The 216,777-nt window shown below is 30.5% G+C and overlaps 4 protein-coding genes across 6 annotated transcripts; 2 read left to right on the top strand and 2 right to left on the bottom strand.

Moving 5' to 3' along the window:
* Window positions 1-17,437: 17,437 nt before the first annotated feature.
* Window positions 17,438-146,754, top strand: LOC111690675 (mucin-5AC-like). The gene is made up of 7 exons (XM_023453205.2): window positions 17,438-18,975; window positions 133,477-133,634; window positions 133,966-134,247; window positions 134,339-141,489; window positions 142,032-142,130; window positions 142,191-142,329; window positions 142,439-146,754. The coding sequence occupies exons 1-7, from the start codon at window positions 18,945-18,947 to the stop codon at window positions 145,412-145,414; spliced, it is 10,836 nt and encodes a 3,611-aa protein (XP_023308973.2). The 5' UTR covers window positions 17,438-18,944; the 3' UTR covers window positions 145,415-146,754.
* A 9,732-nt stretch (window positions 146,755-156,486) lies between these two features.
* Window positions 156,487-163,406, bottom strand: LOC111690671 (endoplasmic reticulum mannosyl-oligosaccharide 1,2-alpha-mannosidase). Its single transcript, XM_023453200.2, has 7 exons — window positions 162,956-163,406; window positions 162,577-162,876; window positions 160,748-161,300; window positions 160,532-160,680; window positions 160,270-160,461; window positions 160,021-160,208; window positions 156,487-158,028 (listed from the first exon to the last, which is right to left on the bottom strand). Exons 1-7 carry the CDS (start codon window positions 163,064-163,066, stop codon window positions 157,380-157,382), a joined length of 2,142 nt encoding a protein of 713 aa, XP_023308968.2. The 5' UTR covers window positions 163,067-163,406; the 3' UTR covers window positions 156,487-157,379.
* Window positions 163,407-172,528: 9,122 nt separating this feature from the next.
* Window positions 172,529-176,597, top strand: LOC111690683. Its single transcript, XM_023453216.2, has 3 exons — window positions 172,529-173,079; window positions 175,997-176,142; window positions 176,218-176,597. The coding sequence occupies exons 1-3, from the start codon at window positions 172,803-172,805 to the stop codon at window positions 176,443-176,445; spliced, it is 651 nt and encodes a 216-aa protein (XP_023308984.2). The 5' UTR covers window positions 172,529-172,802; the 3' UTR covers window positions 176,446-176,597.
* Window positions 176,598-176,608: 11 nt separating this feature from the next.
* Window positions 176,609-200,727, bottom strand: LOC111690684. 3 transcript variants are annotated; one of them, XM_046949528.1, is made up of 8 exons: window positions 200,058-200,727; window positions 185,326-185,415; window positions 184,823-185,209; window positions 183,009-183,761; window positions 182,669-182,798; window positions 178,607-178,792; window positions 176,928-177,066; window positions 176,609-176,850 (listed from the first exon to the last, which is right to left on the bottom strand). In XM_046949528.1, exons 3-8 carry the CDS (start codon window positions 185,065-185,067, stop codon window positions 176,720-176,722), a joined length of 1,584 nt encoding a protein of 527 aa, XP_046805484.1. In that variant the 5' UTR covers window positions 185,068-185,209; window positions 185,326-185,415; window positions 200,058-200,727; the 3' UTR covers window positions 176,609-176,719. The 3 variants fall into 3 exon arrangements, with proteins under 3 accessions (XP_046805484.1, XP_046805485.1, XP_046805482.1); XM_046949529.1 differs by having other exon boundaries at window positions 184,823-185,137; XM_046949526.1 differs by having other exon boundaries at window positions 184,823-185,107.
* Between the last annotated feature and the right edge of the window lie 16,050 nt (window positions 200,728-216,777).

The raw sequence follows: 216,777 nt of genomic DNA, 5'->3' as shown, positions 1-216,777 counted from the left end.
ATCAATAAATGGCTTAAATATTTTGGAATTATGGTAATATTCAACATAAAAGTTTCATTACAAAAAATAAAAATTTTATAAAAAGTAAAAATTTTAAAAATATACTCACGGTGTAGGGTATCATATGGTCGGCCATGACCGACTATACTTTCCTACTTGTTTTTTCATTTATTTGTTTAATCTTACTTACAAACTATGAGTATGAATTTTAAATTTTCTTTTCATAAATATGAAACAAAAAACTAATGTTGATTGTGGAAATTTACGTCCCCCTACAATTTAATATAAATGAATTGTTATTGTTTTTTTTTTTTTTTTGCTTTTTGGCTAAAATTAAAAGTTGTAGTTGTGCATTTGAAAAGAGTAGAAATGTGTGTTGGTCAATAACATTTTGTATGCGAATTTGGGTCATTATTGAGTGAGATACAATTTGTAAAGTGAATTTAATGGATAATTTAAAGTGATGAAACATAAAAAATTTACAATATTGAAGCAATTTACAAGCTTGGCAACCGAAACGAATAACGGTAATGTAATTTAAATTAATTTGCTACTCCATTTGGGACCTATAACGTTTTACGGATCATCCTTAAACGGACCGGAATATATTGTATCCTTTCGTGGGTCTTTATTGACTTATTAATTACTATAAACATCATAATTAAGAACATGGGGCTAACCATGTACTCCCATAATTTAAGCAATGGAGTAGTTTTGACATTAGTATGGCGTAATGCATTGAAGAAACACAATGACCTCACTATAACATTACTATGATAAATGAAATGTTTTTCTTCATAAATTGAGATTTGTTTTGGAGCAGTCCTAGTCTTTTGAGGAGTACTCTTTAAACGCGTGAAGTAGTTAAAATTTCAGCTTTTGTGCAAATAGAAGCATGATATCGAAATTGTAATTGGCATAATACCGGTATAGATTCGGTGTTGACACCGTTATGGTGTTGTGCCGGTATGATTCCGTTATAAGGAAAACTGATATTTGAATACCTTTATTTACACCGGTTTCCCAAGTAAGTTACTGTGAGAGTTCCTATTATACATAAAAACCTAAAACCTAAAACCTAACAACCTAAAGAAATACCTCAGTATTAATATTGGTCTTCCTTGTATTTGGGAACGATGTTATGGTTTTATAGATACCGGTATAAGGGAAAACGGTATTTTAATACCAGTATTTATACCGGTTTTCTAAGAACCTAATGAAGTACCTCAGCATTTATACTGAGCTTCCTTGTATTTGGTATCGACGTTGTGGTTCTCTAGATTTGGTCGTAAATCATTTTAAATTTCTTCTAATTCATAGAAACACTCACTAACACAAAGAGACATCAATCATAAGATTATAACATAAAATTATCTCTGTTGAAATAATTTGGATTCCATGGAACTCCATGCTTCATCTAGGACCACCGTTTTCCACTATACAAGTAAGCCAAATAGTTTTAACGAGTATAGTTTTTTTCGGTGGATTCCCAATATGTATATTCCTAAAGTTATCGATAAATACCCATCAATCCAAAATCTATGGTGTTCGGAAGACTGACCTTAAAAACTAAACCAAAAATCCTAAATTAGTACCGCAACGTTACTTCTTTCTATTTAGAAACGATGATGATTATCCAAAAGGGCACTATCTAATACAAAGACAATATTAACCTAAAATTATCGATAGATACCAACTAAACTAAATTTGTTTTCTTATATGCTCATTAATAAATAAGGGTTCTCTCTTCCGATCCTATTCAATTATCTGAGTATAATTGATATTTGCTGGATTTTACTCTAATCTAAATTTCGATTGAATATATAGTTGTTTTTTTTTGTCACTCACTTAACATTTTTATCCTGCCAGGATCACATACTCCATCTGGGGCATGTTACCTTAAGGGAAGACCCTCATCTTGGTGTTATTATAATTCCGGGAAAAATAAGTGCAACTACTACCTCTAGTTTGCAGGTACCTTAAACTGGAAATTATCAAATGTATGCTCGGTGTTTGTTTGGAATGATTTGACATTGAAATTTTGTATTGTCCCGGTTATTGGAAAGGTTCCTTCGGAGTGCATTTGGTGGCAGTGCTTTAAACATAAATTATCGGAAAGAGAATGCTGGTAAACGGACTGATGAACGGTAAAGTCTATAATTCGAGATGACAGATATCCCAAAGAGGATTGACTGTGAGACTAAGCGTAAGAAATGAAATGGTATTAATTGTACATATGCGATACAGGATGGATTTAAGGAACACTTAGGGTGAATGTGTCGGATGATGTTCGACACATAGATGTGTCGAATGCATGAAAAGTGTGCTGAATTGAATGGTTTCCATCCGGAAGTAATGTTTTTGCATCTTGAAAGTTAAGCAATCGGGCAGCAAAAGTCAGAAATTAGATAGTTTAAGTAATTGAGCAGATTGGTTGTACATGGACCGGTAGAAGTATTTACAAAAATTGCCACCGCGGTGTATAAAGCATAAAAGGTAGATGGTGAATCGTCGAATATGCTCACCCTTTGGAAGAAAAAGACCATCAAGGTAGTTTTTCACATAAATCACTAAACAACTAGAGTCTACTATAGATCTTTTCATTACTGTAGTAGACTCTATGCAGAAGGACTCAAAAAGATCATTCGTTCATTATTTGATCAAAGGAGTTGTAACATATACATTTTGTTCTTTGGTTATACAGCCTAAAGTTAAACTTTTGTAACCAACATAGTTTAAACCAACTCCATAAAACTGAGACTTAACTTAAAACAATTTTCACTTATTTATGTCACCTTATCCATTGCGCCAAAGAAAAACTAACAAAATAGTCATAAAACAACAATATCATATCGAAACCCCGAGGTATTTAGTTTATGATGTATTGTCTTCTTCTTCTTCTTTTCACTATTGCCAACAATTTCAGAATGATAAACTTGTAATAAAAATTTGTAAACACTATTTATGGGATTTTAATGTTACAACAAAACTTAGTATTTGAAACTTTATTCTACTTATTGCATTTTTCTTTTTTCTTCACATTTCATGGCTTTTAGTAGCAATTCATGTGACAAACAACTCATGTTCTACAAGCAGACTTGAAAAAGAAAAAGCGATCGACCGACGATGAGGACAACAACGACTTTGATCTTGAGAAAGAGGAAAAAAATAGAAACCAAACAGCCATAACACCATGCAGGCGCATACAAAACAATTTCAAATATCAATAGAATTGTAGTAAAATTGAAATTTTTAACATAAAAATAAAAAAAATTTGTTTTAAAAATATTGTCAGCCACAAAATTGCAGCAGCAGCAGTGGCAACAGCAACATTTATGAATTGACATTTTGCCAAATTTGGTTAAACTTCATAAGTTTTCTTTAACAATTTTATGTTTGTTTTTTTTTCTCATTCACTGAAATCGTTCGTTTTGTATAATGTGACAAAAGCATATTATTATTATTGGCTTTTGAAGCTTAATAAAGGCGGTATTTTTGTTTTTTATGTCTGTCCGACTGTGAGGAAATATCGCTGTATTTTTTTCGCTAATAAAAAAAATTTAAATTATACTTGCGGTTTTTTAAGGTAATAAAATGTTCAAACGAAACATTTCATTTTGTTTATGAGAAACAACAGCGAAAGTCAAACACTTTCTTTAGTAATAACCAAACAGTTTTTGCTAAATTGAATGTTATTGCTATGAAATAAATTCATATAAAAAAATTAAAATTCTTACCACCAGTATGTGTTTTTAATATCCTTATCATTGCCAGCTGCCACATTAAGTTGTGGTAGCAAATATTTAAGTGATTTAATGTTGGTACAAATGGTAATAATGGCATTACTAACAGTTGCCAACTATATACATACCCTTTGTTCTTGCCTACTCCTAAGCTCCCTTGCTCATCTCCCCGCTAAGCTTTTAATGTTCGATAATCTTTTGTACGCATGCGTCACGCATATCATAAATTTAGTGATTGGTGTAACGAACGAATGTACACTATGCTCTGTAAGAATTACATTGTATTCACATTTTTTTTACATTTCTATTTTATTTATACTACACATTTATGATGCTCATAATGATGTTGAAAATGATTTTGTTGCAACATAATGTTGCAACTACTGTGTGGTGTGGTTTTCAACTGCGTTTTTCATTTGCTTTCATTTGCTAAAAATTTTTTATATCTTCTGACACAAAGTAGCAAGAGTTTTATGAGTATCTTAATATTTTGGCGTATATACGCCAAAGTATAATCTGCCAAACTATATAACCAGCAGTAGTTCTTACGAAAGAAACCAGCGAACTTTCAAAGGAATTTTAAGGCACAGTGTTTAGAGAGGACACTAACATAGAAAGAAGAAGAAAATACTTGGAAACCTATGTTTTTAGGTAGCATGAAGATTGAGGCTTTCGTTCCTATAGCCTTTTTAAGTAGATCAAAGAATATTGCGAATATGACGGAGTTATTATTGTTGTAGTATTAGTCCCTAAATCCATTGGGCCAACTGAAGTCATATATTGTGTCTATGCGGACTGCTCAATCCCGATCAGAGTTGTGTCGCAGCAACTCTAACGGTGGTGAGCGACCTTCATTAACAACATTCATGCAGTAACCTGAGACCATTGGGCCAAGTGAAGTAGGGTGTTAAGTTAGGTGGTAAGTTGGGTGGATGTTGAACATACTGCTCAATCCCGATCACAGTTGTGTCGAAGCAAGTCATGTTTTCTGCGGCAGGTTCTTTTCTATTTCTGCTAACGGTGGTGAGCAACCTTCATTAACAACATTCATGCAGTAACCTGAAACCGCGGTATTGATACTGTTTCTATCAATAACGTTCAAAGCTGCATACGAATAACGATTCAAAGGACCATGCACATTTCCCCGTATGCTCTCTCGTATACACAGTAATTCTTCCTGACATGCCTAGGGGGAGCATTCAGCTGTGTGATGTTTAAATTGGGTTGACAACACGGATTTAGGTTTCTTGACTCGGTGGATCTTCGTTACCTCGTGTAGGAGGTGTCCGATATTATTACAGATCATATATTAGCATTTCGATAGCTTTGAATATTTCTACACTGGGAATCACTCAGCGAAATTGACCACACTATAGCAGCCGAATTGATAACTAGCCGTCCAATTGTTAGTTGGAAGATCATTAAATATGCGATCAATGAATTCTCTAAAGCCAATCCACTCTGCTCTCTTATTGTTAATTTTAAGATCGATTCCGATAAACGCTGTTGGAGGGTAGAGAAAATTCATGTTGTCAGCTTATCAAACCAGGTAAGCTATTGTTATATCTGGGGATCTGACGCAATTACCTTTAAAATGTGTAGGCATCATAATTTAGGGGACAGAAGGTGGATTCATCAATTTAGGCTAGTGCTGATGGTGCCCTTTAAAGTCCCCAAGGGCTAGTCACCGACTAGTAGGGACCTAATATCGGAACAACTGTCTGTTGGTGGATTGTCTCTTTTCCTTTACTTCTGTTGCAGATAACGTTGTACGTTACAAATGTGCGGACTGAAAAAACTCTTCAATCTGCATAGTTGTAACGCCTTCAAATCGCAGCGACTACGATTTTGGTTTGGTTGGATAAATCTGCTTATTTCGGGTTAAATATTTTTATCAGCAACGGGTTGTTATCCATCACAGTGTCTGGAATGCAATTAAAAAAATCAGTTTCTGATGTGGATGATGGGTTTCCTGCGGTTGTTGTGATTGCGTTAAGAATGTGAACGGTGTTTTACCATATGATATGATAATGCAATTGAGTTGCGTTTCTATTGTTGAGGGTATTGAGCGACAAAGGTCTACAACTACTCCCGATAATGGTTACAAACAAGCGCTACACCATAATTGGATGGACTAATGTCCGATGTCATCCGGTAGCTAAGTGGTTAGTGTTCTAGTCTGGTAGACCGGAGGTGGTGGGTTCAATTCCCACCTGAAGCACTGGTTAGGGTGCATACTTACATCCTTTTTTTAAACTAACTAATGTCCGCAATACCGGAATGTTGCTCTGTTGTTGAAAATTGTCTAGTTTGCTAGTTGGGTGCTAATGTCTTTTAATATTGGTTTATAGAACTGTCAGGGAATAGTTGACAGAGACATTTCCATCGGATTTAAGTTTGGCCTTAAGGTTGAATAATACACAATCTACAAAGATGTGTCGTAGATTGTTCTACAATACGGAGCGATCAAATAACTAGTTAAGACTTCGTTGACAAACAAAGAATGCTTAACGGAATACCATCAACAGAAATATTCAGATCTAGTGATTACGTGGCTAACCGTTTTATATATTCAAGAAAAGAAATTTAGATTACAGGTGGATATTCAGCTGACCATGGACTCGGGCATTGGCCACTTATGAATACTGACACATTCTTACATATAAATCTCGATTTCGGGATACCAGCCCTTTCTCTGATAAACGCTTATCTACTCATATATATCACGACTAAGAATTCTCTCATAAATGGGGTAACGGAGACATAGAGGAAGGGTTTTCGATGGCTCTTTATTGAGAGATTTTAAATCAGATTATCTTTTAGGCTGCTATCAGGAGCGAGAACTAGATTAGATATCAAGACACACTAGGGCTAAGCTTACCATCAGGATTAGCTATGGTGATCGAGCGAACCAACATGTCAAACTTCAAGCTCTAAATAATAACTGCATGGCGAATAGAGAACGTTTATTGGTTCTTCTTTTCTTTATGCCATTGATCAATTATCTGGGATAACCATGAAGTATATCCTAAATGATTCCCTGCTGAAGATCTTAGAATCGAAAACATAGCTTAGAGTCCCTTTGTCGCCTAGTTTAAAGTCGTACCCATAACATTTGCTTTAATGTTATAATGATATTCTTTTTGATATGTTATACACATATATCAATTGTGTACAACTTTAAATGAACTCAGTCTGTATACATATCCTCTAAGTAGTTTCATTCATAAGTATTTAAATCTGTTTTCCCAGGAAACAGGTTTCAATATCCTTAGGAATTTTAGTATTTTTTTAGAAAAGAACGATTTCATTCTTCATATGGTTAATATTTAGCACTTTCATTTGAACCTTAGAGGTATTATGACAGCAGACAAATCTAAGTCTGTTAGAAGTTACGATCCTCATAAGCATATTGTGGTTGCACAGGGGACAAAACGCCACACAGTGTCGTGGGATCGTCTACGAAGACCTAATCCCATATTCATAAATGCTTAATAAAGTTATTGATGATTTTTGTATGGAAAATGGAAAAATAATCGATTAATATATTTATGAATGTGGGGGCTAGTATATAATAGTACGATGGACACCGATAATGGAAATCAAAATTTTCTAATTAGCGTTAGAAACCACTGTTTCAATATTGACTTTTATGATTGTCATCATTATGTTGTTTTTGTTGCTGTTGCTGCTGTTGATGTTGTTGTTATTTACAATGAATATGATGGTGTTGTTTATATAAGGAACCGCTTTTGAAATCTCTCTTACACTCTCGAGTGGGGTTCTTTCTATTATTTATTTATGCCTTTTTTCCTATCATTTTTTATTATGCCTTGAGTTTTTTTTTTTTTTTTTTTTTTTCATTCAAACATTCCATTTTATTTGAGTTTAATGTTTAAATGCCATTTTATGTCAATATTATTGCAAATAAACATTAGACAAGCAACCAACAGTAAACAACACAAAACACAAGTAGCAGCAATATATATATTTTTTTAATATTTCCCTGTGTAAAGTTTGTTCCTTTTTAAACAAATAAAAATTACAGAAATATTGCATAATCATCATTTTCATAATAGTTGTTGAACAAAAGGTTTTTTTTACAAAACTTTCAACAGCAACCACCAAAAAATACTAAAAATAAGAAGTTGTAGTATGTATCATCATCATATTCATTACCGGTGGGTACTTGTTGCTGTTGCTGCATGTTTCAACAATTGTTTGTTTAGATCTCTGTGTCGGTAAATGAGTTGCAGCATTTGCATCGCTATTATGGTGCAACGCTGGTTGCAGTAGCAAACAGCATTTGTTTATTACTGCTCATATCTTAAAGTATTAATCGCATTGCGTGCCTTTCATAATTCTTTTTATTTATTTATTTGTTTGTTTGATTTTTTTCTCGCATCTTTTATTCTGTAATACAATTTCTTATTATGAGTATGAGTTTCAATTTAGTAATACTTAAGTGGCAGTAATACAATCATAACTACTCCAGGTACTGACATATGGGACAGACAGTCAGAGGCAGATGGAAAGTTGGAAGTTGCATCTTTAAAAATTATAATCGAAATTATACATAATTTAATGTTCTTATTGTGTGGCAAGAAAACAAAAGTTTAAAACAATTGTGGCAGTTGAATGGCATTAAATTTAATTACGGAAGTTACCACCAAACAACAATATTAAATGTTTTAAGCATAGTGAAATTGTTGTTATAATTAAGAATCATAAAAAAATTAATTCGATGCTAATGAATGAAAAAAATAAAAAAGTATTTCGTGCAATAAAGGTCTGGACGAATAGGGGATTTAGATTGTTAATTAGTTGGTTAGTTAGTTAGTTAGTTAGTTAGTTAGTTAGTTAGTTAGTTAGTTAGTTAGTTAGTTAGTTAGTTAGTTAGTTAGTTAGTTAGTTAGTTAGTTAGTTAGTTAGTTAGTTAGTTAGTTAGTTAGTTAGTTAGTTAGTTAGTTAGTTACTTAGTTAGTTAGTTAGTTAGTTAGTAAGTTAGTTTATTAGTTAGTTAGTTAGTTAGTTAGTTAGTTAGTTAGTTAGTTAGTTAGTTAGTTAGTTTGTTAGTTAGTTAGTTAGTTAGTTAGTTAGTTAGTTAGTTAGTTAGTTAGTTAGTTAGTTAGTTAGTTAGTTAGTTAGTTAGTTAGTTAGTTAGTTAGTTAGTTAGTTAGTTAGTTAGTTAGTTAGTTAGTTAGTTTGTTTGTTAGTTAGTTAGTTTGTTAGTTGGTTTTTTAGTTAGTTAGTTAGTTAGTTAGTTAGTTAGTTAGTTAGTTATTTAGTTAGTTAGTTAGATAGTTATTTAGTTAGTTAGTTAGTTTATTAGTTAGTTAGTTAGTTAGTAACTTAGTTAGTTAGTATTCCATAATCTATATACATACAAATGAATGTGTGTTTGTTTGTTCGTATGTTTCAACGTTATAGATTACTAAACGACTGAACCGATTACCTTAAAATTTACACCTTATTCCTTCATGTCTGGAATAGGTAATAGACTACTTATTATTTTAAAGTTTGAAGTGGGCCAGGAGCCACGCCCATTTTAAGAAAATATAAAATCCGTATATTTAAGATAATATAAAAGTTGGAGACCTCAAATTTAATTGGAGCCACTTTGGTATCAATTAGATTATTTAGGATAAAAAGTGGGCGGACTAGCATTAGGGGGCGTGGAACTCCCCCTAAAATTCGCTTATCTTGAAAACTATTAAGTTAGAATCTAAAAATTTTGCACGAATAACTTTAACATCCATGTAAACATTTTTAAGTAATAAATGGCCGGACTACCCATGAGGTGAGCAACACTTGTGCCAAACTTTATATGGATATCTTAATTTAGTTATGAGTTATATGCGTTTTATGTGGATATCTTAATTGAGTAATGAGTTATACGTGTTTAAGTGTTTTTCGGAAGGGGAACTTGTATGGGAGCTATGGCCAATTATGGACCGATTGGAAACAGATTTCGTGGTAATATTTCTTTATGTGAGAACAATGCTTGTAACAAATTTTATATGGATATCTTAATTTACTAATGAATTATGTGCGTTTAAGTGATTTTCGGGAGGGAACCTTGTATGGGAGCTATGACCAATTATGGACCGATCCAAAAAAAACTTTCATTGTAATATTTCTGTATATAAGATCATTACTTGTACCAAATTTTATATCGATATCTTTAGTAATGAGTTATGCGCTTTTAAGTGATTTTCGGGAGGGGACCTTGTATGGGAGCTATGATCAATTATGGACCGATTCAAAGAAACTTTCATGCTTATATTTCTGTATATAAAAGCAACATTTGTACAAAATTTTATATCGACGTATTAATTTAGTAATGAGTTATGCGCGTTTAAACGATTTTCGGTAGGGGACCTTGTATGGGAGCTATGACCAAATATAGACTGATCGAAAAAATCCTTCTTTGTAATATTTCTGTATATAAGAGCAATACTTGTACCAAACTTTATATCGTTATCTTTTTTTAGTAATGAGTAATGCGCGTTTAACTGATTTTCGGGAGGGGACCTTGTATGGGAGCTGTGACCAATTATGGACCGATCCAAAAAATCTTTCATTTTAATATTTCTGTATATAAGGGCAATACTTATACCAAATTTTATATCGATATCTTAATTTAGTAATGATTGATTTTCGGGAGGGGACCTTGTATGGGAGCTATGACCAATTATGGACCGATCCAAAAAACTATATTGTAATATTTCTGTATATAAGAGCAATACTCTTACCAAATTTTATATCGATACCAAATTTTACTAATGAGTTAAGAGCGTTTAACTGATTTTCGGGAGGGGACCTTGTATGGGAGCTGTGACCAATTATGGACCGATCCAAAAAATCTTTCATTTTAATATTTCTGTATATAAGTGCAATACTTATACCAAATTTTATATCGATATCTTAATTTAGTAATGAGTTATGTGCGTTTAAGTGATTTTCGGGAGGGGACATTGTATGGGAGCTATGACCAATTATGGACCGATCCAAAAAACTATATTGTAATATTTCTGTATATAAGAGCAATACTCTCACCAAATTTTATATCGATACCAAATTTTACTAATGAGTTAAGAGCGTTTAAGTGATTTTCGGGAGGGACCTTGTATGGGAGCTATGACCAATTATGGACCGATCCAAAAAAGCTTTCATTGTAATATTTCTGTATATAAGAGCAATACTTGTACCAAATTTTATATCGATATCTTAATTTAGGAATGAGTTATGTGCGTTTAAGCGATTTTCGGGAGGGGACCTTGTATGGGAGCTATGACCAATTATGGACCGATCCAAAAAACTATATTGTGATATTTCTGTATATAAGAGCAATACTCTTACCAAATTTTATATCGATACCAAATTTTACTAATGATTTAAGTGCGTTTAAGTGATTTTCGGGAGGGAGCCTTGTATGGGAGCTATGACCAAATATGGACCGATCGAAAAAATCTTTCACTGTAATATTTCTGTGTAAAAAGGCAATACTTGTACCAAATACCAAACTTTTATGTCGATATCTTAATTTAGTAATGAGTTATGCGGGTTTAACTGATTTTCGGGAGGGAACCTTGTATGGGAGCTATGATCAATTATGGACCGATCCAAAAAAGCTTTCATTGTAATATTTCTGTATATAAGAGCAATATTTGTACCAAATTTTATATCGATATCTTAATTTAGTAATGAGTTATATATACCCTCTATCACCACTGATGGTGGTGGAGGGTATAAAAAATCGTATATCTAAGAAACTATTAGAGCTAGAATCTTCAAATTATAAATGAAGAACCTTTACATTCATATGAACATTACGAGTATAACGAGTGCACTTTTACAAAATACAGTAGTTTTCCGATTTAACGACCATTCAATTCTACGAACATCGCATTTAACGAACAAGCTAATTTTTCCTATTGACTACCTTAAATAACGAACAAAACTTGTTTTTTGTACTCTGTTTAACGAACTAATAAAAATATTATTATTTAAATGAAGATAAAATGATCAAAAATAACAAATAACCTAAGTTGTAGCAGGGGGTGCTTTTATACCCAAAACTGTAACACATTCTGGGTTCTTATTAAATTTTAGTTCGATGTAGCTATGTCCGTCCGTCCTTCAGATAATGACTTTAACGCTCAATACTCGCTAAACAATATGAGTACGCCGAGTACTAACCGATATCTCTAACAAATTTTATGGGAATCGGTCTATAATTGACCTTACCCTACATATCAGGCTCCCTTAAGAAAATTACTTCAACGCTCATTTCTCGCTTAAAAATACGAGTATAGCGATGAACTTCGAGAAATAACTTTAAAGCTCATGACATAATTAAAAATACAGCGATTAAATTCCACACAAATTTGGTTTGAAGGCATATAAGATTCGGAATTCTGTGCTATTTTTTTGTGTTATTTTTATAATAAAAAGAATTAATTTTTATAAAATACATTTAAAAAATATTTTATGTACCTATTTTTAATTATTTTCCTACCAAAAACCCACGTTTTACTTAGTACTGCATATAACGAACTTTTTAATTTTACGAACAGGCCTGACAACATATGGGTTCGTTAAATCGGAAAACTACTGTATTGTTTATTTAGGAAAATAGTAGAACTAAATTCATAAATTTTTGCATAAATTCCTTTAATATTCATCTGAACATTTTGGAGGAAAAGGGCAGAATCTTTAAATTTTAAATGAAGAACCTTTACATTCATGTAAATATTAAGATAATATCGGACACTACATACATTAATTAAATACACAATTTCGCATATCTTGGAAACTGTTAGATTATTCAAAATTTTCATAGAAACTATTGTAGTTAGAGTCTTCAAAATCGTAAAGTAGGTTTTTTTACATTGCTTTTAGGGTTGCAAAGCACACTGGGTAAAGCTAGTAAAACCAGAGTAGGAAGAGCATTCAAATTGATTTCTCTCTCGAGTGATATTAATTCGAGCGAAATAAATTGTTTACTTTCTTGTGAATTTATCTTTTTTCTCGTGACTTTTAAAAATTAATCTCACGAGTGATATTTAAAGAGCGGAAAATAAATTTCTCTCATGAAATGAGTACAAAAGAGTATTTCATGAGTTTTATAATATTGTAAATCATAAGAAAATGAAAATTAACTTTATTATGTGTGAGTGTGTAAGCATACTTGAGCATTTATGTATATGCGTGTAGTTTACAGAATTGTGTTTCCCTGTAGATGTTCGTAAATTTTTAAAATGTGGTAAATTTCCAGAAATTTCATTATGATTTTATGGCGTTTTACGATCTTTGTGCACGTGTGCAAATATAAATATCAATTGTTATTGTAATTGAAGTAAGAAATAGGATATACGATGTGTCAATTAGGTTTTTGTATTAAAAAACATTTGTTGATGCAATTTATTTTGTTTTTTTTTTATAAAAACTTACAGGTCAATAATATTTTGAATTTTTTGGATTTACAGTTATTTAAATTGGGTTTTTTACATTTTTTGAATTTAATTATTTATTTGTTAAAATATTAGTATTTTTTCTAATGTAACATCATAATTGCATGGTCATATATAAAATAAATATGTAATGTAATAAAATATTTTAGAGTATTTGAATAATAATAATATCAATACTTTGACAGCTGTTTAATTATCCCCGTACTAAAACAATTATCCTCTTTTCCATACAAAATTCCTACAATAACCCATTAATATCTTTATTAAATATTTATAAATTAGTGTTTAACCCAAATAAAATGCTTAGAAATATATGCATGTTTTTGTTTTACAAATAAACATTTTTAATTTTTAAAACATTTTTTTGTCGCCATAAAACCTTTTTCTCCGCACAAACATCCATCTTTCACATACATATGTACGTACATACATCCTTCTTAAACCGGTTTTCTTGCACACATTTTCTGTTTTCTTGCACACATTTTCGCAAGTTTTATTCAAATTCTATTCATTTTGATATCTCTTGTGAGAGAAATTAAAAAAAAAAAAACAATATATATATATATATAAATATCGCTCATGAAGTGAGCATAAAAAATTAAGAGTTTAAAAAAATAGATCTCGCGAGATTAAAAATAAATCTCGTGAAACTGAGTTGTAAAACGAAACGAGAGAAATAAATAAAATTGTATTCACGGGTGCAAAAAATTCCTACTCTGAGTAAAACATATAAAAATGTGTTTTTTTAGTATACATTCTGGCAACATTGCTCTCTACGAACAGAAAATACGACAGCAACCGAATAAGAGTGCTGCCAAGTTCTGTGCACTTTTGGTTTATAAACACGATATTTAGTTATTGAAGTTGTAAACCATTCTTTACTTACTATTCGCATTGGATTGTTTAGCATCAGCAAATCTGTTTGTTTTTATATGAAACTGACAACGTACTTTGAGGTGTAGTATCTGAGAAAAAGTCTTCCCCATAAAAAATATATATACGTGTTAGTGTTTGTTATCTAAGCAAAATTTATGGGCTCAGCAATATATGCTGAGTGATGCCTAGATTATTGCGCGTAACTTGTGCAGTGTCACCATATGGGGAGATATGTTTCCAAACTAGAGATTTTATGTTTTGCAATTTTTTTAAATATGGGGATTTAAAATTAAAATGGATGATTTTTTGGGGACTCCCAGTTTAGAATTGGGTTCATGAGGTTAAATTTTTTCTGGCAACACTATGCTATGCCACTCCAATTGTAATTTGTGTGGTTCTTGTCTTTGATGTCATAGCATTTATTACTGCCATGCACCGTTTTATGAAAGACTTAGGGCCACCAAGTGTTGCCAGAAAAATGTAAAATAAATGAAATGAAAAGTCGAATTTTCGACTTTTTTCATTTAAACAAGTCGACTTTTCGACTATAAGTATTTTATAAACTTTTTTCGATTTTTCGACTTTTTTCGACTATTTTTTGATTTTTTCGAGTTTTTCCGACTATTTTACAGTTTTTGACTTTTTTAATATTTTCGACTATTTTTCACTTGTATCTACAATTTTTAAGTTTTCGAATTTTTCCGACTTTATTCGACTATTCGACTTTTTACGACTTCGACTTTTTTCGACTTTTTTCTACTTTACTCGACTTTTCAACTTTTTTCGACTTACCGACTTTTATTAACAAAGTCGACTTTTCGACTTTTTTCACAGACGATAGTCGAGTTATCGACTTTTTTTTGTAACAAAATAGTCGACTTCGACTTTTTGACTTTTTTCGACAAAAAGTCGATTGTTCGATTATTCGAAAGTCGAATTATAGAACCCTATATGTAATCTTAGGCTGGAAGTCCAATAAAATCCTACTTTTTAAATAGAAATGCCCATAGTTTTCCCCAAAAAAACATAATTCTAACAGAAAATAGTTAAATATCATAGAAAATTTGTAAAATATATACATATCTTTTTTAATTGTTCTAAATTACCCATATTTCGTTGGTAAGTGCTTAGTAAGTAAAAACCTTTACAGTATAAATATGTATATGTTTGTATATCTGTGCGCTTAATATATGCAGTTAAAATTTTAAAAATATGCTCTAAAAATAAATGATTAAGCCATGCGCGTCTGTCTGTCTGTGTGTATGTCGAGAGTATTAACGTGAACGCCTGCCTTGACGGCCTTATTTCATCCACTGGGTAGACTTGAGAACGGTGTACTATCGCCCCTTTATTCTTCAATGAAGAACTTAGGTGGCAATTTTTGTACATTAGCTTTGACCGAACAAGGCACAAGTACTTTGCTGAAGTACTCGAGCTAGTTGTATTTGACCCAAGGACGAAGCTTATTGAAAATGGTTAAAATCGGTCCATTATTTCACCTAGCCCCCATAGAACATAATCCCCCAAAAAGGGCTTCTGAGCTCATAATTATGTTAAATATACAGATGTATCTATAAAATGCGGTACAACTAAGTTTCATAGAAGTCTTGGTGACCCTGCCAAATTTGATAGAGATCGGGCCCCATTTGACCCTAGCTCTCACACAAAGTCCCCTTGAATATCCCAAATTAACTTATAAATACAAATATCGCGATGAAATTCAGCACAATAAAATATTATGTAAATATAAATATATTCACAAAATTTTATTGCACTTGGTCCATATTTGCCCCTAGCCTCTTTCAGAAAAATAGTTTTTCATCCATAAATTGCTTAAATGTATCGGGACAAGGGAATATTGAAGATAAATGCTTTATTATGAAAAATAAATTACATATAATACTTATAACTGGTGTAGGGTATCATATGGTCGGCCACGCCCGACTATACTTCCTTACTTGTTTTTTCTACAAAAGGTACTTTTTTAATTTTCTATAATATTTAACTATTAAGTATGTAGACTTTTTAGTACTTTATCGTACTACGTGAAATTAATTTATAGAATCCGTATTAGGCGATAACACATAAAAAAGGACTTTTGTGTACTTTTTCATTCTACAAAAGGTACTTTTTGAAATTTCTATAATATTAAACCTAGACACATGAAATTAATTATGTAGAGCTTGGATTAAGTGGGAACCCATAAAAAGGGGAGTTTTTGGAACTTTTTCGTTCGTCATAAGGTAATTTTTGAAATTTCTATAATATTGAACCTAGAAACATGAAATTAAGTATGTAGTAGTCACAACCCATAAAAGAGGACTTTTTTGGTATCTTACCATTTTGTAATTGGTATATTTTGATTTTTTGTAATAAAATTCGTACTGAATGTTTTTAACACATCATGGTGAAGGTTATATAAGATTTAGCAAAGCCGAATTGATAAATTTCATAGTTTAAAGAACTACTTTAATAGAACTCCTTTATACGTCCCAAAAAAACAAAATTCAAAAGACAAATTTTGACTCATAAATGAAAGACATTTATATTCAAAGCTGGTAAACTATTACTTGAATCGATTTTGTCATATTATTTTTATCAATAATAGTTTTTTAAACGATTGGTGTCATGATATCCAATGTAATCTGTTTTATGAAACTACTGTATTTTTTGCTGTTTAAATTTTACAAGCAAAAATTAAGAAATTTTTAAGAAATTAAAAAAAAAATAATTTTTAAGAAAATAAAAAATAAGATTGAATTAAATAAATAAATAAATAAATAAATAAATAAATAAATAAATAAATAAATAAATCTATCTATCTATCTATCTATCTATCTATCTATCTATCTATCTATCTATCTATCTATCTATCTATCTATCTATCTATCTATCTATCTATCTATCTATCTATCTATCTATCTATCTATCTATCTATCTATCTATCTATCTATCTATCTATCTATCTATCTATCTATCTATCTATCTATCTATCTATCTATCTATCTATCTATCTATCTATCTATCTATCTATCTATCTATCTATCTATCTATCTATCTATCTATCTATCTATCTATCTATCTATCTATCTATCTATCTATCTATCTATCTATCTATCTATCTATCTATCTATCTATCTATCTATCTATCTATCTATCTATCTATCTATCTATCTATCTATCTATCTATCTATCCATCTATCTATCTATCATCTATCAAATTACAAAGAGTGTGGTAACTCTGTTTTAATCCCACCATTTACGCCTAATAAATGCAACACTGTCTGTCAGATGTTACAATTCTACCACTCTACAAGAAAAATTTGTATACACACCACAGACAAAAAGGTGAAGTCTGCCACAAACACACGTTCGAGGTTCCTTTACCAAATTTGCAATAATTACGGGTTTTAACGTAAAATAATTATTAAGATTTTATGAAAAAACTAATCGTCAAAGTAGACTCAGTGAGTGTGATTAGAAGTTTAACTGAAAAAGTTACAATATGAGTAAAAAGCAAACAAAATTGTAGACGTTCCTTGGGATAAAACTTTTTTTTTAACTACAAGCAGACAAAAAAAGTATGTGTGTGTATGATGAAAGAAGATACAAGGAGAAGAATAAATAGATAATAGTGATGAACAACAACTGATTATATGGCATACAAAGCAAATGCTAAGTAAAGTGTTTTAAAGAAAATCAAAGTGACATTTTTATAAAATTGTTTGGAAAACAAAATTTTAATTTATTTACAAATTTTTCTTCGTATATATTTTACTACAATTAAATGCACGTAAAGAGAGAGCAAGAATGATTGTTTTGTGAGTTTTTTAACAATAGCTATCTCTTTCGCCGAAGAGAGAAACATAAGTAAAATGCAAAATTGAAACATTATTGTGAATGATTTGTTGTAGTGCAAATTACACCACCCATCCAATGATTGTGTGTGTTTGTTGTGATTTCTGATCTGACAATTAACTTTGACATTTTCACCACAGTTTTCTTTTAAATGGCTGCGTTGACGGCGGCTTAAAATCTTTACGTGTTAAGAAAAATTATTAAAATTATGGGAAAAAGTAAAAATAAAATTGTAAATAAAGGGAAAATCAACAAATAAACTAGTTTGTTTTCCTGAAAATTAAGTGTAAACAAACAAATTGTTAAATAAGCAATAAATTGTATTAAATGAAAATATTCCAATCATCATCACCATCTTTGTTGTAATATGTATGAAGAAAAATTTCTATTTTTCGTTTTATCTTCGTCTAGTATTTGTGTGTGATTTGGCGAGTGAGTGTGTGCGTATGTGAATTTGATTAAAAATTTAAAAAAAAAAGAAAAAGTGTTGTATCGTATGTGAATGTTGGTTGTTTCACCTCGCCGTGTTTTAATTACCTTAGTGCGTCGACGTCTGATTTTGTTTTTTTCTCCCAACCAACATTCATTTGAATATAAAAAAAAAAACAAAATTTTTGCGGTATACTAAAAAATTTATAACGACAGAAAAGTTGAGAATAAAATTGAAACAACTTTTTTTTAAAACTCAAGAAGTGATAGTTAAGAAGAAAGCTTTTGTAAAAGAAAAATTACTAATTATATAATTAATAATAATTAAGCCAATGTGTGTGCGTGTGAAAGTGTATAATTTGAAACATCCAAATGTGTCAACAAGTTTTTAAACCTTTTCTACTTCCATTTACTGTTTTCAATAACAAGGAGTTAGTTAGAACTCTGGCCAGTAGTTGTGCTTGCCAATCACAACAAAAACAACAATAATAGTTCTGGGATTTACTTTTCATAGATAGTTGCTGCTCCTCCTCACCATAATAACAACAATAAAAAACTGCCAATGAGTCGACGACAGTCATTGGATCGACCAGGTATGTAAAAAACAATTACATTTCATAAATTGCATATTTCTTTTAATAATTTGACCAGGTATTTTTCTTTTGTCATTGAATTTTGTTAATTTTTACCTCCTTTTTTCATTTGCCTTTGCAGTTTATTTTTTACCTTTTTCTACGTGTTTTGTTATTTTGTACTTATTTCACCATTTGCAGCTGCTTTGTTTATTCTTTGTTTTTGTCTCAGTTTCTTTTCTTGTCTGGTGTATTTTGTTGTTTTCCTATTTTGTTTTGCCTTCGGTTGTAACTCACCACTTGTTTTGAGAGAGTAATGTCATGTGTGTTGAATTTGTGGGAAATGTAAACAAATGTTTTATAAACAAGACAAGTTTAATGGAATGTAAATAAAAAAATGTTGAAAATTATTTAAGTAATTTATGAGAAAGTTTGTCACATATTTAATGAATTTTGAAGTCAATTTTTTTTAACATATATTATTAAGAAATTTTAAAAAATTAAAAAAAAAAAAACTAAAAATCAATAGGTACAAAAGATATCTAATATCTATCAAATAGAACTTTATCAACAAACTGATTTCCAACTCTGTGCATTTGTAATCATCTTGAAAAAGATTGTATTCTTTAACAAGTTAAGGTTTTGGAAATAAGGATAAAATAGGCATGAGGTCAGCAACTATTTTATTTTAATTGTAATATCTATACACCAATTATTTTTTTTTACTTGACAATCTCATAACTAGAAAACAAAAATACTATATCTACATAAACAATGACTTATCTTTATGAGTCAATAAATGTTGACAAACTTTTTATCAAAATGCTAATTAGCATTTGTTAAATAAACAATTTACATAGAAGACCATGACCTACAAATGCATATGTTTGTTTATAAAACAAAATTTCGCGCAATTTCAACAAGATTTGAGGACAAATAAAAATTTAATAGTATTTTTCAAATATATATTTTTAAGAAATATAGTGTGTTATTTCTTCTTTAAGTAAAAGTTCTGTTTTATTTCAGTTCTAATTAAGTTCTTGTTCAGTTTTAGTTCAATTTTCTTAAGTTCTAGTTCAGTTCTAGTTCAGTTATAGTTAAGTTCTAGTTCAGCTTAGTTCAGTTCTAGTTCAGTTCCATTTGAGTTCTAGTTCAGTTCTAGTTTAGTTCTAGTTCAGTTCTAGTTCAGTTCTAGCTCAGTTCTAGTTCAGTTCTAGTTCAGATCTAGTTCAGATCTAGTTCAGTTCTAGTTCAGTTCTAGTTCAGTTCTAGTTCAGTTCTAGTTCTAGTTCAGTTCTAGTTCTAGTTCTAGTTCAGTTCTAGTTCTAGTTCTAGTTCAGTTCTGGTTCAGTTCTAGTTCAGTTCTAGTTCAGTTCTAGTTCAGTTCTAGTTCAGTTCTAGTTCAGTTCTAGTTCAGTTCTAGTTCTGTTCTAGTTCAGTTCTAGTTCAGTTCTAATTCAGTTCTAGTTCAGTTTTAGTTCAGTTCTAGGCATTCGAGAACGATCATATAACATTTATGAGCTGTTTGATTAGCTCAAAATTAATATAGATGGTTTAAATAAGAAATGGATCAAATAAAATCATTTTTAAGTGAAAATAAAATGATACATAAAATTATGCCTTTTAGAATCAATATGCAGCAAAAAGATTAGAATAACCGTAAAAATATATGATTAACTTCCTATTATATATATAGAAATTTTTTTATCTATACAATTTGTCCAACCGATATCAATAGATTTAGTAGAAGCTTTAATAGATTATTAAATTCAATTAAAATAATATAAATATTTAAAGTATAAAAAAACAAATAATAGAAAAATATATTTCATCACTCGCATGTCATGTTTTGTGGTCTGTAAAGAAAATAGTAAAAAAATAACGCTGTTGCTGTTGTATTTGTTTTTTGATTTTGTTTTAATATATTTTTTAAAAGTTTTATTTTCGTTGTTGTTGTTTTGGTTTTTAATGTGGAGTGGTGTGTAAAAAAAATAACAAAATACTTTCTCTTTTTTGTTTTTTGCTTAGAGCGGGAATAAAACAAAAACGAAGAATAGAAATTAACAAAAAATTAAAATGTATTGCAAAATGTTGATTTTGATTTTTGTGTTTATAGTTTATGGCGGGTTTTTTTGTTATTTTTCGTTTTAATAAAATTGTCTTTTTTTTTGTTGTTTGCTAATTTATTAAAAATTCCTAATAAACATTAGCAAAGGGAAAAAGTTATACAACTTTGATGGCTGAGTTGGCAGAGTGGTTGTCTGCAGTTTATAGTGGAAAAGTTATTTTGTATTTTAAATAAAAAAACTAGTTGTGTACTATTTTTTTAAATAAACTTTTCTTCGTTGTCTTAGTTTACTATTTCATCATTATTTGATGTAATATTTTTTGTTTAAATTAATTTGTTTCTTTTTATTATTTTCTGAAAAAAAAAAATGTCAACACACAATGGTAAACCATTTTCAACTTTATAGTTTTATTAATTACGCTTAGTAATTAGTAATTTTTATTATTTATTTATTTTTAATTAAATAGTTGCAATTGTCTGTTAGACACGTTGATATTCATATTTTTATTTATATTTTAAAATAATAGCTTAAGGGTTCAATTTATTTTGAAAATTATCAATTTAAAATTAAATATTAATAATGGAGGTAGTACGCATATATATATAAGAGGGTCAATTGTAAATTTATTATAATTTAAAAAGAGGTTGAAGTCTCTTTAATATAAAACTATATTAAAATATTTTTAAGAATTTTTTTGCAAAAAATGAAATCAACTCCAAAAGAAATGGAAATGTTTTAAGAAAAAGGACAAGTCAAGCCTTATCTGACTAAAACTATTAACTATAATCGTATGTATTAATTTACATGACTAGAAGCCCACGTTGGGCATTTATTGCAAATTACCGCATGAAAATATTCAGTTGCATTTGATACAGATTCTCTATAAAAATCGGGACAGATTTGACTAGAATCCTTTTACATCCATTAAAAGGATAACATTACCAGAGAGCCATAGATATGATCATAAGGTAATGACTTCAAACCTTGTCTTGACATTTAAATTCTGGTCTTCACAAATAATTTTTATAACAAATTATCAATTCTTCTACTTTGTTAATAAAGTTTTCTTTATACATACATATTTTAACGATAACATTTAACCTTCTGTTTTTCTTTTGTTGGGGATTTTTTTATAGCTATTTTTATTTCAATTCATATTTTATTTTAAAAAATGCCATTAATATGCATTTAAGTTGTGTTATTGCTTAACTCATTTCACTCTCTCCCCTTTCTAATATTATTCTAATAAAAATTTATATTAGTCATATATTTCTTACAATATACTTAAATTATAAAATAATCTTAGGTCTTTTACAATTACATCATTAATTTTATCAGATTTAATTTGTTTAACAAAAAATCTAAAACTTTCTTTAAAATTTTCGCACATAAACACAATTTTCTTTATTATACCCCCATTCAGCTTTATAAACTAAACTCCTGCCGCTAGACATTTCTTGTTAAATAATAATTAAATTAAAAAATGTTCTTGCAATTTAAAGATTCTCTTTGCTAGAAAACCCCCAAGGAAAACTTGTAAAACTTAAAAGGAATCAAGGTCATCCTTAAGGTTTTTTTCTTCTTTATATTCTTAGCACAGTTTCTTATTCCAATAAAAAATAGACAAATTGGTTTAATTCTTATTTGTCTGCTTTTCTTTTTGCTTTTTTTATTTTTAACTTAAAATATCCCTTTAAAAGTTAAAGTAATGATGATTTTTAAGAATTAAGCTAGGTGAGATTTACATTTTTGTCTAGACGTATTAGAGAACTTGGATGGAATGTCAAAGTAATTTTTGTTTGATATATTTTAATGAAAAAATCAAATTGATACACAAATTGAACAAAAATAACTCTAGAGGGAGTACATGTTGCTAGCATAGCAAACCAAAGGAAATATGGTTCCTATATTTCCGAATTGCCTAATGTTGGTCGTTTCCATTCTATTATAAGCGTTTCGAGCTATAAAATATCTTATAATAGTTAAGCATAATAGAAACCTAACCAGCTTTCCATCACTGGTTAGAACCAACCTCAGGAGAAAATACCCTATTTTTCATCATCTAAGTACCCAACGCAGTGCATTCTTGGAACGTATATGTCGCCCAACAACACCACAAAGATGGCTTCTGTCGATTTGAAAACAACACATGGGGGTCGTAATTAGTTGTTCGAATTCATAGTTCCATATTTAATTAACAGACAAGATCTACTGTGACAAGTTAAGAATGTTTAAGGGTAAACTCCGACATTCTCAACTAAGAAGAGACGTTGCGTATTACAATTCCAAAACGTCTGATCCATCACTTCATTCTTCATTTTAACATCTAAACAGATATAACTCAAATGCAAGTATCCGATGGTACATCTCACTCCAACATATACCCAGTCTTTGCAATATCAGCCAAATTCCAACATTTTATTAATCCACAGCCTTGCCAAGTACGGCTCCTAGAAACTAGGGGGCGGTTATAGAATCTTCAAATCATTCTAAGGAAAGACCTAAATTTGACATCACCAGTTTATAGACTTGGCAGACTAGATGTACTTGTAGCAGCTTTTTATCCCAGAATTGAAATACATCAAGTTGTGGACCATTCATCAAGGAGCAATTGAGTGTTACTAAGTCTTCCTATTATTTTTTTTTTTTTAATTTTACGCCATGAGTTGTCATTTCAATTGATTGCATTAAATCTAGCGTTGCATTGAACTGCATTAGAGCGAATTCAACGATAACTTAATACTTTTTCAGTTAGTACTCGGACACTCTATCAAAAATCTTTTACAACAATGAGGGATGAATTGATACCCTAGAGGAGAAAATATCATAAGACTACGCTAGGTGCGCCCACTAAAATCTAAGGTGTGTCTTCAAAAAGAACTGGAATTAATAAGTCTGCATTTTTAATCTATATTTTGAAAAAGTACTTACAACAAACGCTTACAAGTAATTAGAAAAATAAGTTTTTGTAAATTGTTTAAAAAACGTGTATATAGCTTCACAGGCAAAAGGATTAATGAATTTTATAGTATTTATATAACTCCTTATTAGTAAGATATTATTAGGCTACTTTTTTTGCAATCCAAACAATATGTATATATAGCAGTCATTAAAATGTTTGTTTTTAAGTAACTACAATGTGTCCTCCTGATGGTTAGTGGTTAGTGTTCTTGCCTGGTGCACCGAAGGTGGTGTGTTTGATTTCCATCTGAGACAATGGTTAAGAAGCGCACAACAGGCCCGATAGAGGCCTAGGTGTATTTCTTCAGATTTGATGTATATAGATTCTCCTTTCAAACTAACTAACTAACTAACTAACTTAATAACTTACTAACTAACTAACTATATATCTAACTAACCAACTAACATACTAACTAACCAACTAACTAACCAACTAACTAACTAACTAACTTATTTACTAACTACAATTGAAAATCATTACGTATTTATCTTTATGATGACTTCCAATTGTAACCACTTACCTATTATCATACTCTTTAATGACTACTACACTTTGTTTTGATTACAAAGAAGTACTTAAATAACGTTATATAAATAATGTGTTATATAAATACTACCAAAATCATTAGTCAGCTTTTGCTTGAAGATATAACACCTGTTTTTTCACATGATTTACAATAACTAATTTTTTAAGTAGTTGCCACCAATGAAAGTTTCTTTTACTGTAAATTTATCAAAAAACTTTTAATTTTGTAATAAATATATTTTGTTTTAATTTTAAATATTTTGTTAATAAACTAAAAATGTATGTATATTCAAAAGTTAAGACAAAAAGCGGATGTAATAAAGACAATTACTTCCTTTAGAAATATTACAAAAAACACACAACGTATTATAAGGCCAAAGAAACAAAATCTCTTAATTGCACAAGTTTTGTCTTGGAAAAACCATTAATTACTATTAATGATATTCTTTCAAAAGCAATATTCAAACAGTTTACATTAAAATTATTAGTCATAAGATATAGAGACAATTGTAAATATATAATAGATTTACAAAACAAATATTCATAGAATAAAATGTCAAGCTCTTTTAGTCATTTGTAAGTTTTTAATTAGTTAAAGCCAATAAAATTAAAAAAAAAATATTTCACTGCTACTAATAGCAAGAGCACAAAATAAAATAAACAAAATAAACTGATTTTCATAAAAATTAAAGCCAATAAAATTAAAAAAAATATTTCACTGCTACTAATAGGAAGAGCACAAAATAAAATAAACAAAATAAACTGATTTTCATAAAAATTCTTATCAGTAAAACTTATAAAGAAAAAAAATTTAAAGCAGTATTTGTTTATTTAAAAACTACACTTGTTAGAGTTGCAATTATTGTTATTTCAAGCAATTTATTTTAAATAAATACTAGAGAGAAATAAAATATTGATAATAGATTTTTACACTAATAAAAATGGTTTATTAAAAAATTTATAGAGATATTATTAAAACTAAATGTTGAATCATGCTCATATACAGAATTGGAAAAAACCAGGAATAAAAATATGTATTTGTCGCATTATTGAATAATTTTAAAAATAAATTTTAAATAGTTTTTAAACTTTTACAGCCTTATTCATAACAATTTATCAAAAGTTTATTGAACTAATTTTGTTATTAATAAGATTCCTAATTTTTGAAGAAATCTTTTTCAAATTACCTTTCCAAAAAAGTTTTGTCTAATCCTATAAAAACAAAACTTAACTGTTTTATTCTTTTATAATTTGTATCTTGAAAAGTTTTTATTTTTATTTTTCGTTATTTTAATAAACTGTGAGAGTTGTTATTTTTATAGTTTTTGTATTCGTGCACCCTTAGAAAAATATCTCAAATGTTTACCTTTGCTCTTTAGGTTGGCGTTGTTGTAGGAATTATTTTTGGGGTTTTTTTGTTGTTGATGTTGTCTTTTATATTTGAGGGTTAATCGTCGTTATGCATTTCTCAGTTATTTTTAAGTCGGCAAAAGATATGTATCTATCTTAAAAATAACAACAACCACAACAACAACAACAAACATTTATAATAGAAAGCTGCTGTTTTAAGTTTGAGGTACAGAAAAAGTACAAATATTCTAAAAACGTGCGCCATCTAAAAGACGTGCCATCGTGGTCGTCGTCGTTGTCGTTTTTGTCCTCATCGTGTGGGCTCCATTGAGAGTTATTGTAAACTTTTCTTCTCTCTCCATTGTATTTATTCAAAAAAAAAAACAAAATCTTGTAAAAAACTCTGAGAATCTATAAAAAAGAACAAGAGAATAATGATTATATACTCATATAAAATATACTGCTTCTAACTTCAACTTGTCGTCCTGATTATGCTCATAATAGATGTCATCGTAGTCTTCAATCGTTTATGTTTTTGTTCCGTTTTGTCGTCCTTTTTTTCTTCCAAAAATATCCTACAATCATTATTATCTTGGCTAAAGTGTTTTTGTTTTATAGTTATGTATATAAACATGAACTGTATTAAATTCTTGACATAACGAAGAATGTTTATATTAAAACGCATATGCGTTATAAACATGTATAAGAATATAGGTTGCCAGATTGGAGGTTCTCCATGCTATAGAATGTTCCAGATGTCGATAATGTTTTTTTTTTTTTTTAACAAAAATATTAAAAAGTGAAACTAAGGCTATGTATTCGCGGTTTTTAGATCTATCTATGTCTTGCAATATTGTGAGAAATTATTTTAATGCCAATGTTGTAAGATCTGAATGCGACCTTTATTTCCAACAAATCCACAACAATGAATGCTATTTACGGCAACAGAGTACCTGATTCGATAGCCTTTGGCAAAGTGTGCCTTACCATCTGTCGTAATGACTTCTGTAGCTCTACTCCGCCTAACAGTATTCCACTAACTAAGAGCAGCTTATTACGAGCTGGGTTTACAAAAAAATCGACAACATCTCCAGTTCTGTTCTAGTTCTGTTCTAGTTCTGTTCTAGTTCTGTTCTAGTTCTGTTCTAGTTCTGTTCTAGTTCTGTTCTAGTACTGTTCTAGTTCTGTTCTAGTTCTGTTCTAGTTCTGTTCTAGTTCTGTTCTAGTTCTGTTCTAGTTCTGTTCTAGTTCTGTTCTAGTTCTGTTCTAGTTCTGTTCTAGTTCTGTTCTAGTTCTGTTCTAGTTCTGTTCTAGTTCTGTTCTAGTTCTGTTCTAGTTCTGTTCTAGTTCTGTTCTAGTTCTGTTCTAGTTCTGTTCTAGTTCTGTTCTAGTTCTGTTCTAGTTCTGTTCTAGTTCTGTTCTAGTTCTGTTCTAGTTCTGTTCTAGTTCTGTTCTAGTTCTGTTCTAGTTCTGTTCTAGTTCTGTTCTAGTTCTGTTCTAGTTCTGTTCTAGTTCTGTTCTAGTTCTGTTCTAGTTCTGTTCTAGTTCTGTTCTAGTTCTGTTCTAGTTCTGTTCTAGTTCTGTTCTAGTTCTGTTCTAGTTCTGTTCTAGTTCTGTTCTAGTTCTGTTCTAGTTCTGTTCTAGTTCTGTTCTAGTTCTGTTCTAGTTCTGTTCTAGTTCTGTTCTAGTTCTGTTCTAGTTCTGTTCTAGTTCTGTTCTAGTTTTCGTTCTGTTCTAGTTCTGTTCTAGTTCTGTTCTAGTTCTGTTCTAGTTCTGTTCTAGTTCTGTTCTAGTTCTGTTCTAGTTCTGTTCTAGTTCTGTTCTAGTTCTGTTCTAGTTCTGTTCTAGTTCTGTTCTAGTTCTGTTCTAGTTCTGTTCTAGTTCTGTTCTAGTTCTGTTCTAGCTCTGTTCTAGTTCTGTTCTAGTTCTGTTCTAGTTCTGTTCTAGTTCTGTTCTAGTTCTGTTCTAGTTCTGTTCTAGTTCTGTTCTAGTTCTGTTCTAGTTCTATTCTAGTTCTGTTCTAGTTCTGTTCTAGTTCTGTTCTAGTTCTGTTTTAGTTCTGTTCTAGTTTTGTTCTAGTTCTGTTCTAGTTTTGTTCTAGTTCTGTTCTAGTTCTGTTCTAGTTCTGTTCTAGTTCTGTTCTAGTTCTGTTCTAGTTCTGTTCTAGTTCTGTTCTAATACTGTTCTAGTTCTTTTGTAGTTCTGTTCTAGTTCTGTTCTAGTTGTTTTTTTCTAGTTCTGTTCTAGTTCTGTTCCATTTCTGTTCTAATTAATTACACTTTTAGCGATATAAAAAGTTCTTAAAAAATTTGACTGCTAAACTTAGCGAACTTCCTTATGGTCAATAACAATAACATTTCAAAAAATATCGACAGAAGAAAGACTTTCTATAAAAGTACGACAACAAAAGTAAAATTATATGATATCGCAATAAGCATTTTACTCTATATAACAACTCTATAAATCGACCTCTGGCAACTCTATAAATCTACCTTAATTATTGTTGCTCTTAAAATCATTGCGCCACATTTTATCGTCGTATATGTATATTTTCTATTTTCTTATTATTGCTGTTGTTGTTCCAAAAAATAAACACATTCCACCGCCCATACAAATGTCTCAGGATATTCTTGTTTCTGTTGCTATTGCTATTACTATTATGTATTTCGGTGTCCTATCAGTTTTTTTTTCTACATATTAGATACACACAAAAATTTTATTTGAAATTTTGATAAGAAAAATTATCAAATATTTTATTAAGGCCAAAAATAAAATAAAAAGTCTAAATTAAGGAAAAAATAAAATAGATTTTCTTGTTTTATTACAAGTGAGTTTTACTTTTAGAACAATTTTTCTAAATAGTCTTTTATGCTGAGCAGTCATATTTGCCTAATTTCCGATTAATCTTATAATACTATTCAGTTTCTTCTCCTTTCATTATTATTGTTGTTGTTGTTCTAGGAGTCATTGTTTTTGTTATTTTTTCTAGTATTCCAAGTTGTATGTACTCATTCATTTAATCGATTTGTAGCTCTATTTTTAAGGGTTATTTTTGTTGTTGTTACTCGCTCTATTGTAGATTTTATTTTTATCCTAACTCCTCTTTTTTTTGTTGACTTGTATTTGATTTCAATTTATATTTCCTACAAACCCACCTATAGATGATTTTTATTTCTTCCTTGTATTTTAGACCAGATGCAATTTTTGGTTTTGCAACCAGTTTTTACTTCACATTTAGCTTTGACGTTGTGTTGTTGTTATTATTGCTGTTGTTCGTTTCCTTGGGTTGTATAGTTTCCCTCCTTTTAATGCATAACAAACAATATTTACTCTCAGGAGAGTGTTATTATTTTTTCCCATTTATTTTTTAATTCAACCCTTTTTTATTTATTTTTAATACATACACATGTACTATTTTCTTTGTATTTTTTTATCACTCTCTTTTTTATATATTTTTCATTACATTAATAGTATAAAAAAAAAAATATTTCAAAAATCTGTGCAAATGTTTGTTTTTCTATTCATAGTCGTTGTGTTATTGTTTTATACTCTTTCTTCGTTTGGTTTTGTTTGTTAATTTCATCCTGTAGTAATTAATTTTCGTCTGTTTGATTCTTCAGTGTGTGAGTGTCTTTGATGTGTGTGCTGGGAGTGAGAGAGCAAGTGAATGACATGATGATTTATGGGAAATTTGACAACAAGGCCTGGAAGAAAGGATATAAAAATGTTTTTTTTAAGGTTTTGTTCTGAACTAATTAATGTAATAATATCGATAACAATGTTTCGATTTACAAATATTTCTGTTAGAGCTATTAAAAGTATTAGGACATCGTCTACATAGCAAACAGGTCTAAGTCCTTTTACGTTTAGGGTGCTTAGAAGTCTATTATATGTGGTAACCCATAGTAAAGGTGGCGAAATGCCAAACTGTGAAATACTGTGCCAACTGGGAAATACTTTTTTTCTTATAGTTATATCGTACATCTCGCAGCTTATCCATTTGTTCCCTATCTTGTAGTTGATCCGGTTATTGAGCACTCGGTCAACATAAAACTAGTCTAGGGATTGATAATACTATTAGTGCTCATGATATTAAAAGCGATTTGTATTCTGTTAGTACCTAAAGTTTGCTATCGAAGGATTCACAACTTCGTTTTAAGCAGTTTACACCGATTGCCTCTATTCATAAGCATGCTGTTTGTATTTAAGGTCTTTGTCTCGTATACAGCTTTTAGCCATATCATCGAAAATACATTCTAAGGTTTTAAGACCGATAAGTCCGGTCGATAGGACTTAGGAGTTGCATAGCTAGAATTTCCAGGTTTGGGTATCCAAATTACCTTTGCGTTTTGCCATTAAACTGGGGATATGTCAATTTCAAGCATGCAGAGAATATCTTTGACAGATGAAGGAAAACCTGTTCCGCCTACATATGCAAAAGTGACGTAAAAATGCTATGATTAACCCTTGAACCATGTCAGATGTAATAACTATTTTCGTATTGGCCCCCAATATCGTCTCCTCCACATTGTCTCCTCCACATCCTTCAACCTCCTGCCAGTCTCGCTTATGGATTCTAATTGGACATTAGTTTGGATATGAATTTTTATCTTCGATAAGTCACTTACTTTATAATAGAAAGGACCCCACAACAGGCCCTATAGTGGCTAAAGTGTATTTCTTGTAATCGACATATTATTTAAAAAAACCCAACCAGTTATCGATATCGTATGCATGCTCTTTACAAATACCTCAATGTTATTTTACAATTGGCGATTACAAGATTTTCGTTAGAAATTTGTCTGTTATCGATTATACAGAAGGTTTTCCTATTTCTACAAATAATCTTTCTGTTATCGATAACAAATACATTTGCTTTAGAACATCTTCCTATTATCGATATTAGAAGATATTTCCATTATTATTTCTTTAACTTCAGAATGGTAAAGAGAAAACTAAATACAAGTCAAGAGAAAATTAAAAAAAAACTTGGATATTATCGATATTTATTTATAAATATGTATGCTTATTTTATCTTAAATCATGTTTGTAGGTAGTTTTCTTGTTATCGATAACAACGACACAAGCATTAAAAATCCTTTTTTATTATCGATATTATATTTATTTTATCAACATGCTTATTTTACTTAAAACCATGTTAATATATAGTATTCTTGTTATCGATAATAGATAGTATTTTTGTTATCGATAATAGATAGTATTCTTGTTATCGATAACAGAAATTCTTCGTGTTATCGATTATTACAAATTTATACCGTTAACAGACTATGTTTTTGAGAGAACTTTTTTTCAAAAATGCATATCTGTTATCGATAATAGAAACAAATAAACTTTTTCATACATTTTTGTTATCGATAAAATGGTGATTTTTTATAAAATATCTAGATATCGATGACAGTTTTCAAGTTTTCTTATACTTTTTTTTTTAAATAACATTGTAATTGTATTGATTTTTATTTACAGTTATAAAAAATTTAATTAAATTAATTAACTTTAATTTAAAACTAACAATTCTCTTAATTGTTTAAGTGCATTTATTTATCTTTTTTTTTTAATTTATTAATATTTTATTGCTCTTGAAATAATTTCTAAACTATTAAATTACAATTAAGGTAATTTCCATAACGACTTTAAACAAACAAATATACAACTAAAACGTATGCAAACCACTCATTTAAACAATTCAATTATTGCGGCAGACAACAATAATATGTACTACTACACAGCCTGTTATAGTAAATTTTGAACTTTGCGCAAAAATATTGAAATAAAAAAAACAAACAAAACTAAAACGTAACAGAACCAACCCACAAAAAAATAAAATCGTAAACAAAAAAAATCACAACAAACAGAACTCATGAACACATTGTTGTCTCTCGTATTAATATTTATACAAAAATTTACCATACACACAGATACAAAACACATACTGACATAGGGCAACAATAGCAGCATATGCAAACATACAAATACATTTAGAAAAGTTTTATATGTACTTGCAAAAATAATAATCACACAACTACAATACCAGACGACGAGCCCCCTGTGGTTTATTTTTCATCTTTTTTGTTGTAGTTGTTGATTTTTTGAAAATAAAAATATATACGCAAAAAAAAAAGAAGAATTAAATGACCGGCCTATAGCAATTCCGGCATTACAATCGAATTATAATTAAAAACAAAAACAATATGTATGAACAAATTTTGAAAAAAAAAAAAAAATGTGCAAACTTTTTTTCTGCCGACTTAACAAACCCAGTCAGTCAAGTCACACTTTTTTACTACATGTATGTATCATGTTCGCAAACTCACAAAAAACATTTTTGGGGCAGAGTTGGAAATTTTCATTAACGACAAACACTTAAATGTTACACGATTTTATATTCAAGTAACCCATGAGACTAACAACCATAACATTTCTTTTTGCCAGTCAGCAATTGTTAGGTAATGTTTACAGGACATTTGTATTCAAAATTTTTGTTAAGCTTTTCACTTGAATTCCATTGAAAATGAAAACGAATAAATAAAGTTTTCATTGTCATATCTGTGATATATTGGAAACGAACAGTAGCGATTAAGTTAAAAAGTTGAATTTTTGGGATTCATGATTTTGCTACAAAAATGGATCTTTAAAGTTCACACTAAGCAATTATTTGCCCAAGAATGAAAGAACTGATGTTCAATCGATTTCACTTTAGTTACAACTTCTGCATTAAATGGTGATACAATTTTCTGGCTGATTAGTACTATTCGATACCCAAATTTGGAATAACTTAATCAAGCAGAAATTCTTCCTATATATTATGCTGATAACTGACAACAGCCATTGGGTTAGATGTAGCTTGTATTGCGGTTTTTAGTGTATTTGATGTAAACGATAAAAAGGGTATTCCAAGTCGGAGGACTACAACTAATCAACTATCAAACCTAGTTGTAGTCCGTATGATAGGGCGTAAGATTGTTTGTACAAACAGATTTAAAATATCTCACTGGCAAATATTTCAATTTCGGTGACAACCGATTAAGCAGTGGTCGCACTTACTGTTTCGTCAAAACAAAGATCCAGTTGATACTTTTTGTAACTTTGATCAGCTTGGAAACAAATCGGTTGAAGTGCTAACGAATGTCGAGAAAAGCTCATTTGATTACGCTAAGGGCTAAGCTGGAATGCCCTAATCCATTGGCAGCCTAAAGAATTAGAGCCAATTCAAATCTTCAGGTGCCAACTGTAAATGTATGATAATCGTGCGCATCGAATGACAAGAATGTCTAAATGCCTAACATGAACACCTGCCTTGATGGCCTTTTTCACGGTGGTATTTTTCATCCACTTTCGAAGTAGGTTCATAACCAATAATTGACCCGACAAGTTGACAGCAAGGTCTCAACAAAGACGCGTAGCATGAAACAATATGCAACCTGTGGGGAAGGCTTCTATCAGTTCCATTCTCATATCATAAGGAACGATTTACGGAATGACAAGCTAATAACAAGGGTCAACCTGAAAATTCCCCTACTACTCGAAGAGTAAGAGATATTCAACAGGAACAGCAAACCAGCATAGGTACCTCTGTCACATCACCCAGTGACATCTGTTGAGATGGCAACAGCACCGTAGGGAGAATCCAGATATATATGAAATGAATATATCTCTCCTCCCGAATGTGGGCTTTAACCACAGCCACTACATCTATCCCAAAGGAACCTCAACCAATTGACCATCCAGGACAAGTCCTGCGGGCAACTGACCAACTGTAGTGTCAGCTTATATAATATTTTGTTTATAATATATATAATATTTTGGCAATGGCAATCATTTCAAGGAAAGGTCGAGGATGCATCACTAGCTTATAGACCCTGTATTGGTATTGGGACATTTCAATAACAACAAGATGGAGATAGAAAACTAAACCTGTACCAAAGAAGAGTGTTACTTTGCACATCATAGATCGGTGTATGAATGACAAGATATCGTCACATCCTTACAACTATACTTTACTGAACTAGACTTCTCCAATTCACCAGCAAACCCAAAGGAGCTGGATGTTAACGGCAGCGTTTGGAAATGGACCATGCTGCTGAATCAGATTGAGAAAGTAAAATTGAGATGGAGAAATTTAAAATAAATCGCTAGAATAGGCTATGTGTGTTGACAGAAACATCAAATATTCAGACATTTCCTAGTAATTATCTGTCAGAAAATTATGGACTAAATGTGTACTAAATAAGAATTCAGGTCCATCGCCGCAAAATTGCCGTCAAACTTAGACACACACATAAGACGAGAAATCTTCTCAAATAAGCAAGTGGACACACAGGATTACGAGTACATCTATCAAAAACTGCACGTGCTGAATCAGATGAATGTGAAGCATGTGGGGAGAATCTGACTCTGAAACACTTTGTCAGATCCAAGCTTCATGAAAATGTTATACTGGAAATAACATTCCTGATTAACATTGATTGGAAGATTCTTCGGAATTACGGCCAGAAAACTAAGTTTCTTAACATTAAACAATTTTTTAATTATTACTTTTTTTTTAAAGAAAAAGAGCGCACAACAGTCCCGATAGTGGCCTAGGTGTATTTCTTCTGATTTGATGTATTACACATTCTCCTATCAATCTAACTTAGACACATGTATTCATAAATAATATAAATGAAAACATTATTTTTATTATTATTACATAAATTGAATTCCGAATACTTAAAATCTTTCATTCTATTTTTAAAAATAATATACATACTCTAATACTGTCTGAAGGAGATTCCCTGTTTTGTTGTTGCTTTTTCATATTTTTCTCAACAACCTTTATTATTATTAAATTTTTTACATGTTTTTCTTTTTATTTGTTTGCTAAAAAGATAATATTATAAAATTTTCATAAGGTTATGTTGAAGTTGTTGGCACTCTCCCAGCAGTGTTGCAAGGACACTATATATCCAATTTATCTTCAAAATGTGTTAATAATTGCAAAACGCAGACAATCTAGAAAATCGGTTGCCACTTTAGTGCTTCTAAATAATTCCGCAGAAGTAGTTATTTGATCCACCAGAAGTAATAAGTATTTTGTAAAGTCGTGTTAAAGTCTACAGATGTTTAATTGACTTTCTAACCTAATTGATAAAATTTATAGTTTACTACAACCATTCCGAACTGCTGGGTTTTTATAATTCCTCTTGGTTTTTTTCCTTTATAATATTTGTAACTGATTTACTGTTGGTATGTTTTTTGTATTGCATTTGGAGTGTAGACTATTTAGTATATTATTACCATATTTACCGCCTATGGAGTCAAGTACAATTTACTCTATATTATGTTGAAAGTAAGCAAGTAAAATCTTATTATGCTTGAGTGCAGAGTAAACATATTGTGATTTTTAATTCACTCTATTAAATTTTTCGCAATTTTTACCGTCATATTTTCTGGTATCGTTTTTTATTATCTCTTGTTCTTTGATAAACTTGACATTAAGTTTAACTGAACTTAATTACAGTTTATAATGTACTCTAGATTTTATGCAATTCAATAAGAAAAGGGGAAATTTTTGAAATAAATTAATAATAAGAAAATTACGATTACGAATTAAAACTTAATTAGAATTTAATACGAATTTGATTTCATCGAATTTATATGATAAAGTTCGGTAATTAACTAAAACAAAAATTTCCAAAATCTCTTTTTGCATTGTAACATTTTTTAAAAATATTTCTACCTTTCTATTTTGAATTGCAAATTTTTGATTTTTTTAATATTTATTAAAGATTTTCTTCTAATATGCTTTTGTCTATAAAATACATATAAAATTTATGCCATCTGTTTTTAATTCTCAATTGTTTTTTGTTTTCAATATAAAAAAACAACTGTTCTCACAAGAGCCCCAAAAGAAAAAAAAGGAATAATAAAGAATTGTTTGCATTTTTTTTGTATTTGTTGCATGTATACTTCATTATATATTATGTAGAGATATGTATATTTTGATTGTAAAAAATAGCATGGTGCCAAAATCCTTTAGAATTTTTTACATTTATTCCCAGCAAAAAAGAACTTCCAAAGAAGCGAAAAAGAAATAGAATTTACTCCATGGATGTTCTGAAAAAGACCTGAAGAAGTTATGATTTAAACGCAGGCTTGTCATAAGAGGGATGTCCTTTTTATTTAATTCCAAATTCATTACATCTGAAGTCATTCTCAGGAAGTAATTTGTATTTTTTTTTTTTGAAGCTATTACCAAGTGAGATTGTAGTATTCAAGAATAGAATACTCAATATTAATATACATAAATAAATTACACACATTTATCAATTAACTCCAAAATAAAATTGGTATAATTCCAAAAATTTCAATACAAAAAATAAACATCACTTCAATAAAAGGTAAAAAATCGCTTATACTGCTTTTAAAGGGGTGATAAAAGTTATTCTTTTGGAAGTACTTCGTTTCATTTTTGCTGGGTACATATGTATATATTAGGTTCGTATGTTATAGACAAGATAAGGCCTAAACGAGAGAAACTAAACCGCTGAAATTCTTGGAAAATATGCTTCATTCATAAACACTGTTTGATATTGCAGATGGTCAATAACGGTCCACGTATTCGCATAGCCCCTATAGAATTGGCCCTCTGCTTATAAAAGCTTAAAACATGTATTATTGCAAATGGACAATAACTGTCCTCGTATTCGCATAGCCTCCATACAATTGGTACTCTGCTTAAAAAAGTTTAAAACATTGAAATCTGTTACTGTTTAAGATATATTCTGCTAATTGTGATGAAAGTGATGAGTATGGCGGATGTAGTTGTTCCTAGCCTTCATAAAAATTGCCCATCAGAAATGTCTTTAATGATCATTTATGAAATAAAAAAATACCATCTTATAAATACAATTAAACAGAATTCGATATAAACGTAACAGAAACGTTTTAGAAAATGTTATGAGGATCGGTCCATAATTGACTCTACCTCTCATATAAAGAAAATAAGGTATATTCAAGAACAGAAACAGAACATAAATTTTTCAATCTAATTTCATGAGGATCGGTCTAATGTTTATAATTGTCTTAAAAATCGTGTTTTATATCAACCAATATCTCTCTTTAAAATTTTATAACAAATTATCTACGTTTATAATCTTACTTTACCTTTACGACATATGATTTGATGGTGGATATATAAGATAAAACACCTTGTTAATTTTAGATATATTTTGTAGAGACTCCGGTGGAACAGCCTTTTTAAGAATTTAATGTAGAAATACCTCTTCATCGGTACAAATTAATGTAATGAACACGAAAAAATGTTAAAAACTATATATTTTTTGTTTCAAATTGTCAGCCGTGACCTGACGGTAAGGGCTGGTCGCCAGTATTTTTTGCAAGAAACGCGGCCGCCGATCAAAATCGGTTGCGCGGCCGTCGCCAAACCTTTTGCATCGTCTTCTATCTCTGCACAGGACAGTGTTTTTTCATGTCCTGAGAACAAAAGATTGTTTTAAATTTTAAACGAAAATAGCATAAGTCTTAGTCATAAATATTAAGCAAAGTTAAAAATCAAAATTTGTTTTAGTAACCATTAATAAACTTTTATGAACTAAATACTTTATCAAAGTTTAAACTATCATCCTTATCCACAAACAACATTTTTATTTTATAAAAGGTTTATAAAACAAAATTTTCATACAAAATTTTGTTATACCCTACACCACTATAGTGGGAAGGGTATTAGGCGTTCATGCTGATGTTTGTAACGCATTAAAATACCCACCTTAAAGTATACCGATCTACTCAGAATCATTTTCTGAGTCGATTTAAAGAAGTCCGACCAACCGTATGTCCATGTAAACGTTGCTATCAATGCACAGGTCGCAATTTTCAAGATAATTTGATAAAATTTGGAATACACGTTTGTTTTGACCCAAGGACAAAGTCTATTGAAAATTGTATAATCGGTCCATTATTTCACCTAGCCCCCTTACAACTGAACCCCCCGAAAAGGGCTTTTGAGCTCATAATTATGTAAAATATAAATGTATCTCGATGAAAGTTCGCAAAACTAAGTTTTATACAAGCCTTGATGACCTTGCCAAATTTCGAAATGATCGGACTTCATTTCACCCTAACCTCCATACAAAACCCCCTTCAGAAAGTGACTTGAATATCCAATATCTTGAATATCGGGCCAAGCCCGACTATATTTTCATACTTGTTTGTGATTAAGAGAGTAAGAGCCTTATTCAAAACAATTTAGCACAGGTTTATATGGCAATTTCTCATATAAAATTTGTTCAATATACCTTTGATTAGTTGTTATGAATAAGGCAATATATGTTTAAAAATAAATATTTAATAAATTTTTTAAATAACTACTAAATGTACTTTTGTCGTCAACTTTTGAATTCTGTTGTCAATGACAGCAAAAATAATTGCTTACTTCTAGGAATTATGTAAGATATTCTTTTTCCTTTTGTAATTTGGCAAAATATTTCTAAATAGAAAATGTGTGTATGTATGTAAATTAATTGTTGTGTTTTTCTTTGTCTTTCCAGGTAAAATGTTCATTATAAATTGACATAGAATTCTATATTTAGAAGATAAATTATGTAAGTAAATTAAATATTGTTTAAATCAAAAACTTTAAACGACAATTGCTTGAGGAAAACAATTCCTCTAAAAACATTTTAAACACTTTAAAAAATATATAAATCTAATTATAGTTCACGATCATGAAGTTGAAAACAGTTAATTTTTGAAAAGTGACCCATATTTTAAGCGCTCAAAATAAACAAATAAAAATAAGAATATAAAATTTTTATTACTTTTTATTAAAAGCCGCAATAGCCACCCACACAACGATTTCATTATAAAATGAAAATAACTTAAACATATTTCTACACCTTAACCCATTAACATTGCATGCCAGTGCTAATGTACTTGAATCGTATTATTATTATTATTTTTTTTTTGAGAATTTGTTCTAAATAAACTTGAAACAAAATGCGTGTAATAAAATACACGTTAAACGGAGTGAAACTCATAAAATTAAAACACCCTTGGGAATTTCCCAAAGTCTGAGCTTTACCACCAATAGCACCAAAACAACTGAACGCTGACAGTAACCACCACAACTGTGGAAGTTGGAAAATGAAAAAGAGGTGTTTGTATGAATGAGCTATAAAATTACCTAAATTGTTGCACTAAATATTGTGTGTTTAAAAATTAAATGAAGGAATAAAAACGAATTCCCTAAAATAACAAAAACATGAAACAATTAAAGTGTCTACTCCTTTGCCCCGGTTCAACCGATAAAAAACACTTGCCTTAAAGAGAATGTATGGCAAGGAAACTTAAAACCTTTTGACGTGACAAGTTTTATTAAAATTTTGTGAATCGTAAATATTATAATTTGTGTTTTGTTCATATCAAAAAATTCAAAAACCTGGAAAATGTTTTTTTATGCAGGTTGCATGTTTTGTTGTTTTTTTTTTTTTCAAGAGAAATATTTTTTAATGTTTTTAACAAGCAAAAAAAAATATATGCGTGTTACATAATTTAACAATTAAAAACATTTAAGCCACTATATCAACAAAAACAAAGGCTTTTTTGGAGGATAATGTGCCGGTATTATTATGTTGTTAAATAAAAAACAGAGTCAATTGACGACACAGTGTAAAAATTATTTACTGGGTGTAAAAAGGTGTTAAAAATAATAAAAAAACGTTAATTTAGGGGGATGCCCCAAAAAGTTATCAACTTACTTTGTTTTATTTACTATAGAAATAAGGATCAACATGTTTTCCTTATACATTCGGGAGATCAGTTTAAATGTTTCATAATTCAAGAGATTAATCTCTTGCCGTATTTGATTTAAGCATCCACATCCAAAGGCGATTCTATTATTTCTTATTTCTCTTTTATCGTTAGTCATCGATAACGAAGAGAAAGTATAAAAATACCTCTGAGTCACCATTTTGGAATTGAAAGGTATACTGGTGTGTTTAAAGTCAAATTTTTATCTTTAAAAGTATATAGTTGTAATATGTAATAGTATTGGACATGAAAGTTACGCTTCTAAGGTTTTTTCAATCACAAATTATGCTCTACATTGAGGAGTGATACAAACATCCTTTTGAGTCCAACTTTTAGAATTGGGAGCCTAGATAAATGAAAGATAGAGAGAGAGAGAGAAAGTGAGCACTTTGCAACAATATACTTCTCAGATTATGCTCTATACCAAAAGGTGATGTTACTGTGTTATTCTTCAACTATTTTTTTTCGGAAATACTCCTCTCTAGGAACTAGGAAATAGGTTGTGAGAAGGAGGATAGAGGGAGTAGTGTTTATGAACTTTTGATATAAATCTTCTTATATCGAAAGTGGCAGCGAATATCTCTGCAGAAAGTTTATTCCATATAAGAACAGTGCGGCTGAAGAATGAATTTTCCCTGTAATGTGTTGTGCGGTCCACTGGCCAATCTACCACAAATGTGTGTGTTCTTGAAGAAAGACGTGTGTTACGCAAAAATATACGGGTATCGGGAACAAGTTCCGTAATATCAAAGGAACACATTCCATTGTAGTATCGATGGAACAGTGAAATACACCTGTCCATTTTAGTCCCGTTGTGGAATGTCTAGCAATCTTCAACAACAACAAACTTAAGCATTTCCATCAATGAATCAAGATATCGCCTTTTAACACAAAGGGACGGAGTAAACACCAAAAGATACCCAAAAAAAGAGAACTTTTTCAATGACACTAAGATAATAATACTGTATATCCATTACTTCCCACCGTCTTCCGGGTTTATAAGGTGATGATGATAAAATCTATCCTTGGTCTTCCCTTGGAATGATTTGACTTGGCTTAGAAACTGGGAACCACATAATCTGGTAATCTGGCTAGTAGCTGTGGTTTAAACCCAAATTCGCGGGGAGAGTAAGTGGCGGTTAAAGGACTGATGCATGATAATAGTCAATATTTCGGGATAAGTTCGATGCTGTTGCCGAGAACAACAGATACCCCGCAGTCGTGTGACTGTGGGACTAAGCGTTGGAAATGGGTTGGTGTTAATTGTATATGATAAAGAATGAATGTAGAGGTATGCGGGACTCATCCACCCGTATACCTAAATGAATGTGTCGTATGTTTTTCTCTATGAATGTGTCGAATAAATGAGATGTGTGCTGGGTTGAATGATGATGGATGAAATATATCATATACAAGAGATACCGATTAATTTTCCTTCCTTGTCCAGATGTGTTCAGAGTTTACTCTGTTCATATCAGACTTGCCACAGCGTGTCACTGTGAGTAAGAACGATGTCTACGGCTTATTGATGGATCGTGCTTCGGTCCACCGGTTACGTCTCTAGGTGCTGTTGCCGAATCAACAGAGCCATAGTAGTGTGGTTGTTTTACAACGTGACTACTTTGGCAAGAGATTAGATAGCTCGAGTACTCCAGCAAAGTACTTGCGCATGGTACCGGTCATAGCCAATGTGCAAAAATTGCCACCTGCGTCTTCATTGAAGACAAAGGGGCGATGGTAGACCGTTCTCAAGTCTACCCAGTGGTTGAAAAAGACCACCGTGGGATAAGGCCGTCAAGGTGCTCACTCTTCCTGTACTTCCATAACCATCCAACCTATTCACAGAACTTTATTCTTGAACATTTATAAAAATATTCAACCGATATATTCATAGATATATTTTGGTGGAATGCAGATCCACACATTTCTCACTCATGCATCCTGATCATGTGACATCAACTCATTCCCTAGACCTGTTGTATCTGGTTTAATTGAAAAGTTCGCCGGTATCATATCTCAAAATATTATTTTCACCGAAATTCAACCTCTTAACCAATTACAATCATGGCACTAAACCAGTGCCTGAACTTGGATACACTTTTTTGTATGCTTAGGTTTCTTCTTTCACTTTCCTATAATTATGTTAAAAATTTCTTCATATTTTGATAATTAATTAATCACCCAAAGAAAAAAATCACAAATATTACAAACAATTTAACAAGAATCTCGTTATTAAGACTGTAACTTGACCCACATTCCTTTTGTGTTAAGTCATGTTTCTTCACATTCACAATAACAATAAAAAAATAACAAGAAAATAAAATAAAATTAAAAGAAACTCACAAAAGAAAGTAAATTTTATTGAAATATGCAGCTTCCTTGTCTTATTTAACATTTACTTTTTAAGAGAATTTTTTAGGTACAAAAATTTCACTTTCTATTTTCTGTTATCGGATGCATACAAAAAATAAAATTAAATATTCAGCTTGTTGTAAAGACTTTAATGACCCGGTTACAAATATTCTTTTTGTATATAAAACTGATTAAAACGAAAACCCCCTTTTCTAAATTTGTTACTTCCTCTTTTTTTTGGACTTGAAAACAATTTGAATGGGTTTGTGGGTAGAAGGGTGCATATTACAGGATATTGACCATTTTTGTGTTTTACCAAGACTACCTGCCTTAGTTAGTCTTTTCGACTTCCCATTGTCTAAATACATACTTCTTTTACTGTTAATTTAATTTTCCAACAAACTTTTATACAAATATTTCCGTTTGTGGATACATTTTGTTGTTCCTATTTCAACAAATTTATTTTTGCATATTGAATGTAGTTTGAAATTTTTTGTCTGTGCCAGTTTAAAAGAGGTTACACCAAAAGATGAATGAATGAATCATATTGTTGATTGTAGACTACTACTACTACTACTACTACTACTACTACTGCTACTACTCTCTTGTGAATAACCCTTTTTCTCTACTTGGGTCAGACATACAGAAAAGGGTACAGCACATATTTTATCTGTTGTGCATTTGGGGAGCATCAAGTTAAAGGCAATAAAAAGTTTTTAATAAAATAAAAATTTCTTCTACCCAAAAAAATAAATATAGAGCAGACAAAGTTTGTTTTTAGAAGTAGAAAAAAACACTCAACATAGTAAAACATAAAGATTCAAAACTATTTATAGTTTTATATGCATTTGTTTTCAAATATTTGTTTTGACAAAAAAAAGGACTGCAATTTTTCATATCACTGAGTTTTCGTGTCATTAACCTAGTGACCAGAACACAATTGAAAACATGAAAACTATATAAACTATTCAATTAGTAAAATACCATTACTATTGAAGTACACTGTAAAAAATGTATTAAAAAATTTAAATTCATAATAATAAAAATGCAGGATTAATGTCGATTTTTTGATTAAAGCTGTTTACTAAATTATGTTTCCATCTTTTAAGACCTGATTGATTAATCAATCTAAATTTTGAATTTTTATCTAGTAATTGAAAAAAGTTTGAAATCCACGATTTCTCCTAATTTTAACGTCGAAAACGTGGCGTCATATATATGGGCTTACGTTTTTATGGATCCATTTTTTTGCAGTCTATTATCATGCAATTTTTTACTACATGTATGTTGAATTGTAATATAATGTATCGATATTATGAACATCAATGTGAAATTGACCAATCTATACAGAATTTCAGTAAGTGATTAATAACTCAATTAATCACTTCTCTCTTGCTTTTTTCATTATGTTTTCAACACACAGAAGAACATCCTAAAGAGGTCTAGGAATATAATAAAAAGATAAAATATTTATACCTTTGGTTCGCTTTCAATATAGGTTCATGTTCAATAATAATTATATTACCCTGATAAAAGGCCCCATCTTGGTGTTATTGCAGTCCCCAGGAAAAGGGGTGCTACCAGTACCTCTAGTCTGTCGGTACTATAAACTGGTGATGATCAAATCTATACTCGGCCTTTCCATGCAATGTTCTGACATGGAGACTAACCAGAACACCATATAATCTGGTACAACGGTAACCGGTAGTCTGCAGGGCAGAGTTTCTGACTTTGTCTTGTTCCGGGTATTGGATAGCATCCTTTAGGGTTGCACGTAGTGACTAAGCCAAAATTCGCGAAATTCGGTTGAAAGACTTATGCACGGTAAAATCTATGATCCGGTATAAGTTCAGTGCTATTACTAAAGTCAACAGATACTTCACAAATAAGGACTAAGCGCTGGAAAGCGCATATAAAACTGGATAATGTTGAGGTATACGGATCTTACTCGTTCCTATTCCTAGAGTGAGTTTATCGGATGTTGTTCTTGATGGGCGCGTCGTATGAATGAGAAGTGTGAGGTTTGAATGATTGTGGATGGATCTGATACAAGTGATACCATTATAAAAATTTTCCAACCCTGTACAGTTTTGTAGAGTGAAAACTCTGTTCATAATAACAGTGTCCAGTGGTTATTTGATGGATTCGTTCCACGGTGTTCCGAATACGTCTCTAGGTAATATTTCCGATTGAACGGAGGTCATGCTATCTACGTGATTGTCCAGCGGTTTAATTTTGTGTCTTAAAGGTTATAGCAGGCAAGTATTATTGAAGAAAAACTGAAGTTCTTACTATTTAAGTGAATAATTACTTTTTTTCGACAATAGTTAAAAAATAAATGGTTACAAATGTACATACCAGAGTTTTTCGGATTTAAGCACGGATTTACAGTTGTTTTTACACTACATACCGTCCACATAAGACACATAAATGAGTCTAGAATTAACTTACAAATAATATGTAAGTAGTTCCAAGTACAGCAAACTATTTTCAAACTTTGGTTAAACTAATATTCGACGTAGTAAACGTATACTTATATACGTCTACTTACCCAGCAGAAACTCGGTAGTGGGTTGTACTTCCATAACCCTTTACTTTTCAATGACTATAAACTTGCCGTCTGCATTACTTTGAAGAACTCGAGTAATGACTTTCTTTAAGTCTTAAATAAAAGTTATTTATTTTCGGCTTTGTTATTTTGTTTGCACATTTTATTTAATTGCGTGTTAAGAATAGTGTTTTATAAAAAAGACAACAACATTAACTTTGTATTTGAAAACCCTTATTTGACGCGCAATAAAATAGCTAAGCTATGGTGCCGTGAGAAGAACACTTAACTAACAAAGTGAAGTCCCTGGTTTTTATTCTCACTCACTCGTTTTTATTATTAAAAACAGAAGAACTTACTCAACAACAACTTTGTAAGCAAAATATAATTCTTTAACTCCCTATTTGTAAGCGAGCGTAGAAGTACTTGCCTCCAATGACATCACCGTGTTAAAATAATGAGTTAAAATGCTAAAAAGAAGTAGTGAAAAGAGGTTTTATTAGCATTTTAACTCATTACTATTCAATGTAAGTTTTCCTGGGTAACTAACTTAGTAAGTAATTACATAACTACCTTTTTGCAGGTGAGTGTGGTAAGTACATACCCCATCCTCTTCCTAGAGTGAGTGTATCGGATGTTGTTCTTGATGGGTGCGTCGCATGAATGAGAAGTGTGAGGTTTGAATGATTGTCGATGTATATGATACAAGTGATTAAAAAAATTTTCCAACCATGTACAGTTTCGTAGTACTCGAGTAATGACTTTCTTTAAGTCTTAAATAAAAGTTATTTATTTTCGGCTCATTTTGTTTGCACGTTTTATTTAATTGCACTATTCTTAAGTGTTTTATAAAAAAGAAAACAACATTAACTTTGTATCTGAAAACAATTATTTGACGCGCAATAAAATAGCTAAGCAATGGTGCAGTGAGTAGAACACTTAACTAACAAATCGAAGTCCCTACCTTAGTAACTACTTACCTAACTACCTATTTGCAGGTGAGCGTGGTAAGTACTTACCCCAAATGTCATCCCCGTGTGCATATAATGCATCCAAATTCTATTATATTTCCTTCTCTTATATTTCCAATTAAATATTTACTGGGATTACATACATAAATCATTCATCTTCTACACATCTTAATTACTTTCAGTGTATTTTTTCATTTAAATATTGCGTGCTTTAATAAGAGTATTTTATTAAGGCCAATCAAATCGAGCATGTGCATAAAAATAAAAAAATAAATACTTATAATGTAACCATTAGCATAAAAAGACATGTTAACTAATTATGTAATTACAAGTACTTAATTTCATTTTATAATGTATGAAATACTTGATATGTCTTTAGCATTTTACCTTCGTGATTTAAAGGAAATTGTAGACCTTAATTAACAACCATTTATTATATATTATATGATACACTTTAGCTCTTTAAATCAGCGGTCGACACAAAGAGAGTTAAATGAGTAAATTTAGAAAAAATTATGTTTTTAAAAATTTCAGTTTTTATATCCCACTGGCTATTAATGCAGATCACTGCTTTGAATTAATTTTTTTATTATCCACTTTAAAATTCTGTATCTGTTTTTGTTGTTGTTGTTTGTCACATGATGTGTCACGAGTTGCATTGTAAGTCTTAATCTTAATCCAATTATTTCGTTGAATGGTTCGTTATTATTTTTTCTTCTTTTAAATAAATACAAATATTTTTAATTTAATTTGGATTTTTTGCTTAGTGATGTAAATAATGTGAATAAAATAACATCATTAAGAAAAAAGTTTTCTTAGTTCCATCTTAAAAAAATTTCACATTTATATTTGTAATTTCCTAAAAATTACATCTATTTTATATTTTACAATATAATATGATCTTTAGTTATAGTACCTTAAACAAAGAGCAATATAATTAGTTTAGTTAAACTTAAAAAGAAAATCTCTGCTACTACTCCAAAGATCAGGGATTAGATTAACACCATAACAACTAAAAATCAAAGAAAAACAGGAAAAATGAACAACTAAAACTTTTAGCTAGCGGTCATAAAGCATGTAATCTTTTTTACATTAGTTACACTTAAACATGTTAACCTTACAACAATAATAACAACAAAATAATATTCAGCAACAACAAACACTTCTTATACATCATAATTTCTTTTTTGTAAAGATCTAAAAAAAAACTTTAGCAAAAATTGTAAAATAAAATTAAAATAAATATTTTATAGATTTACCAGCATGTTAGATAATTTTCAAAAACAAATTACACTTTAAGCACGCTTGAATAGTCAGTCAGCAATCTCTACTCTATAAGCAACCAACCAGTTAATAATTTAGTTTAAATCTTGTAAATACAAGTGTTTGTTACTTACAGATACTTTTTAGTACAAACTACAAAAGGATGTTCTTTGTAGTTAGAAAATATAAATAATTTTTGATTATTTTTCAAGCGAAAACAATAAGATGTATTTATGTGTTTTTTTTTTTAAGAAATATAGTTACATAAAATAGTAAGTAAAAATCTAAAGCATATAGAAAAGAATCCCAGCAAAAACTTACATTGAAATGCTTAAATTTACTTACACAATAGCATTTTAAGTCATGATGTCATTGGAGCCAAGTATTTACCACAATTGCTTACAAGTAATTAGAAAAATTATTCAATGTAAGTCGCGTGGGAAAACGTAACTAATGAATAGAAAGTATTTATAAAACACAAAAGAAGACGTTATTGAAGTACTTCTATCTAATCTGAACGATATGTAGTAGACATTGAAAAGTATATTAATAGGTGATGTTTAATAAGTTGTTTTGTTTTTAAAAATAAAAAGTCCCAGCGAGAAAACGAAACAGGGACTTCGATGTGTTAGGCAAATGTTCTACACAGTACATAGACATTTTATTGCGCTTCCAATAATGGTTTTCACATAAAAATATAGTTTTGTTCACTTTTTAAAACACAATTCCTAATTAAATAAAATGAGCAAACAAAATGACAAAGCCTAAAATAATGTACTGCTATTTTAGACTAAAAAAGTCATTATTATACTACTTTTAAGTAATGTATACGGTAAGTTGTAGTCATTGAAATGTAAGTAGTTATTTTAATACATACCATTGCCGAGTTTTGCTGGAATAACTTACAATTTCATTCTATTGATAAAGATGAAAAACATATTGTTTTTCCGAAATTTAATTAAAATATAATTAATTTAACTCTCTATTACTCTTCCCAGAGCAAATTAAGTTAAAAATTGCTCTAGTGAATCCAATGCTCGCAATCGGCGTTTAAAAGCCAATACTGGAATGTTAAATAGCTAAAGAAAATTTTAATGTTCGAATAGTCTAAAAATCCATCTCAATGATCTCACAACTACCAGAACAGGACTTGTGCTATTAGTTGCCGTGAAGTCACAGTAAATACTATTCACCAGCAGCTGAGCAAAAGTATGAGTATGTTCTCCTATATTGCAGTTTTTACCAACTTCCAATCTAACCGGAATAAAGGCACAATTAATTTTTGGAAAAAAGTCCTTAAACATTGCATGTTTATATGTTCTTCAATAACCTATAGAAGTTTCTGATATAATTTCCATTATCTAATTATAATGGGAGATCACGCTTACTACTGTAGGTCCGCCCATTTTGGTCTTAATTAGTTCAATGGATAGTAATTTTACCCAATTCAAGATTCTATTTCTTAAAGTTTTTATACCCTTCACCTTCTTGAGAAGGGTATATATAAGTTTGTCATTCCGTTTGTAATTTCTATAATATAATTTTCCGACCCTATAAAGTATATATATTCTGGATCCTTATAGCCATGTCCGTCTGTCTGTCTGCTGAAATCAGTTTTTGGAGGTCCTCAGATATCGGCGAGATCCGCATCTTCAATAATTCAGTTAGACATGCTTTCGAGAAGATCGCTATTCAAAATCAGCAAAATCGGTCTATAAATAACGGAGATATGAACAAAAATCCGAGACAACCTCTGAAAATTTCATCAAAAAAACCACATTTTTTTCATGCTTTGTTAAAAAAAAGGAACAACAACACTGTGAATTGGATAAAGATGTACATGTGCCTGTGGAGATGTATTTGGTTTTATTCAGCTGTGTATTTTTTTTCTATGTTGTTCTGTTCTCACGAAGGTGAAGGGTATAACAAGAACAAGGAGATAAAGCAGTAATATATTGGTAATACAACTCATATTTGTTTGAGGGTGGTAATACAGTTTGACGGTGGTATTACAGTACTACGGTTAATATTTCTTTCTGCTACAGTTTATATTCGTCTGTGTGTATGTTATGTGTGACATGTGTACAGAGATACAAAATAAATAAAAACTGTTTTTAAAACATGCCTACTTGGTGAAGGGTTTATAAGATTCGGCACAGCCGAATATAGAATTATTACTTGTTTATTTATACAATTTAGTTAAAATTTACAAATTAATGGATTTAAGGATGTTAAGAACCTAAAACCGTACCTTGAAACAACATTTTTTGTTTATATGCCTCAAAAGCTCTGAACAATTCGAACTTTTACAGTTCAAGTTCGAATTGTTCAGAATCTTTCAATTATTTCTCTGAAAAGTTCCGTTTTATGAAGTGGAACAAATCTTGACTAAAAAGAGTTTTTTATTTACGATCGAATACCGAAAAAATTTATGGTGAATTCAAATTTGGGATGATCGTAAGCATCCTCGGGCTTTCCTTGGGATTGAACCATAGAACCAAATAATCTGCTAGCGCGGGAACCTATAGCCCTCAGGGCAGATATTCGAACTTTGTATTGTCTCGATTATTGGAGAGGTCACTTCGAGTTGCACGTGGTGGCTACGGTTTACATCCAAAATAGAGCGAAGAGAATGTTGGATAAAAGACTGATGGACAATTAAGTTTAAGTATGTTGGGGTAAGTTGTGTATTTTTCCTTCCTTCTCCAGGTATGTTCAATATGCTCGGCTTATTTAATTTATTCTAGTTTCGGACTACCTACTACGTCCCCAGGTGCTGTTGTCGATTCAAAAGAGGTCTTCCATCTGTGTGTTTGTAATTAAAAGTAATATTTTTGCATCTCGGAAGTTAAGCAGTAATGGTCAGATATAAAATAAAAAAATCGCCAGAACCATGTACAAAAACTGCCACCGATAATCTCTTTAGTTTAGTGATAGCGCTCTGATATTGAATATTTTTGTTTGTTTCAATTATATAGCTAAGAACAGTTTGTTTTCTCGAAAGCCCTGAAAAGCCCATATTGTCACAATATTAAATACGAATATCAAATAAATCTTTTGTATCCTTTTGCATTGACTTTTTCATATTGATATTTTTTATGAGTGTAATTTAATATGAATATACTTAATTTATATACAATAACGTATTTTATTATTTCTGCCGCAACTAGGGCGATCGATTATTCAATATCTTAAACATATTTTTTTTTCTTGACATATGTTTATACTTAGTACTATTCAATTCATTTCCCAAAACATTAGAGAGTCATAAAATGTCTATAGTCAATGATGACAAAAAAAATAGTAATAAAAAGTTAAATATCAAAACTATTGGCTCCATCTTTCTGACTTTCTGAATACAATTGCAACACTTTGTTAACATTACACAAAATCGGGGGAGTCGGAAGTAGAAATCTGTGTTCTACAATATATTTCTACAGTACTTTTATATAACATTCAAACTATCAATATTAAACCAACATTAAGAAAAACTTCTTTCAAAACTGAACCGATAACCCTAGCAACGATATGAAAATAAAACTCAAAGCTTAAGGGTACAAAGTAATATTAAAATTCATAGAGAAAAGAAGGAATAAATACAAAAACAATACACAGAACCATTGAAACTTTTCTGTTGATGTAGTCAAGGTAAAATACTGCAAAATTGGAATAAAAAAAAGCTCATGAACAAATAAACAAAAACTATTTCAAGTTTAAGCATGAAATCCCAGAACATACAAAAAAAAAAACTACAAACAATTATACTTGTTGTTGTATTAAGGTTAAAGCACGATATTGTAAAACTGAAAAGAAACGACAACATCAACAACAGCAAAAATACAATTTTATATTGTTGTACTTATTTCACATTGCTCTGTTGCTGATTTTGCTGTAGTTGTTTGGGTCATCATTTTAATGTTGTCTGTAAACGTCAGGCAGTCAGTCAGATTGTCAGAGAGGGGAACAACAATTGTTTTAGTACAGTAAAATTTTTACTACTGACTGTTTGGTTGGCAGTAATAGTGGTTGGGTACTGGTACTAGTACTTATGTTGTTAGACTTAACCTGGAATAGAAATTGTAATGACAGTTAATATATGTCTGTTGATTTTGTTGTTGTTGTTGCTGTTTTCATTTCTTCAATGTTTATGCTTATTACACATCCATCATGATTCATGATGTACATATTTACTTATGTACGTAGCTACATGTGAGTTGTTATTTAGTTAGTTAGTTATGAAAAGTTTACGGTACTTTCTTTAATAATTCCAACAAATGATGGTAAAAGCAAACAACCAACCAACCGACCAATATTACTCTTACCAACTCTCAACCAACCAGCCATTAAGACCAAAAAGCAAAACAAATAACTAGACTTCTTTCTTTATTTCTACAATCGTAGTGATTAAAATCTTTTTAGTTGCTAAAGAAGAAAAAAAAGAACTCGTAAAGAAAAAACAAAAACTTAAATTGACATTAAACAACACGTTACCAAGAGAAAAAGTGAGAATTTATTACAAAATTAAGAAATGTACATAAAACATTAAGTTGAAAAATAACTAAAACAGCAAATATATGAAAACAAAATGTAATAAATGTTACAGTAAACGACTGTTTGTGAAAAGTCAAACATTGAAACAATTATTAACTTCAAAATTGTTGTAGCAGTTTAACTGAACACGCAACTTACTGTAAAAAAACAGTGGCGTACTGGAGTTTTTTTTATCACAAAAGTGTTGGCTAGATATCTAGAATAATAATTTTTAATTCTGATTATTCACAGTCTAGCAGATAACAAATTGTAAAAGTAATTGGAGGTTTCAGTTATCCTTTAAGCTCGTAGAGTTTGTGGATCTGAAGTCTGTAGGACTTGGAGCTTCTAAAATCAATCAAAATCCTCGACATGCAATACAATAGCTTTTGATTGTTCTTTGTTAGTTAATTAAATAGTTAGTTAGTTAGTTAGTTAGTTAGGTAGGTAATTAGTTAGTTAGTTAGTTAGTTAGTTAGTTATTTAGTTAGTTTGTTAGTTAGTTAGTTAGTAAGTTAGTTAGTTAGTTAGTTAGTTAGTGGATCTAATGTCTGAAGGATTTAAACCGATTTCGTAAAAACATATGGACCTGAAGTCCTCGACATACAATGCAATAGCTTCTGATTCTTCTTACTTAGTTAGATGGATAGATTAATAGATAGATAGATAGATAGATAGATAGATAGATAGATAGATAGATAGATAGATAGATAGATAGATAGATAGAAAGATAGATAGATAGATAGATAGATAGATAGATAGATAGATAGATCAATATAATTTTTTCTTCAAAAATAGACCATATAATCGTTTATTATCTCGATATAAGTTTTTTCTGCAAAAAATGGACATTATTTAATTAGTTTAGTTTTAAATTTGCTGTAAGAATTTAAAATAGTGGGAACTCCATTCAATTAGGCGGTGGCGCGGCTTGCAAAATATTACCGCAGATTTGAGACATCTGCGCTTGTATCTTTGCTAGATGACTATCGATTAACTTTTAATACCTCATGATCCATGATCCTTAAAACTGGAGGAGTTTATAAATGATAACAGATCAGAGTTAATTTTTTTGTACTACGGCAATCAGTAAGTCCTCAAAAGGTTAAGGTTGTAAATATTTTAATGAAAGGATTACGTTTCATTCTAAACTAGAAGCAGTAAAATCACAATTTAGGAATATATCCTATTTTTAAGATACTTACAGACATAATTCAAAACAAAAAATTTGGTCCTAAAGTCAAATGTTATTGTATTTACATCTCGATTTTGACAAATCAGTTTGAATTCAGTAATTTTTAAAGGCTGTACAATATAAAACTTCGTAAGAAGAACTTATGTTCGAATGTTATAAAAGCAGCGACCAAAAATATTAGGTCTTCATTGAACAATACTTCATACATGACCTCGTCCTATTAAGGTGAAGGATGTGGCAAATATTATGACACTTAACTCCTTTTTCAAATGTTTACTTCCTTTCAACATAAAGTTTTTTAGAATGTTTCATGTTCATAGAAACCACCATTTAATTCTCTCATAATAAATCTCTGCATTTCAGAAAAAAGCAATACATACGTCAGAGTTTGGATAATCAGTCAAGTAGGATGATGACATGTTTACTCTTGTAATAATGTCAAAGTAAATATAGTGCTTAAAGTGATGGATGAAATCGCAATGTCAAATATCTCTGCGTAATCATAATCGTAGGCAAAAAGAAACGATGAAACCAATAAAAACTAAACAAAACTCAAGTCAAGTAAAAAAATCGAGGGAACTACAAACTAAACCTGTTTCTTTTGCAACAAATATTACATTGATGATGATCATGATAATGATTAGTGGTGCAACAATCTCGCATCTATATGCAACAGTGTCGTTATTTTACCACACACACACACATGTGTCATATTTAACAGCTGAGAGAAACTAGACATATTTTGTCTTGAAAGAATCATAACAAATCAAATTCTAACATTTTTAAACATTATTTTCTTTTTTTTCCTTTTTTTTTTGAACTTTACCTGTCCACTTTTTTGTATTTAGCTCTTTATTTTTGTTAAATCTTTTGTAATTGTTGTTCTTTGGTTTCTTTTTATGTTCCTTTTAAAATAGAGGTTCATTGTTCTTTCTATTTTATTTATTTTGGGTTTAATTGTCTTTTGCCTTAGCAGGACAAGCTGTTTCTCACATTTTGTGTTTCGATGAAACAAAAAGAATCGTCGTTGTCATGTTGCAAAGATCATGTATCTGATGTTAATGTTGTTTTCTTGTTTATTTTCTTTGCCTTCTAAGGATACAACGATTAAAAGGATGATGGTGTATTTACCAGAAGAGCAGCTGTTTTTGTTTGTTTTATTATGAACAGATAAACAACAACAATAATTTAAGTTTAAAACAAACAGACGAAGAGATGAAGAGAAAAAAGGAAGTGAATTAATGAACACCTTGTCCTTTAGAATTGCTTATTTTGTTCTTGTTAAAATGATACTCATCTTTTAAAGGATTACATATAAATATTAAGAGTATTGTTTTCATTTGAAACAGTTAAGGGCATAAAATTACTTAGTACCTATATTTTGCTGTGGTGGTGGATTTGATATCTCTGAACTTGAAAAGTTCTTAAGTGGTTGTATCATTTTACATATAGAAAAATGTTTCAAATTTCGATTTTTTTTCAAAACTGTTGGATTTGAAACATTTTCTGTAGTCAGTTACTACGTCATTTGTATAACCGTTAACAATTTTCGAATATTAGCATGTTGATGATTGGAATAATTAAAACTGAAAGTCCAGTAGAATTTTACTCAATTGCCTTAGGTTATTGATTGTTGTACAACATACATGCAAAAGATAAACATATATTTAAACAGATTTTTTATAAGGTTAAACGACCTACAACTACTTAACTTCAGTTTTGTACAAAAATAGTAACTTCAAATGTCAAAGTTTAGTTAATGTTCTCTTAATGTCATTTATAAATAGAAAAGAAATTAAGTTAATTGTATAAACAAAATAAAAAAAGGAAATACTAAAAATAAATTATAATAAATATAATAAACATTACTGCGAGTGTAATCTGAAAAATAGTTTGCGTTGAAGTCCTAACAGGAATTGGAGAGTTTTCCCAAATGGCTACAGGCTACTTTTTAGATCTAGAAATTGGATAATTTGATGTATCGTGTCAACAATTGCAAATCATTTTATCATTTGAGCGTGGCGTTATCTGGAGACGACCTTACTATTTATTAAAATTTTCGTCTTTAAGTTTAAAGTCAAGTGAGGTACATGGCAACTCTGGTCATTTTATATTTATTAGTTCCTAGGTTATGCGGATGTTGTAAAACGATTTTTACAGAATTCTAGTTTTTTTGCAGGTTAATGTTAAACCGGCTCATGATACTGCTTAAAGCCGTGATACACGTTTGTCAGATCTTACAACGTTGTCATTGAAATGTTCAGAAAATGTTTTAACAATCGTCTGAACTTAATTTTTTTCTTTTGCAACCCTATCAGAAAAACCATACTGATAATATTGGAAGACAAAATGTGTAAGTTACAATGTTATTGGACATTTTATGCACATTTTACTGCCAACGTTGTAAGATCTAACAACCGTGTATACATAACATTAGTTTTATTCTCAAATTATGACTTTTGATATCGAAATTTTCCTGAGAATGTTGGTAATATCTTAACGATAAACTATTTTCTTACCGACTCTTGAATTGTTGTAACTGTTGTTAAATGTATTAAGATCAACATTATTTTAACAGGATAATAATAGTACTTTACAGATAAGAGTTAACTTACTGAATCATACTTATTTGAAATTAAATTTTTCCGGAGGATTATGATAACTCCTCAACAATATGGTTTTGAATTGTGTTTTCATATTATTTCTCATCATGATTTGCATTCATACAAGATCACTGATCTGCAATAACATCTATGATCGGAATATCTTCTGAGGATTTTGATAATAATTCAACGATAAGGCTGTACATTGCGTTTTGAAACTCTCTCAAGGTCCTGTGATTTCATATCATTATTGTCCACGGAGATGGTATTTCTCATAACATTGATTGCAATATAATGAATCACGGACGCATTACCGTTATACAAGATCACTAATTTGCAATAACATCTATGATCGGAATATTAATATCACAACGATTTCATGACTCGAACAAACAAATCGACCAAAATGTCTTTGAATGACAACATATCTTTGAATGACTTTCAATTGTAATTACTTACCTAACAACATACTAGATATCGCCTGGATTACATATATATAGTCTAATAAGGTCTTACTAATAATGTATTATATATTAATTCATTAGTCATCTTGCCAGTAATGATATAGAAACTGTATACGTTTACGTTCCAATTACTTTTTATCGTTTAAGGTAAGTAATTGCCTCAAATGACATTACCTTGTTAAAATAAAATAATGATTTAAAATGCTATTGTGTAAGTAAATTTTAGCATTTTAACTCCTTACTTGATAATGAATGTTTTTACTGGGATGTTTATACCCTAAACCACTTTAGTGGGAAGGGTATATTGGGTTTGTGCTGATGTTTGTAACGCTCAATAATATTGGTCCTATACACACCTTAAAGTATACCAATCGGCTCAGAATCATTTTCTGAGTCGATTTAGCTATGTCCGTCCGTCTGTCCGTCCATATAAACCGTGTAATCAAACTACAGGTCGCAATTTTAAAGATAATTCAATGAAATTTGGTATATGATCTTCTATTGTCCTAGGGACGAACCCTATTGAAAATGGTTAAGATCGGGCATCGGTCCATTATTTCACCTAGGCCCCATAGAACTGAACCCAACAAAATAAGTTCATAATTATGTTTAATATACTCGTATATCGACAAAAAGCTGCAAAACCCCTCTAAAAAGCCCCCATCAAAATTTTACTTAAATACCCACAGTTTTATTAAACAGTAAATGGCTTTAGTATACCTGACGCAAAGTACAATTCAATTTAAATGCTTTATTATGAAACTAAATCACATTTTATTCATATAAAGGTGTGAGGTATTATATGGACGGCCTCGCCCGAATTCTTTCTTGTCTTAAATATGTATACGTTGACGCTTAAATTGTGATAGAATTGCAAAGCTACATTGAATCCTATTCACGAATTGCCTAAAAATGCATCGCTTACAGGAAACACCGTTTAAATGATTTCTGTCGAAAGATAAAAAAAGGATTCTCTACCTTTTCTGATACTAAGCGGCCTTTTTTCTGAACAATATGGAATTAAAGATATGCATTAAATCTGAAATAAACGATTTTAGCCATATTCTATATATATATGGTTAAGACATCTATAAAGTTCTTGTTGTAAAAGTTATACTGTTGCTCCAATCACAGAATTGATAATCTTGAGCCGACACAGAAATAAGCTATTTTTTTGCTCCTTAGACAAGCCGTAAACTGTGTTATGTCAAGAAATCCGATATTAATTAATTTTAAACAACTTTTTAGATTAATCTCGTAAACAAATTCATTCACCATACATTTGAACACATGTAAACAACATACATGTCAATAAATTTTTCATACTAATGAGGGAATTACATGTTACTCGATTACAAGCTTAAAATCAGACTGTTTAATTGGAACGAATACGTATGTATGTTGTAAGATATACATATGTATATAAACATTTAGGTGCCATAGTTTACGTGTTTTATTTTTTTGGTGGTTCGAGTAACTATTTCCTCTTTAAAACTGTCATGATTATTTATGTGTTTTACTAAGAGTTTGCGTGTGTATCGGCTTTTATCCTGTTGAAATGTTTTCACTTTTTTTGTCAAATTATTTTGTATTGAAGTTTTGTTTGTTTGTATCATTTGTCATTTATTTCATTATTATTATTTGTTTGGCTAGAGTGTCAGAGTGAGTGACTAAATGAGTGAATAAGTTTGGATGTATGTGAACAGATATTGCAATAAAATTGTAAATAAATAGTAAATGTTTGCCAGGTTGTTTGTTGCTGTTGGTGAGTTGTTGTTATTGCCGTTAAACAGTTTTTGAAATGTTTATTGACACTCATATATATATATATATTGTGGCATTAAGTGTAAAACTATTTTTTCTATACTTCTTTTTTTTTGTAAAAAAATTTATATCCTGACATGATTTATGACACATTGCCCTTGAGTGTAAATACTGGATGTCGTTGTATTTTGTGGCATGTTATGAATGTGTATGTTGTGGCCGGCTTGTTTTTTTGTTATTTTTGAAATCATTTTTTTTTTTTTTTGAAATAGTAATGGAACTATAAACAAATTAGCAAGTAAAATATTTACGTGAGTTTTTAGTGAAATGCAATTTAAATAGATTTTAAACTATAGATAAAATAAACAAATTACTAATGATTTATTTGAAGTATAAACACTTTAAGTTAGATGTGTCATTTTGATAGTGAAATAATTTCACTTTTATAAAATATCTGTTAAATTTTTAAATGTTTTAGTTATCATTTACTTTAATTTTCAATTTTAAAATTTATTTTAATTAATTATTTTTCTTTTCTCTCTTTTTAGGTAATTATTTGTGAAAATGTGATGTATTTTTAAATGTAAGTTTTAAAATTGTGTTAAACGTAGAAGTTGAAAATGTTTGGTAAAGCGCTAATACCAGTACTTCTCGGCACCATTACTAAAGCACAGTTGTTATATCTTACAATGTTGTCAGAAAATATCTAACAAGCGGGAAAACTTGCAACACTTTCAGAAATTGTTGTTCTGACAATATTTCAAAACAAAAAAAATGCAAGTTGACACGATTGTTAGACATTTTCCGAAAATTTTTTCTGCCAACGTAGTAAAATCTGATAAAGACAAACATTTGAAATTTTATCCATTACGTGCGTACAATCAGAATTATGAGAATTATTATAGATTTGGATCTCGAAGTTATCTGTGCTTTTTAGAAAATTGATTTTAACAAACAGACGGATGGACATAGACATAGAAGGGTATATAAGTTTATTACATATTTGGGTGATTTCAAGTCAAGTGACCCAACATTTGATGCCTTCCAATGTTAGTCCATTTGGAAAGGACTAATCTCTGATTTGCAGTTGGGCGGGCAAAATTTGACGTTTTGCAAAACATATTTTTGTATTTTCTTAAATTCATTAAATACTTAAACAATATTTATGAATTTAATCGCATTTTCGGGGAGTTATTATTTTAAAGATTTGATAGTTGCTTCCCTTGCACGACTAATGTCTTAAAATCGGACATTCTCTTCAAAACCTTTACTGGGTTCTTTAATTCTTCTTTTTTACTAAAGTTAGATAACTTTCCAAAAGGTCAAAGTTGTGGATTTAAAATACTTAAGAACCGTTTTTCCTTTGGTACATTAAGCAAGCTGTCAAGTAGGATCGAAAAAACTCCGTTTCGACCGGACCACTCCACTCGTCAGATATAGTATTTATAGTATTAGATCCAGGCTTAGACCCAGATACCTCACTAAGGTTAGATATAAAGTAACTCGAAAGGAAGCGGTTTCTCTCTATTGCCAGAGCAGAGCATTCACAGATGGAAGACCCTATCTTTACAACTGCGACAGTGATCGTTTAAGGGAAGCCAAAGCCGACATACATTTCTGCCTATTTCGCAGTGTCCTGTTAATACTGCTTTTAGCCTCGATACGTCTTGCCTACTTCGGTTTATACGGTGTCTTGTGGATTTCTGTAGACTTCTCTTGATAAAACCTAACAGAGTTGCCTAACAGAGAAGCTTCGTTGGAAATATCAAAGCAAATACCATTCTGACAAGCTTACCTTCCTTTTCATTACCATATTAATCCCTATTAGGACCCAAATAAGGATAACGTCAGACAGGAGGCACAGGCACTGCCTAACTTATAGGAAAGTAGTAGTATAAGAGTTTAGTGATAGACTGCCGCTGGACTATTGACAAAGATTTCTATATTGTCGCGAATATCGGAGTAACGTAGTACCCTACATGTTGAGATAATCGCAATTGTTGGAAAGATTGTGAGATAAATTTACCCTAAGTTCAGAAGACACCAGAACTAATACCGCAGTTCATTTTTGAACCATCTGTAAAGATTTTGGTGGTATATTCGCTCGGCAGTTTACCTCTACACCAAACGCTTCCGGAAGGAACTCTAACTTTGAAAACTCTATCAAAGTCCGTGTGTGGGCAATTTAGTCGGATCGTTGGTCTAATTGGAGGTAATAGGCTTAAAATCTTAGTGGGTCCGTATGTTTTTGATCTCCAACTTCCAGATGAGTTAAGCTTCGCTGATTGGCCATTATATGCGGATCTATAGGATGCGCAATTAGTGTTCATTGCTTCTAGAAGGATTAGTTAGCACATTGTTATCCCTATGCATGCTGATCTCTGAACTGTATAGGTGATCCACAAAAAAAAATCTTTTTAGTTAAAGTCCACCTTATAAGAGTTTCGTATATAATAATAGGACGTAATAAAGCTGTGTACACAGCATTTAACTATGTAAGGACTGACTCGCCATTTCCAAACATCTTACGACAGGTATAGTAGACGACCTTTGCCTCCTTGTATGTATGTGTTTATCTAGCCTAATGTCACAAATAATTGGCTAAAAATCACTATTATATTTATTAATTCCTTTAAACTTCTGTTTCTTGTGGTCAAGCAACATTTCATTTTCTTTAGATCTCATCATTGTTTTTATATAAATTTTTTTATTTAATTTTTAATGGGTTTCAAGTTTCCCCACCACAAAACTATGGTGATGGCAGTTTATTTTTTTTCAAGATTTTTTTTTATATTAATTCCTCTTTCTGCTCAGATTCTTATTTCCATTCAGCATGTCAAGTCCATTTGTTGTTTTTTATTTCCTTTTGTGTGTAAAATTCAAAACAAATTCTCAAGCATTCTTTAGCATTTAGACACGGTATTTTAAGTGAAATTATAAAAGAATATAAAATAAAAAAGTATGTACTTCAAAAAAAAAATGTTCTTCTTGTTCCTCTACTCAGCTGAACTTAATGATTTTATAAGATTTATAATTGTGTTTAATTAAGCTTTAATAATACAGTATCAAAACCGCAATAGCTAAAGTGAATAGGTATAATGTGGAGGTATAAGGTGGTTTTTATTTTCACTAACAATGAACTGAAATTAGTTTTGAAACTTCTTTGCGTATTACCATTAGACCCTGTGTCATTTTTGGAAGGGAGTTTATTTGATTCTCTTTTTCTTTAACATGTTCGTGTCAGTCATTGAACCTTTTTTTTGCTTTATTTCATTCATGTTTTGAAGTTAGATTTTGTGTGTGTTAATTTTGTTATAATTTTATTTTTGTTTCAACTAAAGAATGCGTGTGTAAATTTTAGGTCTATTATTATTTTAAATCTTGTTCATAATTATTTATCAAAGGTTTATTAAACATATTTTGGCTGAAAAAATATGTTATTAACCTGTAATAAATTGTTATGAATGAGGCTTTCAATGTTTGTTTATGTAATTTCTTTGTTTTTGGTTCATTTTATGTTGGAGGTTTTTAAGAACTTGTTTTTTAATTGTTATTTAGTCAGCGGAAAGGGAAATAGTGTAAATTTAACTGTTTGTTTATTTTATTAAAATTTTTGATTCTTGCATGCAAATGTAAACAATGTTTAAAATCTTGAAATTCTTTGAGGCACTGAGAGAGAGAGTGTGTGTATGAGAAAGGAAAAGAAAATATAATTAAAAATCAACTGATGGGATTTTTATGTCTTCTTATTGCTGTAACTTGTCAAATATGGTAAAAGTATTCTTTCAGACTTCAGAACATAATATTTCAAAACCCTGAAATGCTAAGACCAGTTTCGGATTCAGTGCAGCTCATTCCGTTAGAATAGTATTTCTTAATCATTTAAACAGTATAAAGAAGACTTGAACATTATAAGATAATCTGCACGCAGTGAAAAAAAAACATAGTTCGACATGGTTACTATAACTAAACTATGTTCACTGTACCAATAAATTGTTATCAAAAGCATATACCTATTTATACCCTACACCACTATAGTGGGGAGGGTATTATACGTTTGTGCTGATGTTTGTAACATACAAAAATATTGGTCCAATACCCACCTTAAAGTATACCGATCGATTCAGAATCATTTTTTGAGTCGATTAAGACATGTCCGTCCGTCCGTCCGTCTGTCCGGCTGGCTGGCTGACTGTCCATGTAAACCTTGTGCGCAAGGTACAGGCCGCAATTTTCAAGATAATTTGATGAAATTTGGACCAAGCATGTTTTTTGGCACAAGGACGAAGCCTATTGAAAATGGTTGAAATCGGTCCATTATTTCACCTAGCCCCCATACAACCGTACCTCCCGATTTGAACTTTTTATGCTATAATTACGTCAAATATTCTGCTATCTCTCTAAAAATTGGCACAAATAAGTTTTATATAAGTATAAATGATACTGCAGATTTTCGTAAGGATCGGCCTATATTTGACCCTAGCCCCCATACAAACCCCCCTTCAAAAATGACTTAAACGTCTAAAATTGACTTGTAACCATTTGTATCGCAATGAAACTCAACAAAACTAACTGTTATTTAGAAATACATCCTTTTCCCAAATTTACCGAGTTCCGGCCCATATTTGACCTATATAAAGCCTCATTTAGAAATTTTAGCTTTTTATCAATAAATGGCTTAAATATTTTGGAATTATGGTAATATTCAACATAAAAGTTTCTTTACAAAAAATAAAAATTTTATAAAAGTAAAAATTGTAAAAATATACTCATGGTGTAGGGTATCATATGGTCGGCCATGCCCGACTATACTTTCCTACTTGTTTTATTATATTTAAACAATATTGTTGTTGTAATCATTTTAATGTTTATGGCAATTATAAATTTGAGTATGATTCACTTTTATTATGATAAAATATTTTAACTGATTTTTATCATAATATGATATTTTAAAATTGTTACAATAACCATAATATCTTTACAATACAATCATAACTTTAACCATAATATGTTGCTCTTAGAACATGGTTACCACAAACAAGTTTTTTCTCTGCTTGTGGATCGGAGAGAAATAAAGTTCTAGTTACGGGCTAAATAAGTCGAACAAGTAATAAACTAAAGCTGCTTGTTAAGTTAAATGTTTTAAATATTTTGTGCGTATAGCCATAGCTAATACCTGATTAAGTTCTGAAAGTTGCAAATCAATTCGATAAATTACTAAAAATGAAAAAAAATAGGTAAAAATTTTATAAAAATTAACTTGTTTTATGATGATCGATGGAACTATGCGTTTTTCACAATTTTCTCGTCAAGAGGTTATGTTCACGACTAATACTGGATAAAGAAAAACAAACAAAATTCTCCAAAATATTTGTTGTGTTTTTGAGGTTTCTTCCTCAAAGGGAAGAAACCTATAGAAAATTACCAAAATGAACACAATCCGTTTTCAAAAGTGAGCTTACCACGTTTGTTAACATTCAGACAACAGATGCGTATAAAATTTAAATAACACCCAGTAATCATTATGACAACTATCGTTGTAATGTGACAAAGCATTATTGTTATGTCAACAACGGATTGTTATCAATTCGATTACGCTTTGTGTCATTTTGACAATACATCGTTGTGAATGCGACAACGCAAAATTCTGTTGTCACTTTGGTAACACATTATTATTTTTTTGTTTATTTGATAACGTCGTGTATTCTATATATTTTTGTTGTTGGTTTGACAACTATCTGTACATACTTTGACAACGGATGTTATTTTAATATTCTAAACATTTTAATGTCAATTTGGTATCAATCGTGTATAAATTTTAAAACGTCTTTTTCCCCTCTGTGTTTACATTATGCTACTATAAAAAAAATAATCTTAAGTTGTATTTAAAATGACAATTTGGTACCACGAGCAAGCAGAAAAAAACTAATATTTTAGTTACTTCAAACATATCAGTCTTCATGGCAATCCTGCACACGTTGCAGGTCGCAATTTTCAGGATAATTAGAAATTTGCTACATACTATTTTTTGACCTAAAGACTTCGCCTTAAATTTCAAATAAACAAATTATATTAAGACATGTTAATTAAAAATATAAAAACATAATTAATTGCATTTGTCCAAACAAAAATAAAAGATTAAAAAGAAAATCTAAAAAACCCCACACATCGTAGGAAAACATCATTATTTGATGAACAGCTATAAAATGTAGCACACCACCCAAAAGAAAAAAAACTGAAAATCTAAATTAAAATTATCATCTATCTTAAATGAATGAAAATTTTTACGAAAATAGAATTTTTCTATGCACATTGGAAATTTAATTTTTTAAAAATAAAACAAACAACAAAAAAATCCTTAATAAATTATAAACTATAAACGTAAATATATTTGTTTAAATATTAAATTTACGAGTAAAAACGAAAACATTTTTAAACATTGTGAAAAATTAGCATTTCATGCTATAATTTGACATTTTTTTTCAAAATAGCAAAAATTATTTGCAATTTGGCTAAAAGCCAAATAACAAAAAAATATCGTCAGAAGATCAAATGCAAAAAATGGAAAAATAAAAAAGTTTTCCCATATTCTTCAAACTTGGCAGTGGGTTATAATAAATTGAAATTGAAATCATTTCCATCATTTACGTTTTTTTTTTTTTTGTAATTATTGTTATTTATACAATTTAATGTACATAAACTGCTGAATAGGTGAGTTGTTGGTCATCATGATGATTGAGAAATTAATTTAAATAGAATACTAAACATTTTAGATGAAACATTTTGATGAGTTTGTTACTACATTGTTTTATAAATATAAATAAATATTTTTTTATTTCTAAAAATTGTCCTTAATTATGTTGTTAGAATGTTGGCCGATATAGTTATGTAGGTGTAAATGAACCAAGTTTAATTAATAAAACAACAATTTATCGTTGTGGTCATAGATTTGCTTAAAATAATAAACGCTAAACGATTTATAATTTTATTAGCATTTAATATTGCTATTATAGCTGCTCTTTTTTGTTATTTTGACCAACAAATCTCTCTCATGTGGTTTATTATAATAAATTTATTGTTGTTAGATAATTATGGAATTTTTAAAAAGTTCTTTTTGTTATAAATACTGAAAATAAAACATTTAATTTATGTAGAACTAATTTAATTTATGCTGAACTATTACATCTGGAATTTGAGATACTGTGTCCTAAAGTAAAAAAAAAACAATTTTTTTGGCCTTTTTTTGAGACGTTATAAAAAACAGTTGGGAAAATTATTATTTTAACAACCACCATTGTAATTTTGACAACGAATCGTTGTTATTGCAACAACGCATTGCCATCATTTGAATTATGCTTCATATGATTAGGCAATGCATCGTTGTGCTATTTCAACAACGCAATGTTCTGTTCAATAACATAGCGTTGTTATTTTGATAACACATTATTTTGTTTTTTTTTGTTGATTTCATAACGTCGTGTGTTTTTCATACTTTCGTTGTTAATATGACAACCATCCATAAATACATTGACAACGGCTGTTATTCAAAAATTTTAAACAGTTTGGTGTCAATTTGATACCAAGCGTGTATAATTTCAAAACATGTTTTTTCCTCTATAAATGAATTGCTGAAAGTTGAATTATCATCTGTTAAAGTTTGACGGACGGACAGACATTGTTTAATCGAATCAGAAAGTGATTTTCAGTCGATTGAAACATTGTTAGATAGTTATGGATGCAAGTAATTGTAATTGACTCATGAAATAATTAAGCCATTGTTTTTGTCGTTTTTTGTCCTTTTTAACTTGAAAGGAAATTTTTTTAATATTTCTGTAGAATTTGTTTATATTATTTATTTCATTAAAAATATATTGCTTCTTAACTTCATTCCGCCTACAATGTATGCTTAGTTTATTTTCATGCGTTAAATTTTTGTTCTTTATTTTATTTAGCTTTTATGTACATAAATACCAATTTTTTTCTGTTCTAAGGAATACAATTTCATTTAATTAAATATACATAGCAGGATATCAAAAGCTCTTTGAGTTAGCAGACTGATTGTTTCCAATTTACTTTGCATAAATATGTAATAAAACAAACAACTGTTTTATATACATTTACTCTATAAATATTTAATTACGTTTCAATATGTAAATATCCAGGGGATTGCAAAAACTGAAAGCAAATATCAAACATAATTTTCTTAGAAAGCCTACGCAGCTACATAAATACAGGGGAAATATATATAATTCTGACATTTAGGAGTTTATGTAAATTTAAATGTTAAATATCTATATGTAGAATAATTTTGAGAAAAATTTCTGAAAATAAATATGGACCTTTGTGCAAACAGCGAGAAATCAGAGTGATATTTGATTCAAATATTTGATATTCTAAATCATAAATTTTTAATGATAGAGGCAAACAAATATTAATATTTATAATTATACCCTACAACATCATAGTGGGGACGGTATTACGCGTTTGTCCTGATGTTTGTAACACACACCTTAAAGTAAACCAATCGGCTCAGAATCACTTTTTGTGTCTATCTGTCGGTGTCCATGCAAAGCTGGTGTACACGATACATGTCGCAATTTTCAAGATAATTTGGCCATAATCTTCTTTCGACGCTATTGGTAGAAATCGGTTCATTATTTTGACTTGTCCCTAAACAACCGAAACATCCGAATAGGACTTTTGGGATGAAATATATCCAATGTTTTAGTATAGCTATAAATTCGGTAAAAAACTTAGTTTCATATAAGCCCATATAAAGTCCCCTTTTAGAAAATGACCTAAAGGTCAAAGTTCACGTATAAACACAAATAAAACAGTTCTGTCAAAATGTATAGGGATAGCTCTATAAAATTCTTCCCATAAAACCCTTATTTAAAAAATCTCTTGTATAAACAAATTTTTAAAATATTTCGTAATTAAGGTTAAAAACAAATTAAATGTCTTTACCTATATTCAAAAAATAATCCAGAATACTCACCGATGTAGGGTATCACATGATGGGCCATGCCCTACTAATACATCCCAGCAACAGAAATAACTTCCAAAGAAGCGAAAAAAGAAGAACAATTTACTAGATGGAAGTACTGAAAAAGACCTGAAGATGTTATGATTGATGTAGGCTTGTCATAGGAGGTATGTCCTTTTTATTTGATTCCAAATACACTACATCTGAAGTCATTCTCGGAAAGTAATTTGCATGTTCATTGTTTGAAGTTATTAGGATGTGAAATTGTTGTGAAATAAACAAAATAGGAATCTTTTCTCTTCTTTGGAAGTCAATACACATCACTTCCAAAGAAGATAAAAAGATTCACTTTGTGCTATTTTTGAAGTAGTGATAAATGTTATTCTTTTAGAAGTACTTCTTTTTATTTAAGCTGGGATTCTTACATGAAAATTAATAAATTTTCTATTTTCACAAAATAGATTAGAAAGAAATTTAATACTTAATTTCTGCATTATTTCAATTTTAAATTCTATATATAATTGTTAGTTTTATTTAACAAGTGAACATATTGATAAATTTAATATAAAGTATATAAATATAAAAACATTACATTGCAAAAATAATTATAATTAAATACTACAATTAAATAATATTATTTAAACTTATGAATTTCAATATAAATAAAATAAACAAATATTTATATGAATATAAGTCTTTGCTGGAGCAAATTTAATACCTGCAGTTTTCAAATTAACAAACTCTATCAATCCCTCAAAAGTTTAAACATAAAAGACTAGCTACCTTTGTGTTTACTAGTATCCCTTAAAGTATATTAACTTGTTTTCTTTTAAGAAAAATATGCTGACTATCAAAGTTATCAGACAACGGTCTTCTCTTATTTAGTAACCAAGAACTGCTGGGATTTTATCATATATGTATATTATTCTATTGACTTGAACTACACATTTTAATTGATTATGTTAAAATTGTGTTGCATATATTATTATATTTGAGGATTTCAAATAATCCTTTTCAAAATACTCATCATTATTAATAGATGCCAAATATTGAATAATGATATTTTTTTTGTAAAATGAGTATTAATTTCTTCAAAGCAATAATTGAACTCGTTCGTACCTAGACAAAATAATTGAAATATTTATGTTCATATGTATATATTTTTATACGTTTGTTTTTATTTATCATTTATTATTATTTATTATAATTAATGGGTAAATCTGAAAAGTTTATTGAACTGGAAAACGTGTTATATAATGAAACAAACCTATTTACAAATGTTTAAATTATAAAAGCAAATAACACTGCATAAGAAATATTATAGTGGGTCATTTTATATAAATTGAAAAGGGAATTATTTACTCATTCTCTAAAAATTTTATATATTATTTGAAAATAATTTTTTAATGTTTTGCAATTCTTAGTTAGTTAATGTTAATATGTACATAAAGAAATCATGAAATGATTATTAGTACAAGCAGAAATTAATATTTTGTCGCAATAAATGCATATATTCTAACGCTAAAATACCGGTAATGATTTGTACCATATACTTTTCAATAACTACTACTTATCGTCTGCATTACTTTAAAGTACTTTTATAATGACATACATATAATCAGATAAGTAAGTACTTTATTTTTTGTTTTACCATTCAATTTGCACATTATTGAACGCACAATAAAAATGGTAGGACAGCGAACCCACGAACAAGAAGCTAAGGGGGTTACTGTAAATGTCGATTCAAAAGAAAAAATCTTCGAATTTTTTGAAGCTTTCGAAAGCTTTTTTTTTTTTTAATCAAATTACGAAGTAACCCCTAGGTTCGTGTACGATTTTTTGTTTGTTTTTAAAATGAAACAACTTTTCCTTAATTGTACGTACTTATATAAGTAGTGCTTTGTAAGTGAGCATGGTCATTGTTCAGTGTCATCATGAAACATGACAATGCTAAGGAATAATTAGAGAAAAGCCACTTTCTAGCTTCTGAATCCATTACTTTCCAATATAAGTTTTTACTGGGTATCTCTTTCTATGCTCTCAAAAACCGAATTATAAATATGTTAGGTAGCTCCCCAGCAAAAAATCTTCAAATTTTGGCAATGAGTTATCTATATAATGTTGTTATTTAGTACATTACCTGGTAAAGAGAGCTTGTTATCAATAACATTATTTAATTTTTTGAATGGAATTTGTAGCCAATACAGAATCAGTCCAATTTTAAAAAGCAACTATCCAACTTTAGTTTTTCGAATCATAGCTGATATCAGTATTTTTTTTTAACGTACTGAGTAAGCGAAAAGATTAATAAATATAAATAATAGTTGTAGAGCCAGGTTAAAGCCCAGGAAAGTACAAACAAGTTATTTTTTGAACCTCGTCGAACAAAAATAATTAGTTTTCACCCCAAAAGTAAGTACTTCCACATTGCTTCAATATTACTTGCCTGCTTATCGGGTAAGTAAAGTTTGTCCTGGTTCTTTGCCTATCTCTGAGCATCTACAACTAGCTATCTGGATATTTTAACGACTCCTATTGCTGCCCGCTTAATTAGGCTTTTAAATTTTCACCTTGATACTTAAAAAGCTCCGAACCAGATTTTGTATATGGGAATTGTCACGCTCACTATATCTAGATTCATATGTTCTTATTAACGTCAAAGTAGTCCATAGAAAATTTGTCGAAATATTAAAGAACTAGCTATCTAAGCCATTAGGAACAACTTTTTTTACGAACAATAGGTGATTAGTTTTTTTCCCAAATATTTCAAAATTTGACGCACTGTAACACAGAGGGTTTTTAAACGATATTGTTGTACCTACTAACTATACTCTAAGGCTATGAGCGGAATACATCGCACAGTGATACAAATGTTTAATCTAGCCGAAAAAACTTTTTTAAGTCTGCAAAATAGTTTCTGATATAATAACCATTATTTTAATATTATGGAAAACCATGCCCACTACTTTCAGTCTGCCCATTTTAATCGTAAATAGTTCAATGAATTTAAAAATTATATTTCTTTCAGTTTTTCTCTTATAAAAAATTATTCTTTTTTTCTATATGTGGAAAAAGAAAATAAGAAAAATTAAAAAAAGTAATGACACTAGGTTTTTCCAAATACACGAAAGCATTTACTCGATAAGGGTTGCCCCACGCCCACTTTTTCTGGTCCGCCCACTTCTTACAAATATTCAGACAAATTTTATAGTTTTCTTTACAAAATTTGGGAACCCTAACTGTTATAATTTCTCAGATATTAAAATGTTTGCTTTAACATTGTATGGGCGTGTCACTTTCCGCCCATTTTAAATTCCATGGCAAAAAGTGCGATCTAACGCTTTTTGGATATGTAAACACCTATATTACGTAAAAGTTTATTTGTACTTTGCACTACTTTTCTCCGACTACATTTAACATTTTGCACCACAGTGCATTGTTTTCAATTGTTGATCAATAGGCTCCATCATTTTTGGTGGTGTTTATAAAACTAATAATTAATTTTATTTTTATTTGTTTTAAGTTTACTTCTTTTCTCTAAGTGCAATTAAAGAAAGAAATTTGTTAACATAATCTGTATGCTTGCAATTAAATATAAAATATCTAGAATTTCCCATTTAATTTTTTTTTGCATTTCGTTTGTAAAGTATGCACAAAACCAAAAAAATATGTAAAGAAATATATAAAATTTTATTATAAAACATCAAAAAACAAAATAAAAATCATAGGAAATTGAATGCATTTTTTTGTTGCTGTTGCCGTAGTTATGCATGTTAATAAAATATTTTAAATACTCAGCAACAACTACTTTTATCTATAACTGCAGGATTTACATCTAAAGTACAATTGTGGCAAGTAGCAACCACTTGCTATATGGCATGCGGTATGAGCGTGTGTGGCAAGTGCATATGAAAAATCAATATTTGTTTAAAGATAAAAAAATAAACAAAACATGTTTGAGTAAAAGTTAAAATATGAAATTGTAAAATATATATTTCATTTATATTTCATTCTTATTTTATGAAATTCAAGTATTACTTCGAGTCCTAGTGAAGTTTCATCTATTATACTGATATGCAGATACTTCAATATCATTTTTGTTATATATACACACACACTGTAATGAATACCCTAATGTACACATCTACTTTTGAGTAAATACAAACCCATCAAAATTTAGGTGATGGCTTTCTATTGTAATTACTTATCTAATGACATACTTTTTAATGACTTCTACATATAGTCTGGCTTACATTAAAGTATTCTAATAAGGTCTTACTAATAATGTGTTATATAAACATTTTCTAATTCATTAGTCCACTTACCTGTGAAGCTATATATAAGTTTTTTTGCAGATTTTAAGTCATTATTTTAACACAGTAATGTCATTGGAGACAAGTACTTACTCAAACGCTTACAAGTAATTTGAAAAGGTAGATATTGTAAATCGTATGGAAAATCTATACAGCATTTATGTATAGATTTTCCAGTTTCAGTTTTTCTCTTATAAAAAATTATTCTTTTTTTCTATATGTGGAAAAAGAAAATAAGAAAAATTAAAAAAAGTAATGACACTAGGTTTTTCCAAATACACGAAAGCATTTACTCGATAAGGGTTGCCCCACGCCCACTTTTTCTGGTCCGCCCACTTCTTACAAATATTCAGACAAATTTTATAGTTTTCTTTACAAAATTTGGGAACCCTAACTGTTATAATTTCTCAGATATTAAAATGTTTGCTTTAACATTGTATGGGCGTGTCACTTTCCGCCCATTTTAAATTCCATGGCAAAAAGTGCGATCTAACGCTTTTTGGATATGTAAACACCTATATTACGTAAAAGTTTATTTGTACTTTGCACTACTTTTCTCCGACTACATTTAACATTTTGCACCACAGTGCATTGTTTTCAATTGTTGATCAATAGGCTCCATCATTTTTGGTGGTGTTTATAAAACTAATAATTAATTTTATTTTTATTTGTTTTAAGTTTACTTCTTTTCTCTAAGTGCAATTAAAGAAAGAAATTTGTTAACATAATCTGTATGCTTGCAATTAAATATAAAATATCTAGAATTCCCATTTAATTTTTTTTTGCATTTCGTTTGTAAAGTATGCACAAAACCAAAAAAATATGTAAAGAAATATATAAAATATTTATTATAAAACATCAAAAAACAAAATAAAAATCATAGGAAATTGAATGCATTTTTTTGTTGCTGTTGCCGTAGTTATGCATGTTAATAAAATATTTTAAATACTCAGCAACAACTACTTTTATCTATAACTGCAGGATTTACATCTAAAGTACAATTGTGGCAAGTAGCAACCACTTGCTATATGGCATGCGGTATGAGCGTGTGTGGCAAGTGCATATGAAAAATCAATATTTGTTTAAAGATAAAAAAATAAACAAAACATGTTTGAGTAAAAGTTAAAATATGAAATTGTAAAATATATATTTCATTTATATTTCATTCTTATTTTATGAAATTCAAGTATTACTTCGAGTCCTAGTGAAGTTTCATCTATTATACTGATATGCAGATACTTCAATATCATTTTTGTTATATATACACACACACACTGTAATGAATACCCTAATGTACACATCTACTTTTGAGTAAATACAAACCCATCAAAATTTAGGTGATGGCTTTCTATTGTAATTACTTATCTAATGACATACTTTTTAATGACTTCTACATATAGTCTGGCTTACATTAAAGTATTCTAATAAGGTCTTACTAATAATGTGTTATATAAACATTTTCTAATTCATTAGTCCACTTACCTGTGAAGCTATATATAAGTTTTTTTGCAGATTTTAAGTCATTATTTTAACACAGTAATGTCATTGGAGACAAGTACTTACTCAAACGCTTACAAGTAATTTGAAAAGGTAGATATTGTAAATCGTATGGAAAATCTATACAGCATTTATGTATAGATTTTCCATACGATTTACAATAGCTACCTTTTCAAATTACTTGTAAGCGTTTGAGTAAGTACTTGTCTCCAATGACATTACTGTTTTAAAATAATGACTTAAAATCTGCAAAAAAAACTTATATATAGACAGGTTTCTATATAACAGACTATTAAACAGATATTTTTCAATACAATAAACGCTTATATAGCTAATTCCTGAAGAAAAAGTTAAGTAGAGCCGACAATTAAGCTGCCGCCGATATTATCTAAGCCGCCGCCGCCGATCTAAAATGGTTGCGCCGCCGACCATTTGGCATCGGCTTGTATCTCTGCATGCAACTTTTTGCTGGGAATATTAGTATAATTTTAAAAATTTCAGTAATGTAAAAGAATTAATTCATGTTAAAATAAATTTTTTTAAGTTTGAAAAAATTACATCTTAATTTTTGCAGCATTTAAATTTATAAATTAATTATTTTAAAATTCTGTTATTTATTTTATTTATAATTTATAAGTCATGTATCAAGAATTATATATATGCACATATATATTTATATGTATAAATATTTATGTATTTTAAAAGTATATAAATATCTGTATTTTACAAAAATAAAACCTCAAATGGATATTTTGGTTTAATATTTTTTTTGTTTCGCATTTTGCAAAGAAGTTCTTTTAAATTATAAATATATAAAATTTATTTTATTTAATGTCTTTTACTTGTATTTTAAATGCTGTTGTTGTTTTTGTTTATTTTTTTTTTTTTTTAATAAAATTTTTACCAGACACAAGTTGTTTCTTTAGATGTATATGTACTTGCAACAAAAGACTGCTGAAAAATATGCTTGTAAACACAATGACTTGCAAACATTTCAATTATTAACTACTGGTTTTTCATTTCTTTTGTACAAAACATAAATAAATATTTCTTTTTTTTTCATATATATATATTTCTTCTAAATCTTGTCTGCTGTAGATAAGTGATATTATATTGAGTTGTTGCATTAAATTTATGTTCAACACAGCAGGTGAATAAATTGCAATTTAAATATAAAACATAAATTAATTTATATTACAGCAATACATGCAAACATGCACGTCTGTAGTGTATTTCAGTTTGTATTCTTAAATCAGTGGCAATATATATATATTCAGATAGATCTATTAGAGATCTAATATGATTTAGTATTAGGTATTAAATTTCAAGGTGATATCGTGATATCAGACGGGGACTCTATATGGGGGCTAGGGTAAGACCGAAATCGACTAAGAAAGTAATTCTGAACTGATTTGTATACTTTAATGTGATTATAGGCGTTTTTCAATCAATACTCGCTTCAAACGAATCGGCAGAAGTCCAATGTAATCTGGTCTGATTGATTTTAACAGCTCATAGCACAAAATATGCTATGAGCTTTTTTATCAACCAAAATAACAGTAAGCAGTAAATAGCTCTTTCCAGTAAATAGCTTTAGTCATTCACGAGTTAAATAACTGCCGAAGCTTTAAAACGCACAACATTACCGTCAAGTGATTCAGGAAATATATGAAAGAACTACTATATCTCATTGTAGTCACATCTAAAGGGGATCTCAGTTAGTTTGGTCTTGAACTCAGCTGTAACATTTTCCGTTTTGTATTAGGTTGTTACTGCTGACACAGAAGTTGTAAAAAATCACCTAATACATTGGTTTCATCGTCCTCCTCATGACTTTTATATAAAATTTGATTCAAATTTTCGTTCGTTTTTTGCTTTTAAGTTCTATACCGAATTCCGACCAAGAACCACGAAAGGCTCTGAGAATTTAACTTAACAGCTTATTTTCTCTTAGAAAAACTTCATACACGGTTCTTAGATCTTACAATATTGGCAGAAAAAGGTTAACAAACGTGTCAACTTAAAATTTTTGTCTTTCAACATTGTCAAAAAAACTTTTTCTGACAACTGTGTATCACATCCATTAGTAATATCTGTCAGAAGTTTTTTCTTACCGATCTACGTTTTTCTCCAATGGTCGTGATTTTCTTATACTGTGTAATGGCTTTCAAAAAGGAGTGTGATGGTGAACTTTCAGAGATCATGACTTATTATACAATGTAATGGAAACATTACCTTGTCCATCAAACGATATTTTAATTTTGACACAGAAGTTATGAAAAATCAGCCAATACATTGGTTTCATCGTCCTGCACATGACTTTTATATAAAATTTAATTAAATTTTTCCTCGTTTTTTGCTTCTAATTTCTATACCGAATTGGGTCCTGAATTTTTTTGAGCCAAGAAAGGCTCAGAGCATTTAACTTTACAAGCTTCATTTCAGATAGAAGTCTTCGGTGCTCTTAGAATGACTTCATTTGCCTTAAGCTATATATACACAGTTTTTAGATCTTACAATAATGGCAGAAAAAGGTTAACAAACATGTCAACTTACAATTTTTGTCCTGCAACATTGTCAGAAATACTTTTTCTGACAACGTTTCAAATCGAAAATTGTAAGTTCTTATGAATGTTAGACATTTTCTGAACATTTTTCTGCCAACGTTATAAGATATGACAAATGTAATATCTGCCAGAACTTTAGTAATATGTGCCAGAACTTTTTTTTACCGATCTAGGTTTTATTCTCATGCTCAGTGTAATGGCTATCAAAAAAGTGTAACGGCGCACTTTCAGAAATCAAAGTATGTTACGCTAAATCCGAATCCGTCAATAAAATTTGTCCATCACACCTGGGATTTGAAATATCATGTTCTAAAGTTTAAAAAATCGATTTCAAGCAAAACTTCATATTGCACTAGTCTTATATTGCTCTTCTAGTAGGTTAGTGTTCTACTCTAGTAGACCGGAGGTAAAGGGTTTGATTCCAACCTGAGGCACTGGTTAAAAAGCGCACAACAGAACCGATAGAAGTCTAGATGTTATTTTTCGGATTTGATATATCCTCCTTTAATGCTAACTAATTAACTAGTCTTACAATTTTTAGCTACATTTTCTTTAACTTTTAATTAGGATCTTAAATTTATTGCTGGGTTATTAGCATTTACACATTGATTCATCCTTTCATGGTCTTTGCTACTTAAGAAATTATCACATTATGTTAATGTAACTTAAGTGAGGGGCTTGAAGTAGTTTTTTATAAAAGTAATCAATGTGCCTCATAAATGTTATAATATTGTTTGAAATTCACTTACAATTATGAAATTTATACGAATATTCTTCATAAAACTCTTTAAATTCCTTTCTTTTATTTCTCAAAAAATTCTCAAATGTCTGGTTTTATGAATGTTATGACATTGTGGCGGTTTGAGAAGTATGTCTGAATGAAAGTTAATATAATTGTAATTGCTGCAATCAAATGTCTGTTTTTTTCTTTCTCTTTTATATTTTGAATTGAACTTGACATTCCACGTGTAGACAGAATATAATTAATTATGCCATACAATTTAACTGATTTATCTAAAATAACTCTAGGCAGACATTTGCATATAATTTGGGACATGAAAATATTATATTTTTGTAACAGCTATAATATGTTTTGGATATATTTGTCATTTTTTTAATTATAGGGAATTTTCTCTAATACACTCTAAATTTGCTCTAAATCTGTGTCTTTTATGTCTCAAAAATTTTTTACTAAGGATTTTAGAATTACTTGTGACCACTTTGACCTATAAGAACTGAACAAAATCTTATAAATGACTTACAACTGTAACAACTTTACTATTAAAAAACTTTTCAATGACAACTACATATCGATATGATTACATATAAGTAGTCTAGTAAGGTCTTATTAGTAATGTGTTATATAAATACTTCCTAATTAATTGGCCAACTTCTTCGTGAAGATATAGAAGCTATACCTATACGTTTTTTTCGCAGGATAATCTTTTGTAAATTTTAAGACCATTAAGACCATATTGCTCTTGATGTAAGTTTATATTGCTGGGTCACTAGTTTGTTAAAATTTTATCAGTTACTTATCCTCCAGAATGATTCAAAATTGTAAATTCACCAATTACCTAATTAATTCTATATCTGCTAACTTTCTATTTGGGAAATGGGATGGATGACAAGTCGTGTGAACACTTGACAAATGTAATGCTCAAACAAATAATTTCTTATCTGTGTTTTCTTTTGAGTGCCTTTGTTGTTCATTTCCAATTATATATTTATTCCTTTAACGCATTTTAAATAAAACCAAAAATTCTCCTACAAATTTGTCATAGATCACTTGTTTTCAACCATTCCAAAAGTCAACGAACTGTAAAAATATTAGAGGTTGAAAATCCTTGTAAACCTGTGTAGCGTTTTGTTGTTAATGAAAACAATTATGGAAAGAGAACGAAAGACATAGAATTATTGCTGCACAGTCACTTGGCAGTGTTATTTTATGAATATTATAAACCAAATAAATAAACAAACAGACATTTAGAAAGGCAAATAGACAGAAAGAGAGAGACAAGACAGACAGTTAGTCAGTCAGTCAAACAAACAAACAAATGTTCAGTTATGTTATTTGTAAAACGTTTGAAGTTTACGCTTCAAAAATGATGGCAACGATGATGTTGATGATAATGACAACGATACTGTTGACAACATTACCCATAATGTTGTTTTTGTACACAAGTAACCGAGACAACAGCTGGTAAAGGAAGGAAGGATTCCTTACGATATTAGCATCATCATCATCATAGTCACCAAAAAAAAAACAACCTCTTCAATGTTTGTCAATAGAATACAAGAGAACAATGATTATAAAAATAACAACAGTGGCAACAGTAACATCAAGATGCTAGGATGAAATAGGAAGGCGGACAAAGGTTTGGGGGAGGTAAATAAATAAATATAATATGTATTTTTCACGTAAATATTTGTATGTTGAATTATGTAGTATGTGGTGAGACATAAAACACATGTGCAATCCATTTATACATTCATCCGCTTGTTTGTCTGGGAGTCTCTACTGCTCACTCTATCATTCTCTATTAACGTTCCTTCATTCCACCAGTCAGCCTACCACCCCATATCTGTATACATTTTTGTTGCTGTTACCAATAATAACAAACATTATAAACTTGAATTACATTTGGTTTGGCCACAGATACAGAATAACACAAAATGGAAAAAATCGAAAACAGTTGTCAACCTCAAATGTGTGTGTATGTATTAAAATTTTAACTTGTGCGTATGTGTTTGATTACCTTTTTACATGTGTGTGTGTCCGTGTGTGTGCGTGAAAATAATGGAATTTTCATATAAATATTGATTTTTTCCTGTGGACAGTGACTTTTCACCACCGATAAAACTCAAAATATTTTTCAAATAATCATACACTCATTGCAACCCCTGTCTAGAGTCAAACAAACAGGTCACCTGCACAATATAATTGACCAGAGATTATAATGATTTTATTTTGTATGCAGAACTATGTACATATAACTTATGTGGGTAACAATATAGTAACTTAAAAATTATATTTTTTTAGTTCCTTTATTCGTATAATATTTCAATCGTCTTTTACTTTTATTAGATCCATTTTTAAGACTTTTACATACCTTATATCACGAAATTGATTTCTCCTAAGATATCTTTATATATATCTATATATATATATATATATAAAGATATCTTTATATATGTTGTTTTTTATCATGGGCCGAAGTTCTGGAAGTTTTGTGAATTTCCCAAGTGGTATGAGACCAAATCAGTACTGAAATATGAAGATACTCAGCGTTGTTTATAGATAGATGAACCCTCTTATCCGCAATATATAAAATTCTCAGTTTACCGAGGCACATGTCACAAATGAATTGCTTCTTTTGCTACAACTGCAAATGGCTTCGCAATCTCAATTCGATATTCAACTTATTTTGTCTTAACAGTATCAATTAGACTTTTTCCGATCCAAGTTTTCGTTATGCTTATATCTTCCTTAATAGATTTTTAAACAGTGTGTCGATGAACTTTTAGATCTTTTGCAATTTTTTAAGTCCATATTGGATTTGTTGTAGAACGGTGTTGGTATCAACCAATTTTTTCCAGACAAGTACGAAATAAGTCATCTAATAGATTGTCTGCTATTTAATTTCTTTCCAAAGGTTTCGTCGACTTCCGCATACAAATATCAGCTTTAAGGCTTTAAAGAGCTTATATACAGAGGGAAATTCCGGTAGAAAAGTACCGAAAATACTACAATCCGTTGTCAAAGCTAAGTTTACCACGTTAGTTTACATTTTGACAACCACCGTTGTTATTGCAACAACGTATGGTTGTCATCTTGATTTCGACAACGCAATGTTCTTTTTGAAAACATGGCGTTGTCACTTTGATAACACATTATTATTAATTTGTTGATTTGATAATGTTTTTTTCATTATTGTTGACAAATCCGTACTTTGACAACCGATGTTATTTATAAATTTTAAAGACTTTGGTGGCGATTTGCTACCAACTTAGGCCAGATTAGATGGTTGGTTGCCGTAGTAAACTTTCCGCTTGATAGTACTACAATATTTGTCAGATGTGCAGTCCAACAAAGGCTGAATATAACATTATTTCGAAGGAATCTGTTGCTCTTGGCTTGGTCAGTACACTCGTAGAAAAGGTGGAAAGCCATTTATTCCCTTTTCCCTATTCTGACTTGTATGTTTACTTAGCACATAATGTTTTAAATATATATTCAAAGCAGTTCCCGCTCTAGGATGATCAGTCATCGTAGTAGTTGTCATGGTAATTTTAATGCGAAGGAAATCGGATTAACTACTCCGCACAATACCAGTTATACCTTTCTGCATTGAAAATATAAAAAAGTAATATTAAACCAAAATGCTGTACCCTGAACAACATCACCGATTATAAATAGGTTCGCATCGATTTTTTGAATCTGTAATACATGTACATAATCGAAAGTTGTGTTTTGGCATTTAAGATTTTTCTTACAAGTCCATAAATAAATGGACCTTTGTGACTTAAGAGCATTAAACTTTTAGCATCTTTTGCTAAACTTTTAGCAGACTTAATTTTTAAACAACTTATTTCGATCTACCATAATATTGCATGAAGGGCAGATTCCAAAATCTTTTAAAATTGGTATATAAGTTACCTTAATGACTTTCCTATCAATTTTGATTCCTGGTTCACATTTTCCGTCCCGACTATATGCAAATCTTTTAATTATTTGAAAAAAAAGTAATTAAAATCATTCGAATTGCAGTTGTATGCCTACAGTCTTGTCAACAACAACAAAAAGGTCAAAGGTCATATGAAATACAATAAAATACAAGATGATGTTGTTAATGCTTTAGTCCGGTATATAAAAATCAATAAAAAATGCATTATAATTGAACGTTGTTCTCATGGTCGTGACCATTCTATAAATGCACTGACTAACTATTTTAACAGCTGTTTCAGTCTACATAAAGGGTACAATTATTAAATGTAGACATATAAATGGGTATATCTATTCTACATTATTTACACCTTTGGCCAGACAATTTGAACACAAGCTCAACACGAGAGAGATATATACATATGTATATGTGCAAGTAGTCAGACGTTGTTATAACACTAAATTTACCAAACATTCAAATAGTTATTGATTCCATATTTTAATTCCGGTCTTCTTGTTGTTGTTATTTTTGTTTTAATTTTCAGTCGTGTTTTCATCCTGTGTATGTACTTAAACCGGAGGGGGTTTGTGTTGTTGCTGATGTACAAAATAAAAAATCTTTCCTGTAATTCAAACAAAATTTATGCAAATTCATTGAACATGAAGTTATTGACTTGTTTTGTTTGCTGGTTGGACGGTCGTTACGTTGGTCGAATGGTTGTATGACTGTTGTTGTTGTACAATTTGAAAATAATTGGATTGCAAAAGTCCCTTGTGCATGTTTGCGCGAATGTTGTTGTGCATATTGAGTTGTGTTAAATAAGCTTTGTTTTCACTCATGTTTTTGGTATGGTCATCATCGTCAGCAGCACCAACCAACCAGCAACATCTTCTTTTCCACGCAGGCTAGCTAACATTTCCCATTATATAAGTTGGCTTGATTATGCACTTTTAATGACGATTATCCTTGGAGATAAGTGTATTTGAGTGGATTTACAAGTCAGTGAAGTAAAATTTTAGTTCTAATGATTTTATTGAAGATGAGCAAGAAATTAATATTTTGAAAATTGTATATTAGTTGCGAAATCTTTTTAAAGCCTGCAAATAGCATAATTTTCTTTTCTGAGCCTAGTTTTATCAACTGTGGTGTCAAACTTAATAAATATTTCATTAGTGTTTACAAACTTTAATTCTGACCAAATAACTATTATTATGCCCACTAAAATGTCATAATGTGACAGCTGTCATATTGTCTGATACTGTCTGTCTAGTAAAGTATATTGAAAACGACTTGTCTTAATGAAAGACCCAGGCACATAAACAATGTCAATAATTATAAATGTCAATTGTATTATTAACAATAACGAAATTATCACAAACGACTCATGATGACCAATAAATAAACGCTTATAAATTATATATAATATTCATAAATATTACAGTTCCCCTATAAGTATTTTTAAAAACAAATATTAAATGTGATGAATTTTTTTGTTTTCTATATGACGTGTATATATCAAACATATTACGGTTGACAAGTCAAACCAGGGCCTAGCCCCAATATTTTAAAACTCAAACTGTCATATGAGTATGTTTCGCGTTTAAATAAACATACGAACATCCGTGAAGTAAGTATAGTTTTGCTGAAACCTCCCTCCGGCCAAATAAGTATGACGATTATTATTAAACCACAAAATATACAATAACGAGTCCATAATGCAAATAGTATGTGTAAAAACATGTGTATTTATTGAAGTATAAAATTTATATTTGTACATGAGTGCTTACGTTGACATATCGTTCATTTATTAAAGATCTGGTAAAACACAAAATTATAGCAAACTTATGCCTCAGCAATTCGAAGTTATGATAAAAATTCAGAAAAAAATAATTAAAAAAAAACTTTGGAAACGTCTGATTTTACAGCCGAATTTAGGTGGTTAGACGTCATTATCTGGACATATTGGATAGCTTAATACATAAGATGGATCCAATCGCTTACTACAGACAAAGTATGTATCAAACTTTAGGTTTTAATGTCAGTTTGAAGCGGAACTTTGGATTAAATACATTGCCACATAGATTGTTCAAAAAAGGGAGGAAAATACTAGGCCAAGGGTCTACATTGAAGACCCGCAAATCCAAATATGCTACCATCTACATAATCACAAGACTTGCGAAAGCCCGTGCAATAAACGGAATGTGTAAACTGAATTGGAATAGAAATGACACTAACAGTGTTTAGATCTATATCGGGTTAAAAGTTTAAGTCTATTATCGTAAACTGATCGAGAGGACTTTTTTATGGTATGTATCAGTGAAAGTTGTCTTGACCAGACAAGACAGTTCAACTCAGTCCAGAAATGCAAATATCTTGCCGAGTTAAGCTTGTATTCTATATGTACCCATTCAAATATTTTCCAGCTACAAAAAATCGAATGTTACTTCTATATAAAGGAAAGGAAACTCCAGAAAGTTGTACTTACGTATTAAAAACAACGGCGTGAAAATCCTGTACGGACACTTTGAATAACGAAACAGTGTCAACAACCAAAATACTATCGATAAAAGGATAAGGAAAGGACACTTCTGAGCAAGTCTAAAGGTTATTATGAGAGAACGAATACAGCTACTCACAAAAGAATTGATTCCGACGAAAATTGAGCATGTGCAAAGGGCGAGAATGTCAATATGCTTAACGTGAACACCTGCTGACGAATTAAAAACAACGGCGTGAAAACCCTATACGGACACTTGGAATAATGAAATGGTATCAACAACCAAAGAGAAAAGGATAAGAAGTCTTCTAAGAATAAGCAAATCTAAAAGTTATTATGATAGTATTTTAAATGGACGATTACAGCTAGACAAAACTGAACGAAACGATTCCGGTAAATATAGAGCATATACAAATACGCAGAGAAAAAACATAGTTCGGCATGGTTATTACAACTAAACTAGTTATAATATTATCAAAAACATATAATTGTTATTTTAAATATATTTAAACAATATTTTTGTTATTCTAATCATTTTTATGATTATGGCAATTATAAATTTGAGTATGATTCACTGAAAAATAATTATTTTTTCATTAACTAAATAATGGTAACAATGAAAACATATTATGTTAATAACCATCTATTTAAACTTACAAATAACCATTATATGATATTTTGTTATATGTTATATAACCATTGTATGTTATGTTGTTATAAATAACAATTATATGTTATTTTGTTCTATATCTCTTGGTACAACAACAAAACAACTTTAGCCACACACCTCGCATACATTATTTTGTGTATGTGTGTGTGCTGTGTTACGCAACAATAAAATGAGTTGAAATAATTCTCATTTGGTTTATAACATTAAATCTATAAATATTTCGGTATTATCTAATTCCTGTGTGGACTTTGGACGGTCCACCACTTGCCCCTGAGTCTTTTAATGAAGAAGAAACTCAGGTGGCAAATGTATGTACATGGCTTTGCCCGTCCATGCACTAGCACCTTGCTCTAGTACTCGAGATATCTAATCTCTTTCCATAACAGTACCGTTGCGGAATGACAAGCAGGCAGCATGAGTTCAAAAGAATTACTGGAATATTAACGAAATTATATATGTAAAAATAACTGAAAGCCACTATCAGACCTGTAATGAGCCTCCTTTCAAGGTCAATTTGGTAAAACGAACGAATTTAGCAATGTGAACAACAATGTCAATTTCCTAAACGTATAATTATCAAACCATGGGTCACTTTATTTGATTTTGTAGTCCTACCAAAATTCTTTTATTCTCAGTGAACATATGGGGGTTCACTCATCCATGTTTTGCCTCGAAAAGTTTTGCATTCGTCACATTAACATTCTTTCATTTAACTGTGTTATAAATATTACTTTGTATCTATTTATGAACAACAACACTTCCTGATCCAATTTTTAGCATATGAACTGTTAATATATGAACATTTCACTAATATTAAAAATCATAAAATACATTAACAAAACAGAGGTGTTAATGAAGCAATTCGCTTGCCATTTTATCATTTGCAAATAAAATCATGCAAAATTTTAACTCATACTTCAAACTTGCAAACATTATTATAACGAACTATTTAAAACTCCTTTACAAACAAACATATTTTACTTTTCGCCCAAACTATTCATTCCTTTAAATCTCTCGAACCTCATAAAGACACCTTGTTGTTGTTTAAAGGAGAATCATTTCAAAATCAATCATCACAAAAATAACAAAAAAAGTAAACAAACTCTTAACTTGACATTTTTAACTTGACCAGTTTATGTGGCGGTATTTAAATCAACGTCATCGCGTCATTCATTCTACAAAACATACATACGTTTTTTCCTCATTTTATTTATGATGAGTTTTGTAATTTTTTGTTTCTGCTGACTTTTTTAAAGAAAAAAATTAAAAAAAAAAATAAAACTACAAACTTTTTTTACGTGCATGTTTGAGCATATTAATTGTGGATGTCATCAGAAATACAACAATAAAAAAAATTGTGTCCGTTTATACGAAATAATACAAAAAATCTGAAACCGTTTGTATATATGCAACATTTTGCGGTTTGTTTTTGTTTGGCGCCATGGCATTAACCCATCATCATCATCGTTATTATTATCATAAGCAGCAGCAATTCCTGTATTGCTGTTGTTGCTATTTTGATCATCATTGCACTGTTATAAAAACACCGGTTTTAAAATTATTGTGAAATTTTTGTTTTAACTATTCCGCTTCTGAGTTTTTTTTTTGTTTTGTTTGTATAACAGATTGATTTTTAAAGATATATATTTTTTTTTGTTCTTTATCGCTTGTCCAGTCGATTTTGTTTTACATCTGTGGGGTGTATTTATCTGCAAAGTTTAATGAAACAGTATAGATCAATTAATTAGCGGTATAAATATCGAATGTCTGTCACAATTATATAAACTCTATATATAATTGTGACAAAGTCGACAATATGTTCTATAGTTGATTGGAGAGTCGACACTGTAGTCGATCAGAGATTGTATTGGCTCTGTAGACTATATAGTCAATGAGTCGACTCTGTAGACTATATAGTCAATTATATAGTCGACCTCAAAGACAATAGTGTCTACGGGGTCGAAAATAGAGCCGAATACGGAGTCAACTACAGAGTTGACCATGGCTGGTGTTGGCTGTAGGGTCGATTACTGAGTCGACTATAGAGTCAACTACAGAGTTGACTATAGAGTCAACTGTAGGGTCGATTACAGAGTCGACTGTAGATGCGAATACAGAGTCGTCTTCAGAGTCAACTATGGAGTCAACTACAAAGTAGACTACAGAGTTGAATGTGGACTAGAGAGGTGAACATAAATCAATTATAGAGTAGATTAAAGTCAATGAATAATATATTAGAGCCAAATACACAAACGACTATAGGGTGGATTATAGAGTCGAATATAGAGTCGACTACAAAGTTGACCATGCAGTGTCAAATATGAATCTAATATTGACTATAGAGGCGAATATAGAATTATTAATAAAGAAGATTAAAAGGCAGTAGATATTATTATAGAGTCGAATACACAGACAACTTAAGGTTTCGACTATAGGGTCGTCTAAAGAATCTACTACAGAGTTCATAATGTAGTCGGCTTTGAAGTTGAATTATATAAAGCAAACTACAGAGCCGATTTTTAGTCGACTGTAGAATTTACTACAGGCAATAGAATTATGTATTTTGACTATAAGTCGACTTTAAATTTGTCTATAAAGTCAACTATGGATATCATTATAGAGTCAAATACAGAGCCAACTGATAATCCCCCAATTGAGTTCAAGAAAATACTACATAAAATAGTTGGCTATACTTTCAAATTAACTCTAATCTAGACTTTACAGATTACTATTTTATGACCTTAACACGTATATATATTTATATCTTTTATCAAATCTGTATTTATTTCAAATTTTCTTGATCCGTCCTCATATATTATTGCAGCCGTCATTTTAAATGTATTTTTCTCATTTTCTTCGACAAATATTTATTGGCGGAATTTAACATATATTGCTAACGCTTACATGCATATTTTTACTAATTAGCAAAAATTTCATTCACGCATGCATCTATCTATCGGATACAACACTGGCCGACAGAGAGATACACTTAAACAAATACACACTCATTTGTAGTAAATATTTGTTCAAGTATTTGTACATCTGTAGTTGAAATAAAAACCAACAATAATAACAAACGATGACAATTACAATTTGTAAATCAGGGGGAAAAAACTTCATATATAAAAAAGCTATAACTCGTAAAGTAAATATTTTTTTATTATCATTGATGTGTTTTATATTTTTTATTTTTGCTCGATTTTTTATATACATATTTTATTTTCATTATTTATATATTTTGTTTTAATTTAACATAATGTGATGTTTTTAAGTTGATGTAAATACATGAGAGTGTTTTTTATACTTAGTACAAATTTATTTGGTTTAAATTGAACTTTTTGCAATTAAATCTCAAAATTACTGAAAATTAAGGCAGATTTGATCTTAATTATTGTCGACATATTTAGTATATGTATTTAGTAATATGTGTAAATGTGACGTAAATTAGAAGCATGTGTTAATTGACTAATTAAATGTTAGTCAATTGATTGATAAAATAATTACTTTCTATAAAAGTTTTAAAACCGGAATCAGAATTTTTATATCATCTAAACTAGAGTCATAATCAGTACTGACATGAAAAATTGTTAGCAACAAGTAGATTGTCAGTACAGGCGATTGTAAGAAAACCTTACAATTTCATTGTCAGACAATTGTCAAGCAATACATTTATCTATCAACAAATATTGGCAGTTCACACTGTTGTCACACTGTTATATGGCAGAAGTGTCCAGACCATATTTTTAATGAAAATGTCTTTCTAATGCTATGTATACACGGTTGTTAGATCTTACAACGTTGGCAGTAAAATGAGCAGAAAATCTCTAATAATACTGTCAACTTACAAATTTTGTCTTGTAATATTTTCGGTAATGCTTTTTCTGACAACGTTGCAAAAGAACAATTGTAAGTTCAGACGATTGTTAGACATTTTCGGAACATTTTACTGACAACCGTGTATCACGGCTTTAATGCACCTTGTTGTCAGTAGAAAACATTTATCTGACAATGATTCCATTGTCAGGTGCATAAAATGTTGTAATGTTGGAAAATCTGACTTACGTGTATACGTCTTACATGCAAGCCGCTGCCTACTTCTTTCGGCAAAAAGCTTAAAGCTGGATGTCCATACCACACGTTCTACGCATTCTCGCATTCTATGCGTCTGTGAAAACAGTAGAATCAATTTTTTTGTATGAGAAAAACGCGAACTTTTTTAAAAATAAAAAAAACTATTTGCGTTTAAAAAGCTTCGCATGTAAATTGAACGTAAAACGCGAAATAGGTATGAAAAGCGCGAAGACGCGTCAAATTTTTTGATTTATTCAAACGCGTTAATTGAAATTTTTGATTTATTCAAACATGTGTGATTTTAGGTAATAATTATGGGGGGAAAGAAAAAACTTAAGCGTAATGCAAGCATATTTTTGTAATAAATTAGGTTTTGTTAAAAAGAATATGGTCCTTTGAATTATTAGAAAATATAATTAAATAAATAATTCTTAAATTAAAGAGATATTATGTAACAATACCAGGAACTTTAGTAAATCTTGAACCTTAATATATTTTAGTTATAGTTTATATTATAAGTGCCTTATTCATAAACACTTATCAAAGGTTAATTGAACAAATAAAGGCTGTAGAAAAACGCGAACTTTTTTTAAAATAAAACAAACTATTTACGTTTAAAAAGCTTCGCATGTAAATTGAACGTAAAACGCGAAATAGGTATGAAAAGCGCGAAGACGCGTCAAAACATTACACGTTTAAGCCGGCTTAAACGTAGCCACCGATAATGATTGGAGACGCAATCGCATTTCAAAATATAATTTCACCAATTTGAAAAAAGTTTATTTTTCTTTCATTTACAATCTGATGCCATTTTCTATAATTATATAATAGAAAGCCCCGTCCTTGAAATCTTGACCTTTTGTTATTATTTTTTCCTTTATACTTTTAGTTATAGTCCATTAAATTCTAATGACATATTGTGTGAGTCTTGTGAGATGTCTATTAATGTACTTTACGTAATGACCATTATCACAAGCCAAATAAATAAAAGACGTCGTCATATTGTCTAGAAAATACTTATAAATACATATATATTTTAGTCGTAAATATAAAAATACTTAAAATTGCATTATATTACTAAACGACGATAATGTTAATCGATGATTAATAATTTTATAATTATTTTAAATTGAATTTCTTGTCCTCATAACTAAGAGAATTGTTTGTTATAACTTTTATTGTTTACATTTTGTGCTCATTTCTTAAGATTTTGAAAAGCAAACATTTCCGCTTTTTTTTTTTTAACTGAAAACTGAACTTGAATGTTCTTTTATTCCTTCAAATATAATTATGCTCTAATAAAGTGTGTCATGTTTTTTTGTTGGTACTTTTTGTTCTTTTTCACATCACCCCAATTTATAATCATGTATTTTTTTTGTATTTTTTTAACATAATTATTTAACATTTCCCCCCTTCCTTAACGCTGTCATTTATCTTTTAGTTTGTTTTTGTTTTAGTTATTTGTTTAAGTTCATTGTTTCCTTACAACTCGCTCGCTGCACGTTACATCCTCCACAATTTTTTGTTTTTGTTTTCATTTTTAGTTTCTTTTTTTTTTGTCTTAGTCTTTCAGGCAGATGCACCAATTCTTTACTGATCCGCACATCCTGTCTTGTGTAATTAAAAGTACAAGTACTATTTGTTGCCTTTAGTTTTCATTAAGTTTTATATTTCTTTCGTTTTGTTTTAATGTTTTTTTCAGTTTGTTTAATTTCCATTTTATTTTTGTTAATTGAAATTTTTGATTTATTCAAACATGTGTGATTTTAGGTAATAATTAAGGGGGGAAAGAAAAAACTTAAGCGTAATGCAAGCATATTTTTGTAATAAATTAGGTTTTGTTAAAAAGAATATGGTTCTTCGAATTATTAGAAAATATAATTAAATAAATAATTCTTAAATTAAAGAGATATTATGTAACAATACTAGGAACTTCAGTAAATCTTAAGCCTTAATATATTTTAGTTATAGTTTTATATTATAAATGTATAAATGGTCCTAAGAGCCCATACACATAAGCTTTCAACTGACTGCAACTACTTTAACCACAATATTGTCCATTAGTTTAATTTTTCTTATTGAAAAAAACTCTTCAAATTTTATTTCATTTTCTGCTCCATTTACATAAAATTGTTATTTTTTTTTCGTTAAAATTTGTTATCAGTTCGTTGATGACCTACAAAATTATTCATTCATTCTTACATGTTGCTGTACGTACACACAAGCTACATAGAAAAATCTGAATCAACAAAAACTAAATCTTTGAAATGCTTTTCTACAAAATTCTTTCATAGCAATCCACTTGAATCACATGTCTTAACCAAAAAAACGTAAAGCTTAATTTTGCGAAAATTTTGAAAATTTTATTTAAAATCAAATCTTATATATAACTGTGCAGGTCGAATACGACTTTACAGATAAGATGAAGATATGAAGAGAAAACGAAGGATCTCTTGTCTGTGACTTTATGATGATAATACAGTTTTTACGAATTTGAAATGCTTTTCTACAATATTCATTCATAGCAATTCGCTTGAATCACATGTCATTACCCAAAAAACGTAAAGCATAATTTTGTGAAAATTTTATTTGAAATCAAATCTTATATACCTTACCTTGCAGTCGTTACAGCGGATTTTGTTGCCATGTATGTCTGTGTTTCTTAAAAAAATTGTACGATATGGAGCTAAACATGCTTAATTTCTTGTTTCTAGGTTCAATATTTTAGAAAATTCCAAAAGTAACTTTTGAAGAACGACAAAGTACCAAAAAGTTTCACTTTATACGTTCTCACATATAGATGGTAAACCTTATATGATAATGATCTATGACGGCATTATTGTCCGATATTCAGAAACTCACTTTAATGTGGATTAATTTTGACGTAATCCTAGTAATCTCAGAGATCTGTTACAGTGTTTCACTCTCCTATCAGCATGCTCTGCATTTGTTTATAATTCTCTTGAGCATGTTTTTAATTTATCGTTAATTATTCCTAGGTGGCCTGGTAGCCTGGAAAGAGAAAGTGGCTGATTTCTAAAACGTACTAAGGGTACGTTTTAAAGCTTTAAGCACAATATTTCAACATCTTTATGTAGTGAAAGTATAGTATAGAAGTATTCGTTTGGATGTTTTGAATTCATTCACTCCTTTGCTGATTATTCCCGAGTTGTCTGGTACTCATATAAAGCAATGCTTATTTCTGACTATTCTATTATGATTCTAAAATATGGTTTCTGGGTTTTCAATCAATCTGCCAAGGATCCATTTTGCGCGGTGGGTTCATTTTGTAACGGTCGGTTCATAACTAGAACGATCTTACACAAACCGTTGTAAAGAGCACTTCACACGATCACACTTTAAGTCTAATGAAAAAGTATAATGAAATTCCATCCGTATAATAAAATGAGAATAAAAGTCGTATGATTTATATTTTTTGTGTTTACACGATTGGTATAAATCAATAACAAAGTAAGATAAAAACAGCTGTTTCTCTTTTTTGTATGTGTTTACATAAAAATACATCCCTGATCTAATGCGACTGTCAAATTTTCCACTCTCAATGTGTGATGGTTTCATTACATATTGCGTTTAGACCAGCGAAAAGCAGTGAGCTCTCACATGAGCAGCCTAGTACTCCATCTTTCGCTCGTATGCTCTCACATTTATAAAAAACAAATAAAACCAGTCAGACAACTATATTTTTATTCTCTGCATTTCGCTGGTATAGTCGATCCCATCTATACTCTTCTACACAAAATTTTGACAGATCATATTACTTGTGTGATCGTGTAAAACCGACTTAAGGGATTAACTTTCAATTTTCATCTAAATTCATCTCAATGTTTGTTGGGAATTGTTATTTTGCAAACAAGAGTAACAACAACAACAACTCAACATACATTTTTAATAAGTTTACATTCCTGTTTGTTAAACTAATATTTTGCACAATTATATTTTCTTGGAATTAAACTTATTCCTGGAAATATTTATTATTTATGTAAAATAATTAGAAATATTTAAAATTTTATTAATAAATTCTATTTATTTTTTTCTCTTTACAGGTAAAAATATAGAAAAATTATTTTAAAAAAATACTACAAACTATTGAAATATTTAAATAACTAAGAGAGTAATGTAAGTAATTTTTTGAAATTTATAAAAATTTTACAGCAAATAATAAACATTTATTTATTTAAAATGTAAAAAGTAAAATATTTTTTCAATTTAAATCTAAAACAATTAAAAATAGTGCAGAAAAATACAATACATAAATTCCAAACATATTTAGATAGATAAGAAACAATTAGCTAAAAGTGTTATATTTACTAACAAATAGTTTTTCTCAGAAAAATAAAAATAACGGGCGTGGTTGAGTCGCAGTTAACTTTTCAATATAACACATTCTCATTCAATCACACGTTTGTTATAATTTAATCCAATCTGGCATCTTCAATACCCCATATCTATAAAGAAGAATATATACTTACATAAAACAAGAAGAAGAAAAGAAAAAAACTGATTCAATACTGCACTTAACTGTTTACAATTAAATATTCAAAACACATACGAAAATGTTAAACGTTGAAATATTTTTACACACAAATAACACATTCCGCATATATTATAACACAAAAAAAACAAAAACAACAAACAATATTATAAGAAAATTCAGCAAAACAAAATAAAGAAAATAAAACAACGTAAAAATATCCAAGAAAATATCAAGTACATCTGGTAATCATAATACGTACATAATTGCAGCGGTGCATCATCACACAAATAACCACTTTGCCCTTATTTTAGTTTTTATTTATCTTCTCCTTTTTCATATCCATCGTACATACCATATACACATACATATGTATAAATTATTAAAAGGGGAACACACAAAAAAAATTAATCAAGAACTTAAATAGTTGATCGGAGAAGAAAAGCAAATATTTTGTCAACCACAAATATAAACCGTTAGTAAGAGCATAAGAATTGATTCGTAAATGTGATTGAATAATTCCGAAACCGAGTTAAAAGAAGTAAGGCAAGGTATAATTTCTTAAATATTGATTCCAATTACATGTTAATATTAAATCTGTGATTTAAATAAGAATTTCATGATATAAATTGAAGAGAAAATATGCAAAATAGAAAGATTGAGATGTCCAGCATTTGCGACTAGTCTCAACATACGAATTTCTCAAACTTTTTTCAATTGCATTTCTCGCAGAGAAAATATGCAAAATAGGAAGATTGAGATGTCCAGCATTTGCGACTAGTCTCAGCATACGAATTTCTCAAACTTTTTTCAATTGCATTTCTCGCAGTATTTACAGATGCGTTAAACGTCTGTTGCTATAACAGTTCTACTATTGTTGGAAGTTAAACCATGAAAAAAGCTTCCGAGATAAAGGCGCTTGAAGGACCGTTATATTGACTTGCAATAGACTCATTAATCTGCATATCCTAGGATACAATGACATTTTAGTGTAATTTCGTCTACAAAATCGTATTTCTATTTGGCTCTTTTATACAGAAGTCATAGGTTTTCATATATGCCATTTATTCTTGGATCATATATATGGTCGTTCCCTACATAGAAAATAGCGTTATCGTTTTTTGTGCCTATAGTATAATTTTACCAGAAAAATAAAAATACCAGTGGGTCTTCTATATACAGGGAGCTAATACAATTCTAAGTAGTCGGCAACGAAAGAGTTTTAAAGGGAAGAGTGCTTGAGGCAGTTAACCTGACAAACGCAAAATCACTTGACACAGCAAAAGCTAAACTAAAAATATGCTTGACAGAATCCCATAAGGCCTCTTGGAATAATGAAACATCCTATAGGGTGACCCTGATGAGATCAAGACGAAAAATCTCCTCAAAATGAACAAATCTGAAATTAGTATGATAGTACGTATTCTGAGTGTACACACAGGATTACGAGCACATCAATGAAAAATTGGACAAGCGGATTTAGACGAATGTGTAGGAGAGTGAAACCCTGTGCGCTATCCTTGCCAGTGCCAGGCATTCGTCGAAGTTATAACCAAATATCATAAAAGTGATGTTATTTCGGAAATAACATTCCTGACTAACACTGATTTTAAGATTCCAGCAAACTTTCTGAACATTAAAAAATAATTCATTCTGTAATTTTTTAAAGATAAGGAGCGCACAAAAGGCCCGATGGTGGCCTGTCCAATTCTAACGATTTAGTAGTTTAGGACGATGTTGCTTTTATTGGTATGTATTTTCCTGTCAGTAAATGTAATAATATCCCAACAAATATCGAACTGACAGCTTTTAATTCTATATATAGCTGCGTGGCATCGAACGTATCCTGTTGTATGATGAGTAGTTAACAAGCTTTTGTCAATCTGTACCACACATTCATAGTCAAAATTTTCTGACCGGTCACTGTCACAAATTTCTATTTTTGGAGACGTACTGATCAAGTTACGATTTATAAGAGCAAAACTTTACAGTAATTTATTGCTTAGAACACACGATGAGAAAGTCATTTAATGATCTGACCCCGACAAGCTGTCGATCGCAAGCTCCTCTGTTACAATGTCGTTTTATAGTTAGGGAGTTAATGTACATTTTATAATTTTCCAATTATATCCCCTATTTTGGAGGCTTCCATCCCCAAGGACTTCAAGTCAAATGGATTTCAATTTAGTTAGTTTAGTTAAGGTTCTGATTGAGTTTGATGGCCGTGTGACATACTTACTACAACTCTCCTTTCCGCAGTTCTATATTATAGATGTTACTTTCATCTTAGCCTACGGAATGCTTTTTTAATATTTGACTTCCTTGTTACAAGTTATCATTGAGAAATTTTTGACCATAATTTTCTCAAGAGCATTATTATGACATGTGTAAAGGCTTCAATTTGCTACTGGTCAAAGTTCAACACTTCAACTGTATAGTGTAACAATTTCTCTAAAATAAATATACTAAATTAACCCTTTATAGCCCCGAATTCTATATTAATATTTAAGATAAATACTCCAAAAATACAACAAGTAATTTAATTAAAGACAAAAAATCCCATTAATACTTCACATGTTATTTTTATAAACAAATATTGAAACTATTTTTAAATAGACAAATAAATAAAATAAATATTAACAAAAACAATAACAAAAGTGTCAAAACATTAAGAGTTTAATCAACCAGATACAAAAATAAAGATAAATTTTTTAGTATCTGTCGGTCGTTCTGTCTGTCTCTATTTAGATTTAAACATGTTTATTATTATTAGCCATATAATAACAATTTTGCAAACAAAAATTGCCACCAACACACACACGAAAAAAAATACATTTCATATCATTGAACTCTAAAACAGTAAACAGAGACATCAAATAATACGTTTTTAAATTTAAATTCAAATAATAAAATAAAAAAACACAAAACCAGTCATACAAATAAACATCATTTGACTATATATTAAATTGAATCGAATAGAATAGAATTGTATCGTATGGTCGTAAAATAACCATCCAACCATCATCCATCTATCCACTTAACAAAAGACCATAAATAAATACCTGTACTGCAAAATGATACACACAGGCAAAATGTTTTATTTTATATTGTTTATTTTTATTTATTTCTTTTTTCTCTGTTTAATATGTCAACAACAGCAACAATAACAAAATCTATAAAATATTTATCTAAAAAAGCAATTAACACGATTTGAGAGATAATGTATCTCACGCACACCTTGCGCGCGGCGCATTGATTATTATTTGAAACACTTGGACAAAAACAAATCGTTATTTACAGTTCAGAATGAAAATGTGTATGATACTACCGAAAAAAAATTATGCCAGACAAAAGCAACTCAAGCCCCTGAGATAAACAAAAAATCCAAAAGATACGAACATTTGTTTGTGTGTGTATATGTGCAGTGTAGCAGAGAACAGATGAACTGAACTAAACTCTATATGACTACTAGATACGAATAAAATAAGACAAATCCCACACATTTATACGCACACTAATGCGCATATACATATCAGCGGTGAAAATGCCGAAATGGTTGCCTTAAATTAAAAGAATCGTTGCCTTGTCTGACAGAATTGCATTTTTGGTACAGTGTTGCGTCAAGTTGCGTTTTTAGAACTGGAATAAGTAGTCTCATTGAGACCAAAAGTTTCCTTCGTATTATTCTTCTAATATTTTATAGATTCTTTCTAGTAAGACTTAAAGTAAGTAGCTGTTTTTGGAGAATGAGACCAAAATTCTGAAATCTCTATAACATGACTAAATTACGCATTTTCTTTAGACTCTAAGCCATAATTTAGAAATACCCGATTCAGGTCAAGGTTTTTACATTTCGTTTTGAACTTCAATTATTTTTACTGATGTTCTAAGCACTACGAATATTAAGTATGTTGTAGTCCTATATTAGGCGCGGATCCATGGGGGGAAATAAAATTTAACTCCCCAACCTAAAAAAATATATACATCAAATCCGAAGAAATAGACCTACGCCTCTATCGGGCCTGTTGTGCGCTCCTTAACCATTATCTCAGTTGGAAATCGAACCCACCACCTCCGGTCTACCAGAACTCTGACCACTAACCTACCGGAGTACACACTCAAAAAATAAGAATAACAGAAAAAATGTCCTGCAATCGCTTGAGCTAGATCCGTACCTGTTCTATATTATATACCAAAACCAATAATGTTAGGAAATGAATAAGAAAAATTCTGGAGCATAATATCGTAACTTGGGTATGACAACAAATATGTTAATGCAGCAAAGTGGACCATTTGTATTTCTGTATTTCCAATTTTATTAAGACGTCGTTGGCTGCTATAATGAATCCTTGAAACACCATTATCATGGGTACTGCTGTGAAGAACAGAGCAGAACCACAGCAAATGGGTAAACAAAACATAATCCCTGCATTCAGTAGTGCAATGTTAAAGCTTGTATGATTGGATAAAACAGAATCGATACAACTGCTTTTCTCTGACTTTCCGCTATACAAGAAAGCAAAGATAACGTGATGAAAGCCTTTTTCTTGATGTGAAATGTTTCAAGAATGTGTCATTAACAAATCTGATGAGTCTAGGGTAACAGAGGAATAACAAACGGGTAGCCAAATCACAACTAATTCCTATATTGAGCGGTAAGAGTGTCGAAAAAGAAAAGGCAACACTTGATATAAGACTTGGGCGAATTATGAAATCGTGTGAGTAAGTTTAAACATTTCTTTTAAAGTTATTTGAAATTTCCAATCAATAGATCGCTGAAGTATATAAGGATAAATGCAGAAGATTTTAAAGTTTGACCTCTTGATTCCAATATGCCAAGTTCCAAGTTAAATTCTAATGATTCTTAGGTCAAATGTCTCTGTTAGTAAATCCAAACACTTACTATTTAATACACTGTTGTAAAAGTACACAATCTATCCACCCTTTTGTACCACTGTAAAAATTTTGATAAATTATTTTGATTCTGAGGTTAACTGTCTCTGATGGATTAACTATTTAATCCACCAACCTAATAGTACACAATCAATCTATCCATCTTTCGTACCACTGTAAACATTTATTGTTTTTGTCATAAAAGCTTCTAAAAAACACATCAGTGTGTGTAGATTTAAAAAATACGTACATACTAACGAAAAAAAATCAAATAATAAATTGTTGTTAAACAATTTTCAATATCGCGTGAGAGTTTATGCTTTATTTATTTCTAATTTTAGATTTAATAGACACAGATAAAACTAAACGATTATGACATTGATTTTGTATTTTATTTCGGCGATTCTTTTTTTACCACACTTGTCTTATTGACAAAAAAAAGTAGCGAAAACTTGACAAAATCAAAAGTCATTTATAATGAATGTTTATAAACACCTGAAATTGTTCAGCAGTACTATTTTTATGGTCTGAAACAAATATATGATCAAGCTAAACGTTTAAACGATTATGTACGGACGTTTTTGTGGTTGTCTGCACATTTGCTTTAGTATTTTACTGTTTGGTGGGAATAAGTACTTGTTTGTTTCATATTCCATTTTGTTTTTTTTTTTTATTTGTTTTCTAACGTTATTTTAAATTTTCGCTGTTTCCTCCTCTTAATCTTTCTATATACATACATAGGTATGTATGTGCTTTGTTGTGTTGTTTTCTGTATCTTTCTTTTTTTTTAATTGTATGTATCCATTAAAATTGCAAAAACTTCGAGACAATCTCTCACATTTGAAAAATTGTTGGCCAACCTTTTTGTCATTCCTAGAGTTGTTTGGTTGTTGTTTGTTTCTATTTCATTTTTTATTGTTTCTAATTTAAATTAAGGAGGGCGAAAGTAAAATTTCTTTTAAAATACACTTGTAGTTTTAAAGTTGGAAGTGGAATGATTTAAACTTTTCAGGTAAGTTCTTGGAAGTCCTTAAGTCCTTCTTCCTCAAGATAAGATTAAAAACCCTTTCATTCTTTCAAAATTCGACGGAGATCGGACGCTTTCTAGAATCGGAATTTGACAACACAAACATTTACTAATAGAACAAGGAAAGCTGTTCTTAACTCTTATAAGGGTTACTGTAAGATGAGGATCAATTGTGCTCTAAATTCTAATTACATTCTTCCAAAGTTCGACGGAGATCGGACGCTTTCTAGAATCGGAATTTGGCAACACAATAGAACAAGGAAAGCTGTTCTTAACTCTTATAAGGCTTACTATAAGATGAAGATCAATTGTGCTCTAAATTCAGAATGTAGCAACACCAAAATTAACTGATAGAACAAAGGAGCCATTATGAAGTGACATATTAGATACAGATTAAAGTGCCGTTATGGTGTCAAGAAGTCAAAGTCCTTTATATGATCACTAGCCGTAATGTACTTTTTCGATTACAGAGCTAATTAGTACGAGTACTTGTTCTTACTCACAAAGGTCATACTGTGGTAATTGTAGTATGAACAGAGTAAATGCTCACATACTCGGAGAATGAAAGAAAATTCAATGGTATCACTCTGAGAGCACAAAATCCGACAATTTCAATCTATGTATACTGATGTATAGGGTCCAACATCTATCATATACACCAATTCATTTTTATGTCATCAACAATACCCAACTTATTCCGAATTATAGATTTTATCGTTTAACAAACATTCCCACCTCTACAATAACCGGGACTACATGAAGTCAGAAACTCTTAACTGTGGACTACCGTTTCTCGTATTTTAGATTATGTGGTTGTCTGGTTCGACCCCATTTCAAATTATTCCAAGGAACGGCCGATTTGATCATCACCAATTGGATGGCTATGGAATCAATACGTTACATACGGAAGCCATGTTTAAAGCTTTCTGTTCATGATCACACCTGTCCAGATCCGAGACAAACATTTTAGAGAGAGTAAAAGCTGTAATCGTATCTAAAGCTAAACGGCCGCAGAAATTACATGCCAACACAGTGGTTCTTTTCACTCAACAAGAAATTGTTAGCTGATAAATGGGCACATGATCTTCTCGGGAAGAACCTACCCAGCAAAAACTTTCATTACCAAGTACGGAGTAAAATGGGCTGACTAATGGATTAAAAAGTATTTATATAACAGATTATTAGACGTTATTAAAGTCCTTCTTTGTAATCAGAATTTCAGTGAAAAGTATGTTAATAGGTAAGTCATTAGAATGACATAATTAGCTATGTAATGCAAAACAAATTCCATTGAAGGACCTGAAAAAGTTTTTTCCCCAAATTTAAGGAATTTAAAGAGAGAGTTAATGAAAGTATCGAGTCACGAAATATAAAAATGCTTAATATTGCAACCTAATTGCTAATAACTATATAACCTGCCCTCTTACAAACTGCACTCCTGTGACTCTTTTGAAAACGTCTAACTCGTCTTTTTTAAACATTTACAATTTCACTTGTTTTACCTTTCTTTTTTATTGCCTGAAAACAATTTTAATTCTTTTTTTATTTTTTCATTTTACTTAGATCACAAACATTGTTACATGTATTCATCCTATGTCGGTGTTAGTCCGCGCACGATGTGTATTTGTGTGTTAAACCATGATGTTATCCTGGAAATTATTCGCATCGTTTATATTTGACATGACACATACGTTTTAGAAATGTTCATTGGCTGACTGGTTGGTTGGTTGGTCGTTGGCTTGTTTGACTGATGTGTCTGCAAGATAAAAGATTCAGTTTTAATGTTTTTTGTTCTTCTCTTGTTCCTTTTGTTTTCTATATCTTTTGTGGACAATTAATTGGCCCTTTATTTTCCAAGAAATTGTTTTAGATTTCACAGTAAAATATGTTTCAATTGTTTGATGAGTTTGAGAACTTGTCTTTAGTTTATATTCTGTTTTTTGCATTGTATTATGAAACTATTTTATGTTGCAAATCAAGGAGAAAAAATGTTTCAAAAAATCATCAAAGTTAAACGATTTGAACTGTATCACAATTTATCGTTTTAGCAAATGATAATGATCAGTCTTTTGTATCAAGAAATGAACATCAGAGATTGTAAAGATAATCTTAAGACTATGAACAGTTTAAAGGGAAACGTATTGTATAGTTTGTACTTTTATAAGTAATATTTTGTCATAATCCTCCAAATGGTGCATTTAGGTTTTAAAAAGTTGCGAGAAAAGATCGGTATTTTAAGTAAATCAGACCTAGAATGCCAGAAGTAGAAAAAATATAAGTCCCAGTAGTACTTCAGCTATTCATTATAGTACAAGAACAAATAAATTCCAATAATAAACATGTTAACATTTCAAAATATGCCATTTCCCCTAAAGAAAGTAATTTTACACGCCTCATTCTGTCCACTTGACTCCTTGATTTCCTTGCCGAGATAAACAATGAAGTTTAACATAAAAGAATCATTCTCAGAATTTTTCATCAAACATTAAAAACTGTATAACATTCGCACTAATGCAGCCAATAATACCTAAAAACACATACTTACAAACACTTAAATACTGTTGCCACTTAAAAGCGAATTAGTATTTAATCTGGCAACAACTCCGCAAACAAACCATCAAAAAAACTACAAATGCGTGTGTAAAATTTCTGGCGGGCAATTTCTGGTTGTGTGTTTTCTTTCCTGTTTGTCTTTTCCACCGACAACTGACGGCGGACTATTTATGGAATTTATTTACACTCTCACTGACCAAGTAGTAGGATGACGTTGATAATGATGATGACGATGCCATATTACAATAAACAAACTCTAAGTCACTGTGTATTGCAACAAACATTATAAACGTAGCATACATAACATTTTAACAACAACATAAAAAGACTCACTCCGCACACTCTCACCAATATGGAAATATGTAATTTATACATAATTTATTAAAACACACGGATGGGATAAATGTTGCAACATTGAATATTTTAACGGAACGTATAACAGCAGACATTTAGTCTGTCTAAATTTTTCTTTCTCCTTTGGCTGTTGTGTGTTCTTGCCATGAATATTCAAAACTTTTTACGTGTTTTTTTTTTTTTTTTCTTTCTTCAATTTTATTGTGGGTTGTTGTGTATTGCCACATATTTGAATGCTTTTTATTCTAATTCTTTTGTTGCGAGTTTTGTTTCTTTTTTTTTTGTAACGGTGGCGGAATTGAATTTTAGTCGTTTCAATTCCTTTCTATACTCACATACATTTGTTGTTTGATTGTTGAAAATGAATTTGGTGTATTAAGGAGAGCAAAAGTTAGTATGTTTTCAGTGTTGTCAATTACATGGATATTTGGGATATTTTGATTTTTTAATTCCAAAGGACATAACTAAAGAAGGAAACACTCAATTGATTGATACTCTCGAAGCTCATGAAGGTTATAGAGTCACAGAGCCAGGTTTGTTAATACATAATCATAAATTTTGAAGCAACGGAGTACCCACAAGATTGTTTAATGGTACATTGATAGTTTGTAAGTTAAACGACATGATGATGCACATGGTATTCATCCTAATGTGCGCGCCTTCAAATGCAAATTTATCAAACTAATGCAATCGAAAAACTACAATACTAGATCAAATTCGCTATCAAAGCTTTCAACTCTGAGCGACAGAAATCAAACAACACTTTGCAGAATTACGAATTCCAAAACATTAAAGCTTCTAGAATTGTAGAGTAAAGCATTCATAAACGAAATTGTTACTTTAAGATAAGGTTTCCCGGAATTGTCAAAAAAACATAAATATTCTTTGAAAAGAAACGTATACAGAATATCTAAAACATATCAGATACAAATTTGTCGAATAAATATTGTTCCGAAACTTTAAAGCATCTGAGGAAATTCATTCTCAAGGCTTTCGTATACTATAGAATCGCCCAAATTCTATAGGAAGGCTTTGTGCCAAATATACTCTCAATGATGTGAATCAAATACGATTGATGCACTTGTAAAAACAGAAGTTTTAGTAAATTTTGACACTTATGGTAAATATATATAATTATTCGTAAGATGAGTTCTACGATTCGGAAGTGGGATTTTTAACACGGAATGACAATGATTTCCCAGCCAGGTTGTTAAACTTAACAATAGCTTGCAAAATCATTCAGAGATACTCAAGCAGCACTTTTAAAATTTTCCGAGCAGAACGTGTCACTGCTACAACAATAAAACAAAAGGTCTCAGAAATCTGGCCAGAGAACCGAAAGGAATCAAAATTATCCAGATATGAAAGCTGAAATATTACGCTTGCCCACCCACTTTATGGTTTATAACATAGTCCGTCCAACTACTATGTCACGTTCCTACGACATTTGATTTTTCGCACCGTTCAACGACTAGGAGTTTGACGAACAACGACCAAAATTGTCAACTCTTCAGTACCGATTTTACACGCATCGATACTACAACAATAACACCGAAGTCAATCATTTAACGCACCAAGATAATGCTCTCTATTTGGCAGGATCACAAGTGCTGCAGAAATCTGGCCAGACTATCACAGAGAACCGAAAACTTTCCTAATATGAACGCTAAAATATTACTTTGATAAAGATTTAACATGTGTTTTAGAAGACTCATTGGGAAGTTCTTACTCACCCGCCTTGTCGGAGTTAAACGAACAACGACCAGGGATTGTCAACTAAGAAACACCGACTTTACACGTGTCGATGCTACAACAATAACACCAAAAGTCTATCGCACTAAGATAATGCTGTCTATTTGGTGGGATCGCAAGTGCTGTAGAAATCTGGACAAACTATCACTGAGATTAGAAGTAGAACCAAATTTTCCTGACACGAACACGGAAATATTAAGCTTGACAACGCTTTAACATATGTTTAGAAATATTCGTTGGGAACTTTTGTTTCACCCATCTTGTAGTTAGACCATCATGCGTCCGTCTCTCTCCTTATCCTTCTGACATCTGATATCGTAATGTCTTGAATCACTCAATTCGTTTCACTCGGAATCCATATGTTGAAGGAATATTCATATTGTTTAATTTATATAGCTGTACTGTCTGTATACTTAGTACAATTTTCCGAGAGTTTGTTGATGATTTCTGGTTATATCTCACGAATAGCTCAGATAACTAGATTTTTCGCAAGGAATTGGACTTTATTGGTATCTCTTAAGGAAAATGCTTAGGGAACAAAAAGGTTGAAAACACAATTTTTGATCTGCGTACACAAATTATCGATTGTTTGTTGCCGAAACCAAAATTCACTTTATCGGACTTTATCGGTATCTCTTACGGAAAATGCTTAGGGAACAAGAAGTTTGAAAACACGATTTTTGATCTGCGTACACAAATTATCGATTGTTTGTTGCCGAAACCAAAATTTACCCTTGCCCAAAATTGCGTTTTCAACACTTGCACACTTTTGGCCACTCCAACCGAATATTTGCTTCAATATTATCGTTCGTTAACTTTTAAAATTCTAAGAGTTGTTGACAACACTTTTTTATTTAATTTATATTTTTGGCTGATTTTGATGTGTTGCTTCTAGCTGGATGGCTGGCCTGCTGCCGAGTGGTAAGTTAAAAAGTAAGTGAATGAATGAGTAGTCAATTAGCCCGTGAATTTTTATACCACATTCAAAATGTATGTTGCTATTGTTCTTGATTTTAGTGTAAAATTTTGTGAATGTACACGAATTATGTAGAGAATGTAGAATGATTCTTTTTTCGTGTGTTTCTTCCTCTATCAACTGTATCTATGTGAGTGAGCGAACGATTGATTGAGTGTATATGAGTGTTTGTTTATTTATTTCTTTTTTGTACATTTTTATTATTTTTGTTTTTGTGTGTTATTCGGTGTGTTTTATTCCTGACTGTTGTTGCTGCTGCTGTTCTTGTGTTTCTTTACGTTTGTTTTTTTGATGGAATAACAACAACCGTGTGATGATGGTGATGTTGATGACGACGATGAGAGAATGAACAACGACCGTCGTACCGTATTTTTTGTATCTATGTGTATATACAGAACATTTGTATGGATGAATGTATGTTTGTATGTACGCTCTAGTAGTAGTAGAAGTAGAAAAAAAAGGAAGAACAAGAAGAAATAAAGAACAGAACGTACGAAATGTCGATGACGGGATGTGAAATTCTTTGTGTGGTTAACTGAAACTAGTATTACGTGCCGGGGTGCAATGAATGGCAGCACAATTTCTATTTGTCTCGCGTGTAATAAATTTTTTTGTATGCGAATTATTTTAACAAAAATAAAAATAATATACAACAAATAAAGTGTTTTTGTTGTATTCTGTATACAATAAAAAAATAAAGAAAATATTATATTTATATTAAAAAAAAAAATCGAAAAGAAATTGAAAATAAAACGCGCCGCGCGCATATTGTATATAAGAAAAAATTTTATATTATAAAAAAAGAAAAAAATATATGTTTAAAAGATTTTAGTGTTTATAAATAAATTTAATTAATTATTAATAAAAAAAGTATTCAATTTTTAACAAGAAAAAAAAAACAAAAATTAAAAGTTTAAAAATAAATAAATCAACAGAAGATATAAAAAATATTTAAAAAATTTTATAAAGAAAGAAAATTTAAAGAAAATTATTTGATAATATAAATAATTAGTGTAAAATTAAATAAACAACTAAAAGAAAACAAGTGACTTTGTATAACCAGTGTTGGAGGCAATAAAAATTTCAAAATTTTTTCTCAAGTATATAGTGAGTAATCTAAATTCATATCAAAAACATATTTTAACAATATTTAAAATTCATATGTACATATTTGCTTTTCCAAAAAAAAGAAAAGAAAAAAAATTAAGTATCTTTGATATGTGTACCTATAATTTCCAAGTCTATAAGATTTTGTTATTGCTATTGTGTTGCTATTGTTGTATGTGTACATGACGAGGAAATTCATCCACAAAAAAATCAACTAAAGCAAACTAAACATAACGAAAAAATTGCCTGAAATGTATAAAATTCTGAACCAATACTCAACTAACGAAACAAACAAACAATCTTTTTTTTTACCACACATTACTCAAAGAAAAATAAGATGTAGATACATACAACAACAACATTAAATGTATCTACCGACATATAGTACCTAAATAATATTTTGTGTATAGGTAGTAGTAAAGTGTTAGTTAGTGTTGTAATTGTATAAATACTCTTCTATTGTAAGTACAAAACGTCATTTTGTTTATTTCAGGCCTAATTCCCTTTTGAAAAAGTTGCACAACAACAAGAACTTAAAGAAAAACTAAAACTATAAACAAAAGTTTTTGTTTAACTACCGGTCAAAAAAAAAAAAAAGAAAAAGTTGAATAACTTTTGTAAACTTTTAACTTCAACTCATAATTTTATTAATACATCGTTTTTTTGTCTTTACTATTCAAATTTCGATTTTTCAAAAAAAAAAATCAACAGAAACATGTCCTTTTTGTTTTTCTGCTCTTTACTCTCAAAACTTGCTGCTATCCTCTCTCTCTCTCATCACACTCACATTTTTTCTCTTTTTATTAGAAAACAAAAATACTCTCTTTTTTTCGCTTTAACCACTCTCTGTTGTGTTTTGTTTCCATTACGTTTCAACAACGTGCTTGTTGAAACATTTTGTTTGCTTATTATTTATTACCTTCGTTTCTCTTGTCCTCTCCTCTCTTCTTCTTTTACCCTGCTTTGTATGTATATTTATTATGCTCTAAATCTTTTGTATTTGTTTTAATTTCATAGCTATTTTTACTGTATCTTTCACATTATTCACTTGATGGTTGTTTTGAACTTCAATCTATTAGATACATTTTTTTTTGCATTTGTCATTATAATTGTTTTGTTATTAAATGATTTATTATAATAAATAAAAAAAACATTATTTTAAAATTCAATTTAATTGTAATTATTATTCTAGAGCAGTCATTTTACCTGTTAATAGAATACTAATTGTTTATATTTATATTATAATATATGCATTAAAACAAATCGCCATTTAATTGACGCGCTACATGTTTATGTATAAATGAATATAAAAATGTTTTAGTTAATTATTTGGTTGTAAATAAATTCTTTACGTTGTTTTTATATAGCCAGAGTTTTTTTCCTTTTTTTTTAATGGCAGCTTATTGAATATTTACACAGTTGCCATATTTTAGAAAAATTGTATAAGTAAAACATTACCAGACTTTATTTTTCTGAAGTATTCAGATGCGCTGAATCCAAATCAAAATTTGCTTATCATAGTTTCATGTTGTTAGCTTGTTTTCAAGAATTCATCGCACTAACATCGGAAGCGCTCTATCGAAGAGTGATGTTTTAAAAACAGGTCTTCTTCTTAAGTCAAATTTATAACAATAAATCATTTTTTTTCTTATATTGTTTTAATGATATGGATATCATTTCTCTTTGCGGAGATATCAAAAGGAACAAGATATAATTATTTTGAAGCCAATGGAAAGGATTTCCGCACAAAATCTAAAAACGCCTCGAATATGTCATAGTCATCTGGAGAACCTAGGAAGTTTACAAAAAAAGAGTCCTAACGGTATAATATTCAGTCCTAAATCAAACTTGACAAATCGATCTGATCATTCACCGGGTTATTATATAATCACCCTTATCGCCAATCATCATTTCACGTGAAAAATGTTCCCTTTTCATTTTTTGTCATGAAAAAATTCCCCTGTTGTGAAATTTGTTGATGGAATTTTATAAATATCGAACAGCTGTTCCATACAAAATCAACTATTGTGAATGAAATGTTCACAACAAGTTCACGATAGCCATTTTTCTTTCAAGGGAACAAAATGAATGTATTATTATTATCAATATTAAAATTATTTAAAAATTAAATATTGTTCAAATATAAAAATGACGCAGACTTACGGAGTTCAGTCTTAAACGTTATAAATTTTAGAATAGAATCATTATTAGATTAACTACGACAACCTAACGCCAAAAACAAATATCCAGGTACTAGTTGGAAATCTAATCAAGCGACCAAAGTAAATCGAATACAAACGATACGTTTAAAGCAAGAATTGGCCACGGATCATAATGGTCTCGTTTGAAGAAATCATTGGGACTAATAGTGTCTCATTTTTTAAAAGCTACTGAAATCGGGTCAAGTCATTACAAATTGTTTAAAGCAAGAATTGGGCTAAAATCTGCTGCTAAAAATCATAATTATTCATTTGAAGTAATAATTGTCCGAAAACATTTGCAAGAATCGGCCATGACAACACTTCTCTTTCACGTGTTACAGTATAACTTAAAAACTATTTGGAATATAGTGTTTACGAACTATTATTGCTCAACCTGCCCCAGCAGTTCGACGGGACAGTCCCGAACTGACCACTTAACATATCACTTGTGGTGGCCCTTGCCACCTGACTACCCAGGTGCCCGACCATTTTAACATGGGCTTGTCCTACAAAGAGACAGTAAAGAGACGATTGCCTCCGCTCTCGCTTTCAAAGGGTACACTAAAGTGACGACTGTCTTCATTCTCGATTACAAAGGGTACATTCGCGACGAATGACCCAAAACATACGAATTACGATCATCCAGGTGGTTAACTATTAGTGGAAATTACTGTCTTTTTCGTATGCATTGCCTCTTTGTCGAACTGCTGGGGTATTAGTTGGGACTAGATGTGTACAATATAATTAGAGCTAATGAAATCGGATCAAGCGACCACAGTAACTCAAACACAAATGATTCGTTTAAAGTAAGAATTGACCGAAAAACGTTTGTGATTTGTTTGAAGTAATCTTTAGCCAAAACATTCGAAATAGACGACCATAGCAACGATCCTCAGTTACTTGTTGCAGAACAAGTTAAAAACTATTTAGGATATAGTATTTAAGAGTATCTGCCTTTTAGCCCAGTCCTTGCCGTGCTTTTTGTAACATTTGATGCTAAACTCATTCTTAATAATATTTTATCAAGTGTTTATAGAACAAATTTTGTATGAAAATTCGTCATATAAACCTTTAATAAATTGTGGCCTTAAAAAGTAAATAGTATTGCAGAATGAAGCTACGATATCAAATACTTTGACTTAAGGAATCTTTGGAGTTTTTAGATCAGAGTTTTAAGTTTATATATGACCTACAGAATGAAATGGCTATTAGATCAGATTAAACATTTATGATCAGGTCACGCTGACAAATCGTGATAAAACCCAATCATACAAATTGAATAGAACAGCAATGAGCCAATATTTTTTGAATGAATTGCAAATTAAGCGTTAACATTATTTCGAGAAATCGTTGGTAGTCATGTGATTTGACACTTCTCGATTGGGTAAAAGTTTATGATGATAAACCATTAAAAATTGATTCCTTGAAGGACAAAAGTTGTTCGTGTGATTTGAAAAAGTGTCAAAAATTTTATATCCGGTAGTCATATGCCCTAAATCATTTTCAAATGTAAATGCTATGAGATCACAATTTATACTTAGTAGGATCAATAATAATAAAAAATTTAGAATATTTGCATATTCTATGGTAGGTCACTGAACGAATTTTAATGTATTTGGTTTTGACTATACAACGAAACCGCAAAACAGATGTTTACAAAGCTGTAGTACAAGTTAAATATTACTACATTATAAATATATATGTATGTATACAATTACTAGCATTTTAATTTAATTTAAATGTCATTCTTTTCACATTTCCTATTAAATAGTAATTAGTCTTTAATAAAAAAATACACATATATATTTTTTTCGAAAATTCTATGTTTTTCTCCCTCCGACTAATTTCTGCATAAATTTACAAATGCCGGTTGACCTTGTTAAAAGAATAATTTAAATTAATTATTATTATTATTATTATTATTATTATTATTATACTAATACTAATTCTTATTTCTAATCTACTTTCATAGTTACAATACATGATACATACTATTGTTTGTTTTTCTTTTTTTTTTCCTATTTACTCTAACATGCATAATTATTAATTAATATAAAACTACATAATTAATTACTACTATCAGATTTAAATAACTTGTATTTTCAATTCACATTTCATATACAATTTGCAAATTAAACTTATAGATACAAACTGAAAAAGTTTAACATTGTATTTGTCTACTTATTTGGCATAGAGTCGGACGTTTGTAGTAGTTGTAGTATTGAAAAAAATAGTAAGTAGTAATAAAAATTAAATTTATGTTAAGGTTAAGTTATTAATATAATTAAAATAATATTTGCATAATACATACTTATTAAATATATAGTTTGTATTAATGCATTTTGGGTCAGTAAGAAGTATTAAGTGAATTAAAGTAATTATATTAACAAAACTATGTTATAAATACTTTTTAAATGAAGTTTTTTTTAATACTAAATCTTATTTTAAATTTAATATTCATATACATATATAGATTTAAACTTCGACAACGCTTATTATATAAATTTACTTTAAAAATCAGTTATCGATATTTTATCGCAAAATTTCATTTTACGAACGGAAGGCGATATGTGCCAAATGGCGACCGTATGTTAGGTTAGGTTACGTGAGTTGCTCGCTAAGAGTTCTCTCGAAGGCCTTGTTGCCTTCATTTAGAATTGCTATTCCCTTATGTTAAAAGAATATTTTCCCAATAGAACCAGTCGATGTTCCTTATAAAACTGATCATGTTTACTAGTGATGCATCTCTGAGACAGAGAAGATCATGGAAAAGAGATATATCAAAAAAGAGTAGTGTAAGCTCTAGACTGGGCAAACGCAAGACACAAGGTTGTACCGATTCCACTTCCTTTTCGTGCAAATAGCTTCTACTGTAGCTATAAGTTGGATGGCCCATATGTTTCGACATACATATGTCCAATCACACAGTACCCAATTAAAACCCTAATTGAGTTTTCACTAAGAGTCAAGATGGTCCTAGTTTTATCCGTTTTCAGAGTGGGCCAGAGCAGTCTCCATATTCTACTAGTGGTGATATTTGACCAATTATCTAATAATTTTAATAGGTTAAAGAAGTTTTAATATCCCTTTGCGCAAGGATCATCTAAGGATGATCCAATGGTTGGGCATTCATCAGATATTTCATTTCCTTGGATGTCCTCATGTCCTGGAATCCATCGAAGCCCGATCAACTAACAATTTTGATAGGGTCGCCAGAGGAGTGTGAATATCCCGTTGCGCAAGGCTTAAGTCTAGGGGCGATCCTATGTCCTGGAACCCATATCAACACAACGTGACAACGTGTCAGTTGTGCTAATGGTTAAATACATTTGGAAAATATTTCAACTTGACAACATTGGAATCGAGAGTCTCCATTGATGTTAGGCTGTCCACGTATGATGGAATTTTCAAGATTTATTTCCCGGTTTCTTTTCGCGGCTCTGTCGATGACATATATATTTGCCTGAAGGACTGTAAAAAGTTCAGCAGAGATAGTTGAAGAGAGAAGGTTCCCGAGCCCGTGCCTCTTTCTGACTTTGAGCCATCATTATAGATTGAGATCATGTCGTCCCTTAGGCGACCGTAACTATAAATTAATTTAGATAAATGGATTGGTCTTCAAAGTGTGTGTCGCTTGACGATTGTCAATGACATTGGCGAGATATAGTCTTCAAAAGATGGCACCGCAACGATCTAAACTTATTTAGCGTTAATTGCTTTTCAAATAATGGATCTCAAAAGTCGTACGATATGACACCTTTAGGTCCACGTGATGTTTATAGTTAAAGCACAAGTAATTGTAATTGGCAAAACTTCAATTACAAGTAATTATAATTGGTTACCGGGTAATTACACATTTCAAGTAATTGTAACTGAAAAAATTACAATTACTTGTAATTGGTTATTGCTCAATTCAACTTTGCAAGTAATTGTAATTAACCATGTAATAAATAACTTTATGTAATATTTACCACCCATAAGCCTGACTTATTTCACTATTCCCAATTACTGTCAATTAAATTCTTTCATCATCTATCTCTATATTGGTAAATAATTGACTTTTAATGTAATTGCATTAAATTTTTGCAATTTCATTGAATGCATTGCTCCCATTTCTTTATTTCTTTACACAATTTACTATTTACATTTATTCCTTATCATTTTGCTATACCATTAACAATTACCCTTTATATTGCACAATTCATTTAGTTTATCTTATCAATGTCCACCTTTTTTATTAATTATTTATCAATTCTATTTACAATACATATTTTTTAAGGTGGAGTATTAAAAATAACTGAAATAACGAAACAATCAACCTGTAAACAAACAAATCGCACTGTAACGACCTACAAAAGGAAATATTTTTATTCTGTTTTTTTTTTATTATTATTTATTTGAAGCGATAAAAATGCTAATAAATTAAAATATTAATTGAATGAATTTAAGTGCTGTTTACTGTAAATATGTGTACAAAAACAAAAATCAACTTCATTAACAAAACAAACAGAAAAAAACACCAATGAAATGAATGACGAAAATAAACAACAAAACAGAAAATTTTTGTAAAGATATAATGACGAGGGAAATCACGAAAAAAAAAACAATACCAACAGAGGTGAATTGCAATATTTTTAGCGCGCGCAACTTAAATTTGCAAAAAAAAAAAAAACTATTTTAGTTTATTTTGTTTACATTTTAACAGATATTTAAAGTAGTGTATTCTTTTTAAAAAAATTTTGAGAGGAAACTATGAATCCTAAATGTCGAAAGACTGTTGTAATGTTTTCTTAATCTCGGTTTATTTTATACCAAAACATATATATATAACAACATATATATTGAATAACTTCATTACATCAAGTTTTCGAGATATATGATATAAAATTTGAAATCTTTTGGACATGTTCAGGATGTTATAAAATTATTTTATGTCTTCTGAAATTTTAATCTCTCGACTTATTCTTTAAAAATTTGAAAAATCTTTGATATTTTATTTGTATTAAAAAGCCTTAAGTGGTCTCAGATATCGTGACTTGAGGGATTATTGGTGAATTTCGTGATATCATTATGTGATTTTTGCGAAAGAAAAACCATCGCTCTAACCAAAGCTAAGCTTGATGATAAAAAAAGTGGTTTACTTAATATTGTCGAACGGTCTTTATTCCTAGATAGGATCCCCCGATCTACCAAATAATTGTAAAATTTACTATATGGTATTTGTCGATCGGATATTGAAAGTACGAGGGATTGTGAAAGCTTTTTGAATGAGCATTTGATTATTATACGACAATTACATGAATTAGGCAAGCGATTACTTATTCATCCTACTTATTCTTAAATCTTAACACTGTGCTGCTATTTCTTGTTTGTAAATCTAAAGAAATTTAGCTGAAAAAAGAGATTTAGTAGAATCATATTTGATACCACTTTTAAATGTCTTTAACAGAATCGAACAAGAGTAGTCGATAGGTGCAAGATCTGAACTATAAGACCGGTGTGGTGAAATATATTATTTGGTCAGTCGAATCAGTTACATTCGGAACATACTATATGTGATGGTCTAGACACTTTTTAGAAGCTCATAATTGATAGGACTCTTGAGGTTCCCAACAACGTCTGAACTATAAGGCATATTCTTCGTTCAATCGAATTAATTGAATTCGGTATAGATCCTTTGTGACCTGATTTCAGCAAATCGGGTGATATCAAGAATATTCTTCGGTCAAAAGTCGATTCAAACAAATAAGTTCCTGCTTTCGGTAAAGTCTGAAGGTCTGGCCAGATTTCTGCAGCTCATAATAGACTTGATCTTACCCAACACATAACATATTCTCAGTGTTATGGTTATTTGGCTTTGTCATCGATTTGACCAATAAAATATAATATTAACAATATTATTGTAAGCTGTTGTTTCATGGAAGTTAACACTCCTTTATTATTCTGATATTAGCATTCAACTTGGCCAAAGCTATTATTTGGTCTTTTATGTTGTCAGTTACTTAAGTAAATTTTAATAAGTTAAAAACAACAAATTACAACTTTGCTTGAAGAAAACAAAAACAAAAAAGAGGGAGGGCATAAATTTGTTGAGATAAAAAAGAAGAAGAGTTGTTGCAGCTTAAACGGCTTAAACATGCGGTTGCTGCAAACAATAATAAAGATGATTATGATGATTGTTGTATAAGTTTTAAATATGGTTGCGCTACGTTGCATTTTCATATTTTTTTTTATCCCCTTTTATAAAATGTTTTTCTAAATATTTGTGTGCGTAATACAACTTGCCACAAGTTTTTTGTTTTGTTCTGAATGAAGCGTTAATTATAAAACGAAGAAAAACTAACGGTAAATCTTATTAAAATAAAACGAAGAGTGCAGTTTAATGCTGCTGCTGCTTTTTTTACACAATTACAGTGGGTTTTTAACTTTAAAGCAAATAACAGTTTATTAAAAAAAACGTGTGAGAGAGTGTGATTATTTATAATAGAATTTAAAAAAACCTCCTCCCGTTTTTCTTACAAATGTTTTTTTTTTCTTCTTGTTCAACAACACCAACTTCTTTTTTTCTTTATGCAATTCATTGCTGTTGCATGAATGCCTGTCTACAAACAGCAGATGTATAAAGTAAAAAATTAACAAACAAACTCTTAGAATAATAACAACAACATCAGTGTGGCAAGCAACATACAGCAAAAAAAAACATTACAAAGATTAAACAAATGAGAAAAAAAGTAAAACTCCATTTCAACAACACTTGAGACGTGAATTATTATTTGACTCAAGTGTTTTGTATATTTAATTTTTTTTTTGCTGTTTGTCAGACTGTTTTTTGTAAATTTTGAAATAAAAAAAATTGTTACAATTGCTGGCTGGTGTTGATGTTGATGTTGTTTGTCCCGTTTGTTTGCTTGTGTATTTTTGCGGTGATTTGTTTAAAATTGTGTGGTTTATGGTTGTTAATGTTGTTTTCATGACCATTAAATTACAACAAATTTTAAATAAAGTGCCTTGGTAAAGTGGGTGAATGGGGTGAATAATAATGTTAAATAGAGTAAAAAAGAAAGAGGAATAACCCTTTAATGACAATTTAATGTATTTCTTCCGCCTTTTTTTCTCAATTACTGGCGACACGCCTTTCAAAATGATTCATTTGCTATTCTAAAGATTACATTACTCTTATCAGAATAAAATTTTTTTTCTTGGTCTTGGATAATTTTGACATTTTTTACCCATCGAAATCTGTTCAACTGTGACCTCTGACTAAACATAACAATAACGATTGCTTAAATATTCGAAAGCAGAACAAGATCATTCAGACTCAAGCCCATAGTAATCATTCACATAAGTAGTTTTGTCAGGATCAGATTACTTCATGAATACCAAAAATTTAGATTCTAAAAAGACGTCCGTATCTCGGAATTAAAAAAAATCTGTCTTTGCGTTCTCTTGCACAGAGAACATAGCTTTCTAAATATTCAGAAAATGTCTTAAAAAAGTTGTGGTAATTGAATAGGATATATGTATGTGCACAGAGGGAATTTTTGGTACCAGGCTCGTTTATTTATTTTTCCCTTCAAGTACATATATACGACCAAATAAAAAATTCTTTAGCGATTTGTCTTCCCTTTAGATTAAAAGTGTATTATCTCAATCTTTTCACCTAGCGATAGCTGGGAGAAAGTAAAACACGATAAAACTGAAATATATACAGATGGCTCCAAAAAAGAAAAAAAGTTTAATCTGAAGTCTTTGCGGTGGCAGAAGCAACAAGGCTTATATATGAGACCAATATTTAGCAGCGTAGTAAGTCTTCATAGTAAGTCAGGCTGCTATAAAGGGACTATACGATAGAAATATTTGTACCAAGGTAGTAAGACAGTACTCAGTCTGTGCTGGGTACCGTTTCACAATAATTTATACAGATATAGACGTAACGAATAGAAGTTAAAGCTTAAAATTAAAAATTAAATCAGATACACTATACAACAATTTATCACGGTATAATCAAAGGATCAATGCGTTACAATATCATGGTATCTAGTTCATTGTTTTGAATCTTATTTCTTTCAGAACCCCAAAGAGTTAAGGGAAGTAAATAACATGGAAACTAACTTTATTATGCTTCGCGAACTTCTTGAGAAATTTATCTTAATTTTGATCTTAAGAATTTGTATCACATTGGATAGTTATAAACCGATTTTCTGGTATAACTTATAGGAGACTTCTGCAGTATTTCTAATCTTTTGGTTACAACAACGGAATATCCTACCATTCATCATGCAAATTATATATCTATCCATATGGGATCTATCGTTCGGCCTCTCTCAGATACATATAGATACCCAGTAAAAACTTACATTGAAAAGTAATGAGAAAGTAAGTACTTCTATATCAGATTAAAAGAAAGTCATAACATGAGTACTTCAAAGTAATGCAGACGGCAAGTAAATAGTCATTGAAAAGTAAATGGTTATGGAAGTACAACCCATTACTTAGTATGAAATAAAATTACAAATCTTAAATACGCTTAGATTTCGTTGCCGACCTCTTCAAATATGAGTGCAACTGTTGATTTGAGGAACTGATTATGTGTAATAATTTCTTTGGGGTTTCAAGAAAATAAACAGGCTTTTAAACCGATAAAACGATTAATAGACCTATAAGAGAAACTAAAAATACTTTCGTAAAATTAGAATTTTTAGTAGGTTCATTAAAATTCTAAAAAAATGTTTTCCAATAATACAGTCAAGGTTTACAATATTAATTCTTTTTATTCTCCTTTAGCTGCCCCTCTCAAAGGGTTAAAAATCCATTTGGCGCGCAAATTGTCTTTTCATTTTCTACTCTTAATGTTGCAATTTAATTGCTTTGCCATACCCAAACATATTTGCCTTTGTTTGTTGTTGTTTGGTTTTTTTTTTTACTTTAATTTTTTTTAATACTTCACATCGACTCTGTTCAATGTTCAGGTTTTAAAATGGGAAACATGTTCGTTGGAGTATTGTTAACATTTAATATCACTTAATACCGGTAGTCTGTAAAAACGAAACGTCGCTGTTGTTTTTTTTTTTTCCTTTGAACACTTTTAATTTCTTTCGAAAAAAAAATACAATAAATAAAATGCTTAAACATGTCTGTTAACTATTTCATTCAAAAAAATGTAAGAAGAAAGAAAAACGTTTTGTTTTGTATTTCTTTATTCAAGTGTAATACACTTTTGCAAAGTGAAGAATGATGAGAGATTTTTGATAATGGGGACGATAATGATAAATGAATGAATATATGAATGAGCCTGTACATTATATTTAAATGTATATTGGCTAAATTTGGTTAAATGTTACGTTTTATATAATAACACTTGTGTTATACAAAGCTTGCTTTTCATTTTATATATTTTATGTTTCGGTCGAATACCTGAATAAAAACATCAAAGTTAAGTGATGTGGACCAAGTGTTAGGAAAAATGTAAACTTTTGTCAAAAGCTAATGTTTAAAACAAAGCACATTTTTTTCATAAATTCATCTCAGACACATGCTTTTAATTATAACGAGCTTTAAAAGCTATTTTTATAGAAAAATATGTATAGAAAAAGTTTTTAAGGCTATAATTTTTCTCTTTTTTCAGAAAAGTTATAACACACGATTTTGAAATGAAAAGAAAACAAAAACGTAAAACAGCAACAAAAGAATTACAATTTAATTAATTTTCTGTCAAAATGATAGGCAATAATAACTTAACGTCTAAAGCCCTCCAGGATCCATTATAAATTTTGTTTCTTTCTACTTTTATTTTCATACAGAGAGAAAATGTACAAGCATATATACATTTTATACAATAACTAATAAACCAGCAGCTTTGCAAGGTGTCAAAATGTATCCCCCTTTAGATTACTTAAATGGAACTATTCTACTGACCCTAGGTAAACTAGAGTGTAGTCACTTCCTTTTCAGCACTTTAGTGGTAATCATTCCAATTGTCCTTTGAAAATAGAAGGGAATGTGACAAAAGCCCCTTCCCAGGCTGCAGGGATATTAATCAACATATCCATAGATAGATAAAATTTGGTTTTGTATATAGAAAAAAAGAAGGAAGCAGCACCTAAAACAACACAAAATTCAAATGATACAAGAACTATGGAAAAAAAAAACCTAAAAAAATCGTGAAGCTTCCTAGAATATTTTTCTCTATAAACCCTGAAGAGTAATATGTTTGATGTTCATATACATCTTTAGTTTCTTTTTCCTTTATTTTTTTCAACCAAAATCTACATGTATTCGACATACACATTAAAACTTTTTTTTAGCAATTTTTATCCCTGTTAACTTTTTCCATTGTTATACATACAACTCGAGTACAAACAACAACAACAACAACAGCAGAAAACGAGTATTAAAAGGAACGCAACCAAAAACAACAACAACAACAACAAAATCGACTTGAACAGAGAATGAATGTGTTTTTAGTCCATGAATAGTTTAGTCGTAACTCTCGTAGACAACTGGCAACATTTGTATAGTTAGTTTTGCATTCATAGAAGATGTAAAATTATAAGAAAAAAAATATAAATATATATATATCTCGAATGTACAATATATCCTTAGCAACACATGAGCAAAGAAGTACAAAAAAAATATATATACAAACATATATAAAAACTTCCAACATCTACGAGTTGTACAATATATGTATGTTTGTATAACAATGGCATCATCATAATGACATAAAAACTTTTGGTTAAAATGCTTGGTTAAGAAGGCATAACACGCAAAATGTAAACGATTCGAGGTCGATCGTAACGAATTTTATTAGCACTTTAGGAATGTAAGCAAAAAGATTGATTAATATAGGAATTTTTGAAAATTGTAACTCCTTAACATGTATATTTTCGATATTAAAATATATATTTTCGATCAAATCTCTTTTTAGAAAAATGTTCATACATTTTTTTTTTTTAAATATTTTTGAATTTTTTGAATAGAAAATTTAGTTTTCAAGTTTAAAAAAAGTGCTTCAGAGTTTCACTGTCCTCTCCACATGCTCTCAATTCTTTTGCATCTGCACGTCCAATTTGGTATATATGTTCCCAAAATCCGGTGTGTCCACTCCGAATACGTACCATCATACTTATCCTCAGACTTGTTCATTTTAAGGAGATTTCTCGTCTTGCTCTAAACAGGTTCACCTGATAGCATCCTTGTGGTTGTACCCATCGTTTTATTATTCCAAGAGGCCTTATAGTATTCCTGAACCCATATTTTTTTAATTTAGCTTTAGTTGCGTATAATGCTTTTGCCTTCATCAGGTTAACTACGTCGAGGTCTCTTCCCTTTAAAGTTATAACATTCGCCCTTTCGTTTTAGTCTACTCCCGAGCGGCCTGGTACCATTATGATATAATTCTTAGCTGTGGAAGTTAAAGTATTATTACAATCCAATGCGGTCTTAGATTTAACTTTATCACCTGATATCGCCTTAATTGCCTTCTGGCTCTCGGTAAATATTTTAAGCCCGTTATTGCTTAGACTTCTGCCTTTAAGCTTGTGTTATGAATAAGTAAACGGTAGTATATTTCTGCTTCTGGGTCTTCAATACAGAACCTTAAGCCCTGCAATTTAAAGTTATCCGTGTAGCAACGGATTCCTAATATTATTTGCACTGATTTTCCGCAGCACCAGCTCATTTTTATAAATACTTTATTTTCAAACTATATTCTCTCTTTTTTTGGACAGACAATTTTTCAAAAAGTTTTCTTTATGATTAAATTTTTTTTTTTAATTTCCATTTTTATAGAAAATTTATTAGAAATTTATCATTTTATACAAAAACTAGCTATACCGAGTGTGCTTTGCTACCTGTAATGTAAATTAAAAAACACTATACCAAATATTCACATTAATCTAAAAGTTTTGGTACTATATTTGAGGATTTTTGCTAGAATAGTTTCCCAGACATTCGAGTTTTTCTATTGAATTCATATGGGGGTTCCATTCCCCCTAATGAAAGGCCGCCTTTTTGGTACAAAATTTTAAAAATCTAACTCAACTAGTTTCAAAGATAGGCTAACTTTTGTATTAATTTCATATGGGAGGTGCCACGCCCCTTCTGCTAGTGCGTCATCTTTTTTTTCTTAAAAAAAGTGATTCCGGCAAAAATTTGATGATTCTTTCTGTAATATTTTCTCAGATATACTGATTTAATATTTTCTTAATATGGCAGGTACCACGCCCATTATAGCCATTCCGCCCGTTATGTCCAAAAATATTCTTGTGGATGTCAAAGTTGTCCACACAAAATTTTAGCTTTATACATTGAAACACATATTCACTTTTATATATACATATATATATTTATAGATTTTCCAAAATTTTTCTTTTAGATAATTTTTATTTTGAAACTAAATTTTTTTAAATATTCTCTTTTTAAGAAAAAAAATTATATATTTTTTTACTCAATTTTTTAAAAACTATTTTCTTAGATTTTGTTGAAGTTCAAAAAAAAAATAATATTAATAATTCACAAAACTTTTATTTAAAATTCCCAAAAACTACTTAGTGTAAGGTGTTCTAAAAATCACTTCACATACAAATATTTTGCTACATGTTTGTTGTTTTTAAAGAGGGATAAAGACGAGACAGCAAACAACAAAAACTGGAGATTTATGGCACAGAATAGCAAAATGTGAAAAAAACTATATACATATAAACACTGACAGGATAAAGAGTTTAATACAGAATATAAAAGAAGGACAGAACGAAATTTTAGAAAAACTACTATGTATAGCAAAAATGTACTGCAACAAAAAAAGAAAACAACAACAAAACCTAAAACGTTAAAAAGGCTTATCAATGCCAATCGAATCGTATAATTCGTTTGCTTCAAAATGTTTATGGTGAACGTAAAGATTTATATATTTTTCTCTATAAATTGGTTATTCCAAAAAAAATGTTTCAAAAAGAATTTAAAAATTTAAGATAAAAATTTTTTATAAATTTTGAAATTTATAAAATAATTGTTTGTAAATGTATATATTTTTAAATATATTTTTAAGTATAACATTTACAATTCATTAGTTATGCATTTGTTTTTCAAAAGAATAATGCACCAATCCTTCAGAAGCAACAATTAATTGAAACTAACACCCGTAATTTACAAGATAAATGTATGTTTTGATGTAGTGTTCATGTATTTTAACATGACTGAAAATTGTGTTTTTTCTCTCTCTATATATATTTCAAATAATTCTTGGAAAATTACAAAACAATATCTCTTCTAAACATCTTTTTTTTTCTACCTCAACGACATATTCCCTGTCCTGAAAAATCAACTCAGCTTTAACACTAACATCATCCACAAAACATCACTATGCCGTCGTCGTTGTTGTTGTTCTTATTATTATAATCATCATCCTTGTACGTTTTTGAATAACAATAAACCATTTTCTTCTGTAAATTAAGTAAACGAGCAACAGCAAATAACAATGGTTCTTCTTATGGATTTGTATTAAGTAAAATAATATTACAAAGAAAAAATCAAACAAAATCAGGGTTGGCAAAGAAATTGCATTATGTTTACTTTTTTAACTTTTTTTACTTTCTGTAGAAAATTTTGAAAAATTTTCACTTTTTCTAAAAATTTTAAACATTTTTATAAAATCTTATAAATTTTTCTTGTCTTTGGAAACTTTTGATTTCCTAATATTTACAGAAAATTTGTTCATCTTTATATATCAAAATCTATGTATGTTTTTTGTTGTATATTAAACCACTGAGTCTATTTTTGTTTAGCTAGCTTTTCTTTTGAAAATTAAGGTGGGCGTGATGTCTATGTAGGCGTGGTAATAAATAATTAAATAAACTACAACAGATTTGTAGCTGTTGTAGTTTCCTCAAATTTTCTAGAGACAACAAATTTTCGTATAGATTTCGAACCATACGAAAATTTAAAAATAAAATGGGCGGACTGGCTAAAGTGGGTGTGATGTCCTCCAGAAAATATATAACAGTTAGAGTCCTACCATTTTGTCAAAGTTTTTTAATATCATATAAGCTTTTAAGAAGAATGTCGGGGGGAATTTTAGGGACGGTTTTCTCAAAATTTTTCCCCGAAGAATGTGGGACTAGTAATAGAATGCGAGACACTATTTATATAAATAAAATTCGTTTATCTAGGAAACTATTAAAACTAGAATCTTCATATCTTCCACGAACAATTTTAACATCCATGTAAATATTTGAGAAATAATAATTTAAGAATCAACAAATGAGAGTTCGCAACATTTGTAGATATAGTTTTTTAGCAAAAATACCCAGCAGTTCGACAAAATGTCTATGCATTTGAAAAAAAACAATGATTTCCATTTGCGTCTTACCACAGGGTTGCCTCTATTTCAGCTAGATGCAATTATTGACGGTGGCGGCGCAACCATTTTCGTATGGCGCCGTCGACTTTTTATAGAAAATATCAGCGACGGCTAAAATGTCGGCTCAATTTAACTATTTATTCTGAAAACATCAAAAACTAAAACGTTATAGTTTTTTTTTTTATCAAAAATACCCTGCAGATCGACAAAGAGTCAATGCATTCGAAAAAGACAATGATTTCTATTTACGTCTCACCACCATATTCGTTTGGCGGCGGCGGCTTAATATAGAAATATTAGCGGCGGCTAAATTGTCGGCTCAATTTAATTTTTTCTTCTAAAAATTCTTTATAAGCGTTTATTTAAGAAAAAAGTCTGCGGAGGCGAGGCTTACAAAATATTACCGTAATCACTTCAGTATCCCCTTTGTAAGCAAGAGAGTGGAAACTTGAAAAACAAAATTAGCTTTTTGCTGTCTCATTGTATACTATGGGGTGACGACAATCAAGTGTTAAAATAGTTATTCACCTGAACGCTCGCTGATTAGGGGGAAATCCTAAATGGTTGTTTAAATACGTAGTCCGAGACAGTCCGATCGAACAAATGGATAAAGTTTCAAAAGTTTGTTTAACCAATTTATTATATTGCCCATCACTGCATATTAAAGCCTCGTGTCTATTGTTATAACGTTTTTTTTATATATATTGCTGTTATTATTGTTAGTACGTGTGTATACATATTTGGGACTGAAAAGTAAAGAAGCCCTTGTTTACCACTCCATCTATCCTTTAGTTTTGTACGTATACGAAAAACAATGACGGTTAAATGTATTTGATGAAGATGATGTTGAATGATGATGATGACGATGTTGCTGATGTAGAATAAGTACTACTCTATACAATAATGATATTTGGTAATACCTACACTTATTATTGATTTTTTTGTTCACCATATTTCTTATTTCTTTCCAAATAACCAAAAATATATATTTTGTTTAAAAATTTTTTCATTCGTTTTTATTCTTATAACATTTGCACATCTTCCATGTTAAGGCGGCTCATTTGTTGCGCTACGGTAAAGTGAAGGGAAAATTTTGTTAGTCCTTTAGTTTAAAAAAAAAGAAATGTAAAAAAATCCAGAAAAGTGGAAAGATTTTTAAATAAAAAACACGAGCTGCTGTTTCAATTTCTTATTCGTATTAAAAGTTTAGTCTTATTTAGTAAATACGTTTTTGTTATATTTATTTAGAAAAAATCATCAATAGGGTTCATTGTTTTAGGGGCCACAATGAAAATAATCCAAAATAGAATAAATAAAAACAACTTAAATATGTAACATTTTTATCCTTAATCATCATTATTTTATACCTACTGGATGGAAACACAATACAGTAGCATACTTAACTCTTAAACTTTTGTTTATACAATTTCATTGTTTTAGATTTGTGTTGTATCTGAAGCGAAGAGTTCTGTTGTATACATCCTTCAACAACTCCTGTTTCATACCATTGATTGTTGTTAAATTTAACTTAGCTATTTTTTTTTGTTGTCGAGGTAGTTGTTGTAGTTGCCTTCATCTTGTCATCTTTATGAAGGTATGGAGTATAAATGTTACTTTAAGTTGCCATAACATCAAATCAGCTTTCCAACAGTTTACATTGCCTCATCTCCCGCATTTTTTTTTTATAAAAAAAGGACCAAGACAAAACAGTAAAAAAATGTTTACTGTGAGCGTCAAAAGAAACTGTACACCAGTGGCATTTATGTTTAAACTTTTATTTTATTATTTTTTTTATAATGTAACTTAAAATTTTTTTAGTTTTTATTTATTATATGTCCTTCTTAAACTTTTTATTAAAAAACAAAAACAAAACTTTAACAACAACAAAAAATATATAACAAAAACAAATAAATCTTCAAATTCCACGCGTCAAAAGAAACTGTACATTATTTCTACATTAAAATAATAACGTTAGTTAAAAATAATTAGTATTTAGTTTGATTGCCATTTGCTTTTATTACAGCTTGCAGTCTTCTGGGCATCGATTCCACAAGTTTTCTAGTAACTTCAGGGGAAATTTTCAGCCATTCCTCCATTATAGCTGATTTGAGGGAATCCTTGCTTGTAATTTCCCTTTTTCTTATTTGTTGATCCAGATGTTCCCACAAATGTTCTATGGGGTTGAGATCGGGTGACTGGGGGGGATGATCCAACTGTTTTGGAGTATGGTAAAGCAGCCATTCCTTTACTATTTTGGCAGTATGCTTGGGATCGTTGTCTTGCTGGAAGACCCAAGTTCGATCCAAGCCCAATTTTTCAACGCTCTGTGCCAAGTTGTCCTTTAAAATGTTGAGATAATCTGTTTTATTCATAGTATTTTCTATGAATACCAAATTTCCTACACCATTCGCTGCCATACATCCCCACACCATCACCGACCCACCACCATGCTTTACTGTGGACATTACATTTTGCCGATCGAATTCAGAATTTTTCGTTCTCCAAATTTTAACTGGTTTTTTCTTACCAAATATTTCAAATTTACTTTCGTCAGTAAAAAGCACATTGTTCCAGAATATATTAGATTGATTTTCGTATTTTTTGGCAAACTCCCGACGCCGACGTTGATTGATTGGTGAAATATATGGCTTTTTTCTTGGAACTCGTCCATGCAGTCCATTTGCATGTAAGGCTCTGCGTATTGTGCTGGCACTGACACTAATACCGGAGCATTCTGAAATATTTTCGGATATTTTTACAGCACTTTCCGTTGGGTTTTTCTTCACTTGTCGCACAATGGACCTTATTTGAGTACTGTTTAGTTTAGCTGGCCTTCCAGATTTAGGGCGATTTTCTAAATTTGAAAATTTTTGGTACTTATCAATTATATTTTTTACAGTGTTGTGACTTCGTCCAATTATTACACCAATCTCTCGTAAAGATTTGCCTTCTTTGTAAAATTTTAACACAAGTTCACGAACATCCAAAGAAGTTTGTTTGCCCATTTTTAAAAAAATACAAAAGTTTCCTTGTTTGAACTGCTTGTGACAAAACCAAATCTATTAATATCTTTAATAATTAGTTAATATTGCTTAAATTGTCATATGAAAGAAAATAAAAAAAAATAACGGAAGGTTTTTACTGTAAAATTGCTTATTATTTGTTGTACAAAATAGTTGTACAGTTTCTTTTGACGCGTGGAATTTGAAGATTTATTTGTTTTTGTTATATATTTTTTGTTGTTGTTAAAGTTTTGTTTTTGTTTTTTAATAAAAAGTTTAAGAAGGACATATAATAAATAAAAACTAAAAAAATTTTAAGTTACATTATAAAAAAAATAATAAAATAAAAGTTTAAACATAAATGCCACTGGTGTACAGTTTCTTTTGACGCTCACAGTATATCTAAGCAAGTATGTATAAGCCAAATTAAGCTAGGGAGTTAACAACAACAAAAACAAAATTTTTTACTATTTTAAGTTTTTCTTTATAGTTTATTTTATTTTTTATCCTATTTCTTCTTTTCATTTTATATAATAAGAAAAAACATTGTGACAATGTCTTGTATTCCTCAGACTTTTAAGACTCAACTTGTGCTGTTTTTTAGAAAAAGTAAAATAAAATTTTGCAAAAAAATCTATCTGTGTGTAGTATACGTTAAAAATATGCATAAATAAATAAAAACTTCAAGTTGCTTGCACACACATCCAATGGATTCTTTTTGTATCCCGTGTGCGACTTAACCAGACTAAAACAAAAGAACATGGTTATGTCAGTCTCGTTAATGCTGCTTGACTTTAACTATTACATGTTCTTTCTAGGCATGCACTCATAGAAAATACTTTGTTCAAATAAAACATTTTTTTCCAACTGTTATTGATTAACGTTTTTTTAAAAGTTAATCTGTTTTGTATATAATTTATTTAAGAATTTGAGAATTAATTTGAATATAATAATTTGGTAATTCGTAAGCAATGTCCTGTAATACCAAATTCCCGATTATTATATTTTGGCATCTTGGTATCGTCCCAACAAAAAAAGAACTTCTTAAGAAGCGAAATAGAAGTAGAATTTACTCCATGGAAGTACTGAAAAATACCTAAAGAAATGATGATTTTAACATAATGATGATTCTCAGGAAATAGTTTTTACTTTCTTTTATGGAAGTTATTAGACAGTGAAATTGTAGTATTATAGAATACAACTAATTTCACTCAAATAACATTAGCATAAATAAATAATTTACATGTATTTATTCAATCACTTCCACAGAAGGTAAAAACGATCACTTAGTGCAACTTTTGAAGTGGTGTTATTCTTTATGAAGTACTTCGTTTATTCTTTTGGAAGTACTTCGTTTTATTGTTGCTGGGATATAGCTTATTTATGCTATAAGAACTATACAAGGCTTTTTGCTTATTTATCCAACTCTTATACAGATGTATATGGAGTCTAGTATCTTTATAATAGTATAATGGTATAATATACGATTTTCGTAGCGTTTTTTATAGAATCTAATAATTCACAAAGGTTCTAATTGGAAACTAAATAAAATTGTATTTCTTTGCTAGGAACTATTGATTTATTGCAGCAACATAGCAACTTAGAATGTACTTTACTGTTCTATATCGATAATATAATGAAATTTGTTTCTCTGATATAAGGGATATAATTCTCTAATTTCGGATATTTTTACGCAGCATATGACTCATCAAGAACACACTTATTTAAGGTCAATAGACTGTAACACATTATAAGGAAAATTTCATTCTTCAGCCACACTGTATTCCTGCATAAGTATTCCCCACCGCTTTCTATGTGAAAAGGTTTAAAATAGCTCAATGTACTGCATGAGTAAATTTCAAGTTATTGGCTAATCTAAAGATTTAAATTTTTCCAACATCATCAGTGATCACGGATCACTAAAAATTTTATCAAGCGAGATTCTCGAAATTACGAACTAAGATCGATAGTGATATTCTAAGAGATGATTATGTCATTTCATCTTTAACGATCGTACTAAAGGGCGCTTTACACATGTTTACACGATTGATATAAAACAGTAACAAAGTTAGATGGAAACATCTTACTTTGTATGTGTTTACATAAAAATACATCCCTGATCTAATGCGACCTGCTTGTTTTTTGAACCATTTCAACAAATGAAGAGAGTCATACGACTGTCAAATATTTCATCCGTATTCTCTCTCAATGTGTGATGGCTTCATTACATATTGCGTTTAGACGATAACATTCGTACTCTACTACACAAAATTTTGACAGATTATATTACTTGTGTGATCGTGTAAAGCCGGCTTAAGTAACATTGAGTTTGAATATATTTTACAATAAAAACGATTATTAAGTTCAGCATGATCATTTAATTTTCAATGATCATATTAACTACATTTTTTTAATGTAGAGTGGGGTAAGCCTACACAAAAAGTATATAATTTCTAACGATCACACGTAGGAATATAAAGAAAATATTACAGTAAATCTGTTGAAAATCTATCGGAGATTGTCTGTGACGATTAAATGTGTTGTCAATCAATCATTGAATTGTTTTAAATACATTTATATCTGACCTTGAGTTTTCACATATGGTAATATAACAATAGTGATATTATTTATGAAAAACTTCACTAAATCGGGGTCTTCAACAAACTCATGTGGGTAGAAGGATGTCGGAGTTTGTCGTGGTTGATATACATTTAATTGAATTAATACCAGAACTGATGATATTTTTAGAAGATATTGTTATTACTAATATTTAGAGGAAGTGATGTGGATTATGTTCAACTAGTTTAGAATATTTCTGAATAATATATATATTTTTTTTCGAAAAAAATTCACAAAATAAACTATAAACATTCTACCATAACTACTTGAAAATCGTTTGCATATTTTTGTTTATTAATATATTGAGTTATACAACCAATGTGAAAAAGTCAACCAAGCAAATTTAACCCTTTATCCTTTACCTCTTTTAACCGACTTTGGGATTTTATTCTTAATCAAAAGAAGACAAAATAAAAGAAATTTTATTACAAAATGTGAAAATGTTGTATAGAGCATCAGGACTCATTGTATGCTCCCAGCAGCATACAAGCACTCGAACAATCTAGATATGTATGTTGGTTTGTTGATAGTAAATGGATTGTTGTGTGTTAATCGATGTGTATAATATGAATACAAAATGGGGCAAAAATGCATACTTTTTTACAGGAGTAAAATAAGAATTGTTATACATTTTATTTTCTTTATAATCACATTTAAATGTGTAGTATTTCACGTAAAGAAGGAAAGGTTGGTTGATGTTGAGAGAAAAAAAACGAAGTGAAACAATTTTTTTCAAAAATGTTAATAAACCTTTTTGAAGGTACATATTAAAAAAAAAGAATAAAAATGTATTTGACTTATAAAATAAAACCTTGAATTTCAAATTATTTGCTGTCCTTGTTAAGTTATTTGTTTTCTTTTCAAGTTTCCTTTAACCCTTTGACGATCATAGGCACCATATACTTGCCATAAAATTTTTAGTATTTATATCTTGACAACTTGCAAAACTATACATAAGACTTAGACGTTACCTAGGAGAAGAATTTCCTTATTCTAGCTACTAAGGTCATAGATATCGACATTCAAACAAAAAATATAATTTACTATACCAAAAAGGTTTGATCGTCAAAGGGTTAAAGTTTTTCTATCATTAGTTTGATTATTTACATGTGTATGTCATATTTAGCCAGTAAAAAGTCTTGCAAGTAGATTGCAGAGTAAGCAGTAGTGTCTTTGAAAGGTATTTTGCTATGTTTGTTATTCAATTAGAAAATTGAAATCCACATCAAGAAAAAAATTCTTTTAACACAATTCAATTCAAATTTTTTTACTTATGTTCATATCATTGTTTTCTTTCAAACATTATTTTTTTTTTTTGGTAATTTGCCTATGAATATTTGGCTGTTGTTACAAAAATGATTAGTTTAATGCAATTTTCCAAGTACGTGATCATAGAAGTAGAAAATTATTACAGACAAATAAAAACAGAGAAAAAAAATTAAAACAAAATACAACATAAAAAGCGAAACTACTGCTATGTACTATATAAAGTCCTACAGAAATAAAATAGAAAAAGAACCAAAAAAAATATAAATAAAAGGGTAAATGCCTTATGGGATTGAAACTTTATGGAACTAATGGTAAACAAAACGTTGAAAGGATGTATTACGACGTGTATAATAGTTATATCTGTAGAAATGTATTTCCTTCTTCTGTATGTGGCAAGCAAATATAACTAGTAAACACTGTTGCACATCACAACACAACATAGGAATAAGGAAATCATCACATATACCGAGAGTGAAAAATGCAAAATACTCTGCCCAAAAAAAAAATTGAAGATAAAAGAGAAAAAATAAAGTTAAAAAAAACATTTTTCCATTTCAAATGAAATTTATTTTTTGATTACTTTGCCACAAAAACAAAAAATCAAATGAGTAAAACCTTTTTTAGGAAAAAAGTAGGAAAAACCTCTTGTTTTTAGTTTTGCCTCCTCTTTGAGAGCAAACCAACAACATTTTGAAAAGAAAGACTTTTTTCTGCCATTAAATGAATGAATACAAGAGCAAAAGTTGTTTTTTTGTATGTATGTTTGTATAAAAAAAGGGAATTAATGAAATTAATTTTTTCTCTTTATATATATATTTCTTTTTATATCACTTACAACTGTGAAAATGAACAAACAACTTCAAGTTACCAACAACCATTAACACACAACATCAAAGTAATTCACAAGAATTTCTTGTATCTCTAGGATAATGATTAAATGTTATAAACAGTTTTGTGAAAGGATGTTTTGATGTAAAGTTTCTTACCACAGTTTTTTTTAAAGAATTTTATTAATATATTTTATCTAAAATCATGGGTTCTCTGATTATCAGATTAGTTGCAGTACTAGTTATCTAAAGATGTGTTCTAACAGAAATAACCTTAACATAGATTACAAAGATACAGTTTAGTGTATTATTGAGTCTATTTTTAGGTGTTTTTCTGTTTTATTTAGATATTCTCTAATTATAACAAATATATTCAAATTGTTAAAGTCAAAATATTGATTTCTTATCGGAAATAACAAGTAATCCTATTACAATTAAAGTTTAGATTAGGTTATGTTTAGAGAATGCTGATCCGCTATCGGACTTGTTGTAAGCATATTTTCAAGAAAAATATTGTTGGATAAAACTTATATCGATCATTTGAAAGGAATTATCGTTTAATGTTGCAGAAACTTAGTTCCGGAACGTATTTCTCTTTTCGATTTTTCCACTCAGTGTTTTTTGAGTGATGTTTCTTGTATCTCATAACGATAAAAGCTTTACACAGTCCCCTCAACATGATCTTCATTTGTCTGAATCCTAAGTTCATCCGTTATCTGTACGTTTACTAATAATATGGACTTGTGGCTTTCGGTAGGTTAGTGTTGTAGAGGCATAGGTGTATTAATAACACACCTATGCCTCTAGAACACTAAAAAACCGAAAGCCACAAGTCCGTATTATTAGTAAACGTACAGACCTATGTATTCTCCGTAAACTTCTCGGCTTCTTTCGTAAGGGTATTTAACAGGTCCAATAGTTCTCTATTTGAAAAATTCAACCCCTATTGCCTCAATCTACTTGCTCTTTATTGCCGATTATCCCCAAGTAGTCTGGTGCTTACATGATTTTACGGATTTGATTCTCTGACCGTCCAATATGGAATTAGATTTATGCTTATAAACCCGAAATCTACCTTCTGGCTATTGGAAGAAAAAATATTTTACAGATTCCCTAATAGCAAGCTAAAACTTACGAATTTATTAAATCATATTTCGTTTAACCTTTATTCTTTAGGTTCCAATTAGTTTTTGTTCCGGTATGTAATCGGACATGTATGGAGTTTTATATGCGGGGTTAGATCGGTGTACATAGGTTTTAATGCTTTGGTGGACATAATTATAGTGTCATAGTTAAATTAGCAACCCATTTTGAGCCTATATTTCTCCGACATCTCGCCCCAAATTGGCATGCTTCGTTAGTCCTATTCTTTATGTAGTCATTGTTATTGCCCTGAACCGGGCCCTATTCCCAGCCTATATTTCTCCGACATATCGCCCCAAATTCGTATTCTTCGTTAGTTCTATTCTTTATGCAGTCATTGTTATTCCCCTGAACCAAGTGAAACTAAAGACTTCCGATTTAGTTCTGTAGACATTCTGGCGCAGTTTAGGTCCATGTAAATGCCGTTTTTTATGCCAACCTTGGATCCTTTAATAAATTAATTTAGTTTCTTGACCCTTAGAAATTTAAATCTAATTTTCAACAGAAATTGTAAAAGAAAACTCATAAAAATTATTCCTTTAGAGCTCTGTACTTATGCTGAAAGTTTCTCTTGACTGTTTTTGCTTTTGTGTTAAATACTTCTTAGTTTGTTTGTATATATTTATACATTATTATATACATTAAATTAATGTAATTATATGAGATATAAACAGACCACCTTGTTGTCGACATAAAATATTTCTCATATTTAAGTTCTTTGAAAAAAGAGCAACCACTCAAAATGTTCATTCATTAATTTGTTAAAATTTTCAATTAATTTAATAGAGTAAATTATAAATAGAATACTATTTCATTCATCTATTCATTCATCCCTTTACAAAATTAATCAAATAAAACTTAAATAAAGATAAGAAAAGACTGATAATAACTTTTTAAGGACAAAACATTTTATAACTCAATTAATCAAACTTAGCAGAAACTTTAAAAATTTAAATATCTAATTTACATTTTTATATACTATATCCATTTGTTGATCATTTATGACACATATTGTAAATGAAAAATTCATAATAAAATACAAAACATAAAATTTACATAATCCTTTGTATTGCATTAATATAATGTAATTGAATAAGTAACAAACAAACTTAAACATTATGATTATTTCCTGTTCCTTTTTACTTTTTTTTAAAAAAAAACCACCTCTCAGTCCATCTGTTTTTCCCTCTCTCTCTCTCAATCTCTCTGTTTTTTTCAAACGTTTCATTCCCTTTACATGTCGCGTGTTTGAAAGGAAATAAGTAGAAAATATAAAAAATAAAACTATAGTACAAAAATCAATTTTTACCCTATAAAATAAAATATTTATATATACAAAAATAAAATGAAATGAGTGCAAGAATAGTGAAAAAAAATATATATTACAAAAAAAATCGTTGTCGTTGACTTAATTTAAATTTACATACAGTCATACACAAACAAAAAAATAACAACCACCACCTTCATAAAATAGAATATTGAAATGAAAAAAAAACAGATATTTATGTATGTATAACAAATCGTATATTCTTATAAGTATCTATGATGCATATATAAAAAAAAAGATATTAGATATTTAAAGTATCCTTCCTTCAAAACCTCTAAAACAAACATTGAACTACTTGGGTGTGTGTGTAAAGCGTAAGCATTTTAAAGAATTAATTCATTTTTAAATTAGACTTATCCTTTTAAGGTCTAATGCAAAACAATAAAAGGTTAGTTAAGTTCAAAAGCTGAACCGAAAGTCCATTATGATTCCTTTTAATAAAGAACCAAGAAGAAATTAAAATGAAAACAGGAGAAAAGAATGAGAAGTTATAACAAAAATTAAAAAAATTTATTGAAAAAAAGGTCATGGAAGGGTAACCCCTAATTGTCCGTTATCTAAATAACCAAAATATTCCCCTGATGGAAACCAGAATGTCGCCTTAGTTACTCCCTGTTACTTGTATTAATTCCTCGTGGAATCTTTTGCCTAGACGTTTCAGTTGCAGTGGCATTCTCCAAAAATTTAGTGTGTTACCGACCCTTTAACCTCTAAAGGTTACAACTAATACTCTTATTGCTCAGTCCTAATAAAACTCTGGCTGCTTTTGGATTTAACGTCGGCCATAATGTCGGTTTGGTAGAGTTTTTGAATTTTTCGAAGATTAATCATTAATCTGTACGTCACAGTGTCCCGATTCCCAGTACAGCCTAAGTGTCTTAATAACGTCCACGGATTTCCATATTGCCAGAAACTCGGCCTTAAAGACGCTTATTCATCCGGAAGTCTATAAAACTCTTTTGTCTTGACATATACCAGATAAACCCCGGCCCTGGTGCCAGAATTAATCTTGGATCGTTCTTGTTTCAATAATGTCTATTGATTTTCATATTGCCAGAATCTCGGACTAACAGACCCTACATTCATCCGAAAAACTACACTTTTATGTTGCCATCTACCATCAGATAAGTCGCGGTCCTTGTGTCAGATTCAATCTTGGATCCTTTACTTAAGACCTCAAACACACTGTTCGAATGCAATCCACTCATCCCTGCTAGAAACACTATTGAGCCTGACACTTCAAAATCCAAGTTCGTGACCAAATTATCAGAAATACCCTCCATACTTTCCTCAATTCCTGTTTGACCTAATTCAAAAGTTTATAAGACCTTTGATAAATTGTTAGAATTTAATTGTTTGTGTTCATCTAAAAACTTTTTGTTCAACTATATTTTGGTTTAATGTTTCAAAACTTTTAAATATCTGTTTAAGTTCCCTGTATTATTACATTTCCTTTAAAACCATAAAAATTTTCCATTTCTTTTTCCTTCCACCATCGAAAACAATTTTCAAATATAAAGCTATAAAACGTGTATAGTAAAAAAACATCATGTTCCATCTTTTATCTGTCAAATACACCATTTTTTCTACTAAATATTAGGGTAGTTTAAATAAATATTTTAATATATCAAAAGTTCAGATACAAAAGAACGATGGAATAATAAGAATTGCAATATATGCCCAAACAAAACTAGAGCCATTTTCTTTCTGCTAAACAGATCTTAAATCGATAAGTTTTATTACTAAATCGTTCCCACGACAATTGGATATCGCCACGAACCGATTCCTAATAAGCCAACGATTGTTAGCTCAACAACAAAGATATCAACAACTATCTGCAGTCAAGTAACCTCGAAACAGTTACAACAACATTATCGAAACATAATTTCCGAGTTTTCAACTATATCAACAACTATCCGCAGTCAAGTAACCTCGAAAAAGTTACAACAACTTTATCAAAACATAATTTCCGAGTCTTCAGTCCCATCAGTATTTCTGATAGTATTGGCAATAATAATGACAGATGAAATGTTTTTACTATTTTATGGTTCTAGTTAGCCAAGTCTCATAATGTACATGGACTCCTGATACATGTCAGAGTTGTATCATCCTCATCACATTCCTCGTTGACTAGCATCTGTTGTAGGTAGTAATAGTAGTTAGGTTTTTGTGTCGTTTCTATTACTTCCACTTATTTTTTATTTTTACTTGTGTGTGAAATAAATAAAAAAAAACAAAAATTATGTCCCGACAAACAAATTTTAAAAGCTTTTAGAAATAGTACATACAGCACATGTTGGCATGTAAAAAGTTCTTTTAGTCAGTTTTGTTTTTTACACTGATAAAAAAATATTCTGCAAAAATTACTTATTTATGTGTTTAGTTTTAATTTAATTCGGAACTATGTATAAGAAAAATGTATTCATTTAACTGGATCAAAAACTTATTACTTAGACCATTTAGGTATAAAATTTAAAATTTTCCCTTAAAATTTATTTCAGTGTTTAAATTCAAGTCTCTGACGTTGAATTTTCTATATGTGCTTTATTTAAAAATAACTGCTGTGCGAACATGAACATGTTTACTGCTCTGTAATGTTTTTTATTATTTGATTTAAACAATAGAGAAAAATCTACAAAAAGGACTTTGAAGTATTCTCTACCATAGAAACCTATTTAAAATAAATAAAAAAATTACAAAATAAAACGTCATGAAAACACTTCGCACAATACGGTCATGTATAATTATTATTTGTCTTTAGAACAGATAAATTATGCAAAAATGTTGTTAAAATTTTTCAACAATAAAAAAACATAAACTTAATTTACTACTACAAATATGCAGACATACTTATTATATGTATAATTAAAATTAGCTTAATGTTAATTTCTATTTAATTAATAATTTTTATTTTTTCTCTCTTTTTTTAGGAATATTGTCTCCTCCGGGTCCGTTTTTAACGCCCAGCCCATCACCATCGATCTCAGCTAGTCCACGCTTGCAACCATCACCCTCATTATCACCTTTTCCACAAGATGTACTACTGGTAACAGGCAATCCTTTAACAAACAACAGTACTCATGAGCAGGTAATAATTTTTACTTTTAAAGAATAACATTTCGATCTAGTGAAATTATGATTTCTTTTCGTTTCTTAAAGTTAAATTTAAAATTGTTTTTGTAATTACTCTTTTTTCTTCAAAACATTTTCTAAATTTTAATTTGTTTCTGAATTAATGACATTAATCGGAAACTGAAGAAGCTAAAACATAATCGATCGGAATAATAACAACAGAATAGAAGGCATTTCGATCGGAATATCTTTACTAATCCTACATATGTTTCTATGATTCTTTTCCTTTAATGCGCAAAAATTAATCCAATTCTATTTTTAAATTCCAAAAAAAAAATACCTTTTAGGAACGTAAAACTGTAACACCGGGACGTAGACAGTCAATACATCAGTTTACTAATGGTAGTCCAAGTGCAGGCACTGTGGTTTTCCAGCCCAGTCCGTCACAGTCGCCGGCCGCTGCCACCAGTGTTATTGGTGTAACGGGTGGTGGTGGCTTAAATGTGGTGGCGGGTTTTCCTAGTAGTGTCTCACAAAACACAATAACAACGACTTTACCTACAATAACAACGACTGGAAATGAATTGAATACTACGTTAGTGGGATCCAATAACATACAACTTAATAAGGTAAGCTAACAACTATAATATAACGCAACAATAATCACAATTTACAAATTAAAATAATTAATTAAATATGTTGAAATTTTTTTATTAACAGAAGGGTACTAAGCGCCAACAGCAACAACAACAGCAACAGCAACAACAACAACAGCATCACCAAATATTTAGTTCCTCTAGCCACTATTCGCACCTACCATCCTTATCTACCACCACAACTATAGCCGGCGGCTATGGGCAATTACATGCAACAACGATCAACAATACACCGAATACGTTTGCGACAACAACTGTGGCTAGTGCGCCAAAAAATCAAACGAAAAAAGGTTCTGCTAACAGTGCCACAGTTTTGCCCATAGGCCAGCAATCACAACAAACACATCAACAACAGCAGCAATTTCAACAATATCAAACTAGTAGTCCCTTAATAGCAGATAGTCCATCACCAAGTCCCAGTGGTACTGCTATAACGTCGGCATCAATTAAACCGCCAACACCACAACCACCCATGCAAATGTTGCAACAACAATTTACCATTGCCAGCAATGGCAATGGTACTGGCGGTCCCCAGCAGCAGACTTTTCAGTTAATCCAAGGACCTCAAGGTCAGTTAATAGCAGCTGCCACTTCTCAACAGCAAAATTCACATTTGCAACAGCAACAACAATTGCAGCAACATAGATTTAACCCTACGCCCACAACGAACATTGTAACATCTACAGCGGCAGGGGCGGTAGGCAACAAATCAGCGAAGACTCCCCAACAAATTCTACCCAAACCTCAGCAGTTGCAGCAGCAACAACTAATTCAACAGCAGCAGCAACTAGTAGACCAAATTAATTTTGCTCAACAACAACAACAGAAATCGAAAACTCCCAATCCGACGCCTCCTCCGGCCTCGGTGACTTCGTCAAGCAATATGTCTCAGCCATCCTTAACGCAGATCTCACAATCAGCCCAACCGGGTCAACAACAGCAAATAATTCTACCTTCTGGTGCCACAGCTAGTCTTACAACCACCGCTCAACAGCCCTTGTTGCTCAACCAAATGCCCGTGTTGGTGCAGCAAAACACCCCACAAGGAGTACAACTAATTTTACGGCCACCCACACCACAACTGACCGCCACTCCCTCACTGGTTATCCAGAACAGAGCTCAACCTCAATTGCAGCAACATCAACAGCCGCAACAGGTTTTGCGTATTTTAGGTACTAACGGAGCAACTATGCAATTGGCAGCTGCCACGCCCACATTTATAGTTTCATCACAGGCAAATCTGATACAACAGGCAAATCATTTGCAGACAATTAAAACTCAGTCACAGTCACCTGCCATAACACAACTTAGTGGCTTACATGCCGCTCTATCTGCAGCAGCCGCCGCCAATAGTCAACAGCAAAGATCTCAACAGTTTGCCACCACAGCAGCTACAATCAATGGTCATTTACTGAGTCCTAGTGTAGCAGCTCAAATACAAAATCTCCAATTAGCAGCCGCTGCAGCAGCAAATGGTAATGGTTTGACTGCTCAAATACAAATGCCTAATGGTTTGACAACTTCCGGGGCTACGACTCTGCTTTCCCAATTGCCGGGAACAGCTCAGTTTCAGCAAAATTCGCAGGGCTTTAATATTAATCTTAATCAACTGAGTGGCGCCAATATTCAACAAATTGCCGCAGCTGCAGCGGCCGGCGCAACTTTTCAAACTCCACCGCCACCACCACAAACTCAAAATGCTGCTAATAATGGCCAGCAGCAAAATCAACAAAATTCAGGAAATAATACCACCGCCAACAACAACACCGCAACAAATGATCTCTTTTCAAATTCATCCAATGCAATGAGCAGTTTAACTCAATCATCACCGGCCCATTGTCCGGTTGCAGTAACCCCCGAACCTATAAGACAACCAACACCGGTATTACAGAATATACCCGCCGCTAGTCCGCAACTACAAAAACAAACTCACAATCCACCACAAATACAATTGAGCTTAAATGCTGCAGCTACCATACAGCTGCAACAACACCAGCAGCAACAGCAGCAGGCACAAATTCAACAACTACAGCAACAGATTCAACAAACACAAAACCAAGTGCAACAGGCCCAACAACAGCAGGGCCATCAATTAGCGCAAGTTCAGCATATACAGCAGAATCAAAATTTGCAGCAAACACAAACTCAACCACAGGTTGTTCAGCCAGAAACGAAAAAGAAGCCTAAACCAAGGAAAAAGAAACCACCAGCCGCTAGTGCGTCTTCAAATGCATCAACAGCTAATAACAATAAAAGTTTAACGACCACCGCTAATAAATCGCTAAATACCAACACATCTACTACATCGGTATTGGCTCCTACTATAACCTCAACGAGCAACACGATAAACATGGTTCCTAATACGACAAGTCAAGAGCAAATGAATATGCAACAACAGACCAACACCACCAACATACCACCTTTGAACCACAGCATTCAAAATCTTCAAGATAACACAACACAGGTCCAAAATTCACCATCACCTCCCCCGCCACAAATACAAAGAGCTAGCAACGGTAAACTAGACTTGGGCAATGTTATGAAACTTTGCGGTATAACCGATGAAGATGATGAGGATTTCATGGATACAAGTCCAACCGAAGAAACCCAGCCCAACCAATCAATAAATTCAACACAAAACTTTACCATATCTATACCACAACCCAATGGTACCAGCGAAACTTTGCCCTATACTTTAAGTATACCGGGTGTTCAATCATCCAATATTCCAAATGAAACCTTGGAGTCATCACAACAAGAACCAACAACAAATATAGTCATAAAAATTGATCCATCTGAAGCAGGTATTGGGACCACGACAAATTCTTCATCACTAGCTCAACCCTATTCCATAACCATACCTCGCCTACCATCACAGGAGGAGATACAAAAACAATCTCAACAACATTTGAACAACCAACATAATGACAATAGCAGTTTGCAACTGAAACAACAACAAACGATGTTGACATCACAACCCTTAAACACAAACATAACTTTTTCAATGCCAATGCATTCGGCACCCTCCTCAATGGCACCCAATAATATACCCCAGTTGATAAGCAATACTATGGCTCCATCCAATACCATAAACAATAGCATGGTCGCCTCATCATCAATCGCTACTACCACTACAACCACTACCACGGCTACAGTAAAGCCTAGAAGAAAACCGGCTGCTAAAAGAAACAATAAGAAAGATTCCAATAATGTAGCTACAACTTCCATAAACAGTTCTCTTGGAAATTCAATGAATTCAACACAAACTGTTGCAACATCATCCACGGTTGTTACTCCAGCTGTTAATATCACAACAAGTGCAATATCCACACCTCTGGCCACACCAGCTCTAGTACCAAGTCAAATTGGAAATATACAAATCTCTCAGATAGACAACAGATTGACCAACAACCAAACTCAACTGATTTCGACCCCTATGACATCTCTCGTCGAAAATAAAATTCAAATCATGCCAATAATGGATAAAAATACCAACACCACTCAAATGCCTCAGCTGCAGCAAACGCAAATTGTTTTCCAACCCAATAACACTGGTAACAATCTAACTATAAACTCAGCTCAAAATCAGCAGTCATTAACACAGGAACAGCCTAGGCAAATGCAATTGGTGGCATTACCTCAGCTTTCAAACTCTTCGCAAGTTTCGACAACATCAACTAGCACTCTCAATCAACAGCAACCCCAACCAACTCTTACAATGCCAAGCCCACAAATTAATTCAACGCTGCCTAATGCTCCAAACAATACACAAACTTCATTAATGCCTCCTGCAGCACAAACTACCATGTTGCCGGGATTATCTGGAAATGTATCAATTTCTGTGGGAACGCCAAATACTATAGCAGGAATTATACCCCAATTAACAGGTAGTCTAACTTTGGCTGTGTCAGAGCAATGTGAAAGATTGATACTTAGACACGATCCCAATCAACCACAAGATCAACAATCCCAACTGATATTGCAGGCCTTGCTAAAGGGAGCTCTACCCAATGTTACCATTATAAATGAGCCAACCAAAATCGAGCCTCCAAAACCACCAACCATACAGCAACAGCCAACATTACCCCAACCAATGCTTACACCAACAAGCGTATCAGCAACCCCCACATCCAGTGCTAACAATTCAACAGGAGCTATTAGTAAATCGAACAAGAAAAATAACAAACAAAACGCGGAAGCTGCAAAACAGCAAGTGGCGACACAAAATTTATCCAATCAAATACAGAAGCCTATGGAGGGGATTGGAAACAACACTACTACAAGCAATAGTAATCTTAATAGTAATTTAAATAACATTAATACCAACATTAATATGAATTCAGCTAACTCGCAAATTCCACCACCCAACGTCACTATGTCTCAGCAACGATATATAGCCTTGCCCAAAATCGATCCCAGCACTCAACAGTTGTTCAGTTTGAATCCCTTAAATAATCAAATAACGCCTATAAATGCTAGTCAAACTACAGCTTCGATTGGACCAACTGAACGCTTACTAATCGCTCCAGCAGGAATAAACGCACAACAATTGGCCCAATGTTTGCAGCAAGGACAATTACATTTCAACGATGTTAATCCGGTAACATCACAACAGACTTCTTCTTCACAACCCCAGCTGCAACAACAACAGCAGCAACAACAAACTATAGGCGCAATTGGCGGTGGTAGTAGTAGTAGTCAACAGCCCAAACAACAAATTGTGTATCCCATGACATCACAAATGAATACACAAGGTATGGTGACAACAACAACGACCACTACTACCACAACATCTAATCCAACTACAGTAAGCTCTTCGGCACAACCGGCTACAACAAACACATCAACTACAACTAAACAAGTTGCAAATGTTGCACCCATAATCGATCAATCGAAAGCAAAACAGGATACAAAACAGATTAACAATACTAACACGGGCGGCACAGGAGCAGTTCCCAAAAAGAAGCCGGTAAGAAAACCGAAAGCTTCAACAACTACTGCTGCAGATGTGGCGCTAATGAAAAATGCTTCGGTGGTCAAACCAATGCCAAAACTAGATCCTCTTTCCCAAAAACCCAACAACAATCCAGTGCAAATAGTGCAGCCTAATACGGCAAGTGGCAAACCAGTGGTATCCACATCAACCACTTCTACTACAACAACTACTACATCTAATGTGGTAACAATTCAGCCTTTTCAAACACAAACATCCACGGGCACTAAACTGGTGGGAGTTACAGCACCCATGCAACAGCAACCGCAGAATAATATTCAGCAGCAACAACAACAGCAACCTCAACAAGGACGTTCACAAACCAATTTCAGTCTGAACTTTACAGGAGGAACAAATAACAGCACTACTACCACTAATACAACAACTAGTCTCAATACAAATCAATCAATGCAAAATCTTAACAACGGTCTTCCGAATAATTCATCAACTACTGGCAACAATCAGCCTCAACACACGGTTTCAAGAGTCCAAACTATACAACTAACACCTCAACAACAACAAATGTTCAGACAGGTTCAAATGCAAATACAATATTTGACCGTCAAGCTGCAGCACAAAAACTTACTCAGTTCTATGCCTTTACCGGTCGATTTGGATCCTAATGTTGTGGCCGCTTTTAACAAACCAATGAACGATATGGAAATCAACACCGCATTGCAAAGACTTTTCATGGAACAACAACGTATACTGGCAGCCGGTAAAGAAATACCCACTCCCGAACCTTTCATAACAAACGCCAACAATGCTGCAAATGCCGCCAATAATTTTCCGTTAATGCAATCCAACAATTTTACCAACGACAGTGGAAAAGTGAATGCCGTCAATATACCGGCCAATATTGTACTGCCAAATAATCATTCAACAATGAGTGGTAACTCAAATGTGGCGGGAAATACAATGAATTCAACAATGGGTAATATACAGCAACAACAACAGCAGCAGCCCACACAAAAGATTCACATTTATCCCATACAACATCAGCAACAAAATAAGCAAGCAAAGCAAACAAAACAGCAAGTTACTTTGAATATCAACAACATAAATACTAACAATACGAATAATAATCTACCTACATCAACATCAACAATTGCAACTGTAACTTCAACTGCTGCTGGCAATAGTGGTATTAACAGCAAAATTACAAACAAGCAGAAATTAAACCAACAACAACAAATAATTGTACAACAACCCCAAAATAATGGTGGTGGTAATAGTAATAACTTATCAACTGCCACCACTAATATGGTAAATACACCCACATTAAACTTACAATTGCCGCAATTGTCGTCTTTAACGACAACACCATCATTGCCCTCTTTACCATATCCTTCACTGCCACCTCCACATATGATCAATATCGCTAACATGCCAGCAGTATTACAGCAAAAGCATTTCACACAACATTTACAAATGCAACAGCAACAACTAATGCAACAGCAGCAGCAACAACAGCAACAGAAATTACAGAATTCCAATATAAAACCCTCCAATAATTTTGCAAGTTTTAATGCCAACTTAAGTAATATGCCAGGATTTCAACAAGGACCACCACCGCTAATATTCCCTACATCTACAGCAACAACTAGTAGTGCAGTTGTGACTATAGCAGCAGCAACAGCACCAACAACATCATTAACAACAATACCTCAGCTAACAGCACTAAGTCAACAACAAACAACTTTACCACAACAGCAAACACAAATACAATTCCAACCCTCATCATTACAATCCGCACCAACATTTGCTGTTACAATAGGAAACCAAAAGACTTACGTGCCCATTATTACCGGTGCTATAGCTTCAGTGACCACATCTACCCTACAACAAGTAGCTGTTGCATCGTCATCATCATCTTCCATGAATACGGTGGTCTCCGCTATGCCTCAATTAATAACCGCCACCGCTGCTACATCATCAACACTGACAACAACTGCTGCTACAGTTACTGCGGCTCCTTCGATTCTAGTACCCACATCTACTGCTGCTATGACAAATGCAGGCTCTGTTAATCCCATGCTAACATTGGCACCCTCATCTTCGAGTGGTCATCCATTGAATAATCAACTTGTTGTCCAGCAGAATACATTATTTAATGGTGGCGTTAATGTTAATATTGTCGGTAACCAAATTGCACAGAATCAAACTGTTGTTAAAACAGAGGAACAAATTTCACCCAAAGCAAAACTTGCTCGTCTTTCTTTGTGAGTAGTTGGTTGATATTAATCCTTTAATTTCTAACAAAACATAAAGAGATTACTTTTTTCCTAAATCCATTAACAAAACTCATCATCATCAGTTTAGTTAGATTTGTTTATAAAAATTAGTGACGTAATAAGATCAATATTAACAAATTAACTTACTAAGGGACAAGTAGATCAAAAAAATCCTTTTATATTCAAGTCATTATCTTTCATTTCCTCAGGAGGTTTCTTTTCCTTTTGATAACAGAACTGGTTATATATGTGACTGGTTCTTTTGAAGTAGGCTTTAGCTCTAATATTTGCTACCAAGTGGCCATAACTCAAAAAACGTAAAAACAGGAAGTAATACTAATTAATACGTATCTTTCTAAATTAAACTTTTAAAATATTAACCTTTGACTAGTAGATAAAAGTATCACAACTTAAAAATATATATTGGTAAACAAAATTAAAAAAAATATCATCATCATCTTATGCAATTTAATACGAAAAACTTTATGAACATGATTTAATATTGAAAATTTTCCATTTACAAACTTTAGAATTCTACGGCAATTAGAAGTTGATCAACAAAGCTATTTAAATCCCGACTACAAGAGTCCGTTTGAAAATAAGGAAGAGGCAGTAAAACGTTTAATAAGGTAAATATAGATTTTATTAAAAACATCACAATTTCGAAATTAATTAAAATCTATTTACAGATATCATTGTATGTATCAACCCGATGAAGATATACCCAGTGAAGAGGAAGAAGAATTTGAAAAGACCGCCATAAGGTTTCAAGATAAATTTCGTCATTTATCAGGCAAATTTCAGCAAATATTATTACAAGAATCAATGGTGAGAAGAGTAATTGACAAAAAATATTTATTCTTAAGAGTTAAACAATTTTAAAATAAATTGGTTTTGTTAATATGTATTTTTATCTTTATCTACTTTTTAACTTTAGCTACAACATCGTACCTCAGAAATATGTCAAATGGAGACATTAATGATTGAAGATTTAAAACAGGAAATTGAAGATTCCAAACAATTAGAAAAAGACATTTTACAATATGAATTATTACAGCAACAGCAACCACAGGAAGATAAGAAAGAAACTCTAAAAGATATAGAAAATTTTGCTGTCACCAATACATCGCAAGCTTCACCCTGTCCTTCAACACCGAGTATTTTTGATCAGATCAAAAATGAGGTTAAAATCGAACAGCTAGATATTAAGCATAATTTAGAAGAAAATTCGAATAATAATAGCAATTCGAATTTCTGTAATAATTTACAATCGTCCTCTGTCTCATTGGATTCTATTAATAATGAAATTAAAGGAGAACCATGCGATAATTCTCTAACCTCTTCAAGTGGTGTAAAAAGTTCGTGTAGTTCTATGGATTCATTTGATTTATTAAAGCAAACATCTGTTGATAATAGTTCTATAAAAAAGCAAACTGTTGAGGTGAAAGAACCCAAAAAAGAGGAAATATCTACACAATGGAAACAATCTTATTTGGAAAGCAAAAGTTCTAATAGTTATTATAATCATTTGGCCAGTGCTTCGGTGAATATAAACAAACCAGTAAATCATGCCTTTAATGGTGTAGTCAAAAAGCAACAACCAGCAGCACCAGCTGCTGCAACCGCAGTCCCTAGTACTCCAAATGTAGAACTAAAGAAAGAAGAAAAAGATAGTTTTGAAAATTTTGATATTGAATCGGAAATCACTCCAAGTTTCATCATGAAAAAACAGGAACCAAAAGAACCTGCACAAACAGCCAGTACAACTGCTACAGCTGCAACAACCACTACAACAGCTGCCACAGATTCGATGACTAGCTCGAATACCAACACTTCTGCTGCTAAACAGCACAGTGCTAAGTCAGCTAAACAAGCTAAAATTAGTCATACATTTGAGCATAATGTTCATGTAGCAGCAAGTATAACAAATAGCCATAATTTCCAACAAACTCTTTCCACAACTAACGCAACGGCACAATCAGAAGTTGTTACAAATAATTTTGATTTTTCACATCATATGCCTGTAAATCAGACATCAAAACAACAAGAAGACGACTGGTTGTGCATACAAAAAGAATTAAATTTGATGAATTCCGTGAGCACCACTGTTAATAGTAAAAATAATGAAACTAGCACTAATAACTCAGCACCTCAAATTACAACAGAACCCTTAGCAAAAACTCTAGATTTCTTATCGAATGCAACTTCTAATGATTTGTTTCCCAATGGTTGTATTAACAAAAATATGGAAAATCAATGTAATAATCAAGTTCCATCTAATGTAGCTGCCACCAATTGCAATACAACATTGGCCACTAGTAGTTGTAGCCGGCAAAATCAACAGCCATCTTTACCTCTTGCAACACATGAGGAAAATCAACAAGCTGCTGATTTAAATGAATTCTTTAGTGGATCTGAAGATAGCGAGGTTCAGAAGGATGTAGAAACCAGATTAGAAGCCATGTTCGGAGAATCTCCGGTGCATTTAACAGGCGGTAATAAAGAACGTTCAGATTCGCCTGATGATATCGAATCTGGTTTGGAATCTATTTTTGGTGAATCAAATAAATCTCCCTCAAATAATCCCTGTGCTGTCAAGGAGAAATCAAACTGGGCTACAGATTTTGGTGACAATTCCTTTATGACAGCTAACCAACAACATTCTACCAACTTTATGAATGCCACCAATAATAGCATGCCACATCACATACAACTGGGATCGGCCAATAATCCTCGATGGATGCAAAATATGGAAGCTCAATTTCCAGATTTCCTCACTAGCAACAGCAGTAATAACAATTCTTCGGTCAATGATTGTATGGCTTCAAGAAAGCGTCAATGGAATGGTCATATTGTTGATGAAAATGTAGAACATGTGCAGCAGCAAAGGGAACAGAGGCAGCAACATGTTTCACAGGATGAAGAAAGTCCCCAAAAGAAAATGTGTGATGGTTCCATGAACAATGGAGGTCTTAATGATTCTTCGGCCTCGTCTTCATCGCCATTAGGCATGCAACAACAGTCTCAGACCCATCATCATCATCATCATAACTTAGTGCCAAATGATACCTCACATGCTCAGGAATTAATGGATGCTGCTTTATTATCTCTACATGATGGTTTAGGTGTCGATAACAATGCCCAAGAGAATCCCTCGCAAACGAATGGTTTCGCACACATGATGGGCCATCAGAATTTTGCTTCCTACAACAATCACATGGATAACAATCAACAGCAGCAAACACAACATTTCATGAATCTGGCTCATCAGCAAAATATGACTGCACAACAGCAGCAAATGCTTAACAACCACATGATGCAGATGAACCATCAACAACAGGGTAACATTCACGGTCATCATCATGCAGGTGCTGGAGAATTTGATGATGATATAACCCGCCATGTACAAAATGCCATCGATAGCATATTAAATCTGCAAAGTTCCGAAGCAGATTCATTATCTTTCTCCTTAGATCATTCAATGGGCTCATTTCTAGGCGATACCATACTCAATGATAACCAAAGTGCTGCGAATAATGCCGTCTCATGTCAAGAGTCTACGAAACGTCGACAATTAGTCGATGAATTGGGTGACTGTTTAATGGGAAATTCCTCAACAGAAACACCATTACTTATGGATACTTCGGCTAATGCACCTCATTCTCAAATAATGAATCATTCTGGTCTACACCACAACAACTTGCAGCAACAGCATCATGGTCATGTTGCTGCAACAACAAACTCTGTTGGACAGACAAACGATTCAAACATGAATAATAATCATCATCATAGAAATGCCACTGGTGGCAATAATATTTCCGTAAATCATACCCAACAACAGCAACAATTAAATGATTTTAATTGTGTTGTCGGTGGCATGGATGAAGCAGTTAAGTCCATAATGACTTCTTGACACCAACAACCAACAAATCAGACACAAAATCAACAACAGCAACATGTTGGAACATCATCAACACAGGCCAATTCCTCATCAACCGGAACTTTACAGCAGCAACCACAATCAGGTCTTCTTAATAGTAATCACAATCATCTTCAGCTTTCTACGACTGCAACAAATGGCATTGGCTCCGGTAATAGTTTAATATTAGAATTCAATTCAGCAGCATTATGAGACCTCATAACACATATTATACCACCATTGGCTGTTTAGAAATATATTAATTTATACAGAGGTAGAGAAAAGAATACAAGGTAACTATGTACATGTTCTATGTATAATTTTATTGGTTTTTTCTGTTGTGTTTTATAATCGATTTACTACTACAGCCATTAAGATTGTTTTTTTTTCTCTTTTGTAAACAAAGAGCCTTAAATGTTCTTCGTATGGTATTTTGAAATTTTAAGCAACCAATGAATTTTGTATTTAGTTTAAAAAAAAGTGCAGCGTTGATTTTAGAAAAAATATATCTCATATTTCGTTTTTGAGAAATATGTTATTGAAAAATTAAAGAAAATGTCCCAGCTTATAAATAAATTCGTAAAGATTTATCCCTTTATTGTGTGATCACTCAGTTTTTCATAATTTAGTTAAAAGTAATCGGGACTAATCAGACTAATTAATTTTAATTAATTTCTAGCTTCAGAATTTATATATCACATCAGGTTTTCGAGATTTCGATACCTACCGTGTGAAAGTTTAAACTGCCTACTTTAAAATAACTTTATTTGATCTCGGTCTTCTTTCTTCTTCGAAAGAAGAAATTTGCTTTTTTTAGCTTTATGACAGGATATCTAGAAAATCTGATTAGTTGAATAAATTCTAAAAAAAGATTCGAAAAAGGGAATTAAACACTTTCTTTTAAAGTAAACAGATTAGACTTTCAGATAGCAAAACTTTGTATGTATATAATATTGTATTTGCGCTGTTATAACGTTTAAGATCTGCCCCAAACCTAACCTAGCACACGGTATGTAGAAGAGTTAAATTCTAAAATCAGATTCCAATAGAAGAGGAGATATAAGTGGATTTAAAGCTTTATTTTAAAGTCGACACTATATCAAGAAAACCTGATGATACGGAGAAATTCTCAGAGCAGAGTTATTGTCACTATCTTTAAAAAGTTCAAATTCTGTTGGTCTGCGTAATTGTAGAAAAAAAATTGTTTATATAAAATTGCATGTAAAAGTTTACAAACTAATAAAAAATTCTAATTGTTTAAATTTCAAATGCCATAATACATCCCTACCCTCACTGCTTTAAAACCTCCCATTATAAAAATGTTCACATGAAGTTAAAAACTAACACAAACACTATGTTTGATTTATTATTTAAATAAAAATATTAAATTTCAACCCTAAGGCATTTAATTTATAAATAAAATTAAAATTTTAATATAAATTTATATATTTTTTTTTTAATTTTTTTTTTTGTTAAAATTTAAGAACAACAAACAACCCTATTGTGTATATAATTTTTAGCTAAAATTCATAATTTATATTATTAATTTTTTTTTAATTTTCGTTTTTATTTGTTTATTAGTTTAATTATTTTAATAATATACAAAAAAGTGTTGTTTATATAAAATAAACAATAAAAGAAAATAAATTAACGACACCATAGAACATACAACAGTATTGTACAAGCGAAACTAAAAACAAACAAACAAAATATTAAAATTAATTAAAAACTTAATGTGTCAAAGAAAATTTAGTTTTAAATTTAAGGACAAAATAAAGCAAAACAAATAGAAAATTTTTAGTAAAATGTAACAACAAATGAAATAAAAGGTGTTTGTAAAAAATATTAGTTTAAAAAATTTTTTAAACAAAAACTCTTGACAAAAGTGTTTTTGTTAAAATAGTTATAATTTTAATTATAAAGAAAAATTTAAGACTTTTATTTTAATTTTAAAATGGTAAATATATAATTGATATGATTTTGTAAATATTTATTTAACAAAAAATGTTGTTTTATTTATTTTTTTTATTTGGTTTTTTTTTAATTAAATAATAAATTAATTTATTAAATTAATTGTTTTTTATTATTATTTTCTCCCTTTTTTATATTTTTCAAATATAGTGTTTGTGTGTGTATTTTCTTAGTAATTAATGCTTTTAAAACATTTAAGTCTCTTTTTTTAGTAGAATTTTTTTTATTTGACAATTTAAAATTGTTAAAAATTTAAAACTTACAAATTTAGCTAAAATTGTTTAGATTTTTTTTGAACAAAGTTTAAAACTTTAGTTTAATTTTAACTTAATTTTTTTACTTTAAGTTAAAAACAACTGACTTCTTAATTCAACAAAAGTAAGCAAATACTTTCACTTTATAAACTTTCTTTTAGTATTTCCCATTTTTAAAAAATCAACAAAATTTAACCAAGCAAGTATGGGATTTAAAAACAAAAAAATTCCTTAAAATTATTTTAAATATAAGCAATATACAAACTAGAAAATACCACAAACAAAACTTTAAACACATACATATAAAACAAACTAAACCAAAACACGCTTTAATTTCCTTACCAACGAATTGGTTGTAACCATACAAAAATCTACATCCTCATCTTCTTTACGCTGTAAACTTGTATCGTTTAATAGAGTTTACAGCGACTAAAGCAGTTGTTGTTTAAGTATAAGGGCCTAAATGTAACGGTTGCCAAGAAAATATTAAACTAAATGTAGTAAATTTAATAAATTATTAAAATTGGTATTAATTATTAAGCTTAATAAATGTCGTTTTTAATTTTTTTTAATAAATAACAACGCAACAATTTAAGCAAAAAAAAAAAAAATAAAATACAATAAATGTGAGAAAAACTACTATTAATTTTAATTGAATTTTTACCTCCAAAAACTACTCTTAATATAATAGTACATTTATATTTTGTGTGCGTTTTAATAAATCAATTAATAAAAATTTCAACAAATGAAATTAATATATACAAATAGTTTATGTAATATTTACAATTCCCTGTTTTTAAGTCTTATAAAGAGTTGGAAACATTATTTGTTTTTTAAGAAATTAACCCTCGATAGAATTTGCTTTCAGAATTGTGAATGGATTTCGTAATTTTAACCTTTTCTTAAATGCTAAACACGAGCTTTTTCAAATTTCTGTCCTTTATGCAATTCAGAACTGTAAATGAATCATTTTTTGATAAATTCTTTTCTCAACAAATAAGATTTGATTGAAATTTGAATCAACTCAAACGAATTATACAGAAATGAATTTTTATTCGTTTTAAGTTGAAATAAAACTGTAAAATAAGTTGCTATTCGTTTCCCATTGAAATTAAGTTGTTAAAGTGAATTGCAATACATTCCCAATTCTTTTGAATTCATATTGAAATGAATTGCAATTCATTGAAATTCAGGAGCAGATCCTGGGTGGAATAAGAAAGCAAAATTTCTATTACCAAAACACAATGGTGTTTCATAAATATATATCAGATAATTCAAATGAATTTAATAGTAACCCAGGAAAAATTGTATTAGTTCTACAACTAGTTCTAGCCTGAACTCGTTCTAATTTGGCGTTGTGATCAATGATTTTTCTTCGAAATTGTCTCCTTCGGAACTGGTTCTGAGGAAGCGTATGTCGACACTCATTCTTTGGAACGCTTCTGGAACTAGTTCTTTAATCAATAATTGTATGAATTTGTCAACCTCGAAACTCGTGCTAGGTACTATAGAATTAGAGAGCTCTTTAATATCTTGTAGATCAGTGGAATGCAAAAATATACATTTAAACGCGTTTTCTAAGTTTATAAATTTTTAATTTTTTAACATTTTTTTTTTTCAATTGATTCCAAGAAGTTGTTTTGGAACTAGTATGAGTTCCATTGAACTAGTGCAGTAGCAATTTAATAAATTAATAAATTTAATAATTTAAAAAACTAGTTCCTTGAAAACTATTTAGACGTTTTTAAGAACCACAACAATATTCTAAGGAACAGGTTCCAAAAGTAATCGCGACACTACTAGTTCCAAGGCTGTTTTTTAAGAATCTGAAGTGGTTCTGTTTTCACTCGTTATAGAACTAGTGATTTTTAGAACAAGTTCTAAAATTTTTCCTGGGAAATTTGAAAAATTTATTTTGAAATAGAAACGATTTCATTTCAGTTGATTCAATGTTCATTTCATTGTAGATGAAAAGAATTAATTCAAAATTTACCCATTTAATGCATGAATAATTCGAGAATGAATTCAAAACTGAAAGATAATTCGTTAATCTGCAGCTAAAAGAATGATTCGTATGCTACTTTATGCCACAAAATCAACTATGGTTAATCCCAGCAAAAAATAATTGATGTTATACTTTACAAACTACATCTTAATCACATCTAAAATAGCGATACATAAGAAAAGAGATGTAGAAAAGTCATTATATTTTATATTTGACATCTAAATATCGGATTTTAACTGCTTTTTAAACTAAGATTAAATATAGTTCAGGCTTGTCAAAAATGAACAACATCCCTCCAATGACACGCTAATGTAAAATTCATAGGGTTTTCACCCGAATTTGAAGCATTTCGAGTTACTAGTTCTGATGAAAATACTACATCGTTTTCCGCACTTCTTTTTTGCTGTGATGTAGTCCACACCATGTCATGTTCGCTTCTTTACAAAAGAAGACAACAATAAATTGTAGTTCGAAATTTTCAAGATAATTCATTAAAATTTGTACACTTATCATGTTAAGATAGTAGAAACAGTTTCATTATCTCATTTAAACCCTAAAATCTAACATCCGGAATAGCATGAATGATTATTTCACTGTATAAAGACTGTATTTATCACTTAATGTCGTCGTCGTTGGAACATAAATTCTGACTGGTCACCTTTAAAAGTGTATTTACTTTATCTGCCAATGCCAATGAAAACACTCAGAAGTTGCGCAGTAGAATCAAAGTTCTCTGTTCAATTCACTCCTAAGACTGTAGCGTTTTGCATATGTACAATTTACCTCTGAAACCAGCTTACACGATAATGAAACTTCTCTCAGCCAAGGAACGCATGATATTGACTAAATAGTTCCTATAGGGATGTCGCCAAATAAATCACTCTATCATCAAGGCATATCAAAAAGGACTTCGTGTATCGTAGGATCTAAAACCTGCCTGTAACATAATGAAGCTTTCAAGACCACACCATGTTGACTAAATATCACCTACTCGCATGTTGCCTGATAAATCAGTTTAACATCACAAAGTAGAATGCTAACGCATATGCTAGAAAAACATAATGAGTAATGTGCAGCATCCTAGGATCGGACTGTAACGTTCTGCATGTATATATTTTATCTCTGAAACCCGCCTGTAACATAATGAAGCTTTTCTCAGTCAAGGAACACATCATGTTGACTAAATAGCACCTACTGGGATGTCGCCTGATAAATCACTTTGGACATCACAAACTAGAATGCTCTGCCCAGGCATGTCAAAAAGATCCTTTATGTAGGCGATGAAGCCCTGGACAAGAAAACAATCTGTTTTTAGCAAATTATCGCATTATTGTTGACTTGTGCAGGCTGTGGTATTATTGATGACTCTAAGGATATAAGACACACTGGACGGATATCCTACTTGGAGTTAGCCCAACGCCTGTAAGAACAGTAAAGACAAACTGCAACGGAAAACAAGAGTAATACTGGCACATTAGAAATACAGATAGAACTAAATGATTTTTGCCCATTGATTCTCTACCCAGCGAATGTCATAATGGATTTATAAACGACACCCTTTGAAGTATTATAATTCTTAGTCCTGGGTCACGATATACGTAGTTTTATCCGATACAACAAAATGTAAATGGAAACTTAATGATACTGTACATTTTCGCAAGGACCTTAGTCCTCGTACAAAGTCCCCTTAAGAAATGATATGAACATCCATAATTCGTTTACTAAGAATATAAATTCGGCATGAAATGTATAAAAACATGAATCCTTCAACAAATATTCTAAGGATAGAACCATAGATACCCTAGTGTCCATACGTCTTTTAAAAAATTTTATTATAATAAGCTTCGTGGTATTAAAGTGAAGGAAAATATAAAATTTTGATCAAGAAACCATGACTTTTGTATATTTAGCAAATAAATAAACGTTTTACTTTCAAATTCTGAATAATTCAAACGAAAAAAAGCAAATACTTTAAAACATGACTATTTTGCAAAATTTAAAAGAAAAATATATCAAAGAATAACCAATTGTTTAGTCTATTAAAACGACAAAACCCCCAAATGTATTAAATAACAAAGTCTTATAAAAATTAGTTTATCAAACTAAAAACAAACATGAGCTGTAAATAATACAACACATTACAAACATATGTATAATTAAGTAAATAAAATACTAAATAAATTGGAAGTTGTAAAACTTAAAAAAGAAATTGCATTAAAATACGTACGTAACAAAATTTTGTAGCATAATGATAAATATAATAATTAATAAATTACTTTTTTTTTAATAAAAAACAATAATAAATACTCATTAATGTGTGTAAAATAATTATAAAAAAATAAAATACTTTTTAATTGATTAAACAAAAGTAAGTTCATAACAAAATTAATCTTTGTCTAAATAAATTTAATTGAATATTCCAAACAAAACAAAAGAGTATCATAATAATATTTATAAAAAAATCAACAACAAAACAATATTATTAAACTAAATTTAATGTAAAATAAAAAATTTAAACATATTGACCTTATAATAGACTATAAAAAATTTCATTAACGAAAATCTTAAACATCGTGTTTTCTAAAGAAAATTTAATAATTAAATTATAATTAAAATTAAAATAATTAACATAGGAAAACATTAAATTTTAATGTATATTTAGTCTTAAAAACAACTGAAAATCTGAAAAGCAAATTTAATTTATAATAAAAAGTAAAATTTATAAATGAAAGTAATAGAGGAAGAAGAGGAGTAAGGTAAACAAAACATATGACTTAATTTAATAATCAAGAATACACAAACACACGCACACTTTAAATTCAACAAAAATATAACGTATTTTTAATTATTCAAAATAAACAATAAAAAAAGTGTCGTTGTTGTATTAAAAGAAAAAGAAATCATTAGAGGAAATTAAAATAAAACAAAAAAAGTATTTAATTAAACTGAAAATATACGATAAATTAAAAAAAACAAACAGCATTTTTATTAACTTTAAAATATTCTGGGTAAGTGTCATCTAATACATTTTGTATAAAATTGTATTGTTTCTATAAGGGAAATTTTTCGGTTGATTTTTTAGGTTTTATTCAATTTTTTCCCCTAGTTTTAAACAATTTTTCTTCTCCATTCCATTTTGTTTCGATTTTAATACATGTTTCCTATCCATATTGTTCCCCTTTAAAATGGTTTCGATCTTAAATAACAGGGTGCTTCGCTTGGCAAAGAATACATAGTAACAGGGTGACTATAGCTGATGTTTTGTAGAAATAGGTGTGTATCTCTACTTAGACTGAGGGAGTAAATGGTTGTTGTCTTTGACTATTTGGTTCCTATCTTGACTTTATGTAATTAACTACAGAATGATTGCAAATACAGTGAACGTCCACTAGTACGAATTATATAGTGTCAGGCCCTTTCGTAGTACCGAAAAATTCGTATTATTGAACAACACATTTTGTATGTTAAAATTCAAATAATACACATAAAATATTGGAATTAATTTATTTTTGTTTTATTTTTAATGAAGAATTACATAACGAAACAAAATATAATAAATGTGTATTATTTCAAATAAATTTCTTGTACATAAACAGGCATAAAAGGGACATACGAATTTTTAATTTTGAAAGTATCGTGAGTCCAATGGTTAAAATGAGATATAGAAGGTTTTAAATTTGAATGTTTTTAAAAATATGTATGCCAAAGACAATGTGCATGTACGTAACTGTTCTAAAATGTATTAAACATGTTTAGATTACATAAAACTTTTATTAAAAACTTGAATGCAATTTACCACTTTCAAAAACAATTCTCTAATTTTAAATTTTCTGTTTAAAACTTGGAATAATTAAAGGATCACATAAAGGATCAGCTTAAACTCATTGGAATGTGGGGTCATACTACTTTCAAAATTGACAGTTCATACAAATATAAATAACATTTTACTTATTAGAAAATCCATAATTTAACATTGATCTTTATTACTTTGTAAAATGATTCCTACGGCCTTTTCAATACAGCGCTTTTGAGGCTTCAATATTTTTCTGATTGGCGTTATCATCCAATTTAATTTCTTCTCTTGGGTCACACAAAACACTAGCTAAAGGTGAATGATACGAAATAATAAATTAAAATCATAATAAAAACTTCATTCATACGTAAATAAAACCAAAATTCCCTTAAAAATGCGTTATTCATACTATTGAACAGAAAAATTGTGACTTTATTCGTACTATAGAGTAGACAATGCAACAATTTTGTCATTCGTATTATTGGACATTCGTAATAAAGAGGGTACGTACTATTGGACGTCTACTGTAATACTATATCTTATTCCAGAAAAAAACACATTTCTTTTTACTATTGCGACATCTAAAAAGTCCTTATATTCCTGGACAAATTTTCACCATAAAACAACTATGAATGTACATTCGTATCTTGAAAATGTCGACTGTAGTGTTCACACAAGGTTCACTTGGACACACAGACAGACGGACGGACGGGCAGCTAGACAGACAGACAGTAGTGTACTTTATTCGTGGGTGTAACACCAATATTTTTGGGTGTTACTATAGTGGTGTAGGGTATAAAAATAACACCTCCACATTGGAAATGAATATGATCTTTCGGGAGAAAATACACCACTTTAAGGGCGAAGGATATGTTATTTTTGCCACAGACGCTTCTGTCATGACTGACAGTACTGGCTATGCAACATTTCCTATAATCATAACTTCAGAAATCCCATCATTCAGTGGTGAACTATATAATATCGACAAGACGATAGACATCATCATAGAAGATGGCTACTCGCATTCAGAAATTTTTACTGACATCAAAAACGTGTGCATACTCCTGCATTAAAACACCGTTTTCATCTTTCTTGTCTCAGAATCTTAAAGAGGATTTAAACTGCCAATTTAAATTCTATACTTTTTATCTGAATCCAAGCACATCTTGCTATGCCCCTTGGCCGATTATTTTGCTAAGCATATTGCCTCCGTTGGTTGTGTCATAGACTTTTAGCTCTCCCTGAGAGATGGTGCTAATGTCCTCTGAAAGACGTAACAGAAAACAAAACTCAATCGTTTTTCCATGAATTGTTCCCTGAAATTGCTGAAACGACAGTCTCTTCCGATCTAATTCAGCCACTTACCAATGCACCAAATACAGTTATGTACAAAAATTTGTTAAATAATCACCCCAATTGTAATTCAGGTCTGAGTTGGGGAACAACTCTCGCGTCATCGTTTTTATTTCTTAAGGACGGTCAGGCTTGTGCTTGTTGCTGGGCTTTCGACAGAATTTCTTCTCACCGCGCTCTAATTTAATGCACTACTTCGTATAACTGTTCCAAGTTATGCATTGTCTTCATTAAACGCGTGCTTTCGTTTTACCTCAGAGTAAGGTTATGTTTTTAACTGGTGGAGACCATAAAATTCTCACGATATAACCTGGTGGAGACCATTTAAACTCAAATATATACTGGTGGATTCCATTAAAACTCTGAAACTTATTTCTGGTGGAGACCAATAATACTTTTGATGAAATTAAGTCCGGATGCTCCGACTTCCTATGAAGGTAAAGGTCGTTTGGTGAGGTTTTCTCTGGACAAAAGTGGGATAACCTGGCAATATTATTGCTTAATGCACCGCCATCCTAATTAAAACCCAAAAAAAACACTTTTCCGCATTCACCCAGCAAAAATAAAACGAAGAACATCTAATAGAATAACGTTTATCACCACTTCAAAATTAGCACTAAGTGATTTTTTTACCTTCTTCCAAAAAAAGACATACAAATTACTACCTGAGAATGACTTTAGATGTAATGAATTTGGAATTAAATAAAAAGGACATCTCTCCTATGACAAGACTAAGTTAAAATCATAACTTCTTCAGGTCTTTTTTAGTGCATCCATGGAGTAAATTCTAATTCGTTTTCGCATCTTTGGAAGTTACCGTTTATTCTTCCCTGGGGAAAAATCTTCCCGTTGATACAGCTGTTGCTGAGTTGAAAATCTTTGGCCGATTGAGAATCGGGTCGTTCCGGAGCGGAGATCCAATTGTCGTGGGAACGACTTGGAATGTCGATATAGTTTATTAATCGACCAGTAATTTTAATCTAATACTATTTAGACTTGGACAGTTACACACAGTGCGTTCGACTGTTTCAGGATCCTCTCAGTAGAAATTTTTAACTTTTTTCTACTATTTCCGACTTTTCGACATTTTTCGATTATTTTTTTACTTTTTTTTACTATTTCCGAGTTTTCGACTTTTTCGACTATTACGATTTTTTTTTTGGCTTTTTACGACTTTTATTTACAAAGTCGACTTTTCGAAGTTTTTTATAGACGATAGTCGAGTTATCGACTTTTTTGGAACAAAATAGTCGACTTCGACTATTTTTCGATTGTTCGATTATTCGAAAGTCGATTTATAGAACCTTACCTCTCATGGCTGCTGTGTAACACGATTTCAAAACACTTTGCACAACAATTCTATATTTTATTTTCGAAACGAGTTATTAAGTAAAACTTTGCAATGCTGATATAGTTCATTAATCGTCCACTACTGAACTGATTATTTGACTCATCCCAAAATAAGAGAACCACTGCCTTATGCAAAAACGATTATTAAGTTAACAATGGTTGTTAAAACCTGTTTTTATATGGAAAAAAGTGTGTAGTAAACCATTGTTAACTTTAGTAATCGTTTTGAAATTTATATTGTAATACAAAACCTATTTGTGATAATTTGTAACAGACATAATGTAAATTTCAAAATATACCGCTAAGGTATAACCATTTAAACAAATAAAAATCAATATTGCACTGGACGTATTATTTAATATTTAAACTTTGTTTTAAACTAAAGAAAAATCAATTAAATATTTCAATTAAAAATTTTTGTTGTAATTTGAAAAGAACAAAAAAATATTTAAACAAAAATACATTAAATGCATATAGACTTAGATATTCTTGCAATATCCATAAATTATTTAAATAAAATAATAATAATTAAAATAAAATATATTTTTAAATAAGTTTGAATAAAAATATTGCTTAAAATTCATAATATGTAATATTAACTAATTTAGTAATGTTTTCGTATTTGTTTTGTTTTTTTTTTATAATAATATATTGGTATATTTACTATAATTATATATTAAGTTTAGAGAGAGAGAGGAAAAAATATCATTATTGGTGAGATTTTATGATATCATTAGCTATTTGGCTTTAACACTTGCTTGTTGTTTAAAGTTTATACTAAAAAAATACACAACTACAGACACTATTTTCTACTATAATTACAATTGTTAGAGCAACGAAACGTAAAATAAAGCCTTATAAATAAATTATGTTTTCAAAAGTTAATGAAATTTTTAGATGTTTTTAAAAATCTTAAATTTTTTTAAAATTTATTTTACGTACGTTTCGTTGCAATTTGTTTAATGTGTTTTTGTTAATAAATTATTATAATTAATATAAGAAATAAAATTTTGTTTTTTTTTTTCTTTCTTATGCACAGCACTTTTGTACACAGACACAACACTTACACACAAAAAATACTTTATAATTGAAAATTATAATGAAAATAACTTAAATCCTTAGACGCATATTTACAATAACATATCGAAAATTTTAGTTTGCTTTGTTTTGTTTCGTTTGAAATTCAGACTCTTTTTTTTTGTGTATGTATGTATTTAAATAGTGTGTGTACATTTAGTTTTTTCTTATAGGTAAAGGATGTGCTTCCGTATTGAATATCCATTGTTCTAAATCAATTTCTTTGGGACTATCACTAAAAAGTAAATAAAAATATTTAAGGGTTTCACCCAACCAAAAACTTTCCATCATATCACGCAGTCTGGTATTGAAAATATTCTTAACATTACCAATCGAACTGTAGCCATGTGAAACTTTGGTATATTTTTCAAAAGCCTGAAAAATATTCCAACCCATTTCTTGATAGGTACGATTGCCGGTCAAAGCATAAAAATAGTAAAGACTTTCTACAAATTCCGGTCTCAATAGATTGTGAGCATCATTGGGCTTAACATAAATATCCAATTCTTCATGTTCGCCTACGGCAAAATATGAGATTTCTGGTGCTAGTTGTGTTGGTTGTTTCATGTAGGTTTGATAGCAGGTTTCCAATAGATCACGGGCCAATAACAAATGAGAATCTGGCATGCCGTAGTGATGGCCCAATAGCAATGTTCCGGGTAGATAACAGGTTAAGTGATCCATTTTAGGTTTAAACTCTTTACCATTGATAAGTTCACCTATATAGACGTGATTTTCTTTGGGAGTTCGTCGTAGTAGTTGAGAAAAGACACCATCGATGGCGCGTATATAGTCCGTTACTAAGCTGTTAAAGGGTTTTTAAAGTTTTGAGTTGTTTTAAGGTATGTATGTGATGAAATCTTAGGTTTTTATTTTTAATCTTTTAAAAAAGGTATGAAAATCTGTTAAACTGTTATAAATTATTACGAATAATTTATTAATATGCCTGAAGGTGTGACCTATTCTCTTTCCCTAACATTCTGAAATCACCTTCTGTTAATAAAATTTATATTTTGCAAAACTTAATGTACATTTCCTGTGTAAGATAAAAACGTAGTCCGATTTTTTGTACTATGTAATCTATAACTCAAGTTTGTTTTTTCGACTTTTTTCATTTAGGTAAAAGTCGACTTATCTACTTTTTGCTTTTAGTTAAAAGACGACTTTTCAACTTTTTGCATTTTATGCAAACTCGATTTTTCGACTTTTTTCAGTTAGTTAAAAGTCGACTTTTCGACTCTTAGTATTTTGTAAATAGTCTACTTTTTCCGACTTATCGACTTTTTTGACTAATTTTGAAATTTTTTGACTTTTTTCGACTATTTTCGACTTTTCGACTATTTTTTACTTTTTCCGACTATTTTCGACTGTTTCCGACTATTTTCGACTTTTTTCGACTATTTCAGACTTGTCGAAGATTTTCGACTGTTTGACTATTTTTGTCTTTTTTCGACTTTCCGACTATCTTCGACGATTTCCGACTTTTTTTGATTTTTAACTATTTTCGACTGTTTTGCCTTTTTTCGACTTTTCGACTATTTTCGACTTTTTGACTATTTTCGACTCTTTTCGACTATTTCAGACTTGTCGGCGATTTTCGATTTTCAACTATTTTCGACTGTTTGACTATTTTTGTCCTTTTTCAATATTTTTTGACTTTCCGACTTATTGACTATTTTCGACCTTTTTTCCACTATTTCAGACTTGTCGAAGATTTTCGTATTTTTTCGATTTTCAATTATTTTCGACAGTTTGACTATTTTTATCTTTTTTCGACTTTTCGACTATTTTCGAATTACCGACTATTTACGACTTTTTTAGACTATTTGACTATTTTCGAATTTTTTCGACTATTTCAGACTTGTCGACGATTTTCGCTTTTTTTTTGTTTTCAACTATTTTCGACTGTTTGACTATTTTTGTCTTTTTTCGATTTTTTCGACTTTTCGACTATTTTCGACTATTTTCGACTCTCCGACTATTTTCGACTTTCCGACTATTTTTGACTTTTTGACTATTTTTGAATTTTTCCGATTTTTGGCTATTTTTGACATTTTCCGACTATTCTCGACTCTTTTTCTATTTTTGACTTTTTCCGATTTTTGGCTATTTTTGACTTTTTGACTATTTTCGGCTTTTTCCGACTTTTGGACTTTTTCACAGACGATAGTCCAGTTATCGACTTTTTCGGAACAAAATAGTCGACTTCGATTTTTCGTCCTTTTTCGACAAAAAGTCTATTATTCGAAAGTCGATTTATAGAACCCTAGTTTGTTTCTTCTATTTTCAGATTCTGCTATATATTTCAAAATTTTTAACCGTTGAAATACTGGTAGTCTCTATTAACTTCTGTCTAGAAAGGAATCTAATTACATAGACCGAACAAATTTGAAAAAGTTCGATAGAAAATAAAATGAAGTTCTCAAAACAATCTGAATCTGTCCTCAGAATTTCTTCAACAACTAAAGAGAAATATCTAAAAAGTTGTTAGAATTGCTCTGATTCAGAAATCTCAGATTCCAAAAAGGTGATTATACAGTATTGTGGATATTTAAGTTCATCGTAAATTAAAAAAAAAACTACTTGTTAATAAAACCGCCCTTCTTAACATGTTATCAGTCTGGCTGTAGCCTTATCTACCGAAAGGAAATCTCTTTTAACAATGAATTCAAATTCAACTCCATAAACGGTTTGCTAATTATTCCAAAAACTACGAATTTCAAATTCAAATTTTTAAGTTTTCATAACCTTAATAAAGTAAAATAATAACTAAAAATATTTTCAAACAAAAACTTACAAATCGTTTTCCTTATGACCCGTCTGTATCCATTGTTTTATTAAATACTCATAGTAGGAGTCTCCTCTGGCACCCAAAGAAACTGTGGCATAATTTCTAAAAGTGCCGGTATTGGCATTGATAAAAATTGGCACTAGACCATTATTCTTTTCCAAAGCATGAACTTTTTCATTAACACGATGAGCAACCTATAAAAATAAATATATAACTTTTAATAAAAGTTAACAATATCATTAGTTCTATACTTACACTTTCATATAAAGTAACATTAGTAATTCTACTTAAATCTCTAAACTCCAATTGTATTGTGGTAACTTCACTAGTTGAGCTATCGGGTGACCATTTGGGTGCATGAGCAGATAAAGCAGCTAAATTAACATCAGAATAAGGAATACCGGAGGGCGAAAGAAAGCAAGGCAACAAGCGATTACCTAGTTCAATCTAAAAAAAGCAATAAAACTGAAACTAAGCAAAAGCTTTGCTAAAAATAAAAAAAATATAAAAAACAAACCGATTTTTGTAGAAAAACCTTATCGGCACTTAAATGATAGGCGGATAATAAGCCACCCAAAACACGTATGGTAACTTCGAATAAATTCACATCACGATTAACATCAAAATTTAAATTTTCACTAACCCAATTGCGGGCCTCAGTAAATTCTAATATATTAAAAAAAATCAATCAATTAATTCTATAAAAAAAACTCTTTAACATTTTAAAACTCACCATCTTCTAGTCCCATTATGTACATCGTATCTAAAGAATCTATTAGTGTTAAACCCAAACCAAACCAATCATGTGAAGATTCCGATATGGGTTTTAAATTATCATGACCCCAGGCGTACTTTTTATAACCACTCCATGAGTGCTTGAAAGCATTTACCACTGCCTCTTGCTTTTCATTACGTGCTCCATGAAAATGTTGTTTTTTGGGTAAATGTTTAAGATCAATACGTCCTAAAAATTCTTCAATTGTTACACCATTTGTACCGGGCAAAGTGAGGGGATCCTGTATGGATGATTCTATTGTTTGACGATCATCTTCGACATTGTTTGAATGTACATTGCTGGTTTTAACTTCCAGCGTATTACCACTCAAATCATTATTTATAATATTTTCTATTTTTACTTTGCCAATGGGTTCATCGAAATTTTGAGCACTTATTTGTGATTGAGCTAATTGATTTTGATTTCTTTGTGTTTGGGGTAAATTTACAGTATCTTCGACTTGTTGTTGATCGGCTTGAGGGAGTTCACGTTTTTGTTGAGCTGCATTTAGCTGAAAATAAGAACAATTTTATACTTTTAGGTATTTTAAGGGGTTAAAATCATAAAAATAAAACTATAATTTTTAAACTTAATAATTTGCCCGCTTATCATTCTTTTGATATAACTCATTCCTCAAGCAACAAAATCAAAGTGTGACAACAATTAAATATTTATAATCTTAAAATTATTAGTTCGTTGCCCCATTTTTTTAATGACTAAAGTACCTGGCGTTATTAATATATACACTGACCTATACCACGTATATATTTTGTTATCAATAAGTTGGTAAAAACCTATGAATAAATATAAATTTGTACGGTTTTCAAATGATATATTTAGAATATTGGTTTTCATTCATTGTGGTCGATAAAGTAGCATTTCACAAAAGTTTTGTTTGTTTACATACTATTATTATCGCAAGCGATTCAATTCAATGTTCTGTAATCTTGTTATAGAACATGATAAATATAACAACGAGTATGTTAAAAGAAATACTGACCTACTGCAACAGATAATTATGAATAAATACATGTATGGTCATAATAGGCAATTTTGAAAAGTGAAAGATAGATAGAAAATTCTTTAAGAATATGCAAATACAATTAAAAACTCCCATGGTTGTATATATAAAATAAGCAAAATTTGATGAGGAAAAAATAAGAAAATTCGAATGACATGACCATATGACACCAGTTTATACGTTAATTCAGGAACAAGAACGAATGGTTCCAGGTACCCATAACCGATGCCCTGCCTGTCTCCAAAGCCCTCATGACACAGTGCACCTATTTAATTTTCCCCACAGGCCCACAAACTTAACTCTCATAGACCTATGGCTAAGACCGACTAAAGCGGCACAATTTCTCCAAGTCCCAATAACATCTCATGACACCAATAATAATTACATAATTTTAATGAATATTTTCAGGGAAGAACATCCAGTTACAGCCAATCTGTTACAACAACAACAATTCATTTTTCCGTGCGGAACGACCCGGTTTTCCTATCGATCAAAGGTTATAAACTCAGCGAAAGAATAGAACTATCATAATAGGAAATAGGGCAATTTCCTAGACTGTTACATCTATAGCACAAAAACGCATAATACCATTCCTAATACAATTTTGGGGTAGGTCATAAAAAAGGCGTGAAAATCAATTAATATCGTTTTCCCACCTTAGTTCCTTATCAATATATAAAAAAGGTGTAAAAATCAATTAATATCGTTTTCCTACTTAAGTTATCATTAAACAAACATATTAAAAATTAACTTCACAACCACTTACCTCTTGTATATTTTGAGCATTATCTGTATCTGCATAACGATACAATTTTTTATTATCATTATCACCATCAGCTGCTGATGCAGGAGCCACTTGACCTTCATTAGAGTAATTGTTGCGCATTAAAGCGCCAAGGGATAGTTTATCCTTGGTATCCTGATAGGGTAAAACTCCGCCGGTTAATGATTGTTTACTGTTGAGATCCAATTGATCGGACGGCAGTAGGAAAAGTAAAGTAATACACATGGCAGATATGCCTAAAATAATAAGATTACGTTGACAGCGAGGTAGTTGATTCCAGTACTAAAACAAAAACATAAACAAAATGTTTTGCTTTTTAATTGTATGTTTTGCATTATTGAAATACGAATGAAACACTTACACGTCTTAAACTTTTACGTGAACTGGGCAGATTTGTATTACCAATTGGTGACTCTTCAGTACCACCACCGGTCGTAAGAGTAAGTGCTACATGATCTGATTTTTCCAGCATTTTGTGTGTTGTTTTATATTTGATGGAAAAAACACTTTAGTAATTTGCCAGACTCTAATATAGATATTGAAATATTTAATCGATATTGAATATTCTCATTGAAAAGTTAATGAAAATCATTTTTTCCTCATTTGGGATTCATTCAAGCAATGATTTTGTTTTTTACGTCTTTCACAGATATGCTAAAATTCTTTTATAACTTTTCAATATTAATTTAACACTTATTAAATAGTATTTCGCTATATTTAATAATTTATTGTATTTTTTTAATAAATAAAATTAAACTTTATATAAAATTTTGCACCGCTGGTGCCACAAATTTTTTACAGAATCCCGTTGCAAAGACCTGCGTCGATGATAATTAACGACGGCGTTGGCTGACACTTAACATTTTTTGACGACGTCTTGAATACGACAGTTAGGCGGCTAAGTTTTTAGGATTTTTTAAATATTTTTTAACGGTTTTAATAACTTTTCATTAATCCATTTCTATGACACATTCGTAATTCGTTTTTATTGTTCATCGTCATGTTTTTTCTTCATTCATTATTTTGTAATTTTATTGTAAAATTAGTGCTTGTGAATGATACAAAAATATGTTTGTTACATTATTTTAACAAATTATGTTATACATTTTCTATTTATTTGGATATTTTGTATATTTTTTATACCCTTCACCTTCGTGAGAAGGTTTGTAATTTCTATAATATAATTTACCGATCCTATAAAGTATATATATTCTGGATCCTTATAGATAGCGGGGTCGATTAAGCCATGTCCGTCTGTCTGTTGAAATCAGTTTTTAGAGGTCCCCAGATATCGGCGAGATCCGAATCTTCAATAATTCAATTAGTTAAAATCAGCAAAATGGCCTCCGGTAGGTTAGTGGTTAGTGATCAAGTCTGGTAGACCGGAGGTGGTGGGTTCGATTCCCAGCCGTGGCACTGGTTAAGGAGTGCACACCAGGCCCGATAGAGGCCTAGGAGTATTTCTTCGGATTTGATGTGTATACATCCTCCTTTCAAACTAACTAACTAACACCCAATTTACACGATGATTTTTTTCATGTTTGCCCAGACGTCTGTTTTCATGTTTGTCGGTGATTGGTGGTGAGCGGGGAAGGTAAGAAAACAAACATGATTTGGGATTTTCATGATTGTTTTTGTCATTCCTCTTTAAACTGATTCGTACTGTTTATGCTCATGTAAAATAAATAATTATGTCTTTTTTTACATGAAAACATTAAAATTTGCATTAAAAAAATACTATAGCGTGTAATTAATTTTTTTTAATCAAATTAAATGGTTTTTATGTTAAAAATTTCATTTTATTTTTACTACGAATAAGTAATTAAAAAGGATTATACAATTAAACATCAAAAAAAGACATGCATAGTTGCATGTAAAAAATCACCGTATAAATGTTCATGATTTTTTTGAAGATTCTCAAAAGAGAATTGGAAAAAAACAGACGTCTTAAAAGTCTTCATGTAAATTAATACTAACTAAAATCAGCAAAATCGGTCTATAAATAACGGAGATATGAGCAAAAATCCGAGACAACCTTTGAAAATTTCATCAAAAAAGCCACATTTTTTCATGCTTTGTTAAAAAAGCACCAACAACACTGTGAATTGGATAAAGATGTATATGTGCGTGTGGAGATGTATTTGGTTTTATTCAGCTGTGTATTTTTTGTATGTTTGGATGCTGTTCTGTTCTCACGATGGTGAAGGGTATAACAAGAACAAGGAGATAAAGCAGTAATATGTTGGTAATACAGCTCATATTTGCTTGAGGGTGGTAACACAGTTTGACGGTGGTGTTACAGTACAACGGTTAATATTTCTTTCTGTTACAGTTTATATTTGTTTGTGTGTATGTTATGTGTGACATGTGTGCAGAGATACAAAATGAATAAAAACTGTTTTTTAAAACATACTTGGTGAAGGGTATATAAGATTCGGCACAGCCGAATATAGAAATATTACTTGTTTTGTCTCAACCAAAGAAAACAAACAGCTTATTTCGATAAATACTCGATAAAAACAAATATGAATTTATAGTCGGACATTGCCGACCATATGATACCCTACACCAGTCAGTATGTTAAAATTTGTTTTATTGTGGAATATTTTTACTTATTGTTGACAAAAAAGAGTGATTTTCTACAAGAGGGCTAATAGGGGAGAAGGGGTAAATATGGGCCTATCATTATAAATTTTGGTAGATGAATTTACGTTTACTACAAAGTCATTTATGTAGATTTTAATCGTTTTATAAGTAATTATAAGTTAATTTTGACCATCAAGCCATTTTCTGAAGGGGAGTCTGTATGGGGGCTAGGGTCAAATGAGGCCCGATCACAATAAAAATTGGTATTGTCATTTACTGTTCTATAAAACTAATTTTTGCTGATTTTCATTGACATTATAAAACATTTAACGTACTTATGAGCCTAAAGGCCCGATTCGGGGGGTACGGTTGTATGGGGGCTAGGAGAAATAATGGACCGATTTCAACCATTTTCAATCGTCCTTGAACCAAAAAAATAGTATGTGCCAAATTTCGTCCAATTATCTTGAAAATTACTACCTGTAGCGAGCGCACAAAGTATACATGGACACACAGACAGACAGACGGACGGACATAGCTAAATCGAGAAAGTGATTCTGAGGCGATTGGTTTACTTTAAGGTGGACCAATATTTTTGGGTGTTACAAACTTCAGCACAAACGCATAATACCCTCCCCACTATAGTGGTGTAGGGTATAATTAGATGTGACAGTTATTCGTCCGTAATTCTTAAGATGATTCAAACTGAATTACGTACAGCTTGTGTAATTGGCAGCAAAAATTTTGTATGGCGAAAAATAATTCAGTAATTGGGGGTTGAATGACGGAATAATGGAGTGAATTACGAATAATTGCATTATGTGAACGGGGTATAAAACTCTATAAGTCTACGATAGTCAAATAATCTTATACAATATCTGCATGCAATAAGACAAATTAATTATGAAAACTTGCCTTATGGAATAACAGGTCATAGAGTTACAACCTTAGTCTTTAAACAAAGAGATGTTTCTATCCGGTTTGAAGCACAAGCATGCTGTAAATACAAAAGGATCCTCTGACGATAGTAGATCGGAGATCCTAACTATCTGGAAAGATACAAATACTCTTACAATATTTTCTTAGGGTGTCAATATTTCCAGGTTAAAACCCTTTGTTAACTGACCTGTTTTCAATTCTCCTTACTTATATTCCTTCTGTTGTTTCTAGTGTTTGGTTTCTCTATTACAATGCACCTTATGATTTCCGAGAATTGCAATTTTCAATGGCTCAAAATCCCTATTTACCTAATCTTTTTTACTATTTAATAAATATTCAATTCTACATTCATTACTTTCATGTATTTTAAAAAAGCTGAAAATTTGAATAATATGTCAAAATTTTAACCGCGCATTTAACCGTTCTTATAAATAAATCATTCTGCATTATAATATATATTGCAAAAGCATAACTAAATACAACAACAATATTTGTACTTAAGATCAACGTTTTCTCAAGGTCATTTGCTTACATGCCACACTGCCTGTTTGCCATGTGTTTAAATAATGATCTGTGATGATCATTAAACATATAATATGAATGAATTAAATTACAATTGGCTCCAACAAGTCTCCATATGAGTAGACAACAAAACCGAAACCACTAAAAACAACAACAATATGAATTATATCTAAATTTACATGACAGTGAAAATGAGACATCGTAAATGCACACATGTGTGAAAAAGTCATGATCACCATAGTTGTGTTTCTGTGGTAAAGGCGACGTGAAAAATAGTCTGAGAAAAAATATATATATGCATATACATATAATCCGGAAGGAGTTGTTTACAACGCTTAACAAATTAAATATAACATGATTCAGATTACAGATTAATATATAGTAGATACTAGATACATTTTAGAATGCGAACAATAATGGGGTATAGAAAACATATTGCAAGAAGAATAAATAGCAAATGATGTTAAAATATATATGTAAATAAGATGAATCTTTCTTTCTAGGCAGAGTTTTTAAAGAATTAAATGATTGTGGTATTAAATGAGTATAATTCCTTTGAGGTCCACTAAACATGTTTGGTGACAAGATTTTACCCACAAATTTCATTGTTTAAAACATAATTTAAGTGTTCAGCATCGAGGTCTATGATTAAATTGTGCGACTTTTATTGGATAAGTTAGAAATTGATAAACTTAATAAAATGGGTTTTATTATTTTCGGTGCTAATACAATCTGGTTCTAAATTGGCATAACACTGCTCAATATTAGGACAAGTAGTTACATATTAATCCTGTTTTTATGTCTTTACTCAAGGACATTGATATTTTAACTTATTTTTGATATCATAACCTCATTTGAAGACGTAGCACAGTGGTATAGAAAAAAAAGAGGGAAATAATTCTAAACGGTTAATCCGATTTTAATGAAATTTGGTATGCACAAAGAGGAGGTGTTGTCGAGTTTAGGTTTTGAATTTGGACCTTATAGGCGCCGAGTCCAATAACAGCCTTCCGATCAGTTATTTCAATAGGAGGTGGTATAATGCTTTTCTTCTTTTCATTTATTTTGTCATATGATGGTAAAACATCCAATCCTTTTTCAGATAGCGCCTTTCTTAACGTTATGTAGTTATCACGACTTAATCCCAGCTGCAACATAAGCGCAATAGCTTCTTCCTCAGTGAACGTTGTATCAGATGATGGTGTGGGTATACTCTTTACAATTCTTTTCAGTCGTCTTGGTGATGCGGTTGGAAGAATATTTGCAATTTTTATGGCATCCAAAGGCTGTTTTTCTTTTCTTAACATTGCTTTAAAAGTGTCCGAAACTTCTTCGTTAGATAAGGTTTCTAGTGAAGTTGATAACCTTTTCCTCTTAGATTTTGAGCTCAAATCCTCATACTGCTTACAGGGAGCACCAACAGTTGATACGCAAATAGCAACTTCTACACATTCATCCAGCCAATCAGAAAATTTCGATCGAAATTTAGCAATGGAATACCGAACACTCTTCAGTTTTATATCAACTGATTTTATAAAATTTTCAATTTTACATATATCAGTTTTATCCACTTTATTTTTATGTGCAGTTTCAATATATTTCAATAAGAAGTTCACTTTATCTTGAAAAGGAGCTGAAGAGTGTTCAAATAAAATGGAGCACAAATCTTTTTTTTTAGTACGATCGCCATGGTTAGAAAATTACAAATAATTACAAACAGATATAAACCTGTCTTATATATTAATTACAGGTACTTAAATTAAATTATTTTTTAAAGGGTTATGATATTCTACCTAATATGTCTAACGTATCCTTATGTAATGAATTTTTCCTCAATAGGTCACTTTAATAAGCTACCTATTAAAGTGACCTATAGGGGTAAAAATCATTACAGTTTAAAAAATAATACCTGAAAATTTTTTAATATATGTAACAAATTTAAGAGTTAACGTTATGGATGAAAATAATAGTGCTAGGTAAATTTTCTAAAAGATGTTGAGTTTTCCCTAATTAATTTGTCACTTAAAAAACATTAGGTAGGTATGTTATATATCAATGGAAAGGTAATTTTGTCTATTTTTCAAAACTGTATATAATTTTTGAAAATTAAAAAATTCGCGGAATACTTTTTTTAAAAAAATTAAAAAATGTTTTTTATTCAGTTTTTGCGAAGATACAAATTTTTCAAATTGCAATAATTTTATTTAGGATATTTTTTGATGAAATTTTACAGTTAGGTAGATTTTTTTACTCAAAATCTAAAATTAAATAAAAAGTTCGAATTTTCTTATTAGAAATCCCGGAATTCCCAAAAAAGTTTTAAAAAATCCCAAAAATGGGATTTTTTGGTTTTTTGCCTATTATATCCATACCAGGGGAGGGGTTATCGAAACCCGCTACAAAATGATTAAGAACATATTGGGTCATATAAAACAGGTCACTATAATTTGATATCGACTATGCGATTTGAGAATTTTTGCTCAAAATTGAATTTTCTATAAAAAATAGGGTTTTTTGGATGGACCTGGTCCCCTCGGTATCAAAAATTTTTAGGTTTTGTTTCATTTATCGTATTTTATGTAAAGTCAGCTTTTCAAAAAGTATAAATTCTATATACATCTTCTTAGAAACTTTTTAGATAACTTAAAAAGAAAAAGATACTTTTTTCCCCAAAAAATGGCAAAAAATCGCCTTTTTTTTAATTTTTTAAATTAAAATGCCTATAACTTTAAACTCAGTCATGATTTTTACATAATTCTTTCACTGCTTGATATATAGACTTGTTGTTAAGCGAATAAAAAAAAATGGCGAAAATCGGGAATATTTGGACCCGCTATTATCAAAAAACTAAAGTAAGGACGGTAAAAATTTTAAAATTTTAATTTTCAAATGCGAATATCTCCTAAACTATAAGAGATAATTTACTGCTACGACGACATTTTTTATAGTGCTCGATGAGAAGATTCTATATACGAAATTTTTTTTAAATCGGAACTCAAATGAAGAAATAAGATCTTGAGAAACATTAATCGAGCAACTCTTATAAGTATATAAATAACAACTTAATGAATTTTCCCCAAGATTTGCATATGTAAGGGGCTGATTTCTTAAGCACAGATCGAATCAATTTAATATAGACTTTATACATTTATAATGGTTAGAGTGTCTACGGTAAGAGAAGTCAGTGTTCTTGTCCGTCACATCTGAAGTTGTCAGTTCAATTCCCCCACCGAAAACACTGGCAAAGTAGCGCACGATGGAGACCTAGGTGTATTTCTTAGGATTTGATGTAACATAAGTACATACTCCTTTTAAACTAGCTGCCATTTTGATCGATGAAAAATCCTGGAAAAAATCCTTGTCAGTTCGTTTGGATTCATATTTAATAAAGGAAAAGATCCAAATTACTTGTATAGAAGAGCAGAGGAGGGCCTGAATTAGTCATTGAGATGGGCTCAACCGAAAGTCCTCAATGTTAACCCGGCAAAAACGGAAATCTATCTTTTCACAAGAAAGACAAAAATTTTTACATATACCGAACCTTGCTTCCTGGGCAAGAAGATATCAGTGACAGACAAAGTTAATTACTTAGGTGTTATCCTCTACCGGAAATTAAAATGGAGACACCACATTGAGGATAGGATCAACAAGGCTGGACGATATGTGTGAACTCTGTAGGCATGAAATGGAGTCTTAGTCCTACTATGACAAATTGGCTTTATAAAAGTGTAATTAGACTAATTCTAGCTTATGCTTTAATAATCTCGTGGACGGCTTTAGACAAAAAGTGCAATATCAAACTACTACAGGGAGTTCATGCTTCTTGGGTATAAGTGGTGTCATGTGTGCTACTTCAATCAAGGCTCTGAAAAAGTTGCTAGATATTCCACCCATTGAAACATATATAAGATATGAGGTGTCGCTTACTGCCAAACGACTATATATTTTAGGCTAACTGCTTTGATAGGACATGTCATCAATGTATACTGGACAATTTGGAAGGTTATACACAATCATTGGACATGCCAGATCCTATACCAGAAAAAGAATTAGTCGGGAACTTTGAAATGCTGATCCTAGATCTAATGTCTTGGTCAAGCGGAATATTAGAGCAAATACCAGTAGGAATCCATTGTTACACGGATGGTTCTAAATTGGGGGACAAAGTGAGGCTGGGGTTCTATATTGAAGATCCAGAAACAGAAATATACCACCGTTTACCAAATCATAACACAAGCTTCCAGGCAGAAGTATGAACAATAAAGGAATGCGTAAATTGGATTAGAATAAACATGGCGCCCACAGTGCTTAATAAATTTACCGACATCCAGAAGGCAATTAGGGTGATATCAAGATAGAACTAAATCTAACCTAACCGTATTGGATTGTAAGAAAGTCTTAACTGAATAAACTCCCAGAGGTAAGGATCACATCATATGGGTACCGGCCCACTCGGGAGTAGTCGGCAACGAAAGGGCGAATGAAATATCTTTAAAGGGAAGGGACGTCGAGGCAGTTAACCTAACAAACGCAAAACCTTTCGACGCAATAAAGCTGAACGAATAATATGGGTGAGAGAATCCCATAAGGCCTCTTGGAATAATAAAACAGTGGGTTGGTGGTTCTAGAATATCCTATGGGGTGACCCTGATGACAGTAAGACGAAAAATCTCCTTATAATGAGCAAGTCTGAAGTTAGTATGATGGTAAGTATTCTAAGTGGACACACAGGATTACGAGCGAAATACAAATTTGCAAAATTGGACGTGCGGATTCAGACGAATGTAGAGCATGTGTAGAGGGCAGTGAAACTCTGGTGCACTTCTTTGCCAATCCCAGGAAGTGATGTTATTCCGGAAATGACATTCCTGACTAACACTGATATCAAGATTCTTAGGAATTACGTTCAGTAAACTGAGTTTCTGAACACTGAAAACTATTTTTTTCTGTTCCCTTTTTTCATGATAAGGAGCGCACAACAGGCCCGATACTGGTCTAGGTGTATTTCTTGGGATTTGATGTATTCCTCCTATCAATCTAACCTAACCTAATAAATTTCAGAGTTTTCATTATCAGAAAATGAGTGAAATAGTGTTATTATGTTTAGTGGGTTCTGGAAAATCTACAAATTTTTTGAGGCTGAATCAGTCTGCGTTTCTAATTGTTGAAACTATTTCCAAAATCAAATTGAAATGATGAAATATCTGGATTGATCCTGACAAATATTTGGTTCACTCGTAGGTGGGTGATTGTAAAAAAAAATATGAATTTACAACTATATACAAAATCATCCCACTATTTGGAAACTGTTTTTCCGCTTCGTGTAACTTGGATTCTGGCAGTCCTCAAAGTCTTCATATAATTTCTGCAAAACATTTATTTAGAAGTCGATGACAATATAATCAAATGATTTTCAATTCGTAATTGTTCTGATCTTAGAGAAACGACTTTTTACAAGTTTTTGTAATATTTGAAGAATTTAGTAGTAATGAGTTCATCTTAAAAATTCAATTCCTTAACAATCTGTTGTTATCAACCACTTGACTGCATATTTAAAAAAACCGCGAAACTGTGACAATATGTTTAGTTTTCAATTAAATGTTATGAATATTTATTTACATTACAAAAACAAAAGATATAAATTAAAAAAAAATCTAAAATACAAGAAGGGGCTTATAATATGTATCTGCACTAAATAATTCAGAATATTAAATATCATTTTAATGATCATTAGCATCATGATAAAAAAAAAATTAATACAATATGAGAGAATAGACTACTATAGTACTTAGCAATTAAGTCACTGTTTATCATCATTATTATTAATATGTATCAGGGAATTATAATATTTTTATTGTTTTATTTATCAGTATTCATTAAGACACCAAACAACGTAGACATGTCCAGACATTTTAAATTCACATTTAAGATTAATTTATTAATTACAACGCCAAAAACAAATATAATAAAAATAAATAAACATTTTTAAACGAAATTGAATGATAAAATTATTTTCAAATACTTTTGTGTTATTTTGTAAAAATATCTAAAAAAAATTTTAATCGAAACCAAAGTTATTTTATGAAATAGTTTTTGCGTTTTTTTTTGTGTTTCGATAGTGTGTTGTCGCCAAACAGTTGAGTGAATGATCATCGATCGCAATGTGTTGGTCGATACGCGTTTATTGGACAGTTTTACATAATTTATTCATCAGATTCTTTTCAAATCTCGTCTGTACTTGTTCATATTCCGATACTATGCGTATATGCTGTTCTTGTTGTTGTTGTGGTTGTTGTAAATGTTATAAACATCAACAAATGAGAAATTTATCTGAAGATGATGGTGAATATGATCCGGTAGAGAATGGTTTGAATTTAAATTCAAATGAACTTCATCAACAACAAACGTCTAGAATTCAACATGATTATGTCATAGTGGGTAAGAGTGAGAATAGGATTGAATAGAGAGAAGTCGTTATTGTGAACATGTTTAAAAACGATTTGAGTATATGGAACTGAAAAATTGTTCTCAAATTATAATTAATATTTTGCATATAATAAACAGAGATAATGTGATAAATGAAAAATAGAAAAATAATTATATTTAAACATAACTTGCACGAAAAGGGAAATTTCCACCATTGACCATGTTAAATCTCTTTCACGTGAGATTACCATGGTTTTAGCTAATCAAACTGATCAAATGACAATCAATTCGATAGATGTAGCCTTAAAAATATAACCGATACCACACGCAGAGAAAAAACATGGTTTGGTATGGTTAGGAAAACTATTCTATGTTTTTTGTAACAATAACTTGTTGTCATAACCAAACAATTGTTATTTTTATTGAACTTCATCAATATTTTAGTTACTGAAAACATTTATATATTTTTATATATATAGATATTTATATATAGATTAATATGTTTATGACAGTTATAAATTTGAGAATGATTCTTTGAAAAATAATTATTTTTACAACAAATAAATAATGATAATTATGTAGACATATTATATTCTTTAGAATCATTTAAAATATAAAATAATCATTAAATGGTAGGATTTTACACGCTTATGCATATGTTTAAGATATAAGTAAAATACCGCCATTTTTATATCAGTTGTATGGTTTATCCGTACTAGATCGGATTAAATAAATGGTTAATCAAATGCAGTGTTAAAATAATTGTGAAAAATAAATACTATCTAAAAATATAATGCGGTACATAAAAAATTAGTAATTAAAAAAAATTATATTGTGTTTATATTGGCTTGAAAGTGTGGATATATATTTTTTATGGGAATATCAGTGCTTGGAAATTTTGTGTTTGTTTAAAAGAAAATTAACAAATAATTACAATTTACGCCGAGCACATAAGATTAACCATATTATGTATAATATGTAACCATAATATGGTTACATGAAGACATGTGACTACTTGTAACCATAATATGGTTACTTGAAACAATAATAATCATATTATTGAAGCCATTATATGATTACCTGAAACCATAATGTGGTTGCTTGAAACTACAATTTGATACTACAACAGCACATTATCACTATATTATGATGAAATATTCGGACTATATTTAATCATAATATGATAGGTTATTATACTAATAATGATCATAATATGTTTTAAATTTAACCATAATATGTTGCTCTTAGATTATGGTTACCACAACTATATTTTTTCTCTGTGTGTAGAGATATCTCAAAGAAAAAAAAGATATGTCAGATGTTAAACCTTTATTATAACTTTATCTTGGCGCTATTATAACGTGTCCAAAAAAACGTTTTTGCACATTTCCGTACATGATATCTCAAAAACCAGATGTGATGGAGAAATGTGTGTTTAGAATCAGATTGATCGTGTCTCAGTCCTTTATAATAGTCTAACATGGTCTAAGGGTTTCGACTTTTATGAAATTTTGTTGGCCTTGTAATGGTGCCTGCAAGTATTGACCATTTAAAGTCTAATATTTATATTGAGCTTTCTTTCTGCTGATCAATTAATGATCAATTATTGTATTAAAGCAATATCTTTTGAAATCTTTAAATTATGTATATTTCGATTAACATTCAGTTCTTATTCTTTCTATTGTCCATTTTTTACCTAATTTCTGTTTGCAATGTTATGGCTTTTTCATTGAGAAATTTCACTGTGATCGCGCCAACATATAGTTAATTATCCACTGTAACCATGAACATTTAAAAAAATCCATTTCAATAGTTGTTTTTGGTCATTGTGAAGTTTTTTATTATACCTTACACCACTCTGGTGGGAGTTTATATTGGGTTTCTTCTGATTTTGTAATGCACAGGACCTTAAAGTATATCAATCGGCTTAAAATTCTTTTTCTGAGACAATTTACCTATGTTCGTCCGTAATTAAACTACAGATCGTAATTTTGATGATAATTAAATGAAATTTGGAAAATGATCTTCTATGGTACCAGAGACAAAGCCTATTGAAAATGGTAAATATCGGTCCATTATTTTACCTAGCCTCCATACATCTGAACAAGCCGAATAGGGCTTTTAAGTTCATAATTATGTTTAATATAATCGTATTCTATAATATGACCCTCATGAACTTTATAATTATAGAGTCGGCCTTGCCCGACTATAATTTCTTACTTGCTTATGTGATGTATAACACAAATTTTTGTCAGTGTAATAGTACAATTTTAAATTGATCTTAGTGCCGGTTCCACAGAAAACATTTCTTTGGGAAACTTTTGATTTTGTGTGTGAGAAAAAGAGATAGCTGATATTTCTCTCCTCACACGCAAAAATCAATAGTTTTCCAAAAAAAGTTTCCCTGTGTGAACCGGCACTTAGGTGCTCTTTAGAAAATGAACAAACACTCACTTTAATCCCTATTAATCCAAACCTTTTTACAGAAAATCAGCATATCACTCCAAAATAAAGTATTTAATAAATATTTTATAAAAATGGTTTGTTTTAAGAATTTTGTTCAGCTTAGTCCATAATTTTACCAAATACCTTATAAAAGGATCTGTTCCGTAAGTCACCTTGATGTTCATATTAATGTAGACATATGATAAATAAATAATAAATTCAGCATTCAGTGGTAGTAAGGATCGATTAATTAAGACCTAAGTTCACATATTGGATAACTTTCCGAAATTCTCTTTAAATCTACGGATTTATGTTTTACGTTTAAAAATAGAACCAAACCTCATGATATCAAACCAAATTACAGATACATATATACTGAAATTAGTAGCCAATAGTCTGAAGTGATATAATCGACTGGCTTACAGCCGATTAAACAAAACAAGTTACGTTCAAAATTAATATAACCAATATCTTTTTTTTACAGACGACATAGATGCCAATTATTTACAAATTGAAAAGAGAAAAATTGAAACTGAACCGTTTTATCGTACCATTGATCGAGCAACAGCCGAAGATATATTAATGGGGAGAGAAGATGGTACTTGTTTAGTCCGACCCTACAAAGAAACGGTAAGAAGTTTGAATCACTTAATTATGTGTGAAATATAATTAGGAAAAATAATTAAATAATTTACAATAATCTAGGATATTTCCATCAAATACATTGTTAGCATTTATGCCCAACAGGAATTCTTTCATCTATTCATAAGACAAATAAAGGGCCAGGAACTATTTGCCATTGGCCAGGAGAAAGCTAATGAAAAGTATTTCAATACACCCAATGATATTATAGAATTTTACAAACACAACATTTTACAATGTACCAATAAGCAATGTAGTTTAAATTTAGTTCTAAGACCAATAATAGTTTGAGATGGTCAATTGATCCACACTCAGATTTTGTACTGAAATGATCTCAGATTATATAAAAAAATTGCTGTCTTAAACTAAATTTTGTTTAATACTTAAGTATATATAAACGATATTTGTATTTTACGAATATTTTATTTAAGATTTAAATATACATTCAGTTGAATAAATTTTATTTATTTTATTTGCATAAAAATTAATAATAAATATTTACAAAATTATTAAAAAAATATAATAATAATAAAATGTTTTATATTTAATAAAACTAAGTGTTCGCTTAAGTTGTCACTATTGCCTTGAAAACACAATGATTATTTTGCATTAGAGCGGGCCATAGAAAGGCGCGTATTAGATCTGAGCGCCGATCTGCCAGAGCATGACGTTCATGTTTTTCAGGACGTAAAAAACCTGGGAAATTATAAAGTAATAATGTTAGTAAACTGTAAGTTAAAAAAGGGATTGCTGCTATGTAGTTACAAACTTACCCAAATTAAAATCATTATCCAAATAATAGGGCACCTTTTGATTAACCATTTTCCAGGCTAAACGTGCACAAGCACTAACAAAATGTATAAGGGGAGGGCAAGATTCCAAACAGGGATATTCGTGTAAAGTTGAAAGAACCTGAGAAGAAGAGCATTATAATTTTTGATATACATACATATTACAGTATCTAACAGATTTTTAAGAGAATAATTTAGAAACATATAAGAAAAGCTAATTAAAGAAAAAATTAAGTTCAGACGATTGTTAGAAATATTCTGAACATTTTACTGACAACGTTGTAAGATTTGACAACCGATTATTATGGCTTTAAGTAAATTTGTTTACCTTCCGTGGAAGTGATGTTTATTGACTTTCAAGAAGGGAAAGTAATAAATTCCTTTAAAATTGATAGTTTATTTTATACCCACTATCAAAAAAGAAGGGAGTATATTGTTTTTATTATTCCGTCGAATAACAAATCGAAATATTAGTCTAAGACCTATAAAAGTATATATATTCTGGGTCCTCATTAGATTCTAAGGCGATCTAACCATGTCCGTCTGTTGAAAACACGATAGGGTCCAAACGGTGTGACATTTTTCACAGAAGTTTTTAGTTGATGCAGTTTGTTTGGTATTGAAAATATGCAATATTGGTCTACGATTTCGCGTAGCCCCCATATAAGGTAACCTTCGAAAAATGGCTTTAACACTCATAACTAACTGAAATGCTTATTTCGCGGTGAAATTAGGCATAAACATGTTTTAAAGGATCGTTAATATTTTTGTAAAATTTTATAAAGATCGGCTCAAAATTGACCCTACCAGCCATATAAGGTCCCTTTCAGAAAATAACTTTAACGCACATAACAATCTAAAGAAACATCTATAGCAATGAAATTCGACATAAACATGTTTTATAAAACTGTCGGTAAAACTTTATATGGATCGGAACATAATTGACTGTAATCCCCATATAAGGTTCCCTTCAGAAAATGACTTTAACGCCCATAACTAGTTAAAATAAGCATCTATAGCGATGAAATTCGGCATAAACATGTTTTAAAAGAACCTTAATCTGTTTGTAAAATTTTATAAAGATCGGTACATAATTGACACAATACTACCCATATATGTAGGGTGGTCTTCAGAAAATGACTTAAACACTCAGAACTGCCTTAAAAGTACAAGTACAACGATGACACTTAACGTATATATGTTTAATATAAGGCAAAATCTCTTTACTAACTTTTAAGAGGATCGGTACATAATCGACCCTAATCCTGATATAAGGTCTCCTTTAGAAAATGAGTTTAACGCTCACTATTGGCGGAAAAATATGAGTATAGCGATGATAATTAGCATATATTAGTTTCTTATCTCTCTGTCAAATACTATAATGATCGGTCCATTATCAATTTTATTCCCCATATAAGGTCCCCTAAAAATGGCACACAGATATGTTTCATAGAAGCCAAAGTCTCTCATATTTTATGAGTATAGTTAAATAATTGACCCAACCCCCATTAAAATCATCAGTTCTTCAAGTCTTTATCAGTACTTCCAAGGAGTAAAATCTATCTCATTCTCACTTCTTTAGAAGTTCTTTTTTTCTGGGTTAATTAATGTCAAGGACTTTTATCTATTTCTTATTTATTTGGAAAATTCATTATATTTACCTGATTAAACACAGATCTTTCTATTTCACCCAAAGGAAATGTATCGATGGTGTCGTGTAAATGTTGTCGTGTGGAACGATCCAAAGCCAATGTTATTTCATTTGTACTGTCCAGTGGACAATTTAAGGTGCGTCTTACTTCCATAACCTTACGTTCACGCATACCATGACACAAACGGAATGAAAGCTGTAAAAATAAAAAATAGATATTTTTAAACCTAAATAGTTTATCACTTTATTTATAAACTTTAATCTATGTTATCATTATTATTATTTTCACACAATCTTGTTAACATTATAGCCTTTCTTTGCTTTGCTTCGAGATCATCATTACTGCGAAGTCTTGTAATTTTACTAAATTTTGCATATCGCCTGCAGAAGATGTTGTTGTTGTTGTAGTTTTTTATACCAACACTCACCGTTAATAAACTGTATATTATTTTATAAATAGACAAAAAACAAAAGTAGTACTTTAAACTTGTTCAGAGTCCACTTATCTATTAGTAGAAATTTTATAAGTTTCTTTTATAGAAATCGAAAGTTATTTAATGATAAACATTTTGCTAACAATGATGTCGTTAGGAAAAAGCTTAAATTTTTACTATCGGATTTGGGTGTTTTATATTATAAAGTGTAATAAAAGTAATTGAATTGTTTGTGAATATAATTTTCTTAATTTTGAATTGTAGGCATAATCTACCATTTACGTAGTACATTTTACATGATTTCCATTCACAAGTTTGAACATTTTGGTACATAAAAGGGAGTTCTTTAACCAGATATGTTATGGGCCAAGTTTTAACTGTTCAGAAACTTTTTTTCAGCAAAATATTAATATATTATTTACAAGATAAATTTTATAAAAAATGTTGAATAAAACCCTTAGCCGAATTTAGAAAATAAAGGGTCTACACCAGTGTTGCCAATTTAGCACTTTTAGTGCTAGATTTAGCATATTTTTAACTCATTTAGCACCCAAAAATATAATCTAGCACCTAGCACCCTTTCTAGCATTTTTCAAATATTTTTTGGCACTTTTTTAGAACTATTTATAATATATTTTACATATTTTGTTTTCGTCATTTTAATAGTTTTTTCTGTAAAAATTTGTTTACAAAATATGTGTAATATAAAAATAAGTATTTGTAGAATTATCGATTCGTATAATATTCAAAAGAAATAATTTGTATATGATTTTTATAATTCAAAAATTCTAAACATTTTTTAGAGCTATTTAAATTATCCCAAAAAATCTACTACTAACAATAATTGTTTCAATATAGATACTATAGAGAAATTCGCGCCACAGGACCAGAATATATCAAAAAAATTAACAATGCATAGTACATACGTTTTTAAGAGTTTTCCATTTTTTGGAATTGTAAGAATATGTATGTTAACAAAAAAGTGTTACAAGTTATCACAAATTGGTTTTATATTTGAAAACCAATTTTAAATATTTTTGTTAAAATTAGTAAAAACTTTTAGTTAGACATAGTACAAAAAATTGAATTTTGTGTCTTTTTGATTCGAAATATTATTATAATTTCAAACTCAATTTCAAAAATATTCACATCAAAAAATTTCAAATGATCAATTCTGGAATTACTTCTTAAATGATTTTTTAATTCAAATTGTTGAGATTGAAATCAATTTTGGGAAACAGTCAATTTATATTTCAAAAATATTTTCAACAAATTTGATATATTTTTCACTGGTTTTTTAAATGCCGTATTTAAACCATCCCAAAATAAGTGGATTTGGTAGGTTCGCGTACTAAGCTAAAACATATATTTATGCAGTTGAAAATAGTACAAAAATAAAGAGAAAAATTCTAAAAGATAGATTTCGAAAATCCACTTTTTGGGTGCCTCGGTAGGCTATATGCTACATGTTTGTTAGTGTGCTAGTCAGTCTGGGGGTTGTCGGTTCAATTCCTACAAGATACTTTGATCTTAATTTACCCTGCCCGGTAAATTGGGTTGAGTATAATTTGTAATAATATTGTAATGGCTAAATAAATAAATATGTATATAAAATTAGTGTTCAACTCGTTCCATTAGAAATGAAAAAAAAACAATATTTTCTTAGCACTTTTTTCTAGTATTTTTTCTTTATTTTTAGCACTTTCTAGCATTTTTTTGAAAAAAATCTAACACTTTTCCCCAGCTAGGTTTTGGCAACACTGGTCTACACACAGAGAAAAAACATGGTTGTTGCAACATATTATGGTTAAAATTATGTTTGTAGTTTAAATATATTATGGTTTTTGTAACAAATTTAAAATATCATATTATGATTATATATAGTTGAAATATTTTATTTTAATATTTTGTTTGATATACATTTTGTTTGATATACTCATTAATGAGCCAAATAACTGGTCGTTTTTGAGTTATTTCCGAATCATATTAAAGTGATTATTGAGTCTTTTCTGAGTAATTTTTATATTTGTTACAAATACAAAACAACAGAAAACAGTTTTTAATCTTCCGACTGCGCGCAATTAAACTACAAACTAAATTTATAAACAATTATATTTCAAACACCTGAATGACATATTTATGATTCGTATACATTTTGTTATTGTTTTTTTTTTCAAATAAATCAGATTTTAAACATTAATTATAATTATTTAGACTTAGTTTTGTGATTAGTCGCCCAACTATCTTCCTTAGAAGATCATTAAATATATAAAATTATTATAATTAAAGCATAATATAATTTCAATTTCCTTGACAGAAAATCGACTTACTAAATATCACAGAAATTCAAATAATTATACATTTAATTTTATAAACGAAATGAGAATTATATTAACTCATTTTAGGCCACACAAAATGTTTTGCTAACTCTTCCAAATAAGTCTTTTCTGAGCCCCATTTCTAATCAGTTTCGACTCATTTTTTAATCGTTTTTGAGTCATTTTTAAGTGTAAGTGTTGCTATTTTATTACAAACAAAAACAATTACATAAAGAACAAATTTAGATTTTCAAACTGCTTGAAATATGACTACAAAATCAGTTTTGAAAACCATCATATTTTAAACACCAGGATGATCAATTTTTGATTGCTATACATTTTGTTATTGATTTTCATATATTCAGTTTTCAATCACATATCGGGATCATTTTCGAGTTTTAAGCGCACAACTTATTAATCACTTTTAGGTCATCAAAAGGAGTCAAAAATGACTCAGTTGACTAATTATTCAATAATCTTCCAAAAGCTTCCAAACGAAAAAGTACCTTTTTATATATTCTTATATACTCCGCACTCTAAACACTTAATTTTATGTTTATAGGTTCAATTTTGTATAGAAAACTCAAAAAGTAAAGAGTCGATAGCGACCTAGGCTCGGATTTAATGTAGTAAACATCCTCGTTCTTAACCTTTTGAAAAACGTAAAATAAATACAAAATTTATTAAGTATCATTTGAAGAACAAAAAAAGTACTCAAACACGCCAATGTATAGGTTCCAGGGCATTTATAACAGTTTTACCAGAGTGATACTCAGCTAATCCAGGGGTCGAATTCTAATTAAATAATGCCAGTTGTCCTTCGATTTTATAAATTAACAATTTTTATTCAATTCAAAATATTTGGTTTTCTTAAACAAGGATTACAGCAAAAGGATACACTAGAGAACTGAATGATATACCCGAGAACTGAGTGGCGCAGAGTACCCGTACAACGTGTTTTGTGCTTCACGTGTCGACCAGAACAGTTTCCTCCTTTAGTTTCTTATTTAATTCGAAAATGTTTTTAGGTGGCAAATTATAAAAACTTACGAACAAAATTATTTATAAGATCGCTTATTTTTAATGTCTGTTCAAAAATTAAGATGTACATTTGGTAAAAAAAATTAAATCTCATGTTAAAAGCCCACTAAACTGTCACGATTTAAAATTTACATTTTTTGTGTTGTTTCAACTCCCCAACATTTATTTATTGTTGTGCCCTCATTACGCATTTCATCACGATCGCGATCTTATAAATCCATACATTTACATATTTCACAAATTCTCCAAAAATTGACCAAAATAAAAATGACAACTTACCACTATAATTGAGAATAAGATTTTCGCTTTTAAATTGTGAACGTGTTTCAGCTGTGGCATACTGTCCAATGCCTCCAAAGTATCTGTCCTATTTTCTAAATACAATAAACGATACTGTGAAACCATGCCGCTAATAAAGAAACAGAAAGAGAAAAGTAAGAAAAAAAATAAAAAGTATTATTTAGCAATTGAAATGTGTACTTAAAACTGAAATTACAAAAAAAAAAGATTAACAAGCGAAAGCGTTTAGGTGTTGTTTAAGCAAAATTTGAATTAAAAGAAATTGTTTTCAAATTGAAGGCGTTAAAGTTATGCGTTTATACGTTTTATTATAACTTACCTAATTTCCTCATTAGCTGAATCATCTGAATGATAGCCATCCGAACAACTGCTACCATTCGGTGAACCCATACTTTTGACAGTTGTAGGAGTAACCCCTATATCTTCGGCACCCATCATTTGTAAAATAATCTCACAGCCACGTGCGAAATTCATAAGCAAACCTGCTGCTGGCCTTTTGTCCACATTGGCTTGCATGTCCACCCTTTTCACCTGGCCCACTGCTTTTAGTACCTCTTTGTCATTTTCCACTCTTTGTGACAGGTTTTCTATGAGACTAGTTAATTGTTTTAGGGCTGGTTTATCGAGTATCGTCAATAGGGTCTTGTTGTCGATAAGTCTCTGTTGTATATCACCATAACTTATGCCCAACAAACGTTGATGTGATGAATGGGCAGGATCTTGATTTATAGTGATCATACTTAACTCCTCCAATTTGTGCAGCGCAACTTTGTATGTGTCCACATGTCTTTGTAGTTCAGTTTTTAAAGCTATATGCAAAGATATCAGTTGACCAGAAGAATCTGTTGTTAAGCCATGAACACCTAAACCTTGTACGGCGTCATTGAATGATTTGCGGGTCTCACGTATGGTGTGTCTTAAATTCGGTTCATATTGTACTAGAGATTGTAGGAGTTTTGAACATCGTTGCTTAAGTCCTGGATCGTGGGGATTTGAGAATAATCTAACCAATTGCCAGAGTACAGCTTCAGTGGGTACATCGGGTTTAGGGGAAGGATTAACAGCAATTAATCTAGAAAAGTGTATGTTCGTTAAAATATACCTTGAAAACTAATCAGATCTAATATAACATTAACTGTAAAGAGCTGGATCTTGTCAGAAATTCTGAACAGACTTAGAGGTAGATATTATTTTAGTTAAAATATAGAATTTATTTTAGTTAAAATATACCTTGAAATCTAATCAGATCTAATATAACATTAACTGTAAAGAGCTGGATCTTGTCAGAAATTCTGAACAGACTTAGAGGTAGATATTATCGTAAGTTAGTTCCAAACTAACTAACTATATAACCAACTAACTAACTAAAAAACTAACTAACAAACTAACTAACTAACTGACTAACTAACTAACTAACTAACTAACTAACTAACTAACTAACTAACTAACTAACTAACTAACAAACTAACTAACTAACTAACTAACTAACTAACTTACTAACTTACTAACTAACTAACAAACTAACAAACTAACAAACTAACAAACTAACAAACTAACAAACGAACAAACTAACTAACTAACTAACTAACTAACTAACTAACTATATAACTAACTAACTAACTAACAAACTAACAAACTAACAAACTAAAAAACTAACAAACTAACAAACTAACAAACTAACAAACTAACAAACTAACAAACTAACAAACTAACAAACTAACAAACTAACAAACTAACAAACTAACAAACTAACAAACTAACAAACTAACAAACTGACAAACTAACAAACTAACAAACTAACAAACTAACAAACTAACAAACTAACAAACAAACTAACTAACTAACTAACAAACTAACAAACTAACAAACTAACTAAATAACTAACTAACTAACTAACTAACTAACTAACTAACTAACTAACTAACTAACTAACTAACTAACAAACTAACAAACTAACAAACTAACAAACTAACAAACTAACAAACTAACAAACTAACAAACTAACAAACTAACAAACTAACAAACTAACAAACTGACAAACTAACAAACTAACAAACTAACAAACAAACTAACTAACTAAATAACTAACACTTTCCAATAAACAGTTTATAACTCCCTAAATTCTGAACTTACCTCGAGAAAAACGATTCCAGTAAATAGGCACTGTGTGGCAAATGTTCCAACAACAAATCTATAGGCAATTCTGCAATAACAGATCTCAAAACAGAAGGACCCAAACGACCAACTACACCAGCTGCTTCACGATATTGACGACCTTCGGACAGTAACATTAAACGTCTCAATACTTGACGAGGACTTGTGAGAAATTCACGACCATCACGGGAAGGTCCTCGTATTCTTTCGCGACTGTCAGCCATTGATAAAGATTCTTGGTGATTTTTCAATAAGATTTGTCTCCTGCGTATTTATTTAGTGGATGTTATTTATCTTGAGATTTTTGATTGTTTGTTTTGGTTTTGTTTCAATAAAAGAAATTTCAAAAAACAAAGTAGTTTTTTTCTGTTATAATGAAATAAGTGCTAATGAGAATTATTGTTTTTTTATATACAAGTGATGAATTTAATTAATGATTTGTAATTTATTTAAAAAATGTTTTTGTTTTAATGTAATCTTACAGCATAATGTTTATATTATAAAGTCCTTTTTGGTTTGTATTACATCAAAAATCCTTAGATGGGTCAGAAGTTGGAGTAAATTCAGGGAGACTGGAAATAAAAAAAATAATCAAAAGGTTATTTCAACCTGGAATTGGAAAAAGTCGATAAGTCGACATTAAATTTCAAAAAGTCGACTATTAGTTACAACTTATTTTCTTTATAATTTAATGTCAAATTTCAAAATATAGTGCTTCGAGGACGTCATTAGAACACTTTGGAGTTAAAAATGCGTAATTAAATAGTTATAATCCAAGTTTTACTTAATCTTCAGATTGCAATGTATTTTTTTTATTAATATTCAACATTTTTATATAACATTAAAGATCAATCAACAAAACCTTTGCAATTGTCACTTCCTTCGATAATGTAGATATCATGTATGTGTGTATGCATGTATGCAATTTCAAACTGTCATCTACTCTCTTTTAGCAATGCTTTTCAAACTGTTTCAAAAATAGTTTTAGTAAAACGGTACGTGTCTAAGGTCGCATTAACTGCTGTCTCTCGTTATTTTAATAAATTAAAATGGAAATAATAGTGTTTCAGTTATAAAAATAGTGTTAAAATATAATTTAATAAATATATTATCAAATAAATATAAAATATAATTGCAATCTAATCGTTAAGCACGAAAAAAATGCAATTAAAAGTTGCAATTGCATAAAAATCTATAATTTGTTCTAGAAAAGTTGAGTGTTTTGTTTGTCGTATTTTTTTTTTTTGTTGTATCATCTCCTTCGTAAAGTGGACAGCAGTTAATAAGAAAAAACAACAATTTTGTGTTGCGCGTATGACTCGTTGACGGTCGCGACCGACTTCTGCCGTATAAATGGCGAATAGAAAGAGGTGAATTTGTGTTTTGGTAAAGCTTGACATGTCGTTAGTGCAATATTATTGTTTTTGTTTCACGTAATGAGAAAGCAAAGTAAATAAAAAGTGTTTTGTTTACTAAAAGGGGTGAGAGGAATATAACAAAAGCAAAAAAGATGCTTTTTGTGTTTCTGTGTGTGAGTGTTTAAAGAATAAAAGAAGACGGAAAAGGAAATACATAAATTAATTTAATAAGAATCTAAATGTTTTTTTAGGTAAATATTAATATTAAGAAACAAATACGATAAATCAAGCATTATTCAAAATTAAATAATAATTAAGAGAGGATTCATTATTGTGTGCTCGATACGAAAATAAGGTACTCCGCTTTTAACAGCTTTTTTGTTTCTTAAGACAAATACCAATATGTCATATTTGAAATCGGTTCAGTTAACGATTTAATGAACATAATGTACATACTACTTCCATATTAAAAATACATTTAAATGTTTGAATATATTTAATTAATTATTAGTTATGACAATAATAACTAACGTTGTATTACCTATTTTATGAAAGCCTGCTGGTATGATGAAGAGAACATAAAACAGGTAAGTGTCAAAATTGTTTTCTATACTTTACATAAATCTCAATAAATTACTGTAGAGAAGCAACTGACTAGCAGGGAAATCAAAATAAGCAAATATATGTTTTTATGGTAGGTCATATAGACTCATAGATGATATACATAATATATATATATATAATATATATATAATATATATATATATATATATATATATATATATATATATATATATATATAATATATATATATATATATATATATATATATATATATAATATATATTATATATATATATATATATATATATATATATATATATATATACGTTTAAGTCCAATTTTAGAATTTTGATATCGATTTAGAAAAGCCTATTCTTGCATATTTTACCCATACGTGCTTATATTGCATGATTTGTCTTTTATAGCATATTTAAGACGTAATTAAGAATTTTGCTCTTTTAGTGCAAAAGTTTAATGTTTTGCGTTTTTTTATTTTTGTATATTTCTAAAAACTTCTATAAAATTAATTTTTGACAATTTAGAATATTTATCTAATTCAAGCCTTTTCAAAGAGTATGTGCCAAATTCTATCTAGAAAATTGCGACTTATAGCTTCGCACAAGCTTTATAAGGACACACAGAAAGACAGTCAGAGTCAGGCGGAAGAAGCTAAATTCTAATTGGTATAAGGTTGCTGTAGGAACAATTTTTTTTCTATAGTGTTGTAGGGTATTAACTCATCTTGTAGGATAAAATATAATAGGTAGTTAATTAAGGTATTTAATATTAAAATTCATTTCGTATGAAAAGGCTTTACTTAGTCGGTAACTAGGCAATTAATATTTCAATGCTTTAAGAAGTACATTTTTCAAAAATTTTTTAAACTATTTTTACTAATCAAACAATGTCAAATTTGGTGTCAAGCCAACAAGAAGATTTGGGAAATATTTTGTATTATTTTTTTTTTATACCGTTAGGATGTCAAAATGCCTTTTAAAATTCTTATCCTTAAAAATCTATTCAAATTTTCAGTATTTTTTCAAAAAAAAAAAAAAAAATATTGATCTGACAGAATAAACTAAAAATAACACAAAACTCCTTTTGTTAGGTGGGTTGCTCGCTAGCAAGCGAGTTCACTCTGAGGCCTTGTGGCCCATTGTGATACCCTTAGAATTACCATTCCCTAGCGATGAGAAGATGGTTACCCTCACTAATTTCGTTGGTTCGTTCGGCATCCTTGTAAGCCAGCCGGTGGCTTACAGAGACAGTCTAGATCATGGAAAAGAGCTCTACCCAGATATAGTAGTCTGTACTCTTTTTTTCTGTATAGGTGGCATATATCTCTGCCTGAAGGACCGTGCAGGTGTCAGGTAATGGAAGAGATAGTAAAAGATTTAGATCATCGGAGAACATTCCCGATCCAGTACCCCTTTCTGTCTTTGAGCCATCAGTGTAGATTGAGATCGCGTCGTCCCTTAGGACATTATTCGTTGCCCAATCTTTTTGTTAGCTTGACATCAAATTTGGCATTGTTTTGAATAATGTACTTCATAAGTCTTTGAAGTCCTTTAACAGGGCTTAACACAGAATCACGAAATAAAAAACTAACAAAGCAGTTTTTCTCCTTTAAGTTTATAGTTTCAGACGTATATCATCCAGTTAGTATCTAATTTTGTTTTATCAGTTAATAATTTAAATATAAATATTACCTATATAGAGGAAAACAACGTTTTAAATTAAAAATGTCATCAAAGTGTCTATATAAAATTCATTACTAAATCGTCGAAATTAGACTCAACAATTACATAAGAAAAAGGTTTTATATCTTCGAACTGCTTGAAATAAGATCACAAAATATATTTGAATAATATCTTATTTCAAATACCAGAATGATCAATTTATGATTGCTATACATTTTGTTTTTGTTTTTTATATAAAGATTTTTTAAGTGCGCAACTTATTAGGAGACAAAAACGACTCAGTTTACTGATTAATTATCCAAAAATCTTCAAAAAGCTAGCTGGGACATCCCAAAAATTCAGTTTCTAAACATTGAACAATAAATCATTTTATATTTAGTTTTATAAGGATTTTCAACCATAGCTGTAAAATAATGATTAATAATCGTAATCATTATTAATTAGATTATTTAAATTAAATAGGTAAAATTAATGATTAATTAACGATTATTTTAAATTTTTTGTTTAATTAATTGTTGATTACGATTAAAAATAATCTAAAAATAATCAGGGATTAATTGGAATTAATGAAAATAATAAAAAAATCAAAAAATTAGTTGATTATTTTTAAAGATTAAATTTGATTAATTTTGATTATTTTTCATATATTTAGTATAATTTCCTTCCAAAAAAAGCTCTAAGAAAAATTGAATTATTTTTCCGGCAATCCGCTAAAAATTACGTATTTTTGAGACCCATTTCGAAAATATTGCAGTAATAATTTTTCTAATATCTTTTACTGCAATCAAAATTTTCAATCCAAATAAACTTGATAAATATATTATTTTCAATAAAACAGTCATATAATCGAATAGTGAGTAACTTGAAAATCAGTTTTTCATTACACTTAATGTAAGAAGATAGAAAATTGTACCAAATATATTGAAATTAATCAAAAATAATCAAAATTAATCCTTGAAAATAATCAAATTAATTATTTGATTAATTCTGATTATTTTTGATTATTTTCATTAATTTTAATTAATCCTGATTATTTTTAGATTAATTTTAATCGTAATCAATTAATAATCAGAAATTTTATACCAGAAAATTAAATAATCATTACGATTATTTTTGAAAAATAATTTAATTGATTATTAATCGTAATCGAAATTTTACAGCTTTGTTTTCAACAAACATTTTCCTTGCATTAACATATAATGTCTAGGTGTCTTACTTTTGATTTAAATTATGTACATTTCCGAATTCATGTTAAAGTTTTGACAACGTTTATGTGTTATTATAAACAACTCTGCATAATAACTTTAAAATCTCTTAATTATGTAAAAAAGATTTAAACCTAAACTTATTAAAATATCTTATCATAAAATTATTTATACAAAATTCCACTTATAAACCCTTGATAACATTAATAAAGGGGAAAATAAAAAAAGGTTTAATAATTTTATAGAAAAACTAAACATTAGGCAATTTTTCTTGAAATTCTTTTAAGCGTAAGTACTAGAAATATACACATATTTTATAATGGCCCACCTAAAATGAATTCATGTTGCTGCACATGCAACAATTTTGTTGAACAATTTATGTTATGAGATAAATACTAAAAGCACAAACAGTTAAGAGTTGGTGGGTGTAAATTTATAACAACAATAAAAATAATAATAATAAAAATAAAAAACAATAGCATTTTTTATATGGTGGGAAAATTTAATAAAATTGTTTTCCAAAACTATAATAAAAATAAATTAAAAAAAAAATATACGTTAAATTACTATAAATTGTTTTATAAGTCTTGCTGCACATATTGAAACAACAAACTGCAAAAATAATTGCATTTATTTGAAAATATGTTATAATAGTTTAATAAACGGAAGTTTATACACAGGTGTTTACAAAAATTATTATTTATTGTCTTTATAAATGCAAAATAACGAGACATTATTTGGTTAAGTTTAGGACAAACAATCTCATGACAAATATGATAATTATAATTAATTATTTTTAAATTACTTTTTCACAGTGCACACACACAAGAAAATAATTATAACATGTATAGTATATGAGTAGAATTCGTTAGATTATAATAACTACAACTGATATGAAGAACGGAACAGATAAAATCAGAAATGTCACATTGGTGCAACTAAGAGACGACACATTTTTTAATCTAATATGTATTCTATTTATAGTTGCATTTCATGTATCTGGCATAAGTTCATAAAATGTTTTATGGGAAAACGGGTGTTTCAATAGAAAGTGTTACTTATATTTGAAGTTTAACTAAGCTGTTGCCACATAATCTTATGGAATAACCAAAAGAAAAGAAGAAGAAGTGCATGTCTTCTTAGCAGGAGCTAGTTCGAGGTTAGGTTGAAAGCACTAATGTTAAATGGATATACAGGATTATAGGTTTAGGTAGCCACTCGTGGGTCCGTCTGATTTCGGTGCCGTTGTGATGTCATATTGGTCAAAAGCGTCTTTTCTTACCACCCAAATAAGTTTTAACAGCCTCACGTGGGTCCGTCTGATTTCGGTGCCGTTGTGATGCCCTATTGGTCAAAAGCGTCTTTTCTTAGCACCCGGTTCGTTTCACGAAATTTATAAGATTTATTCCTGATATATCCTTCATACAAAAAAGAACAGCAGATTGGAAATAGAGTACCCTGCTCCCATTACATGTCGGACAGAAGATGAGATATAGTATCCTCATCTTTATTGTTACAACTTCTGCAGTAGTCATTGTACTGGCTTGATTGTCAATAACACAGTGTCCAGTTATTACCGAAAACAGCGTTCAAGTTTGCTACCTGCAAAAGCTTAACAGTAAGTTAGACTTAGGGCATTATATAGAGACTGGTTTAGTTCATTTTGAACAAGTGCCTTAAAGTTGGTAAGAGAAATACCAGTGAAGGCGTTGTAGATCTCATTATCCCCTCCCCTCGCATCGTTTCTGGCATGTTTGTCAGCAATACAGTTTTCAAATAATAACTATATCCATATTAACGTTATCGTAGAATATCCCTCATATTCGACAATACCTCAGCCAATTTACCGCTCATTTTATGGTACATAGCTCTGCCTGTATAATGCTACAATAGTTGAGAAACCCGAAAGAAAACTTGAATCCAAATCTTTTAATGTAGTAGCCACTACCTGCCCTACCGCACCTTTTGGATACATCTGTGTAAACATTTATTATTACATCATTGGGTGTGTGGGTCTCAGATACTAAGTTCCTTTCAGGAATCAGAGTGAAGAAGCTTTTATCGAATTGAGGTTTTGTAACGCAATAGTCAATATTTAAATGCATGGATTCAAAACGATTTATTATTCGAGAGTACCCAATATTCCTATCACCAGATCAATAGTCAATATTTAAATGCATGGATTCAAAACGATTTATTATTCGAGAGTACCCAATATTCCTATCACCAGATCAATATCCACATGGTTATGGAGTTAAAAAGTAGTTGAATCGCCATTAAAGTTGGCATGAACCAAATTGTATGAGCAAACTGTTACGAATGCCGAGCATTACCCACTTTTGAGGCGTTCTTGAGTTAAAACCACAATACATATTCTCAATTTTTTTCTTGATTCATAAACATATATATGTTTATGACTTTTTTAATTTTAAAATCGATTACTCGGTTTTCTAGTTTGGCAGATGTGCTCCTATGGCGTGTGATCCCCCTTCTAACCTTACCGTACTAGTTGGTCCAGAGTCAAAGGAAATAATCAATATTCTCTTATCACATTATAAAAAAGTCCAGTTTTCATTTTTAATATAAATTCACCGAAATTCGTTATTTTATTTATGGGTATATAGCTCCCTTAGATCTCACGTTGAAATGATCTCCGAAGTCAATTTTGCAATGGCCGCAGTTGACTGTTCTCCTTTCAAGGACCCGTAACAAACTTCGAAGCCAATCAGCTGTCACCTTCAAATAGAGATAGAGAGTGTGGCAGACGACTCCCATTAGACACTTTGACTTGTTTCATTGCAACGGGCGTAAGGTCATCGTCAACCTGCTCTACAAATTAATTTGGAATATAATATGTAATTCTACGATGAAATACTAAAGAATTACCAAAACAGAACAAATATTGTTACTTTATTAATTCCAAAGGTCACAAAATGTTATATGACACCTGGGACATTAATAGCAACCCGATTAAGGAACCCACATTTCTATTCTATTTATACCCTACACCATTTAAGTGGGGAGGGTATATTGGGTTTGTGCTGATATTTGTAACATACAAAAATATTCGTCCTATACCCACCTTAAAGTATACTAATCGGCTTAGAATCATTTTCTGAGCCGATTAAGCTATGTCCGTCCGTCCGTCTGGCTGGCTGTCCATGTAAACCTTGTGCGCAAGGTACACACGCTTCTCTTGGCCCAAGAACGAAGCCTATTGAAAATGGTTAAAATCGGTCCATTATTTCGACTAGCCCCATACAACCGTACCCCCCAAATACGGCCTTTTGGCTTATAATTAATTTAAATGATCTATTATGTTAACAAAAGTCGACAAAACTTAGTTATATAGAACTTTAAATGATACTACCGATTTTTGTAATGGTTGGGCTTCATTTGACCCTATCCCCCATACAAACTCCCCTTCAGAAAATGACTTAAAGGTCAAAATTTACTTACAAACACTAATAACACTTTTAAATTCTACATAAATAATATAGAAGAAGACCTAACTCCCTCTACCAACATTTTTAAGGATAGGGCCATATTTTGCCCTACTTCCCTTTGAGCCCTCTTAAAAAAATCTCTTTTTTTGCCAAAAAAAGTAAAAATATTCCGAAATAAAGTTAAAAAACAAACCAAATGCTTTATTGTTTTAAATAATCCCCATTTTTAACATACATACTGACTGGTGTAGGGTATCATATGGTCGGCTACGCCCGACTATACATTCATACTTGTTTTTTATTCTATTCTTTACTTTAGTATTTGATTTCTAGCGTAAAGTAATTGTCGCCGAACAATTGTCTAAATTATATGAATACACTTTTCAAATACACCCTTTCCAAAGAACTATTCTTACACCTGTTAATCAGTTAGTCAACCAACATGCACAAAGTGATATGTGATTGTCAGTCTGCCTGTCTGTCATTTTTACCGTATAATCTGTTTAAGCAATGATATGTAATATTTGTTATGTTGTTATTTAAAAAAAAAACAAACTGAATAAAACACGGTAAAGGTCCGTTGGAGGTTTAATGAACCTTTCCGTTTTCCGTTTAAATTGTCTTCTTCTTTTTTTATTCTATTTGTACTTTGATGTTGTTATAGTAGTTGTTGATATAAAGTTCTTTCTTTTAGCTAAAGTACACATGTTTGTGAATGATTTGTACATATAATGTTTGGGGAGATAAATTTTTTTCAACCAACATGATTTTATTACACCATCATTTTATTGTTTTAATAACAACAAAACTTAAAAAATATTCTTGTACATTTTTTGTTGTTGTTTTTTATTTTTTTTATGTTTTATTTTATTTATACTTGTTTCATTATTTTAACATTACCCCAGAGTTTGTGTAATCATGTTAATTTTTTTCTCTTTACATTTTTATAGCAGTAATTTCTTTTTTTATGTTGTCGTAATAGACACCTTTTGGTTAGTACATAAACAATAACAATAATTTTTTTACAAAAAAAGTTCTAACCACTAAACTAACTTCAAACTTTTGATATTAGTTTCGAACAGTTCTTAATATATATTTAACAGCATTTTATATTTGGAATAAAAAGCATTAAATTCTTAGAATTGTTATTATTAAAGGTTTTATGAGAATTAATTTCCGTTTTTTGGGGGTTTTTTCACATAAAATCGAGTTAATGTAAGTAAATTTAAAATTTCTTAAATAAATAGTTTTGTTATAGTATGTGGATGACCCAAAATTTAATGTTGTCTTTGCAATAGTTTAAAGTTAAACCTGTTGTTCTAATAAAACTAAATTTTTAATGTCTGTTTAAAGAAGTTCTGATTCTGCCACATTTTGTAAAAATCATTGAATTCAAATATAATTTTTCACAGATCTATAAGAGAGATCGTAGGCTATGTTCAAGGGCAGTCACTACATAATAATTTCACTTGGTTGCATTTAACTTCAGATCTGATAACGTAGAGTTCACACTTTCAGAATTAAAGCACACGGATTCAATAATAGAAATAGAGTCTTGAATGACCGCCTGCAAAACGCTTTATAATCGGGATCTAGTCTTTTGGCAAAAGCTCCAAAGTCGCAATGATATTAGCTTTCTAGTCTGGACTTTAAGGAAGCTTTAAACTAAAGTATCATATAATGACGAATTATTTGATCACTTGGCCTTAAAGAAAAACGTAACGGTGGAAGGTCTACATGCAAGATTAGTTGCCTTCGGAGTTCAGGTCTTAATAGCGGGGGGAACTTAAAGACAAGGATAATATTATGATGTAACTCTCAATTTGTTTTTCTTAACCATATTGAAATTGGTATTCTTATAGTTAGGGAACAGTTTTTATATGTCGTCCAAATAGTCAAAAAAAACTCGAAACTGTAATCAATTCTATTAGATATAATAAATATAACTTATGAGGAATAGGGTCAATTACGGACCGATGAAGTCACTACTTGCTTATCGACATAACTCCAACTAACTGACGAGCCAGTATAAAGTTCTTCGAGCAACTGGTGATCCGGACTGCATAAGTCCGAAGTTAGAATCATGTTACAAATTGTTTGCGGACACAGAGGGTTACATTGTGGAAAGCTCAGTGAAACGCTGAAACACTGTAAAAAAATATTGAAATATGTTATGTGCATCTCGAAGGAATCCCAACCAACTGACGAGGCAGGACAAAGCCCTTCGGGCAACTGGCCATTCGTAGTATCATTCCAAAGAAATACCGAGGATACATTTGATAATATTTTAACCAAGAGAATTTGGGCCCCAGCCAATACTTGAATCCCCAAGAAACATCAACCAACTTACCAAGCAGGCCTTAGTCCTGCTTTCAAATGGCCACTTATAGTAATCTATAGTCCCGGCAGACTATTATATACAGACATTTGTTTAGAATCATTAAAATACCCTCGAATGACTCCACTTCGAACAGAATGAATAAGTCCGAAGTTAGAGTGATGTTACAAATTGTTTGCGGGCACTGAGAGTTACATTGTGGAGATCTCTGTGAAACGCTAAAACTTTTAAAATAATATTGAAATATGTTGCGATGTTATTCCGAATATTTGATCGGTTAGTTAGAACCAAATCTAGAAAACTGAGTTTCTCAACATTGGACGATTATTTAGATCATTTTATCAAGGTATTCCAACTAAATGTGCCATGAAAAGCAACAATATAATTGCTTAGATGTTTTATTTTATGGATCTTGTGATAAATGTATATATAAACATCCACCTTTTAACTTAGACTTAGTTACAGAGTTAGTTTGAAAGATATATACCTAGGCCTCTATCGGACCTCCTTTTAACTTAGACTTAGTTACAGAGTTAGGAGTTAGCGCTCCTTAACCAGTGCCACAGGTGGGAATCGAACCCATCACCTGCGGTCTACCAGACTAGAACACTAACCTACCGGAGGCCACTTCAACTTAGACTAATATTAACAAAAAAAAAATCAAATTTTTTGCACTGTATCACAACTACGAATAATTAATATCTTAAAAGAAAATTTCTAGATTTTTAAATAACTACTTCCCAAGAAATCTTTATGTTATCTTAGATTGACCTTAATCTCTTTTAGTCGCATACACAAATTTCCCATAGATAATCAATTGAAAAAAACTAATAAATCTCTAACTACTTTTGCTTTATCGCTTTAGAATTTCTAACGTTTTTTTTAAATATTAATTTATACAACTGTATAATAAATCACAATTCTGTTTTCTAATTCAATAACATACCCAAACTAAAGACAAACAAAAATCTTAATTTGTAATTCTACGACTTAATCAGAATTTTTTTCTTACTAATTTCTTATAGGAAGCAGCATAGAAAAACAAAATATGTATGTAGGTCTAAGAAAGACATTTCCCCAAACGGAAAGACTTAAAAAAAACGAAGCTAAACTCAAATACTACTTTGTCTATTAACTCTTTCTTTGTGTTTAGTCATTCCAGATGTGTTTGTTCATATAAAAACTTATAGACAGACATCAGTCAGTGGAAGATCAGCAAGTTTTCTCATCATTATTATTATTGTTATCGTCATCATCTTTGCTATTATTGTTTAAAAGTATTTGTTGTTCATAATTATCATATCATAATTAGTAATATTTGACTGAGTTTTACCATTCTAAGCTTTATGTTAATTATGTTAATTTGTACGGAAAAAAAAAAAGAATCGAAAAAGGAATTTTCATATTTAAACACAAGTAGATCGTTGAAAATAGAGAAATTAATGTTGAAACAGAGAAAATAAAACAACCGAAATTGATATTTGAGTTTAGTATTTAGGTAAATTATAGCTAAGAGGCAATCATCGCTATATGCTCTTTCTTTTAGATATAATTCTAAAAATATTTGTACATTTAAGCCATTTTTACAGCTAGGTAAATTATGAAACCCTAATAAATCTTTTATTGACCTATTGGATGTCGATGTTTAATGTTTCGTCCAATATTAATTAGTCAACGGTAAATATTCTACTTATTTTCATGTTATCAAGTTTCTCTTTTTAAACAGAGAGAACTTCTTTTTTTTAGCTCATTGATTATATTATTGACATGATCTTGTAAACTAATCAAAATTTACTGTTATTTGTATTTATATGCGGAGTTCTTTTTTTAAAGGTCCATTATTTTATCTTGTTTTGTATTCTTTTTATTTGTTTTGTTTTATATGAATTCCGTTCTTTTTTTTTGTCTAATTTTTTATGCAAATTTAACATTTGAAAACTTTGTTGTTTTTATGAATTTTAATTTAAAATAGAACGTTCGCACTTTAAAAAGTGATAAATAAACTATAAACAAAGTAAATTTTTAATGTAATGAAATAAAAATAGTTTTAAATCGTTTTTTAATATATATATATATATATATATATATATATATATATATATATATATATATATATATATATATATATATATATATATATATATATATATATATATATATATATATATATATATATATATATCAATTTAATCGTATTGTTATAGACCATTTAACACAAGAAGCACGACATTTTAATGTAGCTTAAACGTTTTGAAATATTTAAAATATTTTTTTAGATTTTTTACAAGTTTTAATAATCAATTATAAACTGCTGTAAACTGCTTATTTTAGAAGCTTAAAAATGAACTTAATATAACTGTTCTTTTAAATGTTGAATTCTTCTATAAAGAGAATTAAAGTGATTAATGCAAATTAGGCCTGCTATTCGCCATATTTTATATTTATACCCTACACCACTATAGCGGGAGGATATTATGCATTTGTGCTGATTTTTGTACAACCAATAACAATAATATTGGACCTACATCCACCTTAAAGTTACAAATCGGCTTATAATCACTTTCTAAGTCCATTTAGCAATGTAACACACGTCCGTCCATGTAAAGCTTTTGTGCACACTGCAGGTCGCAATTTTGACCCAAGTACGCTATTGAAAATGGTAGAAATAGATCCATAATTATATAATTATATTATTTGTTCTAATATTTCAACAATGCTTTCAAATTTGTACATAGTTTGTATTCTTCTATGAAGAGAATTAAACTGATTAATATCTGTGTCAATTTAGGTCTGATTTTCGACATATGTTATAGTTATACTTTACACCACTATAGCGGGAAGGTATTTTGCGATTCTTCTGATTGGACCTACGGCCACCTTAAAATTACCAATCGGCACATAATCACTTTCTGAGTCGAGTTAGCTATGTCCGTCTGTCCGTCCATGTAAAGCTTGTTCTCACTATACAGGTCGCAATTTTGATCCAAGAACGATATTGGAAATGGTTGAAATAGGTCCATAATTATGTTAATTGTTCTAATATTTCAACAAAACTTGTCATTTCAACTAGAAGTTTAAATAACATTGTGATCGGGCCTCGTTTGACTCCAGTCCCATACAAATTTCCCTTCAAAAAATAAGTTGAATGTCAAATTTCCCTTATAAACACTAGTAACACTATTAAATTCTATATAACTAACTTTGAAGTAGCTTCTACCAAAATATACTTATAACGATATAGTGATTCATATAGGTAGCTTCTTTTTGACAATGAAATATTTGCGTTTAAGTGATTTTCAGAAGTGAACCTTATATCGGAGCTATGACCAATAATGGACTGATATGAAAAAAGTTTTAGAATGGTTTATATGTACAGAAAGTCGAATTTTATCCAGATAACTTTAATAATTCAATGAAAAATATGCGTTTAAGTGATTTTCGGAAAAAGGACCTTATATGTAAACTATGGCCAAATATGGACCGATTCGGAAAAATTTCGTAGAGTGATATACACATTTAGACAACATATTTGTATCAAATTTTATCAATATAGCTTTATTTGACGATGAAATATGCCTTATTGAGTGATTTTTGGAAGTGGGCCTTATGTGGGAGCTATGACCAATTGTTGACCGATACAATTCTACGTTCGCATTATGATTTCTTAATCGACTTTGTTGGGTCTCACACAGGTCCTAGGCATTAATTACATTTAGTAAATCTGAAATGAATTTCGGAAGATGGCTCATTTCTGTAAAAAAGCGGGTCTCCCAATATCGCTTCGGAGCTCATTACTATATTAAGTATATTACTATTTCAAAAAAAACAGACTAATGATTGGACTACATTTTACTATAATTATTCGACTGAACTTTCTGACTTCTTTTAATTGTTTGAGTGTTAAATTTAAGTGTTATAAATTTACAAAAGTCTTGTGTAGCATGTCCCGTGCGAAAATATCTAAAATTAAATTTAAAAAAGTATAAATAGTTTATGAGTAATATAAAAATTATTATGGTCCGTTCATATTAGAGATTACTATAAATATTTCGGTTAATATATATCAAATTTCTATGGAGGTTAGGACTAAATTTCATCACAAATGCTATCTTATTGTCATATTTATGAATGTTTAAGCTGTATTCCAGGGAAGCATTTGTATGGGGGCTATGCGAACACATGGACCAATATTTCCCATTTGCAATACCAAATGATACTTTTCAGTGAAAATTACTTATGCAAAATTGCAGCACTTTTGCATCTCTTGTAGAGGCCTTGTCATATATCAGTGCTACACTGCAACGTTATTAGGGGGTAAAATCAGATATAGACCGGTCCTCTTGAAATTTTATAAGAATTTTTCTCTTCTTATAAATATTGTTTATGTTGAATTTTGTCGCTATTATCTTGGATATAGTAATGAGTGTTAAAGTCTTGTTCTAAATGGGTTATGTGGAAAATATGGTCAATTATGGACCGTGCAAGGTATGGTCAATAATAGTTTCCATTTCACTTGTTTACATCGAATTTTATTGTCATTTTTTAAAGGGTACTATCTATGGAGGTTTCCTAATGAGTTAAAAGATATGAGATAGGTACTTACCACTTTACGTTAATAAAATTAATCCCATGTATTGATTAGTATTAAGTGTTATCCAAATTTTGTATTTGTAGATTTTGAATCAATGTTTAAATTGCACAAACAACAGTGAAACTTCTTTAAAAATTCCACTAGATTAATTTTTTTGTTTTTTTCCTTTTTTTGATAATTTAAATAGTAATTACTTAAAAATTCAAACACAACATGAAAATTGGAGCAATTTTCTACATGACACAAACTTTCAACATTTTTAATCGTACAACTATTTTCACATTCCTCTTGACTTTTTATCCATTTACTATGTTGTTGTTTTTTTTTAGCTTTTTTCTATAAATTTCTTTTAGTTTCAAATCACGATTTTAGAATTAACAAACAGTATTAAAACATTTGAAATTCTTTTAACCTTTTAAGACACAATATAAAATACAACAGATACAATTTTTCTTTACTACTTGCATACTACGCTCACTCGTAACTCACAACAATGTTTAAACAATTCATTGTGGCATGCAACAATTGCCAAAGTTAAAATATAAATAACATAAAAACGCGAGCTTTAATACACTGGGTGCTAGTAATATTAGTTCGTAATATTATAAATAGTATTTCGTTGTATAAATCCGCTTTAAACAACCGTCAACGATAAAAGTCCAACAAAGACTGAATGTCATGATCAGAGAAAAATTGTATTGCTGGTGGTTGTTTGTCTGCTTGTTTGCTGGCTGGCTGGCTTTCTTTCAGCTTCAAATAAACATAAATACAATCTGCTGCAGACTTGTATACAACAAAAGGTAATAATAAGCAGCAACTATAAACTCCAAAACGAGTCAAATGATCGCCCTGTTGGCGAAAACAACAAATAAGTAACAACAAGTGGCAAATGTTGAGATCGCACAAATACTTAACGTTTAGATGTTTGCCTTATAATAATTACGAGTGTAATCTGAAAATTTATTTTGAAAAGTGTACATGCATGTTCACTACCACTACCAAGGTTTTGAATCATATTTAAAATATAAGGTGGCGCTTACTGCTGTACGATTCATTACTGAAGGCTGACTGGCTAAAAACAGTCAAAAAGGCTATACACAATCATCGGAAATGCCTGAACGCATATCAGACACAGAATGTGTCGGAAACTTTTAAACGCTGATTTTAGGTGGTTCTATATAGAAGTCCCAGAAACATAAATATACCACCGCTTACCGAAGACAAGATTCCAAGCAGATTTCCGAGCAATAATGGAATGAGTAAACTGGATTATAATAAATATGACGCCCACAGGGTTTAATATATTTAACGACAGCCAGAAAGCAATCAGGGCGATATTAGGTGTTAAAATAACATCTAAGACTGCATTGGATTGTAAGAAAGCTTTAACTGAATACTCTCCCAGAAGAGAGGTTTACATGATACGGGTACCAGGACACTCAGGAGCATTCATCAAAGGGCGATTCGACACAAGTAAAGCTGAAATAAAAATGTAATTCTAAGAATCTCATAAGACCTACACCACTTTAGTGGGTAGGGTATATTGGGTTTGTGCTGATGTTTGTAACGCACAATAATATTGGCCCTATACCCTACACTCGGCTCAGAATAATTTTCATAGTCGGTTTAGCTATGCCCGACCGTCCATGTAAAACTTGTAATCAAACTATCTTCTATTGGCCCAGGAACGAAGCCTGTTGAAAATAGTTATGATCGGGTCATTATTATTATTATTTTACTTACCCCCCATACAACTAAACCACCGAATAGAGCTTGTAAACCTTATAATCAAACTACAGGTCGCAATATTGAAGACAATTCAATGAAATTTGCCGTATGATCTTCTATGGTATACGATGCCTATTGAAAATAGTTAACATCGGTCCATTATTTCACCTAGCCCCATACAACTGAACCCTCCAAATACGGCTTTTAAGTACATAATTATTTTTAACATACTCGTATCTCGACAAAAAGCTGTAAAACCAAGTTCCAATTTAACCTTGATCATCCTTATGAACTTTATAATTAAAGGGCCTCATTGGACCCTAGCCTCTATTAAAAGCCCCTTCAAAATTTGACTTAAATGTTCTAAATTTTTTTCAACAATAAACTGCTTAAGTATATCTGAGGCAAGTTACAACTAAACATACATGCTTTGTTATGGAAACTAAATCACATGTTATCTTTGTAACAGGAGTAGGGCCTCACCCGACTATAATTTCTTACTTGGGAAAGGTGGGTAGAACTACAATGATCGTGGTGTGAATCTGATGAGAGCAAGTTAGTTAGTTAGAGTTAGGAGTAGGGCCTCACCCGACTATAATTTCTTACTTGGGAAAGGTGGGTAGAACTACAATGATCGTGGTGTGAATCTGATGAGAGCAAGGTAGTTAGTTAGAGTTAGTTCGTTAGTTAGTTAGTCAGTCAATTAGTTAGTTACTTAGTTAGTTAGTTATTTAGTTAGTTAGTTAGTTATGATAGTAACGAATGTTACATTGCCTGCTTCAGGCTAATTTAAAATGACTTTTCACCTGACCTCGTGTTTTTGAGTCGATTTATATATGCTAGTATCAAACAACCAACGCAAACAACCTGTAGAACTGACATACCATACCAGTACAACATCAAAACAATAAAGCATTATCTTTTTGGATCTTGCTTCTTTTTATTTAGTGAAGAGAATTAAAAAAGTTTCATTGTTGTTTTTTGGCAAATTTTGTTGATTTACTGTCAATAGAATTAGTATTATTAAGAATTTCTGTCTAAGTAGAGAGTAGTTTTTTCTTTCTTTTGGTCGTAGATCATTTTTTGTATTGTTTACAACTTTGACTTCGACTTTATAGATATTCACGTTTTTCAAACAATTTCAATGTGTGTAATGAATTTGTTTTTTAGTTATTAATGACTTATTGGCCGTTCATTAAGATGTTGGTTTCTTTTAAACAATAGTTTATTTATTATTTTTTATGATGATGTTTATTTTTATGTAAATATCTATGTAATGTTAAGTAGCTTTCTACACATAATATATGTCATTCTGATCATATTTCTTATTGACATACATATATCATGTGATTTTATTGTCAAGGCATATTTTAAATCAATCACCTATTTTAAATTTTTTGGTCTCCTTAGCGCATCTTAATAGCGTTAGAAATACCTTCTGTTAATCATATAATAACTCATGAATTAGCAAGAGTTAGAATCTAATTATTTTCCGATATTTACTCAATAAATTAAAATCTGTTTTCTAAGCTTGTGACCACCACGTATGCTTTTGGACCTATTATGAGTAATTTTTCATGTAAAAATTTTATTTAATGAAAGTGTTTTGGACGTAGTTTCTTAGAATTTTATAGCTGTTTTCTTAAGGAATGTAAGATCTGTAATAATATCTTATGATATTTGGATTTAATTTCAAATAAAAAACCTACAAATGAAAGAGATTTCAAGCATTTCACTATACTCTTCGCACGATCTATATTCTTGTACTTAAACTTTTATGTTGGTAACCAAGAATAGTTACCATCACCGGCCTGCTCGCTCTCGTTGGGTTCTCCTCATATTATTTTTCTGTCTCTCATAGTCCCCCCGGGGGCATGTTACCTTGGCAAGACCTCCGCCTTGGTGTTATTGCAATACCGGGGTATAAAGAGGTGGCCAATACCTCCATAGATTACCAGAGGTCAGACCAGAGCACAGTATAATCTGGGTGGCAAGTTGCCCGCAGGACTTTGTCCTAGCTGGTCAGTTGGTTGAGGTCCCTTCGGGATCCACGTAGTGGCTGTGGTTTTAACCCAAATTCTCGACATTCCTGTCTCTCATGGTTTTAAGACAGCTCTCGTTGCATCAAACAATTTTGTATTCTTCATGTTGACACAAGCTCTCTTCCATTTATAGCAAGTACATTCGATCTTTCATTGCCGGTTTTCTCCAAATGGCTTGGAACCGATATGATGCAGGGTTTACTACTCACTTAAAAGCTGATATAGGCCTAATTACAATCTGACTGTAAAAATAAAATATCTTTATTTACATTGGAATCAGAAAATTCTCTGCATGGTTTTACAGAGCCGCTTGTCTTCAAGTTTAGAGCCATCCTTATAACAGATTCACACGGGTAATGGTTTTAATGTTCTGTTTGACAACGATATCTTATCTGAGTATAATATCTTAATTCAATTTGTATTTCCGATATACTATAACCGACAAATTCACCTAAATATGTGAGCCTCCCGCCTGTAAGTGTGTCGTTCAACATATTGGATATGGTCCTTCTTATAGAAGTTAGACTTGGTCTAATTACGTGTTTCTAAAGCCAATGTATCATAGTTTAACTAATACCCATTTAAATCCTACAGTTCTCCAAAATAGTTCCCAACATCGATTTGGGTTGTTCCCATTATTCTCTATCGACTAATTTTTCCTAAAATTTTCTTATTATTTTAAAATAATTCTTAAATTATTAAATAATTAAACAAATCAACATTCTGTGAGAAAGTTGAAATTAAATGAATTCTCTTCATAAGAAAATACATTTGTTCTGGTTTCAAAATTTCTTCTATACTCCTATATTTATTCTAGTTTTTGTGTTTTTTGGGGGGTCATGATAATGATGATGAAGTATTGTACGATATATATGGATTCATTCATGCATTTTTTATGATTTGAAATTTTTGTGTTCTTTTATTTTGGTAATTGTATGGTTTTTTATGTCGAAAAATGCAAATTATATATTTTATAGTTGTATTTCTTTTTGTTGTTACTATGTTAGATTTGTAATATTTTCAAAGAAGTTATTAAGGTTAGAATTTATGTATGTAATGTGAAATGTTTTGATTGGTTCAAATATTTTCTAAAGAAATTTTTACAACTTCATTAATTCAAGCATTAATTATTTAATTAACATTATTGTAGTAAATAGGCAAGTAAACGATAAAAGTGAATTAAAACATGAATTCTTTGAATTAGAAAGTATTTGTAAAAATAGTTTTGAAAAATTCTAACCGAAAATAATGTTTAATTACTAGCAGAACAATCCTGATTTTCCACAACAAATGCAAGGTTAATTAAACTCGCTATCATTAAGTTAATATTTAAACCATAATTAAGAATAATTATTTCTAACCTTGACTGCTTTACATGCAGCTGAGTGTAATGAATGAAAAACTAAATTTAACCTTTTCTTTAAGTACTTGAAAAATTACCACCTTTTATGGTGGAAAAATTAACGCACCGTTAAGTTCAATAAATGAATATTAACTACAATTTTAACTACGCCAAATGTTATACTTGTTGTAAATTAAAAAAAAAACACTCTAAAAATCTTCCTCAATGAAGTAAAAATGTTTTAAGACACCCTATACGAGAAGAAATGGTAATTACATTTTTATCATGTATTGTTTATAGAAATGCCATGGCATCATTAAAAACAGTGAAACATTGTTTGGCGTTAAGTTTATCTGTTTTGGTGTCATCGAGATCGAGATCGTGAATAAAATACGACTACATAGACTTTCGTGACAAATATACAAAGTGCTATTAAGAAAAATAGAAAGGGTGAAGGAAATAGATGCACTGGAAGGGTCTTTTGCCTACCCCCATTTTTAAACACAGATGATTATAGGATATTAAATTATAATAAGGTTGAGCAAATTGTGGAGAGTGAGTGACAATATAGGTGAGCAATCGATCACTAAAAACGACTATCTGGGGTATTGAGGAAGATGATGATGAAAATACATACATCAGATCCTTTCGTCAATATACCTTTCTCAACGTGATGTCATTCCAGAATTCTATTAGTAAGGGAAGCAAAGTCAATCTTATCTGATCGCTATGATACGTAGCTATTACAGCCTAAAAACTCTTTCAAAAAAGAAAAAAACGAATCCAAACTTACTATTAAAACGAAGCTATGATTTGGTTTAGTAATATAATTAAAATAGAACCGATCGTATTACTAGGTGATATAAGTCCCCGCTATTTTCAACTCCTAAAATCGATGAAAAAGCACTAAAACTGTCTGGTAGCGTCATGGGAATACTTTGGACTCATTTTTAACTGCAAACTGTAATGGAACCTATCCAATTCCAAATCTTTTAAATGGTTCAACTATAGAAAGAGAAATAACAAAGGTATATATAAACGGAACATGATGATCATAGCAATTTCGCTTACAGGTTCATTTAGTATTACACAGTCAAAGCCGCTGTTTTGAATACAAAATACGGCAAAACCCGACATTTCGGCAAATAGCTTCGAATACTGCAATGAGACTTCACGGAGACTGTGTTTCACACGATGTCATGTCAAAATTCCATTCCTTCAAACGATGATTTAACAAGTATTTTATTTTAAAAACCAAGAGGCTGAAACTACAAAGAACAAGTGAGAAGGTGAAGCAACACGATAAATCAAAGGCCTTTATCCAAGTTTTCCTCAGGCAAACCATATATGCCATGTTGTATATGACATGATCACTTCTAAAAGCAAATAGCCCACAGACAGCTTGGACGGAGTTTATAGAGGGTGTGATGATAATGACACTTTCATCACAGCAAAGAGCTTGCACTCAGAAGAACTTAGTAGACAAAACAAGCTAGTGCAATCAACGATGTGCACAAGATTATATGCCACTATAGGCAACATGGAGGAGTCAAAACAGTTTTATTGGACGACATTGATAGGGATCATACAATAGTGAAATGTAAAAATTATCTGATAGAGCTTCAACAATGAGTTTAACAAGGAGAACCTAATAACATTCACATCACATTTATTGGATCTGCCGTAATGAGCTACTTGTACATAAGTCAACGAAAATCCTAAGGGAATGTTGGATTAAGGCCTGATGAGAGGGCTAGTGGTTTCATGTAAAATTTACACTTTTTAGCTTAGGGAACATAAAAGTCGTTGTTATCAACCATACATAACACCTCCATTTATATATGAATGTATGTATATACTTTAATTTATCTTAAATAAAAATAATTGCCTTGGTTTTATTTACAATTGTTAAATTTATTATTGTACTTTTTTTTAAGTAAGTAATACTATATTTAAACATTTCTTTCATTGGTATTTAAGTGATGTAATAAATGTTAAACTTTAAACCTTAAAAAAGTGCAATCGTTTGTCTTAATGTTGAAGTTGTTCATTGTTTTTTTCTCTATAGTTTCTCTATATATTTTTTGGTAATATAAATCGTTATGGGTGGTTTTGGTCTAAAAACAAATGTATGATGAACTTTTTTTTCGCATATTTATTTTAAAGTATTTTTATCAATCATGTCTTAATTAGCTTTAATTTGGTAAGATAAATAATGTATTCAAATGTTATAAATGTTTACAATATCTGTTAAAAATAACTGTTAGGAAATATGTATTTAGGTGTTGAATTAGAAAATCAATCCTTAAACAATAAAATTGATTTTGGCTCTTCGGATTTGGAAATAAGTGATATGGGAAATTTTTTGTAGTCTATCTATCTATCTATCTATCTATCTATCTATCTATCTATCTATCTATCTATCTATCTATCTATCTATCTATCTATCTATCTATCTATCTATCTATCTATCTATCTATCTATCTATCTATCTATCTATCTATCTATCTATCTATCTATCTATCTATCTATCTATCTATCTATCTATCTATCTATCTATCTATCTATCTATCTATCTATCTATCTATCTATCTATCTATCTATCTATCTATCTATCTATCAATGTTGGTCTTAAAGACTACTGATTTAATGAGATTCCAAAGAAAGGATGTATTCGATCACATGATCCTGAAGGTGTATTTCCCGAAAACAGTTTTCTTTTGTGAATAGGTCCTACTGTATATGGAGCAATTTAGTTTAATAACAAATCCATTTAGCCATGAATGAGCAACATTGCTGATGACAATTTTGCGATAAAATATTGGGTCAATCGAAAACTGATTTCAAATGCTAATCATGAGTAAGATAACATGTCAGAGTAAACTAATCATAAATGTCAAAAAGTGAGAACACTACTTTCCTAAATGATATCTTTATATGATGGTGATCTCTTCCCTTTAAAATTCAAATTTCTTCCAGTGTAACGGAATCCATTGATTATTTTGTCGTAGTTTTTTGTAACTTATTTTTTTTTTTTGGCAAACATTCAGTTTTCAGATTAAATAATAACTAATTGTTTATTTTCTTTAACCAGTTTGTTAGTGCTATTGTTATTATCTTTTTGTAAACTTAAAAATAATTAATTGTTTATTTGAACCCAATTTTCATGTGAAACATCAAATTGCATAATTTTGATACGCTTCGCTCTGGCTATCAACTTAACAAGTTTTTCATCTAATAATTGTTAAGGTTTTTTTGCCATCTTATTTTTTGTTTATTATTTTACGCAGTGTAATTTGTTAAAATACTAGCATTTAAGTAACTTTAAATAATTATAATTGATATGTTTCACATGATAATTTATACAGATTATGAACTTCAATTAAATGTAAGGGAAGGTGTGAAAATTTAGAGCAATAGTAATACTATTAAGGTTATGTGTTAAGAGAATAATTGTATTTATTTTATAAACATATTAAATTGAAAAATTGTTATCTTCCAAAAGTAAAAGTCTTGTAAGAAACCGCAGACTATTCAAACAAAGTAAATTTGTCACGCATAAACATTTTTAAGTTTAAAAGGTTAAGAGTGAAGGGTCCTATAAGAATAAAATTAAAAAAAAGTTTTTACTTTTCTAATTTTCACTTGTCAACTTTGGCATGCAAACATGATCTTCTAATGTTTTTAAAATTTTGTATAAATTCAAGTACTTATGTTGTATGTATTTATGTTTAAAAATAAAATTTTTTTATCAAAATATTTTATTCTATTAAAGGAAATATAGGAACATCTACACTTTTTTGGATAATTACTCCGTATTCGTTTATTACAGTACAAATATAATGACTAATTTACTGATGAAGTTAACGATGACCATACGCTAGTTGTAGTGAAGTGGACTATAGACTTTGGCCAACTATTGTATTGAGTTTATTATTCCGCTTATGACACAGCGAAGTTTGAACGACATACGGTTACCGATCTGGGAATTAGCTATTTGAGTACAACATAAACCAAGAATTTATATCGGAGCTACCAAAACAATTTCTAACTGTTTAAATAGCTATACTCAGGGGAGTATCTGTGATTTTGATATATAACACTGAGTAAGATGTATATGGATCATGTCACACCCATATACTCATATGAAAGTGTCGGATGTTTTCTCTTAAATATGTCGGATGAATAAGTGGTGTGCTGAGTTGAAAGGTATTGGTTGTGTAGTTTCGTACTCAGACGACATCATAGAAGTTCCCATTTCTATTAGGGTATGTTCAGGATTGTCTCTGTTAACTGCAAGTGGTGTTTTTGTTTTCTCAATGAATTGCTCTGTTGCCGAATCCACAGAGGTTACAGAAAGGTCAAAAGGTTGTTCCAAACACTAATTTCGTGATGTTTGAAGTAATTTTTTGGATCAACATTAGATTAGTGAGAGCTTTAAGCCTGGTTTGGATCTTTTGCACAGCTCTTGGGTTCACCTTAATAGGTTTAATTCACGTATAAAAATAACAGGTATGATTGGTAAGGGGTTGAATATATCGTTTGGACTAGTGTTGCAGAACCTAAGATTCTAAGACTCTTTTGTGTTAGACATTTGCACAATATGTGTTCTGAGGTTTCTTCCTGACTACCACAAAATATGGCGTTTCCTAGAATAAATTGATATCTGAGATCACAATATCCCGTTAGTATTCTAAGAACACTTTTATTAAGCGATAACAAACTATTGTAATTTTTCCCTTGATAGCGTGATTAAGCGCTTTGTCCGTCTAAGTCCTGTTTTGCTTCTCAGTGGCGAGCAAATTCTGTTTCGTCCCACGATACGCATCTTTGTCTGATGTAACCATGTGGAATGGTTCAGAGCCGAGAATGATCCAGAGTGGACGATGAGCCCCTCTATTTGATAAGCAATCTTTCCGTTTGTTGCCAAAATGTTCTTTATGGCGGGGTATCCAAAATATTGTTAATTTGTTGCGTTTACAAAGCGTTAAATGACACGAAGTCCATCACAACCCCCGACCGACCTAACTTCGTAAAAATGTAAGGCCTTGAATGCTGCTTGCCTGTCTGACATTATATAAGAACCCCAATTGCAAGCTTCAGTATCACAATCTGTGTTTTTGGACCATAATTGTTGAGTTGATAACCACGAACAACAATCGTGGACGCGGATATATGGGTCGTTGATGAATGATGAAAATATATGCCCTTCCAGGTCACCTGGACTTGGAACTAGCTCATCTTTTACATACTTGTCCCCCTCTGGAAACTAAATTTATAATTCTAAACTACCTGGTCTATGTAATACTCGAAGACAAGTTCATATATGTAAGGTCCACCAAATTATATTGTTAATCTCACCAGCTAAGAATGTCTGTTTTTATAATTCCAATATTTGTCTATGTTTTAGTTTAGTTACTAACTTTTCCCCTTTTCACAATATTATCTTGCAATGCAATGGGTTTTGGCTCATATATACATTTTATTTTAAATTTCCTATAGTAATCATTACATTAGACACACACCTTTTTACCCCAGAGATTTAAATAACTCTAATACTAATTTATTAGTAAATTAGCTTTTTGCTCCAGGACTACAATTTAAAGTCAATCAAAGTAACATAATTTATTTGTTTTTGATTAAAATATATATTTTTTGCAATAAAAAAAAATTAACGTAATTTCCCATTTTGAAAATTAGCAAAAATTTCAAAACATGAACTCGTAACTATTTTTGTACTAAACACAATAATTTCAAATGAAATTTCTCTTTTAATTTCATTGCAAAAAAAAAACAATATTTAAACGATCAATAAAATTGGTAATTTAATACAAATCTTTAGGAAAATAGTGTTTATATAGAGATCAGGGGATGAAACACAAAAAGTAATCTAAATTAATAAATAAACAAACAAGAAAAACAATTACAAAAAAATCAGAAACATACAAGTAAGTCTTGCAAACTAAATGTTTAAATAGTAGTTGTAGTAGTATGTATGAGTAGTAAATATTTTGCAACAGGTTTGTTATTTGTTTGTTGATTTCATTGCCTCAGGTTGCAAGTTGCAACATGTGTAGGCATGTGCAAATAAATGTAATTTCAATCTAACAAATGTGTAACAAAAAATATATATGTATATCTATATACAATATACATCTAGAAAAATTTATATCTCTATTCGTATTTATTTCAAAATCATATATAGACTTTGAATCGGATCTTTTGTTTGCTCCTCTTGATGGATAATGTTTAGTGGTAAAAACAAATCCTTATCAAGTCTTTACAGAATGTAATATCGTCCGATGTTAAGAAACTCAGTATACTAGACGTAAGTTATACGAATTTCCAATAAACTCCCAAGATATTTATATCTAACTTGCACTAATACCTGATAGTGACGACGAAAATGCTCCAGAGTTTCACTTCCTTCTCCACATGCTCTATATTCGTCTGAATCCGTTGCTTTTTTTTGAGGAGCATTATTCCAAGAGGCCTTATGGGTTTCTCCCATCCATATTTTTATACCCTACACCACTTTAGTGGTAAAGGTATATTGGGTTTGTGCTGATGTTTGTAACATACAAACATATTCGTCCTATACCCTTAACGTATACCAATCGGCTTAGAATCTTTTTCCGAGTCGATTAAACTATGTCCGTCCGTCTGGCTGGCTGTCCATGTAAACCTTGTGCGCAAGGTACAGGTCGCAATTTTCAAGATAACTGGCACACACGCTTCTTTTGGCCGAAGACGAAGCCTATTGAAAATGGTTAAAATCGGTACATTATTTCGACTAGCCCCCATACAACCGTACACCCCCCCCCCCCAAATAGGGCCTTTGGGCTTATAATTAATTTAAATGATGTATTATCTCAACAAAAGTCGAAAAACTTATAGAACTTTTAATAACTCTACCGATTTTTGTAATGATCGAGTTTCATTTGACCCTAGCCCCCATACACACTCCCCTTCAGAAAATGACTTAAAGGTCAAAATTCACTTACAAATACTAATAACACTTTTAATAATCCCCATTTTTAACTTACATACTTACATAGTCGGTCGGCTACGCCCGACTATACATATACTTGTTAATTATGTCATCGTTGCGTCAAATAGTTTTGCATTTGTCAGGTTAACTACCTCGCTCTTTCGTAAAATCCAATACAATACGCTGTTACATTTAACTTTACCATATGATGTCGTCCTAATTATGCCCTGTGGGCAACATATTTTTTCTAATTCAATTTACAAATTCCTTTATTAAACGGACTTCTTTCTGCCTGGAGGATCGTATTGTGATAGCTAGTCCCCTGTTTCTGGGTCTTCAATATAGAAAACTTTTTATTGCAATTTCTTGTACTAACGGATTTCTTTAGGTATTTGATCTAATATTCTGCTTGACCAAGATTTTCTATTTGGATTCAATGTTTCCAATTGTCATGTATGCTAGCGGACACGTCCCATTATTGTGTAAAGCATTCAAATGTGTCAAGTATGCATTAATAACGGTTAGGTTGTAAGTGCTGCCTCACATTTTAAATATGTTTTAATGGGTGTAACATCTAGCAACGTTTCTAGAGCCTTTGACGTAGTACTCATGGCACCACTTATCCATCTTAATTACCGGTCAAAGCTATTAACTCTTTAAGTTTTGTATGAAATTCAATTAAAAGACGAGAATGTGGAAAGTATCTTCTTCCTCCCCTTTGAAGCTTCCTTTGGTGTGAATTTCTTAGGAATAACATACATCCAGAAAACTTAGTTTCAAAAAAACATTCAAAGATGATCATTACATAAGATTAACCCACAAATATTTTCTCATTAAAGGAGTTCACAAAATCGCCCAATAGCGACCTAGATGTATTTCTTCGGATTTAATATAGTAAACATTCATCTAATCATGTCCAGTAATTAAACCTATTTCGTATTTTTATACCATACACCACTTAAGTGGGGAGGGTATATTGGATTTGTGCTTATGTTTGTAACGCACAATATTATTGGTCCTATACCCATCTTAAAGTATACCAATCGGTTCAGAATCATTTTCTGAATCCATTTAGCTATGTCCGTCTGTCCGTTCATATAATCAAATTGTAATCAAACTATCCATCACCTAGCCCCCATACAACTGAACTCCCGAATTGGGCTTGTAAACCTGTAATTAAACTAAAGGCCGCAATTTTTGAGCTATTTCAATGAAATTTAGCATGTGATCTTCTTTGGTACCGTAGACGAAGCATATTGGTTAACATCGGTCCATTATTTCACCTAGCCCCCATACAACTGGACCCGCCGAATAGGGCTTTTATGTTCATAATTATGTTTAATATACTCGTATGTCGACAAAGAGCTGCAAAACCAAGTTCTATACTTGCCTTGATGACCCTAGCCCCTATAAAAAGCTCCCTTAAAAATTTGACTTAAATGTCCACACTCGAGCCATTTCATAAGAAGCATGCTAATGTGTATTCTCTTATGGATGAATGTTTCTACGGATTTATCTTTGTAATAGTCATGTTGATCTGTGGAAACACCATATTTATCGTAATAGATCTTGTGTGATCGTCGAATATCCTCCCTTAACTCTTGAGCAGGAATGGTGATAGATTGATTGGTACCTACACTGAAGAAGAAAATTAAACTTTTACGTTACGCTGTTTACGTTAATGCAATGAAAACTATTGTTAATAATACGAAGTTACGAAAATTTACTGTTAGCCTCATTAAACTTAATTATGTCTACGATAAATTGATCATATTATGATTGCTGGAAGCATATATAATTAAAATTTTTTCTCTGCGTGTATATTATGGTGTTGTAGTTTAAATTGCTCTTCTATACTATGTATGGCTCACTCTTCAATGTTTTCTTTTATCACTTTGTGAAAATTTTCATTTTCATTTGTGAAAAAAAACGTTTTTTGCAAGTATGTTTTTGTAGTCGTTGTTGTTTTGTTTTTGTTTGTCACTTGACATTTTTATGCGTTTTTTAAATCAATGCAGTTAATTATTTGATTTAGTAATGATTTAACAAGTTATAACGATAAATGCTTTTGGATACATGGACGAATAGATGGCTGGATAGATGAATACACGGTTGGAGTAAATGTTGTTTCCATGTTGGTGTTTTCTTTTTATTTTATCTCTCCTTTTTTATTTTGTTAGCTTTTTTGACAGATTAATAGTTATATTGGCCGTACACCGTATATGGTTTTCTTTAAAGTGATAGTTTGTTTTGATGAAATAAAATTAAATGATTGATATTTGTTTTATTTTAAGAAAGGCAATTTAAACGTTTTTTTATTTTCGCTGTTCATTCATTTTAAATGCATTTCAATGGAAATAACAATTAGTTTGGTTTTTGCTTCTTAGTAACATTTTGAAGCGTTGAAGTGAAATGTAATTGAATATTAATTTTTTTATTAACAATTGTCATGGTTTTTATGAGGAGTGAAAAAGCAAATGTTTTAGATTAGTAGTATAAATTATTGTAAAGTTTCTCTTGAGCGATAAGGAAAAGTTGAGTTGAAAAATGGGTCATCAGCTTTTTTTTACTACTCCTATAATTTTTCTTTTTTTAATTTTTCTTTATAAACTGTTAAAAAAAATAAGGATATATGTAAAATGTTTATTAAATAAATGAAATACATATGTTAAAATACTCCTTCTTAGCTCGGAATAAGTTACAATTTCTAAAATTAAAGAGCAATTTGGATAGTTTGATATCTACTATGCTACTTATGAACTTTTGCCCATTAGCAGAAACTCACATAAAATATAGACTTTTTTGGATACATCATATCAAAAATTTAAAATTTTTCCATTTTTGAGGTCGGAACACAAGCTAAGAAATAAAATCGTTTAAATGATTTGATGACCGAGTTACCCTACTAATGCGGACTGCACCATGAAGTCAAAATTCCAAATAAAAAACTCGAAAAAACGGACATTTAACAAAGTTCTCTTGTAAAATATTAAGAGTGTAACAATTGATTCGACTTTAACGCCAGCAAGACCAGTTCTTGTATCCAACATCGTTACAATTTCGGGGATATTTCTATTTTCAAAATTATTCAACTAATTCTCGATACTTATAGCTCTTTATGCAATTCTCAACAACACATCCATTCGATCTTTCTCCAACTTTATTTCTCATATTTTTAAGACATTAACCTTACTTTTTTAGAAGACAACTACTTTTGACATTCATATTCATTGAATTATTGGTCCAGCTTTTTTGAGACTGGGGCAATTAGGTAACACATCACTGCCCCAGATCTACTAATAATCTTTAAATGGAACGTATGAATTGTATCGACGCCCGCAAGATCCTATGTGGTGGAGTTTCACTATTCTCGAAATTGGGCAACTAGTTTCCTATACTTGTGGCTTTTCAACAACACCCCCATTGGCCAGCAGAAATAACTCAGTCTTTAGCCTCACTTTCCGGTAGTGGAAACAAATTTATATAGACATAATTCGTATCAATTACAATGCAATGCAATGAAGTTAGATCTAAATCGGGGGCATTCTACCTTTGTGAAATGTCCGCCTTGGTGTTATTGCAATCCCAGGATAAAGAGGTGCTACCAATATCTATAGTCTGCCGGGACTATAAACTGGTGATGTCAAATGTATCCGGTTTCGCTTTGCTGGATTCCTGAACCCGATCTGTATTGGGTTCAGGGGAATTGTCAGGTTAGTATTCAGTGATTGCCTGTCATTCCGTACATTGATCTTTATGATCATGGGAATGGAACTGATGCGAAAATTGATGAAATGTCGGGAAAGTCTCCATATATTAGAGTACTGATTTAGTATGCCTTTTTACACTTCGGGAATGTTCTTCGGAGCTTTTTCCATCTCAACAGTATATATTGATCCATGCTACGCGACTAATTGTCGGGGCAATTACTGGAAACAATTGATTTTGTTACATAGATCAGTTCATAAAAGAGGGATCCTAATCCATTTTGTTGTGTATTTCGGACTACCAAATATGTGTCTAGGTGCTGTTGCCGAAACAACAGGGCCATCTCAGTAGTGTTATTGCGCGGGTGGGTCATTAGATGATGAGTATTTTAAATAATGCTTTCTTTCATCATAAGCGTGGTCATTTTCCGGTTTATCTGGAAGCTTGATTCACCTGATATTGGGGTTTTCCCCCTGACTAGGATTGCTTTTTCCTTGTCAGGGTATGCATTTCACATGAGCCTATGCTGCCTGGCATTCCACAACGGGGCTACTATGGCAGGAGAATAGATAGCTCGAGTACTTCAGCAAAGTGCTTGTGCATTGGCCGGCACATCCTTGTACAAAAATTGCCAGTAGAGTTCTTCATTGAAGTATTTGGGGGCGCGTGGTAAACCGTTCTCAAGTCTACCCAGTGTATACTGCCGTGAAATGAGGTCATCAAGGCAGGTGTTTATGTAAAGCACTGACAATTCCTTCACAATCACTATTTTCTCCATATCCTTCCTCATATAAACTATTTTCTAGTTCTAACACTACACACAGAAAACAGATCGTTTGAAAATCGATTATCATTATAAATATTTAGTTAAATTAATTACAATTGTATCCCTGTTATAGAAAAACTGTATAATAAACTGAT

The sequence above is a fragment of the Lucilia cuprina genome, chromosome 4 (genome assembly GCF_022045245.1).
Source record: "Lucilia cuprina isolate Lc7/37 chromosome 4, ASM2204524v1, whole genome shotgun sequence".
NCBI lineage: Eukaryota > Metazoa > Arthropoda > Insecta > Diptera > Calliphoridae > Lucilia > Lucilia cuprina.
The sequence above is the reverse complement of the archived record's forward strand: the minus strand, read 5'-3'. Positions and strand labels throughout refer to the sequence as shown.

Excerpts from the sequence above, each read along its gene's own strand:
- LOC111690675 (XM_023453205.2), top strand. The coding sequence starts at position 18,945 with ATGAGTCGACGACAGTCATTGGATCGACCAG. Across the intron at positions 133,635-133,965 it reads ACAACAGTACTCATGAGCAG|GAACGTAAAACTGTAACACC; the intron begins GTAATAATTTTT and ends AATACCTTTTAG. Across the intron at positions 142,131-142,190 it reads GCAGTAAAACGTTTAATAAG|ATATCATTGTATGTATCAAC; the intron begins GTAAATATAGAT and ends ATCTATTTACAG.
- LOC111690671 (XM_023453200.2), bottom strand. The coding sequence starts at position 163,066 with ATGCTGGAAAAATCAGATCATGTAGCACTTACTCTTACGACCGGTGGT. Across the intron at positions 162,877-162,955 it reads CACGTAAAAGTTTAAGACGT|TACTGGAATCAACTACCTCG; the intron begins GTAAGTGTTTCA and ends TTTTTGTTTTAG. Across the intron at positions 161,301-162,576 it reads ATGCTCAAAATATACAAGAG|CTAAATGCAGCTCAACAAAA; the intron begins GTAAGTGGTTGT and ends TCTTATTTTCAG.
- LOC111690683 (XM_023453216.2), top strand. The coding sequence starts at position 172,803 with ATGTGTTGGTCGATACGCGTTTATTGGACAGTTTTACATAATTTATTC. Across the intron at positions 173,080-175,996 it reads ACATGATTATGTCATAGTGG|ACGACATAGATGCCAATTAT; the intron begins GTAAGAGTGAGA and ends TTTTTTTTACAG. Across the intron at positions 176,143-176,217 it reads TCCGACCCTACAAAGAAACG|GATATTTCCATCAAATACAT; the intron begins GTAAGAAGTTTG and ends ACAATAATCTAG.
- LOC111690684 (XM_046949526.1), bottom strand. Across the intron at positions 183,762-184,822 it reads CTGGAATCGTTTTTCTCGAG|ATTAATTGCTGTTAATCCTT; the intron begins GTAAGTTCAGAA and ends ACACTTTTCTAG. Across the intron at positions 182,799-183,008 it reads TCAGCTAATGAGGAAATTAG|CGGCATGGTTTCACAGTATC; the intron begins GTAAGTTATAAT and ends TTTCTTTATTAG.